Here is a 286,668-nt window from a genome sequence, read left to right as displayed (position 1 = left end):
TATGTGGGATGGTGCCCAGCCCACTGAGCCACACCCGTCAGGGCCTGGCTCCACCATTGATTGCTGAGTGATCGTGGATGACACAACAGTAATGGGTTGAATTGTGTCTCCCCCCAAAATCATACACTGGAGTCCTAACTCTCCGTATCTCACACTGTGGCCTTATTTGGAAACGGGGACATCGCAGATATCATTAATTAAGATGTAGTCATGCGGGAGTCTGGTGGGCTCCTAATTCAATGTGACTAGTGTCTTCATCAACAGAAGCAGTTTGGACACGGGCACTCACATGGCCAGAACGCCATAGGAAGACGAAGGCAGGGATTAGAGCAATGCTTCTACCAGCCATAAAAGACGGCCAGTGACCCTACTAGAAATCCGGGGGGAGGCACAGGATGGATTGTCCCTCCCGGCCCTCAGAAGGAACCAGTCCTGCTGACAGCTTGACCTCGGATGTCCAGCCTCCAGGAATGTGAGACAATATTTCCGTTGTTGTGAGTCACCCAATATGGGGGCCTTGGTCACAGCAGCCCTAGGATGTTCACACAACAACTTGACTTCTCTCTGCCTCTCCCTTTTCTCTTCTGTAAAGATAATGCCTGTATCTCTTCCGTATCTGTGCCTGTTGCCGGTGTTGTGAGGATTGAATGCAACTTAAGTAAAACACTTTCAACCATGCCTGCTATGGGATAAGCTATGAGCAGTTAGCCTTACTGTTGAAAGCCCGCGTGGAAGGGGGCGCTTTGAATGGTGGTTGGGAGAGGGAAACCAACTTGGATCGGGGACCCATGATTGGATGGCAGCCATTCTGGGCCCCTGACACACTTTGCTTTATTTATACTTACAGCGTGAAGGCATTTCAATCCTGTTTTACTGACAAGAAAGTTGAGCCTCAAAGAGGTGAAATGACATCTCACCCAGGGTCTGCCCCAGTCGGAAGCAGTGGGTGGAAGCGTTGAACTGCGAGCGTCGGACTTGGAAGGCAATAGCCGTTCCCTCCACAGGCTCACCGCCCCCGGGGCACCCACACAGAAGACACCCTTAGTGCTCTGGGGGGATGTGGGAAGTGACAAAGGGGACAGGCAGCACAGACTGTGAGAAGCCACTGGGGCTGGGATCAGCTCAGGCTCAGGGTTCGGGGCCAGTACCTCCTGGCTATCTGACCCGGGCCACGTCACTTCCCCTTTCCTTGAGCCTTAATGTTGCCATCTGTGAAATGGAGATGATAATGGCTACGTTGAGGGGGGGTCCCGTGAAGGAAGACTGACTTTAGCAATGTAGATGAAGCTCCTGATGGATAATCTCATTAATTCTCGTTACTAGGACAACAATGCAGCTGAGAGGAAGACGAGGGGAAAACGAGCTGAACCTAGGGGAGAGGAGGGGCAAGCTCCGTGCCTGGTTAGTGAGCGATGTGAGGGGAGAAGAGAGGCTGTGTGTGTGTGTGTGTGCGCGTATGTGTTTGTGCGTGCATGCACATGGATGTACACGGCAGGCAGAGTGTTCACTAGATGAGACTTGGGTGCTTGTGCAAATACACACACACACACACACACACACGTGTGTGTGTCTTTCACTGGTCATTTCAAATGCCCAGGAGGACACGGGGAGATGCCTCAAGCAGAAAATAAAGACCATGTCTGTACTGTCCTTGTGATTAAAAATAGGGAACAGGTATAAAGCCCTTACTTTGCCCCAGGGGCTGTGTAAGTGATCCTCACAATCACCTCTTTGAGGCCTCTGCAGGCTCCCAGGTGGGCCGTTGATGGGCGGGAGAAGACCTTGCCTCACTTCACGTTAACCTCCAAACAAGCTGTGTGAGATTAGATCTACATCCTGAAACCTGCCGGCTTCTGGAGAAGCTCATTACTTATGGCCCTACCACCGTGTTTACTTGGGGCTTATGTCCCCTTTAAACAGACTCTATACAGACTATGCCCTTGCTACAAAGTGCATGCAGATGCTGGGCCCCTTCCAGCTCTCCAGCAAAAGCAGCGGCATCCTAAATCCACGGCCGCGTCTGGGAGGAGAAGCCTGAGCCCGGGCAACCTCTTCACCCTCCTCTCTAATAATCTGGGAAGTCTGTTTCCCTGCATCAGCGAACTAGCCCTGGGAGACCGGTAACACTGTTTTACATAGCAAGTGATTAATATTCACTGCCATTATCATTGTTATTGAAGAACATCTCTGGAGGCAGCATTCAAGTGGCACGAACAGGTGTGGAGACATAGGTCGCAGCTTCAGGGGCTGCAGCCAAAGTTCAGACCATCGGTGATCAAGCCTTGTTCTGCGATGCAACGGCAGGAACAGAGTGTGGAGGGCTGACTGGTGAGCGTCGTTTAAATAGAAGATTAAAAATGCTAACATCTATGGGAGGGTTTTGTAAACTGTACACATCTGAGTATAATTACAATTAGGGCTATTTTCATCAATTTTATTTCTGGGCCCGTCAGCTTTGGTTCTCCAGAGAGAAGATGCCATTTAATTCTCCCAGATCAAATATTTAACAAACACAGCACTGAATAAACCCAGCCTTGCTTATTTAGCATGCACTCAGTATTTTTAGTTGCCAAGTGCAACTCCAGAGATTTACCACCTTGGCTGACATGGTTCCCCCCCGAGTGTGCTTGTCTGTAAGGAGGACTGTACGTACAGTGTCATGACCACGAACACAGGACCTGGAGCTCCACTGCCTGGGTTTGAATCTAGGCTCTGCCCCTGGGCGAGCTGCTCAATCTCTCTCTGTCCCCAACAGTAAAAGGAAAACAATCATAGAATTACCTTATGGAGCTCTTGTAAAGTATAATGTGCTGGTAGGACGGGTCTAGAATGTGAGCACATCCACCACCACCATCATCACCACAATCATTACCATGACCATTATCACTGCACCATCATCACCATCTTCATCACCATCATCATCATCACGATCATCACTAGCACCATCACCATCATCAATATCATCACCATCATCACCACAATCATCACCACTACCATCATCACTCCACCATCACCACCCTTCACCGCCACCATCACCATCATCACCATCATCACTATCTCATCATCATCAACATCACCATCATCATCATTAATGCCACTCTTGTCAGTATTTCATATGGTTGTGCAAACATGTAGTTATTTTTTACCAGAATATATTATACACACTAACTACATATAATGGGTTCATTATTAACATTGTACACTAATAAATGTTTTTAAATGTTTCTGTTTTAATTTCTAATATGACTATTTTCATTGTTATAACCCACACACACAGAGTTCTTTGGGGGTCTTCAGTTAGTTCGAAGAGTCGGACCCAGCCCGGAAACCAAGAAGACCGAGAAACAAGGGAGAGCCTGGGCTGTCACAACGTGATGGGCCTGGATGCCCAAGGAGTTCCTCCCGGGTACTGGGGGGTGGACTGCAGTGCGGTGTCTGGCCTGGTCCTGGACAGATGATGCTTCCACTAGAGCAGCTGAGAGGGCTGGATGTTAGGCCTGACACTGCCCCCCAACCAGCGCCTCCAAACCCACTGCAGTACAACTGCCCCCCAGAGCCTCAGACCGAGCCTGATGGCTGGGGCACCGCTCCCCAGTATCAGGGCGAATGCTTGGCTTGGGTCTGCTCCCTTGTCTGTGCCAGGAGTTGCTTTATTGTTTCTTTACTTTAACCCCAAAGAGCACCATCCTACTAATGAAAGCAGCCTTTGTTCTAGAGCCCTCTGGAGAGGGCACACACACCATTATTATACCACAGCCTGAGGCTGATCCCTGCTTCTAATGATGTCCTTTTGGGAGAAGAGCAGGAACAAAATGTTCTAAATACGCACTAGGTGTAAGGCAGGGCGTCCTGACATTTTCACGTGTGATTAAAAATGCAGGCGTCAGAATTAATTCTGGCATGCTGTGTCTCAGCTGTGTGACCTTGGACAAGTTGCTCTACCTCTCTGGTCCCCAGTGTCTGCTGCCGTACAAGGGACATTAATTATCACACTGACCTTTGAGGAACTGAAAAGTTCTGCATGAGGATGCAGTGAGAATCCCATCTGAGGGTGCATATTAACTAAGCATCTCTAATCAGTGCCTGAGACTATCACTATAATAGACATCACTACTGTCTTAGTACACTTCCCCAACATCCCACAGGTAAAGGCAGAGGAGCCCAAGGCCCAGAGAGATGAAATTAGTGTCCAAGGCCACACAGCCACGAAGTGGCAGAGGCAGGATTTGAACCGAGTTCTGTCCAAGCCCTAAGCATTGAGTCACATCCGTGGCTCTGGCTGGGATGGGGTGGGCGGAATCCAGCTTCTGAGAGGACAGTCTGCCCGGTGACCCCTGCTGTTTCTATCCAGGATCTCATTTTCCCTCTTTTCCCCTTGAGGCGAGTTGCCGATATTTGATAGGAAACCCGAGGAACACAGACGTGACACACAGGACTGGTGTGATTGTTTTGCCGCCGCTTCTCCTTTCTGTCCCCGAACGGTGATTGGAGCAGCAGCGCTATTATAAACAGATCCGCAGATATTCCCAATCATTCAATTTCCCCCGCGGAAGGACATCAGTTGTGAGAACAAGGGCTTAAGAAAGCGATTTGATTCTCACTGAATGAAGAAGGGATGATACAGGAACCAGAAGTGGGAGGTGCGGAGAGTGGGGAGAAGACTGAGAAATGAGGCCTTGGAGGGAGCATGAAATCGGTATTTCTAAAATCAAGATGCTGAATTAAGGAATCGGGAAGCTGAAACTGCCCCAATTATGGTATCAAATGGAGGGAACAGAGACAGGACACTTACCTTGAACACGGGCAAGCTAGTGGAAAATGTAGCGCCTTCCAGATCATGGGCTTCTGCCCGTTAAAGGGAAAAAGCTGGCTTTGTCTCCTTCAGAAGGTGGGGGGAGGGACAGAAACTCAGAGAGAAAGAGAGAGAGAGAGAGGGAGAAGGACAGACACAGAGACAGAGATAGAGACACGGAGGACGGGAAAGAGACCGGGGTGACAAAGGTAGGTTTAGTGAATGAATGACCCAGCTTCACTCAGAGGTGCCAGTGGGTCCCCAAGCTCTCCTTGTCTGTCCCAGCACCCTTTCCCCGCTGCCCACCCAAGCCCTCCAAGTAAGAAAACCCAGGGACCACCACTCTTGTGGAGGCCGTGACCACTGACACCCGGTTGGGACCCTCTGTCTAGGTGTCCTGTCTCTATCGACGGGCTGGACTCCTGCCTGGGGAAGTGAGCTGATTCCCTCACCGCCTGCGGGAAGGGGTATGGTGGACAGGCTTGCATGAGGGGTCGGAAGGCCCATGGCCAGACCTGGCTCTGCTGGGACGTGCTGTGTGACCTTGGGCAAACTTACTCAACCACTCTGGGCCTCCGTTTTCCCACTTGTAAAACGGGAAGAATCACTCCTGTCCTTCTTACCTCCCAGCACTGGTTTGGGACCTAAATGAGATCATGGTTCTGAATAGGTTTTGAAAAATTTTTTAAAAAATGTGTACAAAAGTGAGATACCCCTGGTTTTATGTGTTTTGAGGGGAGATGCCAAGGCCCACTGTGTTACATGGCAGGAGTCAGTCCAGACAGAAAATAAAATCCTCGTGTTTTCAGGGTGCAGGAAGAAATATTCAGCGAACTTCCATCTTGTTCTACTCCAGAGGAAAACCCCTTATAACACGTTGTGAAACTCAATGGCGGGAAGAATGGGAAGGACGACAGAATAATAAAGGTCATTAATCAACTAGAATAACCAGCCGAGGAGGGGGCATGGTGTGATCGCCTTCTCCCGCACAAACCTCCCGGCCTGATCTCCAAGCCCCCTGAGTGGGCCCATGGCGGCCTGGTAATCCCTTGTGGAAACTGTTTATGAATGAGACACCAGTTCCTTCATATTATGGCCCTTCCTCTCTTTCTGTCTTGCAGTGCATTCTGGAAGGAAATGGCTCATTAGGCCCCTCTTCAGCTTGCTCTCGGTATAAGCATCCCTCCCCTGGCTGGTCAGAAACACGAGGAAGAAGCCACACTCTTTCCTGCCAGGAGCCTCCCTCCCTCCCTCCTGGGCCTGAGGGCAGCAACTTGATAACTTGTGTCCTACTTCGAGGGGGCTGGCAAGAAGCATATTCTCCTGGGCATTTCCTCCCTCCTGGCCTCAGTTTTGCCAGAAACAGGAAGTGGAATCGCTTCATGAGCAAGAATCTTCTAGATTAAATGGCTAAATTGCAGTCAGCCAGGGTGCAGGAGCCCCGCTGACCCTGCAGGCACACCCAGCAACTGTGCGCCCATCTGGGGACTCCCTCAAGCTCAGTCCACGCACCCCGCCTGGCAGGTGAGTTTCATCAACAGATGGGCAGGGTTTGGCAGCGTCATGGTGACAGGGAAGGCTCTGGAGGCAGAGAGACGAGGCTGCGGTCCTGTCTGCGTGACTTCTTACCATCCCTGGGTCTAGTGAGCCAGGGAGAAAGTGTATGTAGACATTTCTTGCTTCCTGTAGACAGTTAAAAAAATAAAAACATAACAAAGAAGACTACCATTGGCTCATTTATGAAGGGCTTCTGAGCGGGTCTGAACTTGCCCAGAGAAATGAATGGAGTTGGCTTTGAAGCCTCCAGCCACAGAGGTTATAAAGGGGTGGAAGCCACAGTGGTTTCAAAGCCACATTGTTCTACTCCCCATCCACTCCTTTTTCTGCTCTGAAAAGCTACCTAATTCACACTATTGTGTTAATGACTGATGGAGTCCTTCTGTCATTCTTAGAAAGGTAGTCATCATGGCAGGAATCTGCTCACTGTGACAATACGTGGGGACACATCTGGGAGTATGGGAACCACTTGGCCGATGCCATGTCAGGTGTTCACCTCCACACTGGACAGCATACACTTCTTCCTAAGAGGGAAGGGGCATCTTCGCCTTTCACAGGAAGTGGCACTGCGCACCACTTCCTGTTTGTTTTCGGGCCAGAGAGACTTCTCCGGCTGTGTCCTAGGGGAAGAGCTTGGCAATTTCTAGGTTCAAGGCTCTCCCCCAGCATAGGAACTAACTTGATCATAAATGCAAAGCAATGCTGTCTTGTTCTATTTTCTCATGCCTTCTGCAGGAGAAAAGGATGCATTGTGCACTTTATTTGAATTCTGTGACCTTTATAAACACACGCCTGCATATGCTGTTCCACTGCAGAGGAAAATGTGGAAACCCACGTGATGCGGGAGGAAAATGTGAGGCCCTCAGAGTTTCCCTTGGTTCTGACTCGTGATGTCTGTGCAAAGATGGAGGGTGGTGGGTGCACCCCAGGGGTTTTCAGGAGCCCCCACTTTCCCACGTCAAAAATGGGGAGAATAAGAGGATTTCTGGAAACTGCTGCAGAGAGGAAACCAGGAAATGCAGCTCAAGTGTAGGAGGCCACTCTGCGTGGTATGGGCCCAGCTCCCACTGGGAGATGCACAGGACCCACGCCCACGGATAGGTTCTCCTGTGGGGAATAAGGCCTGCAATGTACCTAGGCCGCTAGGAGCCTTACTTTTTGCTAAAATTCCCTCACCCTGAACTGAGGACATTTACTGCAAAGCAACTTCCTAAAATCCATGCTAAACCTTCCAAGCATGAGTCTAACTGGTTCAACCACTTTTGCCTTTTCATTTGTAAATATCCCTCTTCTGTGATGTAATTAGTGGCATTGGCACCTTTGTTTTCTGTAGAAGGTAACCACCTAAAGCAAATCTGTGCATAGTAAATGAGGACCATCATGCAATGGGCAGAGAAACCCAATAAAGACCTGTCATGGCAGAGGCTGTGGCCTTTGCTCCCCTTAAGAGAAAAGCCATTCTGTCCCTTTTCCTCCACCAGACTCGGTAGTTCATGTGAATGTCTCATTTCATCCATAATGACGCAGACACTGCGGGCCAGTGTCTGCATCACTCAAGTGCCCAGCACAGTGCCTCACATGCAATACGCATGTATATCGAAGGGTAATGTGAATAGCCTTGGGGGAAGTGGCATGTAGTGCAGAATGGCAAACTGTGGCCCGTGGGCCAAATAAATAAAATTCCATTGGCAAACAGCCATGCTCATGCACCTGGGCATTCAAAGTGGTGGCGACAGAGAGAGTTGACTAGTTGCTGAAAAAAAATTGCTCTCTGGCCCATTGCATGAAAAGCGTGATGACCCCTGACCCAGTGGAATCAGATGGAGCTGGGTTTGTGGCTATGGAACAGGTGGCTTTGCTTCTCTATGCCTCAGTTTTCCCATCTCTAAAATGGGGATAGTATTATAATTGAAACTTCTCATAAGGATGTCACGAGGAGTAGACAGTACAGGGGCTGGTGCACAATAGGGACTTCAGTGTCATTTTCCTTTCTTCCCCATGCCTGCAGGGTTCTAGGGCAGATGTGCTCCAGTGCCCCTTCCCACCTGGGGTCCTGGCTTTCCGGGCCGACCCTCCACTGCCCACAGCAGAGTCGGGAGCCTGGAGCTGCTGTGTGAAATCCAGGTCACGTGGGCTGAGATGCACTGCTCATTTTCCAGTGAGTCGTGCCTTCCCACAGGCTTCCAACATGCCCAGCAAAATGGAAACCAGAGAGCCTGAATGCTTTTATCAAAGGAGCAGCTCTGGAGGAGCTGGGAGGCTGTGAAGCCTTGGGAAGGCAAATCAAAGGCCGACTTTGAGGAAACCCTTTGTGAAGCAAAAAAAAAAAAAAATCCATCATGCTTGTAAGAGTGCGATTGACTCAATGGAAGGTAATTTAGTCAGAACACAGAGAGGCCGCGCCTGTTCTCGTCTCTGTGCTGCAAACCAGGCCCCAAAGGGAAGTCGGACAAATACCCGGGCGATCTGTTTGTCAGATAATTGGCATCAAAATGTTGCTTTTTCACTCACCTCTTGAATTATTTGAGTGCTTTGAGACAAATCTTCCATCCTCAAATTTTATGTGGAAACACAATCACAGAGAGGTTCTTTATTCTGTATTTTTCATCTGTCTATCTATTTATGCATCCATCTAGCTATCTGAATATATATTAGATACATATTACATCCTATCTATCTATCTGAATGTATATCAGATATATATTAGATTCTATTCTTTCCTTTCCAGCTCTCCAGCTATCTATTTAAGTACATATCATATGTGTATGTATCCATGATCCTATATTTTTATTTCTTCCACCTACTATCTATTTAGAGAATCTAATATGTATCTATAATATAAGAGAATTTGATATGTATCATAAAGAGTGAGAGAGAGAGAATCTATGTATCAGGCCCTGGGCAAGGCTCTGGAGATTTAGTGGTAAATGTAGAAGACAAATGTGACCAGACAATGGTGACCTGGCCTCATGGAACCCAGCATCTAGCTGCTAAGTACTGAGTTGGAGAAAGCATGGAGGAGGGGAGGAGCTTGGGAACCCAGGGGAGGAGCTTGGGAACCCAGGGGAGGAGCTTGGGAACCCAGGGGAGGCCCCCAGTCAGCCTGAAGGGAGGGGAGAAATGGCCGTGCGTAAGGAAGGACCACTGGTGAAAGACGACATTGAACAAAGAACGTTGGACTAAAATTCAGGGTCAACAAGTATGCTCTCTGTCACTCTCTCTTTATGTGACAGTGGACATGTCACTCTCCCTGGTGACCTGAGTAGCCTTAAGCATGAAATCAACTCAACACTTCTCAAAGTGTTTTTCAGAGAAGACATTCTGCATAAGAAGAGTTCCCTGGCCAACCAGGGGTGAGATACCCACGTGGGGTCTTCTGTTGAGAATGCAGACTGAATTTTAAGGCATCATAAAGGCTCTGACAAAGTCCTGCAGTAAAACAGAATTGAATTTAACTCCATTTCCAAAACTCCTTTGATAATACGTGTTTTTAAGTAGACTCTCACTATTTTAGGGTTCCGTAAGATGCATTCTGCAAATGCAGAAACATAACTGTGTGCGTACTACTTTAAATTTTACAAGCATGTTCATAAGGTCCTACCTGATTTTCACAAAAAGCCTGAGAAAGTGATACAACTTCTCCTCCTTCCCTCTTCTCCTTCTTTCCTTTCTTTCATCTTTCCTTCCTCCTTTCTCTCTTTCCTGCCTTCCCTCCCTCATTGATCGTTTGAAAGCCTATCAGTACCAGAATTCAAAAAGTATAAAACATGAGGAAATAGAGATCTAGAGAGAAGTGATCTGCCCAAGATCACCAAGAGCTGGAGTTAGAAACCAGGCTCTGTAGCTCAGGGAAAACTCTGAAAAGCAACAAACCAAAAGCCAGGGCTTGCTGTCTAAAACCTTCCTATTAAATAATCACACATTGAAACCATCCAGAAGCCAGGGAGGCTGCATACATGATCCTAGCAGGGTAGGTGTGGGGCAATAGGGAGTGGTGAGGACTGAGGCAAAGTGGAGAATTGAGCTCTTTTAGGAAAGGTAGCTCCTACTCATCTCCAGCTGATGCTTATTTTATGGAAATCCAGGCCTGGTGTTGCCAGATCTTAATTTTTCACGGGGAGCTCTAAATCTAGATGTTTATGCAAAACTACTGATAATAATTGGCCACAAGTTTAATATTCATGACAACCTCAAAATATGCTGATGGACTGGATTTGACTGAGAGTCCACATGTTAGAAATCCCTCCCTCCAATGAATATGCTACCATCACAGCACTGGATCCCCCTGATCATACCTATTAATTTACATATCTCACCCCCCCTGAACTGGGCTGTAACCCCCTTGAGGAGAAGGACTAATCATCCTTGCAAGTCCCAGTGCCCACCCCAGGGCTGGCATGAGAAAGGGGCATAACACATGTTTAGTGAGTGAATGCTTACGTTCCCACCCTCTCCAGCAGCTGAAAAAATAAATATATAATAGCTTTTAATTAAAAAGCAACAGGATGAAATATGCATGAGACTCCTAGTTTTTTTTTGACAGGAGGCAGTGTGTTAAGGAGAATGAGTTTCAAATTACGTTTGCCAGCGATGCTCCCGGAAGACGGGAGAAGTGTTCTGGGCATGCGGTGCAGTCTCGTTCTTGGTTCTGCCTTGCGACCAATGCTCACGGTGTTTGGATGGTTCTCAAAGAACAAGAGAGATGCTGATTAAAATAGGTTAGCACCCTTGTCCGCTACAGAGACTCGCTGATACGGAATCCAAATATCCCTTGGCTGACCTTGCCACCATCATTTGGACAGTTCCTCCCTGGGAGCGTCTTTTCTCGCCATAACAGCGAAAGAATCCTAATTGCAAACTGCTTCCAACGAGAGACATAATGGAGCAGCCTGCAGGTTTAATCACGGGCTTCAAAATCAGGCCCGTGTAAATGGAGTCCCTGCTTCGGCACAATAGCCAGGGGGACCGTAAACCAAAGGCTGAACCCCTCTGGATCTCTGTTTCCTCTTCCAGCAAATGTGGACAACATGGTCTACCTCGTAGTTTTGTTCCTGAGGGTTGGGAGTAGCGTATGTGAAAGGCCTGTGGTAAGACAGATGCTGAATAAATGACAGCCACCATCATTTAAGAAGATGGTTTCCAAAGTTCCCCTAAGCAGCAGGATTCCTTTTCCAATTTAATCATACCTGGAGCCCTGACTTGAAAAGTAGAGCAAATGAGAGAGGTTCAGGTCGGTTGGAGGGACCCAATCTCCCCTGCTCCTCAGCTTAGCTGCCCCCACCCTTGGGGGGAAACGCTGCAGACCTCTGGGACTCTAAGGAACACGGTCCAAAAGCCAGGTGTCTCTTTCCCAAATGGGAAGACTGAGTTCCACGTGGGGTGTGACTTCCTTGGGCACATGGTGGGTCTTCAGAGGAACTTGGACTTGGGTCCAGGAACCTGGGTTCCTAGGCTGGTTGGTGCTAAGAGACAGACAGTGTTGAGATGAAAGGCAATGGCTTTGGGGTCTCTTCAGTCTGGTTCATATTATCCTGGATGCATCCCCACCGCCTGTGTGACGATGAGTGAGTCACCTCCCCTCTGGAAACTCAGCTTTGCCCTCTGTAAAATGGCGACAAAGGTCACTACCTACCTGGCAGAGCCATAATGATAAATAAATAAGATAACATACAGAAAGGCCCCAGGCAGGGTATTGGCACATAGCTGACAGTATAACCAAAACTCATAATAGAAATCTCTGTGACCATAGTATCAATGTCCTGTGACTGTATAGAAATTCACAGCACACAAAGGGCTCTAATAGTCATTTTATCCCCAAAGCCACCAATGAGGTTGTGATTATTCCACCCATTATACAGAGGGGAAAAAGCTCCAGGAGATGTAGTCATTTGCCCAAGATCACACAGGTGGTAGAATGGTGGAGGCAGGATGTGGATTTCCCTGCTAGAAAGGGTCTACTGACCTGACTCTCTGCCCCATTGCCTCACAGTCACAATTTCATCGAGCTAGACAAATGTGCTTTCCACAAAAACATCCAGGATCACAAACGGCTAATACATGGCATGCGTACCACTGCTCTCCACGTCCACGGCCATGGCAGACATCGCTAATCAATCCCCACACTCTCCCACTGAGCCTTAAAATCCTTCCTCACATAGGGCAGCTGTCTACAGCAGGCTGGAGTTGGCTGCAGGAGCAGCAGCTCCTTGCTCATAGCCTGACCCTGCCCTCACCCCCCAGGCTCCTGCCCTGGGTGGTCGTGAGCCCAGCGCCCCGGGCTGCTATGCCTCACTGAGCGCACAGGGCTCCACGCTGGTTGGGTCACCGAGACCTTTTCCCTTGTCCTCTGGCTCTCTGCCCAGGGACACCTGAGAAAAGGAAAAGCTATTACAGACAGAGCTATTTGTGCTTAAAAAATCCTTTATCTGGTTGGTGAATCACATAATGAGGAGCCCTTCCCAATGAGACTGAACAGTCTCACTTGGACCGGTGGCCATTGTGCTCACGGTCCCCACCTCCCAGCTGCATCAGTTCCCTGAGCACTGCCCATCCCCCGCAGTTTTCTTGCACATGAATCACAGTAGGTGCTGGCGAGAGTCAGCCGGTCCCAAACGGGCCCCCTTGCCGGGGCAGGAGGAGACAGAGAATCCCTCATGACCCCTCGAGTACCGGGCTCTTTGTTTTAAAGGCGCATGGGCTTGAGGGGTCACTGGGAACAGCCTCCGATACGCTGCTGGTTCTGGGGTGGGGTGGTTGTTCCCACTTCCTCCTTCTCCGAGGCTCACAGTACAGAGCAAACGTAAGTCACTTTAAAATCGAAATGTATGCACCTCGCTTCACAGTTATGGGCTTGTCATGGAGATGACATTTTCTCATTCTTCTGAAAATGACAAACACCTCCCCCTACTTCCCTTCAAGGTGTCTAGGTGTGTTAACGTGCATGTGTGTGTGCACGTGTGTGTGTGTGTGTGAGAGAGAGAGAGAGAGACGGGCTGTTGTTAGAATCGCCTCCTTCACACCCAACTGGCACAGCCTCTACCAAGGTGAAATCCAAGTACTGGCCCTTTCCACACCTGTGGCTACCTAGGCCCACCTGGGTGGGGCCGTGTCTCACCTGAAATTCACACTCACTTGCCTCACAATCCCATGGAGTTCCCAGGCTCCCAGCTGCTGGACAGCTCTTGTGATTCATCCTCCAACCCTCCAGCTCCTCCTCCTCAGTTTGCGTTAATATCCTTGCTTCCTTTCCCCTGAGAAAACAGGAAGAGATGCTCCGACGCTGTGGTCCTGCCGCCACCACACCCACCCATCTTCCCTGGTGACCCCGTGTACCTGTGCACAAGCGCCCTGGCAGTGCCCACGGAGGCCCCGTCCAGCTGCCAGCCCCTCCCCTGGGGCCCTAGGGCCCTCTGCTCACGCCTAATTAAACATGTCACCCCGAAGCTGATCCCTTTCTATTCTGCATCATCAGTTTGTCTCCTTTTACTGGGTCATTCCCATCAGCAAGCAAACAGCTTCCTTCTTAAGACAAAAACAACAACAATGGTCCTTGACCGCACACCCCACTCCAGCCTCCGTCTGGTCCCTTCAGAGAAAACACTCGAGTCATCCAGAGTCCTCAGATCTTTCCCTGTTCTCTCCTGAGTGCACTTCAGCCAGGCTGTGCTGAGACGACGCCTGGCAGGGTCACCGACGACCCTGGTTTCACCACGTCCAGTGGGCCATCCTTAGCATCTGTCCTACCTGAACTGTCATCGGCAGCAGTGGTCACAGCTGACCCCTGAGATGCTTTCATCTCCAAACGCTTTCTGGCCTTGGTTTCCGGGACACACAGGCTCCCGGGTTTCCTCCTGCTTACCTGGCTCCTCCTTCCTCGCGGTTCCCTGGTTCTGCCCCGTCGCCTGCCCTCCCCGCACTGGGGCATCTCGAGACTCGGGACGCTCCCCTGTCCACATCCACTCCCACAGGTCCCACTGGTCTCTGAGCTGTGCATACAAGCTGTGCTCTGGCGACTCCCGCCTGAAGCACGTGTCTTCAGCCCCCGTCTCTCCAAACGCAGACCGCCCCGCCCAGCGTCTTCACCTGGATGTCCGCAGGCACCTGGCCTAAGGGGTCCGCCCTCCCCACAGCTGTGCCTCCCGCCCCTCACACGTGGCAAATCCAGCCACTTGGAGTCCATTTCATTGCTTCCTTTTCTCCACTTTCCACATATCGTCTGTCAAGAAATCTTACCTTACAAACAACCTGGAGTCTGATGACTCCTTAAATTATGCACTGTTACTGTTCTGGCCCATGTCACCCTGACATCTCCTCTGAATTACTGTAGTTGCCTCCCCATGGTCCTCCTTGCCTCCAGCCCTGTCCCCACGATCCACTCCACACAGCAGCCAGAAGGATCCTCTTTAAACGAAATCAAATCATGTCACTTCTCCACTCAATATTCTCCGGTGGTTCCCTATCTCATTCGGATGCCGAGGTACCGTATCCGTTACAGGATTTCTTGTATACAGACTCTCCTGACCTGTGCTTGCCACAAAGCATGCTGGGCAAATCCCTGGAACATCAGACTGTTCCAATGAAATGTGATGGCGTGGGCAATAAAAATCTTAACCTGGAGATGTTGCATTTCTAGGGCTTAGAATCTTCTGTTCTTTAGGCGTTTTACTCTCAAGAAGCACTTGAGAAGCAAGCCAAGCTCCTTCAGTTCTGAAGAAGGCAACTGTCTGGAAGCCTAGGGTAAAATGTAAAAGCCTTCCTCTTCGCGCTCATCCTGCCAGCAATCTTAAAGAGGGCAACGTGCTACCCTCTTATCTTCATCTGCGAATGGGTGTAAAACACGCTGCTTGGGAGATGATAAATGGGGAAAGCTGCCGAACAGATCAGCTCCTCTCCAGAAGGTTGAAGCCTCTTTGGTGACAGCGTATACATCATCCCGGAATCTGCAGAAAAGGCTAGATTTCGGCGGGGCGGGGGGAGAAGGAAGGTGCAGATCCTTTTCTATAATTAATTCCATTTAATCTTTTACAAATGTTATTGCTAAACCCATCATACATACGAAATGGTGAAAAATCTATATAGCCAGTTAGAGAAAAACAATAGTATGAAAATCTGTGTACTCACCACTTGGCTCATAAAACGGAACATTATTAATAATTTAGAAGCTCACAGAAGAAATCACCACTCTGAATTTTTGTTTTAATCATCTCCTTGCTTTTCTTTATAGTTCTGCCATCAGGTAAAGGTTCATAAATAATGATAATAATGACTATTGTAATAACGCAGCAAAGACAGAAGTAATAATAGAAGCTAATATTTACACAGTGTTAGCTCCCTGTCAGGCACTCTTCCAAGCACTTTACATGCATTAATTCTTTTAATCCTCACAACAGCCCTCGGAAGTGGGGACTGTTGCTGTCTTCAACATCCTGCAGGTGAAGAAACGGGGGAGAGGGCACAGAGAGGCTGAGCAACTTACTGGGGTCACTCAGCGAGGGGAAGGGGATGCTCGCTCCTCAACATCTTTGGGCTCCAGAGTTCATAACGCCTCTGCTATTCCGTCTCTCCACAGAGTGTTCATTTGCCTTGTGTTTGAACTTTATATGCATGGTCTCATGTGCCGTGAATTCTCATGGGGTGTCTTTCTTTGGCTCCATATGAGCAAACTCTCAGAGATTCATCAGCATGGACGTGCGTGGCTGTTGTACGTTCATTTTTACAGCTGCGTCGTATTCCATCATATCCATTCTTCTGTTGATGGGGACTTGGGTTGGTTCCAGTTTTTCTTTTAATCTCTGTAGAGCTCTCACCATCATGTAGAATATGATCTTCTTGGTTTGATAGATGAGGGAGCTGAGGAGGCTCCGAGAAGAGAAGAAGTCTCCCGGGGTCAGAGCTGGCAACTATAGAGGAAGGCTTCAAGTCTGGGACTGACTGATGTTCCAGCTCTCGCCTGCTGCTGCTGCTGCTGCTGCTGTTCTGTGTTTAGGCTTCAATCACTGAGCACAGGCTTTTCCTCTGGAGTCTCTGGTGATGTTTTTACCCTTTCCTCCCCTTTGGAAAACAGCTCTGACATCTCCCTTCTCTTCCTTCTGGGAGAAGCCACACTCACCCTTTCAGACACACAATGTCAATGGCAAGCCCTGGTTCAGCTGTGTGGACAGAGAAGTGAATGGGGCATTCCTAATCTTGCCATTGCACACAAAAGAAGTGAAACCAGGGAAAGCTTCCTGAGGAGGAAACACTTAAGATGGGCCTTGATGAATGAAGGGGAGTGATCCTGTTAGATGGAGCACATTTCTAACAGGCTGGGTCAAGCCCTTGGGATAGGAAGGTCATGGCATATTCGGAGAGCAGGGGGAAGTTTGAGGGGGCTTGAATGGAGACTGTGGGAAAAAAAAGGATCTAGGGCAGGAAAGCCCAATGGCGAGTGGCCTTGGCTGCCAAGCTCAGGGGTTTGGATATGCTCCTATGGGCAACTGAGGGGTCGACCCTGAGGTTTCAAGGCATGAGGGTGATAGGATGGAACTGTTGTTTTGAGTCTGGTACAGAGGTTGGTCTTGGGGGACAGGCATGGAGCTTCTTTTTTGAGGGAAAGAAAGTCAGGGAGCCCATCGTGGGAAGTTCTGGGGCTCCACAAGGGGGTTCACCATCCATATTTATACCTTATCCTTCCCTTTACAGTAATACTCATCTTCCATGTGCTTAGCTCCTGTTGCATTAGCTTTATGAGCTGGGGGGAATAATTTAAACTCTCTGTGTTGTGAATTCCTCATCTACAAAATGAGCATAATAAAATCTAATAATGTGAGGTAATTTTATGACAATTAAATAAACTCATACGTGGAAAATAGCTAGAACAATGCCAGGTACATTATCTTCAGTATTACTGAAGGTTTAATGTGGTGATGATGACGATGGTCATCATCATCAACACCATCATCACATTTTTAGGGCACAAAACCAGACTTTGAAATACTTAATTGTGGGGGGCTCTGCCCACATGGCCCCCCCGGCTGCCACGGATGAGAATAAGTCTACCAAGACATGATCTGCTTGGGGAGGAAAGGTGGCCAATCTCTCAAAGGAGAAGGGCCAAGAGCCTTTTCCCCAATGGGCTTTTATTGGATTTATTTTGCACAGGAATATAGGTAAAGCTCATTAGTCATTGTCAGGCAGTAAGGATCAAACAATAGATAACAAAGCAATAGATAACAATAGATAACAAAGCACTCTGATAGATAGATAACAAAGCACTCTGAGGGCCTATTTTGAGTCAGGGTCAGATAGCTAAAGAGCTATAAAACTTTGAGGAGCAAACTCACTTCTTGCTTGGACGCTTATCATTTAATTGAGAGCATTCTAAACAAAGAATTTTTCACAGGATTTTACATATTCTTTCTTAGGCCTGATCGCCAGAAGAACCTGCCTTTTCCATCACAGGGCTGCACCACCCTCTGTCATTGTTTCAGGCTTAAGTCAGGCAGGGGAAGTAAGGCAGCCAAGAGATTAGGAGACTTTTCCCAGACAGAATGAGGACTCAGGCTTTGTCAAAGCCAAGGGGTGAGGGTCCATCACCCCCTTTTGCTGTAGCCCCCCAAGTCCTTCCCTGGAGGCCTCCCATGTGATTGTGTCTGTCTTAGGTTGTTCCCCCATTTGGGGAATCTTACCCGTCATTGGCTAACCGATCAAGCATTGGGGGCCAGTTATGGATGAAGTAAAAGGAGCAGAAGCAGCACTTCTGTCAGGGAGATAAACTTTGTCTCCTTAGTGACTTATGGTCTGAAGGTTGCCCACTCAGCCTTAGCCTTGTGGGGGTGGGGGGGGGGGATGGTTACAGCTTCTGAAACCAGGCAGGATGGTTCCCAACACTTAATGATACTGAAACTTTTAAAAATATTTTATTTGTTTATTTTTAGAGAGGGGAAGGGAAGGAGAAAGAGAGGGACAGAAACAGTAATGTGTGGTTGCCTCTCATGGGTCCCCTACTAGGGAACTGGCCTGCAACACAGGCATATGCCCTGACTGGTTTGCAGGCCAGTGCTCAACCACTGAGCCACACCAGCCAGAGCATGAGACTGAAACTTTTTAATATCTCTGTGGAGTAGGTGGCACAGCATTCTCCTCCACAGGCAGATTAGAGGTCTGAGAGATTAAGACCAATGTTACCAGAATCAACACTAGGCTTATAACCTCAATCCATGTCTTCTTATGGGTTTCCAGCCATGACCTCTCACACTCACTCCCAGACTAAGACATGGTCCCCTGCCTTACACAGAACATGGTAGTTCTTAGAAATGGTCAACTATTTGGGCTCTGCAAGAGCTCGGTCAGTACCTTGGACAGGGACCGACATTGTTAAAGAATCCAGTGCCTCCGTTAGAGGAGCAACATGCCCCAACATTAATTCTAGCATGAATGCCATCAGGCTTGCAATGAATTAAATAGCACCTTTGGGGGAGACCGCAGCCTCCTTACTCGTTTTATAATTCCATAAGCCACCCTTCTCAACCCTGCGCCCTTATTGTGTATCTTCAGGGCTAATTCTTTGCCCTCACCACAGTGGGTGGCATGTACCCAGTTCCCGAACAGTTAATTAAGGTTAAAACTCATTTCCACAAGAGGCAGAAGTGAGATGAAGGCAGCAGAGTGTACCGTGTCTTTCATTATTCAGGAAACAGGTCTGTGTGTGAGGGGAGAAAGTGAGAAGAGAGTGAAGACGATAGAAGAAGTTGGCCAGCTCTGTTAGACCATCAGGGTTACAACTCCGAAAGTTCCACTTGTTGGCATTTCTAGGCCATGAAATGAAGAGCAAGGAGAAGGCCCAGTCATGACAAGGCCTAAGAACCACAGCACGGTCGGCTGGTGACTTCACCAGCCCTCTACTGAATCCAGAGGTTTCTCCTTAGGTATCTTTCTTGCTGGAATTAAGGAGGATTCACATATGAACAATATAAATGGGGTGATTTCTCTCTACTGCAGCTTTTACTCATCCTCAGCTTTTGAGCTACTTCTGGCCACCGGGAGCCTGTTTGGATGTTCCCGATTCTCTAGTGGAGAAGAGACCTGGCCTGGAGGCTGGAAACTTGGACATGACACCAACTTGTCACGGAACCAGTCCTTTCTTCTCTCTGGGCTTCAGCATCCACATTGTCAAAGGCAGATAACTCGGGCTTCCTCGATGGGCTGTGTGAGTCCAAGTGCAATCCTAGATGGGGTGATGTAAGCACCTTGAGACAGTAGTACATCAACACCTGAGAGCATAGCTCCCATGTTTAGCTCTGACCACAAATAATGTACTAATCATCTATTTGTAACTCATTCGTCCTTGACTCTTGAACACCCAACACAGTGCCTTATCCCGAGTTGTCCTCACTCAGTATTTGTGGAACAAGAGGCAGGATAGCCTAATAGTTAAGTGCAGGACCATGTCCTGGTTCTGCCACATCTCAGCCGTGTGACCTTGGGCAAGCCTCTTCACCTCGGTCATCCTCAGTGTGCCCATACCGCAAAAGAACGCTGACTCCTCATTGGGTCACTGGGAAGGGTAAATGAGGCTGTGACTATAATGCACTTGGAAGCATTCCTGGCAGCTAGGCAATATTCAGCAAACCTTAGCTAACATGTTTGTGTTACATATTCTGATTCTTTCACCATGGGCCGCTGAGGGAGGACTCACGGGGGTGCCTACAATTGCGAAATGGGCACTCTGCCATTCTTGGGGTGGCTATGCCAAGTCTATTGCAGTAGGAGTCTCTCATCAGCCGGGGGGTATCCAGAAATAGCCAGTGAGCATCCAGGTGCAGCAGAAAGGTGGACAGACCTCAGCTGGCTCTGCCACTCACCTGCTGTGTGATCTCATGGTAATTGTCCCCGGTCTTAGTTTTCCTACAGGTAAAGAGCTGTCTGGGATTGATTTCCAAATCCACCCCGCTGCTCTAAACACCACGATCATTTCTGTGCTAAAAGGAGGTCACCCTTTCAGAAATCCCTGCAGCTGCTCTCAGGGAGGAATGGAACCCGATAGAACAAGAATGCTGGCTTTAGGCAGAGCCAGAACGGTCCCGTGGGCATCCCTGCTGATGGCCCAGCCCACAGCGGGGCAGCCTGAAAGGCACATTTCACAGCGGAAACTGGAGATGGGCGCTCCACATTTTGTTTGGGGAAATCTGAGCCCGAGGGCTCTCCTGGACCCCACCCCATGCCCCCCAGGAGTCATTTTACTCAGGTAACACATTGCCCGGAGGTGACCCCTCACTTTAAAAGAAGTCACCAGTGACGGTGAGTCAGCAGGGAGACCCCGGGTGCTTTGCTGGAAAGGTCATGCAACCCAATGTCTTCCGGGAAGGGAAGTGCCTGTCGTGGGAATTGAGGAGGGTCGGGAATGAGCTTTGCTCCCTCCCTTTGAAAATAGACTACGGCAATCTGCAGACTTCAGCAGCCATGGGAGCTGGGCTTTCCCTGTATGGCCTCCGTAGGACTGAGAGGATTCCTGACGGGACTCAGGGGAATTGGGTTGATGGTGCCTTTGCCATGGACGAACCGTGTGGCTTCGGGCAAATGCTTTTCCCTCCCGGGTCTGGAACGCAGTGCCTGCTCTCACACTGGCTCTGTGAATTACAAAAGGACGTAGTGGCAATTGTCCAGGATGCATCCAATGCACCTGTTCAGAGCCCAGTACTGTCCTCGGTGCTCGGAGTGAGTTTCTGGCTACCAGGAGCTGATGCGTGGGTGAAGCAGAGGTATAGAAAAGTACATAGGTAGTGACTTCACCAGAAGATCAGTGCTGGGGGCAGAGGTGGAGAAAATGCAGGTGTCTTGGGGCGATATGGGAAGGACTGTATGTGAATTGTGCACAAAGGGAAGCCACAAAAGAGTTCCCAGCATCAGAGGGCTACCATCAGGCCAGCTGGCAAAACCATCCTGGCCGCCCTGTTGAGAATGGAGTTTCCCTGCCTGGTGCTGAGGGCCAGGGGACTTGCCACGAGAGACAGTGAGATGTCACCCCAGAGGACAGCAGTGCGCAGGGACCCCCTCCCTGCCCTCACTCACTGTCATCTTCTCTCCATGCACGGCCCAGCAAGCTTCCATTTATCATTGTGACAACATCTCACAACGGGTCAGACTCGTCAGTTAGGAGGCCAAGTTTCCATGACAGCCACGGGCCTGAGGCTCGTGCATGTTTTGCGGGAAGGACCACCTGCTACTCCCCAGCCATTCCCAGGCATGGCTCGGGGGAGACAGCCACTGGGAAAGAACTGATGTAAATGTGCAGGAGGACCAGAAGACAATGATGGATGCAAGTCTGACATTTCTTTCCTTATGCAAACTGTGCTCTCTGATGGACTGGCGGCTGACACCCGAGCTCTGGAGCCTCAGTGGTCCCATCTGCAAGGTGAACTGGTTCTCGGAGGTCAATGTTTTCCCAAGTATATTCCAGCAAGAAGGATTCCCAAGTTGCTCCAGGGGTCAAGGGTTCCACGACTTTTGGGAAAGGGTGTGGCCCTCTTTCAGAGATTCACATCACACGCTGGCAGACTAAAGGCTCTGATAAGTCCTGCAGGAAAGGCATTTACCTAATCCAAAGGCCTTCACACTTGACCATGGATTTGTCTCCTTTAATATAACATCTCTGAGCATCATTCTCAAATCAAATCAAGCCAGTGTTCTGTGACACCCACACAGGGAACTTTTGGAATACATGCTGTCCAACTTCCTAGTTCAAGATTAAGAGCTTCTGGGAGTCACCTCACCCAGTGGGTGCTGATCAAATAGGGGGTGAGAGGAGAAAGTTCATGATTACTTCACACTCGTGCAGAACCCAAAGCTAATCCCAAATCTTTACTTATATTTTACCAAGTCCTACATGACGCACCTGGTAATTCCCATAACCACGTATGAATCACCCATGAGGTGCCCGGTTTGGGGGCATCAGCTATGACCAACACCCAGCAGTTTTCCGTCTCTGTGGTCCTGGCCCTACAGAGGGCGGTGAGCGTAGGCATCTTTTTTTGCCCTATTTTCCCCACCCCGCTCTGGCCACCCAAGCTGACTCATACGGACTCCATCGGCACGCTTCCTTGTCTCCTGGGTGCCAGCTGTGTTCTGCCAATGACAGGCAGGCAGCAACATGATTCTGGAGAGCAGGAGGAAAGTGGGCCGGGGCTGTTGCATTCTTCTGGGTACCTCGCTGAGAACTGAGGAGATCGGGAAGTCGGTCCCAGAGTTCAGCCCATTGAGAGCTGTCTTGTAACTGTTTCTCCTTTGGCAGCTTCAGGCCTTGGGGCTGAGCGCTCCCTAGTGCTGTCAGCCCCAGGGCCTGCACTGTGCCTTGTTAGTTCCCTTAAACCCTGCCCGTTGTCATGGATACTCCATTGTAAATAGCCGCTTTAGTAAAGCCTCCTCATGTTGTCCAGTTTGAGTGTTCCATTGTTTAAACCAGGACCCTGATGACTACGCTGCATGAACGTGGACAATAGTGTATTGGGGGCACAGAATTGGGGCAGGGGATTGACCCCTGAAAAGGAGGGTAAAGATTAGTAAAGGTTGTGGATATTTGAGCTGGGTGTTGAAGGTTAGGTTTTGAAGGATGAATAGGAGTTTTCCAGGTAGCAGTTACTTCAAGGAGGGACACACCTGAACAAAAGTAAAGGGGTACAGAGAGATAAGGGTGTTTGGGGGAACAGTGAGCATGAAATGATGCAGGCTCTCCTTTACAATCCTCCTCCCATGTCTTTGGAACTGACTGTCTTAGAAGATGTGGAGGCAAACTGAGGTCACAAATTCTTCAAGATTTACTGACAAAGATGCGCAGATGAGGCCTGGCTGCTCAGAAACTGCAAGCAAACAGCTCGTAGACCAGATCAGACATGTGGACAGTTCTACTGTACTCAAAAAAACTCTTTAAGAAAATTCAAACTGACATTTAAACGTTGATACTTTACTTCCAAATTCTGTGCTATCTTCTCCTCCTCCTCCTCTTTGAGACGATCTGGCAGCAACATGTCTGCACTCCCACCTGGCAGCAATCCGTTGGATTTGGGAGGCTCCCTCTCCGAGGCTATGCATAGGTTCTGTAGTTTGTCACAGTCTCCACCACTCCCTATTGTCCCGACCTGGCCTTCTTCTTCTTCTTCTTCTTCTTTTTCTTTTTCTTACTCCTGCCCGCCACGCTCTATAAAAATAATCCACTGAGCTCATAAGATGACCCTGGCTATAAAGAGTTCAACCTCACCTATAAATCCTCACCCTCCCTTTCCCCTAGGCCCACCTTAGTTAAACAAAGAACTTTTCAACATTCAGACCTGCCTTACTCCAGGGTCAGAGTCGGGAGGGCCTGGAGCATGTTTTCACCTCTCGCTCTTGGTGCAATAGGCACACAACCTTGTTTTTCAGTGGGCAGAGTGCGGGATTGATCTGCCTCTGGTGGTCAGACCTGGGGGGTTCTAAAAGACTGCTCCAGAGAACAGCTCCTTCACTGACCTATGAGGTGAGCCCCAGGAGGACTCTGGAAGTCTCAAAATCAGGCCCCTCATTTTGCAGGTGGGGAAACAGACAGAGGAGCAGTAGGACACACACAGGTTCACGCAGGAAGGAAGGGGCGGGGTGGGGAAGAAAAAGAGGCAGCATTTGGTGACCCCACACTAGGCCCTTCAAAGGGGATGTCTGTGTTCTCACCATCACTCAGTCAGTTGCTAATTCCCTTTGACAAATGGAGTAATGAACGCTTGGAGTGATGGAGCGAGAGGTTGGAGGCCACACGGCCAAAATATCACGAAGGTTCTGAGCTTGGGGACTCCGAAGTCCCATGGGCCCAGGTGCAAAGGTCAACTCTGCTACTGACAAGCGAAGGAGTCTCCCCAGAGAAGCTTTCATGCTCACACTTTCTTTCCAGCTTGAGGCAGGGCAGGGCTTATCTCCAGCTCCCAGGTGAGAAAATAAGGCCCGAGGAGAGGGAGCAGGGAGCACGCCAGGATGGGGCTGGACCTCTGATCAGCGACTCCGGGCTTCGGATCTGGGGGGTTCGCCGTGGCCGTGTGTGGGCCGGGGTCTACCCCTGTGAACCCCGAGGCAGGCCAATGGGTCTCGAGCTCAAATGATATAAGGACCTGACGAGCAACAATAAAAGAGCAAAGCAAATCAGGTCCACGTGAGTAAGCAGGGGTGAGGATGGTGGTGAACAGGCGGCCGATGGGGAGGTGTGACCAGACCTCAGGAGGAGGTGGAAGTCTGGATTTTATGTGAAATTCCCTTATCTCTGAAGCGCCCTGTGAACCGAACCAAAACATTTTTGTCTGCAGGCCCCTACATTAAATTCCCACCAAGCCCCCAGCTAGGGCTGCCAGAGTTAGCAAACAAAATAGAAGATGCTAGTTCAGTGTGAATTTCAGATAAAGGATGAATCATTTTTAGTATACGTATGTCCCAGACACGGCATGGGACAGAGGCTAAAAAATATTTGGTTTTCATCTGAAATTCAAATGTAACTGGGGTTAAGGTTCGGGTTAGGGTGAGCAACCTTATTCCCCCAACAAAGCCAGTCAGCTCACCCAACACAGAAGATGCCCCGGCTCCACACCCTCCCCGCCCCTGCGCCCCTCTCCCACCCCCTGGCTCATCTGGGGCCTGCGCTCACTCTGCACCTTCCTCGAAGACGCTGGGTGCTCAGTCCACAGTCCCCTTGGCAACACATCCTGTCACCTTGTCTTCTTGCCCTCCACGGATGGGGGCCACCAAGACTCATCAGACGCAACCACAACAGCCCTGCCTTGAATTGGGGCTCCTGGTCCCCACAATGCAATGCTGATCTGTCGAGTATCATCTGCCTTTTGGTCCCATGCAAAGGACAGAAGCACCCCTACCTCTCACAAACCCCGGGCTCTGGGTCTGCAGAGTTAATCAGAGATTCCGGAAGGTTCTTTGGGAACCCTTCTCCCCCAGGTGGCCGATCAGGCGACACTGTGTCATCTTACTCCGATGCATTGTCCGGGAGTGCCCGAAGAGCTGACCCAGAGGTTCCCCTCCTCTGCCCACCAGGTACACAGGCCCCTGGTCACAAAGAGCCTTTTGTGGAAGCTGGCTGATTAGGGTGTCCTGTTTCTCATCCTTTTCCTTCTACACATCCTCCAGGGATGCCTGTGAATGCCCTGTCCACAAAGGCCTTGTTGTCGGGTAGAGACGAGCAGACAGCGGGCAGTGATTCCCCGGACTCCGCCCAGGGGCCTTGCCAGGCCCGGAGGCTTGGGCACCCACCCACCTGTCCTCCCACGCCTCTGGGGAGAGACTCAAATGTCCCTTTGCACTCAGGACACAAGGGTCAGGCCTCACCAGACTTCTTTTGACATTGAGCATCTGTTTGCCTCCTGTGCCCCCCTCCTGCCTCCCTGGCTCCGTGAGCCTGCTGTTCTTACTCCCATCAAACTCTTTCAACGGCCCCTGCCGGGCCTCCCCCACACTGGTCTCCTCTGCCCTCCGGGGTGAAGGCCCAAGAGGCGACCCTCTGCGCAGGCCGTAAGTGGGAAGAAGCAGTTTGTCCCTAATTGCATTTATAATAAGCAGTGATGTCAGGTTCAAAGTCAGGTCCACCTGCCCGCTGTGCCGTCCGCGCGAACACCTTCTGCTTCCTCGCCAGCACGATCCAGCAGGAACCACGGCCCCACGCTGCTGCATTACCCACGTGCCAGCTCGCAGAACCAGGGTGTAATTACAGCGCCGGTGCCAAGGGCGTTGAGAGACCCAGACTGGGTGTTCCAAACCCAGGAAGCAGGAAGGGCTGTGCTGTGTGCGCCTGCTTCCCCTTCCAGGATGGCTCTGGAGGACACCCCCGATCCCCAACCCCTTTCATCTTCTTTCGCTTTTCTAGCTCCTTACCCTGTGAGCTGGTTTTTCTTCTTCCCCTTCCAGCTAATTATTTACACAGAAGGAGAATAATTAGCAGCCCAGGAAATGCTGCTTTGTTCTCAGCTTCCTGCCCCTGACTGGCTCTCTTGTTTGAAACGGTACCTCTGGGAGGGGGGGACATCAAAGCCTGCAGAGGGAGGCTTTGCAGGGAGAGGGATTTTTTTTTTTCTTTTTGGTCTTTGTGAAAAGCAGAGAAAGACAACCTGGGCTTGTTTGTCTCTGCCTCCTGATGCTGCGGTTGCCCGGGGCCCCAGGAGCCCCCAGTGACCCTGCAGAGGTTACAGCCACAACAGATTGCTTCCCAGGTCGTGCACGTTTCCTTATTTGGTTTCAGTCTCTTTCCGTGGACAGTGAAGGGTCTGTCCTGCCATCTCGGAAAACAAAGGGGCCTGTCTGCCTTTTGTGGCCAGGAGTCACTCCGAGCTGAGTGAAGCCCAGGAGAAGGTGAGGGCAGCGAATATACAAAACGGAGTCACTTTAAACAAGCTGCTGAAATGATTAACATTATGAAGAAAGACTCTCTTCTTGTTCTAAGTGGCCTGAGAACGTAAACTTATGAGTCTTCCAGTCCTGTGTCAGGGGCTGGATATACATCAGATGGCCGGATTTCCCCGTGATTAGCCCCCTGAAGGACTCCCATATCCAGACCACCCTACGTCCGTTATCGGGATGTGACCAGACCACCTGACATTCGTCGCCCAGGCTGCCTGACACCTGACTGATAACCATCTCGGACCAGTCCTAGGGCTAAGAATTCAGGACTGATCATTCCCAAGAATGTACTTTTTTACTATAAGAACTCAACTTTTCTGTCTTTGAAACAACTTCTGGGTTTTTGGCTGGCTGTGTTCCCAGTCTGCAAACTCTAAGGCCCTTGAATTAATCTCGATCGTTTGTTTCCAGCAAAGGCTTCAGACTCTATGAGTTTGTGTCACAAGGTGATGGGGAGGGCAGGGTCTGGGGTGACGCAGCGTCACACGCCCGCCTCTCCTAAAACCTGCCTGTCAGTACGATGTGGCAATGGGGACCCCATAAATGTTGCCTCCTAATTTTTCTAAAAAAGCTGGATCCTTGACTTTTCATGTGAAACTTTCTAAATTGTAAAGCACTGTGTAGACTGAAGGAGACCCCAAAAGAAGGGCTAGATCTAGCCCACAACCAGTCTGAAATGACTGATCACTCCCAACCCCATCTTCTTACAGAGGAGGGAAGCTGAGGCTCCGACTGTAGGAGTGACTTATCCAAGACCACGTTTAAGGAATGAGGCCAGGACTGGAACCCAAGCCTTAGAGTATACCACGGCTGTTCCCAGCACTTAACATAACTCCATGTGCTTGGCACACAAGAGGTACTCAAACAGTTGCAAACTAGACCACTGGTAACAATATTTACTTAATATTGAACATCTGTCATGATTTAGCACTATGCTAGATGTTACCTGTCTTAGGTATATTCATAGAGACGCTTCTGGTTGCAAATGACAGAAACTCAATTCAAAATACTTTAAACAGACAAAGATGTCTTGGCAGCCATGTATAATGGAATGAGCTTTAGCTGGAGCTAGATATTTGCACCCATCGGACACCAATTGTCAGTTTGTTTTGCTATCCACATTCTTTTTTGTCTTACTTCTGCTTTCCTGGAGGCAACGTGTTGACTCCATTATTAGGTAAGTGCAAGAGGGTGCAATGGGACCACAGACAAACTTGAGCAGTTCCCAGAGTTCAGCCCAAGCCCCAGGCCTGACTGTCATTGGACCAGCTTAAGTCGTTGCTCATCCCTAAACCAATCCCTGCGGTCAGGAGGATAAAATGCTCTGATTGGCCATGTCTGGGTCATGTGACCACATTTAGAGCCTGGGTGGAAGGGAGCAGGAGGGAGGTGCCTCAGCTCCATCCAATTGTATGACCTGAGAGTCGGGGAGAAGCTGGTGCTCTGAAGGAACACCAGGGTGCTATATGGGGATGGAAACTGGACAGACACAGGCCACAGATGCCCACTCTATCACAGTGAATCCTTACAGCACCTCATAAGATGTTGTCCCTGGGTCTATGTGACTACCCCTGAAGTGAGATATGGGACTAGCAGTCTGTTCTTTACTCAGGGGAAACGATGTGAATTTTTAAGGCAGTGGGTCTCAACTGGGGCCATTTTTTTTCAGTGGAGACATTTTTCTTTGTCACAACTGAGATGGGAGTGCTACAGGCATCTCATCAGTAGAGGCCAGGGATGCTACTCAATGTCCTACAATGCACGAGACATTGCCCCTACCCCAGCTCCTGCCCACCACCACCACACACACAACCATATCCAGTCCAAACTGTCGATTGTATTACACTTGAGAACCCCCATTCTAAACATTAGCAGCTACAGAAGCCACATGCACATATATTTAGAGCAAATAGATAAGAAGGAGCCATGCCTCCCTAGGGCTTTTGTCCGTCTACTTACAACAGGGAGGAGCAGCATTCCATGTGCCCCTGCCCAAAGCGAGCTCAAGGTGGCGGTAGAGAGCCCGCCCTTGGTGGGGTCAGCTCAGGGTCTAGCATGTGCGGTCTTGGGGAATCTGAAGTGCCCCCGGCAGGGCATTACAAAGACCAGAGAAATAGACCTCAGGGCCCAAACCATGTGCTGGAGTCCAGGGCGTGAGAGAAACCTGGAAGATGGAGGCGCTGGGGGCTCAGACATCTCAGAGGTGGAGGCTGAGACACTGGCAGAGGGCGCGGGGAACACGGAGGCCCAAGGGGAAGGCTGGGTTATAGGCAGCCCCATCGTCTAGAAATTCATTCCCTTCAGGTATATGATTTGCAAATGCTTTCTACCATTTTGTGGGGCTCCTTTTTTTACTCTTTTGATAGTGTCTTTTGAGGCACAGAATTTAAAATATTTCATGAAGTCTGATTTGTCTGTCTTTTTGTTCATTTGTTTCCTGTAGCGTTGCTGTCATTTCCAAGAAATCATCGCCAAATCCGAGGCCACAAAGCTTTTGCCCTGTGTTTTCTCCTAAGAATTGTATAGTTTTAGGTCTTACAGTTAGGTTTTTGATTCATTTTGAGTTAATTTTTATATATCCTATTAAGTAAGGGTCCAGCTTCAGCCTTTTGCATGTGGATATGCAGCTGTCCCGGCACTATTTGTTGGAAGGACTGTTCTTTCCCCATTGGATGGTCTTGGTCAAAAAGTCTTGGTCTTGGTAAAACACTTGACCATATATGGGAGGGTTTACTTCTGAATTCTCTGTTCTATTCTATTGGTTTTTAGGTCTGTCATCACACCAGTACCACACCGTTTTAATTACTGTAGCTTCATAGTAAGTTTTAAAATCAGGAAGTGTGAGGCCTTGAGCTTGAATCTTCTTTTTCAGAATTTCTTTCTTTCCTTCTTTCTTTCTTTCTTTCTTTCTTTCTTTCTTTCTTTCTTTCTTTCAATTCAGGGTTCCTTGATATGAATTTTAGGATGGCTTTTTCTAATTCTACAAAAGATACCATTGGGATTTTGGTAGGAATTGCATAAACACTATAGATTGCTTACAGTTATATTGACATCTTCACAAAACTAAGACTTCTAAAAAGTATTTTACATGTGGATATGTGTATGTATGTGGGTGTTTTGTTGTATATGTTTGTTTGTATGTTTGAGTGTCTGTGTGTTTACATCTTGATTCAGTCTAAAAAGAATGTGAAGTAGCTCTTAACCTAAGACACCCTTGGCACACAGTAGGTGATCAATAATTGCTTTTCTGAATGGTGGTAAAGTACACCCAGTGAGCAGAGAGTTCATTATTGGCCATAAAATTCAGAGGCTAATGTCTATCTAGGGTCAATCAACAAGTAAGTTGTTTTTGTGCTGATTTAATTATTTCATCTTAATGATTTGTTTATTCATTCAATCACCATACTATTTCCTCATTTAACCACCTGCTATGTGCTCAGTGCTCTAGTACTGCTGTCGATATAGAGTGATGAACAAGACAGGAACAGTTTCTCCTGGAGCTTATGACTGAGCTGGGGAGCAAGGAAACGATCATTAATGTTTTAAGTGATGGGTGCTGTCCTCATTAGGGACTGTTAGCTCATCTTAATGGAGTTGGTTTGGTCTGTTAAGAGTGCTAAAATTTACTTATGTCCACCATGTGTCCAAGGACAATCTTTGCAATACTTTACCCTCCTTCAAAAAAGTACTTTTGATTTGTTAAGGTGCCATAATAGGCCCAATGCCACCACACCAAAACTGAATGATGAGGGGGAAAAACGGCCTCAATCACTGTCGCATTATTTTCTACAGTCACAGTTTTCACAGGTGGCAAACTGGAAAGGTTAACGGTGGCAAACACGTTCTAGCAAATGGTGTTTATCTGGGAGTGGGTGGTAACATTCAGAGCTGGGGGTGGAGAGTAAGGGCAGAGTCACCCTATCCACTGGGAAAGAGCCCCATGTTGAGCACAGACGAGAACTGGCCAGCGCAGCCTCGTGGGATCGTGGGCAAAGAGAATCGGGGGTATGCGTTACCAGCAAGACTACCAGTGGAGGCTGTTTTCTGATGCTGAGTGGCCTTGAACCTGGAAGGTGATCTTTTCATTGCTCCCCCCACGCATTGGGTTCTCCTCGTTTCTGCCGCTTGTTTACACCTGCATTCTTGGCACTCCTACCATTCCACATGAGTAATTTCCGAATTAAAACCACCACTCAGCTGGAAGGCCTTGGAGTCTCTCGTTTATAAATTTGAATATCATTCAAGTCAACATATGTTGTTTTGTAGTTACACCAAGTAGATTATTCCAGGGATGGAATCAATGATCTTTGATGTTGGAACAGCCAAGAATGGAGAAATTTAGAACAAACGCAGAATCAAGTCATAATCCAAGGGGGAGTACAGGGCTGGGTGACCATGCCCCCTAGGAGCCTACCCGGTGGGTTTGCGTGTGACTGGTCCCCAAGATGCTGAGGCTGTTGTCATAAAGATGGAATTAGAATGAGGAGTCATGGATGGAGAAGCCCACACTGTGCTCTTGCCTCACTCCATCTGTGTGCTTCTTGGTCAACCCCTCACTTCTATGTGGCCTTCTCTCCTCAGGGAACCTGAAGCAGGTAGACCAGTACACCAGACGTGGGGCTGACCTTGGGGACTACCTTCCAAGGGGGTAGGGACAACAGGGGGATTCTGACTCAAGGTGGCATGACACATACGTTGAACCAGGTGAGGCTGTGACAGTTAGGCAGGTGTGTGTCACTGATGAGAGAGAGAAAGTGAACTGGACTCAAACTAGCTTAAGCAAAAATAAAATTGTCCAAGGGTGGGGGGTTACTAGCCCATGTGATGAAGAAGTCAGGGGCGTGGACTGAGCTTCAGACTTGAATGGGCTCAGGGGCTCAGGACCTAGTGTCAGGGCCCTGCTCTCTCTCCAGCTCTCAGTTCTCCTCCTCTCTTTGGCTGGGGTTTCTACTCCAAACGGTTTTCTCCACCTGAGAGCCGTTTGACCCTCCGGACCGCTTATATCCCAGTGGAAGAAAGAACAAGTCCTCCCTGAAACCATTGCCAGGAAAGTCCTAGCAAGGACTCTGATTGGTCCAGCTTGCATCTCATGCTCATCCTCAGCTCAGCCCTGTGGACAGGACTGGGTCACATCCTCAATCCTGTTGCTGCAGATGGTGGCAAGGGGGTCATCCCCAACCACCACCACACTGTGTGGGAAAGGTGTCTGACTGGAGAGAGGTATCTTGTCAGCAGAGGAAGTGAGGTGAGAAAAGGATGGAAGCTAGACAGATAAAAATGATAAACTCTCATCAGATCAAACATGAGATGACCCCACCCAGAGAAGAAAAGTTCCACCCTCCATTTAGCTTTGACAATACCACAATCTCAATTGTCTTGTATTTTGAAGGCTCTGAGAAGTCCTGCAGGAAAGAGACCTCTTTAAACTGGCTTAAGCCAGTGCTTCTTAAAATGTTTGACCAGAGGTTCCTTTTGTTTTTCAGAATCAATTTTAGAACTAAAAAAATAAGTAGAACAGATGAGCGAAGAAGAGCCATGTTTCCAACGCCAAGAACACCGAACCCAGACAGTCTGTGGCAGGAGGGACACCGGTGTTCCTGGACCACGAGGCTGGGGTTGGGAAGAGGTATGTTGACAGTGTGAGCAGCTCAGGAACGAGCAAGGAGCATCAGACCGCTGGCCATGCACGGCTGGTCAGGGCAGAGTGCGTGGGTGAGCTGGACTGGCCCCAAAAGGTGGAAACTGGAAGCTGTGATAGCGCCACCTCTCAGGGAGCCCACCTCACTGTGGGCGGGAGAGCAATGCTGCACACGGCGATCGGTCCCCACCTGGGGAGGGCGGAGAGGCCAAGGGCCTAGCCGGGCTTCCTTAGCTGGCAGAGCTGTCTGCTCCCAACACATGGCGGAATAGAGCCATCGACAATTCAAAATTCTGACAGCTCAGTTAGGTGGAAAGCCTAAAACCGACTCCAATAGGACTCCGGATTCTAACCTGGGATTCAGAATCAGGACTTGTATCTCTCAGGATCCAACCAAGAAAACACACCACTCTATGGATCGAAAACAGGGGAGTTGGCACAGGTTGCTGGTTATGTAGGTGACGGCCGGGCTGAGGAGCTGAACAGGCCCCAGTGAAATATCCCAGGGCACAATAATACAGCAGGACGTCCCTGCCACCTCTTGGCTGGAGAGTCAAAGAGGGAAAAGGTGTCACTAGAGGCCAGAGTCTGGAGTCCCCAGGAGAATCTGGCATCACAGGAGGCTTGTCCAACAGAATCTGGGGCCACAGAAAGGGACATAGTTGCTCCTGGAGATGCTGGTGTGTGTGTGTGTGTGTGTGTGTGTGTGTGTGTGTGTAAGTGACCCTTCCTTCCCTCCCCAGTCTGCTGTCACTTTCATTGCTGGACACAGACAGAAGCCAGCTGACCCAGGAGCCTCAAATGCATCCACAGGAACCAGCCCCTCTTCAACTTCCTGCGTTGCCCAGCAGAGCTGATAAAAAGGCAAGCGGAGTCACAGACCAGCACAGAACCCCAGCGTCGAAACAAGATGATGTGGTTTCCCAGATATTCCCCCAGATCAGGAGCAACACGCTGTTCCTGGGAAGAGCCGGGGAGTAAATATTTTAGGTTCTGCGGGCCGCTCACTCTCTGCTGCAACTACTCAGCCCTGCTACTGGGCAAGCACAGACCCGATTTAAACAAAGGCGCTGCATTCCAATAAAACTTTATTTGTCTGAACAACTGTAGGCCAGGTTTAGCCTGCCAGGATGTTGGAGCCTGGGGATGTTTCAGAGACAGTTGTCACCTTTGCACCCGACACCCTGGAACTAACTCTTTCTCTTTGCTTCTCCCAAACACAAAGAGAGTCCTGGGCTGTGAAGATCACAAGCTAATAAAAGAACCATTAAAACATATTGTTAGGCTCAAAAGGGTTTCTCCCAGGGTTTCTGACGTGCAAATTCTTTCCTAGGCTGCCACAGCCACGTACTGCAGAGTTTACCACATGCGTCTTTAAGATGCACCCGCACGTTGCAACCTGGCCCCACAGACCATCTCCGACCTTCTCCAGGACGACATGTAATTTCTTCCTCCGAGAGGGAGAGCCGCAGGCACGGGGAAGCTTGAACAGCAGGGGGTTGATTTGGAATTGTTCATAATGAACCCCCAGTCAAGCGCTGCGCTCCCATTGGTTCAGAGAGGCTAATTCTGTCTCTGGAATGGTGAGGATAATTCTCTAAAGCACGCTGTTGGGGTTTGAGGATGGATTTAGGCAGACAGCGGCAATGTATTCGAGCTGGAATAGGTCCAAAGTGGCGCAGGCAGCATCTGCTTAGCTCAGGGACACGCTGCCCCCTTCCCCAAGCTCAGGGCACGGACAGGTGCCTGGACTGAGCTCCCCTTCCTGGGGGAGGGGCTCAGTACTACACTTTGACACTGCCGTGAAATAGAATCCCTCTCTAGAAGACAAACTTTTCTAGAAAGTTCTGCATCTGGAGTTTTCTAGAAAATTCCTCCTTTCTTGGAATTTCAAATGGAAATAGAAACAGTCACTTTGGCATTTGCCTGTGTCTCCTCTTCCCAGCCCAGGATTGCACTGCTTTAAATTTAGTGCTCACACCATCTCCATCCCCCTCACCCCACATTTTGGTCTCCCCACCTCTCTTCTTTCTGACTCCCTTTGTTAACGCCACCGCCACCGAGATCCATCCGTCAGCCCAGGAGCCACGCCCTCAGGGAGGTACAGTCACAACAGTACGACAGGGACTTGTTTGTTTGGATGGGTCTTGGCAGGATGGGCTGACCATCTGGCATCTGCAAGTCCCAGGAGTCGAGAAATGTCCTCACCCGAGTCTACTCCAGACAGACCCCAAAGGTACTGTGAGGACCAATGTATACTACCCTTCTCCCCCCGATTCTGTTATCCCCGCTTTTATATGGCCACCAAATAGAGGGGTCCGGGCAGGGGCAAAAGGAAGAGCTACCTTGTCTGGAGGGCTTCAATTTATATATAATTCATATTTTCACCTGTTTCATCAACCTTGAATCTTAGCTGTGTCCCCGCAGCCCAGTTCATACCGCCTTCCCTCGCAGCTGTCCATCTCGGCTCCCCTCGTGGTCAGACTGCATCTCCCTCTCCTCGGCTTCAGCACTCCCAGGTTGCTCTCAGGTGACTATCGTCTCAGACCGACCAACCCTCCAGCTGCCACCTTCTCCTGCTCACGTCCAGTCCCCTCATGATGGTCCCCAGCCCCACTCCTATTCCGCTTTATCTTGTTCTTGTGATCAGGTCACAGGCATCAACTCATGACGCTGCTTATCTGCCTCCAAAAGTCAACAGCCATAGATGCCAGTCTTCCCTAGCACTTTGAAAGGAACTACTTCAGACGGATAAAATTTTTGGTAGCACTTCTTACTTGTGTGTGTGTGTGTGTCCTCTAAAGGCCTGAAATGGTGCTGTGATGGTGACAATAGTACAGAGGGCTTATCTCATGTGCCAAATCCAGCTTGTTGGGAGTCCTTGCCCAAAGTCACATCCAGGCTCAGCATGAAAGAGTTCCATGATTGATTAGCAATGTCTGCAGGAGACAGCGGTAGGAGAGTGATGACATGCATGCTTCTTATCTGATGTCCCTGCGGTAGGAGTTCAGCCATTACTTGCTGAAGCCGAGTGGAACATAAAGAGCTCAGAACCCAGAGTCAGAAAAGCAAGGACTTAAAAGTAGCTTGGCTATTAATTAGCTGGGTTGATACCCAGTGCGCTTCTAATCTTTTCTGGACCTCCACTGCTGTAAGTACTAAGGGAAAGGTGAGAGCAAAACAGAAATACCAAACTTGGAGCCTCCAACCCTTCAACAACAGCTTGTCAAGAAATTGATGGACACTCCCCAAATGACTGTCAATGTTTCACAAAGACTAATAAAAAGGCTGTAGCATGTAATAGTTAAGAGTGGCTTTGTGGCCAGGCCAACCCAAGTTGGGGCCCAGCTGGGTAAGGGACAGAACTCCTCCATACCTCAGTTTCCTAACCTGTGAAATGACAGTCTAGGGGGCGCTCAGGAAGGTAAGGTTTGTCAATCCCTTGACTGGGACCCAGGAGACACCAGTAAGTCATATTTTTTAATAAACAATTTTGGGAGATGTAGGTAAGCATGGCTCACCTCCTCACACAACCACAGCAAAAATTACAACTAACTATACAACTATCACCCAGAATCATCAGAAAATCGAGCTGTATGGAAATCTGACAACCAAGGAATTAAAGAAGTCACATTCATTCAGACAGGTAGGAGGAGGGGCCGAAACGCAGAGATAAAAAAACAGGTGGTCCCACACCAGGGGTGGTAGTTAAAAATCGGAAGGGATGTCTTGGGAGTGAGAGATCCCATCTCCACACCAGACCACCCAGCCCAGGGTTCCAGGGCCAGGAAGATAAGTTCTATAACTTCTGGCTATAAAAACCAGTGGGTGTTGGGGCGACAGAATAAACTGCAGGATTCTCAGGCATCTCCTCTTAAAGGGTGCACAGCGGACTTAGGACTTACGCAGGCTCACTCCCTCTGGGCTCCAGCACCAGGGCTGCAGCTGGAAGGGCACCAGTGGCATGCAGGGAGAAACTGAAGGGTCTGGCGTCAGGGTGAGTGCTGGGGGACAGTTTCCTCCAAGACAAAACTCCAGAGGCCAGGCAGGAGCCATCGTTGCTTTTCTGAGCCCTCCCCAACACGGAGCCGCAGGGCGGGTGGCATTGTATCTGAGACTCCAACCCACCTGCTTCACACAGGTTGCCCCACCCTGGTGATTACCCAAGGCTCTGCCCCATCCAACTTATAAGGGAGCTTTTCTACATTAGGCCACACTACTAAGACAGGAAGTTAAAGCAGCTCTACCTAATACTTAGAAACAAACACAGGGAAGCTGCCAAAAGGAGCAGGTGAAGAAATATGGCCCAAATGGAAGAACAGAACAAAACTCCAGAAAAAGAACTAAACAAAATGGAGATAAGCAATCTATCAGATGCAGAGCTCAAAACACTGGTTATTGGGATGCTCAAGGAACTCACTGGATACTTCAAAAAATACAAAAAAATCCAGGCATAAATGAACGTTACACTAAATGAAATAAAGAAAAATTTACAGAGGATCAACAGTGGAGTGGATGAAGCTGAGAATCAAATCAATGATTTGGACATAAGGAAGGAAAAAAATTCAGTCAGAACAGCAAAAAGAAGAAAAATGTAAATAAACAAGGATAGGGTCAGGAGCCTCTGGGACAACTTCAAATGTAGCAACATTTGAATCATAGGGGTGCCAGAAACAGAAGAGAAAGAGCAAGAAATTAAAAACTTATTTGAAAAATAATGAAAGAAAACTTCCCTAATTTGGTGAAGGAAATACACATACTAGTTCAGGAAGCACAGAGAGTCCCAAACAAGATGGATGCGAAGAGGACCACACCGAGATATATCATAATTAAAATACCAAAGGTTATAGGTAAAGAGATAATACAAGTAGCAAGAGAAAAGCAGGTAGTTACCTACAAAGAAGTTCCCATAAGACTGTCAGCTGATTTCTTAAAAAACACTTTGCAGGCTAGAAGGGACTAGCAAGAAGTATTCAAAGTGATGAAAAGCAAGAACCTACAACCTAGATGATTCTATCCAGCAAAGCTATCATTTAGAATGGAAGGGCAGATAAAGTGATTCCCAGAGACAAGGTAAAACTAAAGGAGTTCATCATCACCAAGCCATTATTATATGAAAGGTTAACGGGACTTATTTAAGAAAATGCAGATCAAAACTATGAACATTAAAATGGTAATAAATTCATAACTATCAACAATTGAATCTAAAAAACAAACAAGCAGGACAGAAGCAGAATCGTAGATATGGGGATCATCTGGATGGTTACCATCTGGGAGGGGGAAGGGGCAGAACGAGGGAAAGGTGCAGGGATTAAAATGTACAAACTGGTAATACAGAATAGACAGGGGGATCTTAAGAACAGTGTAGGAAGTGGAGTAGCCAAAGAACTTACATGTATGACCCACAGACATGAACTAAGGGGGTTATTGCTGGAGGCAATGGGGGTACTGAGTGGATGGGGGGCACAACTGTAATAGCATCATCAATGAAATATATTTAAAAACTTAATTGAGCCAGATATCATTTAGTTGAATTGACTGGGGTGACACTGGTTAATACAATCATATAGGCTTCAGACGTACAACTCTATGACACGTCCTCTGTGTGTTGTATTGTGTGTCAAAGTCACGTCTCCTCTGTGCCCTCCTTTGCCCTCTTCTACCACCCCCACCCCCCTTCCCCTCTGGCAATCACCATTCTGTTGTCTGTGAGGGTTTTTTTTTTCCTTCATCCCTTCTAAGAAGGCATATTGTTATTGATATTATTATTATTGAGATGGCATAGGCCACGTATCTTTCAGAAGCGCCATATTAACTGAGTGATCATTAGCGGTGTACTGATAGATCCCTAGCTGTTCTGTAGGAAAACCTCCTCTGTCAGATGATCAGAGAAGTCTCGTTGGCTGGCTGCATCCTTTAAGAATGAGATTGGGGGGGCGCACATCAAAGAGCCTTCTGCTTTGGAAAAGGCCGGGGTCCCCGGGGACCGCTGTCCTCTGAAGCCCTTTCTTGTCGCAGATGCCTACACGCCTCTGAGTGCCAGGAACATGTCTCCACAGGGCTTGGCACACGGGCGGCTCTCTTGGTGGGAGGCGAGACCATTCCGAGGCTTTTCTGTACTATTCTGTGACTCAATGCGCGGTTTGTGTCCCCTGTCGTGCCAATTACCGACTTAAAATGTTGTTAGGAGAGCAAGCACGTTCATTATGTAGCTGCGAGCGCTCAGGCCCTGTGGTTTTCTATTTGTGATGTTTGAAAAGCTGTTCTCCCCTGGTCTCTTTGTGTGTGGGTGTCACTACAAGGCCTCCCAATCACAGCCATCCCTGGGAGCTGGCCATGTCCCACCCCCCACCCCCCAGGCCCATCCATCACCCTGTGCCACTCGTCAGGGATTGGCCAAAATGGGAATTGCAGGAGGGGAGAACTGAGCAGGAGCTGAAGCTGTTGGTATAAGAGAAGCTAAGTGCCGTAAGAGTGAAAGAAATGGAAGAAAAAGGATGCAGGAATTGATCGATCAGGTCGGCATTCTGGAGGCTCAAATGGAGAGGAGGTTGCGTGGCGCCATAGCCGTGGGTGAGTTCACTGAAGACCCTCGAAACCACGGAAGAAACCGAGAGCTGTGTGAGAGGTGTGAGAGGCAGACGAGGCTGGGAGTAAAGACACCTGGGTTCTAGCAGTGGCCTGTTTGACCTTGAGCAAGTCATCGAACCTTTCCGGTTCCCAGCCCTTTCTTCTGCAAACTGGGATTGTTGGGTAATATCCCCGTTGTCCCTCCATTCAACACACACAACCCATGGGTTCATGATTCCATGAGCCAGAGCTGGTAGAGAAATGAATTCCTAATGTGGGCTCCATTTTAGCTTCATGGAGACTAGTAATCTAAGTACTTAGAACAGAGCCTTGACCAAGCCCCTGTGGGTATTTCCCAGGCTTGGCTACACCTTGGATCCACGGTTAGGGCACTCAACTAAAAGCTCAGCCACCTGGAGCGCTATTTACCCACCCGTCCAAAGCATCTTTTTTCTCCTCTCCTGAATATTCCATGGCAAGAAACACAAACGTAGGCCCTTTTTATTAACCCAATCCTGCTCTCCATCGGGAAGTAGGTGAATGCTCTCACTTCACGTTGCCTAAGCAGGCAGGACGAGCTCACCTCCCGGGTGGACCGAGTTCCCCCAGAGTGTGGAATCCCGTCTGCGTTTCGAGCCGGTCCTGCCTTGTCAGGGAACAGCTTCTCTAACCCAGCTGCAAAGAGACCTGTACTCCCTCCTAACTTGGCTCTCCTGATTGGCTTCTTCTTCATTTTCTCCTGCCTTTTTCTAAAATCGCTTGCTCTAATGTATAAGGCACCTGGTTTCCAGAAGCAACCATCGGGAGTCTAAAAAAATAACTACAGAGTGTCTCCATCTCCCCTGCCTCCTTCCCAGCCTCGTGACAAACAGAAAGGGAGAGAGTTGCCAAGCCATCGGGTTTGCTTTGCCAACACGAGTCCCCGGGATGGCTTTTTTTCCCCTTCAGCGCGAAGGGAGAGGTTTTCCTTTCTCAAAAGAGAAAGCGTCTCCCTCTCCCTCGCATCATCAGCATCTCAGAGTTTACTGAGTTAATATGACAACGGTCTCCTTAGCAACCGCCCTCTCCTAGGACTAGAGGAGGACACGACTGTCATTGATGAGCTGGGTCACAGAAACCCCAGCCCAGACCAGCAGAACGCAGCTCTCCCCAATGTGGGCAAACAGAATATAATGAGATAATGAGGTTACCAAAAAAAAAAAAAATCAAACCCTAACAATAACAACAACAACAAAGCCCCGTGGCATAAGATAGTTTCTCTCCAAGTAGCACGGGGGGATTGCTAAACCGCACGTGGTCTTCTGTAACTAAGGGCTGGCACAAGGTGGGGGGCGGAGCATCCTGCCTGCCCTCTCTCCCTGAATGAGCTTGGTGTTCTAAAGAGAAAAGAGGTTGGGCTTTAGAGACTGTTTACCTTTGGGCTTTGGACTGAGGCTCACAGATGAGAAGTGAGAGCTCCTGGCGTGGAGTCTGGCGTGCCTCAGGCAGTCAGCAAGGATGCCTGATGGGTGTGAAGAGCTTGTGATGCACAAGGCTGCACGCTCTAGGAAGACAATCAATCCTCCGTTGTCAGCCATCGATGGGTAGCCTGGTGTCTGGCATGTAGCTGATGTACAAAAGTTAGTGTTGCTTTTGTATGTTGTTATGGCATCATTGGATCCTCAAGACACAGGAGGAGATAGATAACGCTATCACCTTGCATTTTATAGATGAGGAGAAAATGAGCCTTGGAGACCAAGTCTCTGGACTCGGGTCCCATGGTTGATGGCAGGGCCAGGATCTGTCCAGGTGACGTGGATGCCGAAGCTCTAGCTACCACTAAACTGTCTCAATAAGCAGTTGCTCTTTCTCTGGGCTCCGTGAACAGCAAAACAAGACTCAAGGTCTCTCCAGAGTTCTCAGCCCTGTTGACCTGCCAAGCTGGAAGGAGCGTGATGTGGAGGTTGCCACTGAGGAACTTTAAATTAAGCACCTTCAGTGCTTTGGAATTCCACCACTCTGCCTCTCCATGCCCCTGGGTAGTTGTCTCCAAAGTGGAAGCGCGAGTGATCCAGTTGCAACACAGCTGCTTCGAATTCACGGAGGAGCGGTCATTCTCCGTTGCTTCTCCAACACACATTTGTCCAAATTAATCACAGCAACGGGATCGCGTGCCCCTGGCACAGGGCTCTGATGGCTGGGCAGGTTTTCCTGGCAGGGGACCCAAGCACACGGGACTTGGGAATGGAGTGGGAACGGGGCTAGTGTTATGGAGCCACGGGAAGGTGCCGTCAGCCTGCTTCCAGAGAGCAGGAGTATGGAGCAAGGAGGAGGCAAAAGCATGGTTGTGAATATTTGGGCGAGGCAATGAACTTCATCACGCAGGTTCCTTGGTGGGAGCCCCCGAGAGTAGGTGACCCAGCAGAATTGTCTCCTGAGGCTGCAGAACTTGCACAATATATGGTCTCAGGACTCCCTGCACTGGGCCGATGCTAGTCACTGACCTAGGAAAACACCGTATTTCGCTGTGTATATGCGCTCCTGTGCATACTGCACATATACTATAAAAGTTTGGTCCAGACTTTCAGGAAAAAAAGTCTTTCACTTTAGCCCTGGCTGGTGTGGCTCAGTGGACTGAGAGCCAAACTGTGAACCAAAGGGTGACTGTTCGATTCCCAGTCAGGGCACATTCTTGGGCTGTGGGCCAGGCCAGGGCCCCAGTAGGGGGCGCTCCAGAGGCAACCACACATTGATGGTTCTCTCCCTTTCTTTCTCCCTCCCTGCCCCTCTATCTAAAAAATAAATAAATAAAATCTTAAAAAAATAAAAGTATGTATTTGCAGGCAGTAAGCCAGACTTACTTCATTTTACAGCTTTTAGTTTTTAAGTACTCGTTAGCACAAGGAGTCATCTGAACAACAACAAAAAATTACATTGAATAAAGTCTGTGGGCAAAAAAAATCTTTCATTTTAATTTTTTAGTTCAATTTTCAATTATTTATACTTAGATATTTGTTTTTTGTATTATAAAAAATTTTAGCATTTATTCTGAACATATTATGGTACAAGAAATTTTATGTAACAAAAATGACAAAACGCAAGAACAGAGACAAGGTATTCAGGTACTACCCATCTGTAAAGCACATCCTTATTATTCCCTCAAAAAAAATGGGCAAAAAGTGTGCCCTATATATGGCAAAATACGGTAGGCACTCAGCCTAGAAACCTCAGAGGCATCCTGGGATTGTCCCTTTTTCTCACCCTCCACACTCAATTAGTTTCTAGGTTGTTTGTATCAACTCTTCTCCATCTGAGTTCACCCATTAGCATCTCTCACCCGGACTTGCGCAATAGCATCCCATCCCCACAGTCCTCCAACTCCCTCCTGGTCCCCTCTCTACGGTATCCTGTCCCCTTTGCAACTGAAGTGATTTTCTTGGGAGGAAAATCTCCTCAAAACCCCTCAAGGACTTCTGACATCTTTATCATAAAACCAAATCCCTTAGCCTGGCGTTCAAATCCCTTCATGGCTTGTCCTGCCCAGTTCTGAGGTCTCCTCTCTCTGCCCCTGGATGCACCCTTTCTGAGCACCAACACCCTTCCTCGCCTCCGCGCCACTGCACATGCCGTGTCTGCTACCCACTAGCCCGCTCTGGCTCTGTGTCCTTTACGCAGCTCTGAAAGGCTGATGTGTAGCTTTCCCCCAAGGGACATACTCCAGCTCTCCAGGAAACGCTGGGGGTGACCATGAATTTGGGCTTCACGCCTGAGAGGCTGAGAGGCATGTTGTACAAATGAAGCTCACACCCCTGCATCACACTAATAAGATGCTAACCGGGTGATAGGGGATTAGGGCGTTGGTGTGTGATTGACACCCACAGATGCAAAGTCCAGTCCCCGCACCAGCCCTCAGGCCACGAGCAGAGTGCTGAACCCTGTTCAGCCTTGGCTTCTCCCTCCGTGCAGGGGGGGTGGTGATGTTATCCAAAAAGTTACGTAAAACATCCAATGCTGTGTCTTGTACCCGGATGCGTTTAACAAGTAGCGGTCATGACGATGAGGGTACTTGACGGGGATGGCAGTGACGGTCGAGCCCAAGGCAATGCTGGGGTGCCACGTGGTCCGGCTTGCGTGCGACTAGTGTGACCTTCAAAGAAACACAGTCCAGCCACCAAAGGTGCCAAAAAAGCAACCTCAGTGTTTGCTTATCTCTCTCAAGGAGGCACCCAGTTCATAGATGACAGAAGCATGTTTGTAACCCCCTTCCCCAATTTCTCCCACTCTGCCACTCGGTAGTTACCCCAAAGTGATTCCTTTCCTCGACTCTTCACCAAAAATTAACCACCCCCGGCTGCCAGCGTTTCCTCGTCCCCATCCCCGTCCTTTCCTGTTCCGTTCACTTCCTTTCCCCTCCTAGGTACGTCTCTCCAACCCCCCCCGCCCCTTGGTTCTCCCCAAACGGACTTCTTTCTGCATAATAAATGCTTGGGGCCAGAGGAGGGAGGGTAGGGCAGGCAGAGCAAACAACGGCAAAATTTTCTGCGCCGGTGAGGGGAGGGATGACAACATACATCCATTGGTCCCATTTTTCCTGTTAGAACAGCAACATCGCAATGGCGGAAGATGATATGAACGACGAATTGGTGAATTGCCACCTCCATCCATGATAACCCACTCGATAAATTGAGATGACCTTTCTTATTATACAAGATAAGTGGCGAGGTTATCAAAACCATCTCAAAGCAACGTGCAGCCAAGGAGGAAGGATTTCTAGCTCCCAAATCTATTAGGCTCTTAACCCCCGACAAGCCAGCCTCCAGCACAGCCAGCAACAGAGAATGGGGAACTCGAGAATTGTGGGAAACCACACCAGTTTTAGAGGTTAGCAATACCTACTGACACACAGAGAAATTGCACTCAATCTTTCGATCTCACCTGTATGAATTTATCCTACAGATGACCTCAAACATATATGCGGCGATATAATCAAGGGTATTCATTAAACTATTGTAGAAGAAAAAGAAAAAGAAAAACCCCTCAATGCTCACTAAGAGGGCTGATTGGAAAATTAAGGGAGATTCAAGCAGTGAGCAGAATAATCTGCGTGTCTTCTTTGCGCTGATGCAGGAAAATCTCCAAGATGTATTTCTGAGTACAAAAATAAAGTGCAAAAGCGTTTATTTAATATGCGCTCATTTGTGTTTTTAAAAATAGCTTCATACATTTGAAATGGATGGGTTTTACACGCACGCTTGTCTGTGCCTGAACAATGTCTCAGGAGAGGGTAACAATGAGCCCACGGGGATGGCTTCCCCCTGGGGAGTAAGACCAGGGGTAGAGGTGGGAAGAAAACTACAGGGTCCAGCGCAAAAAACGCCCCCTGTTTTATTACAAACTCTTTTATTACAAAACCAGAAGCATGCAATTCTGTAACATAACAATGTCACACTCAAGCGCACCATATGACATTTTAGGTGAAACGTTCAAATTAAAACTATAAATTATGACACCCATATTATTATCCTACCTACCACACTCCAGCAGGCGTCACTTCTGCCAGATCCTGGGTTTCATTGCATCCTCTTTTTTTTTTTGGTACTTATGTTTTCCACAGGCAGGTCTGACTTTACAATGAACCTAGTTCTTTTTAGGAAGAAAACTGCCCTCACGTCAAGGTGGACCCCTACGCAAAGCCCATCTGTTCGCTCACTAGCTGTGTGACTTTGGCAAAGCTTTTCCCCTCTCAGGCCTCTGCTTTCTCACTCTCAAGCAGGAGCCACCACCTACATCTTGCTTGATTGTGAGAATGCAGTGAGACCGCGTACACAAAATACCCAGCATGCATCTGCAACGCAGTAGATGCTCAATAAACAGTAGTGCTTCCGTTTTGGTCTGCATCCAAGTCTGTCCATTGTACGAGCCCACAACACTCTCTGTTCTGGATCGCTCCTCCTCACCAACCCCTCTTTCAGAACTGTACCTGCCCTTGAGCTGCCCAGGCTTACTCCCAATTACTCTCTCCTCGGCACAGTGTATACCTCTTTCCAGCAATTGTTCCACCCCACCTTATCCTGCCTCGGGCCTGCAGGGGTGCCCGTCAGCGGCTGGGCCCTCTTGGGCCCCCTTACCACCACCTGGGAGCCCAATCGTATGTAATATTCATTGGGCATTTTCTATGCAACTGACACCGTTCTAACACTTTAATTCATGCAAACATCCAGGGAAGTAACAATTGTTGTTCTCCTTATTGCACAGATGAAGGAAATCAATACAGGGTTAAGAAACTTGTGAGGAACAGGAAAGTGGCAGAATTGTGACGTTCTTCTGCCTCTTGAATTCCTACTCTTCCACAGCTAGAAAATTCAGACATAGAAAGACATGGACATCTGGCCCTGGCCGGGTAGCTCAGTTGGTTAGAGCATTCCCCTCAAACACCAAGGTCGCAGGTTCGATCCCCTGTCAGGGCACATAGAAGAATCAGCCAATGAATGCACAAGTAAGTGGAATAATAAGTCGATGTTTCTCTCTAAAAATCAATAAATTAAAAAAAAGACATGGAGCTTTTCATTCCATCACAGCCATCAATAATCGTCCTCTGTTCCTGTAGATTTGGTATTCTCTCCATCATCGTCGTCCGCCCGACACCTGCAGAGTAAGTGACTGCAGAAGAAAACCTTCACTGGCTTCTACAGACCAGCCCAGACTGGTCTGAGCTCTGAGAACACTCCAGACCACACTCCACTTACTAACTAAACCCTCCAAGGAAGCCGCCCTGCCCCAGGGATGCTGGGGCTCCAGTTGGACCTGGAGGCTGCAGTCCATGTGTAATTACGGCACCTTACGTGCATCTCGGAGCCCGCCTCCAGCCACAGACAAACGGCTCACGTCCCCACACCGCTAGCCCGTGTGTACCCAGGGGGTATGCAGGAGGGCTGTACATGTCACAACAGCCCATCCACCCCCACTGCCATGGCCCGATGGGTGGTGTTCACTCTCGTTTATTAGTTTTATGATCTGATTCCCCACCAGAGATACACAGAGTTGTTTTTCTAAGGCCATTTCTTATAAGAACTGAAATCCATTTAAGCATTGACTCGGAGTTGCTTGGCAAGGACGGCTGCGCTTTAAATTGAGAAGCCCCGACCTCCGAATTACGGTTGTCGACTTAATGGTTTGTTGACTTGACGGTGGTCTGAAAAGGACATGCATAATGAATTACGTGAGATACTCGACCGTTTATTTAAAGTCGTCTTTGTGTTGGACGATTTTGCCCAACTGTGGGGTAAGGCAGGTGTTCTGAGGATGTTTAAGGTAGGTTAGGCGAAGCTATGATGTTCGGTAGGTTAGGAGTACTAAATGCACTTTTGACTTCATGATATTTTCTTTTTTTTAAAGATTTTATTTATTTATTTATTTTTTAGAGAGGGAAGGGAGAGAGATAGAGAGAGAGAGAAACATCAGTGTGCGGTTGCTGGGGGTTATGGCCTGCAACCCAGGAATGTACCCTGGCTGGGAATCGAACCTGCGACACTTTGGTTCCCAGCTCATGCTCAATCCACTGAGCTATGCCAGCCAGGGCTGACTTCATGATATTTTCAATGCATCATGGGTTTATTGAGACATAACCCCATCACAACTTGAAGTACAGCTCTATTTAATCTGGATTTTGGCTTTGCAATGCAAAAGAGGGTTTGCCACTATTTTGCACGTGTTGTATACCAGCCACTGTGCCCAGCACTTCACAGGCATTTTCCCACTGAATCCTCATGGCAGCTTATTGAGGTAGACGCTATGGTATAGATGAGGAAACAGCAGCTAAGAGAGGTGATGGGACGTGCCCAGGACCCCCGGAGGTGTGGTCAGATGCAAACTCAAGCCTCTAGAATTCCAGCCCTGTGATTGTTCATTTCTCCATCCAGCCACTTTGTCCTGCGAGTAAGCGTGTGAACCTCCCCGTGCTGGGCCCTGGGCACACGGCATGTGGGGAGATGGTCCCAACTCTGCACGGATGGAATCTTTACTACGTGTGCCAGGAGCACATGACGCTTGCAAAAGAGCCATCACTTTGAATGTGCCAGGCATTTCAAAGCTTCGGCCGTGCATTCATACCCATTACCTCATCAGGAACAACTTACTTCCCTCACGGTAAATGAGGCCTATGACTTCGGAGTTACCGAGAGTGCATCCTTTTCCACTCAGTGTTCCACAGACCAGAAGCTTGTGTTCTCTCTCCTCGAAGCAGCTGCCTTTAAATTAAATCACCACCTCTCCTTCTTTCACTCACTTCACTCTCTGCTTTCTGCTGCTCTTAAAAATGATCCTCGGGTCTCCAGATTCCGGCTTTCCATCACCGAAGCATTTGGATGAACAACACGTGTTCGCCAGGCCCTGGGGGTTGGGCGCCACCTGGCTGACCCGCAGGGTTCGATCCGACCTCTGGGGGCTGAGCCGTCAGGCCCTCTCGTGGAAGCCAGCTCTTCCCCTCCCACAGGTCTGCCCATTCCTTCTGAGGTTTCCTTTGTTACAGTGGGGTAGAGGACACTCCAACAGACAGATGCACATCAACTATGTGCCTATAACCCTATAGGCCATGATGAAGGATTTTGTCCCCAGGGTAACTGGGAGCCATGGAATGCTGTATCCCGAGGTGAGAGAGCTGCCAGTGTCTGCACCACATTCCTTTCTGCTGATGGAGAAACACCCTTGTAAGCTGATGACAAATGTCATGCTCTGCCTCTCCACCCTGTCCCTGAGAATTCCCCACAGGTCTTTGATCCTCAGGCAATAATAATAACAACAATAATAATGATAATATCACCACATGTAAATCCAAGCTTTGATTTTATGATCTGGGATCCAGTGTATGTTTAGCTCACTGGTCTAGAGTTTGGGAGGCTTTTCAGCCGGTGCCCCGAGTCTTTTCAGGGCGACCTTCTCACAACTGTATTTGAGCTCCTGCCTCATGCCAAGAAAGATGTTCTGTGTTTGTGGGGTTTCCCGCCTAGGGTGTGAAACAGCACACAAGCAGACCGGTAATGAAAGCGCAACTTGTGGTTTGGCTCCTAAAGAAAATAAACCCAGAGCAAGATCTAAAGAGTAACCAGAGGGGGCCTGGTTCGAGCCTAGGAGGAGGGCATGTGGAAGCAGAGATTTGAGGGGCAGGAAGGGCCAGCCGCATGGACGTCCAGGGGAAGAGCGTTCCAGGCGTGAGGAGCAAAGCAGCCTGGGAAAGTCTTAGAGGCAGGAGACAGGCGACAGGAAGCCAGCGCAGCAGGGGCTGGTGACTAGTGAGTGGCACCGAAGGCCGTCAGATTTCATCTACCAGCACCTGTCCGAGGGGAGATGACCAGAGTACCCACGCAAGGGGTGCTGACAGGTGGGGACCAATGCTGCACTCCACAGCAGGGACAGAACACAAGTTACGTGTCACTTTAAAATTTCTAGGTATTCAAAATAGGTAGGTAACATTAATTTTAAGAATATATATTTTTGAAACCAAGATAGCCAAAATATCATTTCAACTTATAATATATATCTAACGTGGTTAGCAGTATACTTTAAATGTTCGCAGTGTTAAATATTGCAACCTGGTTTGCGTGTTATGCTTACAGCGTATCTCAGTTCGAACCAGCTACAGCTCAAGCCGCAGTAGCCATACGTGGTCAGTAGCTACCATATTGGACGGGGCAAAGCTAGACTGTGGAAGGCCTTGGTGGAAGTCAGTGACACTGGTGACCCCCCCACTTCCACTTCTCCAGTGAGACCATGCTTCTCAAGAGTCACGCCCTTCTGTGGTCCTCCCCCTCCCCTCAAACAGGCCAACCAATACAATGCGGCAGAAGTGAGGCTGTGCGGTTTCCGAGGCTGGGCCTTGGGGGTTCTGCAGCCCTCATGCCCACCTCCTCTAACGCTTGCTCCTGCACTGAGCCAGCACGCTGGGGGGAAGCCCAAGCAGCTCTGTGAATGGGGTCACATGGAGAGAACCCAGACACCCATCTGGTGGCCCCGACTGAGCTCCCGGCCAGCAGCCAGCTCTCACCACCAGCCGGGTGAGTGAGGTCACTGTGGACCTTCTGGTTGTCCCAGTGTCCCAGCAGGATAAGGGCATCATCAACTCATAGAAATGTGAGGAATAAAATGTTGCTATCTTAAGCCACCAAGTGTTGGGATGGTTTGGCTCATAGCCACAGAGAAACGAAACACCGCGGTAAGATTTTGGTTTTCCTGGGAGTGGAAGAGGAAACCAGGGAACGATCCTGAGCAGAGGAAAGACTTGTTCTGATTTCATTTTTAACCGGGTCGCTCCGACTGTTGGGCTGAGAGCAGACTGTCGGGGCCAGAGTGGGAATACGGAGTGTTCCTCCCTGGGGTGTGGGAGGAGGGGATGCTGATCGCAGCATCCTGATCACACCCACCTCCTCCTGGGGTGTGGGAGGAGGGGATGCTGATCACAGCATCCGGGTAAGAGATGCTGGTGGCTGTGACAAGGGTGGCCGTGGAGGAGGTGGAGAGGAATGGACCTATTGGGGATATTTGGGTGGCTGGGTCCGAAGCCCCTCTGATGGGTTGGATAAAGGAGGTAACAATGAGTATAGAGGGAGGATTCAAGATGTACGTGGGAAACACTTGGGAGAAGCCTCTACGGATGCCTCTGAGCCTTTCCCCTCCATCACTGCCCCCGCTTCCTACTAACCTGAGAGTCAATGCAAGGCCGAAGTTGAAAAGCGTCTCTGCTCCCTCCCCAGAGGCTGGTACTGACGGCCTTCCCCCAGGCTCAGTGAGGACCCGCCAGCCAGCCTTGCCACCCCTGCTCCAAAGTGTGTGAAGTGGATAATGAGCAAGTGTCCCAAGGCTTTCTACAGTCGCTCCCCTGAACAGGTGCTGAGGTGTCACAATTGCGCTAATCATCACAAATTGCTCCTTAATGAAGCTGTAAGGATAACAGACGTTATTCAATGGAAACGGGTTGCCTGGTGGAGTCGGACACATTCGTGATGACTAGCCACTTTTTAGAGATTATATTTATTTATTTGGCTGGAGCAGAACCCCCGTTTTCCCGATGAGCAGTAAGACCCTTGTCAGTTGAGAGCAGAGCTGACCCTTTGTATGAGATACCTGTGGCCACAATGATGTCACAAGAAATGTCTACCACCATGAGTGCCTACTGCTCAAGGGCCTGGGGTGGCCAGCAGGGGGCGCTCTGCCCTGCTGCCCACGGCCGGGCTTTCGCCCCTGCCCTTGTGTGGCAGCCGTGGATGCGTTGTTTCTATTTGCTTAAAAAATGACATCACCTTCAGTCGCAGAGCGTGCAGTCATGTGACAGCCTCCAGCTGTTGGCACCGTCATGATCTCCTTCAGCTTTCAAGCTAAGGTCGGAGCTTCAAGGACGGCCATTAGGTAGTGACTGAACACAGCCAGGCAGCAGAGCCTGGCCATTTCCGCCCACCGCAAGCCTCCTGTAAAGGGACATCTTCGCTCCAGAGCCCTCTTTGGAGTTGGCTGAGACCCTAGCTGACATGGATCGTGATCTGAGTTTCTCTGGCCACACCTGCTTCTTCCACCCTTCAACAGCTGTCTGATCGGCATTACAGCTGAAATCTGTTTCCTGCTCAACTCTGCTTTCTTTCCTTCTTACCCGCCCGTGGAGGATACCCTCCTATGAGCATCTTGCGCTCTGAACTTCATTTATGCATCTGCTCCCCACGTGACTCAGGTGACTCGCTGGGGGTTGGTTGGCTGGTGGCAGGCTGGTCTTGGCTGGCCTTTGGTTAAGGTAACTGGGGTGAGTCGGCTCTGCTCCGTATGTCTTTTATCTATCAGCAGGTCAGCCTGGGCACGCTCGCAGATGGTGATAGAAGCACAAGAGAGCAAACAGAAACATGCGAGACCTCTTGTTATAGACTGAATAAGCGCCAGCCCCCAACGGGACTGTATTTGGAGATAGGGCCTTTATGGAAGCAACTAAGGTTGAATGAGGTCACAAGGATGAGGTACTAACTCAATAAGATAAGTGTCCTTATAGGAAGAGACACCAGAACACACGCTCTCTTTCTGAATGCACAAGAAGACATGGTAGCCACCTACCAGCCACCAGGAGAGGGGACCACAGACTGAAACCCACGTTATCAGAACCATGACCTTAGACTTTCCAGCTTCTAGAATTGGTGAGAAATAAACTCTTGTTCTTTAAGTCCTCAATGTGTAGTTCTCATGATGGCAACTCTAACAGACCCCTGAGACCTAGGCTTGGAGCTGGAACACTGTATATTCTGCTTCCTTCCACTGTCTCAAAAATGTTGCATGGAAAAGGAAGCGCTTTGCCTGTAGGAACTCCAAGGTCCTGTGACAAGGCAAGGGAATGGGGAGAGATGGAGAACTGGGGCCGTCACTGTGATTTCCACTCTCGTTGCCATTGGGCCAACCATCCCAGCTCAAGGAATGCCGCGGCCCAGGGATTTGCCCTCCCTCTAGGTGTCTTCTCCTTACACTTGAATATTTGCACCTTGCTCAATCTCCAAAGGCTCTCCCAAGCTCTCCTCTTCTGTGAAGTCCTTCCCTGGGCCGCCTGGGTGCTCGGTGGCCAGGGTCTGAGAGTCTTCTTCATGCAGCTCAAATGCAAGTACAGGGGCAGGTCCGCTCAGCTCCAAAGTGAGTTTTCGACGAGTATTTGTGAAATCAACAAGTGAGTAAATAAAAGAAACACAACAAAAGATGTAAATGAAAATGGAGGTCATGTTTGTACCTACGTGGAAAACATAAAGGAGAATTCAAGAAGACACTCCACCGTTAAGCATTCGATACATTTCCTGGTATATTATGAATGAATTCAGTTGTAAATGTAAGCGCTAAAATGAAACATAAGGCTGCTGGAAGAAAAAGATAGGAGGATATCTTGACAACCTTTTGGGCAGGCAATGGTTTCTTAGAAAGGGATTAAAAAGCATGAATCACAAAAGGAAGAATAATAAATGGAGCTTCACCAAAAATAAAAACTCCTGCTCGTCAAAATATATATGTAAGAAAACAAATACGCAAGCCACAGGCTGGAAGAAAATACGGCAAAACATATACCTGACAAAGGACTTGCCTCCTGAACATATAAAGAATTCATAGAACTTGATAAATAACTTAAACAGACACTTCACTCAAGAATCTAAGCAAACGGCCAATGAGCACATGAAGAAGGTCTCCACATCATCAGTCACCAGAGGATGCCAGTGGGAATCAAAACGAGGCCCCGCTGCACGCCCACCAGGAGGGCTATAATTAAAACAGCAACCCCAGGAAACATGCGGGAGCGTGTCGGGGAGCAGGGACCCCGCTGGTGGGAACGCTAAATGGCACGGCCGCTTCGGAGAACAGTTGGGCCATCTCGCAAGAATTAAATACACATTTTACCCTGTGACCCTGCACTCCATTTCTGGTATTTGTCCCAGAGAAATGAAAATAAAGGTCCGTAAAAAGCTCTGAATGCAAATGTCGATGACGGCTTTTATGTAACAGCTCTCAAATGAAAACAGCCCGAAGGGTCACCGATAGGAAAACAGATAAAAAGATTGTGGTTTGTTGGCACAATGAAATATTGCTCAGGAGAAAAAAAAAAAAAGGCTGTGAACTGCTGAGTTATCCAATACAGATGAATCTCAAAAGCTGCGTGAAAGAAGTCCACACACACACACACACACACACACACACGTATATTTTGTGTGATCTCATTTCTGTGACATTCTAGAATAGGCAGAACTAACCTGTAATGACACAGCTGTGGACGGTGGTGTGATGGCTTGGGGGAGGGGCGAGGGACTGTACCAGGAAGAGTCGTGAGGGAACTCTGTGGAGTGAGTAAATGTTCTGTTGGGATTGGCATTGGTCACAACTGATTGAACAGCACCCTATATATTTGTAATTGATTGTATCAGGGTGACATTGGTCCATAAGGGCATTCAGGTCTCGAGTGCACAATGCAACAAAGCCTCATCCGCACGCTGCATCTTGCGTCCACTGCCCCAAGCCAAGTCTCCTTCCGGCCCCCTCCCTCCATCCACCCCCGCTTTGCAAAAGAAGCCATCAACAAAATGAAAAGGGAACCCACTGAATGGGAGAACACATTTGCCAACGATACCTGTGATCAGGGGTTAACTTCCAAAATATAATACTACGCAACACCGAGAAGACAAACAACACAATTAAAAAATGGGCAAAGGGCCTGAATGGACACTTCTCCGAAGAGGACACACGGATGGCCAATAGACACGTGGCAAAAGCTCAGCGTCACTAATGATCAGAGATGCAAATTAAAACCGCAGTGAGGTCACACTTGAGATCTGAGGACTTCACTCCATGTAAAGTCGAGTTCAAATGAAAAAATATGAGCTCCTGTTATTATTAGAGTCATTACTGCTTGTTTTTATGTGCCAGGTACGGTGGTTGAAGCTCGAGAGCCCTGTGCGTGTAGTTGCTGGGCTGCAAACACCGTGAGGACAGGTCCCTGTCCCTTGGACCCCGGCTTGGTCCCCAGCGTCTGGCGCAAGGCCCGGAACACAACCGGGGCTCTGTGGATGTGTGTGGGGTAGCTTCCCAAAGGACCAACAAGTGCCTGTTGGAAGAGGAGCGAGCAGGTGTGAAGAAGATTCTGGCTTCGGAGAGCGGAGCAGGGAGACAGCCCTGATGTTTACAGCCCCGAGCGCCTTGGTCCCGGTCCTGGTGTGCTGGACGAGGAGCGGGCCCCGCTGGTGCTCACATCCGTGTGTTTACTATCGTTCAAGTCAGCCTGGAGGACGCTTGAGAACTAATTCGGCATCTCGAGGAGACCATCTGCCTTTGAGAAAAGAAGATGTAAACGTCCCCACCCGGCTGACCAGAATGGCTCCGCTGGGCTCCCCCAAAGAGTCCCTAAGAGCGTTCTTTAAATTCGTGCAGGAAGGCTTGGTAGGGGGAGGCCAGGGGGAGGGTCCAGGGGAAGAGAGGGAAACTGCCGTCAGTGAGGGTCGACTGTGCACCAGCTGCCGGGCCCTGAGCCCGGCCGTTTCACCCCATGGTCTCCTTTATTCGTTGTGGTGATGAAGCCAGCGAGGGTCACCGTCTCCATGTCCCAGATGAGAAAACGGAGGCTCAGAAGCGTCCCAGGTGAGTCTCGCACGGCTGGGCTGGCACTGAAGCCGGCCGGGCCTGCCTGACACCCGGGGGAGGCGAGAGCCCAGGGTGTCGTCCCAGCTCTGAGAGTCACTTGCCGGGTGCCCAGGGGTTCAGCACCCCCCCCGAGCCTCCATCTCCTCTCTGTAATGAGGGGTCCACGCCTTGCCTTCAGTGCCTCCGCAGGTGGCACTGGTGACAACATCCTGAACGTGCAGGTGCTCCCTGCGTCCTGGTTCCTCCCCCCTAGGAGGAGGCAAGGCTGAGGGGAACCCCAGGGGACGCAGAGATGCAATAACTTCTCTTGTCATCCGGGGCAGCTGGGCACGTGTCACCTGCCAGGGGGCCCCCGGCCAGGTCATCCACACAGGGAACGGGCACTGATTTCTCCGTCACAGCTCGCCAGCTGGCGCTGCCTTCTAAATCCACTCAGAGGCCCCACTTCTCACCGCCTCCACTGCCGCCGCTCTGGGCAGAGCCACCTTCACCTTCGCCTTGACCAGTGGCCTTCAAACTCTTCCCTCTCATTCTGCCTTTGTCCCCTGGAGTTTATTCACTACCCAGCGACCAGACTGATCCTCATCAAACCGAGGTCAGGGGACGTCATAGCTCAGCTCTAACCCCTGCAATAGCTCCACGGTGGCCGCCTTGCCCTCATCTGCCTGGAACTTTCCTGGTTTCAGCACGGACAGACCTGTGTCCCAGGAGCCCTCTCCCAGTCTGGGGCGAAGTGGGATGGTTGACCATTCTAAATGGCTCCCTAATCTTTCTGTGTTAAAGCCAACGGCTTTACAAAGTCCCACACGATCTGGCTCCCGTCACCTCTTGCACCGAGTCCACCCCACCTCGCTCACCCAACTCACATCATTCACATGCCCACCTCAGGGTCTTTGCACTGGCCGTTCCCTCTGTTCCCAATGCTCTTCCCTACGTTACAGATGTGGTCGGCAGTCTCACGCCCAGCAGGTCTGTATGTAAATGTGTGTTTCTCAAGGAGTCTTCCTCTGCCCACTCTACCTAAACTACCCTCCACACCGCTCCCCCAGCCCCTCCCCTGCACTCTTCATTACTGAATACTTGGCCCCATATTTGATTTTCTTCTCTTGTTTACTATTTGGCCCTGCTCGAAGCAAAAGGCAAATGCCATGAAAGCGTGCATGTCTCCTTTGGTCACTGCTACATCTCTGGTGCCTGAACAGTGCCTGACCCAGAGCAGGCGCTTTATAAACACTGCACAGGTGAGTGAATGTCCACAGCACGGGCCATGAGTTTGGTCCTGAGCTCACAGGTGGGTGGGGAAGAGCAGTGGGTGAACAAAGAGCTTCAAATGGCAGAGGGAGACACGGTCTCGGGGGACTGTGGCAGAGCCCCCAACCCCACTCGGAAACCAGGGAAGGCTGGGAACTGCAGGAAAGAGGCAGGGAGACACCGCCCTGCCCGAGTCTGCTCCTCCACCACAGAGAACAGCCCCGCCTGCCCCTCCCCCAGCCCCTGCCCTCTGAGCTCACCGCAGCGCGGGCAGCGGTCCCAAGACTAAAAGCTGTGATGGACACCTCTGCTACTTGCTGCGGCTGAACCACCAGAGGCGACAGTAATTCTAGTTACCTTTTAGGAAGGACACATTCAAATCTATCTGACGGCGTCTCCTGGCATGGCAATTTGGTATAAGTCACTCTACCCAGTGGGCATGAAATTGGGTTCCTTTAAGTCCGGGGCTGGCTGGGCAACCATGGAGCCACCCACCCCATCCCTCCCCGCCTTTGAGGGAGGCTGCTTGAGATCGGAGCTGACACAGAGGCGAACAGCGGTGAGAGCTGGGCCCTCGCTCAGGACGACCCTGCCTGTTGCCGAGCCTGGACCCACCCTCAGCCTCCCCCCAAACCGTCCAGATGACCAGGCCGTGACAATGGGAGCAGGCCAGCGTGATAGTCTCAGGAAGGGCTCTCTGAACTTGGACGTGGGAGTGCTGAGTTCCAATCTCAGCTCCTTATTGCTAACTCAGTCATCTCCTGATCTTCCCAAGCCTCAGTTTCCCCTGTTATCATTGGGGGTATGTTCCAAGACCTCCAGTGGGTGCCTGAAACTGGGGATAGTACAGATCCCTAAAAACACTATGGCTTTTTTTCCTACAGACATATCTATGATAAAGTTTAATTTATAAATTAGGCACAAGAGATTAACAACTAATAATACATGAGAATGATTATAACAATATACTGTAGCAAAAGCTATATAAATGCGGCCTCTCTCTCTCAACATCTTGCTGAGTTCAAGGGTACTCCCCTTCAAGTACACTCCCCTTCTTCACGGGGTGTGAGACGGCACCGTGCCTGCGTGGTGCAGGGAGTGATACAGGCTCCTATCCGGGTCCCTTGAACACAAGCACTGAGACACTGTGACCGTCCATCTGACAACTGAGCCATCAATTAAGTGACTAATGAGAGGTGAGGGTACACACCATGGAGACGCTGGAAAAGGGATAATTCATGTCCCGGGTGGGACAGAGCGAGCGGGCAGGAGATTTCAGCATACTACCCAGAGTCATGCATAATCATGAACGGACTATTTCTGGCATTTTCCATTTAATATTTTTGGACCGCAGGTAACGGAACTTCAGAAAGCAAGACTGTGGCTAAGGTAAACTCCTGCAGGCATCTAACTAACCCTTGTCCTGGTGCTCTGAAGGCACAGAGGGACTCTTACCAGCGGAGTGTCCCCTCCCACCCCTGATCACGTAAGAAGCCACCAAGGTCTAGAGGGGTATAGTGAACTGCTCAAGGTCACAGCTTAAAAAGATGACAAAGACGAGAGTGAACCAAGCCAATTCCTAGAGATGGGGCCCCACTACCCCCCACAGAGAGCCGGCAGCGCTGGCTTTGACCAGAGGGAGACGGTGGAGGTGAAGGCCCCGCCCACCCGTGGGCTGGGAGGAAAGCGTGCCACCTACGCTGCCAAGCGTGGCCCCCGCTGTCATTGCCAAGAACGCCTGGGCTGGGACTCTGAGGACTCCCTGGGTCTTCTCGTCCTCCTTCAACTGCAATGCCTGATTCAGGGGAGCATCCTCAACCCTCTCCTCCTGTGTTTACCTTCTGCCCAGTCGCTGTCCATTCTCCCCTCCCCACCACAGCAATGAACGGCTATTTATGTGATTGGTCAGGGCCAGCCATGGTCACTGGACTCAGACTACCAGGGGGCAAGGCCACTGTGCTTTTTACAAATGGCTTCCCCCGGAGTCCTTCCACCTCCCGCTGCAGACCCACCTCCCACGCATAAGCTGGGGACAAGGTCAGACCCAGAGCTTGGGGCCAGTGCCGCTCTGCCTCCCCCACTGTCTGTAGCCAGCCTGGCAGGAAGGCCACAGACCTAGATAGGAAGATGGAGAAGCTGCTGGACCTTTGTGTGGCTCGTTACTCAGCAGCATTGCAAGTTTTGTTTTTTTTTAATTTCCCCCGCACGCACAGAATGCACAGGGTGGGTGACAGGGCCTCAGACCCCACCCCCTGCCTCTCGGAGGTGCTGTTTGAATAGCACCGAGCACCGTGCCTCTGGCCTTGCAGACCCACAAGGAGTGGGAGCTGTGATAGCTCTTAAGGAAGGGTGGCAGGGCAACTGTCTCACCTTGTCACCAGGGCTGCTGCTTAGAATCTGTCACCGTTTGCTCTGAAGGTGGTTGTCCACATTGACGGGTACATCAGCGACCAGGCCTGGGGGTGGGAACACAGCCCAGGCGGCCCTTCACCTCCTGCAGACAGCCGTGGGAGCTTGGCCAGGCAGTTCATTGCATCCAGCGCCCTCCACGGGCACAGCCGACACCCGGCTAGGCTACGATGTCTCCCTCTCCCGGGCTTCCCGTTTATGATCTTTAGGGTCGGGAAAGAATGTTAACCCTCGGCCCTCAGCCCTGGGCTGTGTGGACAGCCAGGAGCCTTGGGACAGGGCCTCTGTTGGCCTGGGGAGGGCTGTGGGCAGGGCTGGGGTGGTGCAGACACAAGAGGATGACCTGCAGCAGGCAGACTTGGGGCGGGGGGGTGGGGGGGCGTCAGGGCCCAGGGCCATGGCCAAGTTTACTACCTGTCTCCTCCAGCAAACTGGGAGCTCCACAAAGCTGTCCTATTCTCAGCCTTCTCTTCAGTGCCTTCAGCAACACGGGGCAGCGAGGCCAATAAACACTTACGAGTGAATAAATGTTAATTGAGCTCTAAACCCAGGTCTGTCTCTGAGTATCTTTGGACAGATCTCTTTCCCCCTCTGAGACTTGATTTCATTAACTGTATAATTACCTTGAGGCTTTCTTCTAGTCCTGAAGGTCCAGGGGTTTTGGGGTTTTTGTTGTTGTTTTGTTTTTAGCACACTGTTAAAAATGACCTTGGGGCTTGGAAGCAAGAGGAAGCATTGGGGGTGGTCACTGGATCCAGGACATTGGACTCGCCCACCTTGGGAGTCACATGGGTGATGTCAGCAGGGCAGTGGCAGCAGGGCGCCCTGGGCAGTGGGAGCCTCAGACTCGGCCACCAGGGAGCAGCGTGTCCAGGCCCAGAGTTGAAGGGACCGACCCACCGTTTAGCGGGTGCCGCCTGTGTGCCAGGCACCGTGTTGCATGCTCCGTGAACTCGGATCCCTCCCAGGATGCTGGGGAGCTGGGATGAGCCCTAGCGCCCGTGTGCGGATGAACGGAGGAAGGCTCAGAAAGAAGTGAACTGCCTGAGGTCACACAGGGAGGGGGAAGCGGAGTCCCAGACCTGAGCCATTTCAGTATCCGGGGCAACAGACGCTGTTGGGAGGGAGGAGCACCCAGCTGGGTCACTCCTCCTGCAGCAGCCTGCGACGGGCTGGCCGATCCGAGAGACAGGGGACAGGTGTCATGTTCTAGGATGTTGAATTGCCTCTCAGCGAGCATCCCCGGGATTTCTCTTTTCTGCTGAGCAATGAGGAAAGCTTTGCTGTTATTACATGGGCTGAAGCTTTCGGATGTATCGCTTGCTCATCATTGTAAAATAATATGACAAGTGTCTTCCTTTACAAAAATGTACTTTGTAAAATCAACCTCCAGTAAATCTTGAACAGGGAACTCACACGATAACTGCATCTTTATTTTTCTTTATAGCATTTCTCACCCTCTGACAACACTTTTTATTTTCTTGCTTACTGTCTGTCTCCCCGGCTAGGATGTCCCCTCTAGAAAAAAAGACGAGCGTTCTGGCCGCGCCCCGGTTTGGGGAACAGTGCCTGGCGTGTAGCAGGTGCTCAGCAAACCTGGTCCGAATGAGCGGTGATGCCGGCACCGAGGAGGGCACTCAGGGAAACTGAGAGCTGTCAGGTCCAAACATGTCCGCAAGTCTCCAAGGCCAGGGGGTCTGTGCGAAACTTGTCCCACCTCCCAGAGTTGCTTTTGTTTGGGGATCCAGTTGGCAGCTTGGGGCATATTTATCCAATTACCGCATACATAATGATAATTACTAATCAATTGAATCACCACCTGTTTTCTCATAGTATGTCTTACGGGCTGAACTGTGACGCCTACAACATCCCTGTGTTGAAGCCCTAACACCCAGTATCCTCCAGAATGAGCCTGCATTTGGAGACACAGCCTTGAAAGAGATGATTCCGTTAAAATGAGGCTATGAGGGTGGGCCCTCGTCCAGTCTGCGTCCTCATGGGAAGAGAGAACAGGGCCACACGGAGACACCAGGGGTGTGTGAGCACCGAGGAGAGGCCGTGTGAAGACACAGTGAGAAGGCGGCCGTCTGTGAGCCAAGGAGAGAGGCTCTGGCGTAAGCCAGACCTGCGACACCGAGATCCTGGACTTGCAGCCTCCAGACCTGTGAGAACACCGCTCTCCATCGCTCACCCACTCCGGCTGTGGTCTCTCGTTACGGCAGCTCTGGCAAACTAGCACCCCACGCTGCTCTCCCTACATAGCGTGCTACGCTCCTCAAGTAGCATTTGCTTACAGGCTCACCTAGTGGGAGCATCTTCCTGCATCTGAGAAAACACACTATCCATTGACTTGCTCCATCAGAAAGATGGGAAGAGGTGAGGTCTCCCCTGGGTGGGACCCCTGAACTTCCTTCCTGCCCCCCTTCCCCTCCCCTTCCCACCACAACCCACAGCTGCCGGTGAGGATGGCCAGGGCCAAGACCGCCCCTTCTCGGAGCAAGCTCCCACTCATACATTGTCGTGGTTGAAGGGTGTCCCTCGACCCTGCAAAAAAAAAAACAATATCCTAACCCCAGTACCTCAGAAAGTGATCAGTAAAGAGCTGGTAGTTATTCTGTTACAAATACTTCAGGGATGTTTGAAGAGGCAGGTATCCAAGCTACAGATGTGCCCTCGGGAGCGCGGTTGACGCACAGGTGCATGCAGGTGTGTGCGGCAGGGCCATGTACGTCCGTGGGTGTGTGTGTGGGGGGTGGTGGCTGGGAGCAGATGTTCACACATTCCTGAATGTTAATTTGGGCAGACTTTCGCAGGCAGGCACATATGTGAACCTGTCACACGCATGCAGTCTGTGTAGGCTCGTCGATTTGTTCACTGGTTTTTTTCATTCATCAGAATTTTACAGATGCTTACCCGCACATCTACACACAATGCAAAGGGGAAATAGATGAGGAAAATATGATAGAGTACGTATGGGAATTAAGGTAGAATGGAAGAGTTATTTCCATTTGACTTATCAGGGAAGACTTCCTGGGGGAGGTGACACTTGTATTCCACCTGGCCAAATGAAGAGAAGAACATTGCATGCAGAAATACAGGGAGACACATGACTGTATGTCACCCCAAACTACAGAGAGTCCAGGTTGGTGCCATTCCTCAGGACCCTTCGACCCCCAGCTGCAGCCCATCAGCCCTCCAGAGTCCTAGGGAAGAGAACGACAGAGCAGAGAGAAGACACAGATGCCAAGGAGCCAACACTTTATTTTGTGCAGACCAAGCACGCCGGGAGCCCCACACTCCGCGGGATAGGCCTCTGCTGGGCCCCTCTCGTCTCTTGAGGGCGGCCACGCTGGCTCTGTTGGGACTGAGGGCCCCCCGGGGAGGCCAGGGGGGCCTGCCTCTGTCGAGTCGGGGTGTCTTCGAGGGCAGTGCATCTCAGGAGGCTGGAAACAAGGGTAGGTCAGAGCTGATAAACGGGACACAGGAAGTGGGGGGAGGCCCTGGCGGCCCGTATTCCCAGGTGGAATTCCTGCAGAGATGCCACCGAGAGGAACAAAGACGTGTGGGCGGCAGGCGGGAAACAGGTGGCGGGGGACAGGGACAGGGCTCCCAAAGGACTGAAATTTCCCCGAGCGGGGTCCCCTGACATTGGGCGCAGGCACTGTGGGCCGGGCTGGGGCCCGGGGCCCTCTGCCCCTCCCAGCCAACTCCCGACGGACGATGTTACTCTACGTGGCTGGTATTACATCTCCACTTTCCAGCTGAGATCGGATGCTCACGAATCACACGGCTTGCCCCAGGTCTCCCGGCCAGGGATGGGGAGAACTGAGCTGGTTTGGTTCCCATCCCATAATGCACGTGCGTCATGGGGGCGGGGCTACACGGGGTAGCCCGGGACTCTGGCGGGAGGCCAGGGCGGTCGTCCGTCCGTGCTCAGGCAGGTGCCCTGTCAGTGCAGGCAGCGCTGCTGGGAAGGGGAAGGGAGCCTGAGTTTAGAAAGAAACGGCAGAGACAAGATGTTCTGTGTCGACTTCCGCCAAGGGCTGCTCCCCTTATGGACGCGTGCCCTTTACTTGGCCTTTGAAACTGTGCTCTCTGTCCCCGAGAGCATAATAATGTAAATGAATATCAGATCTCGCCTTGGTAATTGAGAGCAGAGAGAAGGCCATGTAAAGTCAAATTAATTTGCTCTGAAACATCCGAGACCGTCTCCGCGGAAGGGGCAATGGCTTTTTGATGGGCTGGCGGTGCCACTCACAGCAGCAGGTGTCTGGCAGGGGAGGGCGTGCCCGGTCCGCGCTGGTCCAGGATGCCTTTGTGGGGAGGGCTGGGGGCTGAGGCCAGGCCCTGGCCGAGCACCCACCTGCAGCCTGAGCCCGGAGCAGCTGTGAGTTCCGAGGTTTGATAAGGGGGAGATTACTGTGGCCGAGGACTGTCATTGGTCTGTGGGTCCGCACTGTGTCTGAACTTGGGGGGTGGTTCTTTCTCCTCCTCCACCTCCACCCATCCTGCCCTAAGCGGGCCAATGTAAAGGATGCTCAGCGCCCTGAGGTTTGAACATGACCTTGGAGGTGTGTCAAGGGCCAGCCCTGCCTCTGGGCGGAGAGCGATGATCTGGGAGTTGGGGTGGCAGGGTTGAGCAGAGCTCACAGACCTTAATCCCGAGGTCTCCCTCACTCGTTCAACAGTGAGGTTGGAGCCCCAGAGTTCCAATGCCCTTTTTGCTAAATGACCATAAGGTCTGCCTCCTTTTGGGGGTTCATGGAGGCAACCTCTTTCAAAATCCAGCCCGCTCAGTGTGGCTGAGCTTACTCAGGAAGACGCTTGCAATACAGACCCAAGGAAACCGTTACGGATGACAGGAGCGATTCCGGAGTTTGGAATCCCAGTCCCACCTGTGTGGTTTGGTACAAGCGGCTTAACCTTTTTGATTCTCAGTTTGTCAGCCTGTACAATGGGAATAAATACCAGCAGCCGCCTGCTGGGGGTTTTGTAGGTGCGAAATGACTACCTGATGATACACAGGCCCAGGAGAAGTGATGCCTGCTTGGGTGCAGTCGGTAGGACAATAATTCAGGTGCAATAATTTGTAGTTTTAACTGGAACATTTCACCTAAAATGTCACGTGCTGTCCTTGAGTGTGATATTGTTATGTTATGGAATGACATGCTTATGATTTTGTCATCAAAGATTTTGTAATTAAAAAAAGGGGCGTTATTTGTGTCAGACCCTGTATATCCTCAATGAAAGAAAGCCGTTAGTTACTCTCAATTCCTCCTGCTGCCTTTCCACCCCCGAAGTGGCAGGACGGGGGCTGGGAGTAGGAGAGGAGGCAGGAGGGAGCACCGCTTTCCCACCGCTGCTCTGTGACCTCTGCACGGCCCCTCCACCCGCCCCTCCGGGCCTCGGCTCCTCTCCGGATACTGAGTGTAGGAACTGTCTCCACTATTGCCAAGGCCTCTTCCACCCTGGCCTGACCCTATGGCCAAGGGTCGCCCGTCACAACAGGACAGGGTGCACTCACAGCTCCTCCAGCTTCCGGGGGAGAGGAGTGCTGGAAAGAAAGCCAGACAAGGGGTGGGGTGGGGTGGGGGGGGCAACTTTAAAAGTCCAGCACCTTCTTTAGCGGTATTCCCCCAGGACCAGCTTGCTGTCTGATGTGTCTGCCTTTTAAAGAGCGAAGAAACAGGCAGCACCGGGCAGAGGGCTTTGCGAAGCTAAAGCGTCTAAGAGCCCTCGTCCTCTAGAGAAATCAGGCCCAGCACTAAGCGTGGGAGCAGCAGTAAACATCCCCTGGGCTGTCCAGCCGGGTGCACCATCTCGCCTTCTTCCCTCCGTACGCCCCCCTCCCGCCGGTTACTTTTACCTGAGCCCATTCCTACTTCTGGAGGTATTTCTTCATTATGCTCTCCACGTCCTGGTCTCTCCCGCCGGTCCCCGCCTCTCTGGGGGCGGGGGACATTCGCTCACGGCCGTCGCCCTCCGGCCGTGGGGTTCTCGGTCGACTCTTGATGCTGTCGGCGCTCTTGAAGGACACGATGGAGCTGGACGAGGAGGACGAGTCAGACAGGTGAGCGGGGTCCTCCCTGGACTCCGGGCTCTTTTTCAAAATGGTCTTGATCCCCGAGAGAAAGGTCCGGCCGGCCCCTTCAGCCTCCAAGTGGGCGCTCGCGTGCAGCGAACTGTCTCTCCCGTCTTCGGACGCTCTGGCCAAGGACCGGGAGGTCTCAGGCTTCCGGATGGCCGGGAGGAAGTCGTCAAAGTCCACTTTGGTCTTGCGGTCATAGTTGAGGCTCGGGAGTTTCCAGCTGAACGGGTCGCTGCCCAGTGGTTCCCCCATTAGGTGGGCGAACTGGCGATTCTGGAAGACGAGTGACTCCTTCCCAAGGTCTGGACAGCCGGCGTCGTCCAGTGAAGACTCCAGACAGCGCCTCCGAGGACGCAGTACGGGCGACAGGAGTGTGTCCCTGGGTGTGGTGGGGGGGCTCAGATTTCTCCCCGCACCTGGCCCTGATTCTAAGAGAGACTCGCAGGAACTGAACCGGGTCTTCGGCTTCTCGGGGAGCAGCGGGCTGCTGTCCCCGCGCTGGGAAGCGATGCATTTCAGGCTGGTGGACCGCAGGAGGCCAGCCGATGCCCTGGCCGAGTCCTCCGTTTCCAGGAGGGACTTTGCCCCAGACCTCAGCAGGAGGTGGCCCTCGTCACTGCCCACCCTGGCCCTCCGCAGCGTGGATGCCCCGGTGGTCTGGTAGATGGGGACAGTGGGCCAGTCCTCCAGGCCCAGCGGCGACCCCTGGCTTCTCTGAGCCCTCTTCCTCCGGAGCCCTTCCACGAACTCGGACAGAGCCGCCGAAGGACTCGGCAGCTTCTCCCGAGACACCATGGACGTGTCTGTCCTCGGAGAAGTTGGAGACAAAGACACAGCTCCTAATATCTCGGCGGGCTTTCTCTGGATGTCACACTCTTCGCCATCCCCCAAGTGGCTGTACCTCTGCCGGTGGCGGGAAAGGGGAGAAAGGGACTTGTCCCCCGAGGTCTGGCTAGGGACGTCCCGGGCTCTGTTCAGTGCAGACGCCCGCTGGGTCCCTTCGGTGTCCCCGGCCTCCTCGTTCGCCCTGTGCCAACGAGAAAGATGCGGTCGGTAGAAATCATGCAATTCGTATAATTTGTGCAATTGGCGTTGAGAGCCACTAAGCACAGGCACTAATATTATTTTTTCTTTGGAAATGCCATCCCCAGCTACTGCACTCTCAAATGCACTGTATGATTTAATGTGCAAATTCAAGCCATGTAAATGATTTCTTGTTGCTCTCTGAAATGCAATTGCTGTCTATAATTAAACCCAGCTAAGCACGTTCAAGTAAATTAAAACTGCAGCTAGGACGAATGACTTAGATTTATGAGGCGTCATATCTGGCATGATGGGACCCGCCATCCCAGACCCTACTGTGAAGTAAGTCATTTCCTTCTGGAGGACACAAGGGGGACCTGCAGGAGGTTAGGTAGTCATTTGTTTAGGGACAAGCGCAGAGGACAGTCCCAGCACAGGGACTTCTGGAGGTCCATGACCCCAACATGCACCTACATGGGATGCTCTGTGACACCCCTGATTGTTTCATGGGTGGGGGTAAAAATGGTCCCTCCAAAAGGGAAAGATTCACGTGAAATCCCCACAAAACCAAGAGCAAATCTGAGAGAGCAGATGGCTTCCACGCTGGGATGACACCAGGCTTGGCTTCCACGCAGAGCCGTTTTGCAGCTGCTGAGCCAGAGCCACCTTCCTTCTGAAAACGAGGAGCCTCGACTTTGAAATAAAGGGGGTGTTGCTTAAAAGGAAGAGACTGGAGTCCACTGCCCATTCCTTTAATAAAAAAAAATCTACGGGTCCTTCCTCTAAGACAAACACCACCACTCCCAACCAGCAGCAAAGTCATGGTTTACAAAAAAGCAGGAGAACGTCAGGGTCTGGGCGGAGCAGACCAAGCCAGGGGCTGGGGACAGAAAGAGGCTGGGGCGTGCGTGCCGGCTTCCAGTCCTTGTCCCACTCTCCGCGTTGCTGCTCTCACTGTAACCACAGGCGTCAGCACGCATGAAGGAGGTTGGCAAGACTCTGAGGAAGGTTTCTCATTCACCATTTGATGTCACCATTCCCACCCCATGATCACAGACAACAGGGCAATGACCCAGAGGGCTTCTGAGTCTGGCAGGGGGGACACCAAGCCAATGGCCCCTGAAGGCCATGCCCAGAGGGGAAAGGAGGGGCAAATAGGGTAAAGGATGAGGGTCCTTCCGGAGGACAGGGGTAGAGACTTAGACACTGTCTCCTGAGCTCTGGAGGCCAGAGCTTCAACCACCGGATGCGCCTCTCTCTTCTGGGGCTGGCGGGAGTCTCCGCGACCCAGGACCTATGGGAGGCCGCCAGGGCACTGATGTTCTGTTAAAGGGTCCCACGAGTGACACACACAAGGCTGGGTTTACTCATCTGCCTCTTCTTATTCCCGAGGTCCACTGGGTAGAGGGTCAATGGCACAGTGTGGGGGTGGTGGGGAGACACAGGGTCAAAGTTATGGTGTAGATGAGCCACCTCAGTCACCCACGCCCCTCACCTTCCTCAGTTCTTCGCTTGCAGGGTCAGGTTCCCTGCTCCCTTCCCAACGTCCTGCCTCGAGCTGCCCTCTTGCTCAGCTGCTCCAGCCACACAGGCCCCCCAAGACAGGCCACGCCCCTCCCGCCCCAGGGCGTTGCCTCTGCTGTTCCCTTGAGCACTCCTTCCACCGCGCCCACAGCAGGCATCATGCAGACCCCATGGGGGACTCACAGGAGTGGGAGAAAAGCCCTGGGCACAGGGTCTGGCACCCAGCTTCTCTGATAACGGTTACCAGTTTTAAGGAATAATTAATAACCAATAATTAATGGCTCTAAGGAATGAACAGGTCATGGTAATCATTACTACTACTACTCATCTCTGAATCTGCTGGGCCTGGCCCACCACTGGGCTCAATGGGAGCCTCAGCTGAAGTTCCAAGAGGTGCAGACAAAGAATGGACGGACAGGTGACCTTGCCGCTCGTGGTCCCTGAGAAGGGTCGGCCGCCATGGGCCGGAACAAAAGCCACAGAGTTGGCCTGGAGCAGCTGCCGCCTTCCCCGTTTCTTGGCTATCGGCTTCCATCTCAGCTGCAGCTGGACGCGGGCCAGGAGAGGAGCTGAAGGGCTCCTTGAGGATCACCTGAAACCATGTTTTTTAACATCATTGCTTTGGAATCGCTGCTCTAGTGCAGGGTGAGATGGCATTCTCAGTCCTTTCTTTTTTTTTAAATAAACAGCTTGGAGCTGCCAGGGGCAGTGGGCTGCCGCAGAGCTGACAGAAGTCATTTCCTTCCTGTCTTGGGTCCCTGCAGGGAGCTGGGTGTGATGGATGTGTCTTGGGTGCTCGGTCTCATCCATCGCCTGCCACGTGGGATGGCAGCATCGAGGGCTCCTGTTGCAGGATCGCCTGGGACTCTGCCATCCCACTCACCCCAACACCCACCCCCAGCGCTGGCTGTGGATGCCAAGACAGGGCACGAAGAAAGGAGGGAAAAAAGGTTATAGGAGGAGCAGGAGGAGGAAGAGCAGCAGGAGGAAGAACAGGAACAGGAGGAGGAGCAGCAGGAAGAGGAGCAGCAGCAGCAGGAGGAGGAGCAGGAGCAGGAGGAGGAGCAGCAGGAGGAGGAGCAGCAGCAGGAGCAGGAGGAGGAGCAGCAGCAGGAAGAGCAACAGAAGCAGGGGAGGAGCAGGATGAGGAGCAGCAGCAGGAAGAGGAGGAATAGGAGGAGGAGCAGCAGCAGCAGGAGAGGAGCAGGAGGAGGAGCAGCAGCAGGAAGAGGAGGAACAGGAGGAGGAGGAGGAGCAGCAGAAGGAGGAGGAGCAGCAGGAGGAGGAGCAGCAGCGGGAGGAGCAACAGAAGCAGGAGAGGAGCAGGAGGAGCAGCAGGAAGAGGAGGAACAGGAGGAGGAGCAGCAGAAGGAGGAAGAGCAGCAGAAGGAGGAAGAGCAGCAGGAGGAGCAACAGAAGCAGGAGTGGAGGAGGAGCAGCAGGAAGAGGAGCAGCAGCAGGAGGCGGAGGAACAGGAGGAGGAAGAGGAACAGGAGGATGAGCAGGAACAGGAGGAGGAGCAGAAACAATGGGCAGGAGGAAAGGAGCAGGGGAATCACAGAGCTCGAGCTAGTACTGTCAAGATCTTGTCGACTCTCGTTTCTGCACCGTCTGAGCTGGCACACAGTAGATGCTGTTAAATTGGGGCAGGTGTGTGCCTTGGGAATCACCTGTATAAGGAAGAGGAAGTGGGTAGGAGGAGAAAAGTGGAATAGAGGCAAAGAGAAGTGGGAAGAAGAGGAAGCAGGACATACAAGAGAGAAGTTGGAGTGAGAAGGGATGGAGGAAGAGGGAGGAATCCAGGGGTGATGGAGAAGGGAGAGTGAGTGAAGGTCAAATGCCAGGGACACAGAGGGGACAGTCACAGGTGGGTGCAGGTTGGCTGCAGAGCATCTGCCTTCCTCATCTTCAACCAAATGGTGGGATAGGGTGGTATGGGGGGCGGGCGCTGCCAAGCCATCCGCAGCTCATGAGTGGAGTCCGGTGGCCCCAGCCTGTGCATGCTAGTGTCCAGGGCAGAGGGCACAGGCTCATTCAGCCCACGCCACAGGGACCCTAGCTCTGAATGGAGAAGGTCTGACCACCTTCCCAGAGACGCAGCAGGAGCAGCACCTTCTAGAAGGTGTGCAAGCCCCAGTGTCCCAGCACAGCCGCTCAGGCCCCTGCCTGGCTGTCACCAGAGGGTGATCACTGAGCTCTGCCAGCGGGCACAGGGCCTGATGCTTGGGGGTAGGGTGGGCTGGGTCCCATCCTGCAAGATTGTCTGGTAGCTTCACAGCCCCAGCTGGTGGGCTGGAGACAGAAACACGAGCCAAGCGGCGCAGACTCCTGGGAGGCCGGAGAGGAGAGGGCGTGGGGGCAGTGAGGAGGGAGCGAGGAAGAGTGTGGGAGGGAGGAGAAGGAAAGAAAGGAGGAAGTCTCGGCTGAGCGCTGCCTCCTGGGTTTACCATTCAGAAATCCACCCACATCTCTGCGATGTCTTTTTCTATCTCCTGTCTACTTTACCGTTCAGAGGAAGAAGTTCCTTGTGCCCACTCCTTCCTGTGCGGAGACCACAGAATTACACCTGAATTCAGACGTCCTCTTGCAGGCTTTGGGGTGAGGGTCCCAGTTCTGCTGTCGGAGATGGGATGGTCCTCTCCATCTGCCCCAGCTTTGGGCATTTCAGACACACCGACTGTCTTCAGCCAGGGGCCTGGAAAGACTCGTTTTTTTTAGCTGTCCTCACGGGACGGCTTGGCACAGACGGAACTCCCCTCCATTGATCTCGTGTGATGGATGGCGGGTGGGTAATCAAGATGTCACGGCGCCCGCCTCCCGGAGCCTTGGCCAAGGGAGGGATGACAGATAGAAGGCTCTCCGAGTTGCTGGGAGACAGGTGTGGACAAATGCCAGGTCGGGCACTGTGATTCTCTAATGAGAGACTCCAGACACAGCTTGGGAACTTCTGCGGCTTGTCCTTTAGTCTGTCCAAAATGGAGCTGCCTTCCAGCATACCTGCCGCTCTAGGGAGCCCGCTGGTGTCTCTGAGGTTCAGCCACAAAGGGGCGGGGCTGGTTCACAACTGAGTGGAGGGGGTAGTGAGCAGTCATCACAACAGCTACCACTGGCTAAGCAACTGCTGCGTGCCAGGCCCTGTGCTGGGTTCCACGGACACAAGGGGGACCAAACTGGTGAGCCTCCCACCCTGTTACAATCTTTATGGCAATTCCAAGGGGTTATGACCTTGAGGCCCAGTGAGGCCCAGGGTGACCTCCACAAGCACACAGGCGGAAGTGACGAAGGCAGGTCCCAACCCCAGGTTAGCTGACCCCACAGCCACTACCGCTGGTCTCTGCAGACTTCCTCTGAGCCGTGTGATGTGACTCAGGGTTAACAAAACGTCCTTGTCTGGATAACATCTGTCACTTGGCCTAGTCTGCTCCTGCCACTTACAAGCCACGTGACCTTGGGAGCCACCTAACTTCTCTTGGCCTCAATTTCCTTAGCTGTAAGATAGGAGAAGTCTGTCTGGCAATGTGTGGATATTTGAACGCCAGGAGGGAAGGGGTGCCTATATGCAGGTGCCTAGAATAGTGTTCTGGCACACAGTAGGTGCTCAGTAAACGTGTATTGAAAAATGAATGACTCTTGAGGTCCCTGCACATAGTAGGTACTTAATAAACATGTGTTGAACAAATGAGTGAAGTGCCATAGTACGTTTCCAGCAAATATGTGTGGAATGAGTGAATGAATCTTGAGCCCTCTGGCACCTAGTAGGTCCTCAATACGTACATGTTGGATAAGCGAGTGAAGCTCCAATGTCGGCCACATACGAGGTATCCAGTACATGTTTATAAATGAATTGATGAGCAAAAGAATATACATGAAAATTCTCTAAAAGTATTGGTGGCTTAAACTGCTGAAGGCTTATTGGGTGAATCAGGCTGTGAACACCCAGATCTACCGGAGTGGCCACTCTTTCTAACCTGCAAGGCTAAGGCAGCGAGCTCCAGAAGCAGACAGGCTTGGGTGCATAACCCGGCTCTGTCCCTTCCCAGCCAGGCGTCTGGTGGAGCCTGGACTCGCTCAGCTGTAAGAGCGGGAAAGCGAAGGCCTGCCCCACGGGGTTTCGTGAGGAGGCGGAGACAGCATGTGTGACGGGTGTGGTCACTCACCAGAGTGTCGTCCAGGACATCTCTGCCTGAACCCCAGCACTTTGCAGGAGGCCAAGGCTGGGGCAGTGAAGTTTGCACATAGTAGTTACTCATTTCAAAATGTTACTACTAAGAAGTACGGGGTGGGGCAAAAGTAGGTTTACAGTGGTGAGTACGCAAAACCAGGTGAATTACTGCATCATTTTCCCTAAGAACAGCTGTAAACCCACCTCTGCTCCGCCCTGTTTCCTTAAAACCTTAATGCTCGTCTGAGTGTTTTCTTTAACGACCCCTTCCATCGGGCTAGAGAAGGCCCTGGCATGAGGGCAGGTGCTGGAGAATAAACAGTTGTTACACAGGATCCTGCTCAAGCAGAACAGGAATCGAAGTCGCTGGTTCAGCCTCAAATGAACCAACTCTCCAGCCTGGACCACACCCCTTTCCCTCCAGGCTGTCCTGGGAACGTCACCAGGCCCTAGGGCCCGTGCCTGTCACAGCAGTAGGCGCTCCATGAATATTGAGTAAAGCAGGAAAAACGCACCCATGGGGCACCTGTTTTGTACACACCATCTATCTCTTCAGGCTCAGACTCATCACCCCAACTTGCGGATGATGAAACTGAGGCTCCCTGGTGAGATGCCGTTTGCTCGAGGTCACATGACTAAGTGGCAGGGCCTGGATTTGAACCGTGGTCAGCCACATCTGACGCTTACACTTTGTCCTTCCCTGACGTCACACGTCCTCCAGGCAGAAAGCTGGACAGAAACCAGCTGAACTCACAGCTGCGCGTGTACTTTTCCCCAAATCCACTGAGATACAGCGAACGGAAAGAGTGAGGCCCAAGTCAAGGGGAAGCTGAATTCACTGGCATGAGATCTAATCACACAGCAAAAAAAACTACCATTTCCAGGTGGGAGAGTCTGGGCAGAGCCAGGGCCGACCAGAGCTACAGGAAACTCGAGGAGGGTTTTAATGACACCATGAATCATCCCCAAAGGCACGCTGTCACCCCCATTCTTCATCCGCACCCTGAAATTAAAGAGGAAATTAAAAATGTATCGATGTCCTTTCATACCGGCGAGGCCTGGGATGGGAAACCAGATGTCCTTTCAAGATGGCCTGAGGGTTCTGTAACCCTGTCTGACATAACAACCGGCAGTCTGTAATTAAACTTGACATGGTGCCCGAAACCATGCGTGAGGTGCGGAGAACGCGAGGCGTCTATTAAGCCCCTACAGCGTGCAGGTAAATTCTGCAGAATAACAGCTGCCGTACATGATGCCTTGAGGCTTTGCAGGTATTGCTCAATTTCGTCTCCCGACAGTCCTCCTTTAAAAGCAGATAGTATTGTAATCTTCCCATTTCACCAGGCGCCTCAGAAAGGTAAGTCATTTGTCAAGTGATAAATGGGGAAATGTGGATTTAAACCAAGGAGTCTACTTCGGGGATCCCTGCCTCCTAACCACTTGGCTCCACGGACCCTTATTATCCCATTTCACAGATGAGAAAACCGGGGCTCGGAGAGGCGAGTGGGCTTGCTGAGGAAGGAGCAGAGCTGGGGCTCTCATCTCGGCCTGTCTGACGGGACGCAAGGTGAGGCTGAGCTCACAGCAGGGAGCCGGGCTGCCCGCCCCTCCTGGAGAGCACAGCGTAGGTGTGGAGGCAGGATAAACCCGTGAAGGAGAATCAGCGGTGCAGGAAGCCCCAGGTCAACTGTGAGCCCTGGGCCTGTAAGCACAGCAGGGTGCTGGCCAGGGAGAGCAGGAGCGGGAGCAGGAGTGTGCATGCACGGCCTTCCTGGCAGGGGTGGCGTGAGTTGGGCTTTTGGAAGAGGGCCGAGTTTGGGTGGTGGTGAGAGGTCAAAGAAGGCATTCTTCAGAGCCTTCCTACCAGTTGTTAGCGTATTCAGTCTGCAAAACGAGCCAGGGCAGGTGCCTCACTTTCAGAGGCAGGGACACAAGGCTTGGGAAGGCCACCCTGCAGACAGGGAAGACTTGAGGCGAGGAGGAGGCAGTGGACGGACTGGCCAAGGAAGCTGGAAGTGGCGGAATGAGCGGCTCCCCACTAGTCCCTCAGCCTGGTCACGGCCGGTGGAAGGTGGCGGAGACCTGAGTCAGAAAACAGACTCTCTAAGCATCCTCTATTCCTGATAATAGGATGTTTTCTGGAGACAAAATAACTCTCAAGCCTTCCTTGCTATTCTCTCTAATCCTAAGTGGGTACTGAGTTCTGGACACTTAAAAAAAACAAATCCAGGGACCTGCCCTCAGAGAACACCTGCCGGTGTGCCAGTCCGTGTCTCCCTCCTGGTCCCCGGGGTCCTGGGACCGGGAGGTTTGGGGCGGGGCTGCCCATCAGGACCACGCCTGGAACTCTCCCGCCTCCCCTGCAAAAATCTATCTCTATCGGGGGAGGGGAAGGCTACGGCGGCTCTCCAGTTTTAAAGAGACTAAAGGCAAATGCAGGGTGTTAATAGTGGGAAAACTGTGTGTGGGAAGGCAGGGGGTGTATGGACGCGCTCTATACTTGCTGCTCAATCTTTCAATAAGTCTAAAACTTTTCCAAAAACAAATTCTATTTTTTTTTAACAAAGGAAGAGACCAAAGAAACAAAACAACCGTATGCAATGTGCATTCTTCAGGGGATCCTTCTTTTTAAAAAATACAATGATACGATTTTAGGACGAGTGGGGTAATACGAATGCTGGGATCTAGGACAATATTATGGATTTGCTCATTTTTTTGGGTGTGATGGTACAATTGTTAAGAAAGTCCTTCTTCTTAGGAGCAAGATACGGAGTTATTTATAGAGAACGGTCGTGATATTTTCGCGTTACTTTCACAGTGTTAAGCATAAAAATGTGTTTAGATATATAAAGGAATAGATAAGGAGGTAAAGACAGAAATGAAGTGAATATGAAAAGTCATTAGTCACTGTCAAATTAAGGTGTAGTTGACGGTGCCCAGACAGCTTCCTTGTTAAAAATGAGTAGATAAATAAGAAGAAGAAAGAAGAGGGAGGGAGGGAGGGGAAAGGGGAAGGGAATGACATGTTATAGGTGGTTCTGAGAAGCTGTCGCTCCACATGTTGTTTGAAAAGCAAACACTTCTCCTTACCCAGCTCTTGCGTCCTCCGGAAAGCCTCCACGCGCCTCCCAGGATGGGCTAGGGGCCTCCCCTGTCCACAGCCCCCTCTGCCTCCCTGTGGCCCTGTACAATAACTGCCTGTTGACTCACCCGCATCCCCCAACGAGACCGTCAGCTCTGCATTAGACTGTGTTTTTATTTTACAAACATCCAGCATCTAGACGAGCACTTCACGGAGAGTTCACGGAGCACAGAGAATAAAGGAGTGGAGGAGTGGAAACAAGAGGGATTGTGGAAATGCAGAAACAATGAACAAAAGGCTCCATCTGCCTCATGTGGCCGGTTCATTCAGACGCAAAAGCCCTCCTTCACAGCCAGCCAGTGCTTCTTCTCTGGGCTTAAAATAGCTTCAGAACCCACCTCTAGTATACAATATAGACGAGTGAACTCCTATGTCCAAATTCAAACTAAGAGCCTGGTTTCATTTCTACAGAACTGTATAAACTCCTAGAATATCAGAATTGGGAGGAGGAGGCTGGAACCCCCATCTAGTGTGAATCCGGCACCTGGAAAAGCAGAGACACGAAGAGAACGTCCCAGCTCAACACGCGGATGAGTGGAAAGCAGCACCGGCGCTAACATTTCAGCCGTAACCTTCCTGGTATAATTTCTACAACGTTTTGGAAGAACAAACTGGGCATGTGAAGTAACTAAAGTCTTTCATTGCGTTGGAGGTCCAACTTGGGCTCAACATATTTTCAACGTACGCTTCCATTTCCCATGCACAGCCACTGCCGTGCTGAATGTGGTGTAATAGCCACATAAAATCTCAGGCTTATTCGGCAAAGCACCCGGTTCCTCAAGCAAATGCAGTTTTAAATCAATGGGAATCATCCATCCGTCCCATCATCCATCCTTCTTTACTCCCACCCAGAATCACTTATTGAGCGCCAAGACGCCAGCTCCTGTCGATACAGAGATGAAGAACCGTTGTCGTTAAGAAGCCTGACCTCCAGGGCAGGGAGTAGATTCACCAAATTATGACTGAAAGGAAATACAAGCGGACGTTCACGTTCTCTTGGGCAGAGAAACTCGGGAAGAAGTGTCTACTCAGCAAAGGGAGTAAAAATGTCTAGCTTAGCCCTCAGCTTTCGGCTATAATAGACTAGCGGTGTCAGACAGAATCCTCACTCAGAAAAACCAGAAAAGCTAGATTTAGATTTAAAGGCATTGGGGAGTCACCAAAGCAGACGGGACTCGCAGAGCCGAACCCTGGAAGAGGGAGGGACACTGAGGTGCGCCCAGCATGGTGAGACACTCTCCCCAAGAGTCATCTGCTGATCTGGAGGAAGGAGAACTAACCCAAGGAATCTATACACCCAACCATCAGGACTTACTATATAAAGCTGTATTAATTAAGGCCATGTTAAATCAGTTCAAGAACAAGCAAGTAATAAAACAGAATAGAGTCTATAGGTGATACTGTTGTGAATTGTGAAAATCTTATTGATTTTAAAATACATATGCGAACCAATTGGATATCCACGTGGCAATGAATCTTAACCCCTACCTCACACCATAAATAAATATCATTTCCCAATGAATTGTATATCTATATATAAAAGATAAATTAGCAAAGAACTCAATGTTTTCTTTTGCAAGAAAACATAGGGGATAGTTTCATGATTTGGGAGTAGGCAAATAATTCTGCAACATTTTATTAAAAGTGCCAACCATAAAGGAAACAAATTCTAAATTTGGTTACATTAAAATTAAAACCTTCTGTTTGTCAAAATAAACCATTTGGTGAGAGAAAAAGGCTAGCCACTGAATGGGAATAGATTCACATACTCAAGAATATATTAAGAACTTCTAGATATATTGTATCTAGATGTATTGTATCTAGATATATTGTATCTAGAATATATTAAGAACTTCTACAAATCAATAAAAATAGACAACCCAGTAGAAAAATATCATGAGGAAAATACTTCATCAAACATTTCACTAAAGAGTATATCCAAATGAACATATATGTGCGTGAAAAGGTTTATTTATCAGGAACATGCAAATTAAAACCAAAATCAGCTGAAGAATGAACAACTACTAATATCCACTAGAACAGCCCCAAAAATTTTTTTTAAAGATTTTATTAGTTTAGTTTTAGAGAGGGAAGGGAGGGAGAAAGAGAGAGAGAGAAAAATATCAATGTGCGGTTGCTGGGGGCCGTGGCCTACAATCCAGGCGTGTGCCCTGACTGGGAATCGAACCTGTGACACTTTGGTTCACAGCCCGCGCTCAATCCACTGAGCTATGCCAGACAGGGCAGCCCAAAATTTTTAAAATGACAAATCCAAGTGTCGACAAGGATGCAGAACAACTGGAACTCATTCACTGCTGGTAGCAATGTAAATTGGCACGGCCGTTTTGACAATGTTTACTGAAGCTGAAAATACATCTATGACCCAGAAACTTTACTCCTGGGGTATACTCCAGCAGAAAGCTGTGCATTTATGCAAAAACAGATGTGTGCAAGACTACTCATAGTAGTATTATTCATAGTAGTGCTAAACTGGAAACAACCTAAGCATCTATTAATAATAGAATGCATGACTATTATTTTATACTCATCTAATAGACTATCACAGAACAGGGTTTCCCAATGGCAGCATGATTGACATTTGAACCAGAAAACCATTCTGTGGCCTGTCCTGTGCACGGCAGGATGCTCAGCAGTGCCCTGGGCTTCTACACGCCAGATGTCAGCAGGAACTCTGTCCCTCCGTTATGGCAACCAAAAATGTCTCCAGACACAACCAACAGTCTCCTGACAAGAAGCGGGGTGCGAAATTGCCCCCAAGTTGAGAACCACTGCTGTGGACTCTAGAGCACAGAAAACAAGTGAACTGCTGTTACATGCCACATTGTGGATGAATCTCACAGACATAATATTGAAAGGAAGAAGCCGGACGCCAGAGAGGACCACGGGACACTTGCATGCCTCCAGAGCTCAAAAACGGGCCTATCTTATCAACCGTCTCAAAAGTCAGGACAATGGCTACCTTTGAGGGAAGAAGAGGTCATGAGTAGTCATGGTCGGATTTCGATTCAGGTAGTAATTACATAGGTATGACTGATTTTTGAAAATTTCCTAAGATGTACTTTCCTGTATGCATAGAAGTATGACATGCACATGCAGCAAGCACATTTCAATAAGAAGCTCAATGAGAGCACCACAGATGCCAGAACAATGTCTGGAGCCATCCAGGACTAATCTGCATGGTTTTACACAGACCTGTGGCTAATGCAGGTGAGCCTCAAAATTCCCGAGCGAACCACAGATCTCCCATCCAAGACCCGGAGGCCCAGACAGGAAGCGGCCCTCTCTCCCGTGGGGACCCACCCAGTCCGAGGGGGACGCGGGCTCTAGGGCTGAGTCTCAGACGGAGACAAACTGGTTTCCCGGGCTCAGCCCTTGCATCCAAGGTTGACGTGTCTGCACTGAACCGTTCCACACACTCGGTTTTAACGTCTTTCCCACTAATCTTCCTAATGCTGAGAAAACTGGGAAGCATCCTTTTGTCCTCGGAAGACATGAAATGATATTCACGAGAGGCCCTTTCATTAAGCACATTCGGGATGAATTAATAGGAGCCTGAGCTCCGGCTCGAAGAATGCAGACACCAGTAAATAAATGTACTATTGAAATAAGATTAGCGTGGATGCTTAACCTACTTTGAGAACAAGCTGTTTTTAATGCTAAGTACCATCCATGCATATTTACATAATTAATGAACTAATTACAAAGAAGGCGCATCTAATCATTTAAGCAGGCTTCACGTGACCCATCCTTGGCTTCCACTCCTGTCGAAGTAATTGCCTTTCCTTGAAAAGTAATACAACTTTATTTTAGAAAAACAATACCCTATAATTTAGACCTTTTTATTAATTCATGCCAGCCTTTTCCAAATAAAAATCAACAGGGGGGCCCAAAGGGGGTGGTGGTGGTGTCTAAATCAATTTCTTTTAAACGAAGAACCACAAGCCCAGAGTATGGGGCTGTGAATGTTTACAGAAAGCAGTTTTTCCCCAGAAAAAGAAAACGTTGTAATGCCATTTTTTAGGCAAAGGAAAAGCAGTTGTTACATCGGAACCAAAGCAAATGATACATACAACAGTAATTAGCGAAGATTACACAGTAATTAAAATCACGATGATTATGTGAGTGAGAATCATTTATACAATAATCTCCACGCTCACGCTGCAATATGGTCCACGTCCAACAGCAACAGTGGAGAGCCACGCTTGGCGATAAATTCAAGTCGCGGCATCACCGATTTAGGTAGCGACGGACCGGTGCTGGAAACGGAGGGATGGATGCAGTCCCTGACCAGGAGACACGCCGCTTTACTTGGCCTTCCCAAGGCTACCAAATGGGGGCCACTAACACTCTAATTATTAGTTTTAGCTTTCTCCCTCTCCTCTCCCCTGCTTCCCCCTTCCTCTCCCACCCCCACACCCCCATCCTCTGCTCCCCTCCCCTCCCCCCCATTTCCTGTCTGCAGGATCTTGTTTCCTCCCATAATTCAACCTTCCTCTTGATGGAGACCACTTGTTCTGGTTATTTTGTTGTCTCCCCAGTGAGGACACACTCAGGATGTGGGAGGACCCGCAGGTGTTTATAACCCGTGAGGACGAACAACTGGAATGGGGGAATCGAGCAATGAAGAGAGGGGACCCTGCATGGATCACCACGCTGTAGGGCAGGAGGGAGTGGATCCGAATTAGCCTGGGACAGGACCGGATCTGGTCTTCTGAGACCAGAGGAAAAACAGAGATGAATTTACAGACATCACAGAAGTTGAGTCCATCATTATTTTCTACTGAATGAAAGAGGAGTTTGGCGTGTCTCCTTGGAGTGAGGGGCAGGGGCTGGAGGAAAGTCGGAATGGTGTGGAATTACCTGTGCAGGAAAACGAGAGGAGCGACCGATCGGTGACAAGACATGAGGAATCTGCCCAGTTGGGTCCATTAGTGCCTGTCAGCGCATGGACCCTGCGGAACTGTGAGTGACCAAGGTGGGGTCCTGTTGGGCATGAGGATGGGGGTCCACAGGGACGTGGGGCCTGCACCCTCCTGAGGAAGCTGATGTGCTTTGAGGACAAGGAGGGCGTGGAGAGAATCCCTTTCACACTCGCTAGCAGGGCAACAGCCCCGGAGGGCGTGAAGGAGAGGCCAGGGACACAGCGGGGGCCCAGGTGAGATGCCAGCCCCTGAGCAGCCCTGACACCACCTGTGGCCGAACGTTAAGAGACGCCCCCGAGCCAAGTGCGGCTGCTGCCACCAAGCCCATGAACTCCCACTGGGGGCCACGGGGTAAGGTAGTGTCTCCGTCTCCAGAAGCTCTTGCATTTATCAGCAGCAGCTGCATCATTCCTGGGCAATAAATCATAAAAGCTTGAGGTCTATTTCTCTGGAGTTGACATCCCCTTATAAATAATACAGAGAATGCTTTTAATTTTTTTGGCAGAAGACTGCTTTCTCCCGCTCCTGTTTTTAGGGTGACCTTTCCCAGTCAGATTGGAAACGTCCAGGAGACTGGTCCGTTGAGCTCTGTGATGCACCAGGTGAGACAGGGATGAGGATACAGGAGTCTCGCTGTCTTCTGTGGCACAGAAGGGACACTGGGATGACCTGCTAGTATCTAGTCAAGTTTAAAATGCAAATGCCCTTTGACCCAGAGAACCTTTTGCCCATGTACACAATGATGTGTGTTGTTTGAAACCTTAGGGGTTAATAGCAAATACCTGGAGTCAATTAAAAGTGAAACGAGAAGACTAAAGTTAATGAACCGTGGCATAACTTTCAGATATTTTACAGAAATTCAAAAGAATGGGATAGGCTTAGGTGTACTGACAAGAAAAGACTGCCGGAGTCTATGGTTGAAGGAAAGAAGCACAATGTAGGAATTTATATATAGCATCATATACATAATATGGCATCCCATCACTTATGTTTCTAAAAAGCCCACAAATACGTTATGTATTTGCTACAAGAACATATGTGTTTATACACGTATAGAGAAAGACATGGAAGGATACACACCAAACTGAAGACGGTTAATACCTCTGAAAAGGGAGCTGAGATTGGAGTGGTTGCCAAGAGGCTTTTAGCCTTCTCAGTTATATTTTAAGGTCTTGAAAGGGGGATGTATTCACAGATCACTTGGGAATCTATGCATAGAAAGAGCTGGAAGTCAAGGCACCTGAACTCGAGGTCAGTCCTTACTCTGAATTTGGTTCAGATACTTCCATCTGCAGACCTCGGTGATCCCCATCTGCATAATGAGCCAGCTGGACTAGGTAATCCCAGTGGTTCCAACTCAGGAGTTCTAGAATCACTTAACTGTAAACATAGCCCAAGGACAGAGATCAAGAATTTCAGGGCTTAATGTCATGGAATCTGGCACTCGGCAGGCACTTAACAATATCTGTTGAATGTTAAATAATAACTCTCATGCAGTTTTAATATTAATAACAAGCCAACTCTTTGCCAGTACATTTTGCCTGGTGAGTGGTCCGCCCACTGGGGAAATGTCCGAGAGCCATGCAATGTGGCAAATACAAATATAGGTTTTGGAGGAATTGAAACCTAGGTTCAAATCCTGGCTCTTCCACTTACCAGTGAGCAAATTACTGATCCTCTCTGATTAAGGTTCTGATTAACTGTACTTGCTGAGCTGTAACCAAGTACGGTTATGTCTGCTTCAGCCTTGATCTCACATACAGTTAGTCACTCAGCAAGCATTTATTGAACACCAACTGTGTGCCAGCCCTAGGGACACTGACATGAAGAAAACAGACAAGGAGCTGACAGTCCTTTCTTGCCCCCTGCCCCATCGCTGTCTGTGGTGCAGGCACCTCTGCTCTGAACTGAGCTGGACGCTGAGGACTGGGAAGGGGAGAAGACAGAGAAAGGGGAGGAGACTCTGCAGAGGGTTGCCTGGGCAGGTTCAGGACTGACTCTGCCCGAGGAGTGGCCGTGGGACCTGGGGAAGGGCCATCTGTGCTTCCTCCCTGGGCCTTGGACACCTGTAACATGGGGCTAATGGTGTCTGCCTCGAGGTCCTCTGGCGTCAAATAAATACTGACACTAACAAAGCAGCTCATTTTCTCCCGCACTTTGGGGACGCCAGGCTCAGCATGAAGAATGACTTCCAAACCATCTCATTAACCTTGACAGCATCCCTGATTGACTCATGAGGAAACACAAACAGAGAAGTTAAGCAACTTTGCCCCAGATCTCACAGCTGCAGAGGAGTTAAGTGTAGGGCTGGAATCCAGATGCTCTGACTTCAGCCCATGTACCGAAACCACAGCCACTCCCATCCCCCAGTGCACGAAACCCTCGAAAAGAGGGTAATACAAGGGCTGAGTCTCCTTAGCATGCCCCCTAATACAACTGCAACTATGAAACTCAGGGATTATGTTAATGAACATCACATTGTGGTCTGGCCGCCTCCAGTTCTGCTTCTGTTGCCTTAACACTGGCTGATGGGGAAACACAGAAGTGTTGGGTTATCAGGAGAGAAAAGTCCTCATCACTTGGGGTTAACCAAGGACATGGCTCCTTCTCCATACAGACCTTTGTTATTAATTAAGTGCAGTCATCAGATCATCTTGCTTTCATTAACTCCCTAGATGCACTTCTGTTCTCGGAGGCTCTCTTTGATCATTTCTACATCAAATCTTTCAGCCTAAGACGGTCTGCAGCCCTGCGCCCATTTGCCATTCACTGACTATGCCCGAAAGGTTAGCATCGACTTCCACCCTCCTTTTGTGGAGACAAGTCCCTGCCTCAAAGCGAACGCATTTCAAGTCGGCGAGGAGTTGTCTGGGTTTGCCCCATTTCTCTGTGATTTTCCCATCTTACCACATTGATTCTTCTGGTATCACAGAGCAGGGCGCCTTTCATCTTAATTATGCATCTGCTTAACCCGTACTTTCTGATTTATGGTCATTAGCGCCCAATTACAAGAGGGCCACCTTGAAAAGGAAAAGCAACAGAGCTGAGAGGACGGGGCTGAAAAGCAAGAGGGAAGACGGGCTGAAGTCCTACAGCTAAGGGCGGGTCCCAGGGCTCACGTGCTGGAGCCAACTACTGTTGGCGATCCCACAGATCTGTGAGGGCCCCATCTCAGGCTATGAAGGAATTCACCTCCCTCTGTAGTAGGGAAAGTATACAACCCTGATATTCAAGCAAGGTTAAAATCTCCTAAGGAAATATCGTCCAGCTTGTCTTTATAGTGACTCCCCATTAAAAATAAAATAAAATAAAATCTGAATACGTTGATAATTTCTTTTTAAACCTACAACTATCTTTACATGGAAAATGAGAAGAACTTGCTTTAGATAGAAGGCAACTATAATGAACACATAGCTATTTAAAAAAATGTGTGCCTCATGCTATTTGAAATCATTTGGAAAATCATGCCTTATGGGGAGCTGCATTAGATTCTCATCATTCCAACTATCAGGGGCAGTAAATACAATTATATTTCCTGTTCTTCAGCTGAGGAAGTGATGGCTCAGAGAAGGTAACTGACCTGCGTAGAGTCACACAGCTACAAAGTGGCAAGGTCATATCTCAAACTGTCCAGACCCTGATTGTCCTTGCATGGTCCAGAGGAAGGGGAGGACTTGAACGACAACCTGCAGAGTCTGACTTTTTTTTTTGAGACATTGGCCATCCAGAGGCAACAAGGAGATCCTCTTACCTGGGGCTGAGGATGTGGCTGCTGATGGCTGACTGTCGAGAGGGGGTCCTCCTGGTGTCCGTGGCCATGGACAGGGTACAACTCAGCCAGGACTGCAGACTGTCCCCTGGCTGGGAGCTCAGGAGGGAGACGTTATCTCTAGAAGGAGAAGGTAGGATACTGTCACCACGATGACAACCACGGTAACGGCAATAACTAGACAGTCGCCCCTCACTGTAGGCTAGGTCTTATGCTAAGTGCTGTCTGTGCATATCCTCAGTCAGCTCGCACAACCCCATCCCCGAGGGGTGGTAGCCAGTGATGTCCCCTTTATGTAGATAAGAGAAGGAGATCTGGGAAGGCCAACTTGGGTACTGGCCAAGGCCACCACCTCACTAGTTAGTGATGAAGTTGGGATGCAAACCCTAGTCCCTCAGCTTCTAATACCCATGCTGCTGATCACCGCTCTTCCTTGGGATGATAGACACTCTGATGTGGATGTAGAGGCATCCCCGATTTTAGAGTAAATTTGGCATCGAATTTTATACCAAATGCTATGTTCATGGAATATGTTAAGTGGGAAGGTCTTAACTCCCTGCTCACCTTCCCCAGAATCTTTGTGGACACAGTCTTTCCTTTCATGCTCCCTAATGCTGCAAGCAGCACAGGAAGAGTCCTGTGTGGGCTTCATACTGATGTGGGCCTCAATTATTATTTTATTTTCTGGTTGATATAATATATATGTACTTATAAATATAAATGTATTTATTTACAGAATACTCGGTGCCAGGCACCATGGGATGGAGTTATAAACGTGAACCCAGCATTAACCCTGTCCTCAGGAATCCACCTTGGCACAGTAGGCATCTATATCAATAATCATGAAATAAAGGAGAAAATTAGCAATGCCATAGAGTGGGACAGAAGGTAGGTTTTAAGGACAATAAAGAGACGTATTGATTTGCTTCTTGGAAGCATGCAGAAGGCAACCAATAGTGGTAGCTGAGCTACATCTTCTCTGAAGGCTAGGGCCTGTCCATACAGTGCCTGGGGAAGGGGATTTTAGGTCAAAGAAACAGCATACACATAGGCATGGAGGTCATAAAAAGGCAGAACATGGATAATATGGAAAGTAGGAGTCCCAGGCAGAGAAGGAAATAAGGGTTGGAAGGTGCAGGGCTCAAACGTCACTGTAAAAAGTCTACCAGAGGTCATGGGGGCCATTGAAGGTGCTTGAGGAGGACAGTGGAATCCTAAGTCCCGAGCATTTCTATCTAAAAGAAGTTGGACCCCAGTGCTATATACATGCTATGACTACAGAGCCAAAGCTCTCATGGGCATTGCTGGTAATTCTCCAAGGAGGTGTGGACGTGCACTCTGCAGATGGATGCAGAGAGCCAGGGGTTTGCTCCTGGCCTCACTGTGACTTGCTCAGTTCTACTCAGGGTTAACTTACATCTCTTTTCTGCCACTGCCGCCACAGTCCACCGTTGTCAGGACGCTAGAAGGAGGCACAAGAAAGAGTCCATGACCCTTGTGCTGCCTGGGGCCACGGGAAAGCACCATCCCTGATGTGAGACAAGCTTGGGTTTGAGCCCCACTACCAGCCTTTGCCACCGTGAGATCTTAGGCAAGTCATCTGCCTGCTCTGGGCCTCCTGTGCTCCTTCGTAAAATGTGCCTAATAATGGGGTTCCGCCTCCAGAGTTGCGGGGCAGGTGAGGTGAGATAACCCTTGGAAACATGATGGTTCTTGGCAAATAGGGAGTGCCACTTAAAGGGTAGCAACCAATACCGCTCCTCTAAGTACAACCAGTACCACTGTTATGAACAGCGTCATTACTGCCAACAAGCAAGGCATTTGTTCTTTGTGAGTGCTAGCAAGTCAGACAAGGCGGAAGGTGGTCAGCTTCCCAGGGCATTCTGGGGAACTCTGGAACTAATTACAATGATAGCTGTTTTTTCAGGAGCATCCCTTCATTCCACAGTATGTTTTACACACGATCTCATCTGACGACCCTGCCTGTCTCCATTTCAGAGATGAGAAACGTAACCCTTATCTAAGGTCACACAGCTTTGAATCTCAAGTCTATAAGAGCTATCGAGCGCAAGCTCTTAACCACAGTGCAAACTGCCCAGCACGCAGGTGCCGACGGCCAGACCCTAAGCCTCAGACCCCTAAGACCTCATCTGAACCCTGCTCCTCCGGCCAGGACCTCTTCGTTCTCTGCTGGAATCTGGCCATTTCCTTCCTTGCAAGCCTTGGTCACTTCCTCCAAGGAGTGCACCTGCAGCTTTCCGGACCCTGCCTGTAAGGACCCGTCTCTCTTGAGGCTTCTGTAGACATCTATCTGCCCCCATCAGACTGCAAGAGCCCCTCACGAGCCAAGCACTTGTCTTACTCACCCTTTAGCCCCAGGGCCCAGGCCAGAAGAAGTTCTCTCAGACAACATTCAGTGAATCTGAACAAGAAGAGCCTACAAACCTTAGCCATGGGCCAAATCCAACCTAGAGGCCTGTTTTTATAAAGCTTTACTGAAACACAGCCACACACACTCACTTACACTTAGTCTGTGACTACTTTCGCTCTACAATAGCAGCACAGAGTAGCTGACACACAGGTCACATGGCCCAGAAAGCCCAGAATATTCACTATCCAGGTTTTAAAGAAAAGTTTGCTGACCTCTCCAGTAGACCAAGAGCATCTTTTGTGAATGGCCCTGTGAGATGCAGAATAACGACCCGACATGTCCATGTCTAAATTCTCTTAATCCCAAGAGCCTGTGACTCCGTGTCCTGAGACTGTAAAAGGGATTCAGCACATGGACTTACAGTTAAGGACCCTGAGGTGGGGGGTTGTCCTGGATTATCTGGTTGGGTTCAGTCTAGTCACACGCACCCTTGAAGGCAGAGAGCTCACCCTGGATTGGCCAGCGGGAGATGTGGCAATGGAAACATGGTCTGAGATGCAACATGCCTGGCTTTGAAGATGGAAGTGGCCGTAAGCCAAGGAAAATTGGAATCCTCTAGAAGGTGTTAAAGGCAAGGAAGACTCCCTTGGAGTCTCCAGAAGGAACCCCACCTTGCTGACACCTTGATTTTAGCTCAGGGAGATCCGTGTTGGACTTCTAACCAACAGAACTGTGAGATAACAGAACCTGTGTTGGTTTAAGTCACTAAATTTGTGATAATTTGCTTAGGATGTCAATAGAGAATCCCTGCTACAGAACAAAAGTGTTTTTGGTAAGTGACCTTAAATCCTGAGGATTATATAAAATATTTGATGCAGCTTTTAAACAAACTTTTTACAAATACTTTAAACAATGTGTTGTTAACTAAAGTGGTCAATGTGAACAGACCCAACTCTAATCCAGCAAGTAACCTGAGTGTTTTCCACAGCGCTGCTGGCCCCGGGCTGCAGGAAGTGCCCGACTGAGAGCAAAGGTGACTAAGTCCCAGTGGCCATGCTGTGTGGCCTCGGCCTACTGTCTTCCCTGCTCAGATTTCAGTGACTCCACTAGTGAAATGAGGAGTGTGGACCAATGAGCTGAGGTGTGTCCAGCTTAAATGCCTTGAAAATTATATGCAAGGGAGGGGATGCACTTGGGTCCCGGAGCAGGTTCTAGGCCTTTTGTGAACATCTTTTATGAAGAAGAGAAAGAACTTCCATCTCACCCAATGCACCACACTGACTTGCACTTTGGTATAATATCTGAGGGCTCACAGTATTGTCTCTAGAGCTCAGGCATGGACACCCCCTTCACTACCAGTTCACAGACCCGGGGCTAAGCTAATTCCAGCTTAGCTCAGAGTCCTCAGGATTCTAGCTGAGCTAAGAATTTGGTGGGTGGGGCCCCTTGAAAGCAGAGGGATTTGAGCAAATGGAGCTACATCTTCTGAAATGTTCATAGAAAGCTGAAAAGAACCGAAGGTCCTAGGGCCCAAGCCACAGAGATCAACAGCGTGGCATTCCTCTGAGAAACAGAGAGGGCGAGTTATACACAGAACAGGGTTTCTCGTGCCCCCGCAGGGAAGACCGGCCAACACTGGCTGCAGTGGGGGTGGCACCTGGGCCACAACAATGGGCGTGGGGGCTTCACACCCATTTCCCACCCCAGAATTCCATGACTCAGGAGTAAAAGAGGCTGTGGCCACAGGTTCTAGTGGGTGCCTGGGCACCCCAGTATCTCCATAACCCTGAAGCAGCTCACCTTGAATTCTGCAGGAAGCGAGGTCTCTCTCTCTGCTGGACAGCCGGGCACATACTTCCTCACAGACGAAATTAGACTAAATATCAATCTTTAATTGAACCCGGGCCCAGGGGAGTCTTGACAGCACAAAATAACTACTGATGGCACATGCTTCTGGTAATTTGGGACCACTGTTCACCCCAGCCGACCCCATGAGTATGAGCCCTATGGTCGGGGGGAGTCCCAGTGTTTAAATTCACCCCTTGCTGCAAGGGCTCCTTCTCGTCCAGACTGGAGACCCATAACTTCTAGATGTCCTGTTGTAACTGTCTTCTCCTTACTCCTCCACATCCACTCCACCCTGCCACGTGCCCAGGAAGCTGACCTGCACCTTTACAGCCACATCCGGGGCTCCCTGCCCTGTGGACTCAGCCAATGGGGAACTCAAATAATAACAGTGGGAGGGACAGAGAGAAGAGAGGGAGGGTTGAGTATTTATTCTCTTGGATTTCTCCCCACAGCAATTCCTCTCTCTCTCTCTCTCTCTGTCTCTCTCTGGCCACCTCCCCTGCCCTCTCTCCCTCTGGGTTCCGGCGGAGGTAATTGCCCCCTGGAGTGGCTAGCCCCAGGGGCTGCACCATTCCTTAGGCATCCTTTTCTCAGCACTGTGCCCATTATCTCAATGAACAGTCCCTTCATTCAGCTTCCTCGTTTGGCTCATTTGAGGTGTGCCTTCTGGTTCCCGCCAGGCTCTGTGAAAAGAGCTCATTTCAGTACCTGTTTCTGCTATAACAGGAAGAACTGGGGTTTCCAGACAATAGTTTCCATGACAAGCAAGAAGGCAGCAGACATGACATATCGCTGCACCATTAAGATCAGTTATATCCTTTATCACAATGTGGGGGGAAAAATGGTGGAGCATCTAAGGAGGCCATCTTGTAAGGACGTGAGATTATCAGCAATCATCATTAGCCCAACCTGAGCCCAGGACTCTGGAAAAAGAACCAGCCACGAGCAGGGACAGAAAGAGACGGGTAGGGATGCCTACTGAAACAGCCCTAGGTTTTCACAGTATCTGTGCGCTGGTTGCACCCGCCTGCGGACCCGTATCCCTGAATCTGCACAGAACCTCTGAGGTGGAAGTCGAGGCTTGCCGGGCAGTCTGTCCGTCCAGCCAAGGCGAAGCACCGCCCAGACCAAAGGCGGTGTCCAGCGGGGACTGCAGATTTGCCTGCCCTTTGGGAACGTCTCAACAAAAGCAGAGGATGTTTAAAATAAAGAGGCTGGGTTAGGAAAGGCTTCCAGAAACCTCATCACACACTGGTGCTGTGAGAACATGCTGGAAGCAACTAGCACCTTTACCCTGAAGTGGTTCAGAGTGATGGTTTTGGGGGGGGGAGGGGAGGGGGGAGTGGGAGGAGGGTTTTCGGCAGAGGCAAGAGATGATTCGTTCTGCCGGATTCTGAGAAGCACAAGCCAGATCGGGAGGAATCACCACCAGGTCGAGTTTTTACGAGTCAGCGATCATGGACGGTGGCAGGGACTTCAGTGTGTGCACCGTGGTCCAGTGAGCCCTGGTGCTCCGGGAGTTCTCCCAGGGGCCACCGAGGGGCCAGGGAGAGGGGCCTGGGATGGGCGCTCAGCCTCAAACCTTCCTCCCTCACGCCCATCAGAGAGGACAGCCGCCATCCATCCTAAGCTAGAATCTTCTGTAGAAGTTTGCTTTGGTGTAACAAAGAGGGTTCTCCTTAAAGGAGGGAGTTTGAGGCCTACTGACCCTTTCACCATATGAAGAAGGAGTCTCGGGACCAGCTCCAGGTGCCGGTCCGAGTTTGCCTGCTCCCTGCTATAGCCCCGGATGTCTTAACACAGAAGGTGCTCTGCGATGATGATGATGATGATGATGATGGCAAAGACAATGGTGATAATGATGAGGATGACATGAATCTTTTGAGTGGGCAGGCTGAGGCCCAGGAAGGTGGGGGGGAGGGGGGCACGGACCTGTCCATGGTCCTGATAGACTTGGCGGTGCAGCCAAAACCAGAACCTTCATCTCCTGACATGTTTACTCAGTGACTCTTTCTCCTACCTTGGCGCATGTGGTTTTTAACAAATACCTTATACTAGGCATTACTGGGCACAGGATTGCTGATGAGCAAAACAATTAATTAAATGTCTTCTGCCATATTCCTTCAGGGTGAGTCTTTGCCAGACACCTCCCGTCTGAATACAAGCACGGCCTGGGAAATAATGCGTGAACACAGCGGGCCCACATCAGAGCGACAGACACGGGTTTGCCAGAATGACGGGCCAGTTACCTGGCAGAGGAGAGGCCTTGACAAGAGAAAGGGGGAAGAAGGGGAGGGTCTGACAGGTCGGCAGCACTTGATCACGCGGCCTGTGGGTGACAGAGTCAGCCTGCAAGTCAGATCACAGCCCCGTCCCTTGCTGTGTGTGCTGGGGCTGGGTTCCTGACTTTTCTCAGCTCCCGTTCGTCATTATAAACTGGAGGTGCTAACGGTACCAACCTCAGAGATTTGTCATGAGAATAATACATGCAAGGCAGGTAGGTGGCATAGCCTGGCACACAGTCCTGAGGAAAGACGGCCTGTTAGCAGAATTGTCACTTATTTCCTGTGTTGCCAGAGGAGGCGGTGGCTGGAGCTCTCACTCCCTGCAAAGCCCACGAGCTGAGTGCCCAGATGGTCCAAGCTACGGAGACGCTTAGCAAGCCAGGTGGGCTCTGTGGCCTCATGTAAACATGAGCTATCTTAAACCAGGGTCCTGTGTTTAATGTGGAATGTGACATCGGACATCGACCTATTTGGAATAATGGAGAAGTTCTTTAAGCCTTTCCCCAGTTCTGGAGGATGCTAATTACTCAAAAAGGGGAGAGCAAATGAGAATGCACGAGAACTGTAGGAAGAGAGAAGTGGGCAGCTCCGTAGCCTGCGCCACTAAGTAGCAGCAACCTTTGTGGTCTGGCCAGAGCCCGCACCCACGAATAAACTAACAAGAAATTACGCTCTGGATGGCAGCTGCGATCTTTGGTTAGACCCAGTTATTCCTACTTGTCCCACTGCAGCCTCATTTTAGCCAAGTGAAAAGGATATGTGTTGGAAAATAGAGAACTGAACTTAAAACAGCAAGAGAGGACTCTTGCTAGAATGCTCCTCTCGGATCGGGCCACCTGGAATAAATATACTCTCAGCTGGCCCTGCAGTCAGAGGTCATCCACTGACTTCTCCGCACTCCCTTCACCCCACCCCAAACCACCAGCCAAGGAGACAGACAGAGCAGCTGCAGACACTGGGCCGGGATGGATGGGGCTGCCTGTCAGCTGACGTGTCCCGCCCTCCATGACTAATGAGCGCGCTCCAGGCCTGGGGTAATGGCTTAAAGCATCTCTCCGTTAATCCAAGAAGGTAGGCACCACAGTTCGAAGGTAGCGCGCGGCCCTCTGGAGCAGGACAGCACGCATTTAAATGCTGCCGCACAGCTCGCCTGGCTTTCTGAGCACGTAGCTGAGTTTCCAGCCTGGGAGGCCTGTTACACTCGGATCTAATTCCCAACATGGGGAAATGTGACTTTTTATAATTTGAACAAGTCTCTCAAAGAACCTCACCTCCAGCTGAAGCACCTCTGTCTCTCCCTCTCTCTCCAGGGTGGGTTTGAATCCTAATTGAGAGCTCAGTTTGGGGGAGTGCCACGGACCAGTCCCTCCGGCTCCCATCCAAAGCTCTCATCACAGGTAACAAGACAATGGAGAGGAGCATGCAATATGGAATTGCCGGGCTGCTGGGGAATAGCACAGGTGGGCGGTGGGAGCTCTGCTCCGGACGGTGGCTCTGCATCCTAGCAACGCATAGTTCTCTCTTCTATCCTCCATCATCATTTTAATGGCGCCATGACTGGAGAACACGGTTTGTACAATTCCCCGAAATGTGTTCAGACTTCTTTGTGGGCAATGTTTTCCCAGTTCTCTCTCATCCCTATGCTATTATTGAAATCTACGCTCCTTGCAAATTTTAAGTCCGAGTTACAGGGCAGGGAGCTAGGACCACGGCCCAATGAGAATTAAGAAATGCTGCTTAGAGTCACGTGGGGTCAGGGCTGGCTCCCCAGGCCCTTGCCCTTGCCCAGAAGGGCCTGTGCTTGGCTTCATGCTCCACTGTCATTGTCTCCAAATTCTGCATGAATCTGGAATAAGAAGGCTCATATTTTTATTTCACAACGGGCACAGTAATTATGTAGGTGACTCTGCCTGGGGTTCTGGGGCACACTAAGGAACAGGGGGATCCAATGGGCTCCTGTGAGCCATTTCAAGAGGAAGAAAGGCAGAGAGAGGGCAGGAGAAAGAGGCGGGAGGTGGGGTGGAAGGAGAGGAGAGGAGACACGCTTCTCTCTCACTACCTTGCTCGGGCTCACAGAGAGCTGGGCAGCTCCGGAGCCTGTCCGACTACACAGCAGGAGCCTTTACAGCCTGGCCAGAGCCTGGGCCCACTGACTCAGAATTGAGGGCAGCTGCAATCTTTGGTTGGGCCCAGGGATTTCCGCTTGTCCCACTTCAGCCTAACTTTAGCCAACATAAACGGATATACGTTGGACAAGGTACAATAGACGCTTGGCACAGCAAGAGAGGACTCATTTCCAGAGCTTTCGTTTCTCTGATCTCAGTGTCCAGGCGAGACTCCGCTCCTGCTTCCTGTCACACCTTCTGCCCAGCCTGCGCCCGCACCCCTGAGCACGGTCCCTCTTTTCCCCTTTCCAACGTTGTCATTTTTCTAACTTCCATTGTTGGTTCAAAAAAAGAATCTCTTATTATGCAAGTGAAGCTGGTTCAAAAGTTTTGCTCATTGGCAAAAAAAAAAAAAAAATCAAACAGTGGTATACGCAGCTATCAATTCCCTTTATAACGGATGCAAAAGCTCCAGCATTTCTATTAATAGAAAAACTAGTCCAAGCGCTGAGTGCGTAATATGAGCAATGGGGGTTTGTAATTACAGACGTCGGTTCTGTCACGACACTAATAAAACTGGAGGAGGGGGCGGCGGACAGGACACCCCTCTGTGTAATCACAAGCTGGGAGCGGCTGCGACATCGGTGTTTGCCATCTCACCGGCAATTTGGCAGCCGTACAAATTAGCAGGGAGTGGCGGAAATGCTCAGAATGTGCACGGAAGCCATCTTTGCAGGAACTGCAGGTTCTTTAGACGCAGCCCTCGCCTTAGAGTCAAGAACAGGAGGTTTGGAAGCCACTGGGTCTCTGCTACAACGATGCTGAGCACGAACACCGTCGTGGGAGAGTTGGAGGTCACGTGCCTCTGAACAGCGTACGGCCCTCCCAGGCCTGCGTCAAGGGAAGACTGAGTTCCCACGCTACAATCAGCTGTGTAGAGCATACCACCTGGGTGAGCAAAATCTCCTAAAGAGGGTGCCGGGAGAGCTAGGAGCGGGTGTGTGTGCAAGTTCACTGCAGACATTTTAGAGAATAGAAAGGAGCTTGCAGAAAACGAACACTTAGGTCACCAATGATGCCTGCCCCCTTGGGATCAGAGGGTGGGCGGGGTTCCCTCCAGGCTTTTTTCGTGACTAGGTGTGGCCAGCTCTGCTGCAGACGCCCCGGTTCTTCCCACTGGGACCGGCCACAGGGCACACGCAACTCTTCCTGTTTCCCTCACTGCCGGTCTCTGCCCACATCTCCCACCGGGTCAGCTGCCGGCCCCTGCAGGCACCCTAGTGATGAAGAGGCGTGTGGCCGCCAAAGGTCTGGGTGGGAAACAGAGCAGCGCTGGGTTCTAACTCAGTGTATGATGCTAATCTGCTGTGTGACCTTGAACTTATCTGAAGCCAGGATTCGAACATGCAAATGAAGAGGGCTGTACTCCGTGGTCTAATCCTCGATGGTTCTGGCTGCAGCATGAACCATCCCTGACCCCTGAGAAGAAGACCAGGAGGGGCCAGGCTGGTTGCCGACGTAGCCCGCACAGGCATGCACAGGGGTGGGGGGCTGGCTGCTGTAGGGAGGGGACCACACCTGAAAGCTAGGCTAAGGTACCCTGCTCCTCATCAAAGCAGTGCAAAGCACACGTCTCTCCCGCTGCCTGGGCTTCGCCGCAGAGCCTGGGACAGGGCCAGTGACGCCGTGGTCAGACAGGCAGCTGTCATTTCCAGAGAAATGCCACGCCGAGGCCACAAAGGCAGCTCTGGGGAACAGCTCTGCAGTGTCCCTTCCAGGACACTTCAGACTCCTTCCAGCTAAGTGGCCCACCCAGGGCCCCGGGCAGCTGGAGACTTGAGCGAAGGTGGTGAGAAGCAGCCCGCCTCCCGCGGAAGGAGAGAAACCCTGACCTTGACGTTCAGTGGCCCCGCCCATCACTAGCCGTCGAATCTGGCATCCTCGGATTACTCGTTGCCTTTGTACGATGTCTTGTTGCTCTGCACAAACGTGGCTTACAATCGTACAGCACTTACACGCCCCAGGCGCTGTTCTAAGTGACGTTCGCCTATTCGCTCATTTACCTCTCTCACCAGCAACCCTCTGAGGGTAGGTCGTGGGTTGAATATATAAAACGTCCAGTCTGTAGGTCAAAAATGGCCAAATCTCGGCAATTTGATGTGGTTTGTTCAACAGTATCCTGTCCACTTTACGGAGGAGGGAATTAGGCCCAGGGTAGACATGTAACTTGCCCAAGATCACACAATGCAGTCCCCTTCCAGCCCCTCCCCCAGACTGCCTCACTCCCAAAGGCTCGGTCCGCTGGGCAAGATGGCACCTGCCTCCTCACCCGAGCCGGCCAGATACCTCCCGCCCCGAACACACCGGGGTCTCCCAGCAAGGGCAGCCCCAGACCCGAGTGGGAGCTCCGGCCACAGAAGGCCACAGCTCCCTGCAGAGTGCAGCCCACCTACTGCACCCAGTCCCCGTGGGCCCACTGCGGGTTACCTCTCTGTGTCACTGTCGCTGGACGCCACCTCCTCCAAGGCCGCCTGCAGGTCGGCGATCCTCCGGATGGACGTCTCCAGGTCCGTCTGCAGGGTCTGTCTCACGGTGGCTAGCTCCTCCACGTACTTCTCCTGGAGACACAGACCACGAGCACGCGTCAGCCTCGGGCAGGACCCCAGCCACCCATGGGGGTCATCCTCGTGTTCACCGAGCACCTATTAACCTGGTGGGTGCCTGGCCCATGCCAGCCTCTCTCTTCAGGTGGGCTTAACAGACCCTCCGACTAATGCTCTGAATCTTATAGGGAAAATGGATGCATGAGAGCCCCCGGGGGATGGCGCACGGACAGAGCTCACTCACCCACGCTGTGGGGTCTGAACCCAGGCTGTGCGACCCACAGCCACGCTGAACCCACACCACCAGCCTGCCTGGTGCAGAGTGAGCCCCTGGTGCACCTAGGACAGAGGAGTAAACGCACGAACTGATTAAAGTTTTCCGGCCCTGTCACAGAGGGCATTTCCCGAAGCGGAGCCTGTGCCCCTGGATGGGTCTGCAGTGGTGGGGGCGGGGAGGGCAGAACAAGAATGGTTCCCTTTCTGCCACCTCCACCCACAAACCCCAGCTTTCCATCCTCCGAGGCAGCAAAGGCAAAGATGGCAGGCCCAGCGGGGCTCCTGCCAGAGGAGGCCAGCAGCACCCACGTTTACTGAGAGTTTTCTGAGCCCAGCGCTGTGCTCAGCGCTTCCCGCGCCTGACCTCACTCCCTCCTCACGAGCCTGCAAATGGGTCACTCTTCCTGCTCCCATTTCACAGATGGGAAACTGAGGCCCAGAGTGGAAGAAGCTTAATGGCGGTGCCGGAACTGGCTGGTGCATCCGACTCTCTTCTTGCTCGCCCCTCTCTTCCCTGGCTGACACCGCCCTCATCAGATGTTGTTCGGGTCCTGGCAAAGCGCTGACTTCCCCCTGCAACACGTCCCACACCCCTATCCCTGACCGCAGTGACCGCCAGCTGAGGGTGAGTGCGCCCCGGGGACGCTGGGCAATATGCAGAGATGCTCTTGGCTGTCACAACTTGGGGGGTTGCTGTGAAGAGGCCAGGGGTGTCGCCCAGCGTCCTGCAGTGCCCAGGCCAGTCCCCACCTCGGAGAATGACCTGGCCCAAATGTCAACTGTGCCCAGGCGGAGAAACCCTCCGTCAAACCTGGAAACGCACCTTCTGGAAATTAGTTCTACCGGGAAGGAAGGAAGGAAACGGCAGAGCCAGGCTCCATGCCTGAGGGCGCTCAGGGCAGTGCCATCTGATGACACGGAGAGGCTGACCGCCGCCTCGTCACCCAATGATTAGGAACGGTGAGGGACATCACAGCGTGTCACTGTGAGGCCACTGGGCAGACATTGACATCAGAAATGAGGACGGAGGGCAGCATGGAATGCTTCTGTGAAACAGTGTTAAGGAAGCAGCGCGGAGCAGGGGAATATTGCTGCCCACCTCTCTGCGAACAGCGAACAGCGAGGGCTGAGAATATCGGTAGGCGGGGGTGAAGAGGGTTTAGGGAGAAGACTTTTTCTTGTAAGTCGTTCTAATTATGTCAAGTTTACTTATGAGCTGTTGCTTTAAGGACCACACACACATACCCGTCTATCTCAACCAATCAGAGAGTAGAGAGGTGGAAACGTAAGGACCCGGCATTGGGTATATGTGTAGTTCTCAGCTCCTCGTCTCACTGACTAGCAGTGTGTCCTCGAACAGTTCGCAGCCCCTCTCTGGGCCTGGGATCGTTTTCCTTTCGTTTGCAGGTGAGGAAACCGAGGCCGGCAAAGTCGGTCAGGGCAGGCCAGAGCAGAGAAGGGCCGTGCACCCTGCTCCGCCTATCTCCCGGTTTCTTGATCTTTCTAGGGCTGTGGGTGCGTGCCCAGTGAAAGTCGGGGCTGCTCCTCGTTCAAGGGACACCCCCAGTTCTCCTCGGACACTGGCTTGTCTGCTTACCACACTGTGAGCCTGGCTTTTCCAACAGAGCCAGGCTGAAACAGTGAACCGTGCTCACTCCGTAAAGCTGGGATGGGGGGGGGCCACGGTTCCAAAGGGGAGTGGGTGTGGCGTGGAGAGAGGCAGGGGTGCTGTGGTGAGGGGCCGGCAGTGCACAGCAGATGCCTGAAACTGCCAGTTGTGAGGTCCCCACCTTGTGCTGACAAGGCAGCAGGCACCTGAGGCAGGGCCCCAGGTGGGAGGCCAGCAGGGCCTCTGAGGAAGCAGCACATGTCCCAGGGTGGCGAGGGGGTGCTTGCCCTAGGACGCTAGCACATGGGCTCATAAAAACACCCAGGGAGGTGGCTGGGGACAAAGTCCCAGCAGCTATAGGGGCAGCTACTCACTCAAGCTCGACCCCTTCCCAGTGGGCCAGGACGCCAAGGTCACTGGGCAGTGGCCCCCTTCCCCAGGAGACGGGGCCCTGTGCCTTTGTAGGACACAGTGGTGCTATCTGAAGTCCATGTCCGGGCCACTTAGGGTGAGTGTTCGTTTTAGAGGCGAGGAAACTGAGGGCCAGAGCAGCAAATGAGTGTCTGAGGTCACGCAGCTGCGAGACCCCAATGCTGAGATGGGCATTCTCTTTAGGCCACTGGTGCTGAGAGGTGAGAACAGAGCACAGGGAACCCCTCCCAGCTGTGCCTGGTGAATGATGCCTGGGTCAAGGTCACATGGAGGGAGCCCCTAGGACCTGAAGTCCCCACTCCAAAGAGCTTCCTGGTGGGCGAAGGACAGGGACAGTGCAGTGTTGTGTCAGGGATGGGTGGCCCTGGGCTGGGACTAAACAGGGCAGGGAGGGCGGAGGAAAGCAGACCTGAGGTGGGTCAAACCCAAATGATCATGAAAGCCAAGGTAGTCTCTGGAGCCGAGATGCCTGGCTCACGGGCTGCGTGACCTTCAGCGAGTTACGCGAGTCCTCTGAACCCCGTGGACACACGCGGGCGGTCGGAGCCCCCTTCACACTTGGCAGACAGGAAAGGCTCGGCCAACAGTGGCATTGCTGTCATTTAAATATCAGAGGAGAATGCGGAGCAACTGGGTGGGTGTCCCCACGTCACCAAGGAGCTTTGCCAAGGTCACGCAGCCAATGAGGAGACTGGAATGCAGGACTCTGGCTGCAAAGCTGATTCCGTCAGTGTCCTGAGGAGGGGAGACGTGGGTGGAGAGCAGGGCGGTGTAGAGGAGGGTCCGCTAGACAGAGGGAGGAGCTCGGAGAGCAAGGAGACCATCCGCAGATGAGGGTACATGGACCAAGGACGGGGTCCAGGGGACCGGCATGACCTCGCACCCCCACCAAGCCCCCTTTACACTCTGAGTCCCGTCCTCTGTCTGCCAGGGGCCTCGCATCAGGCTCAGCGGGAACACCCCAAGGAGACGGGGTGGGGAAATTCAGAGGCTGTGTAATCGGCAATCAGCAAACCTCTCCTGCTTCAACTCGAAAACCAAATAGAGTCTGCTGCCTGCAGAGACCACGTCATCTGGCGAAATGGACTCGGGGCTCTGGTGTCCCTGGGGCAGACAAAGCAGGGCCCGGTCCAAAGAGCCCACGAGTGACACAGAGGGGTGCTCAGAAGAAGGGGGTGCAGGGAGGCACCCCCTGAAGGCCAGGCACCTGGTTTCTTCCACCTGCCACAACCTCTGACTCACAAAGCTCAGGACTGCGTCAGGACGGATACATGCAAATGGGGTTGTGTTTACAGCCGGGTGTAGGCCTGGGGCAGGTAGGGAGGAATCAGGATCTGACCATTTAGATAGTAAGGTATATACAGCAGAAGCCTACTAATAAAGATACCATATGCCCACATTGATCTATAGCTACAGACAGTGATACGTACACTATTATGGAAACACAACATACTAATACATGTTATACATTCATTGTATATATTCATATACAGATGCTCTTCAACTTTAGATGGGGCTGCAGCCTGAGAAACCCATCACCAGTGGGACATAGTATACGTCGAAATGCATCTGACACACCTAACCTGCCGAGCAGCACAGCTGGGCCTGGCCCTCCTTAAACGCGCTCACCACACTTACGTTATCAGTAACCCCATCGTAAGTGGGGGTGCAGGTGTCATTGCCTTCCTCTTCCCTCCAGAAGCAGAAGGCACAGAGGGGCTCTTGGCAGACATGAGGGATTGCAAAACACAAAACACAATCCCAGAACATCACCCGCGACACACACACCACAGAGGGTCGTTGGTCACCCCCGGGGTCACGTGGCTGACTGGCAGCTGCGGCTGCCTAGCATCACGAGAGAATGGGACCACAGGTTGCCTGTTGCTAGTCCAGAAAAAGATCAAAATTTGAAATTCAAAGTGCAGTTTCTACTGGATGCATATCATTGTCATGCCATCACGAAGTTCAAAAGTCATATGCCAAATCATTGTACATCAGGGACTGTCTAAACCACTCATCCATTCATACACTGATTTAATGATCATTTATTGAGCACCTACTAGGTGCCAGCACTGATCGTGGCTCAGGTGACGCAGAGAGACAAAGCCCTAGCTTCCATGGAGCTTACAGTCTTGCAGGGACCTCGTCGATCTGTATTGTCATTGCCATCGCAATGTTTCGGTGTCCAGGACATAGGAGGTGCTCAGCGCATGTTTTGGGGTTGAAGGAATGGTGTTGCTGTGTGACTCTAAGCGGTGAGTGAAGGAGGGGTAAGGGCATTGCACATTCACTAGTGCACACACCGTATGCACCAAGTGCACAGGGAGATAAGTGCAATAATAGGCAGTGTGTGTACTTACCAGCCTCCCAGCAGCACTTAGGAGAATTACTAACCATGTTGAACCCTCGAGTCGCTCCCCCTGGAGCGTGTCGCATAGGGCTGCCAGGGCAGGGAGCAGTTCATACGATAATTAGTGGCAGCAATTAGCATCATCTCCTCTTGTGATGTTCAATTAGAGGCTAATACTTAAAACTGTTGTTTGTTTCCTCTGCCCAGGGCCGCTCCATCCTCAGAGCCCCTCTCCTGTCTGCAAATGTGCAGCATTTCCCGTCAGCTTCTGAACCCCTGGAGGCTGCCTCTCCGGCCTTTCAAGGTCACCCCCAGCTCCACCAAGACCTCCCACAGTTAATTTGACAGGTTTATATTATAGAGTAGAGGATGTCAAAACACCCCCAAAACACGATGAAAATTCATCTTGTTATTTTTTAAATTAATTATTTATTTCTAGAGAGAGAGAAAAGGAAGGAGAAAGAGAGAAACATCCATGTGTGGTTGCCTCTCTCGTGCCCCCTACTGAGGAACCGGGCCCCCAACCCAGGCATGTGCCCTGACTGGGAATCGAACTGGTGACCTTTTGGTTCATAGGCCGGCACTCAGTCCACTGAGTTACACCAGCCAGGGCCATCTTGTTATTTATTTATTTATTTTTTGGTGCAGTAAAGACAAATAGGAACTTCATGATACAGAGCCTGGTGCAAAATAAAAAGAATTACACTCACATAGTATTATACGTATATATGTATGAAGGCATATGCACCTCTCTCTATATAGATATGCACAAATATTCCTACTCTGACACATGCTTAATAAATGTCTTGAATTAATTAATAAGTGAGTATATTTATTTATATTTCTCCCATGTGCAAGCACTCTGCTAAATGTTTAAAACACCGTGTCGCATGCAATTCTGTGTAAGGAGCCTCAGAACCGAGTGCTCCATAAACACGTAAAGGGTGTTTTGAGACCATTACAGCAGCGTGTTAGCGGGCGGTTGCCTCTGTGTGTTGAGATATCGGTGACTTTTACTTTCCTTTTTTATACTTCTCCAGATAGTCTGCCAGGAATGTGAATGACTGTTATTTTCAGAACGTTAACAAATCTAAGAGTTCATTTCTCTCTGATGCTCCCAGGAACAGTGCCCTGGTCCACGTACCTGCTCCCTGCCTCTTAGGGCATCCTCGGTAGCCTCACTGACCCCATTCTACAGATGAGCAGGCTGAGTCCCAGAGAGGTTGTGTAACTAAAACATGCCGACCCAGAGTTGGATCCAGGTCCCGGGAACCCAGCCCACAGCACTTCCCCCCTTTGCCTCTAGTTGCTCCTGCTTCACCCAAGGATACCTGTGTCTCCAAAGAAAGATTAGGAGGAATGGCCATTGTTTCATTCCAATTGTCCAAAAGCCACTTGCCTGGGAGAAATGAGGCTGCAGGGAAACGTGAGAGCCTGGTGAATTATGTCCTGGTCGGAGCTCAAGGCCCTGTTAGCAACGAAGGGAGCATTAGCAGGCAGTGTTCAGCCTCATTTGGGGAAAGGGAAGAGTTGAGGTACCCATTAGAAACCCTAAAAGTATGCATCCGATTGCCTTGTTTGAGACGGAAAGTGAGCCCAACCTCCAGCAGAAGGAGGAACGGGGGAAAAGGTGGTCTTCTTCCTCCAAGGCCCGTTCTTCCTTCTTCATATTTACCCTGCAAGTTCATTGTTTTCAGTCTATTTTTATGATGTCGTAATACACACAGAGAGACTTGTCAAAGATTCCAAAGTCACCCAGCTAGAAAGTGGCGGATGGAAGCTCTGGCCTGCCCATTTCCAAAGCATGAGTAAATACCTGATTCCTCCTGCCCTTTTTTCACCCATGGCAGGCATGTCCAATCGATCACTGCACGGGCCCAGGCAATCTGGGGCCAGCATCCAGGGCTGCCCTCTGCTCCATTTACCAGCATCAACAGGATCTCTCAGCTCTGCCACTCTTTCACTGATCTCAATCCTCCCGAGCTCTCAAAGAAGACACGTGTTAGTCTTTGAGGGGGGTGGATATGTCCTTGAAAACTGGCAAGTGTTCTACGGAATTAAAGGAAGCTGCAGCCGGCAACACTTAGGGAGAGACCTGGTAGGTGGGGAAGGAGAAATGCCAACTAACCACGTGGAAGCAGCTGGAGAAGCAGTGTCTTTAGAACAAGATGAACCCTGAAGCACCTGTGTGAATTCTGAAGCGTTACTAATCCTTTCTTATTTCCAGCTCCTCATCTGTTAAAATGACAGAATTATTCTCCGGCTGCAGGTTGTTGCAAGGGACAGAGGAAATAATGTAAAGCTGCATACATCTGGTATACCTACCACAGGGAGCACATGCTTGACACATAACGAACACCCCCATTTCCTTTTTTCTGAGTAAAGACTGAAACTATGGAGCCTGCAGATACTGCATACTGAGGCTAGCCTCTTTTCTCAGGAAATGAAGTCTAAGGACCTGAGGCTTTCTTGTTGAATCCAGAAGGAATCGGTGCAATGCCTCCAAGGAGCCTGTATCATCAGGGAAATTTAAATCACTCTGGATTGTTCAACCGAAGGAATTTAATGCTGGGAATTAGTTATCCAGGTGACGGGCAACTGGGAAGGAAAAGGAGGTTATCAACAGCAGGGAGGCACTGCCAACCTAGGGCTGGAAGGAAACGCCAAGACATTGGGCCACCCGATGGGTGGCGACACCTCAACAGGGCTGCCTGCTGGCAGCTGGCGTCACAGAGGGGGGAGTCCCTGACGGGACCTGGAACTACAGAGGCTCAGCTGCTGCCAGGGATCCCACTCGAGACTGTGCAAGACAGGAAAAACACTGTGGGGTCTCTCTTCCTGCCTTTCAGCTGTCCTTCGCTGCCATGAAACCCACCAGAAGGCAACCGGTAAACAGAGTTCCCTGCCGTTCTGAGCAAAGCAGGGAAGGGGCAAGAGTGGATCTGAGAGTGAGCAGGAAAATCACTGGCACCGAGCACAGGAGCATCTGGGCTCATTCCAGGCTTCATTGTGAGAGACAGACGAGGGTGTTTTCAGTTTGTAAAAATGCATCAGACTGTATACACGAGATATGCACACTTTTCCAGCAATATAGGTCTGTCTAGAAAAAGTCCAGCCAATGTTAGTCTAATGAGAACAGTTTGCCCAACATTGATGTAACCTGGCAGCCAAGGAGAGTGGACTGGAATGTGCCTGTGTGTGAACAATGATGACCTCACTGTACTAGTCAGTGGGAGGAGTAGATGCCATCGAGTGAGCATGTGTACTGTGTGGCTGTCACATTCAAAATGACACAGTGAGTAGAGCAATGAGCCTGCATCAAATTCGGTGTTAAGCTGGAACATTCCTCCGCAGAAACTATTCAGATGATCCAGAAGGCTGTAGCTATGGGCAACTGGTGATTGGCAGCTTTATCAAGGCAACACGCCTGCTCATGCATCACATCCCTGTGCAGAGCTTTTTGGTGAAACATCTAATCACCCAGGTGACTCAGCCCCCTACAGCCCAGATTCTGCACCCTGCAACTTCTGTCTTTTCCCAAAACTAAAGTCACCTTTGAAAAGGAAGAGATTTCAGACCACTGATGAGATTCAGGAAAATATGACAGGGCAGCTGATGGTGACTGGGAGAACTGTGTGAGGCCCCAAGATGCCCACTTTGAAGGGGACTGAGGTGTCATTGTCCTCTGTACAGTGTTTCTTGTATCTTCTTCAATAAATATCTCTATTTTTCATATGACAGGGCTGGATACCTTCTGGACAGACCTCCTATGTGTGTGTCAAGAAAAAAGTTGTAAGAAATCCAGAATTATAACTTTCAAGTATTATAGACTCAAACATGGGGTTAAAAACTCCTAGTCTCTATCAGTTATTTATTGCTACATGACAAACTGCCTCAACACCTAGTGTTTGGAAATATCAAGTATCATTCAGCATCTCTCACGGTTTTCTGGGGTCAGGACACTGCCGCCCACACTCACAGAAAAACCCTGGGGCCACTCTGGACTTCTTCCCATTTCTAGCACCACATCTGTTCATGGACTGAACTGTGTCTCCCCTCTCCTCCTGCAGAAAGATTCATTAAATCCTAAACCCAGCCCCTCAGAATGTGACTGTATTTGGACAGAGGGTCTGCACAGAGGTACTCTGGTTAAAATGCGGTCATGACAATGGGCCCCACCCAATATGACTGGTGTCTTTGTAAGAAGAGGGAAGGGGGGACACAGAGAGACAGACACAGGAGGGCAGATGCTATGAAGACACACAGGGAGAGCACCACACAGAGATGGAGGGTAGGAGTGAGGCATGCACCGGCCAAGGGACACCAGAGACTGCCAGCAAAGGCCCAGGAGCCAGGAGAGATGCACGTCCCTTCTCCAGCGTCTCCCGAGGAGCACGGCCCTGCCCACCTCCTGAAGCCAGACTTCTGGCCTCCAGCACAGCGAGACAACACCTCCCTGTTTTCCCAAGCCACCTGGTTTGTGGTGCTTTGTTACCACAGCCCTAACAAGCTAACAAGACACCACGCGATCTTCTTTCTTTTAAAGACCATTGCAGTCCTGTGCCTCTTAACATGCACTGCTGAGAAGTGTGTCCTTAGGCGAGCCAGGCTTCGCCCGAGCCGCACGCAGTGCTCTCGCACGAACCTAATAGACGGTCCAGCCCACAACACGCCGAGCCCATCGCTCCTGGCTACAGGCTTGTACAGCGTGCTGCTGTACAGAGCAGCGCAAGATTGAATTCATCACAAGAGAAAACGAGGCAATCAAGAGATGCGCTAAACACATGATGTATGGGCAGCTGCCAGCCGAACACAGCAGACTAGAAAGAGCACGCTAAAATAATGACAGAAAGTATAGGACGGTGACCAGCCGTTCATCACTGCGTCTTACGCACCACACTGTACCTCCCCAGGACCGGCAGTGCGGTGCATCTGGGTGCGACAGCATCACCACGGCGTGTGAGTAACGTGTTGTGCTATGATGTTGGGACAGCCACGATGTCACTAGGCTGTGACGACACCAGATGACTGGAACTTTACTGCTCCGTTGTAGCCGTGTGGGACCACCATCACACAGGTGGCCCACTGTGCACCGAAACATCGTTACGTGACACATAACTGTGCCTTCGCTTTCTGGTTCTAGCAGGGTGCACTGCAGAGAAGTTAGAAAATAAAGACAGAGGCAAAAATATTACTCTTAAGTCCATTATACAGTGGCAGCCACTCTTAAGGTCTGTTTTGCTGTATTTCCATCCTGTGTTCACGTCTGCGTCATGTATAAGAGATACGCACACTCAGGCGAGATGGCTGCACAGTAAAGGCAAATGAAGGTTGCCCTGCACACGAGCAGGGGCCCTTGGAGCCCCGCCCCACCCCGCCAGCCTGCCCTGCCGGGGTTCTCCATTATCTCAACGCAGAAGAGCTGGGGGCCCCAGGCACCTACTTGCCCTCTTTCCTATCCTGGCTCATTTTTCTGATTGTTTGAGAGTACCCCCAGCTATTGCCCGAGGGTGCAAGGCTAACATTTCAGGCAACTTGGGCTGTTTAAAATCTAAGTGATACAGATTCGGCCTGCAGAAAGTCTGAGGTGTGTGTATTTGCTGTGCACACGCAGATGTGACAGAAACCTCTGTGGACGACACACCATGTACCAGCGGCACCCCCTGAGGCTCAGGGCAAGAAGCCACGTGGGCAAGGTTGCAGGGCCACTGGGTGGCAGAGGCTGAACTTCTGACCCAGGTCCTCTCTCTATTAGAAAGTACTATCCTGGCCCTGGCTGTGTGGCTCAGTTGGATGGAGCATTGCTCCATGCACCGAAGGGCTGCCAGTCAGTTCGATTCCCGGTCAGAGCACACGCCTGGGTTGTGGATTAGATCTCTGGTTGGAGGGCGTGTGAGAGGCAAACAATCAATGTTTTTCTTTTTTTCTTTCACATCATGCTTCTCTCCCCTCCCCTCTAAGATCAATGAAAATTTGTCCTCAGGTGAGGATAATAATAATAATAATAATAAATAAAAGAAAGTATTTTCCTCTCTCTGTTCTCCAGTTCATACACTCTGGGTAAGCTATTTTTGCTTCAACACTGGCCCCAGCTAGTTGAGTAAGACAGGTACCACGGACTGGGGCTTCAATGGTGAGGGGGGGACTCTGCACTTGGTGTGGGGGTCCCAAGTTTCCCCTGATGTGTGGGGAGGGCTGGAGGGCAAAGAGTCCTCAGCAGGCATGGAAGCAGGTGTGGCTGAGGGTCTCGGGGCCCGTGGGATAGGGACGGGGAGGGGAGCGTGGGCCCACTTTGAGCAGTGAGCAACTATGCTGTCTTTACATCCCCAGGTTTACACATAAAACAAAACAAAACAACGTTTTTTGTTTTAAAAAAAACCTAAGTTCCTCACAGCTCTAGCTCTTCAGAGCTCACAGCTCTCCCAACCCTAAAACCACCCCCAGCCTGGGACCCCTGATGCAGCATCTTCAGAAGGGGACACGGCAGGACTGTCACTGGAGTCCAACCCCACAAGGCTGACACCCAGGGGCCCCGCAAAGCGCCAGCTGCAGACAGACACTAGGACCCTGGCTGAAGGCCAAACACCCCGCTCCTGACTTCCCAGTGCTACCCGCCCAGATTGCCTCCTGAAAAAAAAAAAAAAGAAAAGAAAATGGCATTTAATTTTTCTGCTGAAACTCAAATATGACACATCTGTGCCACCTGATTTTCCTGACAGAAGAATAATTATATCAACGTAATTAAGTCTCAAATGCAGAAATTATCTGCGCCGCAAATACCGAGGCCGTACTTCCCGCATCCCAGGGCCGTTGTTCCAGGCAGTAATTATCGAGCCACCTTTGGCATGTCTTATTTCCATTTAAATGGAAATGAAGCGCATATATCTTCTCAGCCCACTAGCAGATGCGACTGCAGAAACAGGGAAGCTGGACTTGGAAGCTCCTCCACTGACCACTGGATTTTGTAGCCAAAGAAGCTAGTGTGAGAACAACTTCTTAACTATTTGGTCCCTGTCTGGGCCTCAGGTATCTTGTCAATACGATGGGCTAATGTCTTTCATCCTTCCCCTGCTCTCCCTTCACTGACATCAACTTAGACTTCACGTCACCTCCTAAGGGTTCTTGCGGTCTTAAACTTCCTGCCTTCGATCCAGCCCCCTCTCCAGGCTGCATCCCATAAAGCAGCGAGGGCGGATCTCTTTCACCTGACTGGGTCCTCTCCTGCGTAAGAGGCCCCAGCGCCTCCTCATTTCCCACAGTGCAATCCGTGTGGTTGAGCCTACCACGCCCTTCCCAGTCTCCCTCCCAGCCCACCCACCAAGGTTCTTGTTCTTCCACTGCTCACACTCTGCACCCCACCCATCAGTCGTTCCCACAGACTGCACTATGAGTTTTCATGCCTCTGTGCCTTTGCACCTACCATTCCTCCACCCAAATGCTCTTCCCTGCTCTGACAAGAGAACTCCCACTCAACCTTCAAAACCCTTCTGCCATCACTTCCTCCATGATGCCCTCTGTGGCTCCTCTGCATAGAATTAGCTGCCTTCATCTCTGTGCCTGTAGCATTTGTACAAGTCACGGAGGTAGGCACATACCCCAGGCTGTTGCAAATATTTTCCAATTTCCAATTCCCTGCTATATTGCATTCCTTAGGAGTAGGATTGTCCTCAGCCTTATATCCCAAATGCCTAGTACACTGCCTGGGACGTGCAAGTCACCACATGGACCACATTTCAGCTGTAAGTTCTCCTAGCTCGGGATTCACGGTGGGGGCAGCATGCAGCAGGTCCTCCCACCACCAGACCTTGATTCACCCATGCAGACACAGGCCCGCAACCAGCTCCACCACGCACAGCACAACCTTAGACAAGTCATCACCTGCCTACCTGAGCCTCAGTTTCCTCATCTGTAAGGTGGGAATGATGTGCTCATCGCTGTGCCGTGGGAGGAATTGAGGATTATGGGTAGAAGGTGCATGATGCATTGCATAAGATCCAGAAGGTGCTTAGTAAACACCAGCCCCTTTCCTGCTCTCAGAACTGCAGGGGTCAGTTTGGGGAGTGTGGCAAGTTCCCAGGGTCTCCTCTATTTTGATGCTTTATTGCCCTCGCCCCATATCCCCTGCATCCAATGCGCTCAACCCTGCCCCCGACTGGCCACAGCATGCTAATGTCCCCAAACAGTCCTCAAACCCTTCCTGTCCCCTCTCCACCTAAACATGTTTGGACTCTGTCCTGCTATGTCACTGCCACGTCACAACTCATGCAAACATGCCCGTAATTTAGACAAAATGATTATTGCCAATGTGCCAGCCCCACGGGCTGGGTCAGGCCTCATCCCTGTTAGCATCCTTGTGTGCCCAGGGCACTCAGGAAAGGCTTGACGGGGGATCGCACACACTGCCTGTAAATACAGGAGTTGGAATACTTGAACAAAGTCATTCGCCCAACAGTGACTAAGATGACCACATCCCAGCAGCTATGCCAGGGATGGCCAGGGAGAGAAGCACAGGGGTGAGGCTGAGAACAGCACCAGACTCGAGACCCAGAAAGAGATCCCATATCCGCCCTCGGCTCCCCAAGCATCAGTGACCACATCCCAGAGTCTGTCTCCCCAACTCCGCAGCAGGCATCGATTCACGGGAAGGGTCCCATTTCCCACGTGGAATACTGTGAGGCTCACGTCATGGTCAAGGGCTTTGCAAACCGGGAAGAGCTGAATGCGCACGAGATCATTATTTATCCCGCTGCTGCCTCCCGAGCCAGAGATGCGCTTCTCTTTTCAGGCAAATCCGATTGCCTGGGAATGATCGCAGCCCCAGCCGGGGTGCTCAGCAGGCCGAGGGACCGTCACGAGTGAAACTGCATGAACAGGGAGAAACTCTCTCCCAGCAAATGAACCCCCCTCAGGGGTCTGGTGTTATTAGGTATGTGCCCCCAAGAAGGGGTCAGGGAGGACACAGACCCGTGCTATTGGCCCTGGGGACCAGAGCCAGGTTCTGGCCTGCCCCACGCTTGGCCCGGAGTCACTGCCGTCTGGCCGGGAACAGGGTGGAGGCGGGAGCTGCTGTCAGAGAAAACGGCACATGTGACACAAACACCAAAAGACACCGATAAACAGAGTGCAGCCAGGCGTGGGAATGGCCGGAGATTAAGACAGTGGTAGTTTCTAGATGTGATCGGCTTCCATCTGCTGAGGCGAGAGTGGACGTTACAGAGCACCCGGCCTCATCCCGAAACAGCGCGCAGTACCACGGATGGACCGGGAAATGGACCATTTGGGTAGTTGGGACTCACTTATTTGTGCCACTTTTCAATGGGAGGGCTCCAAACGCTCTCCAACTCCTCCAATTCAAGGGCACCGCGCGGCCTCCAGAGAGGCGTTCGGGTGGGTTTCTATTTTCTGGGCTGAAAAATATTGCACATCACGGACATCTGGGGCCAGATAATTCCTCGTCGGGGGGAGGGAAGGCGGCAGCCCTGTGCACTTCAGGCTGTTGAGCCGCATCCCTGGCCTCTGCCCGCTAGATACTGGCAGCACCCCTGTCCCCAAGTCACACTGATCAAAAATGTCTCCAGCTGTTGCAAAATACTCCCGAAGCAGCAAAATCCACCCCCGTGGAGGGTCAAGCTAAAGGTGGAAGGGTAGGTGGTAGGCATTACGGTTAAAAGACACAGACCCTGGACAGCAATGAATTTGAACGCTGAACTAACCACTTCCTGCTACATGACTTCATCTCAGAAACGTAAACCTGCCCTCCCCACGACTCCCGGGGCTCTGGAAGGGGGAGGCAGTATGTACAGTGCCAGCTGCCCCACGTGGGGTCCCGGGTCCGGCACCATGGGCATCGCCTGGTTGCCGGTTAGAAATGCAGACTCTCAGGCCCCATCCTGAACCTGCCGACTGGGAATCAGAATTTTGACAACCTGGTGATACATCCTGGTGCCGATCTGTCCTATCTGTCCAGCCTTGAGCAAGTCACGCCACCGTTTTTAAAACATGTAAAACAGCTAGAACAATGACCTCGCTCCTACCCTTCAAGGTACAGATTTAACCAGGCGGTGCACGCAGAGCGCTGTGCCGAGGGCCAGCCACGCCGCAGACAGGCAGTGAGCACCGGTGCCCAGGCTGCCCCCTGCCCCCTTCCAGGTGCCACTCAGACTCTCACAGCTGGAAGCCCGGGCTCCCAGCGGCAGGACATAAAGACGAGGGAGCTCTCTCCACGCGCTTTTGTGATCTTCCTTTTGATGGAGTCTAAAATTATATCAGCCACTTGGCCACTCATGGCCCATTTATTCATCCATTGACTCAGCAGGAAAGGAAAACAATTGCTAAGCGGTGAGCTCTCTCTCCCTTTTCCCTTCACATCTCAAGGTTACGTCCGGGTGGCGCGTGCCTCTCAGACGAAGAGCCTCATCAAATCCTACTGGCGGTCAGGGCCCTCTGGCGCTTGCCAGGTCTGTCAATCCAGGCCTCCCAGGCACTTGGGGTCCCCTCCTGCTTCTGACCGAGGGCAGGGCTCATGGGGGCTGACCAGCACTCCAGAAGCCAGGTGCTGACTCCGATGGCTTCTCTCTGCTTCTCCTCAGTTCAAGGACAAGCTCTCTGGATCGCTCCCAGAGCCAGGTTAGCAACAGCCCCCAGCAGCCCTGTCTTCCTGGAATTACCTGCAGGGGGCCAGACGCTGTCCTGGGAGAGACGGTGGTCTGCACCAGGCAAAACCGTCCTCCAAAGGGCTCCATGTCTGAATGCCCTTGGGAATCCCTGGGGGCACATCTGTGAGTTTCCTGTGCAGACTGAAGTAGCTGCTGATGAAGCCCTCTTAGCTCTTCTGTTCTGAGGCAGGGTGGCCGGCCATGGTGCGTAGGCCAAATCTGGCCTGTGCCTGTATTTGTAAATAAAGTTTTATTGGAACCAGCCACATTCACTCCTCTATGTATTATTGTCTATGGCTGCTTTCAGAGTTCAGAGGTTGAGACAGAGAGACTCTGTGGTCCACAAAGCTGAAAATACTGGCTGTGGCGAAAGTAGGTTTATAGTTGTAAGTACACAAAACACAATTTGTTCTTGTACTATATTATTAATTATTGTATTATTTTCCATATGAACAACTGTAAACCTACTTTTGCCACCCCCTGTATTTGCTATCTGTTCCTTGGCAAAGGAGAAGGAGGAGGAAGCGGAGGAGGGGAGGAGGAAGAAGAAAGAAAGAATAAAGAAGAGGGAGGAGGGGGAGGAAGACAAGTTTACTGGCCCCTATTCTAAAATTCTGTAGCACTAGGAGCTAACCGGTATGGAATCCAACATCCACACTTCTATCAGGTTGAACTACATGGAATCAACCATATTCCACCATTTCTGAACTATGCAGCTGGCAAATGTGTCTGGTTCAGCCTACTAAGATTTTAACATTATGTATGTCTAATGATGCGAGATGCTGTAAGTCCTGAGATTTTTCTGGCTTGAAGATTCAAAGATTTTCTACATCACAGTTCTAAGAGACGACCCTTCCAGATTCTAAGATCCCGCGGGTCTCACCGTGGAGTAGCCACACTGATGATCAGGAGGCGCTGCTGTGCTGGCGGAAAGAAAGGCACGGGCGTTAATTGGCCCACATGAAAGAGTTGTGCCGGCAGATTCGTTTTTCAAAAAATGCAGGTCGGTGGTACCTCGTAATAAGAAATAATCAAACACAGACAGTAGATGGTAACGTCTGTATCCTTGCCCTTCCAAGACGAGGGCGGCCCAAGGCACGGAATGGGCTTTCATTGCGAGGATCCGAGGGCCCGAGGGAAGGTGCCCTGAGCAGGTGCTATGCTTGGTCGCTCCCAAGCCAGTCCCCTCCAGAAGGCCCTGGCAGGATGAGAAGAACCATCTGTGCCCAAAAAGGAATTGGAAATGAAGAGGCATATGGCCTGGCTAGCTCCACCCTAGGGGGCAGTCTGGGAGAGAATGGCGAATAAAATGGAAGCGAAGGAGAAGCATCTGGAATATATCGAAGCGACGGAGCCTGCCTGAAACGAGGCCCGCTGTCCCCATGTCATTGCTGAGTACTGGATATGTGGCCAAGGCAACTGGGCAACTGTCGTTCTAGTTGGATGTGTCTGATTAATGTAGATCCACATGCCCTGAGAGGCCGGGGGGCTACCACACGGGACAGCACCACTCTAGGGGACTCATGCACGCTGCAACAAGGTAGAAAATAGTAATCTAAATATCTGGGAAGCCACTGTGCTTCACCTGTCCCATCTGCTGAAACCAACCCTCCAGGGGAGAACACGGAGCAACTCCAAGTTTGCAAAGCTCTTCGGTTCTGGGCTCTGTGTCCAAGGTTTCTATGTCTCTAACATTTACGAGGTATTACTCTGTAGTAGAAAGACTCAAAGCACTGAAGGGCAGATCTGCCCAGGAAATTCCAGCAATTGCTACGGACAGCTACCACGACCCGCCCCCCATTTTTTATAGCAGGCTCTCTGTTTTGCATATGCAAATGTTTCTGGGAGGCACTCCACAGGCAGTAGATATGTGAGTGCCTACTGGGTGCGTGGTTAACTTTTGAGCTCCCCATTGGAAGGGCCAAGAAGGAAGCATTGCCTACCAACAGGGAGTAGCTGATGTACCGGCGGTGGGGGGGGGAGGGGGGACGGGGACAAAATAACCAAATCACCAACACAGAAGCAGGGCCCGTGAGCTCACGGGGTAGTGAGGTCGGGGTCTGGATGGGGCAGAGCCCTGTCTCGGACCTCTCCAAGCCCCCGTGTCCCATCTGGAACACAGTCATGATGAAGTATCTACAGTAGGGAAGTATCTACATTAATTCTCTATGTGCGGTCACGTCCCCCTCAGGTGGACCTTGTTAAAAATCATGGAGGGGTCGGGCAGGGCCTAGAACTCTGCGTTTCTGCAGCCAAGTCTGCTGGTCTGCTAATCCCACTGGGAAAAGCAAGGTGGTTGGACACAGGGCATTTGGGAGAATTAATGACATAAGGCCTAAAGCCTGCTTAGACCTGGCAGGAACGACTGGCTGTTATAGAAGTAGTAACACTAACTACAGCAATACTAATAACAGTAAGTGAATGCAAACTATACACAAGCTAACTTAAAATGCACCTGCAGCTAACATTTGTAGCAGAAAATAAGTATACCAGAAAATAAATAAATCCATGGAATCACAGACCAAGGTTCTGCTTACACTTTTCCCTCGAAGAGCAATCTTTTCCCCTCCGTGAGTTAAGGGGTCGTGAACCATGAGTATCACCACACAAAAGTCAGAATTGTCCCTCAGATCCTGTCTGAAAACCATGCCAGTGAAAACGCAAACATAATGACTGGATTTAACATGCAGCACGCCTGGCTTGCAAACACGGCCTCTGACGATGGCCTAGTATTAGAGCACAGCATGAACTGCTCACTCTAGCACCGGAAGGGTGTACACAGAATCCTGACTGGCTTGGGGTTTTCCAGCCGAGATAGTGCCTCTTTGATGGCCATGGGGGAAGCTGCCCCAGGGACGATGGCATCTTGGTGTGGGGGCGCAGCAGTTGGAATGGACAGCAGCAGGACCACCCCCCGCCCAGGGAAACTCAGAACTGCCAGACTTTCAAACGAGCTACAGAAAGGTGTGCATCACTGACCTGTAACCTCAGCTGGAGCCCACAGGAAAACACTCACGTGGGCTTCTTTAATCAGTTTCACTTCCTCGTGGTTTTTAGCAGGGGTGGGGGAGTAGGTACTAGAGCAAGTTATTATTTATCCATCATTTAATAGTTCAAGACACTCCTTTAGTCTCCTTATAACCCATTTTACAGATGAGGAAACAGTCTCAGAAAAGACAGGCGACTTGCCCAGGATGCACAGGATTTAAATCTACCCCTGCTGTCTGTCCCCTCCCCCACCTTTTCTTCTAATAGAGCTTGGAGCAGGCGCTGGCAAACCACAGCCCCGTGGCCAAGCTCCAGCCTACTGTCCGGTTTTGCAAATAAAGTTTTATTGGAACACCACATGCTCATTCATGCATGGATCGTCTCTGGCTGCTCCTGCACTCCAGTGACAGAGCTGAGTAGCTGTGACAGAGCAGGTACGGACCACAACATCTAGAGTGGTCACTCCCTGGCTGTTCACAGAAAGCGTTTGCAGATCCCTGGCATGGACCCTGCAATGGCTACCTGGGTGCAACCTATGGAGGCTTTGTCAGGCTCTCAGGAAGAAACAAAAAGCATCTAACTTCCTGAGTTCCTTTCCTTTTGTTTGCTAAGAAGTGACATCCATCTGTCTCTTCTCCCCACCCACCAAACAATTAGCCCACAAAAGCAGAGGCCTGGAGGATTCCCCCTGAGTGTTCGTGTGTAAGCCTCTCTCCAGCAGGCTGCTTTGTCTCTGAACCTCCGCCCCCAAACTTTAGCACCAGCAGTGACCACGTCCCGTCCCACCAAAGGCAAAAAGGAAGCCTGGCTCTCTGCCCTGCTGGGCGGGTGTCATCTGCAGACACCTGCAAAGTCCCTAAACAAGGACGGACGCGGCTTGTTTTTGCCTTTCTTTTTCCATTTGAAAACTTTTGGGGGAAGAAGATGAGAATGCCGTTGGAGAAATAGATGTGTTAATTCCAATTATCGGTGTGGGCGGCAGAGGTGACTTGCAGCAGGACGCGCTCCGCATCGCCGACTTGGAATGCGGCCAAGGCCAGGCCGGGGAAAGGGCAGCATTCCAATGAGGCTGCCGCCGGGGCACGGAGCACAAATGAGGAGGCATCTCATCTGTGAGCCCACAGGTGAGAACGTGTGATGCGGCACATAAGGGACAGAATTTCTGGAACTATCAAACTGGAAATGATCCAACCACTGGCCTAGGCTTAGACTGCCGCTCTGAAGTTCAGAGCTTGACTGCTCTCGAAGGGGTTCAGTGTGTGATGCTCTCCACGCTGTGCCCCACTGTTGCAGTGAAGATGGAGTTGACGATGGTGATGATGATGATGGTGATGACCATGATGGTGGTAGTGGTGGTGATGGGGATGAGGATGAGGATGCTGATGGTGGTCACAGTGGTAGTGATAATGATGATGATGAAGGTGGCGGTCATCTTGGTGGTGACGACGGTGATGAGGACAATAATGGTGATAATGGCGACACTGCTGTGATGCTGGTGGGGATGGTGGTAATGGCAAGGAGGATGAGGTGGCGGTGGTGGTAGCGATGATGATGACAATGATGACGATGATGGTGGTGCTGGTATGACTGCTATGGTCCGAGCTTCCCCCCACCAAACGTGTGTTGAAATCCAAACCTCCGATGCGATGGTGTCAGTAGGTGAGGCCTTCGGGAGGTTGATTAGGTCATAAGAGTGGAGGCCTCCTGGATGACACCGGTGCTCTTATAAAAGAGGCCCAGAGAGATCCCTAGACCCTTCCACCCTTCGAGAACACAGCTCGGAGGCACCAGCTAGGAACCAGGGAGAGGGCTGCCCCTAAAACTTGACTGTGCAAATGCCTCGATCTTCCACCTCCCAGCCTCCAGGGCTATGCGCACCGAATTCCTGTTGTGTGTATGCCACTAGCCTGTGACAGTTTGTTATAACAGCCCGCAAGGTCTAAGACAATGGTGGTAATAAGATGATAGGAATTTTGCTGTGTGCCAGGCACTGTGACAAGCATTTAGACACCTTATCTCATTAAATCTGCCACACAGGGTTGCGAGGGAGATGCAAGAATGACGCCCATTTTACAAGATAACAGAGACACAGAGAAGGTGAGTATCTGGACCGGAGTCACACAGCGATGGAACCAGGATTTGCATCCAGGGCTCCTGACTCCCAGTTCTTGCCCGTTCTGTCACGCTTTCGTTCCATTCAGTGTGCATTTTTAAAATACGTGTGAAGCAATGTTCTAGGGCAAAGATAAACGAATCTATTTTTTCTATGAAGGGCAAACAGTACATATTTTAGGTTTTATGGGACAAGGGGTCTCTGTCACAAAAGCTCATCTCAGCCTTGTATGTGAGAGCAGCCACAGGCAATACACAAGTAATGGGACTCTGGTCCAACAGATCTGCCCTCAGACTGCAGTCCGCCGATGCCCTGCCCCTCAGCCTGGACCACGGGGTCTGCGGTGTTTCTCTGGGGCCCAGGTAAGAGCAGGTGTGACCCAATGGAGAACTCTGCCTCCACTTATCCTGGAGCTTCATCAGCTATGGGTTTCAAAGGGGATTTGGCTACTTAAAAAAAAATAAGACGGAATTTGGCAATCTTAGGATAACTCCTTGCTGTCTCCAAGTGAGACAGCAAGCGAGGCAAGGGGGTGTCCCTCTGCCCTTTGACACCAAACCCCCAAGGATGAGGTGACCTGTCTGTAACCCAGCTGTGGGGCAGGTATCGAGTCAATCTGGAATGCGTTGTGTCTACAGGGATTTTGTCTACTGGGATTTTGTTAGAGGCAGTCACTTCTCCAACTCAGCAGATGCTTAAGTGGAGGTGGAACTCCCACCAGCTGGAGGCTGGAGCCCAGAGAGGATGAAGCTCACATACCTTCAGGTTTGGGATTCTGTGACTGCGTGCAGCGGTCTTGGGGTGTAGGGAGGTGCTCATGCCAGAGAAGTCTGCCACCCTGACTTACCGGCCCTTTGAGACACGCCCAGAGCTTGCGGCTCCACGACCAACCAGGGCTAGACGTGCCCAGTGTCTCAGCAGAAAGAGGCTTCAAGACTACCCAGTCCACTTTACAGACAGAAAAAGTGGGCCCGGCGCGGGGAGAGGCGAGCCCAAGACCTTGCAGTCAGTCAGGGGCAGAACCGGGGCTGGAATCCAGGTTCCTGGCTTCACGGCAGGTCCCTCCCTTGGCGTGAGCCCTTCCCTTGGGAAGGCGCAAAGAAAAACCAGGCCGCCCTTCCAGCCTTCTCTTCCTCTCTTTGATCCATCCTCATATTGGGACCTCCCAGCCCCAGAAGTAACGGGAAAGAAACCGAGCCCAGGAGAATAAAGTCAAGTGGGAAGCAAGAGACGGAGAAGAGAAGAGAAGAGAAGAGGAGAGAAGAGAACATCTAAAAGGGACGTGGGTGAGGCTCAAGGCACCTGGACCTGGGCTCAAGGCACAGGGACCTGGGCTCTGCAGTGGCCACGGGAGAGACCTGCCTCTCTGGAAGCCACTCCCCCTTCTGGCACCTGCTTTCCAGTTTTCCTCAGGGGAACCCTCCCTCTCCTATTCTTCGTCCATGTGGGCAGAGTGGGGCAGACTCGCCCCTGGACCCAGGGCTGGGCATGGACCCCAGAACTGCCCAGCCTGAGCCTGCATCCTTCTGGCTCTGGAAGTGAAAAAAAAAGTCCTGGTTTGTAGCCCTGGCCAGTTTCCACGGCACAGATTCTCCCTCAACGGCTGATGTCGATCTACCAACGTGACCTTTAACACCGGTGGCTGAACACAGAGCTGGGGAGAGATACGCGCAGTGAGCCAGCCGGCCCCCCGCACACCGGCTTCAGCCAGTTAACATTGTTCGAGTCCTTGACTTCCACGGGGCCTGAAACTGGGCGTCACTAGACTTTTTTTTATCAGATAAAAACTCCCTTTTGCTCAAGCCGATCTGAACTGTTTCTATCACTCACAACCGAGAGTCGTAACCCCAACCAGCTCCCTCGTGCTCTCCCACCACCTGCGCCTGCGACTCCACACCAGCGTGTCCTCCCAGCGAAAACCGTGTTCTCTCTGACGGCTCGCTCTACCCTCAAGGTCACAGGTGTCCTTCTCCCTTATTATCCCTCAGCCCCCACTCCCCCCAAAAGAGATGAATTACTCTTCAAACCAAATTACAGTTTAAATGAATTCAGAACACTCAGAGTCCGACCCGGGGCCCCCACGGTTCCCCCGGACCACCGATGATCAATATCCCCCCCCCCCCCCAGCCCACGTTCTTTCTGTGAGTAATTAACTTTGCAGAGTCAAGCTGCTCTCATTTCCAGGAAGCCTGAAGTGACAAAAGTTCAACCGATGAGGTCTCAGAGGACACGATTAGTATCCGTCCTTCTGTTTGCCATCTCGAGACTCAGCGCGTTATTTGTCATTGGTATTAGCGACTCGGAATTCTGATTAATTACCGGAGCGCCCGTTTTCGGTGCAGAAACCAGGCCGCTGGCCGGGGAGTAATAGACCCAATTATTCCTAGGTAGCCTTTCGGTAATAGATTTTATTATCGGGATAGCTCATCTCGGAGGCAGACGCAAAGGAACTCATTTCGTGAGAGGAGAACACCTCTTGAATTGAGACGGGCGCATTCGGCGCCCGGGACCCAGACGGCGCCGCGGAAGGATTCCGTTTCAGGAACCGCGTCGGGGGCAGGCGGCACCGGGTCCTAAGTCCCTTCAGGGATGGAGTGTTTGTTCATGTGTCTGCTTGTTTGTTTGTACAGGGACCTCTGTGGGGGGACGGACAGGACACCGTGGTGCCTGCAAGTGGGGGAGTGATATAAATGCCCACGTTGTCCCTGGCCAGCTCCCTGGGGGTGCAGCGGGCAGGAAGAGTGGGGAGCGACAGCGGTGTGACCGGGGAGTGTGTAAGCGTGGCCGGCCACTTGGATCACACTGAGACAGCGGAGCAGTAATTAGGAGAACTGGCTGCCCGTCAGGAGGACCGTAAAGGTGTTATTTACACCCAGCTCACGGCCCCGCACGCCTTTCGTCTGGAATGTCTTTTTAAATACTTCGGTTCCCGGCCAAAATCATTCATCTTTATGCTCTGAAGTTCAGAGCCATTTGCAGGAGGAAAGCACCGAGAGCTTTTAAAAAAATGAAACCCTTAACACAGGTTCCGTGGAAGCCCCGGCTCAGAGGTGGGAGGGGGCTGCGTTCGGACCTAGAGTTGGGGAACATGGGTGTTTGGGGGGTAAAGACAAAATGAGAAAAGACAGAAACAAACATGAAAGCTAAACAGAAGCTGGCTTTGGGCTTCTGAAGGCCCTCCCCAGACGTGGCCAGATTCTCAGAAGACAGGAGAAAGTGGACGAGAGGAGATGAAGGAGCCAGCATGCTTTTTGTTGTTAGGACAGCGGTCCCCGACACTTTTGTCACCAAGGACCGGTTTCATGGGAGACAATTTTTCCACGGATGGGGGTGGGGGGTTGGGTGGAGGGGGTGGTTTCCGGATGATTCAAATGCATTGCATTCAAGCTCACCTCCTGCTGTGCGGCCCAGTTCCTAACAGGCCCGGTCCGGTACGGGTCCTCAGCCCCGGAGGCTGGGGACCCCTGAGTTAGGGGGCAGGCACAGCTAGACGCATCGAGTGAATTACTGTTTAGTTTTTTTTGAGTAGATCTGATCATACCCAATTTACACGCAAGTTGGAAGAACGTCCTCACGAGCACTAAGTTCTGATGGTCACGTAATTTTGTTTAAGAAAGACGGTCAGTGAGCCAGGCCATGTGACCGAAGGGCCTCTCGATTCCATACTTCTGCTTCTCCCACCTCCCTCCCCCTCCACAGCCCCCTGGCCAGGGCACAGTGACCCCGCCCCGAGTCAGCGGTGCCACAGAACCAGCTCACACTGGCTTGCAAGAGCTACATTTTCAGGAATTTTGCCAGTCAGTTGTCAAACACAACTATTATTAAAAATTAAGTGATGCAAACTTACGATGCAGTAAATCTTATGAAAGGTAACACACACTCCAAACACCTTGCTTCCAACATATTTTACTAACATTTTCACTATTATCTATGCTTTGGGAGTGATGTCCTTCCCGTCTGTGGGGTCAATGTGCTACACAGTCACATGCGAGTGACAGCTGCTCAATGATGAGCCGCAGAGAGGACAGTGGTCCCAGGAGATGACAACGGAGTGGAAGCGTTGCCATCAGCCAGTGCTGCCCCAGACGTCTACACACAGTAGGACAACACGTTACTCACGTGTCTGAGGCAATGCTGGTGTAAACAAGCATAGCACACTGATTACACACGATACTAATACTTGATACCGCTAATAAATGGCTACTTACTAGACTGGGCTGTTTGTCATTATTGTAGTGTGCGCTCTTTCTACTTATTTAAAAAAAAAAAGGTTCGCTGTAAAACAGCATGTTGTGTTAAACCAACAGCAGCCTCATAAATCTCGCATTTGTGGTCTCTTAACTGCATCATTTTCTGTGGACCTTCATTGAACCTTGCGTTGTTCTGAACAGTAACATGCCGCACAGGCTCGTGGCCGAGGAGCAACAGGCTCTGCCGTGCAGCCTGGGAGTGTCGCAGGCTGCACCACCCAGGTCGGCGTAAGTGCACGCCCTCTGTGATGGTCACACAACAGCCACAAAGCCGCCGGATGGCGAGTTTCTCAGAATCCAAACATATGCCCGCCTTTAAGTGGCACATAATGAGCACCCAAGACTGGCTTTCCGCTCCCACGCTCACTGGTGTCATCTTGTCGGCGTGGGGCCAGCCCGAAGGGGAGGATGCAGACCCTAGAGACAGGCAGACACTGGAACCAGGACTCCGCCTATCCCGTTGAGCCGGTGGTCCCCTGCTTACTACCGTACCCCTGTCTGTCCCATGCGTTTCTTCCACTGGCCTGGCAGAGCGCCCTCTGGTCCGAGGTCACTGCAAGCGCTCACTCACGTCAGCGGGAGAGCCTGTCCCCGCGGGGATGGTCACCAACACAGAGGGCCGGCGGGGCCTCGGCAGCTGGCCCCTCATCTGTTTTAGGCCTCGCATTTTTTTTTCGTTGTTTTCCCCCAGAAGGTAGAAAACATACCCCAGAGTAACAGCACATACATAATTGACGGATCATATATAATGGATGCTGGGTTTAACTGAAGTACAGCCATAAGTGGTTGTCTATTAACTATTTATGACGGTGCCCGGGCAGCCGACAAGCCAGGCTCAGGGAGGAGATCACACCCGCGCTCCCATGTTTTATTTAAACATTATTAAAAGTACACAGTCTGCAGCAAGGCCTTCCATTCCACTCAGAATTAGATTCTGCCGTGAAACTGCCCGTGGGGCCGTGGGAGGCTGGGACTGAGCGTGGCTGGAACTTCCACTGTCCTGCTCCTTTGCGGGCAGGTGTGTGAGCTCCCCCTCCTCTGTCTGTCCGGGAATTTCTCCCTTCCTCACGGCGCCCCCCCTCCAGTTTTGCTGTGACCTTGGGCACGTCCAGTCGCCCCGCTGAGCCTCAGTTTGACCAGCTGTGAAGAGGGGAATACCACGGGTGTCACCTTAAGCGTCATCGTTTGGGTGACATTGGAGCAGTGATTCTTAACCTGGGGAGGTTTTGCTCCCAGGGATCATCCAGCGATGTCTGGAGGTATTTCTGATGGTGATAACTCGGTGGGCTGGCAGGGCGTAACTGTCATTTAGTGGGTAGAGAGCAGGGGTGCTGCCAGATGTCCCCCACGGCACAGGACAGCCCCCACGGCAGACAATTACCAAGGTTGAGAAACCCCAGATTACAGAATCAAAAGCAATATTCATTTTTATGACTCACTCTTTAAAAACTACACTTGAACGAGTAATGCCTGTGTCTAAAGCCGATCAGTAGCGCAGTGGGTCTGAGCTGGCCGGGCCTGGAATCGAGCTCCGACTCTGCCCCGTGTTGGGAAGGTGACTTAGGAGAAGCTGCTTCAGCCCTCCAGCTAGCAAGTTCTTTGTTAGCGAAAGAGTGATGACTCCCTCAAGGGGCGAGGCTTACATGAGGGGCTCATGCAAAGCACTTCACCCAACACACAGTGACCGGTAAGCAAATCAGCATTGTATCAACCATTACAGGGATGGGACAGGGATGTGAAGCTGGCAGACTTAAGACAAAGTGTATGTAGAAAGTCAGGGGAGGAGTAAGCAGAAAGGAGAAAGAAAAGCAAAGCAGCATCTATTAAGCACCAACTGCATGCTCTGTTCGGCACCTTGGCATACATCACCTCATTTACTCCTCGCAGCCACCCAATGAGATTGGCTGCACTGTACACCCATTTTACTGGGCGGGGAACGGAGGTTCTGCCATGTCAACTTAGCTGCCCGAGTCTCAGACTCCAGGTCCAGTGCTCTTCCTGCCACCCTGCAGTGAGCCAAACAGGCTTCCCCTAAAACCCTTGCCACTTGGACTCCGAAGGCGACCTTTTGGGAAACGGGGTCCTTGCAGACGTCCTTCGTTAAGATGAGGTCATCCTGAAATAGGGTGGGCCCTACATTCAATGACTGGTGTCCCCTGGCACAGCCCCTGGCCCATTCACGTCTGTATCTCCCAGGACATCGGGCACAGGACCGGGATGCAAACTGACATGTGTCGATCTGAACGTTCCAACTTTTAAGACAAACTGTTTGAGCTTTTGTCTTGAGAGGCAGACCTTCAAAATGCTGAGGAAACAATTCAAACAATTACCGAGGACCTGCCTTGTGCCTGACCCTGACCTAGAGACCCAGGGTCAAATAAAATGCAGCCCCGCTCTCAGGGGGCCTCTGTGGAGAGAGACGAGAGCAAAGAAGGGGCGCTAACTGGGTACCCTGTGCATGGGGGTGCGGAGCACACGCGGAGGTGGGAGGGAGCACAAGGGAAGTGGGTGACCTAGCACGGGGTGCAGATGACAGTGGGGGCTTCCCGGAGGGCGCTCTGATCTGAGGTTTGCAGACTGGAGAGGCAGGCACAGGATTCCTGAGAGCAAAGGGGTAGAGTCAGGAAGTATCACCGTGTTGGGCCCTGAACAGCTGCTTTCCTGCAGGAGCAGAACCCCCATGGTGCTGGGAGTCCGGCAGAGGCAGGAGCGTCTACAGAGGCTGGATTTCAGAGGCCCTGGGGAAGGGCTGGGCCATGCTGGGGAGGCAGGAAAAAGAAGCGGAGGACTTCTTAGCAGAACAGACACAGCAAGGTGGTATCCCTTCTGGAAAGATCTTTGGCAGGGAGCAGCAAGAATGGAGGGCGAGTGGTGATACAGGTTAGAAGGTAGCTCTAGAAGCCTAGACCAGAGGGGATGAGGTTTAAATAAAGACGCAGGAAGCAGGGATGGGACAGGAGGGGATGGATTTGAAAACTACCTGAATAGGGTAAAGCCCACAGGCCTGACTGTTAACGGCAGGAGCCACGGAGCCACAGACCACTGCTGTTTCTGGCTTGGGTCACGCTGAGAGTGAGCGGAAGCACCACTGCAGTTCCTCAAGACCTGCGAAGCTTATGAAAAAAGCACCCGGCTCAAAAAAATGTTGACACGAGAGAGTCGGGCCAAGGTGATGAAGGGTAAACCCAACAGGTGCAGCCTCTGAAACAGGTGCACAGGCCAAAAGCAGGCAGAGGGCAGGCTTTCCTGTCGCCTGAGGCTCTCCCCGCTGCCCTTGACCTCCCCTGGCCACCCCGGGGCCAAGGTGGTGTCCTCTGGGCTCTGTAACGATTGAAAACCAGCAGGAGAAAAATCCGTAGACGCGCCGTCTCTTTGCCCCAGTGACAAAGGGACTTGAATGATTTAGAGGCCAGAAGATTCTTTTCCCTGTAATGGCTCCTGGAGTCGCCAGGAATAGTACATTTACTAAAATTAATGGCAAAACCTCATTTTTCTTTTTTCTGGGAAGGGAAGTTCCGTCAGTGGGATAATTGATCCTGATCGGGACGTGCCGGGGCACCAGCAAAGGGCATAAATCATTCACATGGAACAACTCTCAGCCTTTAAACCAGCACCAACGGTGACAAACAGTGGAGGCTGGGGACTGGTGGGAAGGAACCCAGAGGGACGATCCATCAACAACCTTCTCTCCTCTCGCCAGGGCCCAGACTGTGGGGTCCCTTTTTTTTTTTTTGGTCACTCACAGCAGAGGCTGTTTTTCAGCAGCGCTGGGTTGGAAGGGCAGAACTGGAGACTCGGGGATAAATCTGGGGTGGGACACACAGAGCTGCCCAGCCCAGCTCTGCAGCCCCGGGCAAGCCTCCCCCCCCCCCCCCCCCCGCCCACCAAGTGCCAGCCTGCACGTTCTCCACCCGCCGGGGCTGACATGGGTGTGGAAGAAGGCAGCGTCTGCAGAGGCCCAGGGCGCAGAGCGACTCAATAAATAGTTGTCCAGGGAAGGAAGGAAGGAAGGAAGGCAGGCAGGCAGGCTCGGACGAGGGAGTTAGGAAATCATTCTATTCTCCCCCAGGGAGATTTGAATTTCATACGTGGAAAAGGGAGAGGGCAATGCTTTGCCCACAGAAATGATCTATGGTGGTGACGGGGGCACGGTCCCTGAAACGGCACCTTGCATCACCGGTGAAAGCTCTGAGCAGCCCTGACACAGGAATGTATCAAATACACAGGCAACGGCCTTGGCCGTATCTTTCCATTCAATGGGAGCAACCCGAGGGCAAGGGAGCGTCTTGGTCGCCCTGGGTGCACAACATCTGGCACGAGGCTCGGCCCACAGCAGAAATGAGGGACACACACACCGTGCAAGGAGGGGAGGACAGAGCCCGGCTGCTCTGCAGGCGTTCGGTGGGGTGTACAGAGACCGCACGGCATGGAGCAGCCACCTCCCCCCACCCCGGTCTTACAGCAGGGGGCGGAGGAAGGCACACTGGTGACAGGGACGTGGATGGGGAGAGATGAGACGGCATCTCCTGAGAAACCTGGGGAAGTTCCAGGAAGCCACGCCAGTGGGAGGGGCCTGGGTCCCAGGGTTCATATTTAAAGTGACAGCGCTCACCAAACTCTCCCACGGAGCTGGGTTTTGTCTACCTTGTTAGCTTCTGCCCCGCAGGGGCCTATGATTCCTTGCCCTGCCCCACTGACACCCATCCCCGTGCCATGCCCATAGCTGGTATTAGATAAATATGTGTTGAATGAATGAATGAATGAATGAGTGATATAAGAAAATATGACATACTGTCTTCTCCCAGTGAAAATATCCCGGATCCCAAAGGCCAGGGGCATGCTGGAGGGCAAAAGGTCAGTGAGATGGGGACGTCCACAGTTAGGACAGGTCTGCCCGCCTGCCACTGTCTCTCTGAGCTTTGCCCGTGCACAGAATTACCGAGGAGACAAGAAGCTGTGCAGAATCCCGGCAGAACACCAGCGAGGCAGGAACATGCCCCCTCTCCTGTAGTGGGGTCAAGGGTGCCTTCCCCAAAGGTTACGCCCCCCAGAACCTGTCGATGTGACCCTACTCGGAAAAAGGGTCTTTGCTGATACAACTAAGATAAAGAGCTCGAGATGAAACCAACCTGGCCTTAGGCTGGGCCCTACATCCAATGGCAGGCGTTCTTACACGAAAAAGCCAGAGGGATGCTTGAGACGTGCCACGACAGAGGCAAAGACTGGAGTGATGCAGCCACAAGCCAAAGAACGCCTGGACCCGCCAGGACCCGGGGCAGTGAGGAAGGGGTCTCCCCCAGAGCTTCCGGAAGGAGCACCGCCTGCCCAAAGCTGGGCTTCAGATTTCCGGCCCACAGGACTGTGAGAGAATCGGTTTCCGTTGTGTAAAGCCACCCGGTTCTGGGTGATTTGTTAAGGGAGACCTAGAAAACAAATACACCTCCCAGCCATGAGCACACCAAGATAAAGAGAAAAGTTCAGCCTGGATAATTTTTTCCAGAATCTTGCAATTAGAAAAAAACAGAGAAGGATGCAGGTCTAACTCCAGCATACATGCGAGCTTTGTGTTTTACAGTTTTGTGTTATTTCTGTTTTGATTCAGGTGTGGGGGTTGCACTGCAATCTTTTCAGTATTTTAGGGTCTTGAAAGATCTTCATGTGTGGGAAAGGGGTAGGAAGAGTAACGTGGGCAGAGAGGGAAGCAGAGGAGAGGGGGGAAAAGGGAGAGAGCAAAAGAGTGAAGTCGGGAGAGAAAACCCCGTTTTGATCTGGCCAGCAGGCCTGGGTGTCTGGCCCGTTAAAGAGACGTCCGAGGAGAAAGGCTGGGATGTTCCCTCGCTCCCAGCCATAGCTGGCAGGCAGGGAACTCAGCCACCTGGGAAGCAGCACTGGTTAATGGGGAGGTTACCCTGTCGATGGGAGGGAAGAGTCCCCGACGGGACTGGAGCAGCTGCCAGTCATGGCGCCTGGACTTGGGCAACCTCCCCGCTGTGCAGAGCCTCACCTGCCGGCTCGTCAAGGGCAAAGCTGATGGGAATGACACTGGCCATGGCAGGCAGTGGCCAGAGATATATACCTGCTGGAGGACAGTTTGGTGAGACCTGCCACAAAACCAGAGCAGAGAGGGCAGGAAGGAAGCGAATGACCGTGACTTAGGGGCCTCTGGGCCAAGTGCTGAAATGCCGTGGGTTGTCTCAGTGAAGGCGTCATGGTGGGGGGGGGGGGGCGGGGACGGGGGAGCCAGATGCCTCCTGGGTCCCCAAGGCAAAAACCTGGAGTCTTAGGGCTACTTAGCCTTATGGCGAAAAGGAAGAGCAGGCTGTCTCAGGTGCTCTGTGATCTCTGGGGGAAACGGGTCTCAGAAAAGTATGCCAAAGGGTGAAGAAACCTTCCCGTTGGGCAGGAGACAGAGTTTAAAAGGTTCCGGGGACCACACCAGGGAGCAAAGCGTCACTAGATGGACAAAAGCAGAGAGTGCAGAGTCGGACAGACCTGGGTTCACATTCTCACTAGCACGCAGCCTCGGGCAAGTGAAGGCACCGTTCGGGGCCTCAGCTCGACATGTTGATGTCCCCGTGCCTCAGTTTCCCTATCTGTAAAGTGGAGATCAGAATAGCACCTACCTCATCATACTGATAGGGGGATTTTCAGTGACAAGCATTTAACCCAGAACCTGGCATACAGCAAGTGTCTAATAAACAGTGGCTTGAACGTTACCATTTTCATCATTTATGTTTGTTGTGGCTATTCACAGTCCAGAAGTAGCACTGACCCTTACTAGGTGTAATCTTACGCAAGTTAGCTCACTGCTTTGAAGCCGCCGCTCTCTGGTGGGTGAAATGGGATAATTCTGACTTCCCGGGGTTGCGGCAATTACAGGATGTTAGGGATGTTAAGACTCGTGAGAGGTAGACATTTAATCAACACTGACTCTTCCCTCCTCCCATGAGGACACCTGCCTTTGTAGTGGAACATGGGAGGCAGGCACTGGAGTCTGAGACAGAAAGGAGCTCGGAGACCATCCCGGAGTGAATGCCATTGGTCCACTTTGGGCCCACCTACCGGGTTTGCAGCCAATGGCAGCGTCGTCTTTCTGCCCGTCCCCTTCCAGTGTGGCCCTGCTCCCAGCCTATTCCTGCAGGTCCCAGAGACTCCCTCTCCCCAATCTCAAACCGTCTGTCACAGGAGAACCCACGTCGGGGACGCCACTCACCAGCTCCATGCACCTCCGGCTGGCCTCCGCCTCCCGCTGCACCAGCTCCTCCATGTCCGCCTTCAGCTCCTCCAGGCGCCGCTGGTAATACTGGCTGCTTTCCCGCTGCTGGGACTCGGCCGCGGCCGCCTGCGAGAGCTCCTCGCCCATCTTGATGAGACTGTCCCGAAGCCGGATGACCAGGACCTGAGGGGGGTCGGAGAGCACAGGCCCACCTCGCAGTCAGAGGCCAGGGGCTCCGGGAAGAGGCATCCTTTGCTGAGTCTCTGAGTGTTTCTATCATCGGGATAATTATCCTCATTTCTGATACAATAAAGAATTTACTTTAAAAATCTAGGAAGTGGTAACTGCTATTCTGAGAGGCAGTGCAGTAGACTGACGGGAGCCCTGCCTCTGGATAGGATCGGGGTTCAAATCCCAGCTCGACCTCTTCCTGGCAGAGCGACTCTGGGCCGGTGATCTAATCCCTCTGGGAGACGGTATGATGACAGTCCCCACATAGGACGTTTGGGGGAGGGGTGGGAATCAGTCGCATTTACAGCACCTTCCCTCATCTCCAGGTTTCGGAGGTGGGTGGTCCGTGGTGAGGACACTGCGCTGGGAACAAGCCCTCCCCCCACATGGGTTTCCGTTTCCCGGTTTGTAAGACAGTGAGTTTGAGGGGGTGATCTCCCATGAGCCCACCTAGTAAGGTGGGCTACTTCTGGACTATTACACCTAGTAAGGGTCAGTGCTACTTCTGGACTATGAATAGCCACAATAAACACAAAAGATGAAAATGGTAATGTTCAAGCCGCTACTTATTAGACACTTGCTGTATGCTAGGTTCTAGTGCCAGCTCTAGTGTTTTACAGCGTGTTTCCTTTCCTGGGGGCACGCCCACGGGGACACAACGGAACAACAGAAAAGGGCTGCGGGCACCTCCACGGCTGCAGGAAACGAACCGGAGGGCTGTTCCGCAGAACTCATTAGCGGGCCAACAGGCCCGGAACCGGAGGGTCCTGACAGGCAAATACTCAGGTGTTGACGAACGGGGCCCACATGAATATTTCAGGCCCGCGCTGAGGACTCTGAGACCCTGGAAAAGTGTAATCATTCAGTCTCCTTCGCCTTTCAAACGGAGGCCGGCAACACTTGCAGAGACAGCAGGTGGGCTAGAAGAAGCAGTTCTCAAACTGTGTCCCCGAGGCACCCCATCTCAAGGACTTGGGATTCTGGTAAATTCAAATAATGATGGCAGTGGGGAAAAGTGCATCTGGAGATAGAATCTGCCACCTGAAGTTATTCTACCAGTTTTCTTTCCTTCTCTGCTGTCACTCGACTGTGTTAGAATCAAGTAAAGAAAGATGCGTGACACAGCCTGCCATCGTGTATTTAGTTATTGAAATAGAGCGGATCGAAGTTTTGAGGTGATCTGCAGAGACAAGCAGGCCTTGAGGGGTCCCCTCAGAAGGAAATTCTGAGAGCCCCTGAGGGTCAGGACAGAGACAAGTTTTTTCTTTCTTCTTCACCCAGAGCGGGATTCTCAGAGACCAGGTGCCCCAAAGGGGAGTGGGAGGAAATGTCCCTGCTCAAGGAGAGCAGCCTCTCGCTGTCACACAGTGGGTGGCCCAGCTGGTGGCTGGGAAATTAAAGCCTGGGACCGGGCCGGAGTGAGGGCCAGCATCGGTCTGCTCCTGTCGCAGACACTGCCTGGCTTTATCCTGACGAAATCACAGGACCCCTCTAGGGCCACCTTCTCCTTCTGTCCCACCTGTCCCGGGCGGCTGCAGTGCATGTCAAGGGGAGCAGCTGGTGTGCAAGGACTCCGACAATGATAATCTCCTCTGCAAATGTCTCGTGTCATCAGCCTAGAGGGCTAAATGTGAGTAAGACCACTGATCTCCAGCCCAGCCCATCCAAGTCCTACTTGCTCATCAAGGTCCAGTGTCACTGCCACCTCCTCCTGGAAGCCTCCCTGACTCTGCAGCCTGAAGGGACCTCTGTCCTTCAAACCTCACGGCCCCTTCTCCACATTCTGGGTGTTTATGTACATATCTCACCCTCCTCTCCTACCGAGCTCTCTGCTTCTGGGAAGCAGGATCTGCCTCATACATCTGAAACAGCCTCGCGCACGGGGGAAAGAAATTCCTGCTCAAAAGGGGTGTTGGGCACACAAGTGGATGAGTGGGTAGGTGGAGACGGCGGGATTAGATCCACCGATACAAAGATGGGCGGACGGGATCAAGGTCTAAAGAAAGAGAAGGAAAGAGAAGAAACAATGAAGAGAGAAAGAGAAAAGAATGCGTGGAGGGGGGATGACGCTGGCCTGTGTGGTGGGATGGAGACAGATGGAGGTGGACGGGCTGAACAGACACGTACGTAGTCTGTGGAATGGGGTGGCTGAAGGAAGGAGGGCAGGAGGGAGAGAAGGGACTTGACCGGGAGATGGACGAGTACGGTGTATCCGGATAAAGGCACAGGAGTGGATGCAGGGATGGTGGAAAAGTGGACGGAGGTCACAGAAAAGGCCTCCCTCACTTCTCTCGGCCTGAGCGATCCTGACACCCTAGCAAGTACCTCAAATCTCTTAATCTGCACTTTCTGGAACTCCGTCTTGTTCTCCAGGTCACAGATGATCGCCTCCTGCCTGCTGACAATGGCTCGGTCCACGGTGGACTTCTCCAGGTACTCGATGCGCATCTGAGCCACCTGCAGCTGGGAGCAACCACAAGGGGCGGGGGGTCCATTGGCCATCCGTTGGCCTTGAATCATGAAATGAGCCACATGTGGGACCCAGTCCCGGGCCCGTTCACACATGGCCTCCTTCTCAGCTCAGGTGCCGTGTGATGAATGTACAAGCAAGAACTGCAGGTTCCAACCAGAGGACCCTCATACCAGCCCCAACCCCTGGGTCTCAGGGGCTGGGAGGTGACATTTTCTGGGCCTTCTGCCTCCAAAACAGGACTTTCAATCAGTGCTTCTCTCACCTCCTTTCCCTGCTCTGTCAGGGCAGCAAAGCCGGCCTGTGGGCAGCAAGCTGCAGCTCCAGAGGACACAACCAGAGTGAGTGGGAGCCGAGCGCCAAGCTCAAGAGTTCAAAACCCGGCTCTGCCACTTTTCTCCCTGGACGAGACTGGGCAAGTCAGTTCCCTCCCTGGAACCCCATTTCTTCATTTTGGTGCATGCGGACTGGAGGAGATGAGCGCTGGGTATGCCGTCAGCGCCTAGCGAACGGCCACCGCTGCTACTGCTTTGTAGCGCTGGCTGTTACCCAGCGCCCGCGGACATCCGCTTGAAACTCGGTCTCCCTGACAGTTACCCTGCGCAGGCACATGCAGCAACTCAGGCAGAGCTTTGAGAATGTCCTGGATAATAGCGGCCCACCAGCTAATGAGGGACATTCAGGGATGGCTGGAGAAACCATGCCTCAAAGGAAGATTTCACAAAGGATGCTGGTCCTGTCTTGGGCAGAGCATCCCATTTCCCTGGAGCCACTTCTCAGAGGGCGAGAACCCTTCTCTGAAATGCTGATGAGTCTCACTGCACGGGGCCTCTTTGGATGCTGAGCAGGGACAGGTCAGAGGAGTGCGTGTCTGTTTAAGATTGCTCCCGGTTCATCTGGCACTGGACTGAGGTTGAGTGAACGCATAAATGAATGAATGACCATCTCCAGGACCCAAAGTGTGAGGTCCCGGAGGGGAACCCTTCTCTTCCTCCCCCACAATATGGCGGCACTGAGCACATACTTGTTCCTGCAGCTTGTGCTTCTCCTTCTTGGCTTCCTCCAGCTGCAGCTGCAGTTCTTGGATCTGCCCAATGTCAGCAGCAGACTGGAGAGATGAAAAAAAAAAAAGAAAAAAAAATCAGACCTTGAGATTGCAGGCTTTCCTGGGAAACTGCCCCTGGCAATCCCTTCTTCCCCACCCACCGATGTCTACATTTCTCAGAGTCTCTTTGACAGCGGCTGGTTCCCAAAGGGTACCTGTCACAGCCTCCCCAACATCCTTTATCTCCACATTCGCCGAGTCGCTCCCGTTACATAGCCCAGAGCTTTGGTCAACTGTCTATAACTTTATTAGGCGTCTTGGAGAGCCCAGACAGAAATGGGCCGGCCACAGGGCTAGGACGAGACTCTGAGCGGAGAGGACTGTCCTGAATGTTAGGTAGCAAGGGTTCCGGACCCGGAGCCCAGCCTTGGCAAGCCCCAGAGTCTTCCTGCACCTCAGTACTCCTGTCTGCAAAATGGACGGATCGTCTCTCCTTAGCCCTTCTACACAGGGCTGGTTCAGAGGTTCAAGGAGGCAACGGAGAGTCAAGCACCCCAAAAAATGTAGAACAAAACTGCGAAGTGCGATTATCTTCAGTGACAGGGGTTCCAGAGGGCGAGAGGGCCCCTCGGTTTCTGTTTTCCGCATGCATTTATGATCTAAGTTGTTTACAATGGGCGTATGAATATGCTGCTTTTGTAGCTAACCAAATAAACTTCATTTTGAACAAAAGTAGGATTCACAAATGCAGAAGATGGCACAGGCTATTTCTGTGGCGGTCATCATGTCAGCGATATGATTGATTTTTGTTGTTATTGCCCCCGTTTGGTGGAAATTCCCTCCGATCCCATCTCCACAGGGTGCCTCTGAGGCCTGGCAGGCGCTCTCCATGGGTCTCCCCTGGGGGGACAGAGTCACGGGGGAGCTGCTCACCACTCCTGGGGGGAGCTGCTGGGAAGTTACCCAACTCAGGTCAGTTACACAGATCAGATATCTGCCAGGGGTCTGTGTCGCCTCCCTCAGCTGCACCCCAAAGCCTCTGCTCCCCGCTGTCCTGACATGTCTCCTAACTGTCTTCTGGGTTCACCCACATTGCTCACTTCATCTCTACTTCACCTCCTTGGTCCAAGCCATGTCCTCGCTCCCCTGAACTGCAGCTTTCATTGCTTCAGTAGCTGTCTGCCGAGAGCCACTCCCCACCAGGCTCCCTTGTGGGCTCTGGGGTGCAGCACCGGGCAAGACGGGAGAACCCTGTCACTGCAGAGCTCACAGCCTAGGGCAGCGTCCTGGCTGCTCCTCTCTTGCTCTTGCCCCTAAAATGCTTGCCACCGATTCCCATCGCACGTAAGATGAAATCCAGATGCCTCACAGCCGTGAGATGGCCCTCTTCCGCTGGCCTCCCAGGGCTCATCTTGCGCCCCACAAATGAACCATCGTAGGCCCTCTGTGTGTGCTGCTCCCTCTTCCACTCACATCTAACGGACTTCTGGTCCTTGTTCAGATCTCCATCCTAGTGCCACCTCCTCAGGGAAGCCTTCCCTGACCTCCAACCGAGGTCAAGATTCGTAGGACTATGTTCATTCTATCTCTGGACTCTTAGCTCAGTTTGCAAGTCTCCCCACTCTGCTCTGGGTGAGCATGTGATAGGATTTGTCTAGCCCACTAAAGAAAGCTACGTGAAGGCAGGAATGGGTGTGATTTTACTCAACACAGCATCCTTGTCATTTCACACAGTGCCTAATACATGAGGGGCATCCATTCAGCAAATAATGAATGGATGGATGGATAGATGGATGGAGGGATGGATGGATGGATGGATAAAGAGGCTGATAGATGGGTGGAAGGATGGATGGTTAATGCATGGATGGATAAATGAATGGATAGGTGTTGGGCAGGTAGATAAAAGAGCAGATAGGTGAATGGGTAGATTGATTAGCAGAAGGATAATGAATAGATGAATGTTCAACGGGCAGATGGATGGACAGATGTACGAATACATCAGACACTTTTTGGTGGAGGTGTCCTCCAGAGATGCACACACCGTCTGAAGGTAACATTCTCCTCCCCGAAGGCCACGTGAACTTTCACAGTTCCCATATGTCTCTGTGGCCCTTATTATATAGGGATCACAATTCCTATGTAACTTTGTGGAGGTCTTAGGACCAGACCAGGGAGGGACCCGACCTCCTCACCTTCTCAATATCCCCCACGGACCCAGCCCAGGGCCGCCAGGCCTCCTTCTCCACACGGCTGTTACCTGAGCAATGAGGTCCTTGTGCTTCTGCATGAGGTCGTTCAGGTCATCCTGGTCCTCATCGATGCGCTTCAGGAGGTCCGCTCTCTCAAACTGCAGCCGGTACAACTGCTCGTCCACCTGGCAGGAGGCAGGGCAAGGGTCAGGGTGAGGCGGAAGGGGGGCTGGGGAGGGGGGCTGAGGAACGGCCAGTGGGGGCTCACCTACAGGTGTGTCAGGTGAGTGACCAGATAGTGAGTCACCTGGAGAGGTGGCCACGGCCATGTCAATGCATGCTGTGGGTATGACAGCTGTGGGGAGGGGGTGTGGGGCGGGGGCAAGTTCCTCTTAACACAGTGCAAATAGAATCTGGGACCAAAGGGCAGGTAGGGACCTCAAGATAAGCTTTTTGCCTATAAATCTCTAGCTACACCTAAGCTTCAGGATTTTACACATAGGGTATACATTTAAGCCAGCCTTGTACAGCCAGAAACAGGGGACTTAGAAACCCACGCTCACTTTTCAACAACATAATAGATACATAACATATGTCCATTTGTCCCTGCTCCATGGAGAGCACACAGCAGGTCCATAGTAGGTGGCTGGGTCCCTTATAGTCGTGAGCTAAGTGGGCCCATGGGGACTGCCTTTGTCTCTGCTGATGAGACTGGGCATGCAGTCACCCAATGATAATGGCCAAGTCCTTGCTATGATGGTGAGTGCACAGTAGGACTACAACAGATGGCTGAGAGCCACTGCAGTGGTGAGCGTGCTCTGGGCAACAACAGGAAGTTGCGATCTCACTCAGGGCGCTGAGCACACGCAGGCTCACATCAGTTGCATCTCTACAGTAATGGGCACACATTAGGTCCACAACAGGCTTCTTCACCCACCTGTGCAGAAGTGGGCACATAGCTGACCCTCAATATGCCCTCATACCTTTATAATGCTCAGCTCACGACAGGATGCCTGCACTTTCAGGGTGCTAAACACCAGTAGGTCTACAGTGAATGCCTATACCTCCAAGGTGGCACCCAGTAGGTCCACAATAAGTGCCCTTTCCCTCTTATAGTGCTGAGCACATAGTACATCCATGCTAGCTCAGAGGCCTGTGCTGGCCCGGGTCCCCAGAGCCTCAGGAAGGGGCAGGTACCAGGCTCTTGCTCCGCGTCATGTTCTCCAGCTCGCTGTGCATGCTCTCCAGGTCCGCGGTCAGCGCCTTCTGGGTCTTCAGGGCATCCTCACACTTGGCTTCGCTCTGCTCCAGCTGCACCAGGCAGGAGGGCGAGAAGAAAGGAAGAGGCCTCGTGACGCTGCCCTTAGAACGTCCTTCCCCTCCAGCACAGCCCAGCCCCTCTCGGGAAGCAGAATCATTCACAGGTGACCTCCGTTTCCTGCCTCCACAACCATTCATCATCCCACGCTGGGGGAAGCCTGTGCATTTGCATTTGAGGCAGCCCCGCTCTGAGCCCACTCAAACTTGAACAGGCCCTGCCCCATGAAATACGGCCCGGCCACCTCCGCTGCAGCGCCCCCAGCTAGTGCCCAGTTCCCTTCAGCCAACACTCGCCGACACCCACAGAGCACCGGGCACGGGGCACGCAGGAGACATGAGCTTGGCTCCTGCCCTCCTGCGGGGGAGACAGGCAGGAATGGGTGATGGCCGCCTCTCTGAGGAGTACGGGTCACAGGAGGAGGACACGGGCATGCCAGGAATGCAGGATGGGGGTCAGGGAGGCTTCCTGGAGGAGGTGCCCATAGACATCTCTCAGCCAGAGGTGTGAACCCCATTTTAAACGGCATTCAAAACACTCCACATGCGAGCGTTTTCCTCGATCCGTGACTTTCCCTAGATTCTCAAGGTTACAAGCCACCCACCTAAACAAGAATTCTCTTTCGCACCCTTCTTTCTCATCCTTCTCCCCACCTGCACACAGTAGGCCTGCTATCCTAGCAAAGTAGGGCCATCAAGAAGGTACAGTCACCTATGTGGCTCTAGAAGACACAGTCCCCTCTGGAAAATACCACCTCTGTGCACAAACCCTAATCCACCTGAACCCTAGCATCTCTGAGCAGAAAACACCCTTAGAAATCACCTACGGAAAACACTTGCGGCTCAGAGGGGCAGTGCCTTGCCCAAAGTCACACAGCTTGAGGAGCAAAGATACCACATGTACAGTCCAGGCCAGAGCACTTTCTCAACTGCCAGCCCACCGTCCCTTCAAAACAGTTAATATCAAAGCTGGAGCTCACAGACAGAGCGGGGAAAGGGCAACCCGGAGTCCTGAGTTGGCGTGTATACAATCTCTGAGCCCCAAGGGCACTGAGTAAGCGAGGGGACCCCACTGGTCTGTTAAAGGAAAACAGAGGTGTGAAGGCGAGGTCACTCCGGGACCACTGGCCCAGGTGGGGGATGCTCTGTGGGCGGAGCCTGGGATCATTCAGTCTCCTTCCCAACTGGGCAGAGGATGTGTCTCTCAGAGCGTCCGGGATGTGCAAATAGCAGTAACGATGGTGGAACGTGGGGGAAAGGGAGGCAGCCCCTCACTCAATGTAACTACCAAACGCCACATCAAAGGGTCCGCCTGCATTTCCTCTTTCAGTCCACCTCAGATCTGTGAGGTGGACACTGCTAATATCCCCATTAAAAAAATTGTGGGATTTACTGGGGTGACAGGTGGGGACATCGAGACGCTGGCTTAGTCCCACAGGTTCCTCACACTGGCCCCTCCAGCTCCAGCCCCGCCCACTACCAGCCACTATCACCCACGAAAGCCCTGTTTCCGAGCCCTTGAGAACAACGTATTCCTGCATTGGACTCAGGGCAGAGCCTGCCAGTGGAGGGCTCCGGGTCCATCTCCTCCCCTGATTAGGAGGAACTGAGACGCACTGAGGGAAATGATGTGCAGTGGGCGGAGGTCACTGGCATTGTTACAGCGTAATGGGCAGAGGACATGAGGCGGCAGGCACAGCCTTATCTTCCCACCGGCGGTCTCTGGGAGCCAGGGAGGTGGGAGGAATGCACCCCACCCCGCCCACCACGCTGCAGGCAGGCAGGGCCACCCCGGCCCTCGATTCATGCAGGAGTCAGAGGCCTCACTAAGGAGAGGCATTCGAGCTAACACCTACAAGACGCAAAGGAGACAGACTGCCAGGTGCAGATTTGGGGTAAGAGAGCCCTGGGTGGAGGCGACAGCAAGAACAAAGGGCCCGAGGCAGGAACAGGAAAGAACCTGGTGCTGAGGAACGGAAAGACAGCCAGGGTGGCTGGACAGCTGGACAGAGAGGGACAGGAGGAGATGGCAGTGGTGAGCCGGTGTGCAGAGATCAAGTTTCTTTTCAGTGGGCAGGGACTGGTGGCCCCTACGGAGGAGGGTGGCATGGTCTCCCTTTGGCTCCAGGGGACAAGACTGAGAATAGGGGGCCGGTGAGGACACCGCTGTCATCCCCCGGGGAGGCGGGGGTGCAGGTGCTCCGATCAGAGCCGCAGTGGAGGGAACAGGGAAGGATCTCATGGTGGGGGAGTGCAAAGAACTAAAGATGTGGACAGGCAGCGACAGACGGGCCATCGTGGGAGCTGATGTCAGAGAACTAATAGTGGGGGGGGGGCATCACATGGGGCACTGCTGCCAGGCCAAGTGGCTCCACCCAGGGCCAGGAGGCCCGTGAGAGCCGTTGCAAGAAACTGGTCAGGGCAGAGCCGGAGAGGATGACCGCAGCCCCCTCTGCTCTGCGGCCCCTTTGGCTGAGGGTTCCATCAGCACGACCCCGTGGTCCTCACAGCCGCTGGAGTGAGGAGGGCTGCGTTTAACCCCCTTTTGCAGGTGGTGTAGGGTGTGCGACCCAGACAGGCTCCTTCCTTCCCCCGGTCTCCCTGGGGTTTAGCTCATGCCAGGTTGCAGATAGGATTATCCTGGCCATGATGGTTTGGGCATTAATGACCGCACCTTAATGACCGACGAGTGCTTGGGGACCACTGCCAGGGCGCTGTGCTTCAACAAACAGCCTCACAGCACCTCTAGGAAAAAGGCGCCACCCTTAGGACCAGTTGGTGAGGAGGAGACAGGCTCACAGAGGGGAAGGGATGCCCGCGGCCACACAGCCGGCCAGCAGGGAAGCCCAGCTGGTCCGACCCCGGAGCCCAGCCTCTTCCTCGCTGGGCCCCGTGGCCCTTCTCTAGGAAGTCTGACCACACAGGCAGGACGGATTAAAGCACAGAGTTCAACAGCAGAGACAGCAGCTAGCTCAGGGGCTTGGGGCCGTCAGGGAAGCCACTCGGGCCGTGCCGTGATGGCCTGAACCCGGCTGAGCACTCCACAGTGAGAGGTGGACAAATCAGGGAGGACTGCAAGAACGCGGGGTGGGAGTCGGAGTGGCGGCCCAAGGAAGAGCGCCATTACGGGCGCCGCCTGGAGGTGAACAAGTTCATCCCCGGGGGCAGCGGGAGGAGCCAGCACGCACTGCCGCTCGCCCGGCGCCAGAGTCCAGCATGTGTGGAGGTCAGGGCCTGGGTGCTGGAGCCAGACCTGCACCCTCTGCCCCTCCCAGCCGGCCACTTAACCCTGGCTGTGCCTCAGTTTCCACATCTGGGAAATGGGGAGAGATGCTCACAGGATCTCTGCAGGACGCATGAGGGAAAACACGAGAGCCCTTTAGCACCGTGCCCAGCCATGGGAAAACGCCAAAGAAGTATCGGTGGTATTGCTCTCATTCATCCTTGTCACAGCCCTAAACAGCCCGAGAAGCGGGGTTTATAACACCATTTTGGAGACGAGGAGAATGGTGGGGGAGGCCAGCCTGTCAAGGTCACACCACCAGGAGGGGCAGGGCCTCGGGGCCCAGGCTTGCAGGCAGACTGGAATTGCGGGGATGGGGTGCCCACCCCTGAGGCACACAGGCCCAGCAGGCCCAGGTTTTCGTAAGATCTGGACGGGCCCGCCCAGTTATCCCCCAGCCCCGGGCCGCCGCTGGGCAGGCTCCGGCCTGCTGCTGACAAGTCGTCTGAGTGTCGTGCTTTAAAAATTTTCAATTTATTACCCTTTTAGGGAGCAGGAAGAAATACAGGGCCATCTCGGGCTGATTTCCCATTATGGATGACCTGGCGGAAGAATAACTCACTGCACATTATTTCCATACGGAGGCTGCTTGACTGACGTTTTTATGAAGTCGGGTGGCAAGTCACACTGCAGCCGATGTCAAGCTTCAGCGGCGTGACCCTCCCCCCGCTGCCCGCCGCTGCCTTCCCGGGGGGAGGTGCAGGTGTGGCAGAGAGCAGGGGGGGCATGAGGACAGCTGGGTGACAGGCGGCTCCGAGGAAAAGGTTACTGGGGTCTATTCTCCAGCCCTGGCAGGTGGGGCGGTAACGAGGACCCCGGGTGGCAGTTGCCACCTTACACCTTTCAGCTCCGAGTCACCAGCACGTTTCCATGGACTCATTGACTACTAGTGTGTAACGCTGAGTATGTGACAGCGTCTCCCTGAGCGGCGGTTCCCCTGCTCACAAAGTGGGGCAAAGAGCAGCTTGAGCTCATTGAGCAGGATGCTGGGCACAGCACAGCTGTGTCCACCGTGCACGGCGCAAGCCTGGGTCATCTCAGGCTTGTGCTGCTGGGCCCGCGCGATACCGGGTGGAGATAAAACCCTCCACCCCTCTCCAGGCCTACTGTGTGACCAGACCCACAATATGCTCAGACGGTTTTCGGATAGAGTCATGTTTTTCTTTCTCTTCCAAATCTTGTTTCCTATAAAAATCAATACAAATTCACAAAGTGGGGGAAATAATGGTTCACATGCCTTGGGGACTATGGAGCCCAGATGCGTGAGCTGCGCACAAGCCTGGGGGCGGGGGGAGCCGCCCACGCAGGCTGTGACGACGCGCTCGCCCTCTGTGCCAGGCCCTGCCCTGAACACCTGGCATGCGATGGCGCACGTGACCTTCGCGACACTACGCTGAGGTGCCGCCAGTAACCCTCCCCGCTGTCACAGTTGAAGAAACTGAGGGACAGAGAGGTCAGGTGACTTACTGAATGCCACACAGGCACTAAGTGGCGAGCTGGCCACTGAGTTCCCCTCTGAGCTGTCACACCATGCTGCTTCTGTAACAGACGTGCCCACCACATGGGCTGTGGTGGGGGGGACTGGTGATGGGACTACACAGCATCCGTTTGTCCTTCTCTCAACAGCAGCATCCATCCCGTCTTCCCTGCAAGAAGTGCCCAGCCGCCATGTGGTTCTGATGGGGCTGACCCTCCCCTCTCGAGCCCCCGCGAAGAGGCATGTGACTCAGCCTTAGCCAATCAGAGCCCCACCTCCTGCTGGCTGTACTGGTTGGTTGTAGGAAACCAGTATGGGTGACGTCAGCTTGGAGTGGCTGGGGGCCCCCTTCCCACCAAGAAAGAAGAGACTGCCTAAGAGTACAAGGGGGACATCGAGGTTGCTAAAGCAGGAGACACATTCTTAATGACATCCCTGGAGCACCTAGATCCAGCCAAGCCTGAAGGCAGTCTTAGCCTCAGAATTTTAAAAATATTTTGACCAGTAACTTCCCTTTTTCTGCTTGAACCAATGTGAGCTGGGTCGCTGTCACCTGGAACTTCGACACAGGATGACCGAGCATGTCAGAGGAGAGCATGCATACACGGTGTCAGCCGTGGAGCAAACACTCAAAACCGCTGCTGATGGTGTTTGCGGATCCTGCTCTGTCAGAAGGTGGATGAAAGCAGCTCCGCCCAAAACCCTGCACTAGAGTAACAATCCCCTACTGTTTACCGAGTCTGTGTCTGGACCCCACCCTGCAACAGGTAAATATTCCGGCCACATGTTCAAGGGAACCAGATTCCTCCAGCACCGACCGTGTGGGCTGCTGGATGCTCACGGTCACTGTCGCCCACAACACCCCCGCAAGGGTGCGGTCAGCCCTTGTCTTGTTACAAAGGAAGAAACTGCAGCCTGGGCAGGGGAAGTGACTTGCTCAAGGTCAGATTCGAGTCGATGGGACGCCAGATGATTTCTGGGCCACCACACAGCCCCCTCCACACACGAGTCTTTCTCGATCGCTGAGTTCATCTCTGGCTTTCTCTCCCCAACACCCACGTCCTTTCATTCAGCACGAGGGCAATTGAGATTCCTATCACATATACATCAACTACAAGCCGATGAATAGCATTACTTTCCTATGTGAAGCCATCTGCCGGCTTTAAATACCTGGGTACAATGTTTGCTTTGAACTCCTTATTAAGCTATAGATGAGTTGGCTTGACATATGGAGTGAAACAGGGAGGGGAAAAACTGGTATTTCGGCAGAGTGGTTAGAGCACGGATTTCCGGCTCTGGTCGAACAACTCGGAGGATTTAAAAATACCGCAGTGCACAAGCCACGGGGGTGTTCTGAGAGGCGGCGACTCCGGTGGCCAGTCTCCACATGTCCCTGGCCCTGACATCCCATCAGGGCACTCAGCAAAATCAGCCTTCAGCAGAAGACTTTCCCCGGAGGGAATCGCCAACAGCTCAAACTATAGGCAGCCCTGAGAGCCAACAAATCTGTTAAATGCAAACACATTAAAAGCGTCAGGCCAGGCCCACCACCGGCCTGTCTGCTGGCTCGCGAGTTGGATGACAGTGGCTCCAAAGGGGAATTTCCTCGGACCATATGGTGGCTACTCCGTGTGCCCTTGATCTCAAACCGTCTGGGCATATGCGACACATTCCGTGACTGTCCTTACACTGTGCCAGAGGGCCATCACTTATTGATGCATCTGAGTATTTATTGTTTCCATCTTCTTCAGTGGAATAACAATCCTCATTAATAGTGGGATCACCATTAACTACTCCCCGAGAATGCTTCCCGTGCATATGTTAATTTGCAATACGTTACAACTCTATGAAATACGTGTTTTCTTTGCTGTTTTATTAGACGAGGCACCTGAAGATCAGAGAGGGGAGTTACCCTGCTAAGGTCACACAGCTAATAAACAACGGATGGGGCCAGGTCCTGGATCCAGGACCGGGATCTCTCTTAAGTCCGTGTTTTTTTCTTATGAGCCCCCGAGGCACGCCCTCACCACCTTCTGAGGAAAGCAGGTCTCCTTTCACTTGCTTTAAGTCTCTCTTTGAGGGGGCCAGGGTCTGTCCTGATTTCTGTATGATAGGTCCTAAGGGCTGCCCGGGTCCTACATGACTGAACAGACTTCAGACATTGCCTTCATGGTGTCCCCTCTGGTGACCATGGATTTGGGTGCACTGACGCTCTCCAGAGAAAGAAAAAACCCCAAACTTAGAAAAGTGGGATACAATGCTCATAAAAGGTCCTCCCCACCCCCACCCCACTTATACTCCCTCTTGTATTATATTCCAGCACCCCTTGATCCCACACCCCGCTGTTGCCCTAAATAGCACAGGATCTGTGTGCTCCCACGTCTGTTTGCCCACAAGACGCTGGGTCCCTGGAGGCCACTGGGAGCTTCCTCAGCTCTCACCCCCCCAAGGTAGGGGCTCCACAGGCATGCACTGGGGGCAGCCAGGCCAGTAAGTCAGCTCAGAGCATCACTAACCCGCCCAGCAACAGGGTGCATCTGCAGCCTGAGTTCCCCCTCCCCAAGCTGCCCATTTGAACCCCAAATACCTCTAGGGAAGCCATCCCTGTCCAGCTGCCCCCTGGCTCCTCCCCAGCAAGGGTCTCTGACCCAGACACTGGGGGCTCTGTAGGAAAGACAAGGGGCCATGTGTGCAGGACCCTCTCCTGCAGGAGAAGGCGACCTGATGACCTGGACAGAGAGTGACCACAGACGTGCTCAGCTAAGCCTGGGTCCCCAAGTAGATCCCTTTCTTCAGCATGGAAAGGAGCTCGCTTTGGGACAAATGAGGAAGCCCCATCGAGTCCTGGCCAGGTGGTGATCAAGGCAGCGGGCACTCTACGGAGATGTCTCTTTATAATGAGGATCTTTTGCAAAAAAGAAAACACACACACACACACACACACACACACACACACATGCGAAAAGTACTGGGAGAGTCCAGCTCTTCCTCACTTTACAAAAGAAAGCCCTAAGCCCCCACTGAGACTGATGGCAAGCTGGAGGGCTGGGTCGAGAGGCCCAGGCTGACCCCCGAGGAAGGCGGCCCCACCATCCTGCACCGCCACGTTCACTCACCCAGAATGTTCGGCTACTCACACTCACGTTCAATTCTCACGTGCCACTCGCAGGAGTGTGCACGTCTACAGACCCCGGGAAAACCACTTGTCAGTGCCTGCTACAGCTGAGAAACACGGGCTCTATCACCCAGAGGTACCACACTTCTGGGTGTACACCCTACAGAAATGCACGCGCGTGCCCCCGCCCCATAAAAGAACATGAAAAAAATGTTTGCAGAGGCTCAACTAATAATAACCACAATCTAGAGGCCACTTGCATGTCCATCAAGAGCAACATGGATCAACAGTGATAGAAGTCTCATAAAATAAGCCAGGAGGATAAGCCGACTATGGCACATACTAATACCAATGACTCTCATGGGCATAAATGGGGAGGAAGAGCAAGACACGGGGCCAGGTCGTGCAGGTGGTGACAATTCATCTAAATGCAGTACGAACAGATAGTCCAGGGAAGGCTCCTGGACTGGCATCTGGTCCATCGCCCTCTCCCCTAAATTCACCGGGCACCTCTGAGAACCAGCCTTCCTGTGGAGCCAGAGGCCCTGGATCTCTGCGTGCTTGGAGACACTGGCTCTAGGATGGGTGGCCAGTGCGTCCCCGTTTGCCTGGGAATTTCCTGGTTATCAAGTCAGAACTCCCGTGCCCTGGGATCGCCCTCAGACCCGCACGAATCCCAAAGGCTCTGAACTGCAAAAGACAGCAGTTCAAAGTCCAGTTCACCCAAACAGAGGAACACTCCTCCTCCATGTGACTGGCCCGAGCCCTCCAAAAAGGCCGGTGTCCTGAAATAGAAAGACAGACCGAGGCTCTTTGGCATCGTGAAAACGGAACACGAGCCCTTTTGCATCCCCGCTCCTGGAAAGGGAGGGGAAGATGCTGTAGCTCATGTAAACGGGGCAGAATGCGAACAGTCAGCAGGAAATAGCAAGAGTCGCCAAACATTGTGTTCAAGTGCCAGATAGTAAAAATGTGAGGCTTTGCGGACCAAGAGGGAAAATTGAAAAAATGTACGTATGTACTTATATAACCACTTTAAATGTAGCCATTTAAAAAATGTAAAATGCAAAAAATAAATAAAAATGTGAAAAGCATTCTTAGCTCACAAGCTGTAATTTGAAAAAAGTGAACAAGGAACAGGCAAAGGGGCTGGACTTGGGTCCGAGGGGCGTCATTAGCCAACCCCTGATTAGAGATCAGGGTGTCATCAGTGCTGGCTGCTCTGGTTTTGATTAGGGTAGAGGGGCACTGCGTCTGCAACTTGCTCTCAAACAATTCAGAAAATGTAATTCAGAGTGAGAACCACGATGCAAACAAAGCAAAGTGTGAAAAATTGGTGAATCTGAGTAAAGGACATATAAGAATCCTTTTCTATAAGTTTGAGATTCAAAATAAATTATTTTTTAGAATCCCAGGCCTTCCCCACTGACCCCCATATTCTGTGACTTCCAGTAAGGCTCCTCTCTGCTGAGCCTCCTCCCGAGTACCGTGGACCCAATACTAGCCGCTTCCTGTGCAGAGTCGTGGCCCTTCCCCGCAGACCCTACTCACTCACTGCGCACGTGCTCTGTGCAGACACGCTCCTCCCCTCGGGCCCCCAAGCTGCAAACGTCCCTACTCCTGGAGTTCACTACATGCACGTGGGTGTGGGGGGAGAAAATTAGGTCATGACCTCTAAGCACTCCTTCAGTGCCCGGTGCAACTTCAACAAGGGCTGCTCGCCGTCAGCATCGTTGCTGTTAAGGTGGATGTTATTACTCTGGGCGGCGTCTGCACTGCTCCAGGGGCCGGGCTCTCTGGGCTCAGTGGCAGCAAGGCCTCCTGGGGGGACGCGGAGGCGGCTTCCCCTGCCCGCCTATGGGACCGGCCTCTTCCCGCTTCATTCATCACAGCGCTGGGAGTGTCAATATTTGTGGGGTGAGCGGGCCCGAGACAACCATGGTTTTAACCAATTACGATGTGGGCTTTCTCTCCTCTGACAGGACGTTATGTTAATATTGAATTAATTCACTCCACCTAATCTTTAAAAAGAAAAAAAAAAAAAAAAAAAAAAGCCCCTTCAAATAAAAGGCCCGGGCTGGCTGTCCCGCGGCTCCTGGTTGGGCGAGGGCTCTGAAGGCGCCCGCCTGCTCGCTGGCACAGAGGACTCCCACCAGGGTCGTCTGTCCAGGGCTCGCTCATTAGTTTCAATGTCTCGAGGAAGCGTGGGTGACACCTGGTGACAAATGTCTTCATTAAAGGCACTGGGGATGAATCAAGGGCTATCTGTCTTCCATGCAGTAATGGGATGGGGTTGGGGGTTGCTTAGACCGCTACCTAACCGCCCCCGGGAGTTCATTGTCTGGAAGGCACACCAGGCCTGGAGGGCCCGCCAGGGTGAGCCTGGAGCCGAGCCAGGATCCCCCTAAAGAGGGGCCTCCAGGAGCACTCGGGGCCTCCAGCCAGGAGGTGAGCCCGGAGATGGCAGCGGCCCGCAGGCAGTGGTCTGGGAGGTGGTCCTTACACTCCCAGGTACTGATGCCGGGCTCTGTGGGTTGAAAACACCTTTGTGATTTGGGGGCAAGTCTTTTAATAGGTTCACTCATTCCGGGCCCTGCTTTTAAGGTTTTGGAACGTAAGGAGGAGAACAGACAAGTAAAGGGGGTAATTTTGATAAAATGATAGGCACTATCCTAGGGGTCACTGCAGGAAATCAGGAGAGGAGAGGCGGGGCCCTCCCCCAACCCCCAGGCACCCAAGAAAACACCGGAGACCCCAGTCTCCGTGCCCAGACCCCAGTTCAGAGCATAACTGCTCACGAGGTGAAGAGGTTTCAGAGGGGACACGCAAGGGCCCAGCAGAGGACACAGCGTGGGCAAAGGTGGAGAGGTGAGGACGGGGTGGGGGACCCCAGGCTGCTCTAAGCTGCTCGTCAGGAGGTGACAGGAGGGCAGGAGCTAAGTATGCATCCTTAAGGGTTGTGTCCTTGGGGCACTGAAAGGCCACCGATAGCTCTTGAACCCGAAGAGTCCAGATTGTATTTAAATGTTACAATTCTGTCTCTGAAGATCAGGTGGCAGAGAGATGGCCTGGGCGGGACCAGAGGCCAGCAGACCGGAGAGGAGGCCAAATGCGAGACACAGGCGGCGTGTGACGAGGGCGGGGAGAGGGAGGAGGGGATGGATGCCAGAGCTATTTAGGGGGGACAGTGACTCAGACTTGGTGACAGCTTTGTTCTCAGCAGGAAGGGGTGAAGACAGCCCCCGGCCTGAATTAATTAAACAACGAAAGAGTTCAGTGCAAACTCTTCTCTATCGAACAAAAATCTAATAACATATTTCCCTTGGGGAGGAGACAAAGGTCAAAGGCATAAATCAAATTAAAAAAAAAAAAAGCCACCTCTGCCCTGGAGCAGACACCGTCTTCCACGTTCTCCGTGGAGCCAGGTGCCGGCGTCTGCTGCTCACAGGTGTTATTTATGCGCAGCGATTATCTCAATTATATATCTTGGTTGTTGGGATTGCTTCTGTCTCCAGATTAGTTTGTTTCCAGTGGAAACATTCCATGGGAATTAATTAGTAATTGGCGCCTAAAGAACAGGTGTTATTAGATAACCCAACACATCGCCGCGTCTACCTGTTTCACAGGGTCCCGTACAATCCTGGGCCCAACTGTGCCGACAGCCGACACGGGTGTGTGGGACAGGGGCGCTGGAGACACTCTGGACCTTAACATATTGTCTCCCAGTTCTGAATGCAGAGAATTGCTTCAAAGCCATGGTCTGGGGTCCTTTACGTTGGCTCAGTAAGTTAGGACTATCACCCCCTTTTCAGGTGAGAAGGGGAGGCTCTGAAAGGCAGAGTGACTTGGCCCAAACTCACACAGTGAACTGGGTAGCAGAAGCAGGATCTGAACCGGAAGAGGTGTCTTTTTCCTACCTTGCCCCAGGAGTCTTCGTGTTTCATCACCAGGGTCTCAAGCCTCAGACAGTCACTGAGACAGAGCCGAGGCTGCCAGTGGGGGGAAACTGGGCAGAAGAGCCAAGGAATTTTCTCAGGATTCTCGGTGGTGGGGCCACGGGTATGTGGGCCGCCTGGGCAGCATGCAGGGACTCTGGGAGAGGCTCTCTCAGGGGCCCTCCCCTGCCTCTAGCTGAGCTGGCCTGCCACCCATCGGTGCTGCAGCTAGAGCTGGAATCCTGCCATTTCTTACGAGCGGTCTGACCATGCCCTTTTCTGCAAGGTAGCTGGCTGTGGCCCCCTATCACCAAAGCCTGAACTGCTTAGCCAGGCTCACTGAACACTGGCAAGCTGGCTCCAGCCTCCATTACCAACAGCGCCCTCTCTGCTCTTAACCCGCGGCAACTTGGTGCAAGATGGAATATACCTCATGCACGTCCGTGGCCCCGCCCCTTCAGGCTCTGTTGCTTCCTAGAATGTCGGTGTGCACCTTACTAACCAGCAATTCATTTCCGTCTTTAAGGAGACAACGGAAGCCAACAGCTCCTCTCCCACAGCCAAAGTAGAGGCTAAACTCCGACATTCTGCCAACAGGCCGCTCGTTACCCTGCTTAGCAATAGTCGGCTCCTAGGTCTGTCTCGAGGGCAGGGACCTCACTGTCTCCTCCTTTCCCTTAAGTGTGGCCTTGAATTCATCCCGGAGCGGAGCCCAAATCACTGCTTGCCGAATGCCTGTAATTATCTAGTAGGTGCATGCAAACACAGCCCCTCATCCACGCCCTGCTGGAGGAAACCCACCAGAGCCACGCTTAGCGAGCTGTAAAGTGTGTGTTCAAGTTCCTGAGGCTCTGACCAGCTACACCTCATCCGCCCACACACGAGCACCTGGGACATGAAGCAGTGTCACTCAGCTTTAGGAAAACGGCTTGAGGAGGTCATGTCATTTGTTGAAGGCCACAAAATTAGCAAGTGCTGGATCCAGTTCTCTTGATTTTTTGTTTATTGATTGTTTTGAGAGAGAGGGAGAGAGAGAAACATCGATTTGTTGTTCTGCTTTTTTATGCGTTCATCGGTTGCTTCTTGTACATGCCCCACCCAGGGATCAAACCCGCAACTTGGATACACTGGGACGACGCTCTTACCAGCAGAGCTACCTAGCCAGGGCTAGATCCAGTTCTCTTGACTCAAAATGTAATTGTAAAATCAGTTGAACACGAATATAACCTCACTGTTGGGTTTCTCATCAGCAAAACAGAGGCATTGCCACTGAATAGAGAAAGGGGAGTTTGAGGGATCAATGAGGCCCGTGATTTCCAAATGTTGGTCCTAGGACCAGCCTCAGAATCCCTCGGTGTAATTGTTTTCAAATGCAAATCCTGATCCCAAAGATTAAAACAAACAAACAAACAAACAGACGTGGGGGACAGGATCCAGAAATTTGTAATCTCTGTGGGTAAGTTATCTAATACGCAGTCAAGTTTGGGGAACCCCCAGACACCTGGAAGAGCCTGGCACACAGTAGGTACTTTGCAATGGTAACAGAACCCACGTTACGCAAACCGACTTGCGCGGGCCCAAACCTGCTGGTGCTCACAGCTGGCCGACACAGCGCACCGCTGTGGGCTCCTGGGTGAGCCAGCCTCTCCGGGCCTGTGTCCTTGTTGGTAAAATGGGTCACAAGGGAAATCTCTCCCTCCCGGGGTTGTGGGGAGGATTATTTCTACTGCACTTATTATTGCTGCCGCCCAGACCACCTGCAAGTCCATCAGCTTCAAACCCACCCCCGGTTTGTCCGTTCCAGCCCTCTCCATCGGCACCTAATCCAGGTGACCACTGCCTCTGGCCCTGAAGGGTGCTCCAGCCCCCTAAGGGCATCGACTCACCCCCCTCCTCACCCATTCTCCACGCAGAACGTTCGGTCACCCTCTAAAACGTGCACTGGATTGTCACTCTCTGCTCAGAATCTCCCAGTGGCTTCTCACTGCCCTCAGAATCAAATCCAAAGCTGCCAGGCCCTGCACGTGGCAGTCCCTGCCTGCATTTCCTTCTCCCGGGTGGTGCGGCTGACAGCCCAGGCTAAACAAGAGCCTTTGCAACTCCCTACTCCAGAACCCCGCTTACTTCCTCTCCTACCTGAATTGAGGTGTGGGTATTTCTGTGTTTGTATCACTGTTTGCTTGTCTTCCTTTCCATCAGATGTAGGTTTCATGAGGGAGGGTACCACACCTGTCTTACCTGCCATTATGTACCCAGATTTATCCCCTCACCTGACACAGAGTAAGTAGGTGCTGTAGGGTAGATGAATGGATGAATGAATGAATGAATGAATGAAAGAAATTGTTCAGCACCATTCCCAGCACTTGAGATGCAGCCAGCGGCAAACTTGGCTTTCTCTCCCTTCCCCCTCCTGTCCGCTCTCCCTGCCTCTGTCCCTGGAGCCTTCAGGTAAAGGACAAATGCCATCCACCGGAGAGGAGACGCAGCAGTGCCCAATGTCAGCATCGCTTTATTTGATTAGCTCCGACTCCGGCATCCGGGACACGTGTGCTGGGAGACAAAGCAACTGTACCCTGACCTCTGGTCCACGCAATCCCGTCCTTATAACAATTTCCATGACAACAGCAGCAGAGAGCCAAGGCTGTGGATTCCCTTTGATAGGAGCCGGATGCAGAGACTGGGAAGAAGGACTTTCAGAAGAATGAAGCTCTTTGATTCAGCTCAAGGCGCCTTCATTAAATACCACTATTTTCCAAAAACACACACTTTAACCCAGCAGAGGGAGATTGCTCATGAATACTAAACAAAGAAAAGGAAAGAGAAACAAAACCACCACGGCTCCTTTCCTGAAACATTCACCTGCGGGGAGGGGGAGGGGCAGGGGAGGCCTGGGCCGTGTGGCAGAGGGAATATTTTGGTGGGAGGCAGGCAGAGCACACAGGCCCAGTTAAGGAGACTGCATGAGTGAGCCCTGGGCGTCCCGCCCCTGTCTGAGAGCGTGCGTATCCCTGTGCACCTGCGGCAAACTGGTGGGCTTGGGGTTTGCCACCCACCTGGTTGCCCAGACAGAAAGGATAGTGACCACAGGTCCTGGTTTGCCTGGGGCTGAGGGCTTGCCCAGGACACAGAACTGCAACCAGGATGGTCTGGACCAGCCAGGACCGGTGGTCCCCCTAGAAGAGGGTGCCCTGATTAAGGAACCTGCTAAGAATCATAGAATCGTTGAGAGAGAAAGGCCTTGACATGCCTTCTGGTTTAATAGCGCTGCACATGTGGGCTCTTCTTTCCAAAACCACATAAACCTGGTGGGATCGTGAGAGAAACAACAGGCAATGTCCCCCAGCTTAGAGGACATCCTACAGGATGCCTGGCTGGGGCTCCTGGAAACCGTCATGAAAAACAAGGTAAGACTAGGAAACTGCTCCGGGCCAGAGGAGACCAGGCCGGCATGACAACTAAACGCCATGCAGTATGCCGGGTGGGGATCTGCGAAGGAAAAAGGCGTTAGTGGGCAAACTGGCCCAATCTGAATCGAGCCGGGGATTTAGTTTTTTAAAGAAAAGCTTTCCTATTTTAGCTAATAATCTCTATCGGAAATCATTCCTTTTACAGACGGGAAACTTGCCCCAGAGGCAGGAGCAGTGGAAGCTCTAGATCCTGTTTCTGGAGCCTGGAGCTAGACTCTGCTGCCTCCCGCTGCCTTTCTGGGGATCTGCTGACGGTCAGGAGCTTCTCCAGAGGGAAGAGGGAAGAGCACTGGGTTTGGTCGGAAACATGGTTTTGTGGCCTGGTTCTACCTTTAAGGGGCTGTGTGACCTCGGGCAAATTCCTCACCCTCTCTGTTCCCTGGTTTCCTCATTTGTCAAAGGGGGTGGAAGAGCCCATTGAACTCAACAGGAAGGCATCTTTACTCAGTAGCATGGGTATCGTCAGACATGAATAAAAGTGAGTCCTGCCCCAGGAAGAGCACAGGTGTGCTCAGGAGTCAGTCCAAAACGTACAGACTACCAGCTGAGTTTCTGAGGGCAACCTGTGGAGACAGAAAAGCCGCTGGCCACAGGACAGAGGGCCAGAGGAGGAGGAGGGAGGGATGGCGCCACTCTGAGAAGGCGAGGTGGTGAAGGGAGATGGAAATGCCTTGCCTCTCCCCACACCGGCGCTCAGTGACCGTCTGTCGGAGGGAGGTGTGACTTAGGGGTAACGTGAACTGCAAGGGTGCAGTGCCTGAGCCTCCCACACCCTGAGGCCTGGTCACACCGTTCCATCCGGGACCTCTCTCCCAAAGGCTCCCACCTCCCTGTGGGAGCTGACCCACTGCACCTCTCAGCACCTGCCGCCCTGGACCACACTGCCTGCACCTGGCGCAGACCATACCAGCACGTGCCAGCTGCCCTCCACTCCCACCTGGCTGCACCTCCATCGGCCCTCAGACCTACTGCTCCAGACCTCCCCAAAGGCAGCCAGGAACGGTGGGGCCGTAAGACCTGGGTTCGAATCCTGCCTCTGCCACTTTCTAGCTGTGTGACTGTGGGAGAGTTATCTCGCTGTGAAAAGGAAATGATGATCCTCATCTCCCTCAGCTCTCCTGAGAACTCAGTGCGGCACCCTGAATAGGCGGCAGCGGTGACCAACATCATTTTATAATCAAGATCAGTGACATTCCAATAGGCAATAAAATGGCTACTATCTGTTATCGTTGGCAGAAATAGGCTTTGCATTATTAGCACTATTACCATCAGTTTCATACCCAGCCCTGGTAGTCAATGTACACATGCATGCATGTAAAAGTATACACACCTATGAATGCACGCTCCCACATACGTACAAACCCACGCACCTACAAACACACGCTCCCACATACATAACAAACGCAGGCACGCACAAAGGCATGCATGTACTGCACTCAGCCACTCTGCCCGAGGGCTCCGATCAGCCCAGGCCCTGGGGATGCATCCTGTCTCAGTGCTGAAGAAGGGAGCGAGACTCCTCAGTCATTTATAAGCCCCTCCTCCTCATCTCCCACCTCCAGGTGACCCACCAGCCTCAGCGACGCCCCCCACCTCAGGTCAGCACGGCAGCCACACCCGTTCCTGGGAGGGAGATCCACCCTGCTCCGTGGTTGCAGCACTTCCGCAGCCCGGCTCTGAGGGGCCCGAGACGCCCACCTGGCTGTGCACTTTCTCCAGCTCCTCCTTGCTGACCGACGTCTTGCCGTCTTCCATGGTCCCCAGAAGGAGCTGCACATCTGACAGCAGCGCGTGAGTCCTCCTCAGGTCCCTCCGGAGACGCTTCTCCACGTCAAAGTCCCGATGGCCGATCTGGAAGCCAAGGGAAGGCACTCGTGAGCTAAGACGGCAAAGCAGTGGCTGGGGTCCAAGTTCTCTGGGTTCAAATCCCGCTAATGCTTCTTACTGTATGACCTTGAATGAGACCCTTTCCTCCCTGAGGCTCCCTTTCCTCATCTACAGAGGGGCCTTACGAAGAGGTGAGCACGTTCCTTTTCCCCAGAATCCTGAATCTACAGGTTCTGCACTGCAGGTGGACAGCTGTCGAGTGTCTCCTGAAGAAGCCACATCCTAAACTTGGCACCAGGAGGGTGACCACTGCCAGCACCCAACAATGCAGACAGACACAACCAGGGAGACACAGTGATGCAGGGGCTCACCACAAGACCCCAACAGACTGCGGTCGCCCCTGCAAACAGCGCGCTCACTTTACACTGAGTTACGCTAACTTTACTCTGAAAGAAACTAAAGCACCCTTGTCTCCAGGGGGCTGGAGGACAGAGCACGGCACCATCCGTCAGAGGGGGAGCGTGGAAGAAAGGGAGGCACAGACGCCTTACCCCCGGGAGTCGGTGTCCACACACTGGGTGTGTGTGTCTCCAGGCCGAGCATGACCATATCCTACGGTGCTCAGAACACTCCGGGATATTCTAGAAAGAATGGGGTGGCCGAGACTCTAAACCCTGCTCACCGCCTGCTAGCAGTGGGCGTGCTGGCCAAGTTATGTCATCTGTCTGAGCCCGAGTTTCCTCGTCTATGGAAGAAGAGGTTAAAAAACCTGTGTTCTCCAGGCGGAGATAAGACAAAAGGCAGACGTGACAATGGATCAGAAAGCACTTTCTGGGCTGCCAGGTGCTTCACAAACACAAAGGATTATGGGTATCGTCTGATGACCTGACTATACTCCTTTAGGTTGTGCATTGCTGGTTCCCTGTCACTGGTTCCGAATACAGCCTCTTTGTTCTCAGATGCATTGCTTTGTTAAGTTATAAATGCTGGAGGTTATATACACGTAATGTAATATCATGTATAATATGTTAGACATATATATTCATATTGCCACCTGCTGAGCTGGGGACTGGGCATCGTGCCAGCCCCTTTGTCACATGCCATTACATTTAACTCCTGTGACAATCGCTTAACAATAGACGTTATTATTATTATTGCCTTTATACAATGGTAATAGCTTACACTTATGGAGGGCTAAGTGTCAGACACTGTTCTAAATCCTTTATGGATATTAGCACATTTAGCTCTCATAATGAAGCTCGGAGGTGTGCAGCACCGGGTCCCGTTGTGCAGACGAGGAGACTGAAGCTCACGGAGGGGCGGTAGTCTGCCCGAGGTCACCTGGCTAGCAACAAGTGGCCGAGGTAGGACAGGAACCAGCTTTCCTGACCGCAAAACGGTCACTGTAGTGAAACGGGCGGTGAGAGAGGTAGGTGTTGCTCTTCGCCTTGAAGAAAAGTGTGTTGGAAGCACAGAGGAGCGTGGCTCAGCTCAGGCCCCATGGGACTGGGGAGCGCCTGAGATAAGTGGGACCTCGCCAGGTGCGGTTCGGGAAGGGCGCCGGGGAGCAGGCGCTGCGTGCGCACAGAGGGCTGAGGGAGTCTTGAGTGATGGGCGTGAGGGTACACCGCATGCAGGTGGGGCGGGGCACAGAAGGAGAGAAGCTACCTGGGGCCAGGGCATGTCTGGTGAGTCGAGGGGGCTCTTAAGTGCATGCGGTCATGGGCAAACAGAAGTACAGCCCACAAAACTGGTATCGAAAGGGTCAGTGACCTGCCTGAGTCACACCGTGGCTTTGCAGGGATTCAAACTCAGGCAGCTCAGCATCAGCATGCAAGTGTCTGACCCTGTACTGCAGAGCCTCCCAGAACTGGAACCCCAGTCTACACACTGAGCCCAGGTTCTTCACCACGGTTGCACGCAGGCAGCGTGCTTGGCATCTTTCTTATCTTTGTGTCTGTTCTTGCTCTGCACACATCCTGAAGTGCCTTTAATTCCCCTGAGCGGCAGCTTAGCATCAGGTACGTTCCCTGACATCCGCCCTGCCCACGCAGAGGGGACAGCTCGGGTTCTACCCTCTTCTCCGCCAGAAAGACCCTGAGACCACCGCCGCCACCTCTTCTCCAGAGGAACCACTGCAGACGAAACTCGCAACAAAATCTGAGGCTGAGCCATCCCCCCCTTCACAAGGAGCTGCTAAGGGGGCGGGGGGCGGGTAGGGCTCATTAGGTTAATGAGAAATAAATGTCCTTCTGCAAGTTCACATTTGACAGCACAAAGATTCAAATGTAGATAAAACTGGTGAATAATTAACCAATACATCTAAATAATGCTCACTGTGGTGGGAAGCTACCGTTCAACCTCAATTGCTTCACCATTCATTCATCATAAAGGCAGATAGGAGCAGTTGCTACATGTCTGTGGTCAAAGATCTCTGTGAGCACTTTAGAAACAGGATCTGGAAAGGCTGTGCGGGGTCATCAAGCCGCTTTACAGAGAGGGGGAAACTGAGGTTTGGAGAGGGCATGTGCATGGCTGAGGGTCACACAGCAAATTCATGGTGGGGCTGGACTGACTTAGAACATTACGAAAAATGATGGCCCACAAAAGACGCTTCTAGCTAACTAGATCTTAATCATTTGTAAGCAGTATGGTGTTCAATTTTAAAAACACAGGCTTTCCAATGGTATGCCCCTCACTTCAAATCCACCTGGGCCGCTAGCAAGCTGTATGATCTCGGGCAACCTGCTTTACCTCATGAGCGTCCCGTCTTTCGCTTACATGGGGAACGAATAATTCCAATCCCACAGCACTGTTGTGAAAATTAAAGTGGTTTAGGGGAGAAAAATCACAATTTAGGACTTATCTTAAAATGTACGGTGACTACCAAAAGAACAGAAATACAATTTGTAGCTTCAGAACTAGCAGCAGGGCCAGAGTGATCGTGGACTCCAGTATCGATCTATCCAGAAGCCAAAAATGGCCAGGCAAAGAGCAAAGGGAGGGACAGTGAACACACAGATACTAAACACAAAAGGACAGAAATAAATTCAAATGTATCCGTCACTGTAGTATATGTAAATAAATTGTGCCATGAAAAGTTAGAGACTAAAACTGGATTAAAAAGTACCCAGCTGTTTAAAGGAAATACACACACCTCACACATTTAAAAAGCTTGAAAGTGACAGAATTTTAAAATCTTGCAGGCAAACTAAAAGAAATCAAGCAGAATAAAATAAGACAGAAATCATTTATCAAGCAAGGAGAAACAACGTATAATAATCAAAGTAAAAATCTGTAATCTGCCCAGGAAAGAAAACAGTAACAAACTTAGATGCAGCTAAAAATATAACCTCAAAATATATAAAAGGAAAACTAAAACAGAATTGTAAGCAAAACTTAACAAAACCACGGTCATAGGGGCACTATAAGAGGATTCTCCCAGAAACAGATTAAACTAATCAAACCAAAGTTAATAGAAGTGATTTTTAAATATTCATATTTTTAACATTTTTAGAATTTATGCTTTTATATTTGAGTATAATATTTAACTTACAAGGTTAACAAGCTGCATCTATTTAGCATGGACAGAACCCTATGCTTCAAAAATAACTAGATTCTTTTCTTGTAAATAATTTATTAAACTTGACCATGAACTGAGAAGCAAAGAGACCTCAACAAAGAATAAATGTCAGGCATCCTATCAGGTTATGGGTCCAAAGCGACACTAAACTAAAAATCAACAGTAAAAAGTCAGTCCAGGTAATCCCAAATATTAATAAACTTAAAATTCAATTTCTAAATAACTGACAGGTTGAAGGAAGAAGTCACAAAGGACAGGACAAAATGTTTAGCATGTAAGGATGAAATGAAAGCAACTCAAGTTAAACATATTATCTTAAATGCACTTTAAAAAATATTTTAAGTAGAACAGCAATGTTGAAACTTTCAACATCAAAATTCAATAAGGAAGAGGATACCATCTGAGTTTACGCTGATTAGGATGTCGGGATAATAATTCAATGGCCACCCTACTTCCTGAAAGACAGTGGGCCCAAACAGGCTTCCAAGTAAGTTATAGCAAACTACAAGAACTACATAATCCAAATTTTATAAAACTCATTTCAGACATAATTGCAAGCCCATTTGATGAGGTTAGTACAACACTGGACAAAGACTATATAAGAAAATAAAATTCCAAACCAATCTTACTTATGAGCCTCGTTTCAAAAATCCTGAAAAATGTTAGCAATTCAAAAGAACAATGGATTTTAAAAGCCTATGACTAAGAAAGGTTTATCTGGAAATCTAACAGGGTACACTGTAGTATCCAAGATATATTACACATTAATGGATAAATGAGATAAGTGATAGGATTATCAACAGTTGTAGGGAAAAAATCTGCCAATATTCAACAACTACACATTTTTTAACTATTAGAAAACCACAAGCAGAAGAAGACTGATTTAACCTGATTAGATTTACTCATCAAATACACACTGTAAATGTCATGTAAGTGATGATATTTTAGAAGCATCTCCATACAGGGTAGGAAGGGAAAGGAAGTCACTGTCTTCTCTACCAGTCACTCTTACACTGGAGGCCCAAGCCAATGTAATAAGGTAAGAAAAAAGAAAGAAGAGGTCTAAAAACTGGAGAGAAAGAGGCAAAGCTATTCTTATTTTCGAATGGCAAGACTGTCTAGATAGAAAATCTGAAGGAATCTACAGACCAAATATGAAAAAAATAGGAGTCAGCAAGATTGCTGGATATAAGATTAACACTACAATCACGGTAGTCTCATGTGCCACAATAACTAACTGAAACCAGCCCTGGATGGTGTGCCTCAGTGGACTGAGCACCAGCTTGAGAGCCACAGGGTCACTGGTTCAATTCCTGGTCAGGGCACATGCCTGGGTTGTAGGCCAGATCCTCAGTAGGGGGCACATGAGGGGCAGTCACACACTGATGTTTCTCTCCCTCCCTGTCTAAAAGTAAAATAAATAAAATCTTTAACTAACTGAAGCCTATAGATGACATAAAAATATTCTATTCATAATAGCCATAGAAACTACAAGATTCCTAGAAATAAATCTAACAAAAATGTTCAAAACATATATAAAATATATTTTCAAATATTTTATTTATAATTATTACAAAAATATTATTTTGTAATAAAATATATTAAGAAAGCCATGAATATGTGTAGAGCTATGGCATGCACAAGAATGCAATGCTCCAATATAAAAAATATCAATTCTCCTCAACTAACTTGCAAACCAATGCTTCTGCAAATCACAACAGGCCTTGTTATGAAAACTTCATAAGATCAAAGGATCAAGAAAAGATAAATAAGACAAGCGCCTAGTTGCCTACCAGGCTCGATGGGATGGGGGCTCAGGAAAGGAACAATGGCCTCTGCCAGCCCGTCTGCCTGGGAGAAAACTGTCCCTCCAGCTATTGCCCTGATGCCAGGCAATTCATCTCCTCCCCGCATGTCCCTGGTGCCTGTCAAGCTGCTGCTCCAGTGCTGGAGCTCTGAGCAAGTGAGTCTGAGAAAACTTTACTGGGTCCCCAAAACTGTTCTAGGCACTGGAATGATGAAATGAGGACAGCCCAACCCCCACCGCCACAAGCTTCCAGCCTTACAGAGTGGTCCTTTGGAACACCCAGGCGTCAACATCAAGTTTGCCACTGTAGATGTTTGTCTGAAATTCATGAAAAAGGCGACATGAGAGACTCTGGGCTTCCATAGGTGAATAAGCTTCGATTCCCTACCCTGAAGGATCTCCTAACCTGGCTGCAGATTCTAAAATGCCATCTTGAAGCCAAGACTCCTAAGGAATGGGCATTCCTCCAGGCTGCGGTACGTGCCCTGAGTCGGGGGCTGTTACGTGGTGCTGTGTCCAGCAGGAAGAAAACAGGTGCCACGGAGCCAAGAAATGGAAGCAGGACTGGCTCCACTCCCTGTCACTCCCGGTGACCCTCCGGAGGACTCCGTGTTTCCCATCCCTGCCACTCTGGGCTCTGCGGGGCTGGAGGGGCTCATTAGGGATGCACTCCTGCCAGTGGACGCAGTAAACTATGAACTATGGCTGCTGCCTGGGCACCCTGGATCCCTGTGTCCAGGGTCCAGCAGGCAGAGGTCCTTGTCCCCGATCAGCAAGTGGAGGCAGGGCTCCTATTACACAATGAGGCGAGGGAGGAATATGCGTGGCACGTGGGTGACTCACGCAGTGCCTCAGGCTCTCTGTTGTTGAGCCATGGCCTTGAATGGAGCAGCAATCCCAACCTCACGCCCCTCAGAATGGAGCTGCTCCCTGAACTTGTGCTAAGAGGTAAACCTGTGCAGCACTGGGTAGACCACGCACCGACGGACAGGAATGCTGTTCAAATGTCCCTTCAAAAACTTAGTGATCAGCCGCGAAGGGAGCAGGTACCTGACAGCCCCAGGTTTAAGGGGGGCTGTGCCTGACCCAAGCTCGGCCACTGCTAGTCTTCCCCTTGGGTTTTTATTTTTAACTATAGGTGAGAGGAGACTCTCTCCAGTAGAGGAATGTGCAGGAAATAGACTCGGGGGTTGCTGGCTGGTGGCCGCATGAGGAAGCCCTTGTGCCGTGTGCGAGAATGACGGTACACGGAAGCACAGGGACAGGGAGGGCCTGCAGCGTGCAAGTCCTTGATGTCTGGCTGTACCCAGCATTCCCAGGGTTCCCCTTCTACTGAGTAAGACAGTCTAGTATGCTTCCAATAAATATTCTAATAAACACAAAGGACAGATAAGACAATTTTAAAGATGAGCAAGGGGACCTGTCTTGCACGTTATTAAGACCATGTGGTGCAGGACTAGACAAATAAGCCGATGTAACAGAATGGGTAGCCCATAAATACATCCATATACATCCATGGAAATTATAGAAAAAAATTATTTATGGAACGGTTATCTATTTCAGGAAAAAATGGGTTTCTACCAAAATAAAATCTAGGTATATTAAAGACAAAAACAAAACAAACTTTAGGACTTAAAAAAATAATAGTAAAATCTATTTATAAACTCAGGAAAAGATATCTTAGGACATAAAAGCACAAACCACAAAAAGTGACTGATGACTATGACTATTTAGAAAACACTTTTTATTAAGTGAAGCGCATCATAAAGTGAAATGATCTTCCATCGAGTAGCAGATTGCAACGCACATAACGAAAAGTGGACGAGCATCTTACGGGAGGGGCACGAACGACCCACAGATGAAAAGGATGAGGCAAAGGACGGAGCAGGCCACTGACATGGGAGAAAACCGTGACAAACTCGAACAGCGCACAGCTTCCCCAGCAACGAGGGCCGAGGGGACGGCGGCACAGCTGACCACTCAGTGACCGATGAACATACTGAAAATACCTGACAGCGCCGTGTGTCAGTGGGGACGTGGGGAAGCGAAAATACAAAACGAAACAAAAGCCGATCCCTGCTGGTGACAGTGTGAACTGTCACAGTCACTTTGGGGAACGATTCGGGCCATATCTAATCATTCCAGAATAGTATCGTCGTCCTCGGAGCCGGCAATTCCTCTGCGAGCCACAGACCCGGGGGGATGGTGGCGGCGTGCACAGCGAGAATACGCACGGCGAGTCTGTGTCTATGAGTGGGAGCAACAAAATACTCCCCGGGAGAAGAGTGGAATTTAAAAACATGTCTGCTGCATGGCAGTTAAAGTGAAGGACGGAAGGCTACACGTGTTATCGCTGCCTAACCTCAAACACACAGTGTGGAGGGGAACAAAGGAAAGCACAGAACCCTATGGGCTGGACATCGCCGAAGTTTAAACACCCGTGCGGGGGAACTCACTCTCCAACCCCAGGAGGGTGGTGTCCTCTGGGAGGGAGGGAGGGAGGCAGGAGGGAGAGAGGGGAGGGAGATTAGGGATGCAAACCAAGGGGCCACCTACTGGTTTCGAAATGGTTTGTTTCCTTAAAAAATATCTGAATCAAATACAGGCAAAATGTTCACTCATGCACAAACCCTGGGTGCTTGACGCATAGGCATCAATGACGGTACCCGTTGTACTTTGCCACGTACTTTCGGCAAATGCCTTAACACTTAAACACATTTAAAATGATGAGATGTGATTGTTTGTTGAAAGGCTCCAGCTTGCTAACACAAAATGAGCATTTTTTTAAAATGGAAAGTTCCCTTCCCTTTGCTCTTCAAACTTCTTTTCTTTGACCAATATTTATTTAAAAAGCCTTCCGGTGTTGGATTACCTGCCTTGAGCCCTCACACGGACTATGCGGAATCAAAGGCAAGCTTCCCCAACGATCCCAGCTACCACCCACTGATGCAGAGGGGGGTAACCCCAGCAGCTCTGAACTCTGGGGGTCCCGGTTCTGCTCAGCTGAGGAACCCGACAAGCCAGAGGAGAGGACCATGGAGCCGTCCTGGGGACTCGCGCTGCCTCTCCCTCTCACTCTTGCTGCCACCGTGTTCCTCTTCCAGGCTTCTGTCATTCAATCCACTTTTTTTTTTTTCAAATACGCAATGAGCACCCATTTGTCCAGGGTCTGGCTGCTGTAGATGCCCACTGGAGGCGGCCCCCACTCCTTTGTGAATGAACAAATGACTGGGGGAAGGCAACTGATGGCCAGATTGTTACTAATGAAAAAGACAATGAGTGCATTTTTAGGCAAATACATGAAAATACAGCCCTAGGCTACATGAACAGAAACGGTAGACCCCACGGGAGTCTCCCTGCAATGCTGGGGTTTCCTGTAGCAGCAGCCCAGGCAGAGGAAGGAATATCTGGGGGATGGAGGAGCGATTCCCCCCAACCCTGGAATCAGGAGCTGGCTCTGGGCCGCGCTGGCTGCTATACTGACAGCCGAGGCTCTCTGTAAAGATGAGGGGGTTTGATTTTGTCTTCCGTGGACATCTGGCAGTGTCTGTAGGCATTGCTGGTTGTCTCAGCTAGGAGGGGTGCCACTGGCATCTACGGTGAGGCCCAGGATGCTGCTCAACTCCCCACCATGCACGGGGCAGCCCCCGCCACAAAGAACGAGGGCCCAAGAAGGTCCGAAGCACTAGGGACGAGAACTCTAATACACAGTGATCGCAACGACCCCGAGAAACCTGTTCTCTGGAAGCTCTGACAGCCAACTGGTTCCCCCGAAGCGGGGCAGGCAGGAGGCCCCGGCGAGGGTTTAAAGCTGCCTTTGCCTGACGCTGAGCCTGGCTGCCTCCAGCAAGAGTCTAGTTTTCCTGAGAAGCCCGCCGCCAGCACGGGGCGGGGCCATTCACATCATCCCTTTCCAGAGAGGGCTCTCTGCGCTGCCACCCCTGCAGCTGCCGCAGACTCGGCGACCTCTGCCACTCTGCCTGGCCCGCGCTCTTTACTCTCCTGGGTTCCTCTGAGCACGCTGCTCTGTGTGGGCCCCGGGGAGGCCCGCTCTGGAGAGCCAGTGAGTGTGGGCAGGGACAGAGCTGGCGGAGAAGCGGTCCCTCGGAGAAGCAGGTGGGGGCCTGGCCTGCCTGAGACCCCCCCAGCCGGCCTCCCCAGGCACCCACCTCTCTGACAGGGCCTGAGACAGGGCATGTCTTCTCCCAAACGTCGGCGGGCATCTCCATCTTACCTGATCACACAGCGTTCCGATCAAGCCTTCCAAATCCTGCTTCTCGTGGAGGACCATCTGCTTCTCCTCGTATTCTTGCTCCAGCTGCACTTCCAGCTGGCGGAGCTGCGGGCACAAAGGGAAGGTTCACGCAAGGATAAATGGGCTCCATCCGGACAGATCCCACCAGGCCGGGACCCTCCACAGGAGGAGGGGGTGTGGAGTTCAAGGCCCTTCACCCGGTTCCACAAACGCCGCCCTAAGGGTCAAAGGCAGGGGTCTCTGTTGAAGAGCTCAGGGGCCGAAAAGCTTGGGAGCCGGACAACTACAGGGAGAGCTGGTCAATTATGGGGAGCCCCTACCATTCACTGTGCAGCCCCATCCCCCAGTTCCCTACCCATTCCCTAACAGGTGTCTCCTTTCAAGGGCTTCACCTGGCTGGGATATTTGAAAGTCTTGGCAGTCCGATTTCGTTTTTCAGGCTCTGCACAACACCATGCCCAATCCATGAACATGCACTCACCTCCTTATTAAATATGTAAATCCACTACGATGCAGTAAAAAAAATTGCATTTCCAATTATTTGGGGTTATGGACTGCATGTCTGTGCTTCCTCTCCCCCCGAAATTCACCTGTCGGGGTCCCTCCTGGTGCAATGGTGTTTGGAGGTGCAGCCTTGGGAAGTAATTGGGCTTAGATGATGACATCATGAGGGCGCCCCCCCATGATGGGATGCACACCCTTCTTATGAAGAGACACACCACAGAGCTTGCCCCCCGCCACCTAAAACAAGGCAGGGGCTCTCTGTAAGCCAGGAACAGAGCCCTCACCGGACACCTTGGCCTTGGACTTCCCAGCCTCCAGAACTGCAAGAAAGACACGTCTCTGACATTCTGTTACAGCAGCCAGAACTGACAAAGACATTTGTCTACAGGGAACTCATTTAATTCTCGCTTGGCTCTGATTTCTCAGCAGTCGCCCCGCAGAGCCAGGCATCCCCGCTGGGTGAACGCCCTGCCAGCCTCCGTGCTTCGTGCTGCCTCACCCCTTCACCATCCTCTGTTCCTGGGGCTTCAGGGACCCCATTTCACAGACGGACAAACTGAGTCAGAGAGAGTGCACCCTCCCGAGTCCATCTTTGCTAAGAACAGTTAGCTACTGGTCTCCTGGGCCCGCCCTACAGCCACTCCAGGCAGCAACCCCCCCACCACCCCCACAACCCCCCTGCCCCATCTGCTAGCAATCGATTTCCTGCCGCGGTGACAGACAGCGGGAGCAGTAACTGGATGAGAAGTCAATGTTCGCATCTGTCAGGAGGAGAAAAACACCTTTCCTGACCTCGCTCTCTTCTTTATAAATCTGTCCACGGCAAAGCCTGCGAAGGTCCGGGTAGCACCTCCAGCGCGCCAGGGCCCCAGCCCAGGGCCCTCCCCTGCTCTGAGGCGCCCCTGAAATGCGCCAGAGATGGTGCCGCCTTCACTTGAGGGCAGATGGGCAGGGGCCGAGGGCTTCTGTCTCCTGACCCACGGCGGGGAAAGTCACGGACTGACAGTCGCTTAGGCAGAAAGCAAGTTCACGTCAAAAGTTTTTTTTACGAGAAGTGTAAGGCCCTCGGCTCACATCTGCTTTCAGGATGAAGGCAGGAACACAGCTAAAACAATTTTTGAAAAATATACAAAATAAGGAGAACTACACAGAGAGCAAGGCCGAGTTTTCTGGAGTGTGTTCTGCAGAGCATCCCCACGCGCTGTTCTCAGGGGTGCTGTGGGGGAGGGGAGGGCAGGGAGTCCCCGCTGGAGTAAGCATGGGAGCAACCGAGTGTGCGGATTCTTCCGTGCGGGACTCGTCAGAGCCTTCGGCAGGTCGCAGTGCAGGCAGCGCCAAGCACCGCCCAAGATCGACTGTTACCGAGTGCTTCCTAAACGGCCTTTTGTAGTTCAAACATTTGCAAAATAAAAATTATCCTGTGTCTTGGTTAATAGTCTGGGCTTTGGAGTTCGACAGACCTAAGTTCAAGCCCTAGCCCAGCTACATCCCAGCCGGGGAGCCTCGGGCGTGTCACTTTGCCCACAGAAACAGAGTCCTCGTGAGGGTTCGTTAAGCTGATAGACAGTAAGAACCCGGCCAGGTGCATGGCACCCGGCGGGCGTTCAAGGTTGCCCTTCGTTTCTCCCAAATACGCAATGATGGGAAATAAGCAGAAACGGGCCGCTTGCTGATAACGCCCAGCCCGTCACAGGTTACAAGCCCCTCCCCATTCACTGCCTCCTCTGCACAGCAGCAGAGGGAAGGCAGAACAAGGTCTATCCTTCCTCCTGTTTCACAGATGCGAAAACAGAGTCCCGGGAGTGACGAGGCTTACTCCAGGGCACACAGATCTGGCTGAGCCCAAATCATTGACTTTTTTCTTTCCAGCCTGGGGAGCTCTGGGGGTAGCAGGCTGGGCCCCCCCCGGGATGGCCACGGAACCTGAGGAGGGGGAAGGGCAGAGGCTCAGAGGGGCCAGTTCATAAACACTCCCCTGGAGTGACGACAGGGGGGCAAAGCATCCCGATGTGTCTGGGGACATGCTCAGCCGGGTTCCTGCCTCCTGTGCAAGTTGTGACAGTCACCAAGGCCCCTCCTGTCCTGCCCAGGACACCGCTCTGCAGCGGGCTCTGCAGCTCCTGCCCCGCCTTCTCCTGATGGATTAATCACGGCCAAGGGCAAGTCAGCCACTAAGCTGGTTCCCCGGCTCCTCTCGGAGGCCCCGCTGCCTAGAAATCCGGTGTTGCTCTTCCCTCTCCAACACACAAGGATTCCGTTTCACGGCTCTGTGCAGTGGCTCCACCCTGTGATCTCCGAGAATCTTCACCGTCACCCCGAAAAGTGGCCATTATTGCCCCCTTTGTCAGGTGAGGAAAGTGAGGCTTGTGAGCAGGATATGGAGCTGGGACTTGGTCCGAGCCTCTGGGGCTCCGAATGAAGCGGCGCCACTGGCGTTCTTGGGCATCTCACGAACTGGCCCTCAGTGACCGGAGCTGGACAGGCGGCCAGGGGCCCAGGAGCGTACAGGAGTTCCAGTCGGAGCTGAGGGTTTCCAATCACTTTCCCAACATCACACAGTTGTTATGTTGAAAGGGCAAAGATTCAAATTGAGAGTCTATAAACTTCACCCTGGCTGGTGTGGCTCAATGGAATAAGCACCAGCCTTTGAACCAAAGGGTCACTGGTTCAATTCCCAGTCAGGGCACATGTCTGGGTTGTGGGCCAGGCCAGGTCCCCAGTAGGGGATGCATGAGAGACAACCACACATTGATGTTTCTCTCCCTTTCTCCCCCTCTCCCCTCTGTCTAAAATAAAGAAATAAAATCTTCTTTTAAAAAAAGTCTATAAACCCAACGCTCAGACTCTCAACCCCTGCAGTCGAAAGGTCTCTGCAGAGAGCCTGTTAAGAGAGCCAGTAAGAGGAGTCAACGTCGGAAAATGCTACTCAGCTCCTTTGTGGAGACCCGTGATGCACACGGGGCTTCGAGAGACTCAGGGAGAACCCAGGGCGAGAAGCCGGCCGCGTAAGGCTTAACCCAAAGCCTTATAGCAATTCCCCATTCAGGGTCCATCTTCTGTTCGCATGAGCTGATGTGTCTATAAGGATATTTATCTCAGCCCCGGTGATAACAAGAAATCAGACACATCCTAAGTGTCCAACCACAGGAGACCTGTGGAATAAATCAGAGCACATGCCTACGGTGAATACTTTTAAGCCATTAAACCTGTAGGTTAGATCTGTGTTTACTGACATGGAAAGGGGCCCAGGGCCCAGGACACAGTGCCGAGGGAAGGCCAGGCTTCCCAACTACCTGACTCCATCTGGGTAGAATGCTAGCTGTGTGTGTGTGTGTGTACACACACTGAAAGGGAGAGATGAAAGAACCTTTACAAATAGTAATAGTAATAATGATGGTTTCCTTGGTGGTAAGACTGCAAGGGTTTATTGCTTTCTTGTGCACTGTTTGAGATGCCTGCGGAGAGCTTGGATAAAATTAAAGAAATTATTTGAGTGGCAAGGGAAATAGCCAGGACCTCTTGTTAAAAGGCACGAGTCTGTACCCAAGGCACCAGTCACATGGCGTTTTGGGCTCTTGGCAGAAATCTTGGGGGTGATTATGCTGGACAGTTCCAGAGGCTTCTGGGACTTTCTGGACCATAGTGAAGATAGGCAGTCCTGCTCTAGCGCCCTTGGAAGAACTTAACAGGCGAGAAGGTCTCAGGTGACTGTGGAAGGAGTGCGTTCCCAGCCCTGCATCCCCCTCGCTCTACGGAAGAGGGCAGCAGGCCTGGGCCCGCCCGGTCCCAAGGGTGCAGCTGATTGGCTGCTTACGTACCCGCTTCTGGCAGGACTGGCGGACGTCCTCCAGCTCCTCCTCCTGGTCCTCGCGGTCCTTCTGGTGCATCTGCTTCATCCGCTCTATCTCCAGCTCAAACCGCTGGCGGAGCTGGGGGGCGGCAAGCACAGCCTGTGAGGGGGGCCCTCACCCGCTCCCCTGGACTCCCATGTCATGCTCAGTATTCCAGCTGCATCTTCCCTTTTGGGAGCACACGGATGAGAGCCAAGGTACGCTGCCCAGGGCGGCCAGAAATAGTAGATAAACGGCCCGAAGGCTGCCTCTCTCCCTTCCTGTGGTCGTAACAGACGTCACTAATCTCACTCTTTCCTACTGAGTTACATGCAGCCTCAGGATCCTTCCCCACGCTCTCACGTGGATGAAACCTCTGTCATCCCTGGGGCAGACCGAGGTGCTGGTTTTTGGATGGGTGGAGAGGTGAGTGGATGGACAGTAGGACAAAACTTGAGTGATGAAGGCATGGAAGCCTGCAGAGGGGGATACCGGCCCGAGATGTCGCCTCGGACAATTGACTTTGTCTCTGATGGGTTAGTTCGCCTTCTCTGCAGGAAACCGCCATCCCAGGATGCTCTGGTGAGGGTTTGAGGAGACGGTCCTGGGAAAGCAGGGAGCCCAAGGCCTGGCACGTGCATGTTACTGCCTGTTTCCCCGCTGTCTTCAAAACAGAAAGGACTTCCCGGCAGCCTGGCATAAAGGAGCTGGGACCCCATGAAGGAGCCATCCCATACACGGACCCTCCAAAACTTGCTCAGAACAGGCAAAGAGTTGTGCGTGACATTTAACCATGTGAGGCTGTGCCCTGACTGGTGTGGCTCGGTTGGGCATCATCCCGCAAACCGAGAGGTTGTGGATTCTACCCCCGTCCGGGCACAGGCCTGGGGTGCGGGTTCAGTTCCCAGTCACAGTGCGTACAAGAGGCAACTAACCATTCACTGGCCCTCTCTCACACTGATGTTTTTCTCCCTCTCTTTCTCCCTCTCTTCCTTTCTCTCTAAAAACGAATAAAAACTTTCAAAAACTTGTAAAAAGAATAAGTGAGGTTGTATCACAGATTTTGAAATCGAACGGGTCCCAGTTCTGGTTCAAGGTCTCACTGTCTCAAGCTGGGTAAACAAGAGACCGACCCAAGCTCTTGCTTCTCCAATTCTGTGGCACACACATCGGAGTGACCTCATACACTTTTTAAATTTAAATTTCAGGGCTTCGCCCTAGACCTACCGAATCGGAGTTTCCGGGGGAGAGAGCCCACGAACCCGCACTTTCCAGCTTGCATTCATCTACACTCTCTAATGCGCTCGGTCCCCAGAGGAGCGCAGTGGGTGTCACAGTGGGTGACACCGTGGAGACTCTGACCACTGACCACACTGCCCCGGCACCTCCCGCCAAGCTTCCAGGAGGTTACAGTGACCATCCTCAACAAGAAAATTAAGTTGAGAAAAGACAATCTTGGTCTTCGAAAACCCTCGTGGATGCTATTCCCTGCGATGCAGGGCTGGGATGAAGAGGAGAAAGGACGGCGTGTGCCCCAGTTCTTATTACAGTTCTGGGCATAAAGTACGCTCCCTTTAAATGTCAGCTTCCTGCCTCGCCTTCTTTAACATGACAGAGGTTATGGGAAGATAATCCAAAATGAGGAGCTTAAGCAAGTAAATAAAGTATCTCTTCTTCATTTTTTCCCTACCCACTTGGACACCCCTGACATCTGCAATACCATTTATGTCAAGCGTATATGAGCTCACATAAAACCCCCTGGAAAAAGTGCTATATTGTAATCAATAAATATCTCCGGGGTGCCTACGAGGGCGCAATGCGGGAGGAAGTTACGGGTGAGGCTCAAGATGAATGGAAGTGTTGAGTCAGCCTGGCCTCCCGTGGAAGGCGGGGATGAGCGGTGAGGAAGCTGCACTGACTTTCAGGTCCCTGAGGTGGCAGTCCTGCGTGTCTGCTTGAATGCCGGGTGTCCTGGTGGCTTCTTAAAGAGCTAACACAGGTTTTCAAAGGGCTTGTTTTATTTATTTATTTTTTTTTTAGAGCGAGAGGAAGGGAGAGAGAGACATTGATGTGAGAGAGAACACGGATCTGTTGCCTTCTGCACATATCCCAACCGGGGACCAAACCTACAACGTAGGTACACGCCCTGACCAAAGATCGAACCCACAGCCTTTTGGTGTACAGGGAGGTGCTCCAACCAACTGAGCCACCCGGCCAGGGCAAAGGGCTTGCTTTACTCTTGACTCTGGGCTGCTAGGTGATGCTGCGCCATCCTCCGTGCCCCTCAATGTCCCCCATCTGCACGCACCGTCAGATTTATGGGGTTGGGGGGATCCCAGGGGACTGACCAGACACCGGTTTCACTGTACAGATGAGGAGACTGAAGTGAGAGGAGACAGGGAGCGTGGCTAAGGTCACACAGGCAGTAGGCTGCCATCTGGTGGGATGGTACCCCAGCCCCTTAATTGCCACATGACTGCCCTGCTCCAGGCCTTCACCCAGTCTGTTCCTCCCGCCTGGAATCCTCTTGGTCAGCCAACTTGGATTCATCCTTCAGCTTTCAGCTTTGGTAAATGTCCCTTCCTGCGGGAAGTCTTCCCTGACTGTTCTCCCAACTGGGCTTCCAAGACCGGCTCTGAGAGTTACCCTTTCCATAACACTCAGCGTGACTGTAAACTGTGGGAGGCGGAGGCCAAGTCCGGCCTGTCTGCAGCTGCATCCTTAGCAACTGCAGGGCGCATGCCGCAGAGTGGCTGCTTAATAAATAGCGGTGGACTGAGTGACTAAATGAGCTGTTTTCTGAACTGCTCCAGACTCTGTCCCTCCACATTCGCCACACCTGGGTCTCCGTGCTCAGCAGGACCTGTGCTGATGGACTGAGCGTAAGCAAGAAGCAAGGGCTGGCTCCCCAGATGCCCCCCACCCCACACTCTCCACCTCCACGATCCACCCCCTCCACACCCTCCCTCCCTCGATACCCCCCACCGCCCCCGAACTCATCAGAGCTGCTCAGAGTTCCCTGCTTTACATATTCTCACTGCCGGGCCAAATTTTCTAGAAAAAGGGTTCCCAGCCTTGAAACGCCTTCAAAAACACTGTGCCTTGTAAAATCCCACGAGAAATTTCTTTAGAGCTCAGCATCAGGAAAAGCCTCGCTTCCCCTTGGGAAACTGGCGTGTTCTTATGTTGGGGCTAATAAAGGCACGCGATTCACAGTTCCTTTTTCTCTCTGGCCACCAGGAATTTTAATGCTACAACAATTCAGGGTTATCAGGTCACCTGTTTTGCATATCTGCCTGTGAATACACTGTCCCCACCCCTCCTTAACGTCTGTCTTCATTTGTGCTTTTCTGGTTCAAATTGTTGTATTTATATTTTTTTCTATTTTGTTGTGCACACACCTTACAAGCTGCCTCAAATTCTTCCTGGAACAAGGTAGGTATGTAAACAAACAAGCAGACAAATAAAATATTCATTTGATACCTCGCTGAGCATGCTGGTACTGGAGGGTTTGCTATGCCTGCCGTATTCCCCTCAGTTGTTTTGCATTTCCCAAAGACCAGCACTCCAGTCTTCCTCAAGAATGTGCACAGTGCACACAGTAGGTATTCAAGGCACTGTGGGGGCGCATGGCACAGGCTCCAAATCCCATCCCTGCCACTTTGTCGGCACCTCTGAGCCTCAGCTTGCGAGGGGCAATTAATACTAACATCTCTCCGTACGAGGTTCTTGTGAAGAGCCCTGAGATGATACCGGGGGAGAGCCTGGGGCTGAGTCTCACACACAGACAGCGCTCAATAAATGTCAGATACCGAGTCGACACCAGCTGTGTACCTGGCCTCGTCTAAGCTCTGCAGATGTCCTGATAAGCAAAATCAACAACAACAACAAAAACCCTCCCTTCCTCAAACTTATGTCTGAATGGGGAAGAATAGCATTGAGTAAATTTTTAAAAACACTATCGACTGTGATGGCGGTGGATACGTGAAGGACAAACCAGCTAAAGAGATGGAAAGCGAGTGTGTGTGGGGGTGGGGGGGCGGCTGTTTTCAGGAAGGTGATCAGGGCAAGCTCCTCCAAGGAGGTCACAGTGAGGCTTGCAGGAAGGCAGCAGTGGACTAGATGGTGGAGGATCTGCGTGTCAGACCTGGGGGGTTAGAGGTTCTCTGGGGTCATAGGGAGCCACAGAAGGATGAGGAGCAGCTGGGTGAGGTGCCCACGTTGTATTTTAGTAACATCCCTCTGCATCGGAGTTGGCAAGGAACAGCGTCCCTACCTGCTCCAGCTGCTTGATGGTGTTTTCCTGCTGGCTCTGGACTTTCTGCTGCTCGAGGGCGCTGGACTCCAGCCTCCAGAGCCTGTCTTTCAAGCCAGCGAGGCCGCTTTCCCCCAGTGAGGGCGACTGCAGCAGCTCGCGCTTTTGGCCCTGCAGCATCTCCACCTCCTGCTTCAGCTTCGACGTCTCCTGCTCCTTTTGCTGCAGAGGCAAAGGGGATGAGGATCGGGAGTCACGTGGCCATGCCCCCTCCAGGCTTCCCTCTACAATCTGCCGGAACTTGCCACTTTTCGGTGCATGCCAGCTGCTCTCTGCCCTGCAGCTCCTCAGAGCGCCCCCTGTAGGACGCCAAGGGCTGCTCTCTGGAGCAGCAGGGACAGGCAGGGTAGGACAGCGATGCTTTGCCCCTGGACTTAGACCTCAAAGCCCACAGGGGGGTGCCTGCCCCATTTGAAAGCTGTGCGCCTGCTGAGGCCGAGGTTGAGACGGAGCAGGGAGGCAGAGTGCCCAGAAATGACTCTCCCAGGTTGGAGACTCACAGGGTCAAAGAACTCTGGGCCAGATCACGAAGGGGCCGCGTGCCAGGCTAAGAGGTTTAGAGGGCCCCCCACCCCGAGGTCACAGGGAGCCTGGGCAGTGTGAGGGGCAGCCCAGTACAGTGCCTGTGTCATATTTTAACAAAGCCCCTCCGCCCCGGAGCCTGCATGAGACAGGCAACTGCTACCTCGTTCTGAGGCTCTCACACCTCCCAGGTGAGCACTCAGAGCCCACGCAGGTGACCAGAGCAAATTCAATACTTGAAACCAGGGAGGTCTGGTTCCCAACCTGCTGTCCGCTGTCTGCTGTATTAACACGCCCTGGGACCCATGGCTCCGAATGGCCGGCAGGCCAGGACACTCAAGCAGAGCTCCCTCCCCGTCACCATCTCCAGCAGGCGCGCTGTGGGGCTTCCTGAGACCCAGAGACCAAGGACCAAGAGGCCTCCGTGCCTGCCCTCCCTTACCTTCAACTGCTGCTGAAGCTGGCCCAGTTCCCACCGGACGCTGGTATTCTCCTGGCTCACCTTCTCGCGGAGTCCCTTCTCAAACACACACTCACCCAGGGCCTGCGCGAGCTGCATGTCAAACCTGCCCAGGCAGAACACGTGTCATGGCACTGAGGGGGGGCACCCGGGCCAGGGGAGGAGAGGGGCTGGGAGAGGCAGTCAGCTTGCCGGGAATGGAGGGTGGGAGGGGAGCGAAATAACGGTGGGCTTGATGCTTTCACGCAAGGTCGGGGATCGTGGTTATGTGGTAGGAATCTGGAATACCAGAGAGTAACTTTTAGGGTTTATAAGGAGTTTAATATAAAAATACCGAATACTTATTTAAAATGTAAAGATTTAAATAAGCAACCTTTATCTCCGCAAGGCTGAGGTCTGCTGTCTCGTAATCGCTGGCGGGTGAAGGGATGAATGTGGGTACCCCCACCCAAGCACAGGGGAGCCTGCATTTCATATTTCACTTGCTGTCGTTGGGCTTATGTGCTGATGACCCATGTTAGAGCACGTAACTACTGATAAAATGCTGGGCGGTCACCCATTCAGTCTTGTCTTCCTTTGTTTCCCCAGCAAATAACACACAGACTGGAAAGTCCTAGTCAGGGCCGTCCAGGACTCAGGAAGCAGCTCGTTTGGGGCCCGCCTGCCCTGCAGGGTGGTGACCACTGGGTGAGAAGTTCTCCTTGGACTTGACATCACCCCATGGGGCCATCTCAGCCTTTGGTCCCTCTCACAGGTGAGGAAGCTGACAGAGGTGGCTCTGCCAAGACTCAAGGAGCTGTGACTTGGGTCACTCGCCCTTGGACCACATAGTAGGGCTCCAGGGAACTTGGTGTGACCAGAATGGCCCAACCGGGCATGGGGTTTGGGGCTCAGTGAAAAGGAGGTCTCCCTGTTACAAGTTTATCCAATGTCCTTTAATACTAGATGGTCATTCTAAGCCTCGGACACCTGAGAAAGCCAATCCTGGGTCACACGAGGGAGCCGCTCCTACTCTGGGAACTTCCTAGGAGCTTTCTGATTGGCTGTTGGTGGCACCGTTCAAGAGGAGCTATTGGCTGCCTCTGAATGGAAGCATTGTGATGATAATCCTGATCTGGCAATCCCAAAGCAAGACATGCCTTCTCGTATCCATTTTACAGAAGCAAAGTGGAGTGACTGATAAGCCCAAATCACCAAAGTCGTGGAAGTGGGCTTGAACCCACGTTCTCTTCTGTCTGAGCTAGTCCCCCCACCACCTGCCCATGCCCTGGGACAGCTGGGGAGAGAGACAGTGGGGGCCAGACAACGGCTGGTATTTCAACAGAGCCCTTGGCTTAACAGGCCACTTCACACCAAAGAATGGCTCCTACAGACCCTAAGTCCTAGAACAAACAGACCGACCAAGGCCAGGTGGATCTGCACACACCCTTCAGCCCACCAGGAAAAGGCCTGGGGCCCAGCCTCCGGTGAGTGTGGGAGACAGCCCAGCACAGGCCTTACCCCAAGGAAGCAGGCTGGGAGTTCCATCGGCCCTCGGAACTGAGCTTTGTAGCCCATGGGGTAACCGTGGCAATAAGAAGCCACCCCCGAATGGAACTATTCTGGACCACTCTGAACTCAGAAGGCAGTGTCAGGACCGGAAACTCTACCGGTGTAGGCACCCCTCAACCCTGGGCCCAGAGAACTGAGGAAGCTGCTGCATCTGCAATGCGACCAGACTTAGAGATGAGGAAGCATCGCTAGCTTCTAGATCCCTCCCTCATGAGGGTTGCTCTGCCTGAGTTTCCACCGCGAGGCTGGGACTTCCACTGCCCTCACCAGCGTCCTGCGAAACACTAATCCACCTAGAAAGATAATGGCTCCTATTGGCAATTAGCATCACAACGTGAATTAACTTCTGCCAAGAGAGGGTACAGACCAGAGGGCCTCCCAGGAGGGGTGCACGTGTTAAGAGGAGGAAGTGTAAATATGAAGACGTGGGGACCTCCCAGGGCGCATCCTGGAGAGATTCTTAAGTACCTGGAGTGAGCAAAGCTGCCCGAGAGGGTGAGGGAAATACCAGGGAGATGGAATTTTCTGCTTGCCTAAACTGCAGGGGCAGACCCCTAGCCGTGATGAGAGCTGCACCCCCACGGGCCTCTCAGAACAGAAGTGGGCCCCGCAGATGGGGACCAAGATCGTCACAGCTGGCAGAGACCCGGGGGACCACAGACTGAGTGCCTCTTGACGCACAGGTGGGTCTGGTGAAGCCACTCTTCAGCACTGCGGGGCTGCTTCCAAGTCCAAGGACCCCTCTAAACCATCAGTCGCTCTCTAGCCCAGAGGGGAGGTGTCACTTGAGAAGGTCACCCAGGGAACAACCAAGGCAGGACTAAGCCATTTCCCCCACGGCAAGGACCAGGGTTAGCCAGAACGCCCGTGAGAAGGTGGAGAAAGAAACAGGTATCAAGAAGAAGAGAAGGAGCCTCTCTCATTAGGGTGGGGGTGGGGAGCATGCTAACAACTCCCAAAAGACTTTTTTTTTTCAGATGAAGCAGCCAGCTTGGGAAAGCTCAGGGATGGAGAAGGGAAACTATGTTTAACGCAGATGAAATTCAAACGCTATGTCACTCCCTGCAAATATAATTCAGCTCGCCAATTCTGGGAAAAGAGCAAGGCCACGCCCTGGCATACGTAGGGACGTTTTCCTGTATTTCTATCCCAGATCCTCTAAAACAGGCTGTGTTCCATCTATTTGCCTCCTACGAAGTCTCCATGAGGGCTCGTCTGGCTCCAAACAGGGACCCCTGCGCACCTCTGCCCTCACCACGCGAGCAGCCGAGGTGTCCCGGGATGGAAGCCTCGCAGGTGCGGAGGTTTTGCAAAAGGAAGACTGAGCGTGTGGACCTGGGTTCCAGTCTCGCCGCCACCACTGGCCAGCAGCTGTGACAGCATCCCCAGGGGGACCAGTGAGGCGGTGCAGCTTCAGGACCGGAGTCCTGCTTGCCCACAAGGTCCAGTCCCTGCCAGAACTGTTAGCGTGACAGGAGAGTCTAAACCCCAAGTGAACACGGCAGGGGCTCAAGTTTTTGGCCCGTTCCACATTCTCGTTCCCCCTGTTCGACAGTAGGGACGGAGGGGAACCAAATGCAGTCCAGCTGGACACACCAACCGTATCATCTACGCCTCCCCACAGGGGGCACATTCTCCTCCCCTACCCCATCGGAGGCTGAGGAAGGTGGAGTGACTTGTCCAAGGTCACACCACATAGAAAGGGGCCCAGTGGGGCCTTGACCCCGGGGTGGTGTGGCGTTAGCACCTGCACCCCTCACCACCATGCTGAGCTGTCTTCGCCCTCCACTATCAACTCTTCGCTGGATTAAATGGGGAAGTCGAGGCCCAGAGAGGCCAAGAAATGTCCCTAAGGCCACACGGTCAGTTGGTAATAGAGCTGAGACTGGGTAACAGAAAAGAATCATTTTTTGCTGGATTCTTGGGAGCAACTTACAGGAATAAGGTGTGAGGGGAGGGGGAGAAAATTTAGGCCAGGACAAGGGAGGCAAGCCCCATGGGTGAGGAACCCCAACAGAAGTGAGGGGGCTTAGGAGGAGAAGCCGGAGACCCCAAAAGACTCCAGCACCAATGCAGCCCCCCTGCCCCCGCGCCCAGGTGGCGACGTGGACTGTGACTCACTTATTTTGCTTCTTCTGGAGCTCGTGGTTTCGGCTTTGCTGGTTCTCCAGCAGGACGCGGGTGTCCTCCAGGTCACAGGTCAGGTGGCGGCACTTCCTCTTCAGCTGGTGCGCCAGTTTCTTGGCCCCCTCGTAAGCACTCTGCACCTCCCTGAGCTATGGGGGCAGCAGAACGAGTCCCCCGCTTAGTCCGAGCGGCGGCCATAATGCAGACAGAACAGACACTGGAGGCGGGGACCCTGTCCGGACCACAATCCTCCTAGGTCACCTCGAGGGAGCTGCTTCTCTGAGCCTCGGTTTGCCCAGAGGTGGAATGGGATCACTCCATTGATCTCAATGGGTGGCTTTTAATGTTTCTCAATAATCCTCCTGCCCACCATCGCACGGATCCTTCACCTGCCCTGCCTCACCCTCCCAGTCCCCTGAGTGCTGGATCATTAGCGTCCCCATCAGCTGGCGAGAGCTGGGGAGCGGGGGAGCCTGGAAGCAGCCGAAATGGCACACGGAGAAAACCTCAGCAGAGAACCCCGGAGACAGGCTAGGAGGTTAGAGCAGGTAGGTGGCCCTCTGGACGGCTGGCGTCCACGGCCATGCACGCGCCCGGCCGTGAACACCCCGAAAGGCGAGGCCTCGTGCATCTTCCTCCAGGAGACAGCCTCCCAAAGGTCCTGGTTTCGATCTGGGAGAGAGAACAGCTCAGAACCGTCGCTTTGAAGAAATGGCCTCATTAAAGAGTTGCTTTAAATAAGCAAAACGCTGAGTTAATGAAGCCTGTAATTCTAAATTCAGTATTTGAAGGCAAATGAGATGTTTTCTTATATTCGGCTGCTCAGAGAAGGTTGCGGTTTTATTACTTTTTAATGTAGCATGACTATCCCCTTTCCTTGGGGATCCTGACCCGACTTTATAATTCGCTGAGAAAGAACTGGGCTGCTTCCCTGCCTGGACACCTCTCCAGATTTATCCACGGCTTGGGAAGTCTCTCGGAGGACCGCACGGTAACATCCGTCTTGGACGGGACGAGTAGATCCATCGCCACCGCGGAGGATAATGCGGCTCACTCCCATTGTTCACAAATTCCCTGTGAGCCCCCCCGGCCCACCTGGGCAAGGTGACCTCATGATACCTTTCTCTCACGGGGAGGAGGGGCACGTAATAAAAAGACAGGCAAATATGGCCTCCGCTCTCAGGACGGCTGCCTCTACTGGGGAGACCAAGAAAAAAAAAAAGCAGATGATCACAATACAGCACGATGAGGCTGATAACTTGGAGAAACAATTTGGGGATCCAACCCGACCTGCACCAGGGAAGACTTTCTTGAGGGAATGACATCTCAGCTGAGATCTTAAGAACAGGTGGAGATAGGGAGGTAAAGGAGAGAAAAACCGTTCTAGGAAGAGGAAAGAGCACAGGCACAGGCCCGCAGGTGAGAAAGAAGAAGGTGTTTCCTGAAGGAGGAAAAAAAGGCAGTGCAGTGGAAGGGAAGAGGGGGCCCAGGAGCAGACCCACCAAACACAGTCGGCTGGGCTTTGGCAAAGGAGCAAAGGCGAAGTGATACAGAAAACAGTCTTCCAGCAAACACCCAGAGCTGGGGCACCTGGACGTCCACGTGCAGAGAGGGACCTCCACACGGACCAGCCACCTTCACAAATACCAGCTACGGTGGATTGCAGGTCTACATGTCAGATGCAGGTACTACAGACCTTCAGGGAGGTAACATAAAAGAAACCCTAGATAACACTGGGTTTGCTGATGACTTTTAGACGCCAAAGGCATGATCTATGAAAGAACTGATAATCTACAATTCGTTAAAATGGCCCTGGCAGGCGTGGCTCCATGGATCGAGTGCCAGCCTGCAAACCAAAGGGTGGCTGGTTCAATTCCTGGTCAGGGCACATGCCTGGGTTGTGGGCCAGTTCCCTGGTTGGGGGCATATGAGAGGCAACCAGTCCATGTATCTCTCACACATCAATGTTTCTTTCCATCTCTTTCTCCCTCCCTTCCCATTTCTAAAAATAAATAAATAAAATATAGAATTTGTTAAAATTAAATATTCCTGCTCTGCAAAAGACTAAAAGACTATCAAGAGAATAAAAAGACAAGACAGGTGGAGAGAAAATATTTGCCAAAAAACATATGTGACAGAGGACTGTGGCCCCAAACATATAAAGAACTCTTTAAGCACTACATTAAAAAAAAAAAAACGTAATTAGAAATTGGGGCAACAACTCATTAAAACAAAGTTTAATAGGAAAAAAATTGGGGTAAAGACCTTTAACAGATGCCTCACCAAAGACGGATGGAAAATTTGAAAAGATGTGCCACATCACAGATCACCAGGGTAACGTAAATGACACAACAATGAGATCACACTGCACACATATCAGACTGGCTAAAATCCAGAAAGCCGCCAATACCAAATGCCGGCGAGGATGTGGAGCAACAAGATCTCTCACTCACTGCTGGTGGAACTGCAAAACGGCACAGCTGCTTTGGACGGCAGTTTGGGGGTTTCTTACAACACGAAACACTCTCTTACCATATCATCCAGCAGTCATGGTCCCTGTGATTTACCCAAAGGAGCACAAAACTATGCCCACACCAAAACTGGGACACAGGCGTGTACCGCAACTTCACTCAGACTTGCTGAAATGTGGAAGCTACCAAGATGCCCTTCAGTTGGTTAATGGGTTAACACACTGCGGTACCTCCAAACAATGGAATATTATTCAGCACTACAAAGAAAGGAGGTATCAAGCCAAGAACACACAGAGGAACCTTAAACACACGTTACAACACTGAGCGAAAGAAGCCCGTCTGAAAAGGCTGCCAACTACACAATTCCAACGGTGTGACGGTCTAGGAAAGGCAAACTATGGAGACAGTGGGAAGATCAGTGGTGGCCGGGGCTGAGGGAGAGACACGATGAACGGTGAAGCTTGGGGAAATTCCAGGGTGGTGAGACGACTCTGTGTGAACCTCATGGTGGATACGTGTCATCAGACATGTGTCCATGCCTATGAAGGGTGCAACACAGAGAGTGGAGCCTGATGTACGGTCTGCAGGTGACAGTGATATGTCACGTAGGTCCATTGGTTATAGCAAAAGTAACCCCCTGGTGGGGATGCTGATAGTGGGGGCGGGGGGTGCAAACGTACCCCCTGGTGGGGGGTTTCTCCAAGTTTTGCTGGCAGCCATAAACAACAAGCGTGGCCATGCTCGGTGCTGCGCCGAAGCTGGCTGAGACCGCCTTACGAGAGCTGCTTCGGAGCATCACCTCCCAACCCTACATTCAGGGACAACACAATCGTAACCTAAAACTGGCCACGGTGGGGAAATTTACACCACAGAAATTGGCAGCTGGCCAATACTACCCATCAGGGGGCGGGCGTGTTGGCCTGCTTGCGTGCTTATGTTCAGAGAGCTGGTTGACCTGCTTACCACTGGCTACAGTGTAGACTGGGTACAATGCAGGCAGCGGGGTGGTTGGAGACAATGCAAAGGAGGAAAGAGGCTAACCTAGCATCATATTCCTCAGGAAACGCTGTAAGATTACATTATATTTGTGATGGCAAGGGGCACTTTCAAGAACAAAGGGGAAATGGCAGAACATCAGAAAGGCAGAGGACACGTGACTGGAGCCATGCTGGTGCATGCTGACATTATTATGGCAGCCGGCGGGGAGGCAGAGGGGAGCGGCCGACAGATGCAGAAATGTCCCTGAGCACAGAGGCTGTGCTGGAAGCCTGAAGCGCACTGGGGAGCTGGAATAAAAGCCCTTGGATGAAGTGAGGGCCCTCTGAGAGCTGCGCCCCAGTGAGAAGGGGCACCGAAAATTCCGCCCTCTGGCCTGCAAGGAGGTGAGAAAGCTCAGGGTTGGGGAGTAAATGTCCCCGTGGGAAATCAAACCCCAGGTCTGGACCTCACGTGGGTTGGGAGCACCAGTGGGCACCTGGCGAACATTGCGGACTCCCGGAACCGAGCATTTTCCATCATCTCGGGGGCCGCTGCTGAGGCGAGTGCGGAAGAGCTGCTTCTGAAGGACACGTCCACGGCCCCGTGAGCAGGACACCCCTCTCATCAGTGGAAAGTTACAAAAATAAAAACAAGATCCATTCACAATAAAAGGAAATAGCTACACACACACACACACACACACACACACGGAAATCCACCACAAGAGTCCGAAGCAGGACAAGGAACAACGCATGGCAGCCCCCTGGCGGGTGCAGAGGAACACAGGGATGAGGAGCTCACAGTCGGAATCTACAAAACGCACAAGGAGTCGATCCGCCACGAGAGTCAGCACGACTTGGGGTAACAGAACAGTCCGGGGGAGTCTCGGGGGAGCCTCTGGCTGCAGCGTGGCAGGTGGCAGCGGGGAGAGGCTGGAGGCCAGGAGACCAGCTAGGAGGCTGCCACTCTGGTCCAGGGGAGAGATGCCGGGGGCAGGTTAGAACGGAGGCGATGGCCGTGAATGACACCGGAGTGTTGTAACAGGCTCTTGCGATCATGTTAGCGCAGAGGAATCTGAGGCTCAGTGTGCAAAGTGATATCCACAAGGTCAGAAGGTCAGAGCAGACACGGAACTCGAACTCAGACCTCCTGAATTCACGCTCACATTCGTTACAACACAGAGAATTCTTTCAAATGCCCACCAGGGAAGGAAATATTTTGCATATCCCGAGTGACCAGCACTTGTGACAACAGGGGAGGTGGGAAAACATGAGGTGGTCAGCATGCTCCTTCTCCCTGCTCACCCTGAGTGGGACGGGGGGAGGGGGGAGCAGCGTTAGGAACCGGCACACTCTCTGGGGCCTCCGCGAACCAGCCCACCCGCTGCCTCTTACCTGCTGCTCCAGCTCCCGCCTGGCCGTCAGCTCCGCGTCCAGCCTCTCCTCAGACTGCTGCAGACGCTTCCTGAGAAACGCGTTCTCCATCTGCGCGCAGTCGAAGCGCACCTGCCACTCGTCCGCTGTTCAACAAAGTTGGGGGGACCGGGACGGAAGGCCAGGTGAATGAGGGCAGCTGGCTCCCTTCTTATCCATTTATTTGTACACAACGTCATGACATTAGCACAGTTCCCGGGGCTTGATCTTGGACCTCGGGTTAGGAAATCTTGCTTAGGCCCAAACTTCAAAACAAGAAACAAGCCACTTCCTCCAGGCAGCCTGTCCTGACCACCCCTAGTTGTCTCACGTAACTGAAGGCTCACTGTCCTAAGCTCAGTTGTTTTATATGGTGCAATTTCTCTGTGGACATATGCCTTTCTTTTTCCAAAAAAAAAAAAAACAATCCTGAGGGCAGGGGGGAAGTTTTAGTCAGTTGTGGACCCCCAGTACCCTCTAGAAGAGTTCCCCACAAGAAGTGTCCCCGCACCGACACAAGTTCACCAACTGGCAGGGTCCTACTGGCCAATCGTGTTGGGCGGCAGAGCATGCAATGAGTGGCTGTTGGCGGAATGAACAAATCAGCGAGCAGGGAAGTACCCACTGAAGGAGGAGCAGCAGAGACACTGACCACAGGCTGTCTCCACGAGACAACAGGACCACACTCTGATTTGATAAAAATCTGAAAAAGTCATTTGCTGGTTGATGAAAGCTCTTTGGCTGGATAGGATAGGCTAGACCAAATCATGATGGTTCTTTTGACCATGTAAATAACAAAGTAATGTCCTGTGAAACAACAGAGTTTTGGAACACGTTCCAGAAGTGGAAATCTTAAAACAGAGGCCACACCCAGTTTTCATCCATCCATCCACCCACTTATTATCATTTCTTTTGTCTACCTTCCACCCCTCCGAACACTTATGGAGCACACCACTCCGCACCAGGGACCGGGGGTAATGAACACGGAAGCATCACAGCTCCCAGGAGAACCTAGTGGAGGAGACAAACGTACTGAGAGCCGACGGGATGAGGGCTCTCAAACGGGAAGCTTAAGGACAGCTAGAAGAGGACTTGGAACTCTCAAGGGCAGCAAACGTAATTCTGTTCATCACTGTGTCTCCAGGTCTTACTACCATGCCTGGCATGTCAGAGATGCTCCATAACTTTCATTTTCTTTTCTTTTTTTTAAAGATTTTGTTTATTTTTAGAGAGAGAAGGGAGGGAGAGAGGGGGAGAGAGAGAGAGAGAGAGAGAGAGAGAGAGAAACATCAATGTGCGGTTGCTGGGGGCTATGGCCTGCAACCCAGGCATGTGCCCTGACTGGGAATCGAACCTGAGATGCTTTGGTTCTCAGCCCACGCTCAATCCACTGAGCTACGCCAGCCAGGGCCATAACTTTCATTTTCTAGGTGGATGGGTATATGTGTGGACGCATGGATGGATGCATGGATGGATGGATGGATGGAATTAATACATGCATAGATAAACAGATGAGAGGGTAGACAGAGAGGTGGGCAAGCAGGGGTAGATGGACACTGACGATGAATGTATGGTAGGACTGGGGTCTTCGAGGACGTGATCCCAATAGAGATTCCCGTGCAACTAACCCAAACAGAAGAATGACATCACTGTAAGGAGTAAGCTTGTTCAAGTTTCCACCAAGATAAATAATATCATGGTGGGGGAAAAAAAAAACCCTGTCTCTCCCCTAAGAAAAACACTACGTGTGGCGAACAGTACAGCCTGCACAGGCAAGAGGCAGCAGACAGTGTTTCTGCCGCTGGACCGTGTGCCCCGAGCCGCGATGTGCTGCGGAGCGAGCGACCGACGTGAGGGGCGACCTGGGCAGGTGAGGGGCTGCTCTCCACTCCCCACGCTGACTTCCGCCTCCAACCCCCGCCCCGTGAGAGCCATTCTTCATCAGTATGCATCATTCAGCCCTCGCTACCCAGTGACATTTAGTTACATTTTTTCCTGGATTTTTCTGACCTCTCCATTTATTTTGCAAGTTTCTTGAAAGCAGGGCCCAACGAACATTCTTCTATGACCCCACACGAGTCCAGCTCCACGCTGGATGCATGCCACAAAAGGTTCTCTTCACATACTTCACCACACTTGGAGAAGGACACAGATACTTTTAGTAATTTATGCCCCGGCTTGATCCATGGTGGAGGCTGTGGTGGCAATGCAGTGGCGTGATTAAAGTGTTTTATGGCTTCCTCCAACTTTCCTATATTTTAGAAATTTCCTATAATGAGTATGTATTACTTGCATAATGAAAACCAAAATATTTGTGGGCTGGCTTCCTGGAAACGAGCACCCGGAGCCGAAAGCCCATATAGCATCGTGACTAATGTACTCGTGAGCGAAGCACATCTCGCCTCCCCTCTCATCCGACTCCCGCATCTCTCCGCAGGACAACGAGCCGAGAGGACCATTTACACATGAGTCACAGCCAGGATGGAACTGTAGCCGGCGCTCTTCCAGAAAATCGTGCTGTCCCCCACTGCAAATGCTGTTCCTACTCCCGGCGTGCGCCCCATGCCCTGGTGGGTGTCCCAGATCAGAGAGTCCCAACCTCCCCAGTGAGCCAACCTAAGGGGGGTGGGGGGGGGGGGCGAGGCCCAGGATGAGAGCAGAATAAGCAGGGAGCAGAAGGCGGCAAACGCGCTGTGCCTCTCCTCCACCGCCTCCAGCCCTCCCCTGCCCTGAGTGTCCCCGACATCGCTAGGGCAGCGGTCCTCTGGGGGCACTGCAGGAAGGGTGTTGATGTTTTATGAAAGCTGACGGACACTCCGGGCAGCCTGCTCACCTAGCGCATCCAGCCTGGGCAGAGGGGTTGACAGAGAGGTCGCAGGGCCCCTCCGACCACGGCACAGAGACCCCGGGCACCGCGTGGAGACGGGTAGCACCGGGAGCCCCTGGCTCTGCTGGGCATGCCTCTGCCCCCCCGGGTGGTCCAGGGCCCTCTCCCCTCCTCTCCCACCGAACCGTCCAGGAGCCGCTGAGGGCCGGACACCACCTTTCCATGAGGGCGGCGGTGGTTTCTGCCCCAGATGCTACGTGCATGGGTGGTGACCCCACTCTCAGCACTGACGGCAGCAACGATAAGGAGCAAAGGGCTGCCCAGCGCTCTGTGCCACGCGCCTGGCTGAACGCTCTCCGGGTGCCATCTGCGGCCACACCCACTTGGAAAAAAAAGACACAATTTCTGTGCCCAAAGTCACCCAGCCAATGAGGGATGGAATCTAGATTTAAACCCAGATGTGTGGTTCCACAGACTTCACTTTGAACCACTGACCTGCCTTCCACAAAATGTGTATGAAAAACATTCATATGTATCTATATTCAAACATATGAATATATATTTATGTATAAATATACATTACATATTACATACAACCACAATAATATGTAATAATAAAGTATATTATATCAATGTATAATGTAGTGTATATATCATACATAAATACATATATATTTATGTGGGGAATATAAATATATATTTATGTTACATAAATACAAAGATTTCTATATAAATATGTACATATAAGTACACATATTTATATAAAAATACATATTATATAGATGTTACATAGGCACATAGACATATAACATGTATTTATATATAAAGGTACCTTGCCATAGAGCCCCTATTTTCTACCATTCTTTGCACCTGTCGCCTTGCTAGTTTATTACTTGGGATGCTGTTGGCTCACGTGCTGAATGCCGGCCTGGTCCACTGAACTGGGAGCTCCAGGAGGGCAGGGTCTGTGTCTGCTCTGCCAGCGTCTCAGCCCCTAACACAGTGTCTGGTGCAAAGTAAGTCCTTCGTGTGAATGGGTGGACGCATGGGTGGGTGGATGAATGGATCAATGAATGAATGAAGGAAGGAAGGAAGGAAGGAATGAAAGAGAGAAGAGGACAGCTTTGCCTCCAGCCTCCAATCCCAGGACTCCGATCCGCTCACCTCCTCCAGCGAGACTCCTTTCCGAGTCATTCAACTGAATTTTCTGCTGGGCTTCTTCCAGCTGTTTCTCCACTTCTCCCAAACTCTTCTGGACCTGCTCATACTTGCTCTGGAAGAGAAGTTCAAGGTGTCAGACCGACCGCAGCTGGCCACCTCACCGAGGGGCCTCCCACTCCGGACTGGCCATTCCCTGCACAGCCCTCACCGGGGCACCTCCACAGCCAGGGACCACCCACCCCCTGCACCTTCCTCAGCCGGGGCACCTCCAAGACCAAACCTCAGTAAGGCCCAAACGTCCCCCAGGACCTCAAGCACAGGTGTGCATCTCACGGAGGCTTTCTGGTCCCAGATGCGAGCACAGGCACAGCCTGTTCACCCACACCTCCGCTCCCCCCCCCCTGCCCCGGCATGCTGGACCACCCACCTTCAGCTCCTGAACCTCCCGGAAGGTCCGCAGCCGCTCTGCCCGCTCGCTCTCCAGCACCTGGCAGGCCACGTCCCCTTTGAAGCGCTCATCAGCAAGCTCTGTGGTCAGGTCAGCAATCTGGGACGAAGCGGGTGAAAGCAGTGTCACCCAGTGGGGCCACCAACACCTCTGTTCCCTCACGCACTCCACAGGACCACTCCCCACCCCCCCACTGGACGAATCACCGGCTCTCGGGGCCAGGCAACCCTTCCATGGAATGATGTGGCTAAGAACATGAACATCGGACGTTTCTTGCTCTTGGCTGCTCAGAGTCTTGGCCCGACACTCACTCAGCTGTGTGACTTTGAACCACGCAGGGCCTGATGCTTCACCTTCTCAGCTTTGCAGGCCAGGCGTTGTTAGCTTATGGATTTGTTTTTGAGAACTAAGTGAGATAATCTCCATGAAGCTTAGCTCCGTATCTGGCACAGAGCACGTGTTCCATTAAAAAGAAGTCACGCTCGTAGAGACCCTCCTTATCCATCCTTCCAGGCACCATCTAGCCGGACCGACCGACCGACGGGCTCCCTCAGTGGGACGCACTCACAGACACGCACCACGCAGGAAACAGGAAGCGCCCAGCCAGCAGCCCTGTCTGCGGTGACGGGCGACAGCCATGCATGCTGCATACCAATTCTGAGTGTTCCCCACTCACGCGCACCTGTTGCATTTTTATCACAATTACCTATTCAACTGGCTATTACATAAGCCTATAAAATAAGACTGGACAAAGATGTTCCGTGGAAACTAGGTGAAATGCTTTGAAAGGTTTTTCTTTTTTTAAAGGTGAGTTGCTTTTGAAAAGTGGGGTTTCTGCATTCCAATGACTCTGCCGTTTGCCCCCTTTGAAGAGATCAAAGTGGGAAAGCAGGCGGTCGTGTCCTAGAGACACGGCTTACTTACGGGGGGAAGGGCTTGACCCGGAGGCTCAGCCCCCGAAGGCTGTGGTCCGACCTCTGTGAGTTAAGGTGGACGTGTTTCAAGTTAAAAATAAAAGCGTTTATTTTTTCACAAATTCCCTTGCGCTGATTTTTCTTCCCAATTAACTGACAGAGTACAGATGCCAAAGGGGTCGGGGCTTCTGTGGTATCACTGTTCCGACACGCAGCCTTCCAGGTTCAAGGTTAGGCCAAAGACAGTGAGGAGAGAAACGTATGTGTGGACTGTTGACGACCAAGAAGCTCAGGAACCGCCTTGTACAGGCAGGAGATAAAGTCAAGTGGTAAGGAAGGGAAAAAAAATAGAGGCCAGGCATAGGGTTCAAGTCCAAACACAGCAACTAATATGCCGTGTGACCTTGGACAAGTCTCTTCCTCTGGGGGGCTTTGCGCACTTGAGCTGTAAAATGCATTGAATGGGGTGGTGCCTACTGTTCTGTCAATCTGATTCTACGCCAGAAAGTGTAGTGCGTGAAGGCATCAAGACACCTCGCTCTCCTGTCAGACCCTCGGGGTCACACTGAGGGGTAACCGTGCAATGCTGTGACATGGACACCGTGACCCTTCCAGGGTGGAACCCAGCGGCCCTGCCAGGCCAGTCCCCATCACAATTGTCCCCAAAACCACCCAGCTGCCCCGTGAAGAGGGCGGATGCAGATCTCTGTGTTCTGACACGACAAAATCCCCAGATACACTGCCAAGGGGAAGAACAGCCAAGTTGCAGGACAGAGTGGTGGTCTGTTCCCCTTTTTACGTGCACACAAAAAGCCACTCCCAAACTGGTCATAGGGATTGCCCCCCCCCACCCCGCTGACCCCCAGAGGGCGAGCTCATGGGGATCTTCCATTTCCTGGTGACATATTTCTGTATTGTTGACTCTTTAAAACCCCTTTTGTAATCAGAAAAACAAAAGACAATAAACACCTCCAAAAAACAGTAAATGCGCCACAAAGCCTGGGGCTGCTCTGCACCTTCCACCCAGCCTTCCCTTGCTCCTCTCCCAGCTCATCCGCTCACCCACCAGCGACTGCTCTGACCGAAAAGCAGATTTCCACAGAAACGGCTCAAGGGGAGTGTTTTGGAGGCACATGGCAAGTAAGTGGCTGAGCGGGAAGGTGAACCCAGACCCAGGTGATGGCCTGCAGGTACCGAGGGAGGGGCTCGCCCGGGGTGCTCCTGGCCAGCTCTGGGATGGGGCTTCCTTTTGCTGTTCCCTACCCTGTGTTCTGGAAAAACACTTGCACGGCAGTGACCGGAGACGCTTGTTAAAATGCAGATTCCAGGGTTCTTATATCCCCAGAACTGTCATCTCTGCAGTGGGACCCAGGGATCGGATTTTCAGCGTACCCCAGGGTGATTCTTAGGCACAACCAAGTTTAAGAGTTACTGCCGTACAAACCGGTAGGATCTCCTAACCTTGGCCTCACCCCGGCCTCAGATGGGTTAGATCTGGTTGTGGCACACAGAGGCCCCGGAGCCGGACGAGGGACCATCGGCAATGGGCACCGACCACGCGTCACTGCGATCCGGGAGTGCCCCAGACCACGCTCCTGAGCCACGCCCCTCCCCCGGCGCTCAGCATTGATCTCAAACATCAAGATGGTATTCTCTCCACCTCAGCCAATTAGTGTGAAATTTAATGTGCACGAATCGGCCTGGGCAAAGGGAGCACAAAATTGCTTCAATGCATTAACTTTGTGTTCCACAGAACCCCAGTCAGGAGCCCAAAGGACAATTAGCCTTTGCAAATTGGGGGAAATGACAGGTGCTCTTCGCAGAAGCAAGTTGCCCCTGACCTTGCCACAGGCTCTCTCTGTCCCCGCTTCACAGGGCCCAAGGGCTCCGCCCACAGAGGGGAGGGGCGGGCTCCGCACCCAGAGCCGCAGGGCAAATGCAAAATGGAAGCCAGTTTAAGGAAGGGGAGAGCCCGGCTTACACACTCGTAAGGCCCCTTGCAGACTCCTCAAGGGCCAACTAACCACAGATTATTCCCAGATGTCCCCGGGTACACCACTTGGCCATATCACCGGAACCCCCTTTCTACCTAGGGACCGTGAATCTGGGCTCTACCGGACACCGAGAACGGAACGAATGAATTTGCTGTGGATCTTCCATTCATTCGAACGGATCACACATCCTGAGCACAGCGCCCTCTGCCGTTTGGAGGAACAGGCAGACATCACGCCGGGCACAGGTGGTCCAGAGCGGTCACGGCCACTAGTCATTCATCACGCAAGCATCTACTGTGTGCCGGACCCTGGTCCTCAAGGACCCCACCAGCGAGTTGGGGAGATAAGAAAGCCACACGCGGGGCGCCCATGTCTTGGCCTGCCTAACTCTGCCCTGCTCTCCTACTCAGGGACTCTGGAAACCCCCCACTCACCTTCCCCACAGAGAGCAAACGGCGCCCTCTCATCCGCCTCCCCTTCTTTCCAATGTAACTAACAGGCCCTGCCCGTGCCTAAGGCTCGTATGGGAAACAGCTCACACGCCTCCATTGCTGGGGGCATGTATGCCGTCTTCTTTAAACCCTTATGAGGGGGGTGATTTTGTTATTCCCGCTCCACAGAATGGAGGACAGAGGCATTGAGTGGGAAATGATCTGCTGAAATCATAGCTCATCAGTCGCAGAGGAGTTCTGGGCCCTGGGTTATTACTCCAGCCCTGTCCCCCGTCCCCTGGCCTCCGACCTCCCGGCCCCTGGGGGTCAGCAGAGCAGGTGTCGTCATCCTCCCGGAGTAGTGGCTCGGGGAGGTCGCGTTAAACAGCAAGCAGGGGACAGGTCAAGGACCAGCCAGACAAGACCGGGACCCCTCCAGGGCCGCGGCCACAGGGAACCTATGTGGACCCACCGCAGAAGGGAAGTCCCACCCCCGTTAACCTGAGAAACTAAAAGATAAAATGATAAAAAAGAATCAGGGAAAAAAAGAGAGAAGAGAAAAGGAATCAACAGAAAAGGGCCGACCTGACCGCAGAGCCAGCTGGCTGGTGTGGGGTTTGTTCGTCAAGGACAGTGAGCTGTGGCTGCACACCCCGGTCGTGGGTACCTGCCCCCAAAGCTGCCTCAGCCGTTAGGGGAGAATCAGTACAAATCTTGAGCTCAGTGGCCAGCTCTGGGGCTCTCCCAGAGACGCTGGGGGCCAGTGCGGGCATCGCCCGTGCATTTCTCCTCCCAGTCGTCTCATCACCCGCTACTAAGTGACAGTAACAGTGACCTTAATTACAGTCAGCAGCACAGAGAGTGCTCACCACGCGCCCAGCACAGGTTACCCCACAGCACCCTCACAGCAGCTCCGAGAGGAGGCACCGACATCTCCGGATTGCAGCTGAGGAAGCTGAGGCACCAGGGCGCAGACCCTCACCCAAGGACCCCCAGCCAGCCAGCGGCGGAGCTGGCTACGAATCCAGGCAGCCTGGCTCCTGGCCGCACCACCAGACTGCCCCGTGAGGGCTCAGAGAATACGTCCTGAATGAGATAATGAACGTATGTGAGTGAGAGTTAAAGGGGGCGCTCCACAGCCTCTGGCATTCTCATGGCAATGGGGACACTTTCGTAAAAGCACCGGGAGAAGGGTCATGCTTCCAAGAGGGACACACGGAGATGACACATTGCCGACTGGCCATGGGATGGAAGGGGCAGTTACAGGCTTTCACAAACTTTAAAACGGCCTTCAAGGTTCGCTAGCTCCACCCTTCAAGGGGAAATAACTCCTAGGACACTGTCACCCACACATCCCATCTTGAAAGTGTTGTCAGGTCCGCCCCTCACCTTCAGGATGGCATCCGAACCTCCAATATGGCTCTCACTGCCCCGTGGGCTGGCTCAGCTTCGTGGTCTGACTACCCACCCCACAACCACCACCCCACCCCACCCCTGCACATGAGACCCTCCAACCAGCAGGGCAGCAGGAGCCAGGCGCGTCCCCACACTCCGTCTCTGACCTCGTTGTGCCCTCCCCCTGGAATGCCTCCCCACCTCGTCAGCGGGCTAGCTCCCGCTCCTCCTTGAAGACTCCTCCTCCAAGAAGCCCTCCTAGACCCCGCTCCCAGTCTGGGTAGATGGTCCTCCTCTAGACCAGCCTGTTTGGAGCCAGACAAGGGTTCCAACCCCAGCTCTGCCGCTCAACCGCTCAACCGACACTCGGTATTGGGCAAACCTGTCCACCTGTCTGAGCTTCTCTTCCCTCATCTACTCGTGGGGGTACTAACGCTTTCCTTACAGTTTGATCTGGAGGTGAGATTAGATAATGTAGGCAAAGGCTTTATCACTGCACCTGGCACAGACACATTGCTCATTAAATGTTACTTTATTACATTTATCATCATTGCATTCATTCATTCGTTTATTCAATTTGCACCGAGTGCTTTGCGAGGTAAAGAAACAGCTAAGGCATATCATTATCTTCAAGGAATTCAGCCTGCCCTGGGGAGAGGGTGGTAAGAATTCAAATACGTAACAGTGGTGACGTGTGAAGGCTTGAAGTCTGTAATAACGCCTTCACGTGCACCTCCTTCCCACAATCCTAGGGAGGAGAATTTATAACTATTACCATCACCATTTTACCGATGGCAGAGACACTCAGGGACTTGAAGAGTTTTCCCACAATCCCCTAGTGCTAAGGGTCCAAAGCCAGCCGTCCCGATCGACCCTCTGCTCCTTTACTCCCAGGTGGACCAGCTCAGGTCCCTACCTGTCCTCATCCCTGTCCCCAGCTCCTTCGTCTGTGCTGCAAGGCAGATACAAAAGAGATGCGGCTCCAGTGTTCATATAGGGAAACTGAGGCACAAAGCAAGAACACTGCAGCTATGCTGTCCTCCATGGGGCCTTTAGGTAACCCCACCGCGGTCACCTGTGAACACACCCACGTCGTGGTCATAGAGCAGCGGCAGCCCTGGCTGCTGCAATCACGCCCTGCCCGGCATGTCCCCGCAGGGAAGGCCCAAGAGACCCTGACCTGCTGGGTCAGAAGAAACTGGGCTGGCTTATTCTCCTGGAGATCAGGGCGTGCCACATCTGTCCCCAGGGAGGCGCAGTGACAGAGCGTGGAACAGGGTCGGGAGACCTGGGATGGAATTTGGACTCAGTAACCACTTGACTGCGTGACCCCTGGCTCTTCCCACCCTCCCTGGAGATAAGCTCCCAGCCACACTCAGGCCCGTCGGGCCCACACTTCCCAGTGCGCTGCAAATGAGCTTCCTTACCTACATCCCCGGTCCCTGCTGTGTCCCCGAGAGTGTGCCCGGCAATGCATTAACCCACAAGGGACACCGCTCCGACTAATGAGGCCGCACATTGGACTGTGTGGGCCTCTGTCTTCTTGCCATAAACAAGTTCTCGGGAAAGGCCTAAAATACATTCCGGAGACAGAAGAAAACACACCCCTCTCATATATCCTCATGAGCTCCCGCAGCCTTACAGGTACTTCTTGTGAAAATAAAGCACCCCACCTCGCACGAAGGCAGATTTTTGCACGCTTGAGGGATATTTATAGCCGGCTTCTCCAAGGCTCCTCATCTTCTCTCCTGCTCCTTTGCAAATGAAGCACTTAAATCATTTTGCAATAATGTTGTGTTTTTTTTTTTAATAAGCCTAGTCAAACGGAGTTTCCAGTGATGAGGCACAACACAGTTTCATGGAAGTTTCTATCAACTGTTCGCCCTTCCCGCTGACCGGGGGGTGGGGTGCAGAGGCCACGAACGGAGGGGCTGGGGCGCCTTCGCAATGCATGGGCCTTCGGGGGTGTCTGCTCCCCAGCTGCTGAGAGACAGTCGCCCGGAGGAAGTGGAACCACATGCATGGAGATACCTTTTGTCTGCTCCCTCGCCTAACGCTCCTCACAGGGCGGTCCCGGGCCCACAGGTCCAGCAGCACCTGAGCGCTTACTGGGCAGAGAGAAGCACTGGGGCCTTCTGAGCCCACTGACTCGGGGTGTCTAAGCAGTGGGGGACAGCACTCTAGATTCTAATCCGCCCTCCGGGGGACTGCCGGCACACGTGCAAGTACAGCAGCCGCTGCGGTCACAGAGCCAGACCGCCGCCTCGGGGTGCCTCCGGGCTGGTTTAAGAAGCAGTGGAGGACCGACCCTCCATCAGGATCCCTCCTGGACCTTGGAGGACGGGCCTGGGGAAGAAGCTTCAGGGTCAACAGCGATTCTGATGCTCTTTCCAGGGCCAAAGCAACCAACATGAATCAACGGTAGCTCTGGGGGAGGAGGGAAGGGAATCAGAGCTCTTTCTTCAAATGAAATTGTGCGTGGGCCCCCACATGCCACGTGTCACCGAGTCTGAGCTGTCGTGGCTTGTCAGGTGCACTGTGACCCATGATCAGGAAAGAAGCTGCCGCCGATTTGGGCAGTAAGACTCCGCTGATCGTTAAAACACATCCCGGTCCCGGAGATGTAAAGACGTGGAAAATACCGTGCCTCTGAGAATCGCTACAATACAGAATGAAACCAAAACCAAGTTCATCTCCCATAACCAGTGCAGGCTTCAGGGTTCTGACGCCCTCTGACCTCTTCCTCGCCCTGGGGCAGTTCTGAAGGGACGGCTTCCAATGGTCGCCTACAGAAAGCCAAGCCACGGAACGGAAAAAGGGGCCTGCACCCCATCTACCCGACAACTAAACTCATCTCCACCATATAAAAGGGATTGCTACGGATCAGTCAGAAAGATAAAAGACGTGCAAAACCACATGGCCAGAGAGGAGAGCCAGGAAGTTGCAAGTTAGAGTCAGGGCGTGGCCTGGCTGCACGCACCCCAGTGTGGCTCAGGGAGGCAGACGGACCCCGCAGCGTGCTGCGCAGGCAGCAGGCTGGAACTGCCGCCTGGTGCCGTGGGGGCGGGCGCTCACACCAACACTGTAGCACGCTGCCTGGCAGCGCCCAGCAGAGCCAAACGTGCCCCCGGGGGCATCCCTAACAGGAGCGTAGGCCAGGTGCATCTGAAGTCACGTACAAGAGATGTCCCCAGCGCGCTTGTTGCGCTTGTTCCTAATCGCTCACCACTGGGAACCACCAAACGTTCATTTAGTTTATTTGTAACTTCCAGTGAGTCCAATGTATCATTGCCCCCTGAGACGGGTGCTTTCGTGAACTGTTGAAGAATTCCTCCCTCTGGAGCCGGGTGACGTGGGTCTGCTGGATACACAGTGGACTCCACACAGGGCGGGACACTACGCAGCCGGGAGGATGAGCGGCTCACCACCCTCCACGGCGACGCGAGCAGATGTGACACACGTGAATGTCAGACGACAGAAACCAGACACAAATGAGTACCCACCTCTGACTGCATTTAGGTCAAGTTCAAACCCCGAAGAAAACTAATCGATAGTGTTAGAAGTCAGCTTGCTGGTCGCTCTTGGGGGGCAGTGGCTGAGATGGGGCACGGCAGGGGGGGAACATGGGCAGGCCTGGGGGTGACCTGTGTCTCACTCTGGGTGCTGGCTGCTTAGGCGTGCTCGATTTGTAAAAATGCATGGAGATGCGATCTTAGGACGTGTGTGCCTATTTGCATGTTCAACCGTAAACATAACAGTTTAAAAACGAGGAGGAAGAGGAGGGAGAAAAGGCAAAAGAGGGAGGGAGAGGAGCTGGGGAGGAGGAGACGGGAATCCTAACACGCGGCCATCTACCGTGACGCCGAGCCCCACTCCCAGCGGCGGTGGCTGCAAGTTCCTGCAGCCACAGACCCTTGCCAGCACTGGGGCCTCCTGACCCCACCCATCTGAAGCGTGAACTGGTCCCCTTGGTGGCGCTACTTTGCACTTCCTGATTGCTCATTGGGTTGAGCATCTTTTCATGAGTTCACTGGCTGTGTGAGTTCCAGCACATCTGAACCCTTCAAACCTGTGGGCACTGCAGATTCCCCCCCCTTTTTTTTTGCCCATTTTCTCCCTGTTGGAGTGAGCTGCCTTTCTCCCATGAGATGAGGGAGTTCCTTACATGTTCTGGATACTCTTTGTCAGTGATACGTGTTGCAAATCTCCTCTCCACCTATGCAATGTGTCATCATTTCATACTTTGATAAACTGAAGCTTATTTCTTACGTTAAAACAGTCAAATGTATCACGGTGCCCCTGCGACTGGTGCTTTTGGGACTTCAGAAACTCTCCGCTTTGGAGCCGGATCACACAAGGGGGACCTCTGGCCTGCACTCGCCCGTCCCGCGGCCTCAGGAGGTACTTCACATCCCTGCACCCCAGTCTCCTCCTCTGTAAAGTGGGGACAACGGCAGCATGCACCTCATCACTTCCTCGGGGGGGCTCCTGGAGCACCCCGAGCAGTGCCAGGCGGCGTTCGGTGCCCACGACCCTCCGCAGCGGCAGACCTCACCCGCCCGGAACCCACACAGGCCGCATGCGGTACCTTGCTCTCCAGCAGGTCTGAGTTCTGCCGGAGTTCCTGCCGAGACTTCTCCGATCTTTCTAGCTTCTGTTTCAGCACGGTGAGCTCCTCCTACGGAAACAAGCACCGCAACAGAAGCCAAGGTTGGCCAGAGGCACAGGTTGCAACAGTGTTAAGAGTGAGGTAGGAGGGGCCGGGGGATGGAGCGGGAGACTCGGCCAGCCTGTCTGCGGGACGCCCCAGCCTCCGTTCCTACACGGCCTCTTTCTCTCTCTCCTCTTCTCTTCATTCCTTTCTGTTCTCTATCTCCCTCTCTCCTCCCCATCTTCTCCTTCCTTCTCTCCCTCCTTCCTTCTCTCCCTTTCCCCATTTCTGAATATCAGCGTCTCTGCTCATGCAATTCTGCTCGACCCCAACCCAGTCCAGGGGCTGAATGCAAACCCTTGGAACGGGCCCCCTGCCTGACCCGACTCCTGACCCCGAGCCTGCCCGCGTGTGACAGAGAGCTCAGCTCTCCCTCTTCCCCCACGTCACTTTCCTGCACGTCACCCAGCGCTGTGCTCACTGTACCACCCACGCCAGGCAGGTACAACGGACCGTGGAGCAAAGCACACAAAGGAGCTCCATGTGGCCGCGACAGGAGAATGGGGATGCTTTATTTAAAAAGAAGAGAGACATGGCGTGACTTTTGAAAAATATCTGAAAGTGAGAAACTCCCGTTGCGGGAGAGGGTATGTGGTATTCTGAGAAAGAAAGGACCTGTGCGGGTGTGTTTGCTCATTTTGCACAAGAAAGAACAGGAAGGATAAATCAGAAATCCACCCAAATGGTGGCCTAGCCGAGGTGGGTGCTGAGGGGCAGGAAGGACAGCGGGGGGGGGGGGAGTGTTTTCTGAGAGATAAAGAGACGAAGGACTGAAGGACACAAAGGCCCCACCAGCGGGTCTCCCTGGGGTGAGTGGTAGGCACTCCCGGGCCGGGGAGCAGGTGGATCCCCTGGGGCAGGCAGGCAGCCAGGGCTCTCGGGCAGAACATTCCCAGCTTCAGAAGTTTCAGGTGTGGGGTGCTGGGCCGGAGGCAAGCACCAGGGTGGGGTGTCTGTGGGCAGAGGGGGTTGCCACTGCTCCCCAGCGCCCTGCATGCACGCGCACCAACCTCCTTGGCGCGGAGCTGCTCATCCCCGACGGTGGCACTCAGCAGGGGCCGGAGGGAGCACAGGAGCTGCCACCACGGCCAGCCCTTGACCGCCAGGAACACGGCCACGTTCTTCTGGATGCATCGCGAGGCCAGCCGACGGACCTGCAGGGGAAGGAGACCGAAGATCGGGGGGTCCGTTCTGAGCTGGAGAAGGGGCGGGAAAGCGACCGGGCGGAGGGTGGCGCAGGGGGTGGACGAAAGGGGTTTGTGTCCGGTAGAAGGGTTAGATGCATAAACATTAAAAGGCTTCCTTTCACGGACTCCGGCTCTCGGCATCCGGCATCACGCCACCGTCTAGTCTTCACAGTCACACGAGGGCGAGGAGTAGGACACAGTGTACAGTGGGTTGTGTCTTATCACCGGATTAGATACGAAAGTGACCACACGAGGCAAACATGACACTTGAAAACCCCTGAGACTGCCCGCTAGAACCTGGCCGTGACCATGCTGTTAGCTGTTGTTATCTTTAGGGGACGAACAGCATTCTAAGTGCATTCAACACGAATCCCAAGCTCCTCGACCCTGCGCGCACACCAGAACGTCCCAGAGGGTGTGTCAACACAGACTCGGGATCCCGCCCCCGGAGGGTCGGATCCGCAGATCTGGGGCAGGGCCAAGAGTTTGCATTGCAGACACATCCTCCGTGTTTGGGGATGTGGCTGGCCTGAAGACCTCACTTTGAGCGCCACAGGCCTCATCCTTCTTTCCAGAGGAGGGAATCGTGCGGACTAATGTGCCAGAAGATCCTCCCCCTCTCCCTGCCATCCCCATGGTCAGTGCATGCCCAGCTGGGATGGCCCTTCTTGCAATGTGCGGCACTGCTCTGAGCACCCTGCACGCTTCAGCTCAGGCCTCGCTACAGCCCTCTGAAGGCGGGTGTTATTATTGTCTCAGTGTTACACGTGGGGAAACCGAGACACAGAGAGGTCAGGTCCCGAGTCCGGCGTCACACAGCGTCTCCGTGGCAGAGTCGGGATGTGAACCCTGGCAGTCCAGCTGAAGGTAGAGCCCAGGCTCTTCATTAGCCTCTACCCGAGTCGTCCCAAAGCACAAGCCACTTGAGTGCAGTGGGCCAGTGGGGTTGCTCACAATATTTAAATCATTCACGTTCTTGCCTTTTCCTGCGTCTGCCTAGTGCGTGTACTTGAATTCGCAAATTCACATAAGCTGGAGGCACAGTAATGAGACTCCACAGCAGCAGGGGTAACTGACAGTCGCAATGCTGCATTAGCAGCAGCTAGTGTTTACTGAGCCGCTACTACGTGCCACGCACTGCACTAAGTGCACACAGTCCCATTTCACCTTTCCCCAGGCACCGAGCAGTGGAGGTGGGATTCGAACATAGGTCTTGTTTGTCTCCAGAGCCAAGCTGCCTCCTCTCCATGGTGCAGACTTTGGGGAGAAAATTCAGTCCCCGGAGATCGCTGAAGATGGCGGTTCGGGGCTGTGGACTCTACACCGGCCTCTGGTCCCCAAGGCCTCGGGGGCCGTGCCCCGCCCGGGCCCTATCTGCCGACCGGTGAGGGTTGGGACAGGGTGAAATCACACGCTGGCCCACAAAGCCTTGGCCCACCTCATGCACAAGGAGCTCAGGGCTGGCACCGTCGGTAATCTGACGTTGTGTCCTGGAACAACCGTAACACCTTGCAAAAGGCCGCTCAAAGTCTCACGCCTCGGGGTGCATTCTCGGGCTGGCAGCATCGGCACCATCGTGGGAGACACGCGGCCCCGGTGCACACCCCGCCCCACCGGACCGGAACCCCACGTGAACGCTATCCCACGGGGGCTGGTGCACAAGAGCAAGTGTGAGAAGTGCGGGGTCTCGGCCCCCGGACCGGCACAGACAGTGCTGCCCCAGGATGCCACGCCTCCGCCAGGGTCCTGCGGCGCCCCCTGCCTCCGTACCTTCAGCTTCTTGAATTCCTGGCGCGACAGGAAGCCCTTGCAGGCGGCCTGGAACAGGACGATGCTGTGAGACACCAGCTTCTCTCGCTGCTTCTCGAGCCTGGAGACCACGCCCGCCTTCAGGAAAACCTGGCGGGAGAGAGAGCAGTGGTGACCTCCCTGCTGAGGCAGACGGGCTGAAGCCAGCCAGACGAGGGTGGCTGCCATTGGGACCCTGGGACCTGAAATACCTGTTAGCAGCGGTCCTGGACTGGGGGGGTCTAAATCATCAAAGCATCACGCCGCCCGACAGCTCCTCTTTCCCTGCCTCTGGCCCCCGAATACTCAGAGTGTGGTCCACACACCAGCAGCCTCAGGACAGCCGAGGGTCTTGTTAAAAATGCAGACTCTTGGGCCCTACCCCAGGCCCGCTGAATCAGAACCAGCATTTTAGCGCCATCCCCACAGGGTTCAAGCACACTTTCTTTTAGGAACTACTGCTAAGACAGGCCCCCATAAGCCTGGCTGTGTCCCAGAATCACCAGGGCAGTGTGGCGAAGGCAGATTCCCAGGCCTCGCCCCAGGAAAGGTGGAATGAGTGGGCTTGGTGTCAGGCCTGGGAATGTGCATTTTTGATAAATGCCACTGGCCGAGAGAAGTGGTGCCCTAGAAATACGCGGTCCTGCCTCATAAGAAGGGGCAGAGAATGTGAGGGAAGTGAGGGCACTGAGCCCTCCTTGGTCAGGAGAGGACGGGGCCAGGCCGGTGCCGGCCCCGGGAGGCGCTCGGGTATCTAGCGGAAAACAGCCACATTTCCAGGCCCTGCCTCATCAATGATGGATGAGGCCTCCGCCGCAGCGGTGTGATCGATGCCTCCCCGGCCCCCTGTGGGGCCGCTTTCGGATCGACCGCAGGCAACACAAAGGGACTGTCTAAGAGGACCTGAGGCTCGGGGCCAGGCCTGCTCCCGCCGAGGTGGTGGGGCAGCCAAAGCTGGTCCCCCCTCCCCCCACCCCAGAGACGAAGGCAAGGGGGCCGGCTGGGCTCTGAGCCCGAGACGGGGGAGGGGTGGCTCTGCAGATGCCCTTGTGCCCGTTCTTATTGCAGCCTGTGCGTCCCTGTGCCGGCGTGGCCTGGAGCCCCGGCCGTGTCCAGTGTCTCTGAGAGCACCGGACAGCCCCAGCTCCGTCAGTGGCGACGCCAAGCACGCGGTGACACTGTCAGTTAATGGGTAGCACCTCGTGGGGCCCTGACTGCGTTCTGGGTCCGCGCTGACTGCTTGCTGTGCGCACAGAGCACTTCACGTGCACAGTCCTATATGGCGGTTATTATGAACCGCCCCCCCCCCCCGCCTCCCGCTTTGTGAAGGGAGACACTGAGGCTAAAAAAGGCAGCCTCCCCCCCTCCCACCCCGTGATCCTCCACAGCGGGGGCAGCAACATCAGGTTTACTTCCCTCTATCTGACTCCAGACAAGACTACAATTATCACTGAATGTAATTAACATTTGCATGGCATTTACATTTTTCAAAGCTCTTTCTCCTTCCTCTCATTTTAACACCACCACCCCCCCCTCAAAAAAAAAAAAAAAGACCCTACGAGGGATCTGTTGGCTCAGAGAGATGACGTCATTGACTCGAGTTCACATAGCCAGTGAGCAACTGGAACCCCACACCCTGAGCTCATCTGCACGGGTCCACCAGGTCCACATGAGGCTGCATGTCCCCACCCATCACGATACACTCCCCTGAAGTTTGGGGGTGACTCACGAGTCAGTTCCAGGTGGAACAAAGGGTCTCCTCATCGTCTCCATCCCCCTAAATGTGTTTTCTGCAACGGCGACCACTCCGCCTGGCTCGCCGAAAACCCTCTCTCGACGGGAAAACAAGAACTAGCACACCCGGCTGGTGCTCACTCCGGTTTGCGGCCCTCTGTCACTTTACAGAACACTTCATATCAGCCGGGGACACCAAGGCAATTAGCCTCATTGAAATAAAGACACGATCGACTCATTACCTATCAGATTGCTTCAATAATGACTGTATTAATTTCACAAGCTAGTGAGTCCTAAAAGCTGCTATAAAAAAAAAAAAAAGAAATCAATGCTCCAAGTGATGACGGCACCAGTTCATATATTACAACAGGCGGCGGGGTTCTGCCAAAACCGCTATTGATTAAGTATGAAGCTTTCATTAAAAAGATAATTGGAAACAACCATCCAGGGAAGAGGAATAAGTCATCGCCTCGGCAGAATCTTATTTTGATGTTTTTTTTTCCCCTTTTAAGGGCCTAGTGCCGACCAGAAGGCCACTGTGTGCAGGATTCCACGTCTCTCATAAATGTCACGGCCCCCAGCCCAGGCCTCAGTAAGGCACCAGGGACCGGGGATCACGAAGGGAGATCTAAGTCACTCGCATTTCATCGGTGCCGCTGCTCCTCGGGCCCACGCCGAGCGGCTCGTCCCCATCCCCGAGGAATTCGTGGGCGGCTCTGCTGTGCAAGCTGTTTCTCCCCTAAAAACGCCGAAGGCCAAGGCTGACGAATCTGATAGGGAAATAGCTTGCGTGTCTGGTACTGCCGAGGAATTAGCTCCTCTCATCTGAGTAATTTTCTAAAGACGTTTAACCCTTCCAACGGCAGACTGTTGCCCTGTTTCATAAGCATCTTGCCCTGCTGGCAAATGCATTCAGCCAGTGAGGACAGCCAGTCCCTACGGACGGACCCTTCGCTGGTCCCAGGGCCAGCTCGGGAGGGAGGAAGCAAGAGCTCCATTCCACCGAAGCTCGAGGGGTACACTGGGGACTCCCACCATCGGGAAGGGGGGGGCATGGGTGTGGCCCAGCTCAGCCTGATCTGTCCCCTTCAGAGCCTTCCCACCTACTAAGTGCCAGATCCTGCCATGAATGGGAGTTGCATCTGCCCATAAAGATCACAGCCTACTGCGTAGCCTGGCTGCCAAAGGATACATTGCCCTTGATTTGCTCTTGACCTTTTCTCAGTGAATACCAAGTACTGCTCCCCGGTGACAATGTCTCGTTGCTGGGATGTTGGCTTCTAGACCCCTTGCCCACCCCCTCACCGCTGTGAAACTGTGCCCAGGGACCCCTCTGCTTTCACCCTTGCTCGCCATAGCTGGTGGGGCCGTGGGGATCCATCTGGGCATTTATGAAATAACTGAATGATTATCTAGATCCGTGACTCTCAAACGTGAGAGTGCCCTGGAGTCCCCTCGAGGGCTTGTTCCAACCCCCGCCATGGGTTCCCACGCCCAGAGTTTCAAAGTCACCAGGCCTGGGGGAGCACCTAATAGTTCACGCTTCCGGGCGACACAGATGCTTCTGGCCCAGGGACCACACCGCCAGAGCTGCTGGCCTGCAAGGACGACGTTCTCAGAGCTGAGGAAGTAATTCCTCTGAGTCCAACCACGGAGACGTGTGTGCGGAGACTCTGTTGTCTGTGTACGTTAATCAACAACAGAACGCACAGCGTATCGGAAGGCCCCTGGGTTTGGGCCCACCCGGGTTTTCACGGGAGCTGTCCCCACACCCCCAGCTACCCAGGAGACCTGGAAAAGGGGCCGGCTCCCCAGCGGCACAGTTTTTTCATCTGCAAAGAAGGGATATGCCAATTATCTCACAGGAGCTCGTGAAGGAAAAACGAAAACAATGTGTGACATTGCCTAGCATCGCGCTCGGCTCCTGGTGGGAGCCCGTCCCTGGCACGTTTATTCCCGTGATTGGAGAAGCCTGCAAAGCTGCTGCCGGCTCCCAGTGGGAAGAATCGTGTGGCGACGACAGCAGACTGATAACAGCTTCAACCACACACTCCCGCAGGACCATGCGGTCTACGGGGACAGGCTGGGGTGTGAACGGGGCCATGACCTGCATCAAGGACGGTGAGCTCTCCAAGGATGGAAGGGTGACGGGTCGGGCTTCTCGGGGCTCCAGGGAGCACTGAAGGCCACGGGTGCCACCTCGGCGGGCTCTGGGGGCTCACAACCCTTCCCCAGCACCTCGAATAGCACTTGGAGGGGGACGGTGATCCTCAAAGTTTATTGGTTGATACTAATCGATCAGTAGATAACGAATTACAGCCTCTGTCCCCCACTTCCCGAACCATCGCCCACGGAACACCAGTTCTGGCACAGGGTAACGGGTCTTCTGCAGAACCAGAAGGGTAAGGGTCCCACGGCCAAACAGCTTGGGAAGCCCAAAATACTGCATTTTTCCTCTTGAAAACTTTAAATAGGAGCCTACTAGGGCTCTGTGAAATTCTCCAAATGTTTAAACAGTTTTGGAAGAGCTGTAGGCTCAACACCAGTTTGGAAGAAGCGTTTTCTCTCAACCCTAACGATCACGTGCCGCCCCCTCAAGCCTTTGCTTTTTGCTCCTCGCTGCTCATGGGTGAGGATAAGCATTGCGTTGCAGTTGGTTGCGGAGTCCGAGTCCCCAGGCTCCGAGCAACAGTGAGCAGTGTTTCCCCTCAGGGGTTCCGGCAGCTCTTCCTCAGGCTCCAGAAGGCACCCTGAGCCCCAGAATGCGAACTCTTCCAGACCCCGGGGGGTCCCGGGAGTGTGGCCTCTAATACGTGGTGTTCTGCTATGCTGTGTCCTCCCGCAGTGCAACACCATCTCCGTGGCCCCACAAGACGGGCAGGACACGCACTGGGTCCTCCCGGCTCCCCAGTGTCGTGGGCAGAACGGCACCCGAAAGGGGCTCTACTCACTTGGCTGTGCCCCACGGCCACGGCCTTCTTCTCCAGGTCCAGCGTCCGCAGGAGCTCCTCCACTGCCTGGGGAGGACAGAGAGGTGAGAGAAGACAGACAGCGGGCGGGAGACTCCCGACACACGAGCTCAGGCAGCCCGGGGTGGCCGGGAGACAGCGGGCAACCCTGCACGTCTGTGAGCTCCGGCTAGTGGAGAGAGACCACCCTCACCCGGGAGATGGACATGTACTGAGCACCTACTGTGTGCCATCCACTCTTCCGGGACCTTCACAGGCACCATCTCGTGTCGTCCTCAAAGCCACCCTAGGCAGGGTGTCCCATTACTATGCCCATTTTTACAGATGAGAAAACCAAAGATACGAAACCGAATGGTGGAGGTGTCGGCTACGGAAAACAGCACGGTGGTCCGGAGAACACTCAACGCAGAATCATCCCCACAGGACCCTGCAATCCCACTCCAGGATACAGACCCACCAGAAGTGGAAAAAGGGACCTGGGCAGATACTTGTAGCCCAAAAGGTAGATGCAACCCAAGCGCCCACTGGCAGAGGGATGGATAAACAAAACGGGGTGTTCACGACAACGGATACTAATCAGCTTTAAAGGGGAAGGAAATTCTGGCGCATGCTACAGTATGGGCGAACCCTGAGGACATTAAGCTAAGTGAAATGCACTAGCCATAAAAAGACAAATACGGCATGATTGCACTTACATAAGGTATCTGGAACAGTCAAACTCACAGAGACAAGAAGCAGAGCGGCGGTTACCAGCGGCTGGAGGGAAGGGGGCTGGGGAGTTAGTGCTGCATGGGTAGAGTTTCAGTTTTGCAAGATGGGAGAATCCTGGAGACGGATGACGGTGACAGCTGGACGACAGTGTGGACATACTTAATGCCACTGGACTGCACACGCAAACACAGCGAAAATGGTGAGTTCCGTGATATGCATATTTTACTACCAAAAAAAAAAAGCCTAAATAAAGGCATTTCTTCAACATTACAAGGTTACACAGAAGCGAACAAAGCCAGACCTGAACTGAGGCCGGTTGGTTACACGGTAGCACCGACATCCTGACCGCTTCACGAGACCGGAATGGCTCCAGAGGACTCCAAGCCACTAAGAAATGCACTCCCTGTGTCACTGAAGTCCCTTGTGACAGGCACCCCAATGCTCTGTCCTTCTTTCGTTGTATGCACCAGGAATGGCCTCACACCCAGAAAATATTTGCTAAATGGACGGCACAGCCGTCAGCCCTCTGTGCTGGACCTGGATCACAGAGGGAGAGCCCGTGGGTGACCTGTCTCCTATTCCCCTGCTATACCCGGTGCTGTTCTGCGCACACAGCAGCAGCTCAGTGAGCACGGTGCCTGAACGGACGAGCACCCAAACAAGAGCGATCCAACGGGGTTCAAGGAGAGGGGGGTGGGGAGGCAGACCCAGGCAAGAGAAACAAACTGTCTCGCAGAGGCTCCTGCATGCAGCCTTGGCCAAACCACCAGCTAATTTTCCTCTTCCCGTGAACTCCCGAGAGCTGGAACGATCCTGCCGGAGACCTGTGCCGTCACTCAGGCAGACACGGGTCGCGCCTGGTGTCTGAGCGCCCTCCGGAGGCCCTCCCCCGCCCTCCCCTATGCCATCCCTGATGGCCCTTCCTCCCCTCGAAAATCACAAGGTCTGCTTTCAGAATAAACTGTCAGAAAAGCAAACGTGACCCTCAAGAAGCAAAAGGTATTATGAGACTGGAATAATTTAGCGGATGAATTTCAATTCCACGGGTCATTAGCATCACAGAAAACTTCCTAAGAGATATATATATATATATATATATATATATATATATATATATATGTTTTTTTAAAAAAAGCTCATTAAAAGTTGAGTCCAAGACTGCAGTCTGGGAAGAAGTTCCCTCCCTCGACCTCCTACGAGAACAGTCCATAAGGCCCCTCCAAAAACGTAGTGGTTTCACTTATTGCATTTTAGCCAAAAAATGCGCCAAGGGAGCTATAGGCAGCAGAATGCAGAAAACCAGTACCTCCACAACACAGCATCTTTCCTCCCTGCGCAAGAGGAAAACAACCTAAAAATGGGCTGAAAATAGATTGGATGAAAAATAAATGAAGGTTACAGCCAATGCAATTTTTCTAAGTCCACCTTCCAGCCAATCCTCAGAGCAGACGTTGGGGGGAGGGGGGTGCATCGAGTAAGAATCTGGACTTCGGCCCCCCGGGCTGAGATCCCGGTGTCAGCCCTCATGGACTATGAAACGACCTTGGACAAGCGTTTTACTCTGAGTGGCAGGCTCCTCTTCGGAAAGACAGGGTGGCGCGGGGAGGGGGGCACAACAGTGCTCTCACAGAAGACGGTGGACTCAGCACAGCACCAGGCACACAGGGAGCACTGAATCGTACTGCGAGCCAGTCCTACCGCCCTGGGCCAGTCCCACCAGCTGTGTCACGGTCAAGCCTGGGGCAAAGGCTGGAGGGAGGGAGGGCGTGGCTGCAGGTGCCGACCTACCGGTACTTCTCATCCTCCTTCTCCCCTCCTGCAGCGCGGGGGTGACACTCCTGGCCCCGAGTAGGCTAGGGTTGGGATGAAACATTGAGAGAGCCTGGGAAAATGACTTTGTCGGTGACTTTGTCCTTAATTACTATTATCAGCGCCATCCCTGGTATCACTCTCAGCAGTTGTCACAGGCTGGGTGCAGCATCCGTGATCTCACTGGCCGCACGTTGACGGAACCCAGGGCCAGCATCCAGGCTTCCTGTAGGAAATGCCGCCCCCCGCACCGGGGGCTGCATCTGTGCGGAGCCAGCCGTGCCCCCTGCCCTGCCCGGATAACCGAACGAAGCGTGTTCCTCTGGACGGGGGACGCTTAGGAAAATGTCGGCAATGGTTTCCTCCCACATTTCCGAGTCTGACCATTGCTTCCAGCACCTTGCACATCACTCGTTCTATTTTCAAACCACGGCAACAGGTGCTGTTTTATACCCATTTTAGAGAGAGAGAGAGGGATCAGGAGCCACAAAATGACTCGTCAAAGGTCACATGTGACGGGGAAGCGCAACCCCAGGGAACCAGATTCTTTTTTTTTTTATTCTTTTTTTTTAAGATTTTATTTATTTATTTTTAGAGAGGGAAGAGAGAAAGATAGAGAAACATCAATGTGCAGTTGCTGGGGGTTATGGCCTGCAACCCAGGCATGTACCCCGGCTGGGAGTCGAACCTGTGACACTTTGGTTCCCAGCCCGTGCTCATTCCACTGAGCTATACCAGCCAGGGTGGAACCAGATCCTTGAGCTTTTTCTCTGTCCTCGGACAGTGGGCTCCCGTCCGGCCCCACCGGCTCACCAGGCTGTGTGACCCTGAGCCAGCCACCCCCCTCTCTGACCATCACGTCCTGGAAGAGGGGGCGGTCATGCCTGCCCTGCCAGGGCGCCGTGGGGACTTCAGGAGGTCACAAAAGTAGCACGTAGGCCTTCCACAAGCCAGGAGCTCCATAAATCCTCTCCCCCAGAAAACAGTGAGAAAAATGGATGCTATTTTCAAAACAACAACAAGTTTCAATACTCTGGAAATTGAGCCAGGAGATACAACAAAGTGGGAAGCATTCATTCAAGGAAAAACCTATCGAACGTCAGGGAGGAACAGTGGGGGTTTGTGACAGTCTTGAGTGGCGCTCTTCCGACCCCCCACCGAGCTCTGTCTCTGCAGAACCCTGCCAGGGAGAGACGAGCTGTGAAACCCAGCGGCTGCATTGCAGAAGGGGCTACATACGAGGAGTGAAGCACAGGGAAAGCCCCACACCCAGGGCCACTGTCAGAAACACCAGTGACCTCGGCAGCAGACAAATGAAGGAGGTCAATGGCACAGCCAGCCTGAGACTGTTATGCTGACTGGGGAAGCAATGAGCATTGACCAGCCAAAATTTAACAGGGAGGTGTGGGAATGGGGCAGCCTTTCCCACACCTTGAGAAGCCCCCACATAGTTCTCGCACTTGGAAGGCTGGCACGTGATCAAGTACACGTGCACGCACGAGAGACAGAGGGATGGCCCTGGCTATCTCCAATCCCCACTTAAACATAAGGCCATGAGCCAAAGAGAGTAAGAGCAAGACACAAATGTCATTGCCTGAATGTAGAACACATTTCCCAGCACACACACAGCTCCAAGCCAATTCGGCGAGCGCTTCAGACTCACGGTGTGTGAGGACGGCCCCTACCGACCGCTACGCTGACACGGGGCACCCCCCGAGGACCCACAGCTGATAGTAAAAACAAGAATTAAACGCTGAGCAGAGCTATTAGCAGTCTCATACCACGGGGGAGACGGACTCCAAAAGTCTAGTCCAGATATGTTAGTTACTAAATAGCTGGGGGACCAGAATCTAGAGATGCTCTCACATGGTATCTCAAATGTCCAGTCGTAAACAAAAAAAAAGTTACAAGTCATGCAAAAACAACAACACCTACACTCAAGGAAACAGCCACCACCACAAAAGCAGTCAGCAGAAACCCTCTGTGGGCTTAGATGTTGGACTTGACCATGACTTCCAAGCGGCCCGTATCAGAGCGCTTCCTGCCATGCCTGGGACACGTTACGTCTCCATAAACGCTAGTAACTGGTGGAGAGATGACACATGCATCACCTCTACCACGCTAGGCTCACAGCATGAGTCCCTGAATGTACCTGGGAGACACCCACCTCATGCCTCCACTCCCAGAGCCCCTTTGTGTCCTGGAGGTTTGCAAAGAGCTTCCCCCCAATGCTCGACAAGGATGCACCCAAAACGCACGGGGGCTGACATCTCACACGGAGCCCAACACGCGAGGTGGCAGTGAGAGGCTCCGGGAGTGAGAAAGGGTCACGGCCGGGAAACGCTGCCCCAGCTCGCACCTGAGCGAGCCGTGTGCATGGGGAGCCGCGTTCGTGGGACGGGATGTTCACCCGGTGAACCTCGGGGCTGCCAGCAGCACGGCACCTTGTCCACGAAACGCCATGACCCAGCGGCCACCCCGGCCCCGCAGCTGCCCTCTGCTAGGGACCTACTGTGTGCCGGGTGCTTTGTTATGCCCCATCAAATGCCACCTGTGGGCACGAATGAATGGAAGGGAGGGATGTCACAAGCCAGGCTTCGAACAAACAAACTGTATGAACAAGTACACACACACACACACACACATAAAATTGGTTGGTTCACACTAAATGGAAAACACAGAGAATTATCGGAACAGCTGACTGGAAATGGAGGACAGCAAGGTGAGCAAGAAAAGGATCGTGAATAAATAGTGTCTTAGGCTCTGGGAGTGCCTGAAGAGTCGTTCAGCACCCTGAGAGCGGACAGCTCCCCCGACCACGGGCTCACGGGGGGCCTCTTGAAAGAGAGAGACTGAGACGAATTAGGAGGGAACTGGGAGTGTCCACCCGAGTCTGAGATGAAATAAGAGCTGCTGCCTTTGAGGAGGTAGCTTAACATTCCCTAATTGTGTTCTTCAGACCGAGTCCCCAGGGACGGAGACTGGGTTGGCTGAAATCGATCGACAGTGTGCTGCAGGCAGTCTCGGGGGTCGTCACGTTGACGAGACAGACCTGGCAACTCCTGCCTTAGGAGCAGAGACCGGGGGACCGGCACCTGGGTCAGAGTCAAGGCGAGCTGAAGGAACACCTCCACTGACCTGCCGGGGAGCCCCCCATTCTGGCTGCTGTGGGTGGGCTTCAGTGTAAAGTATCGATTTAACCAGATGCAATAACCCAGGAGAGAGGAATGGGCCCCAAGGTGACTAGAAGGGAATACAAGGTCATGATGCAGACTGGAGCACGGGCCTTGGTGTCTAGGGGAGGCGGGACATCCTGAACAGCTGGAGGTCAGCGTGAGGACGTCACTCCCTAGACAGGACCATGGAATGGGCAGAGTGGACTTGAATCCCTTCCTGATTCTGCTTAAGCCAGATCAAGTCATAAAGGTCAGGTTGCCTACGGCACGCCCTGTTGAAAACCTCTCAGCGGACCGTCACTGACCCCCGAGGAAGCCCATACTCTCCAGCTCTGCCAGCAGTGACCCACGGCCTGGCCCCTGCCAGCATCTTCGGACCCTTTCCTGGACACCCGACACCCGGTATGCTCAAGCTGCGCGAAGCCGGGCACACAGCCTGCCGGCTGCGGGTCTCCACACAAGCTGCACCCCGTGTGCGCCCCTGCCCTGATGCCTCTGAAGCACCCCTCCAGGCTCAACTCAGAGATGCCTTCCCTGCTGCCCCACTCCTACCCCTGCCGAAGCATCGGATGTTTTCGGGGTGTTCCCTGGGGCATCCTAAAGCCGTCCCTCTGTGCAGACATTGCTTGTGTGAGTGTTTCTCCCCCAGTGAGGCTGTCCTGTTCACCTGAGTGGCACCTAGCACGAGGCCTGGCACAAAGTAGGCACTTGGCTAAAGGTGGGTGAAATGAATAATCATTTTAAATGAACACCACAGATGGCACATTCTGTAGAGAACCTCACCCACACCGCTGGGCCTCAGAGAGCTTCCATTCAAAAAAGTCTTGTGTGGGCGGGAAAAATGCTCCATGTCACTGACGATCAGAGAAACGCACGTTGAAAACAGTAAGATGCCACCTCACAGCCATCAGAAAGGCTACTATAACAAACAGGAGGGGAGTGTTGGTGAGGACGTGGAGAAAAGGGAACCCTTGTGCACTGCTGTGGGGAACAGCATGGAAGCCCCCCCCACCCCAAATTAAATATAGAATACCGTACGATCCAGAAATTCTGCTTCTGGGCACCTACCCAAAAGCACTAAAGCAGGGATGCCAACAGAGACTGGTACACCCGTGTTCACGGCAGCATTATTCACAACAACCAAAAGGCGGGTGAGAGCGGCCCCAGCGTCCTCTGGCAGGAGGCTGGACAAACAGCACGTGGCCCATCCACACGACGGAGGATCACTCAGACTTCAGAAGGGAAGAAGTTCTGACACGCGCTACAAGCGGACACACTCTGAGGACGCTGCGCTGGGTGAAGTTAGCCAGTCACGAAAAGACAAACGCTGTGCAGTTCCTAGTACAAGGCACCGAGGGGAGTCAAGTGCATGGGGACAGGAAGTGGAAGGGCGGGTGCCGGCGCTGCGGAAGGCCAATGGGGAGCTAGCACTTAAGGGGTCCAGAGCTTCAGTTTTGTGAGATGGAAAAGTTCTGGAGAAGGATGGTGGTGATGGTTGCACAGCAATAAGAACGTTCTTTTTTTTTTTAATTGTCACTGGAGGATATACTCGTTGACTTCAGAGAGAGGGAGGAAGGGAGAGAGAGAAAGAGCAACATCCATGTGAGAGAGAAACATCGATCCATTTCCTCCATGCACGCCCCAACCAGGGATTGAACCTGCAACCTTTTGGCGTACAAGACAGCACAGCCACCGAGCCACCACCCGCCAGGGCCACAATCTGAGGGTTCTCAACGGTACTGGTCTGCAAACTGAAAAGGCTTCAGATGGCCATGTTTACGTGGCGTGTGTTTTCCCACAATGAAAAGTAAAAGGCCTACGTGAGGCGCCCCAGTGCCAGAGCGGAACCCCACCACCGGCCTGGGTGGGGACGGCCTCAGTGAGGGATCCCCTGCTGTAAAGCGGGGATCGTTCCAGCAGTGGGATGGCCTCCTCTGGCCAGGACTGCTCAGGCCAAGGACCTGTGACCTTTGTCTCCTGTGCCTGACACATGGCGATGACGGTTTGTGCACACGTGGTAACAGATGTGTGCGTTTTCTGTTCCAGGAACACAAAATAGCCCGTGGGCACCCTGCCAATGACGGCACGTCTCTGAGAAATCCTCTGGGCGTGAAAAACCAATGTTTAGGCGCCGCATGCCAGGCACACAGGGGACCTCACGGAGGCCGTTTCCTACCCTGACGATGAACTCCCTCTGCTGCCCTCTAGTGCCTAAAGACAATATTGACCTTTCCCCGCTGTCAAACTGGTCTTGAATCCTGAGGTCTTAACTGCTTTACACACACAGGCTGACAGTTTGCCCACCCGAGCACATGTTCATGTATAATTCATGGCCTAGCACGCTGCCTGGAAGATGAATATTTATCAGCTTTTTCATAACAGGCAGGATTCTATTTCCTTTTGCTGCTGCCAGAACACTATACTGCAGCAAATGAAATTTGTGAGCAAATGAAAAAAAGAATCAGCAGCAGCGAAAACTTCCCAGCAAGTCCATTCTGCGTGTAATTTTCCACTTCCCGAGGCCTCCAGCGTGGGCCTGGCGTTGGTCGGGGTTTGGCTGCGACGGAGAACTGCTAAGTCGTTCGGAGTAGAAACGCTTCCTTCCACAAGCCACGCCCACCTTCGCCGCACTTCGGGGCCACTAGCGACTGCCAAGGCGCCCAAGCTCCTCCCCACAGCCCAAGCTCCTCCCACAGCTCCATGCTGGGTGCTCGCAGCAGAGGTCTAGTTGGGCCAAGGGGCCCCCAGTAAAGACTGATACGCAGTGCTCAGTGGGGCCCAGCCAGGCCAAGTTTTACCGCTTCCAAATGGGCCGCCACCCAGACAGAGGGTGGCCTGTGCCACGCCAGCTGGGTCTGAGGTCCCCTCCCCGTGGTGAACTAGGAGGGCCTCGTGGGAGGGGCTGTCTTGTCTTCAGGAGGTGGCCCGTGCCCTGGTCCCTGCAGCTGAGAAGACTCAGGAAAGGACCTAATGACTGTGGCTCTGTTTATCCTTCCGGCCTTGTGGCTTTCGTGACTGCTGTGACTGGGGGTTGGAGGGCCGACGATCTCAAGCACACGTGGGCACGCTCCCCTGGAGGTGCAGTTTCAATGTGGTGGTGGAAGTGCAGCCTGGGCGGCTCGGTTGCCGCCACTCTGGCCTTGAAGGACAATGACAAGGACGCCGATAATAGGGGTTCATGGGAACGGAGCCCTCAGCACGCACCAGGCTCTGTGCCAAGCACGTCAACCACACTGTTATATACATAATCCTCAAAACACCCCACTGAGGTACGCCTTATTGCTGTTCCCACTTTACAGATGGGGAAACTGAGGCAGCCCCAGCCGGGAGTCTATCGCAGGTCTGTGCGACTCTGGAGCCCCTGCTGTCACAACGACTCTCCTTGGAATGACGACACTTGGGTTCAGGACAAAACCCACTCGTGCCTGGCTTGAGTGGCCTCAAGGGCGGCCGACCGTCTCGTGAGGCTCTGTTTTCTCCTTTGTAACAGGGCCAGCACCGCTCTTGTGCTGCAGGGCTGCTGTGAGGATGCCAGAGGATTTTGCAAATCCCAAAGAGCTCTCTAACCATCCATCAGCTGGTGGCCGTTCTCAGTGGAAACATCACGGAGGGTTTGGCACTGGGGGTGAAGACCAGGCCCCAGCCCTAGGAGTCTGCGGTAGGGTCAGAGAAAGGGGACGCAGGGGCAGAAGGGCAGGGGCAGGTGTGTGTGGTCCTTCACTCAGCAGAAGGCTGACACCTGCCGAGAGCTGGAAAACACGCGGGGGACCGACTGATTTCACGTCAGGGTAAGTGCTACACAGACATTACAATGAGGTAAGTGGTGGACAGTAACATCTTCCCAGCATCGGAGGAGCAGGGCGATGTGGCCAAGCAAAGATGGGGGGGGCGGGGGGGGGGGCGCCCCAGACAGAGGCATCAGCTAGCCACAGGCCCTGTAGGACAGACGGTTCATGGCAATTCTCTACCACAGGGCTATGGTGTGCAATGCTTCCCAACTTTTCTGATAGTGAAGCCCCCTGTTCACGGACTATCTCGGGGCGCTGGTGCCGAGTGCAACTCCCTCTGGAAGTGGGGGCTTTCACCTTGCCAGGGGCCCGTCTGGCTGGGACACGCCCTTCTCACCGCTCTGATTCTTCTCCTGCACTTCCTCACGCAGGGTTTCAGAAGGGCCACTGTGGGATGGGTGGTGTCCCGAGTGACATGGCAGGGGGCGAGGCCTGGCGCAGGGATCTGGGCCACACCTCACACGGCCCTCGTCTTTGCCCCCAAAGCCCGGCTCTCAGACCCCAGCTGCTCGAGGTGGCCTCTTGTCCTCTCCTACAGAACAGAAGCATCCAGGGCCCACACCCGGGGCTGGCGCCCATCCCCACATACCTTCCTCTCGTCTATTCCCTCGGTGGCCGACAGGAACTTCTTCGCGAGCGGGGGGTCCAGCACCTGGAACCGCCGGCGGAACCGGGCGAGCCCCATGTGGTCAGCATAGCCTGGGGGAGAACAGGAGCCTGGGTGAGCAGACCAGCCTGGGGCCCGGCTCCCAGACTGGCCACTAACCTGCTCCGAGGACTCGTTTCTCGGGGCCTCAGTTTCCCCATGTGCTAATGTCGGAGCTCAACCCACACACCCTGAAGCTCTCTGTGGAACACAAACCCTATAAAATGCCCCACAACAAGTCTGGAAAAGCTGAACCCTTAGCCGCCCCCCCCGGGAGTTCAGCATCCGAGTCAGAGGCTCCTGGAAGCTCTGCAGGGAAGATGCCTGCTTTGCTCTGCTGAACCCAGAGTCCCCCGAACCTGCCTGACCTCGGGGAAAGCGCCCAGCACCGTCGCAGTCCTCCATGAACAGCACACATGTGTGTGCATTATGCATGTGTGTGTACCTGTATGTATACATTACATTTGCGTGAATTCAAGAGCATCAGTATTTTACATATGTATGCCTCTGGGGGTGCATGGGGTATTTCTTCCACGGTGTGAGAAACACAGAAGCAACTTCAGAGCAGAAAACAATGAGGAAATGAACCGGGTCTGGGAGGCAGCAATTGCAACAAGTTCCACCGCAAGCATCGACCCTTCCCTCGGTTGGAAAACCCATCCTGACCGACGGGGCCCCGCTGAGAACGCAGAGGGCAGAGGCCGCAGCAGGGACCCCGCAGCAGGGACCCCACCCAAGGGAGGGCCCAAGCTGACCTGACCTCACACTTGGGGACCCTGACGCTGTCCAGGGCCCCTGCCAAGGCCCGGCACCCCCTGCCAGCCAGCCAGGAAGAATCGATCAGCCGCCTGCTGTCACCGCCTGGCTCTTGCTCTTCCCCTGTGACATGATCTGTCTCCCTCCGCCAGTGGCTGCACAGGCGGGAGGGGAAATCAATGGGAAGCTCAGGGGAGCGAGGGGCTCATCTTTGCTTCCAGCTGCTCCCGGCTTCTCCGCCAAACACCTTGTGCCCAGGGTTCCATCATTAACGCAGTGGGCAGAGATGGGGGCGGCACGCACCAGCTGGCGCGGTGGGGACCAGAGACATTAAACAACTCGGTGTTCACCTGGGCTCCCCACCAGCCCCAGCTTCTGCAGGGAGACCCGCTGCACCTGAGGCATTGCTAACTCCAGGGAGGGGCGTCCATGAGCTGGCCCCTGGGGCCTGAGAGGCAGAAGAGAAGCAGAAGGATTCGGAGTGAACTGAACTCGTACAATGAGCCAACGGCGGCGAAGCCAGACGTGAGCTCGCTTTCTGAACTGCGGGCCTGCAAGACTGCACTGCTCTGCTTCAAACCCCTTCCTCCCCCCCTCCCCCGCCACCCCCTCCTCTCCTCAGCTGGACCTGCAGAAAACCCACCTTCCAGAGACCAAACTCACAGCCTTCCCGGATGGGTCCCCCCACCTCGTCTCCCACAAGTCCCTCGCTCCCTTTGAACCCCATTCCTCGGCCGTGCCCCCCTGCCTTGGTGATGCGGATCCCTCTGCCCGATGCGCCCTCTCTCCCTGGACCCCACAGGTGGGCCGCGTGTTTTGTGTCCATACCCAGCTAAGATGTCCCCTCCTCCAGGAAGTTTCCCAGCCTCCCCTGTGAGAGGCCAGAGCTTCCTCCTCCAGGCACCTAGGTACTTCCTGTGCCCCTGAGTGACACAGGCCCTTGTCACATCACGCCATTATCACCCGTTTCCACGCTGGTCTCCCGAACCAGGCTGGGTCTCTTAACCAAACCACTACTCCCTCAGGGAATTCTCTTCTCGACCCCAGGGCAGAGGCTTCCAAGCGCACTTGGTGGTGGAGGGAGGAGGGTAAGACGCAAGCCCAGCCGTGCAGGAGCATAGGTCTTCCACACAACAGGATGGGCTCAGGATTTGGAGAGACCTGGTCCAAATCCAGGCTCCGCCACATCCCAGCCGAGGGACCTCTTTTCCCTCCCTGAGCTCCCACTTCCTCATCTGTAAAGCTCCGGGGCACACAGTAGGTGCTCTCGTCCCCTGGGTGCCCCGGGTGGGCATGTCCCGGAGTCAGAGACAAGGCCCTTGCCCCGGTGGCTCTCACCTGTCCTGTGCAGACGCAGCGCCTCCAGGATGCAGGACCCTGAAAGCTGGGCCCTCAGCGCCGGGATGTCCACGGGCAGGGCCCCGCCAGCCCCGGGTCTGTCCCCGCCAGGTTGCGGCGGGGTCGGAGGCCCCTGCCCGCCCCTGCTCTCCAGCATCAGGCTCGGCACCAGGCAGTGGATGAAGTATAACTGCGATCTTCTGATCACGCTGGACAGCGCGTCCTAGGGCCGAGGGGAGAGGGAGTCAGGGCCAGCTGGCTCAGGGCGAGATAGGCAGAGCTCCGGACTTCCCCAAACAGCCGGTCAGCCAGCCTGGCCCGGGCCTCTCCTGCCCACAGCTGGGTTTGTGCTCGTGAAAACTAAGGGGCCTTTACAAGGAGTCCTTGCATTAACAGGTGGGGAAACTGAGGGACTCAGAGGGCAAGCAAGAGGCCTGAGCTCACACACCACCAGCAGAAGAGGGGACGAGGACCCAGGGCCCAGTGCGTGTGCCTTTCCGGTGTAACATGTTGTGAGTGTCTCTCAGAACTCACCCCTCCCCACCCTGTGCTTCGGGCCCAGCCTGAGCACTGACCAATCACGCTTTCTCACGTGTCACCGGATGAACGTATGCAGGTAACGCAGTTACATCCAGTGCTGCGGCCGCTGCCTTCTCCGGGGGACGGCGCAGTGGTGAAAATGCAGGCATTTGACCGTGGGGAGGGAGGGGACAGGCAGGCGGGCCTGGTCTGGCTGTGACATCCGTCACCTCGGTCAAGAGGACAACTGTGGTTCCCACAAACTTCCAGAGGCCACTCAGTACAAAGTAGCCGAGGCTTTGACCTCAGCCTTGGGCCCGTCACTGGCCCGAGGTGTGACTGTGGCCAAGTCTGTCTGCTGCTCTGAGTCCCAGCTTCCTTCTCTGTGGGGCGCGGGCCGTGGGGCAAGCCCTGCCCCCTCAGGCTCACCGGGGAGGGTGGAGATAACCCCTCCTGGGGTGGGGGGGAACACACAGCAGAGGGGACGGGGCTCCCACTCACCATCTGTAGCTTGATCTGGGAGCACGGGGCTTTCCTCTTCACTGCGGCAAAGCTGCTGGCAAAAACCCTCCTCACGGCGCAGCTCCTCTGCAGGGCCTGCTGGGAGGTGCCCTCCAGGCCGGCCACAGCCCGGCACACGGGGGACAGCTTGGCCCGAGCCTGGAACAGGCTCCTCAGCTCCTCCCTGGCAGGTGCGGGGAAGGGAGAGCGGCTTCAGGGGTTTCACAGGGAGTGGGTCCACCTGGCTTCCTGCAGATCTGCTTCCCACACCCCCCACGCACCACACAAGCTGTTTACTGCCCTTTTCTGCCAGACGCGCCTTTGCTTCGTGACAAATGCTGCTCCTTCCTCCTCGCCCCTCCCCTCCCCTGACCTCAGAGCATCTCTCCTTCTCTGCACAGTCCTGTCGCTTCCACACCCATGGGGGTACTATCGAGCCTGCGCTTCCTCAGAGGGCAAACCGTCTGTGTTATCCCTAGAACAGGTCCAGCCTGGGGGAGACATTTCCTCTGTATTTCATGTGAGAGTGGACCTATCAACGAAATGTCTGGCCTGATGCCGAGGGGTGGTCAGGGCCTCCCCTGGGCACTCCTATGAGGCACAGGGTCCGAGGTTGGTGGGAGAGGGCCAGGGCCCCTTGTGTGTCCGCTCTGATGACCTTGCACTGGCCTGCCTGCTTCTGTGGGCAGAGAGGAGAAGGGAGGCCAGGCAGACTCTGCCGTGCCCTAGGATGTCCCTGGTGCCCCGAGAGAGCCCCGAGCTTCTGGAGTCGCACCTGCCCCACCCCTCCCAGAGAAGTGACAGGCACCTTCCATTGTCCCCTCTGTGAGTCCAGGCCACACCCCCGGCCCGAGCCCCTAGTTGTGTTATCACCCGTCTCCCTCTGTGCCTCACCCAGCTGTGCAAACTACTGAGGAAGTGGGTTGCAAATGCCCCAAAGCTGTCTAAATGGTTAAAGGCATGACTGAGCACAAAGGTTGGAAATGGCCTGAGTACACTTGCATGGAAATATAAAAATCCAGGGAGGGGGCCAGGGGAGCCCCCTGGGAGCAGGAGCCCTGAGAAGGAAGGGCAGGGCCCTGGGGGATGTGGGTGCCATGCCCTGGCATGGGGAGAGGAGGTCGCACCCCCAGTCCTGGTCCCTGTACATGAACTGACCCACCGGTCTGTGGGGCTGGGAGCCCTGGCCTCTGGTTCTCAATTTACTCTGTGATCTTGAGCTTGTTGCATGTCCTCTGTGGGCCTCTGCTTCTGATATATGAAGCAGAAGTGTTTGACCAAAATTTGAGAGCGCCCAAGAACCTCCAGAGAAGCTTGCAGCAAAGCAAGTCCCCAGGGCCCGCCCCCAGAGAGAGTGGGTGGTGCCCGGGAATCAAAATGCTAGGCAGTCCTGGCAAATGCGGCATCCTCGGCTGCAGAACCGCACGCTGAGGAAAAGCGCTGTTCGCTCTCAGACCCCACCAAGGCCTGGCTCTCAAGCATCCGTGACATCCCGGTGGGACTGACTCCCAAACCTGCCCCACGTTCACCCCGCCCCCTCGAGCTGTGGCTTCGCCCACCCGTGCTTGCTCCTTCCTCCAGAATGGCCCTGGCCCACCGGGCCGTCTGGTTCACAGAGGTTCGCCTCGCCCTTTCCTGACCGTATTTGCAGCCACCCAGCCTGAGCCGCAGGATCTAGGAGCAGGAAGAGAATGGACGTGGCCACGAGACACGAGCTGAGGACCTGCGCTCCTTAGTAAGCCGTCAGTCATGTGACGTCACCAAAGCATCACCACACCCACTTCTCAAACTGTGAAACTGAGGCCCAGGTTGTGCAGCTTGAAAAAGGCAAAAGCAGGAGTTGAACATTTGCCCGACCCCTAAGGCAGGCAATACCCAGCGGATCTTGTGGTCTCATCGGACAAATCCTTATTTTAGGGTGGAGAAAACCAAAAGAAAGAAAAGAAAGAAAAAAAAGCAAGCAAGCCCAAGGAGGGAACGTGCCCCCAGTGCCCCAGATCAGGGATTGTCAACCTTTTCCATCTCATGGCAAACATAAAGTGCTTACTAAAATTCCGCAGCACACCAAAAAAAGGTTATTTTTTTGGCTAATCTATCAAAAATGGGTATAATTTTGATTGATTTCCCAAAATAATAACAATAATAACTATTATTATATACTTTATTCTCCAAAGTGACTTTTTAAAAAGTCAGGTGCCTATACTTGTATATAAGTATTTCTGGTACCAAGAATTAACCAATCAGACACAACCTTATTAGGCAACATGACCAATAAGAGGCAACTTTATTATATGACCTACTTATTTAGGGTTCAAGACAGGGCGTTCACACCAGACAGCTATCGTGTTGGCTCTTATTCTTTTTATCTGCCAGTCTTAGGAAAAAGGGCTCAGTGCCCCTGACTGAACAGTCAGGTGCCGCCTGTTTTAGAGATTCTTGCGGCACAGCGGTTGAAAACCGCTGACCTAGGTGACAAGGGGCAGGGCGAGGACTTGACCCAGGTGCCCTGGCTTCCTTCAGGCAGCCCTGGATGCTCGTCACCCTTCCCTGCACCCTGTCCCCTGGCTTGATCTCGCTGCTGGAGCTGAACAGCCGTGCGCCCTGCTGCACACACGTCCCCAGGCAACTGTGGCCCTGGGTCCCGAGAACCTCTCCAAGGGTCACTTAGCTACGTTGTATCTCAGCTCTGCCACGATTTTGCTGTGACTGAAGGGGAGCCACTGCACTTCCCGGGGCCTCCGTTTTATCATCTGTAAAGTGGGGCTAAGGATGCAGTGTTGCTGGAAGGATTTGTAAGACGCGTATAGAGCCTTTTGCCTGACGCCAGGCACATAGTGAGTGGTCAGTACGTGTTCCTTCCCCTCTCTCACACCCCAGACACCTCCCCGGTGGTCTCGGCTTCTCTCCTTGTCTCCAAGCTCTGGCCCTGCAGGACCCCAGCACTGAACTTGGGAGGATCACTTTGCATACTTGCACAGGCACGCACACGCACACGCACGCACACACACGCATTTCCCAGGAACTCTCGGAACCGAAGGCAGCAATTGGCTGCCAGCCCTCGGCCAGCACACTTCTGAAAAGGGCCGTCAGGGAATGCAGTGAGCTTTTTATAACGCTACAAAACATTATCACTTCGGTTTTACGACTCCCTAGTTCTAGGATGTCCATAAAAGTTGTTCCAGTCCCATCATCTCTGAGACACTTAATGAAAGGCAAAAAAAACGAAATAAGAAGTCACAGCTTTTGAGCTTTTGTTCCACCTCCCCAGAAGGCCGGCGCTTCTCCTCGGTTGAGCTCGCTCTGGCCCCGGGGAGACGTTGAACTGCTCCAATTTGAGTTACGGTTCCTTGCGTGATTGGGGACAGTTCCCCAACCAGCCCTTACTCGCTGGGTCGCTGTGACTGCACGGCCCCAGCGGGGAGACACCGGCAGAGCCTCAAGGGGCTCTGACCCACTGACCCGTCCCCAGCCCCGGGGGGGACTCACCTCTTCGACTGCTGCAGGACCTGGGGCGCGTCCAGGGCCGAGAGGTTGGGCTTGGCCTTGTGCAGCCAGCCGGTGAGGTCGTAACGCACGGGGTCCTGTCCCCGCTGGTGGGAGACCTCGCACTGCAGGGGCTGCTCACAGGGTCGCAGGGCAGAGGTCCCTGAAAGCAGACACAGCATGTGAGTGCCAGAGCCCAGCGGGGACCCTGCAATCGGGGGGCATCACCAAGAAGACACTCTTTCCATTTGACTATGTTTCCAGGCAGCTCAAGCCGACAGCTCCGGGGACCTGAGTTTTTCCTGTTTGTGAATTTGGTGACATTATTTCCACCATGGCTTTTACTCCTCCTTGCCTTCTCGGCTCCGGAATACCCGTTTCCCCAAACTTCGTTAGCGCGTGCAATCTGCACGGCTCGTCACCGCACCCATGGATCATCTGGGCTGTTATTAATGTTCCCCTTAACTCGGCTCACATCCTTACAGAGAAGCCCATTTATAAAGAGGGATTAGATTGCAGTTTGGTGCACAAACTCTATTTTTTAATATTCGTGAACATACATAATCATTAAAAATTTTGAAAATATTCGTGTGCCACCTAAAAATCCTCCTGAACACTATCGACCAAACAAACTCACAGCCCGAGCCTGGGCGATGCTGGCAGACACTCGGTTGTAAGTGAGTGAGTGGGAGAAACGGCTGGGCTTGGGGCTGAAGAAGACCTGAGTTCATACCCTGCCTCTACTACTTATGACTGTGTGACACAGGCCAAGCCACCTAGATCTCTGAGCCGCAGTCTCTTCCCCTGGGAAATGCGGGTGGAGTAACACATGCTTCCCAGCCTGGCCTAAGGCTCGGAGGAGACAGTGTGTGTCAGTTTAAGAGAGTGCCTGGCACGTAGTAGTTGCTCAGTGAGCAACAGTGGGTGTCACTGCCATTTCCTGCATTGAGACTTTGGCTGGTGTTCTGGGGTCACCAAGGCCTTGTCTCTACCTGCCCAGCGCTCAGCACCCTGCCTGGCACAAGAACGGAGCCTGGCCCTGGCCTGGTGGCTCGGCTGGTTGGAGCATCATCCCGTGCACCAAAGGGCTGCAAGTTCAATACCCGGTCAGGGCATATCTAGGTTGTGGGTTTGATCCCCATACTGGGTATGTATGTTCACTGCTCTCCTCACCATGGCTGTGCCGCTTTAGGTGCTGGTGACACTGCAGTGACCAGCCCCAGCCCTGCCCTCATGGAGCTGACACACCTGCCCATGTGGACAAATGCCCCATGTCCCACAGTGATAGCTGCTGTGGAGCAGAAGAAAGCTGGGGAAGGGAGGCAGGGGCGGTCAGATAGGCCCCCTAACCCCCCCCGGAGGTGAGGCAGCGAGTCACACTGACATGTGACGGGAGAGCGTCCAGCAGGAGGAACAGCCCAGGCGGGGACCCTGAGGTGGGAGTGTACCTGGAATGGCTAGGTGCAGTGGAGAGAGCGGTGTGACTGGAACAGAGTGAGTGGTGTGACTGGAACAGAGTGAGCGAGGAGGAGGGAAGGGGGAATGGCAGAGCCCACAGAGGCCTGGCTGCGGTCCAGGCACTGGGGGTCAGCAGAGCCCAGGCGGGCATGTGTCCTGCAGCCTGCGGGGCCCCCAGTGCAGTCAGAGGAAGACAGGAAGGGAACAGACAGCCAAACGCTCTGGCGCCTGGGAAGGGCCCCGAAGGAAGCAACCAGGGAGTGATTATGGGACAGCGTGAGGACCGCAGAGGGGACGGCCTCAGACGGGGGTCGGGCAGGGCTCCGAGGAGGAGCCCTCTGAGCAGCCAGCTGAAGGCAGAGGGTGCACAAGCCCTTCTTGGCACCATAAGCTCGTCCGTCCCCACACCAGTCCCTGGGAGGTGACTTCCCAGAAGCCACACACACTCTAGTTAAGTCGTGCAGCGGGGATCCAGCCCGGGTCCCAGGGACGGAAGCCTGGGTGGGCTTCCAACAGCCCTGCCTCCTGGCTTCCTCTGCATCTGGGTGCGCTTTTGCCTCCACCCACCCAGAACCCCCCAAACTCCATGCCTGAACCCCCAGAAACACCCCCTGGAGACAGGGGCCAGTTTCACAGCCTGGAGGGGAGTCGGGGTTCTGGCTGGCCTTCGGAGCCAGGCCTCCTGGGCGCGGCGCTGGCTCTGCTCTCGGCACCTGCAGGGCCCCGTATGCCCCCTGGTCTCTCCGAGGCCGCAGCCGCCCGCCGCAGGCAGGGCGCAGGGGAACCCCCCATGCCTGGCTCGGCCTCAGGGCTGTGCAGAGAGCCATTTCCTCTGCCCTTCCATCTCCGTTCACTGGCTACCGAGGGGACGGGTGTACTTCAGAGAGCAGAGGTGACCTTCAGAGAGTAGAGCTGGCCTTGGCCAGGGTCACCTCCAGCTCCAGGGCCCCTCCAGGGTGAGGGCAGTCCCGCGCTGCCTCCTGGCTTTCCTGGGCCCTCAGCACTTTTGCTTCCTCCACTTAAAAAAAGCAATTCTGTGTATATAAAGTTACATTTCGAGACTGTACCGCTATAAAGGCTAATAGATTTCTATTAATAACACACACGGATGTCGCATTAGTTTCCGAGGGCCGCCACAACACGGGGCCGGGCGGCCTGAACGGCAGCAATTCATTTTCTCACAGGTCTGGAGGCACGAGTCCCGGCTCGAGGGGTCGGCGGCTGTGACTCCGGCCTGAGGCCTCTCTCCCTCTCCCTGAGTCTTTCCCGTGTGTGTGTCTGTCCTTAAAAGGACACCAGTCAAATTAGATTAGGACTCACCCCCACGGCCTCGCCGGCCTCAGCGAGTCTTTCAAGACCCCATGTCTACACACAGTCACATTTCCAGGTACGGGGCTTAGGACACTCATGGATAAATTTAGGGGAAGGCGATAACTCAATCCATAATGTATACATTAAAACATTGTATTTGACCTAAAAGGTGTTTTTCTTCTGCTTTTAACAGAAATGAAATTTCCGCGGGCTCTCACAGCACCACGGCCCAAGGCACTGTCCCCATGGTGCCGGATGGTGAAGGGGTCCCAGCCAGTAGGTCACCTGGGGACCCAGGCTCTCTGGGAGTGACCAGGGTCTACTGCTCGGAACTGGGCCCACGGGCAGCTTCTGGGGCCATCAGGTGCCACCACTTAAAAAGTCCTGTCCTGGTGTGACAGCCAGTGCCTCACCCATGTCCCAGATGAGGGGCCTCAGCGGGCCCCTTGGGGCAAGGCCTGCTGCTGACCGGAACCCAGGGCATGCGGCGCTGCCGGCCGTCCTGGGCTTCCTCCGGCTCCTCTCCCAGTTTCCCGCTGACCACTCCCACTAGCCTCTCGCCCCCAAACACTTCCCTGAGATGGCTCTTGCCTCCGTCGCCAGGGACCTCCACTGCACACTCAGCCACACCTCCCGTGACCGCTCCTCAACCTTTACTTTGGTCGGTTCCCATTCTCCCAGCTCCCGCCCACCGCCCTGGCCACTCCTCCTCAGCCTCCTTTGCTGGTCATCCCCTGTCCCTGGCCCCTGGCCCCCAGAATGTCCCAGGGCTGCATCCTTGACCGCCCTCTCTGCCAGCCCTCATTCCCTTAGTGACCTCACCGGGAGCCGCGAGCCACACCAGGCTGGCTCACCGCCGTACAGCACAGGCCCAGCACACGGTGGCCGCTCAACACATGTGTGCCGGGCGCCGAGACGCACGAGCACGTAAGTGAACGAGAGCGCGCACGGAGACGGCTCTGCACTCAGGCCCCGCCCAGGCAGGCCTCCTTGGGCGCGTTCTGCAGCGGACAAGGGCGGACTCCAACTCACAGCTGGACTGGATGCCCTCCTACCCCCCCTTGGCCCTTACCTTCGGCCCCAGCCCCTTTCTTCTCGAAGGCTGCACAGAGACGCTCGAGCACCACGCTGTCGCTGGAGCCCTCCACCCGCACCTCCTCGTCCAGGACCCAGAAAAGGCCCCTGGCATCCTCCACACCTCCCCCAGGCGGGAGGCGGACCTGGCGGGAGAACCACGATACACTGAGAAGCCCTGATCCCCAACAGATGCGGGTCCTGGGCTTCCCCCCGACCCCCGCCCCGCAGAGGAGTCAGGGGGTCTCTGTCCCAGGTACCGCGAATCAAACACACCTGCCTGGGTTGCGTCCCCATGCACCCCCACATTCCCTTCACCCGAGAATCTCAGCGTGGCAACCACAATACCGTAACAACCTCTCAGTTCCAAGAAGTCCAAATCCCACCTCTCCCCTCACTTCCTGTGTGGCTTTGGGCCACTAACTGCACCTCTCTGAGCCTCGTTTCCTCGATGGAAAGCAGAGGCCAGCGACACCTCCTCAGAGGGCTGCGTGGGGATCTCACAAGAAAGCGAGCTGTGCAAATGACACGTTTCTGGACACACACAGGTGGCTATGTGCACCTGTGCGCGGCCAACCACGACCCACCCCCAGTGCTTCCTCTTAGAAGTCTTCATACTCTTTTAAACTAAAATCTTCAGAGGGGAAGGAGAGTACCCAAGTCATGTTTCAGAGGAGACGGTGACCTTGGGTCAGTGGCACAGACACGGAATTTTAAATCCCACCGTCAGCGCCGCGGGCCGTCTGGGCAGCGCTGTGACTTTGCACATGGGAAACGGAGAGGGGCCTATGGAGCTGAGGGGCTTATCCGAGGGCCCGGGACAGGCTGGCATAACCAGGAACCGTGCTGAGTGGTTTGGGAGGACATGGGATGAATATGGTGGCCGGCCACCCCTCGGTGACAGGACTGAGAGGCTTCCCAGGACGTGGGGATCTCAGCGCTCAAGTCGGCAAAGTGCCCGGCGTGCCAGGACAGTGGGCCACCCTGACTCCGAAATACTGGCCCATGGTCCTTGAAGGCCCACGGAGAAAGAACACGTCCAGGGCACATGGAGACACGTGGGGGCAGGACTGGCACTGGACCCCAGGCATCCTGCCCCTTCGCCTTGGCCTTCCGTATCGGGGTCAAGACCCACAGCCAGCCCAGCCTCAGGAGGCAGCCGTTGCCAGCCACTGCCCTGGCATCTGGGGACACCGCGGCCCCTCTTCACTGCCCTGGTGGATCCTGCAGGGCCGCCCCTGCCCGGCGTGGGAACGTGACAGGGAGGCGGGACCAGCAGGAGAGGTGCCAACCAGACTCGGGGCAGGTGAATGGCTGGCAGGGCTCACAGACAAGGGGGCTATGCAGGGACGGGGCAGCCGACGGCAGGCCGGGAGAAGGCTGACTGGGCGCGGGAATGAGGACAAGGGCAGCCTGTGCTCCCAAAAGGCAGGAGAGATGCGACCTGCAGGGCACCTACTCTGTGCCAAGCAGCCTGCCAGGCGCTGTATGTGCCAGAACTCACTGACATCCGTGACAGCCCCAGGGGACTTGACATTCCCATTTTGGGGATGAGAAAACAGGGGTGAGATGGCAGGCTCCAGGTCACCCAGATCGGGCCGGAGGCTGGAGCCAGCTGAAACGGTCCCTCCAGGGCAGTTCAGGCCAAGGGTCGAGCAGCGCTGCAGGTCTGGGGTCAGCAAAGTGGGTTCTCGGGGTGGGGAAAGGGAGGTGAAGCTTCCAGTAGCCCCCCAACTAAAGCCTGTCTGACCCAAGGGTGCTCAGGGGCCTGGATGCACGATGGCCGTCCGTGGTCCCTTTTCTCCCGTCTCTGCCGGGCACAGCACCTGCATCTGAACACCCGATCCTTCCAGGAGAAACTGGCTGGGGGCCACTGGGCACTGGCCCCGTGTCCCCTGGGCTCTGACCAAAGCTCCCAGGTGCGGGTGCGCTGACACACCAACACAGACAGAACACAGAGTGCAGTTCTCACTCTGAGGGTGCCTGGACGTTCAGGGCCGGGGCCACCGTCCCGAACCCACGCACAATCTGGGAGCGTAACCCAGGTGTCCGTGGTTCGCAGCCCCAATGAGCAGCTGCAAGGCTCAGGTCTGCTGGTGTCCCCATGAAAAGGCCTCGTGGTGCCTGAGATCCGTGGTCAGCCGGGCCCCGCATTACCTGGGAGGGACTCTGATCCACAACGGCCACTGTGGTCCCCGGGGACGGCTCCGGGAGGTCACACTGCACGGGGAGACCTTCCTGGAATGTCACAGAAACTCACCATCAGTTCTTTCCGTGAGCTGAACGGGGCAGAGAAACTCTGGGAGAGGTAAGGGACGTGACCACTCTCCCTCACCCTTAGGCCTTTTTAAATGATACTTTTTTAATGGTGGCAACACACGCACAACGTAAAACGTAACCATTCAGGCTGTTTTTAAGGGCACACTGTTCAGTGGGTGTTGAGCCCATTCACTCGGTTGCGCGGCCAGCACCGCGGTACATCGGCAGCCCCCTCTTCGCCTTGCACGACTGAAGCTCTGTGCTCGTGAGCCGGCGACTCCCCACCTCCCTCCCCCGCTGCACCCCGGGGAGGGCCCCTCCCCCGCCGCACCTCCCGGTACCGCTCCAGCGCGGAGACGAAGGTCCGCTGGTAGAACAGCAGCTGCAAGCGCTCCTGAGTGTAGTTGTGACAGAGCTCCTCGAAGGTGGCCGCCCGGTCCTTGCCCTGGTGCCGGGGGTTCTGGAAGCCCGGAGAGTCCACCACCGTGATGGAGGCCATGGACAGGTGACGGGAGGAGAAGGATCTGGGGCGGGAGAGAGGGTGGGCCCCGACTGGACATGGCATCTTAGGGCTTCCCACTCCCACATCACCGGGATAGAGAAACCAAGGAGGCACACCGGGCGGTTTGGAGAGCCAGCAGATCTGCTTTCAAAACCGGGCTCGTTGCTTACAGGCTGTGTGACCTGGAGTAAGTTAACTAACCTCTCGGAGCTCGGAGTTCCCCCACAGTGGAATGATGGCAGAGATGAGTGGGGGGATCCCAGGGGCTACGTACAGGTCAAAGGAGTTCAAGTTCAGCAAGCGCCTCCCAGGGGCACCACCAGCCTGCAGGAAATGTCCTCCCCGCACCAGGCCCAGAGCAGAGAAATGACTCGCTGCTGGTCACAGGGCACATGGGCTCTAGAGTTCAGACCACAGCCTCCCTTTCTTTCTCAGTGACACATTGCGATAGAAAAAGAAGTTGGTTCAGTGTCTCAGTCTATAAAGCTCCTTCAAGCCATCACCTCCTTGGACTCTCTGGATGACTCTATCACGGTGGACAGAGGAGGGATTACTGACATCAAAAAGACAGGAGTTAAGGGACTTGGGACACAGACACAGGTGGGCTTAGACCCTTCCTCTGCTACTGAGGGGCTGTGTGCTGTGGGCAAGTTGCACAACCTCTCTGAGCCAGCCACGAAAGGGTTAAGGATGGGGCCAACCCAGAGAGCGTTGGGAGGGTTGGAGGTGATAGCTCTGAACAAGAGCATAGCCAAGAGCTAAGTGCCAGGGAAACGCTACCCTGCCCGCTATTATTATTGTTAGTGTGAGCACCATACACTTTGAAGGGCCCTGAGTTTGCACCATAGCTCTTCCCCGCCACTCGCATGGGCTCTGCATCTGTGCAATGGGCCACCGAGGCCAGCCACCACATAGTCATGCGTGAAGACTAAGTCAGTGAACAACACTTGGAAAGTTAGACGCCTCCTCGGTGCAGGTCCATGGCGGTATCATCCACGCACCCATTTTACGGATGTGGCTCCAAGAACACCACCTCCGTGGGCGAAGGCAGCTTCCTCCGTCAGCCGTTCATCCTCCACACCCCCTCCTCCTTGCTCTAAGCAAGTGCAGCCCCCTTGGTCTCCACAGAATGTGGGCTCAAGTGGCAATTGTTCCAGGAGCGGGAGAGGGAGTGGATTCTGCATCCCGGTGACACTGGAGAACCCCGGTCTCTCTGTAGCCACGCACCAGCTTCGCCCGCCCCCTTAATGGGATGTCAGAAGCCTGAATATTTGCCCTCGAAGGAGGAGGGTGGGACTTGCCGCTGGAATTGATTCAAGACTTCCGAGGGCGGGCCCCGAGCTGGCTCAACGTGACAGAAAACAGAGGTTCTGCTGCCTGCAGCGTGGCAGACACACTTCAGAGGCAAACCCTGGCCCACTAAGAAATTCTCCCCTGTCACTCCCCATCCCCGGCAGGAAATGTTAGAAAAATAAACGGAGGGGAGCAAACGGTGGGCTAGTTGGGGCCACATGGAGGAACGAGTGGGGTGGACAGCACTGCGTTTGCATCCCGGCCCCGCCTCCCTGTCTCTGTTAGGCCCCCCTGCACCACGGGCCGGTGTGGGTATTGAGTGATCGGGGTGAGTGACACAATCAGTGTGGGCCTGGCCCTTAGCAGGTGCCCCCCCAAAAGCATGAGCCTTTAGTGCTGGCATTGAGGACCACAATTAGGAAGAGTTCTTGAGTTTCATTGTTTCTTTCAATCCCTGCAATGACCCCGGGGGGAGAGAGCTATGTCACAAACACAGACGGGACGACCAGAGAGGTGAGCGGATTTGCCGTCGTCACGCAGCCAGACAGGGGGCAATCGAGGTAGGATTCCAACCCAGCCCTGCGTGACCAGAAGACCCACTCGCCCGCTCCGAAAGCACCCTGCTCTGCTTTACTGCCCAGCTCGGGCCCCTCGTGGGCCTGCGGAGAGGCCGACTCTGCGCCCAGGGGTGGCTGCGTTTACCTGTTGATGAGAGAGACCACGGCGGCGAAGAGCTCCTGGTACAGGCCCGAGGCCATCCCCTCCACACACTCCACGCCCGTCATCTTGAGCCCTGGAGTGGGGAAGAGGAGAGGGTCAGGGCCGAGCCCGGGACATGTCTCCAAAGGCATCGGCACCTGCCTCGGAGAGCCCCCTCCCTCACACACCACTTCCCCCCGTTGCTGAAATTACACACCCGTGTTCTTAGGACCGAGTTCAAGTCTTTTGCCAGGACCTCCAGGGCCCTGCATAACCTGGTCCTATCTCCTCTGTAGTGTGCTCTCCGGCCCATCCCTCAGGGCTCACCCCAACGTCACCTCCTCAGGGAAGCCCACCTTGACCACCACCCCAATGGGCCAGTTCCTCGTTTCACCTTGATTCTTTTTCTAATTAAGCTTTTCTCGAGGTATGATTGACATACAAAAATCTGTACCCACCTACTCATTATGTACACCCGATGAGTCTGACAATAGGTGTGCATCACCATAAACAGGACCATCGGCTCTAAAAGCGTCCTCCCTCCCTCCCTCCCTCCCTCCCTGTGTCCGTGTGTATGTGATGAGAACAGTTAACTCAAGAGTCACCCTGTAAGATGTTAATGACATAACGCGGCACTGGTGACTACGGGTGCTGGGCTATATACAGCAGACTGACTCGCCTCCTGGCCATCTCGCCCACCTGGGCTCCTCTCCGCTCCAGCACTTACTCCCCCGAGGCAGGGAAGCTAAGCGCCCTCTGGTCCGTATCTCCCATGCCCCCTGCTCCCCCTGCTCCAGCCCCCTGTTCCACCACCTTTCTCTGCTCTGCTTCTAAGACTTCGGCCCTTTCAGATGTCTGACCCCAGGGGGATCGTGTAGTATGCTATTCAAATATGCCATTTGCTGCAACGTGGGTGGGTGTCGTGGCCCTCACGTCAGTGAGGCAAGCCAGGCACAGAAGGACAGATCGACCCTGCTTTCCAGCACTGGCTACAGCATGTCTTTATGTGCGTGGTTCTTTTATCAACTGTGTCCCCCCCCACCAGGCCAGGAGTGACCCAAGGGTGGGCACTGCCTCTGGGCTGGGCGGCTCCCAAGCCCCAGTGCCTGGTGCACAGCAGGGATCCCGGAAGTGCTTGTTGTTTCCTCTTTCTGGGGGGAATTTTGGCAATTTTGTATCACAAGTCATAAAATGTTCATATATTCGGATATATTAATTTCACCGTTCAGGTTTTATTCTGATGAAATATTCAGAGAAACGAAGATTGCTGGGTACAAATGTTCTCCCGGTTGTTGATCAGATTGGCAAAGATCACTTTTTCAAAACAGCTTAAATATCAAACAATAGCAAATGGATTAGATAATTTGTAACCCAGCCATACAAAGGAATGCTGACAAATAGGCACAGAAGAATGCTGAATGAGAGGAGGAAGTGTCTACCTATGACATGAAGAGGAATAAAGTAGCTTATGAAAACTGTTATGATAGTTGTGGTCTCAATTTTGTTAAAACACACATACACACACACACATACACACACACACACACACTCATTGGCCCCATTCAAATAGCCAGCCTTGGTTAGAGTGCACTGAACCACGTGGGGGGAGGAGGTGGTGGGGAGAGGGAGGGTGTCAGGTCACAAACCCTGGTCCTTTCCGAGTTCTGGTTCCGCCGGCAGAACTGGAAACACAGTTTCCAATCTGCACGCGCCAGAGCCTGGAGAAATGCTCCTGTTTGTACATTCCAGGCAGCCCGCTGCAGGCCCCAAGCATTTCCCATCCCTCCTTTCACTTCACCCCAACCTGGGCTGTTGCTAGGCAACCCACAGCCTCCCAGCATCCCTCCTAAACCTGCCAGTCTCCTGCCTGCTTAACATCTACCCTGGAGACCTCAGACTGAGAGCTTGACTCAGCCTCACAAGGCAGTGTGCATCTGTGTGTCTGTGTGTGAGATTTGTGTCTGTGTGTGCATGTACCTGTACTCTGTGCCATGCACACTTGTGTGTGCTCTGTGCACATGTGCGGTATATGTCTGTGCCTGCAGATGTAGTATGTGCCTGGGGCATGTGGCGTGTGCATGTATGTGTGTGTGCCTTGTGTATCTGGCATGCTACCTGCTGTGCACACATGTGTGCAGGTAATGCAAATGGGGGTGTGTATCAGATAAGACACGTGCCCATAAGAAGACGACAGCTCACACTTGGATCTAGAAGAAAACCTGACAGGCCAGCGGAATTCAAGTGACAGTGGCCATCAAGCCGAAGTCTCCAGAAGGTGCAGCAGCTCTGTGGACCCAAGGTCTTCTATGAGATGGGCCCCAAACCACAACGCACAAGAGTCCCAGGCCACTGACCCCGCCCCTGCGGGCTCCCGGAGAGCTGCTCTGGGAGAGTTCTCAGAGGCCCTGGGCGCCCAGGAGCCCCTCCGCCCTCCCCTTCCGCAGCCCCACCGTCTGGCCAGCAGAGGCTGCGGGCTTGGGACGCAGCAGCAGACGCCCTTCGGCAGGGGTGGTGCAAGCTCTGCTGCTCTGCCCCCACCTCAGCTCAAAGCTCCTCCCCCTTCCTCCAGCTGCTTAGGCCAAAATCCTGGTCCCTCACTCTCCCCCAGGGCTATGCTGTTGTCGCTATTTGTAAGCTTGACCTTGAACATGCTCACCTTGTCCCATCTCCACTACCACATCCCTGGTCCCATCCTGTCACCTCACCAGGGGATTTTTATGAGGTTTCTAAGTGCTCTCCCTCCCCCCACTCACTCCCCAGTCTTCCTCCAGGTTGTGCTGCTCTCCTGCTCTGGCCCCTCCCTGACTCCTTCTCACCTTAGAATACAAACCCGGGTTTGGAGACAGTGTGCAAGCTGACCTCACCTGCTCCGCAGCTCCACTTCCTCCTATCCTCTTGGCCCCTCCAGCCACCCCCAGCCTTATTTCTGTTCCTTCAGTGTCCCCCCTCTGCAACACCCCCTTCCCGGTCTCAGCAGGCTTCATGGCCACTAGGCAGAACTATTTGGCTGTAAGCACTGTGCCGGTAGGAGCCACAGCCCCGTCCATCGCCCCCCACGGTGGCTCCCCTCGCACCTAGAGGGTCCGCAGGCGATAGACCCTCATGAAACCGCACCTGAGCTGGCCTCCTCATCCTCGAGGCCTCGTCGGCTCGGCCCCGACGTCACTTGCTGGATGATCTGCCGCAGGTGGTGCTTGAAGGTGGCCGTGTTCAGCTCCTCGTACTCACAGCCCAGGGCCTCGGCTGCGCGGTTTGCCCACTCGAACCGCATGAACTGCTTCCGGCCCACTGCGTGAGAGACGGACAGAAGTACAGCGGGGAGGTCCTGGGCGTGGGGTGGGTGGGCGTCCAAGAGAACCTGGGAGACCCTTGCCACCGCCCACCCTCCATCCAGGCCACCTACCCTCAGCAGAAGCCCGAATACAACTGCCCAGGTCTGGGCCCCTAGTGGATGGCCCCTGGGCAGGGGTCAGATTTCCCAGAAAACACATTTATCCTATTTCCTTGCCATTTGCATTGTTTATTTGTTGAAAGCAATTAAAATACCATGGGGAACACTCTAAACGTGGAATTGGAGAAGCGTTAGTAAAAGTGTGATTTATCTACTCACATATTCATTCACTTACTATCCATCCACTCATCCACCACTTCCCACCATCCGCCTAGCTGTTCATTCAACTACCCCCTCAGCCAGTCCAACCATCTACTTAACCAGCCATCCATTTATTCCACGCACATTTATGAAGCTCCTACTGTGTGACAGGTGCTGTGTTAGCCACCGGGAACTCAATGATGAGCAAGACAGGCAAGGTGCCTATTCTCACAGAGCATAGAGTCTATGAGGGGATGAAATAATAAACAAGTAAACGAACAGATAATAAGGTAAGTTCGGGTCACGGAATTATGAAGACATTTTTTTTTCTTTAAGGAAATAACATCGGGTGATGAGATCCAGAGAAACCAAGGGACTTGCTGTAACTCTGTGGCGGTCGGGGAGGGCTTTATCTGAGGACGTGGTATTTCACCTGGGTTGTGAAGGGGGAGAAGGGGCTGGCCCCGTGAAGAACCAGGAAGAGGCAGGAGGAGAAGGCGGTGCAAAGGCCCTGGGGCAGAAGCGGCATGGTGTGTTAGAGACACGGCGAGAGGGCCAGGCGGCTGGAGTGCGAGGAGGGGAAGGGAGAACCAAATGAAGCCAAAGAAGCAGCAGGGCAGGTGGGGGACACCCTGGGACTGTTGTAAAGTCCTTTCAGAGCGGCAGCAGAGACGTGGTACACGGCACAGACAACGCTGACAGATGCTAAGGGAAAAGCAAACTCGAAAACCACACCACGGTGTGATGCCAACTGTGTAAATCACTCTACACTGTTGTAAAACAATAATAATAAAAACGAGATATCCCCAAGTATTAGCAATCACAGCTGGGTATGGGGATGCCGTACTTTCCAAACTTTCTACAGCGGTTGTGTACTAGTTTCATAATCCAAGTAAAAAAAAACAACATCACAGAGCCACCCCTAAATAACGTTTGCCCCTATCTTTTCTTCCCATAAATGTGTCTCCTTCTTTGCGGTAAGAACCACCACTGCCAACAGAGACCTCACAGCCCATCGGAAAGAGGTCACGAGGCCCCAGTCCTTCAGGCGGAAATCTTGAAGAATCTGCCTGGTTTCAGGCAAAATCTGGAAAAAGACGGTCCCTGGGACTTGGGCACCACCCAAGGAGGAGGAGCCCCGGCCCCAGTCATGTGGGGGCCACAAGTTGCCACCGCTCACGGAGATGCCCCACTGCCAGTCACTCAGCACTGACCGTCCCGAGCACATCGGCCGTCGCCCCGTTTCACAGATCACCCCCACTTTATAGATGAAGGATCGGATAGTCAGGGAGTTAACATGGCGATTGGAAGAGTCCTGCCACTGTCGGAGAGGACGAAGAAGGTGACGAGGCTGCTGGTGGTGACAGCCAGCAGTCATCCACCCTGTTCTCTGCGCCCGTCACCTCCGCTCAGCTCACGGCTTTCGGAGGCAGGAATCTGCGCAGGGATTCCTGTGCACAGCACCTGCCAGGTGTAGCTACCTACCATCATCATCATTGTTATCGTCATCATCATCGTCATCATCATCATCGTCATCATCACCATCATCGGCATCAACGTCATCATTATCATCGTCATCATCACCATCATCGTCATCATCATCATCATCATCATCATATCTCCACAAGAGTCCGGAAAGCAGCATTATCATCCCCATTTTATAAATGACAAAACCGACCCAGAGAAGTCGCCAGGACCCAGGCTGATACTGAAGGGAAATCTGTTCCCGCCCCTCAGCCCTTCCAACACCACCATCAGGAACTGTGCTGTGTGCCTGTGACCTTCGGTAGGACTTTCTTTCCAACGGGCTCGCCCGTCCTTCTCACTTACGCACACAGTGCTGGGAAATGCGACCGCACTGTCGTAGGTGAGGTCCCAGCAGTTGGAGGAGGTCAATGATGGGACGTGAGAACCAGTTGACCTGTGAGTGGCCCCTGGGCAGTCGGGTGTCCTGTCCTTGGAACATAGCTTCTGCCTACCGCTCCCACCCTACGAGCTGCTCCCAGGGCCCGGCCTGGAGGGAGCAGGGTGTGGGTGACACCACCACCCACTGAACGCGTGAGTGAATGCCTGAGGCCTCTACAGACACTCTGAAGGTCCTGTCAGGAGATCTACTCATCCTGGGGCCGCCCAAGACCCGCCTCAGATGCAGGTCCCTGGCTGATTAAACCAGCCACCTACCGGCCTGGAGCGGTCTGCCGCCGCCTCTCCTGGCCCTCCGTGTGTGTGGGGGCTGCTGTGCAACCAACGCCATTATCACTTGTCACAAATAGAAAGTAGAAATAAATACACCAGGAGCTCGGAAATAGCATTAGAATCTAATCAGATACAGTTACTGGGAGCCCAAGGTCTGCTCTCTTTGTTGGAAAAAGGAAAAAGGAGCCATTAAAGGCTATTAGCCATGAATGAGGCTCTCTCCTTTCTTCCCGGGCTGGTGGTTGAAAGCAAATTGAATAGGCGGTAAGGGCCTAGATGGGCGGAGTCCGGTCCCCCTCCTTCGCCCCGCTCCTCCGCTGTACTCTCTGAACCAGGCTCCCACGCTCTACCGGCAGCAGCCTTCCATCCGTGAGTGGACTCGCCAGGACTCTTTCAAGCCTGCCCGGTTTAAGGGGGACATTTCTAAATCCACTGTGCGGAATCCGGCTGGTGAAATCCAGGAGGCACATGGGGAACGTTCCCAGGAAAATGCCTCTTCTGCCCCCAGCCCCCCACAGCTGGTCAGCACACGAAATCCAGCCCACGGGCTCCTCCGTCTTTGTTTACACACGGTGCAGCTCTGTGATGGGCCTTCACCCTGCAGTCAAGGGACCCTCTTCCTCTTCCCCTTCCTCTGCACACATCACACAGCACATGTCGCGGTGACCGCTAGGAAGAGCTCCCTGGCACCTCTCTGGTCACCCCTCCCCTGTCTCACCAGCCAGAGAAAAAGAATCAGAAACGCCCAACAGTGTTACAAAGGCCACCTTAATATCGTCACATCAGCTAGGCAGCACGTCCCGAGCACCTGAACACCCACCGCCTCACGTAATCTTCCCGGCAGCCCCGTGAGGCCAGGATTAATATTCCCACTGGACTTAACGAGAAAACGGAGCCTCAGAGAGGGTGACTGTCCAGGGCCATGCAGCCGGCAAGCAGCAGAGGCGGGATCTGAACTCGGGCCTCCTGTCTGCAGCTGGAGACCCCACCCATGACGTCAGGAGGAGGGGCCTCCTCTCAGGGGGCGGGTATTGTTCGCAAGCCAGAGTCTAAGGGGAAAACTCAAGCGCCCTTCAAAGTTCTCCAAGAATCTCTTACGTTGCCCGCAACGCACAGTGTGGCGGCACATTCCCAGCCCCGACGGGGCAGGCTGCCCCCCTCCCCCCCGTGCGCCACCAGCGGACAGGGCAGCTTGCCTTCGGGGGCCGTGACATGGGAAAAAGTACTTGTAACCACAGGCCTCGCGTCTCCCTCCGCAATGGGGGTTAGGACCGCCCACCCTTGAATCTGCTCCATATTTTTAAAGTTATTGGCAGATAACCGTTGTATTATGTTCTCAGTGACAAACGGCCCGTGCACCGCTCTACGGCTGGAGGATGCCCCACTGAGCGTGTCTGCACTGAGCGGGGACGGTCGGGTGGCCTTGGCTGATCACCCAGCTGCCCTGCGAGCTGTGCGGGCTGTGTCGGCTGTGTCACTAAGCCTGATTCCAGGGGAGAGGCCACTGAGACACAGAACGGGACACTGCCCTGCACTACGTCCCACAGCACATAAATTAGGGAGCTGGAACCCGGATCTAGGTCCCCTGACGGCAGGCCCGTGGTGTGGGGTTGGGGTAGAGCTGGTACCTCCACATATCCACCCCCCTGGCTGTAGGTCGAGTCAAAAGGAAACAGACAGACTTCAGATGACCACAGGGTGCGGTGGACTGGGAGCAGAGCACACTCACCCCCCTCTAACGCCCCGGTCCTTGCTGTGCTTCTGACTGCTGAGGGCATTCTTTCACGCCGGCGTTTGTCCGTGCACAGGGCAAACTGCAACCGGCGAGGATTGAACACCCCCAGCCCTCAATCAGGGACTGGAGGTCACACCCTTTGGGGAATTAACTCACAGTGCCTGCTCTATGCTGCCCTCCAGAGGCCATCAGAGGGATCGCGCCTCAGTTGCCCAGAGTGGTAGTGGGCTTCATCATTTGTCCTTTGTGGCTGTCCCCTATTCCCACTTCCCTTCCTCACACCCCTTCTGGCGCTGCCTGGGATCACCTCCCATGTGGACGTCTTGCCCTCGGACCCTTGTCTCAGTAGCGGCACCCATCTAAGGTGCTAAGGCTGAGAGAGGGCCTTCAGAGGCTGTCCACTCTCTTCATAAGTTTTGGTTTGGTTTTCCATTCAAATTATTGAGGCCAAGAGAAGGTTCCCTGGAAGGGAGCCGAGGTCTTGATGGGTGGTTCCTTCCTTCCGTCTGCACGCCTGAGGTGAGGCCCGGCTCCATGCAGCCCACCTGCCCTGCCAGGGCTGAGCCTGAAGCTCTCCGGGCGGCAGAGAGGGCGTGGAGGGAGGCCGAGGGGCCACGCGGGCAAGCGCCTCCCAGCGGCCGTTCCACGAAACAGTCAGCGGTGACACTGGGGAAAATGAACCCTGTGTCGTATTTTTTTTCATTGCCTGGGGAAAGAAGCTTCTTAAACGCAGGACTTCTCCAAGCCTCTAAAGTGTATCTGAAAGACCTCGGAGAAGGGTGTGTTCTCTTCAGACTTCCTTGGCCTCGGAATGCGTTTCCAGAGTGTCTTGCGGGTCTAGTGTCCCGTGAGACACTAGTGTAGAAGGCGCTGGTTTCGCCGACGGTGCCCTCAACTAACCAGGTGATCTGGGCGAACTGCCTCACCCGCCGGTAAGACGCAGGCTGGGGTCCGAACAGAGCGAATGAACAAAGGAGAAATGACAGCAAAGGAGAAGAAAGGATCAAGGGAAGATAATGGCACTCAGTTTCCGAGCTGGTCTAATCCACCTGCAAAAGCAGGTTTTTTTCCCCCTTTATGCTCAAAACAAAAAGAGAGGGAGGGAAGAAAGAGCATGACTGTTTTTCCTCTGCGCACCACGGGTTCAATCGTATGAATTCCTGTGACCCCCTGCATTTATTAATAACCAAGTTATTTCTCTTTCCAACAATGGCCGTGCTGTGGCTGAATTGCTGAACATTGTGTGGCTTATTTGTAATGCTGGTGCTTCTGGTTCACACCGCCTCACGCTGAGGTTTACAGTTCCGGGACCTGTGAAGAAGGGGCCCCCTGCAGGGGAGAGATGAGCCTAAAAGGCTATTGATGCTACAAGAAAGGGCAGCGCTCTGGGGACAGATCGCCAGGGTTCAAATCCCACTTCCGAGGCTTGAAGCTGTATGATGTTGGGGAAGTCACGTCTCCTCTCTGGACCTCACTTTTCTGTCCTCTAAAATGGGAGTCTGCCCCCACGGAGTGCCCGTGAAGCCTCAGTGAGGTTCTATGTGCAGATCACTCAGCAAAGGGTCTGTCCAGTGAATGTCAGCTCATAATGATGGTCACACATTCACATTTCTGCCCGGGAACATCCAGCAACAGTCTGTTGGAAAATGTAACCCTCTCAGAGGCCGGAGCTTCAGGTCTCTTCCTGCTTCTCACGGCTTCTGCCTGTTCCCCCAGGCACCATGCTGCCCCACACACTTGGGCACACTGTTCCACCTGCCCGGCCTGGGAGAGAGTTGCCGCCTGCCCCAGGGCCTTTGCTTGCCCACCCAGTCAATGCTCCCTGGAAGGCCCGGCCAACGGCACCTGCGCTGCTGCTGAGGTGCTCACTGTCCAGCAGGAATCGCCGTCCACACCCTCACCACTGGCAAGATGGCAGCAGGACCATTCCCAGTGCTCTGGGGGACGTGAGCCGGTGTTCTGGGATGTAGGGGCTCGCTGGACAAATCAGCTGGGGCAGCATTAGATTAAACCTGGCACAAGGGGCTGCCCTCCTACAGGAGTTGCTCAGAGCTTTGAGGACGCGCTAGAAATTTATAAGAAGGGGGGATTCTCAGTGGGGGTCTCCTGAACTAGTTTGATCTCGCCGCTCTGAGCCTCAGCGTTTGTATCTGTGGAATGGGTGGCTCCCCTCCCAAAGGGCTGTTTTCAGGATAGAACAAGACACTGGGTGCAAGGCTGCCGGGGAGCTGTCCCCAGGGCCGGTGGTCCAAGCTGAGGGACTGAGTCATCAGGGGGACCTCAGCCGGAAGGGGTCAGTCACTCCAGGGGAACTGCAGGAGCAAAGGCTTGGGGTGGGACTGGTAGGGAGTGTGTGAATGGCTTCCCTGAGGCCACACAGCTAACAAGGCAGAAGCCAGGGCCAAATGCAGCCCTGGCGGCCCCAGCCCACGGCACTCTCCATGTTCAAGTTCCCCCGCTACAGGAGGCAGAGTGGCATCACTCAACCCTTCAAACTGTCTCCTTCAAAGCTATTTCCTGGGGCCACGCAAAGTCCAATCGTTGGTGTTTCCTCAGTGCTCACCACGTGCCCAACCCTCTGCAAAGTACTTAACCTCATCAATGTAACAACCACACAAAAACGTACCATTACCAATTCCACTTACTGATGACGCCATGGACCACACTACACAATGCGTCATGAAGCATGAGGACGGGCTTTAAAGATACAACTCTCCAGTCCAAAATGGGGCTCCTCCCCTTCCCAAGCCCATGGCCTTAGGAAACTTACTTTACCTCGCTGAGCCTCCATTGACTCCTCCATAAAATGGGTATGGCCTACACAGAGGGTTATGAGCGTTAAATGGAATAATCCATGCAAGGCCCTTAAATCGCGCCTGTCAGAGAATGGATGCTCAGTGAATAGTAACTGTTAATCAGGTCACCACCACCATCATCACCACCCCCCTCATCATCCTCATCACCACCCTCAGCATGACTGCGTCATCCTCCCTCGTCACCAGGTACCATCATCACCCTCATCATCATCATCACTATCAGAAGCAGCGTGGCGCTCGGTCTCTGACCCATGAGTCCCACATTCACTCTGGGGTCTTCACTGAGCCAGGGCCATCTCCCCTCCAACAATAGGTTACGGCGTCTCTGGTGACCACGGCTGGAAGTGAGCCCAGAGAGCATCTAGGCCACCCCATTCACCATGTCCTTTCCCCTCTCCGAGCCTCAGTTTCCTCATCTATAAAAATGGGATGACAGCACCTATTCCGTGGGGTCGGCGAGATGGCCTAGCTTTCAGAGAGTGCTTGGCAGCCAGCCTGGGTCAGTGCTAGCTGCCCTCATGGTCTGTGGGTGACAGAGCCCTAGACAACGGGAGAGGATGTCCCAGGGCCAGCCAGTGGCCGAGTGGCTTGGCCAGTCTGAAACCTGGCCCCTCCCTTGTGCCAGCGGTACCGCCCAGCCCCCCAGGGGCACAGGGCTGCTGGGGAGTGCCGCCTTCCAGCGTCAGCCACTCTGGGGTTTTGTGTTTCTTTTTTTTAAATATAATTGTTTACATCCCAGAGCAGCCATCCCAGCTTAATGAATGAATTCAATATGCTTAGAAAACACAGACTAAATCTTTGCTTGTGGCCCAGAATAGGCAGCAGCTGTCAGGCGGGGAGCCAAGCCACCAGCTGGGGATGGGCAGAGGATGCGGTGGCCTGCGGCCAAGGGAAGGCAGGAGGGTGGGGCTGGGCCCAGCAGGCACGGGCCTCGGGGTTGCTGGGTCCGAGGGCAGACCCATGAGCTCTCCAGGCCGCAGGGCCCAGCACTGACCCTCTCTCCATCAGAGCCCTGCTTCAACCCCACGGGGCCTGAGAAGGGGGCTTTTCACGTCTGCATCCTGCAGAAGGGAACAGGGAGGCCCCCGGGCCTTGATCCAGCCACCACGCCTTTGCTCACTGAGCTTCCCCCGCCCAGAGCGCCTTCCCCAGCTTTTTCTCAGAGCAGGAGATTCAGCTCCAGGGTTCCGGGCTGGCGACTCTGAACCTGGGTGTCTCCTGCCTCCAGTTTTCTCTTGGCATGACCAGTGCACTCGTCTGGGTCGATCTCCTTCGGTCAGACCGAAACTTCACCTTGAAAACAGGCCGGTGTCTCAGGCGAGCTGGGGACCTGCTGTCCAACAGGCACAGGAAAGAGACAAGAAAGGAGAGAGGCAGGGAGTGCAGAGAGACTGGGGGAGACGGAAACGGGGTGGGGGAAGAAGGAAAGAAAATGCGGGAGAAGGAGCGAAGGAGGGCGTGATGGACGGGGCTGAGCAGAATAAACACAGTAACGGCCCGGGAGTCCAGAGACCTGGATTCCAGCCCCTCGTCCCCCACAGCCTCACCGAGTGACCCTGAGCAAGTCCCTTTCCCTCTCTGGGCCTCGGCCCCGTCCTGTGCGAAGAAGGGCTCGGGCCTGCCAGTCTCTGCCCCTTCTCGGCACGCTCGGTGCTGCAGCCCGCAGGGAGGTTCCCAGGGCCAGGCAAACAGGAAATCATCCCTGGCTTCCACCCTCGTGCAGGGGGGGCCCCTGGGCCAGCAGAGGCTCCGGGAAGCTGAGCTTGCCCTCCCAGGCCCTCCGCACAGAGGAGCCATCGACGCCCAGGCCGCAGCTGTCCTGCCCCTTCTAGGCCGCAGCTGTCCTGCCCCTTCTGACTCAATGACTCTTGGTGCCTCTTGACCCACAGCCTGAAGGAATAGGCAAGGCTGGCCCCACCAGCTGGGGCGGGGCCCGGACACCAACCCCAGTCGGGGCTCCTGGGGAGGACGGAGGGGAGGCACGTGTGTTCTGAGCCCTGAACACCTTAGGACAAGTGTGTGGTGCATCTCATTAGAGCCAGGAAGCAGCTGGGGGTGGGGGACGGGAGGGAGCAGCCCCTCAAGGCGGCAGGCGAGGGAGGCAGAGTGCTGGGCGGCAGCGAGGAAGGGCCACCCGCCAGGGGCAGGGCTGGCCTCTGCTCCCCGAGCCCTGCACGCTTCGCCTACGGAAACACACGTGAGCTCCGAGGAGGAGGGAAGGCCGAGCGTCTGTTTCGGAGCAGTGGATGGAGACGGCGCCCCCACAGTGGAGGCCGCAGGTCCATTCTGAGGTGCCGAGCCTTTCTCTGACCCTCAGTGATACCGCACACGGCAGGTGGAAGGTCTGGCTCTATGCCACTTAGAGCTGTGTGACCCTGGGTTAGGGACTTCACCTCTCTGGGCGTGGGCTCCCCCACCCACAAACAGGAACAATGACAGCAGTGCCTGCTGCACAGGCTCGTGAGGGTTAAGTGAGCCGACCAGCCAGCCCATGCAAGCGCCCATGGAGGCGACCCGGACCACATCCCCGGGATGTTCGGCCTTGGACCCAGCAGTTCCATGTCCAGGGAACCATGCCTCCAAAACGTTCACGTGTGTGCACGACCTCCGCATACAGGGGTGTGCGGTGGGCCGTGGGTTAGAACGCCAACAAGCAGGAACCAACCCGAACGATCAGCAGAATGGGGGGCCCACCCATTCCAGGAGAGCCCTCGCCATCGACAAGGAGAATTAGGGACACGGCTGTGACCCGGAGCGCAAAGAAGTCAAAGACATACTGTGAGAGGGAAAAAGCAAAGGGCATAGACGTGGAGACTGTGTAGACACATTTGCATAAAAACACCACCCAACCAGCCGGCCAAATATTTGCTACGTGCATAGATGTAATGAAACTCGGCTTTAAAGGCCGGAAGGTGGGGGTGTAGTTGGGTTACAGTAATACACCCATGTCGGCTTCCTGGCGCTACGAGGGACTGACCACCGCTGTGTGCACTGCCCCCGCGGGGAAGGGTCGTGGGACTCCGCACTGCAGTGCCAGCTTCCTGAGAATCTGTAGTCTCTTCAGACCAAACACGTCCACTCAAAAAGGCTCAGCCAGCCAGAGCAGTGACATGGTGGTCACGGAGCTCTGTACAAGTGTCCACACCCGCGGAACGTACACCACTGAGCGTGAGCCCCAGTGCAGACAACGGGCCTCGGTTAACAGCAGTGCATCAGTGTTGGCTCTTCTGTTGCAATAAATGTCACCTTTTAACCCTAACAATGGTCCCCTTGGAGGGCAGAGGGGCCAGGGGAGTCAGGGGAGACCTCTGTTCATTCTATATTCTTCTATATTGTTTCCATTCCTCATAGGAAGACAACCACGCAGCAATGCATAGCAGTAGCTTTAAGACAATACAAATAGTAAAATGCTTCACCAAGTGTCATTTGAATATATGGACAGTGCTTTGTGCTCACGGCATCCCTGTTACTATTCCCACTGGCCTTCGGTGCACGGGGTCTTGCTCAGCTTGGGGAGCATCTGGCCGCCCCCTCCTGCCCTTGGGTGCACTGCCCTGGTTGCCAGATGTTGGGGTGCCCCAGCAGAAAGCGAGGGGCTGGGCTCTTGTCATTATTGCTGTCGCCTCTCCTTCCTGCAGGCCCCTCGGGGCTCCCTGAGTTACGGCCCCGTCCATTTGGGGACTGACTTCTTTATTAGGGCAGGTGGGGAGCTGCGGGCCGGTTGGCAGCCTCCCTTCATCAGCCCATTACTCAGCCCCTCCTCGGGTTTATATACGGGCCGACCGTGCTGTATATTAGGCAACAGGGTCAGCAGCGAGTAGACTGGCAAATTCAGTGAAAGGCAAATAAATGAATCCTCCCGCCAGGCCGCTGAGCAAAAGGGAAGCAAAGCAAGGGGGCCATCCAGGCATCCGCGTTGCTGTTTTGGATTCTGAACATTACTGTCATCTTCATAATGACGGACAGCCGGCGGAGTGACAAACCGTCTCCGACTTCCCAGAGAAAGCATCCATCATCCCTCACAGCCGCAGAGGCGGGGCTGATTTGTGACTCGGCGGCGCAGGAACTGGACGTGCGTGTGCCGTGCCGGGGTCCTCGCTTCCCTCCGAGCCCAGGGCTGTGGCGCTCGCAGGTGCGGTAGCCACCACCCTGCACGGTGCTCAGCCCTCAGCACTTTCTGCTAAGCGGCGGGAAGAGCACTGGACTGAGGGTCCAGGGCTGGAGGCTGCTCCTGAGCCTTTCCTTCACTGGCACCGCAGTTTCGTCACACGCCCTCTGGGGGCAGCCTCGCTCCTTCGAGGCCTGGGCTCTTCCCCCACGGGATGGGCCTAAGGCCCCCCTCAGGGGCCAGTTTTAATGCCAACCATTATCTGACTACGGCTGCAGAGGGCAGGTGGGGCTATTCTCAAGTGACAGTCACGGGCGCTGAGGTCCAGGGAGGCAAAATGCCTCCTCGCACAGGTCCAGCCACCCAGCCAGGATGCGGGGGAGGCGGGATTCAAAGCCACTCTGTCGCATGCAGGGCCCCCAGCATGTCCCTCCTCCCTCGCTCCCTCCTACCCAGTGAGCTCCAGAGAGCGTCGTCTGCTGCCATTTGAAACACACAGGCGCCAGCTAATTGTTCCGAGGACCACTTTTCGCCAAAGGAAAGAACAGGAGGTGGGATGAGTGGCGGCCTGATGGCCCCTGAGGGATGGCCCGGGCCACCGGCCTCGGTTAACAGCAAACCAGCCGCCATGTCAAATCACCCGGCCCCCAGGGCCCCTCCCACTGCCTGCCCAAGGGACCCGTTCCTGCCAGCTAGCCCAGGAGACAGGAAGGCGGGGAGACAGTGCAGAGGGAGGGAGGGGCTCGGCCCTCTGCCACCCTGAGGACATTTTTCCTAAGATGCACAGGCCGGCTGTGCCCGACCTCTCCAAACAAGCCTCTTTATGAAAACCAGCTCAGCAAGGCGCCACTTGGCCAGTCCACGGGAGACAGTCCAGGGTCAAGGTTATTAGCATGGAGACTTTAGGGAGCCCCAGACAGCGCCATGCTGCCCTCTGTCCCTTGGGCAGGTGAGGCTCAGGGCAGTGCCATAACTTTGCCAGGTCACACACAGCCAACAAAAGGCCAAGCTGAGATCGGAACCCGGGACTGGCTGACTCCGAAACCCCTGTGTCCCTTCCCTGCCACATCCCAAGAGGAGCATCCCCCAGACTCGGAGGCTGCCTGGGGGGCGCCACACGACAGGGCCATCCCGGGTCCTCACAGCCAGCCAGCCAGGTGCCCAGAAAGATGGGGCCCCAAAGCCTCCTGTGATAAAGCACACCGTGTCCTGAGGGCTGAAGGCTCAGAGAGGGCATGGGAGGGGAGGCCACGGTGGCAGAGCCTGCTGGAGCTCAGGAGCCCACAGGGGCCTGACGGGACTGCGGGAGGGGCGGGGCATGACCCCCACAGGGTCACGCTGGGGCCCGTGTGACATCGGTGCTAAAGGCTCCATGGGCAGAGGCTGAACTGAGCAGTGACCACAGGGTCCCATCAGCCTGGGACCACCCCAAACGGGCTGGGCAGCCCTGAAGGGGGCAAAGAAGGACTGCTGCACTTTTGGAGCAGAGAAAAGGGAAGGAAGTTTTCAGAAGAGGAGACACTGACAGCTCTGGCTCCCCCAGTGGGGAGAAGAGGGCGATACCTGAAAGGAAAAATCCCCTCGGGGTCAGCTGCCTGGTGCCCCTCCCCTCCCCCACCTTCAGCTTGACCCTGGACACTAGGGGTGAATGCTTTACACCCCAAGAGGCAGCTGGGTGGAGGCCACTAGCCCGCTGGGTCTGGGGGCTGCTGCGCAGGGCGTGGCACCTGTGACTAATACGGGTTTTGTCTTCATTCTGGTCCCCTGGTGCACAGCTCCCAAAACCCTCGGAATCTCCGAAGTGAGAGGACAGTCTGGCTATGCTGACCAGATGAGTGGTGCAGCGCTGGGGGGCCCTGGAGAACCCCAGGATGGGGGGTTAAGACCAAGGGTGGAACTGTCAGCCTCTCTCGGAGTGGGGGAGAGATGGGCTGGAGATTGAATTAATCACCACTGGTCCATGATGTGTGTGATCAATCTCATCTATGAAATGAAACCCCCACAAATAACCCTAAGTGCTGGAGTTCGAAGAGCTTGGGGGTGGTGAGCTCACTAAGGTGCTGGAGGCGGGTACCCCGAGGCTGGGGGGCGGGCATCGAAGCTCCGCCCCTTCCCACATCCCTCGCCCTGTGCACCTCTTCCATCTGGCTATTTCTGAGTTGTCTCCATTATTATAAACCAGTAACAGTAAGTAAAGTGACTTCCTGAGTTCTGTGAGCTGTTCTAGCAAATTATCAAACTGGCAAAGGGGCTTGTGGGAAGCCCCTGGCCTTCCAGCCAGGTGGTTTAAAGGTGCAGGGGGCCCACACCTCCCACTGGTGTCTGAAAGTGGGTAGTCCTGTGGGGCAGAGCCCTGGACCTATGCACGGGGTCTGCCCTAACCCCAGGTAGTGTCAGAACTGCACTGAGTCTAGGACACTAAGTTGGTGTCTGGAGAATTAAAGAATTAGTTGGTGTCAGGAAAAAAACCCCTACACATTTGGCATCAGAAGCTTTGTAAGTAAAACCAGTTCAGTGCATTCCATGAAAACATGGCCTCACCAGACCTCTGGGAGCTGGTGGGGACAGAGGCTGCCGACAGCACACGGGGCTCAGGGACAAGAGGTCCCAGAGCATGGACAGACGCAGGTCCCAACCCCACTTCTGGCTTTGGTTGTACACTCTGGGGAGGGTGGACAAACCTCTCCGTCAGGCCTCAGTCTCCTCATCTGTCGAATGGGTATCATAACAGTTCTCACCCCTCCCGGCGGGCGGTCCGAAGGCTCTGCAGGGACATCGTCATGCCTGCAAGCACTCAGCACAGGGCCCCGGGAGAGGAGTCAGGGTCCCAGCAGGAATGACCTGAACAGCCCGCTGCAAGGTCTGGGGCAGTGGAGCAATCTCTGCAGGAAGAGCAGCCAAAGTTCCAAACCTCACCCTGAAACACACCAGCTGTGTGACCACAGGTAAACCACACACCTTCTCTGAGCCTCCGTTTTCTGATCCCCCCACCACGAGCCAAGTCCTGTGCTCCACGGGTTTTGGTCTTGACTCATTGAATCCTCACAAGCCCACAGAGTACTGTCATTAGCCCCAATCTACAGAGGAAGAAACTGAGGCTGAGAGAGGCCGCCCAGGACTCACAGCCAGCAGGCTGCGTCCCGACGCTTGCCCGTGGGGCTCTGTCCTTACTCACCTCACCGGATGATCTGCATGAATCTCATCAGCTCAAAAAGCAAAACAGAAGTACAAGTAGCTCTGAAACCATCGAAAGCTAAACCAGTATCAGTGATTATTTTTCTTATCATTGCAATAACAGTTAAAAAATCCCTGAGTCCAGTTAAAAGGCCCAAAGTCTCCCCGAAGGGTCAGATACTAGCTTTTAAAGACAGGCTCCAGCTCCCCAGACAGGGTAAGGCAGCCAGGCACACTGAGAAGAGATCATGTAATGAAAAAAAAAAAAAGCCTTGATTAATGGAGTATTTCAAAATGATCTGTTATGACACAAAGCAAAGACATTTATATATGACTTTGAAATTCTTAATAGCTGATTTTAGAGCAACCTATTATGAAATCTTCCAAAGCAGAATATACAGTGAGTAAATCATCAAGCCAGCCTCCCAGGCAGACTGACGGGCAGCTCCTCTTAAAATAATTTATACGCTGCGATGAGGGAGGCTGGGAGAAATTATTGCCATAATCATGTATTAATAAAATATTTATAAATGTGCCTTTCTCTTTTATCATTACAGGCAGCCCCAGGTACGGGTCAGGCCCCTGAGCCCGCAGCGGAGGGGACGTCCCCCGTGCCCTGGAGGAGGGTCCCAGGCTTCCGACCTCTCCGGTGGCCGGTCCCAAGGCCGGGACGGGGGTGGCGGTGGGGCTACACTAGCTTCTGTGTAGTCACAGTGGAGACAGAGAGGGCTTGAGCGTGACAAGAGGGCTCAACGGTGCCACCCATCTGCTAGTCGCTCTCCTCCGAGACCTCGCGGAGTGCTTGCAGGGAGCAAGCCTGTTAGAGCTGAGTGCAGCCCAGGGGCAAGTGGCTGGGCCCCCTTGGGACAGTCCCCTAACCCAGGCTCAGCAGCACCGTGGTACAGCTGTCTTCTGCTGGGTGGCTGCCTTGAACTAGATGCTCTTGATGACCTGCCCACCACCCCTTGCCCTGGCCACCCCACCCGTGCCCCCCATGAATGTCCCTGGCCTGTCACTGCAGGCACCTGTCTGTGCCTCTCTGCTTCCTCTGGCTGTAGGAGCATGCTCAGTGCTTGCATGGGGTGGGCTGGGGCTGCAGGAGGTCATGTCCCCGGGGAGCTACCTTCCACCAGGGAGAAGGGGGGTGCGTGGATAAATATCCCAGCTCCCCCTCCTCTAGGGTGTGTGCTTCGAGCCTCCCAGGAGCTCCCTGTGGGACTGGGCCTGTAACCTGTTCATCAGAGCAGCCAGCATCACCTGCCTTCCCTCCGCTGCCTCACTCCCCCCTCCCCTCTCCGTGCCCCCTGGAATCCCCTTCCAGATAAGCTACATGAGTCTCTGCCTCAGGGTGTCCTTTGGGGAAACCTCGCCTAGCTCAGTGTCCTTTCCTTTACCCCGTGTAACCCTCACATCAGCCCTGCTCTTAGCCTGTGGAAAGAGGGACTGAACTCAAATCTGTGAGTAAAAACAGTTCTCAAGAGCCCATGCCCTGCAGCTTACTGCACCAAACCTTCGGAGACTCAGTTTTCCATTCTGTACAATGGGTTCACCCCATCCACACTTCCCTAACCTATAGACGCCTGCGCCGAGCTCGAGACCCACACGGCTTTGCTGGCCTGAACTGTGCAGCTACAACCCCAGTCTCAGGCAGCGGCAAAGCGGGCTGATGCTTTCAAGCCTAGAAGTCTCACCTCTACAAATGAGATGAAAAACATACAAGGAAGTGCCCCGTGTCTAATCTGAATACCATGTAACTTTTGCATGTTCCCTGATACTATTCTTATTTATATAGTTTTCCAACTAACTGAAATGCAAAAACTATCGTGGTTTGCAGGATGCACCACGGTAAGCAGCAGGCAGACTTCTGCCCATAATACAAGGCACCGTAAGCCCTATAAAGGCAGGAACCACATAGCTCTGGATCCCTACTATCTTCCCAGGGCCTTCCGTGGTGCCAAAGGGAGAGCAGGAGAGACTAGATTAGGGAACTGAGGAGCCATGAATGCCAAGCCAAGGAATTTTACTGGATTTAGCAGGCAAAGGAGAGCCCCGGGAGGACCCTAAGCAGGTAAATGGCATAATAGGTTATACATGGGTTGCATGTTAGAAAGGAGGCCAGTGGCCACAATGAGGATGGACAGAAGGAAGCGAGAAGACATCAGCAACCAGGCTGCACCCAGGCTACTGCACCAGTCCAAGCAAAAACAATGGTCAGCACCCAGGTTCAAGTGACAACAGTATCAACGGAGAGGCCAGGACAGAAAAGCGATCACAGACAGTGTCTCCACGGCAGCGTGAATGATTGGGCAGGGAGGGGTGAGGGCAGAAGGGTGATGGGAAACACCTGGGAGACAAGGTTGACGTAAGGACAATCAGCAAACAGCCCATTTAAGAGGAGGGGCAGGCCCGGGAGGAAGAGGATGGCTGGGTTGTATTTAGCACGTACGGCGGGGAGCGTCTCCAAGTTGTCTAGATAGAAACTCGTCGCCTTTACTGTGTGGATGCAGCCTTCTCTCTCATGGTCTAGAGCTTCCCTGCTCCGTACAAGGAGCCACTGGCTATGCATGCCATTTAAATGTATGTTAGTTAAAATGTAATGCATGCAAGTGGAATTCCTCAGTCACACTCGCTATGTTTCAAGCGCTCAGTAGGCGCGTGCGGGCCGTGGCGTCTGCACCAGACCACACAGCTCCAGGCCACCCCCCTCCCTGCGGGAAGTTCTCCCGGACAGCCAGTGAGGCTCTGGGAGGTTTGCTCGGCAGCCCCGGCCCCGTTTCCCTCTCACTGTGCCTTGTTCCGCAGCCTCCCACCCGGCAGCCCGGACACACAGAAGATGACACACGGATGCTGTCCCGCCTCATCGAGAGAAGGGCCTTGCCAGGTGCCTGCCCGAGGAGACGGCGGGCAGCCCGGGGAGCCGGGCAGGGAGGACGTACCTTTGCAGGCCCCCGCCGCGCCGAGGTGGTAGATGGCTGCCAGCACCTGCCAAATGGCTCGCTGTTCACTCTCCGAAACGCCCAGCGTCTCCATGGCGCCCTGCAGCTGGGCGAAGGCAGCGGCCGCCCTCTGCTTGTCTTCAGGCTGAGGGCAGAGGGGGGAGGAAGAAAAGGAGGCCGTCACGGTGCAGAAAACGCAAACTCCCGACGGGAAGCCACTCTCAGCCTCGGGGGACGTGTGTGGTCACTTTACGACCACGGTAAATGACCCACAATCAAGCCGAGGAGCGTGGACAATCGTTTCTATCTGACTCTGGAGGGCAGTACGGTTTTTATTCATTCGCGTGGTCATTCGGCAGAGCCACTGAGGCCGGGCTCTGTGCCAGGCTCTGGGGATGCAAAGAGGAGCAAAACCCAGAACTTGACTTTGGGGACTTCTCAAGGTAGAAGTGGAAAGAGATTCAAGAAAAGAAAAAAAAAAAGCAAGTAAGCCTGAAAAAGGCTAAGGAGGAGGATCCAGGTGTGAGTGGGGAGCTACGGCAGGATTATCAGAGGCAGGAACATGCTACTAACCCCACCCCGGGGAGTCAACACCAAGCTGTGGCTGAAGTTCGATAGCTGAACAGGCCAGGCTGACCCCTGTCTCGTAATAAAGGTCCTGACAGGTAGAAGGAACGACAGGAACAGAGCAGATCTTTGGAGACAACAGAACAGGTGTGTTTGGGGGTGGGGCTGAAGGACGAGAGGAGAAGGGCGTGGGAAGGCCTCAGACACAACACTCAAGGGCAGGAGCTTGACTCTCCGGCCATGACTGGCAAATGCACACCCCATCTACCCTCCTGGACCTGTGGCAGACATCACTAGCTGATCCAGATCCTACGGCAAGCCAGTGAGTCCCGATTCTTCCCAGGACAGCACCCCTTGCAGCCCTGGCAGCGGGTCCCCAGTCCCGGCGATGGGAACGAGCCAAAGATTTTTCAGCAGGAGGAAAGAGAAGATGACACAATCGGATGTTTATGGGTGTAGAGTGTTGTTTTCCTTTTTTAGATTTATGATCCCAATTATGTTTGACTGAACATTAAAATTAGTCTGAAATTCCTGCACTCACACCATCTGGCCAAGGAGACTCAGCCCAGGAGCCTGCTGGGTTGAGAGGAAGGAAGTGAACGGGGAGAATTCTTTCCTCAGTAATCCACCGGCACAGAACAAGGACCTGACTTGTGCTCAGACCGAGCTTGGGTGATGAACCGTCACTGTTAAGGAGGGCTGGTCCTTGAATTCTGTGGCATCCCGTGCCCAGAGAGGGGGTGACGCTCGCCCAAGGTCACAGAGCAAATTAGTACCGGGTCTGGAATCAGGCTTTTCCTGACTCCCGGTCCAGGCCGCTTGTCTCATCCATTCAAGCCACTTCTTCTAACTGGGAAAGGGTCCTGCAAGGACCATGGACCCGTTGGGACGACGTCCAAGTAGGCAGGGACACGGAGAGATTCGCTGTGGAGGAAATATTCCCATGAACAGCAAAAGCATGTTCCACTGACCCATCATACTTCCGGGCCAGCAGAGGACCACAGATTCCCTAGCAACCAGGAGTCCAACCTAGCAACCGTAGCTGCTCCCCTGGAGCAAGCAGGGGGGAGGAAGAGGCATCCTCCCAACATGGCTATTTATGAGATTTCCAAGAGCAGAGGAAGGACTCCAAAGAACGGTGGCGACACGTTTACGACACCTCCCACTGTCCGCGCTCAGCGTTTGGCTTTAAATTACAGGCACGCTCCACCGCCTGCCACTCAGCTCGTGTGAGGCGGAGGGCGAGAAAAATTCTGCTAAAGCTAATTGGCCTCTTTCTCTCTCCCTCCCTGCCCCAAGTCTCCACTGCAACAGAAGACACGGAGGGACAAATGTATACGCTTCTAGAGCGATTAGAATCAGGAAGATGTTCACCACTCCTTAACCTTCTAGAGAGCCAGACATCTTGGATAAAAGCCAGTCCTTGCGTCAAACTCATGCAAAGAGAAATCAGTCAAATTAGAGGAATAAGTCAAGTCAGAGCCCAAATGTCTACCCATGGGAGAACACATAAACAACAGGTGGTGTAGCCAGGGTGTGTGTGGAGTACTATGCAGCAATGAAAAAGAACGAGCCCCTGATACACGCAACCACATGTGTGAGTCCCACAGACCCACTGTGAGTCAGGGATGTCTGAGACCAAAGACCCACGCATTGTGTAACCCCATCAGTGTCAGCAAAACTGATCTATGACCAGAGAGGTCAGGGTGGTGGCTCCGGGGGGGAGGGTTACCCCTGACCTGGAGGGGACTCATAGGAGCCTTTGCTGGGATGAGGAATGTTTCAGACCTCGATCTGGAGTATGGCTGCAGTTGTGTTTAAGGACACAGTCATCATCAAGTTGTACACTTAAAATTAGGGCACTTTGATACATTTTACTCTATGTCTTACTCAACTAAAAAAAAAAAATGAATGAAAAAATAGTCAATTCACAAGGTGCCCAGGATTTATCTGGCATAAAGACTCAAAGTCAACCAAAGACTTCAGTGAAAAAAAGAAGTCCAAAATGTTCTGTCACATTAAAGGTTTTCTGGGGAAGCCTTTCCCCACTGTGGCTCACGTTCCTGCCCGGCAGGCGTGGCCCTGTTCTCCTCTCTGTATGTCCTGGGGCTCCCAGCCCGGTGAGGGAGCTGATGTACCAACAACAGCACTGGGGGGCGCCCAGGGCTGGGAGATTCCAGGGAGGGGCAAGGAGCTGAATGGGAGGGTCAGAGGCTTCCTGGAAGAAGTGGCCTGTGAGGCAAACAAAAGGAGCAAGACGAGGTGGGTGCTGGGAAGGTGGGGAGGGTCTCCGAGCAAAGAGCAGGGGGCAGGGGTTGGAGTGGGGAGCATGGGGCAGTGGGTGCCGAGGACCCTGCGGATGCTCACGTGGGCCTCTCCTACAGAGTGGAGGGCAGTGGGCAACCACAGTTTGCAGCTGGGAGCTGCTTTCTGATGGAGCACATGGCCACAGAGGTCTCCCTGGAGAAGGGACCAGCTGGCATCTGGGAGTCATCTCCCCTGGTTTTAAGTGCAGTGTGGGTATAAACCAACCCCCTCCCTTCCAGAGCTGTGGTGGGCTCCCTGGTGTCTCTACAACCAACCAGCCCAGGGGGTTCCCACCCCTCCACCCCCCAGATGGAGTCAGCTATAGGAGTAACACGCTGAACACTGATTTGGTTCCATGGCAAAAGAAACATGCAAGCCTGCAGAATGGGGTGAACCTCATGGAGGCCAGGAGGAGCAGGGGGCAGGGCAGGTGTCATCCAGGGCTGGGAGCTCCGTTCCCAGTGACTCTGCCCCACGCTCAGAACTGACCAGTGCACACCGTCCCTGGGCACTGGGGAGTCCATTTAAGCAGGGAGAAGAGAAAATGTTCATTGAACACCTACTATGCTGTGCTAGGTGCCTTTGCCCTATCATATAGGTGTGGGTCTGTCTGATGGACAGGGCAAGAAACTGGGGCTCAGAGGAGGCAAAGCACTGGCCCAAGACCCCCACTCGAGAGAGGCAGAGTCACCAGCTGCCACATATTCTCCCGGGCCCCTATCCTAGGAACAGACCGAGGAGTTGGGTGATGCTGTACCCATCCCACAGGTGGAAAAGCTGAGGCTACAAGGAGGTAAGTGAGCCAAGGGGGCACAGAGGGTCAGATCCCAGAGGACAAAGTCTTCAGCCAAGACACAAAACTGAGCCCTCTCTGAGCCTGGGTATTCCTCCCAAAACACAGATGGGATAACTCTCTAGGGCCCATTCAGAGGATAAAGTACAGAAAGCTCCCAGCAGGGCCCCTGGCAGGAGCGCACGACCCCCCACCCTGTTTAGAGACCTTTCCGGGGGCTGACACCTGGGTCATAAAGAATAAATGCACCCGGGCCAGAGTCTGGAATGTAACAGCCGGAAGCCAACTGCTAGGAGGCAAGGATGACGATCACTTTAAAAAAAAGACACCCAGGCTATGTTGCAGAAAAATAAAGTTCAGAGAACAAGAAAATCATATGAAAGCTTTGTGATTTCAAATGGGCCTTGGGCCCCCCGCAGATCCCAAATAAGTTCCCTGTAAAAGCCAAGTGTGGCGGCAGGCGGTGAGGGCGTGCTGCAGGGACCAGGAGGCGCAACTGGCAGTCCAGCGCCACCCCAGAGGTCTCAGTGCTTCTGCCCTGGGCCTGCGCTCTAGCTCACTGGCCCAAGCCCCACACACCTTATGCCCCCACACCCTCATCCTCTGCTCCACGGCCACACCGTACTCTGTGCTATCCCCCCCCAACATTTACCTTGGTATCAGGTGCTCTACATAGCAGGAATGATGACCACATTGCACCTAACTTCACTCTTAGTCCAGGACCAGTTTGTTGTCACTTCTTCCAGGAAGCCTTCCCTGATATGCTTCTGCCCTGCCAGCATACCCTCAGCCTACTTAGACATCTATTCAGGCACCTATCAGTTTGGCTTGGAATGATCTTTTATGGCTACGGCAGCCCCCAGTCACCTCCAAAATACAAGCCCTTTGTGGCAGAAGCCCAGCTGAGTTCTCTCTCTGTGCCAGTACCCGGGGTCTAAGATCACTAAACATCCAGTGCGGAGTGAACATCAACGAGCTGCCAGTTCGTGTCCCCAAGCAAGAGCCACTGAGGGTAGAGCGTGTCCACCCACGGAGCCCGGCCCACGGTTCTGCCAATCCTGGGTTTGAAGGCTCTGGACTTCCAGGCGGGCTGAGGGATGACAGCCCCAAACCTTGTAATTAATCCCCTCCCCCAGGGCCGCCGCCATGCCCAGCAAGGGCCCCAGCTCCCAGGATGCAGGCAGGGCCCCCAAAGAAAGCACAGGCACATCCCAGAGTCTAGGAAATGCCTTCAAAGCCACCAGCCATCGGTCAAAGCATAATTAACGTAGCTCTGCCCTCCACAGTCGTAGAGTTCAGAAATCTGAAAAGACATGAGTTTGGCCAAGGTGTGGGGCATGCTCCTTCATTCATTCGCTCACTCAGCAAAGCACTTGGTGTGCACCTGGCTCAGTGCTGGGCCTTGGATATTAAGCCGCAAACAGGACACAGAAGACCCCCCCCAACCGTCCTCACAGACCTTAGGGCCTAGGGGAGACAGACTGTAAGTAAACAGTGCGATACGTAATGAGAGACTGTTACCAAGGAGACCATACAACAAGGTCCTACGAGGAGGCCTCTCCTGGGACAGAGGACTTCACAGCCGGAGGTGGGAACAGCTGGCCAAGAGGGTGTAGAGCCTTTTGGAAAAGGACGACGTGAGGGAAGCAGCCCAGGGAATCACTGCTCCGCGGTGAACGGTCATTAAAAATGTTGTTTGTGAGAGTTTCCGGGACGTGCAGGCCGCTCCAGGCTGCAGGGAACCTGCGGAAGGTCGCCCCCGGGGTGGCTGCTGGGGTGGCCGCTGGCGCCTGGTTTGGGCTGTGTGAGTGTGAGTGTGTTTCGGCGAGGGTTTTGTCTGTATGCTTTTTTCTGATTTTTCCATAGAAGGAATTACTAAGTTGTTTAAAAGAAATGTTTTATCCAAAAAATAAACTGGGAGAGAAAAGAGATAAAGAAAGCCAGTCAGAGAAAAAACGCTGAGAACTATGGGCTGGGCTCCCCGGGGGCCACTCCGGCCTTGCTCCTGCACCTGCTCCAATGCCGCCGTCCGGGATGATACCGAACAACAACAGTAATTCTAAAAGCTGAACTGGTGAAATTCCAGGCACGGTCCAGTACTTAATGGGCTTTACCTTGTTTCAGGCAAGGGTGACGATCACCAACCCAGTTTTACAAATGGGGAAACTGAGGCCCAGGGAAGTAAAGTCACTTTGCTCAAGGCCAGCCAGCCGAAGCGCTGGTACTGGGATTTGAACCTGGACATGGCCATGTCAGACCCCAGAGCCCACTGCTTAACCACCATCCTCAGTGAGTTTTCAGGGGATGATGGAAACAACTGTTACAGCTGCCACAGAAGCAGAACCAAGCAGAGCTGGGGGACTGGCTGACAGGGGGAGGAGCCAGGCCCAGCCAGAGACAAATGTGGGTGATAGAACCACCAGATACAATGCAGGCACCTAGTTAACTTCCAGCTCCGACAAGCAATGGGTGAACTTTTAACAGAAGTAGACCTCCACCAACTTCTTGTGCAGCAGGAGTGCTGGCCTCCCTGTACCTATCTGACTATCCTAGTCCAGGCCCAGCTCGTGCTCACCTCCTCCAGGCAGCCTTCTCTGATATGACTCCAGCCCTGCAGGCCTGCCTATGCAATACTGGAAACATACTTATGCCAAAAATTATTTTACGCCTTTCTGAAATTCAAAGTTAAGTGGTCAGCGGACATTTCCCCAGCTTTATTAAGTTTTAACAGGCGAATCAAAGTTATGTATTTCTAAGTATGCAGTGTGACGCCCTCACACACATACAGGTTGTGAAATGATGGCCACGATGAAGTTCATCAACACAACCCTCACCTCACACAGTGACCACTTTTGTGTGCGTGCCGAGGACCCGTAGGTCCTCCTCTCCCAGGCAAGTTCAAGTGCACAATAAATACAGCACTACTAACTACAGTCACCTCGATGGAAACCAGGTCAGATTTAAGAGAGTAAGTGCTGGGCACCCTGTATTTTTCTTTGCTGAATCCAGCAACTTTGGGGGCCTGTGCCCAGCAGCTCCCATCCTGGGGAGGCATTTCCTGGCTGCCAAATGCCATTACGGAGACTGTACCCAGACTGTCTGGTCCCGGAAAACTAGCCCAGCCTCGTGTGAAAAACCAGCAAATTTCCAGACTGCATTTCTGTTGTGGGAAAGGAGAGAAAACTCTCTCTCTCCGTCCCTGGCAGGCAGCAGAAAGAGAACAAAGGAACACCCTACAAATCCCCACAAATCAACTGGTCTGAAAAACCACCACCCAGAAATACAGAAAAAAAAAAAAAACTACTTCAAACGCCTCCTTGACAGGAGTCATGCTGGGCCGGCTCCTGCGTGCAGGCTGAACAAACCAGCCAGGCAAACAGGTCCGGCCGGGGGGAGCTCTCGGGGCCAGGCAGCCACCCACTCCCCCTCAAAAACCAGAGGAAAGCAAACAGCAGCCGTCTTGCTGATTCTAATGGATGCGCTTGGCCAAAGCTCATGAAGTGAAAGAGAACACCCATGCTGGGGCAGCCTTTCATCCTCTCTGCCTCCAAGGTCAAGGTCTGGGCTCCTAATTCCCCACCACCTGCCGCCAGATCCTGGGAGAGAAGGTATGAAGGAAAATATACTGCAGATTCCACCCCCCCCCCCCGCCCCAGTGAAGGGGGCATCAGGAAGGAGAAAGGTGCGCCAGCCCCCAGAATTTACAGATGGGGGGGTCGCATCGCCTCACTCTGTCCCACCCCACCCGCTGCAGCAACTCCGCTGCAGTGGTTCTCAAAGTGGGTCCCTGGGCCAGGTGCATCAGCCACACCTGAGAACTTGGGAGACATGCGTATTCTCAGGCCGACCTCGGACCTACTGAATCAGCAAGTCTGTGGGTAGTGCCCCGCAGGGACGGGGGGAGGGGAGAGACAGCTTTATTAAGGTCTAATTGACAAAGAATAAATGACTCGTCTTTAACATATACAGTCTGATAAGCTTTGCCAATGCACCTGGGAAACCATCACCACGATAAAGACAATGGACATCTCCATCCCCCCGAAGTCCCCTCTTACAGTCCTTTCTCCCCTCCACCTGCCAGCCCCCCGACCTCAGGCAACCACCGACCTCTCCTCTGGCTTCCGGAGGCCCACACACACAACCACACAGTGCTCTGTTTCCTCCGAGATCCGTCACTCAGCACAGCTACTTCCCGAGCCACCGTGTTCTCGGGTGTATCACTAGTGCTTGTGTTTCCTACTGTCTTTGTGGGTGTTTCACAGTGTGTGCATCCATTCGCTGGTTAATAGACGTTCTGGTAGTTTCCGGGTGTCGGCTGCTATCCATAAAACCGCTGTGCTTTCACGCACAAGTTTTCGGGACAGACAGACAGCGTCGCTCCTCTGCTGGGAGTGGGAGAGCGTGTCATGTGGGAGGTGGAATGTTGAACTTCTTCAAGAAACCGTTTTGCAAAATGACTGCCCTATTTTACACCGCCGCCAGGAGTCACCCCCAGTTCTCACCAGCCCTCGGTGTGGTGGACCCTGTCGAGTGCAAACAGCCTAGTGACCGTGTATTGTCCCTGTGGCTTCGGCTTGTATGTCTTTGACGCCTGGTGACAAGGAGGGTGCGTCCCTGCGCTCACCGGCCATCCGTATAGCTTTTGGGCGTGGTGTTGTGTTAAAATCTTTTGGCCATCTTTTTCACAGGGTTGTTTTATCTATAATTTCGAAAGACATTTATGCATTCTGGATTCAAAGGCTTCATCAGGTGTACGATTTGCAAATATTTTCTCCCAGTCTGTGGCTTGTATTGTCATCACAACAGGGCATTTCAAAGAACAGAAGTTCTTGATTTTGATCAAGGACAATTTCTCAGTTTGTTCTCTCACAGACTGTGCTTTGGCGTCACATCTAATAATCTTTATGTAATCCGAGGTTACAGAAATTTTTCTCCTATTTTTTCTAGAAATGTTATGGTTTTAAGTTTTGCATTTAGGTCTATGATCTTTTTTTGTTGTTGCTGTTAACTTTTATATATGATGTGAGGTTGTAGATTGAACTTCTTTTTTTTTTTTTTCTTTTGCATGAGGATATCCCAGTATCCAAGCAATGTCTCTTTCCCGGACACGGGTGTTTGGGGAAAGGCTCCGGTGTGGAAATTACCCCAGCTCCTTTACCTGGTGAACTCCTCCTCACCCTTCAAAACCCAGATCAAATGTCCCCTTGGCTAAGAAGCCTCCCCTGACTGAAGCCGAGTAGCTCTTTATATCAACTGTCCCCTGGTCACCACAGTGTCTCGGGCAACCTCTGGCACGTTCCTGCCCCACATTCCTTCATTAATTGCCGTGTCTGTCTCTCCTGCTAGAGCAAAGACTCATGGGTGAGGACCACAATCCCAGCACCTAGCACAGGCCTGCTATACATGGGGGCGGGGGGGGGGGGCGGGTAACTCAGAAAACAATCGTCAAAACATAAACAAATGAGTAAAAGCATAAACAAACAAGTGAACCAAATTTGCTTTTTTAAGCAATTGAATGCTGTCTCTCTGGTCTCAGTCACAGACCCCAGCTTCCAGGAAGCCATGTCTGACTGCACCTACCCACATTACGCATCAGTAAGATGTTTTAGGAGTGCCTGATCGATTGACTGATTAATTGATTGATTTAGGCCAAGCCCCGTGCTAAGCACTTGGTGCACATCATTTCATTTCATCCGTTTAACACCACGAGGCTGATCCAGCTACTGCCATTACTTTAGCAAAGAGGATGCAGGTGTTCAGAGAGGTGGGGTGCCGCGCCTAAGGCCACACATCTAATAACCGTCGGAGCTGGGGTTGGAGCCCTGACAGCCTGTCACCAGAGCCCACGTGCTTGCCTTTGCGTGCGCCCCCTCCTGGTTCTTTATTTGTGCGTCTCATTTCCTGACAAGCCCAGCCCCTACAAGGCACTCCGCTCTCCCCGCACAGGACCAGCCCTTGCCCATGACAAACCCCGGTGGCTGGGAAGACAAGTCACAGAGGAGATCTCTCCATCACCCTCCCATCCTGGCCCTGGGGGCACAGGCACCCACACAACCCCTCCAGGAGGACCTCCTCCTTACCTTGGACCACACGCCCATGCCGAAGGAGCTGCTGTCTGCCATCTGGTGCAGGTACAGCTCTGTCCTAAAAGCAGGGAAGGGACCAGAAGTAAGGGAGGGGAGGTGCTCACCATGGATGAGCGGGGCAGGTGGTCCTCATGGTGCAGGGGTCTGCACAAAGCTCCAGGAGGTCCCAGTGTCTGCCTCCCACCCCGACCCCACCCCTCGAATATTCCTCACTCACTGCCCTCACTCGGCCCCTCCTAAGTGCTAGGAAGCCCTGGAAAACAAAGAGTTACGAGCTTAAACTATGGCAGTAGGCTCTGGCTCCAGGTCTCCTGCTAGCTGGGCATGTGAACTGGCTCAGGGATACTTTCAGAAGACGGGTCAGCTCAGCCCTGGTCAGCTCAGCCCTCGCCATATGCTGAATTCTGAGATTAGGCACAGTAACCCCACCCGACAGGTGTGACTAGTGTTCCCCTGATACAGGTGACAAAGGAGGGGCACTCAGAGTGGACACCCTGCCCACATGGCTAGCAACAGAGAGCTATCCTGCCACCCAGGCCCTCCCCTGGCCTCTGCCATCACGCTGGGAAGTGGCATGATGCTTAAGGCCCCTTCTGGTTCCTTAAGAGGGCGGCCTGAAGGTGGGCTGCCCCACCCCCAGACCTGAAGAATGCAAGCAAAGTGGGAGGTGGAGCCATGGCCAGGGCCCCCCACCTCTTTCCAGGCACATGCCACTCACAGATGCATCATGGAGCCCAGCCTTGGAACTCCAAAACTGTCCATGGGGGCTCATTTTTGTCCTGGGAAATGGAGCTCATACCAGTCCCCAGCCAGCTTCTCCAGGCCTGGGTCCTTTAGTGCCTTCTCCACTAGGTCTCGGCCGGCCCCCCACCCCAGCCTCTGTCTCACACCCTGGATGGACCCTTGTCAGAAAGACTTTGAGTCCAACCCCAGCCCTACCAGCTAGCAGGTAAGATAGTTCTCTCTTTAACTCACCCGTAAATAGGCATTCCACCACTTGCCTCACGGGGTTAAATGAGATATTATATATAAACTCCCACGCCAGCCTGGCACAGAGCAGGTGCTCTGCATTTGTTTCCCTTGCACTTGACCTGATCCGTGTTCCATTAGTTGGAAGTTCACCTTGACAAATAATGAAGGAGCATCTATCCAGTGCCAAGCCCTGTGCTGGTGCGGGGGAGGCAGAGGGGAGTAAGGCAGGGCACCTGCTTGAAAGAGCTCATGTCGATCTGGTGAGGAAGGGAGGCGGCACACCCCAGTGACGAACCAGAATAGTAGGCAGGAGAAACCGGGGGAGCAGGAATCGGGCAACACTACTCTAAAGAAGGGATCCAGAGCAGGGTTTTGAAGGATGAATAGGAGTTTGCCACAGGAACCCATGGGAGAAGGGGAGGATATTTGTGGAAGTAGAAGCCAGTTTTTGTCCTTTGGAAGCTTCACTGTGGATGAGGGAACAACCCAGCAGCGACAGAGGCAAAACAGGGAGATGGCCTGGGGTGGGGTGTCACTAGAGAGCCCCCCAGTGTGGCCCCAGCCTCCTGAAGGGCCTGAGTTGTTCCAGGCACTTTTCTCCACCCTCCCAGGGCCTCTGAAACTCCTCTGGGGCAGCCCCATCTCTCAGACACAGCTTTGTCCTGGCTCCCAAGGATGTTGGTCTCGCCCGGGTCAGGCCCTCCAACTCACAGCTCCCTGGGCCGGGCCAGGCCGGGCACAGAGGCCTGGGATCCTCTGCCGGCAGCAGCCAGCCCTGTCCTGCCCATGTGCATTGCATGGGGAGCCCCTTCCGGGCAATCTCGCCAGGCCCAGAACTGCGCTCCGTGCACGGGTACAGAATTGACAACCCCAACTCAGGGTCGCCGGGGAGATGGGCCTGCCCTTCCGTGTCCTGAGAGACGAGGAAATGGCGGCCCCGGAGCTGAAACCTCTCACCTGAAGCCACGAGCTGCAGAAGAGGGTTCAAACTCCATGGGCAGAGTTTACTTATATATCCTACTTTCCCATGTTGCACCCCTACTAAGCGCCACACACAGTGCCTGCTACCTTGACATGGGACCTGGTTCAAATGCCCACAGGCTGGCACTAGTAGGCACCCATTTTGCAGAAAGGGAAACTGAGGTTCCGAGAGGACCACACGGGGCAGAGTCCGGGTGTAAACACATATCCCTCAGACTCTAAAGTCAGACCTTTGCAGAACATACCTGTCAGGACCTGAAGGGGGGGAGGGGTCCCCCAGTACGCCCTCCAAGATGAGTCCCACCTGGCCGCCCTGTGGGCTGTTCCACCCAGTACCCCGCCCTGCTCGAGGGTTTTACCCACTTCAGACAAACCCTCAAGTGTACTCAAGGCCCCCACAAATTCAGAAACTTCTAGAATACATGGGGTCTGCTCTGCCTGCCCTCCCATGCTGCCGTCGGCCCTGTACTGACATGCCAGCACTACATTAGACGGCCCCACCCCCTCCCAGCGTTTATAAAGAGCTATCTGTGGACTAAATCACTTAATCCTGTAAGGTCAGCCAAGGCCTTATTTCCACGTTACAGTGGAGGGGGCGGAAACAAGGTTCAGAGTGGGTGACACGAGTAGCCCAGGCCGCCCAGCCTGGGAGCGGGGCTGCTGCCTCTCAGCTCCGGGCAGAGCTCAGGCTGGGCCCTGGACAGGGGGTGGCGCCCTTTGAATGACTGTCCCGGGCTGTCCCTGTCTGTCCCACCCCCTCACCTGAGATCCGGGTCCAGTCCTGCCAGCATCTGGGAGAAGACCTCGAAGTTGCCTTCCCCTTCCGGCTGCCGTGCCACGCGGCTCTTCTCCAAAAGCATCGTCTGCGAGGGGAGGGGGCGGGCACTGGATCAGCGCTGGGCTGCCTCGGCCTCATGCCTGGTGCCCAGCTACCCGGAGGCCCCGATCGGGTGCCTCACCCCGGCCCACCCTTTGAGGATACATCTGGGGTCCAAACTCTGAGGGACACTTTCCTACCAAAACTCATCAGCCCCTCGCCTCGCTATTTCAGAGTCCACCGGGGGTCTCCACTAAAGCAACAGACTCATTCCAACGAAGGGGTCCGAGGGGAGGAGCCGTGAGGACCTGGAGCCGCCCTCCGACACATTCTTGTGCCACGGAGGCCTTCACTAAGCCACGTGGCCGTGAGTGGTGGGGCTTCTGGGTCAGGGTGGGGTGAGTTTTCCTCGAGTCTGCATACCATCCCCGCTGCACATACGAACGACGTTTCTGACCGCCTGAGCCTGTGCTCTGTTCAAACAGAATGCTGGAGGGGCGGGGGGTGGGGGACAGGGCGATTCGGGGGCGGGAGCCGGCAGGCACATGTTGGCCACACACCGCCCGCCACGAAGGCTGGCGAGCGACTATCTCATTTCAGCTTGTGCTTCTGAGACCCGACTAATGAGTGGCTGGATTATATATTATTCATGAATACTTCATCTCCGTGACATTCTCCGGTGCAAACTGGCCGGCTTGCTCTAGGAGGGGACTTTCTGGGCCTCGGAGTGAGGTGGGGAGGAGCTGGCAGAGGCTGGGGGAACTGGGACCATGTAGACACCTCCTGGAGTCCCAGGAGGCTTCAGCTCTGCTCAGCTGCCCAGCGGGGCTGGGAATCCTGCAGCCCTGAGGGAGACCCTTTCCCTTCCCCCCAGAGGCCTCACCTGGAGCTGAGCAGCTGTGACGCGGCCTGTGGCACTGAAGTCCAGTGACATCAGCATGGTGAATCGGGTGGCACTGCGGCTGTGGCCAGTGGACACGGAGCCAAAGGCCCGGAGGACAGTGAAGGTGGCTCGAATCTTCTCCACTGTGGGGGCATGGGGCAGAACGTCACCTACGGCCTGGGTGCTGCCACCCCCCCTTGTCACAGGGCCACCTTCTTCCTGGGCCCCAGGCCCAAGAGGGCTCCTTGCCACCTTCTCAACTCAACCCCAAACCACACACATTTCAATGTCAGCCACATCCTGGCTGCAAGCAGCGGTGCAGGGAGACCAAGGCTTAATCATGAAGGGATTACAGGATCTGGGTGACAGGGGCTGCCCTGAGGCCCCCTGGGCCTGATGAAGCCTGGGAGGGTGGCAGGGCACTGGAATCCTCAGACCTGCTCTCAGGGAGCCCCCCACCACCACCACAGCAGGCTCAAAAAGCCCTGCAGCCTTCCCACAATTATTCATTGAGAACCTACTATGCATCAGGTGTTGGGGTAGGCTCCTGGATACAGCCTAGCCTGACTCCCACCCTCAGACACACTCACTCACAGCAGCACTACATTTTGGGAAAGCAAAGACTGGCACCTCTCCCTGCTGTATCCCCAGCTCCCACCATGCGCCGGGTGCAAAGCAGGTGACCAGCAGAGCCCTGGACTAGCCCCAGTGGAACAGCAGCAGCACACAGCAGTTCAGCAGGTGTGAATAGGCTCCACCCTTTGCTAGTCACATGACTCGGAGCAAATTAATTAACCTCCCTGTGGCTCCGTTACCCCATCTGTAACACTGGGAATGGGAATATGATAGTGCCCACCCCACGCAGTTGTCATGAGGACTGGAAGATTTAATGAAGCCAAGTGCTTAGAACGAGTGGGCTCCAAATGCGGTGTTGTTAGTATCATATTTATTACAGCTGGAAAAGCAACATTCGAGCACATGTATTCTCGGCAGGGAGAAGGAGTATCGCCCCCGAGGGAGCAGAAATTGCTTCTGGGATGGCGGGAATTTCACCTTCTTATGTGCAGAGCTCAGACATACATGTATAAACAGATCGTGGTATGTCTATGGCATTAAAATTTTATGTTGGGAAGATGACTCGGGGGTGAAGTGTTGAAAAAGACTCCCTGAAGGAGCCAAAGGAAAAACTAAAATTAAAAACCCACAGAGCACAGTGGCCCAGGGGTTACAGCTCCCGAGCCAGACTCTGCCTGGGACGCAGTGGCGGTGCGGCCTCGGGCGAGCCCATCAGTTTCTCTGAGCCTTAACGTCCCCGTCTGCAAAATTTAAATCAATAGTAGGTACCCTATAGAGCTGTTCTAAGCAATGAATAAGTTTGGATCCTTGGAATAAGGCCTGACACCCACACCCTCTGCCGGTGTAGACGGCCATCATTGCTAGCACTGTAATTATTAGTGCGAGGTGGCACTCTGTAAGGCCAAGTTCAGACGTCATTCCCCGGGCAGCCCCTTTCCCCTCTCCACGCCCCTGCCAGCTCTCCCGCAGGCAGTGCCTTTGGGCAGAGCACTCCCGCTGGGTGCGCAGGAGCAGCTCAGTGGCCCTCCGGTTGTCCGCTCCTCCAGCACAGCGGCCACGCCCTCCGTCTCTAGTGGCAGGTCCTCTGTATGGCTGCATGGGCCGTGCACTGCACAAGGGCCTCACATCACAGGGGCACAGCATCAGCGCTGCAGCGTCATAGGTTTGTGCACTTAGTAGGACGGTTTTCTAGAGCATGGCAGTGGAACATTCCCTTCTAACAATGTCAACAAATGATGGTTGCTCCGTTCGTGGCTGGGACATCTTGAGGAAGAACCTTTCTCTAATTTGCACAGAGGCATCCAGTGGACTGGGGTGGCCCTGCCCAGCAGCCAGCCTGGGGTCTGCGGACATGCTGAGTGAAGGCGAGGTGAGTGGCTATGAGGAGGAGCAGCCCAGCACCCTCTCCAGCTCTTCCTCTCCCCACAACGCTACTACATGTCACCTGGAGACCACCGTACCTGAGACACTGCCATCCACACTGCCTGCCATCCCCACCAGGTGCTCCAGGACCTGCTCGCAGCAGGTGGTCTTCCCAGCGCCGCTTCGGCCCAGGGCCACGATGCTCTGGTCTCTCCGCTGGCTTAGCAGCGCCCAGTATGCCCGCTGGGCCAGAGAGGTGACGTGGGCAGGCAGGCCATCCCGGCGGCCCCTGAGCACCTGCAGGAACATGCCAGGCATCAGCCTTCCCACCCCAGCTGTGCCCAGGGAGCACCCCAAGACAGTGCCCACTCCAGCCTCGAGTCCACATGCGTGTCCACCCACCCCACTCCACCCTTGTCAGAGAGGTCTCGCATCTTCCGGGGAAGAGCCCAGCCTAAGCAGCTGGTCCTGTGCTTGGTGCACTGTGACCACCTGGGCAGCCAGGGGCCTGACTCTGATCCTGGGTCTCCCCTTCAGCTCCTGGGAGACTTGACCTAGAGCTTCATTAGCTCCTGGGGCTCATCTCACTCACTACTCAAATTATTGGATAGCACCCGCCTGGAATGAAGCAGCTGGATTCAATGGCACAATCGATTAGTGATGCCTGCCACAGAAACAGAATGGGACACGGGGGCGCGTGTGCTATGGACTTGCCATAACACCTTCAGGTAACACTTGAAGTCCCTTTCACTTCATTCATTCATTCATTCATCCACTTATTCATTATTCACTCAATGAGGAAAAAAATTGTTGAGTGTCTACTAGGCAGCAGACACGGTCCCAGGCACTGGGGGCGCACACAAAAATAAAAGGCGTCTCTGCCAACCGTGAGCAGACACCATCATACACCTGCAGAACAGCTTAAAACTGGAGTTCTCCCGCAGTGCTGGCGGGATGCCGAGTCACACGGTCAGTCTGGGAAACTGGCCGTTCCCCACGCAGAGAGACGCGCACACATCACAGAACCCTGCAGTCCCACGCCCAGGGATTCACCCAAGAGAAACTAATATTTAGGTTCGCAAAGGAAACTCTGTGTCACTGATTTTACTGAAAATATATTCAAGATCTCCAGAAACAACCCACATGTCTTCAGCTAGTGAACCTGGGTAACCAGCCATCCTGGTCTCAGCATTCCCACGTCCTGTCCTGGCCCCGTGTATCATTTGGTTAAAGCATCATTCTGATACGCCAAGGTTGTAGGTTCGATCCCCGGTGAGGGCACGTGCAAGAAGAAACCAGTGAATGCATAAACAAGTGGAACAACAAGTCAATGTTTCTCTTCCTCTCTCTCAAATAATAAAAAGGAATTTTTAGTTTTAAAGATTAAAAAAGGAAAGTCTCATGCGCTGGAAAACCCCTGTGTCCTCAGGACACCGGGACCCCCCGCGAATGGAGAGGGAAGCCAGCGCAATACAGTACAATGAAATAAAGGAGCGCGCAGCTGAGAAGTGCAACAACAGAGGAGAGTCACAGATGCAGGTGCTGGGAGGGAGCAGCCGGCGCAAACGCCGACAGCCTGTACGGCTCCGTTCACGTGACTTCCCAGGAAAGGGCAGTTACTCCAGAAAGACTGCCGAGGGCAGGACCCGCGGCGGGGAAAGACCACAAAGTGTCTGGAGAACCTTTGGGGGCCGTGGAACTGGCTTGGCATTGGTGGCGGAGGCGGTGACACGCCTGTACGTGTTTGTGCGAATCTCACCAGAACAAGAACGATTCTAACTGCATGTGAATTCCACCTGAACAAACCTGACTTTAAAAACAACAAGACAAAAGTCCTGCCCGTGGAGCTTGCTCTCTGTTGGGCAGAGACTCATAATAAACAGAACGAATAAATCACATCAAACGGGAATCGGTTGAAGGCCAGGAGCCGGGATGAGATCGCCGAGGGAATGAACGGGTGTCTGAGGAGGGGGAAGGAGGCGTGGGACAGACCCTGGGCATGGGGAGGGCAGCGGGGACCAGCACAGGAGGCCTCACTTACAACTGGAATCTAATGAACAAAACACGCTAAGGAGAAAACTAAAGCCAGAGACGAGGACACAGGGAGCGGACTGGCAGCTGGCTGTAGGAGGGGAGGACGGGGGGAGGACGGTGAAGGGAAGGGGAGTGTGTGTGAATGACGCACGGACATGGACAACGAAGAGGGCGCTGACTGAGGGAGAGGGGGGTGGGCTGGGGCAAGGGGAAAAATTGGGGAACCTATAATAAATAAAATGCAAAATGCAAAAAAATAAAATAAAGTGGATTTAGTGTAGGCAAAAAGAAAAAGAAAAGAGAGGGAGGCCAAGGAGGGCCAGCGGGACAGAAGGAAAACCAGGAGAGAGGAGTCCTGGAGCAAAGGAAGAGAGGAGGGGACTGGCTGTCAGATGCTGCTGGCGGTCATCTTGGCCAGGTGGCTCCGCTGGTTGGAGCACTGTTCCATGCACCAAAGGGTTGCAGGTTCGATCCCCAGTCAGGACACATACCTAGGTTGCGGTTTGGTCCCTGGTCAGGGAGCTTACAGCAACCAATCGATGTTTCTCTCACACAGCGATGTTTCTCTCTCTCTCCCTTCCTCTCTCTCTAGAATCAGTAAATATGCCCTCTGGTGAGGATTTAAAAAAAATATGCTGCTAAAGGTCAAGTCAGAGAAGACAGGAGCAGGGACCACAGGACCTGGCAGCCTGAAACTAGTCGGTGACCTTCACAAAAGTCTGCTTTGCATAGCCTTCAGGGAACAGGGAACAGGGAAGAGGGAAGAGGCGGTGGGGACGGGGAGGCGAGTGGGAAGGCACCAGAGGGAGCGGTGGAGCTGGCCCAGCTGGAGCCGGGGATGCGAAGTGGGTGTGTCCTCATCTGCCTTGGTGCAGGGAGGCGGGGTAGGGGGAGGCACAAATCCCAGTGGGGCTGAAGGTGCTCCAGTCCACCGTTGGCCTTGTGCCCCCAAACCCCTAGGAGGAGTAACGAATCCCTGTTCCGGGCTCAGCAGGACCCCACAGCTGGCAAAAGTGGGACAAGCCCCCACCACCCACAGAGCCAGAGGTCCTCAGGCAGACAAAGGGGTCTGAGGCTTGAGGCCTGAACCACCTCCCCCTCTGGAAATGCTGGAGTTCAAGGGACAGGCCACCTCAACCACCATTCCCTGGGGCTCACTGCCTTGATGGTAGAAGGGAGATTTCTGCAGGTCCAGGCTGCTGTGTACACACGCAGGTGCATGCACACAGGCCCTTGCATTTGGGCGTGAGCACCCATGCGTGCTTGCACACAGGTGTGCTCACAGGCACGAGGCCCCACACCCACAGGCAGGCCCCTGTACACCTGACAAGGTCACACCCACGTTCATACCCATGAGGAGCTGCACCCCCACCCCAGCTCCCAGCCTCCAGGTGGGCCCCAGTGACAGAGACCCCGGCACTGGCTCCTACCTCACCCAGACCACCTTCTAGGTGGGCCTGTCCGAGCCTCATCACAGGTCTATGCTCCCACCTGGTGGCCATTTGTGGAATCAAACGGGACTCAGACAAAGCACAGAAGGTGGCGGCGGGTTTGGGGTGGGGGGCTGATGGCTGGAGGGAAGGGCGGGGCACTGGAAGAGTGTAGGGGAACCAGGGGCCTCAGGGGCACAAAGGGATCTCAAGACTCAAATGCCTCTTTAATAGGACGGGGCCCAGGGCCTGCACCTTTAGGCCCTTCAGCCCAGGTTCTGAGGTGGACGCCTCCATGCCTGGGTGGCCATCCCCGGGAGCCCGAGAGAACGGGCTTGCCTCAGGGGTCTGCACGAAACGTCCCTCCCAGGGCTCCGAAGGAGCCAGCGGAGGCCCCGGGGCCGCAGGAGCAGGAGCACAGTCCTCAGGGCAAGCGGGGAGTGCACCCGCCGAGCTGTCACTCACCGGGCCCAGGCCACAGGCGCGGGGCTGAGAAGCGGCCTGAGAAACAACCAGAGGGGTGGAGCGGGGTGTCCTGAAGAAGTCTGGGAAAGGGGTGCAGGGCCACCGTCCCCTCTACCATGGACTTAGCGTGTGCCATGGGACTCTGGAGGGCGTCCCCCCCCCCCCCCAGTGACAGGCAAGGCAACCAGGACCAGAGCGGCGTGGAGGCCTCAACCACCTGTGTGAGTGCGTGTGCTGGAGGCCCGGCCTCCCCGGACCAGCAAGCCGTCAGGGCAGCACCCAGGTAACACGTCTGACCTCGAACTGGGCTCCCTGCCTTCACCTTTGCCCCCTTCCAGCTACCCCCCACCCAGCTGCCAAAGGCCTGTTCTTACAGCATAAGTCAGACCACGTCACTGCTTCCCCCAAAATCTCCATCAGGCTCAGAGTAAACACCAGGTCATTCATTATGCCCGTGCACCTGTAACCCCACACCGGCCCCCACCTCTCCCCGCTTCTCCCCGCCTCCACACTCCACTGCTCCACCTGTGTCATCTGTACGATTCCTGGCCTGTCTTCTCCACTAGAACGGGAGCTCCATGAGGCAAGCCCATTGCCTCCTCCTTTCCTGCTTTTTACCCCGTGCCTGGCACGCAGGAGACCTCCATCAGTAGCCCTCGGATGAATGAGCCTGGCTCTAACCCTTCAGTTGTGGCTGCCGGCCTTCCCACAAGGTGGCGCTGAGAGCTTCCCTTTGCTTCCACTGTCTTGACAAAAACCAGCCATTCCTACGCTTCCCAGGAAAAATAAATACAAGCAGAACCAAGGCTTCTGTTTCCTGATTTATGTGGGTGTTCAGGACTCCCCAGACCAGCATGGGGTTCAGAGCACCGAGGAGCTGGCAGCCTGCATTTTATCCCAGCTGCTCTGCCCTCAGTGTAAGAGCCCAGCAGCTGGCCCAGCCAGTCCCCATCTGTAAAATGGGGTCATAATGACATCTTTTCAGGTCGGGGTGGGGGGATAAGAATTAATTGAGATACTATGTGCCTGAAGCAGTGCCTGGTACAAAGCTGACACTCACTAAATATTGTCTCTCATCATTAGTATCGTCTTTAATGCTCATCCTTAAAGGAGGGGGGTCTTGTGGCCCCTCACGGCCCACGGTGCTCACGATGCCCCCGCATCTCATGCCTGGCAAGACGCTGCCCCCAGACAGGCCTGCGGGGGCTTTCTCTGGCTGCCCTGCTCTCTGCTGAGGTGCAGAGGGACCCCCACCCCATCCCCCAGTGCCTGTCCCCGGTCCCCCCTTGCCCAGGTTGCCCCCTCACCTTGCCTGCAGAGGGTGCCGGCGGCCCCCGGGGCTGGAGGATGATCAGGTCTGGCCCCATGAAGGTGTGCGGCAGCTGAGCCCGGTAGCGGTGCAGAAGCGTGTGCAGGACACTGGATTCGTTGACGCTGACCAGGGAGGCCAGGTCCTCGGCCTGGTCCAGCTCAGGGGGGTTGGCCTGCGAACCATCACAGAGTGGCCCGTGGCTCCTCAGGCCCCCATACCGCCACCGCTCCCCTATACACACAGCCCCGCCCCCAGAGAGCCCTGTGCCACAGACCAGGACAGAACTCGAGGGCCCTGCAGACAGGGTCACACAGTCCTACGTGTGGGACAGCGCACCCCTCTCATTCGCCCGTGCTGCGGCCTGGGAGCCACCCCTCTGTTCACACAGGTCCCCCCTTCCTCCACTGATTGTACTGTGAGGGGAGATGCTCAGGACAAAGACGCGGCAAGATCAGAGTGTCTCCTGCATCTCAAACACCCCCAAAACAGGTGGTGTTTCCAAGCCAGGCATTGTTCTCTGATGTTTCCTGCGCCTCTGAGTCCCCCCTGGGGGGGAGCACGGTGTGTCCCCTGTGACGCTCAGGGACAGAGGCCAACAGCCGAACCACCCCATTTCTGACAGCCCCTCGTGCGTGGAGCCCTTGGAAATATGCCCGGGCCCTTCTGGAAGCAAGGAAGACTGCAGCTCCTCCTTGGGGCCTCCATTCTAAAAGCTTCCAAACCATTCTTTCCAGCTTCAGGGGGATTTCTGGGCCCAGTGCTCTGGGATCTGCAAGCCCAAGCTCTCCTGTGGGTCAGTCTTTCCCCTGAGAACACGGGCCCCCTGCACACTCCCAACGCCACGGGGAACAGGGGGCCTGAGGTGGGCGGAGGAGAGCAGAGGGGAATGGAGAGGATCGAGGCCCACGTGGGGCTCCTGGAGGAAACTCTTTCTTGATTATCAGATGCTTTGAGTGGTGGAAAGGGGTCAGAAGACCCCCGTTTTCTATCATTATATTCTGACCCTCAAATAGATTTATGGTGCACCAAAAAAAAAAAAAATGATGCAAAACAACTGAAAAAGCAAAACCACAAGAATGCTTGATACCCAAAAATTATGCCATTATACCCTATGCTATGGTTGATGGCAAACAGCACATTTGGCTCTTGAGTTCCCTAGCAGCCAAGGTGAAAAGGGAAACATGCTTTGCAGCACAATTTGCAATGTTCATAAAAAGAAAAGCAATCACTTTCTTGGGTCAAGCCAAACAACAATCAGTCTCAGGACCTAACAAACATGCTTCCTAATGTGTCTTCATAAAAGGGACACTGCGGGACAGAGTAACACTGACCCCCTAACAATATACCTCCAGCAGAGCAATGAGTTCAGGGTTATCTTCCCTATAACTCCCTCCAGGGCATCGAGCCAAAGTAGTCCCTGCAGTCAGGGACAAGGACATCCCCGGTATGCAGGGGCAGGGAAGTGTGGGGCAGGCAGGGAGCTGCAGGGGCTCACCCGATGAACATGCTCTTCGTCCACCTCAGTGATGGTTTTGTCGGCATCGATGCAAAGTCGCACCCTTCCCGCCGGCAGGTCGGCTGTGCCCTCATCTGGCTTAAGCACCGTTGCTGGTGGACAGCCAAGGCAGGAGATGAGGAGAGCGGGGAGGGGAGGGAGAGGGGAGGGGAGAGGAGGGCAGGGGAGGGGAGGGGAGACAGATAGATCTGAGCCAGGTGAGGGAACTGGCGAGGGAGCCAGCAAGGGGGCTGGGACGGGTCAGAGAGGGACAGTCTCCTCTCCCAGTGCGGTCTATTCACACGGAGGGCTCTGAATTGTGACCCCAAGCCCTTTAAGGACGGAGGCTGGGTCCCACTCCCCTTGCGCTGTTATCAGCTGGCACAGAGCAGGAGCCCAGATGGTGGGGTGCACCACCTACCTCATACCTGGACCTGGGAGGGCAGAGAACGGCCTAGGAGCTGCCATCCCCCCTCCAGTCCCCACGACAGACCCCTCCCTGATGGAGAATCACTCTTCCCAGCAGCATTCTGACTGGGACTCAGAATCGCTTCTGCCCAGGAGAGTGTGGTCACAGCTAATCCACAAAACCGGGCTGGGAGATGGAACCTATTTGCCCACCTGCGCTAGACTCCAAGCACCCTGAAGAACTCTGTGGGAGCCAAACCAGGCTCGTTGCATGAAATAATTCATTGAATAATTAATTACCGGGGCTCGCACGTCTTTGAAAACAGACCTGGTAGACCAGCTGCCCAGAGTGAAAGGGCTATTCCCACCTGGAAGGGCGGCCACACCCCATCCTGATCTCAGTGACTCCTCACTGCTCCCCTTCTCCGCAGACTGAGATGAGGACCTGGGAAGCCCCGCTAGCAGCAGAAGGGGGCGCCAGAGGAACAGACTCAGACACCCCCAGCCCCAGATGTACGGAAGCCCCTGATTACCAAGAGTAAAGCCATCCTTCTGAACCAGCCAGACTTTCTCTGCCTCGTACCATCTGTCCTCGGGAGCCTGAGAGCAAAGGTCACACAAATTAACCCAGGGAGACACTGCCCTCTCCCCACCCCCGTGCACGTGAGGGGCAAAGCCTTACGTAAGAGTTTGTCAGCAGGGTCTGGGGCCACCTAAACCAGAATCTACACGGTGGGGACAGGGAGGGTGTTGCTTATTTAAATGCTGATGGCTTCGCCCCACCCCTGGCCTTTTGAATGGAAGCTCCAAGGGGGACCCTGGGACTGGCTGCCTTTTCAGCAATCTGCTGCTTATGCAGCCCCAAGGTTGAGAACTTCCATGCGGCATTGTAAGCTCGGCCAGGGGGGACCATCTCCCCTGCTTGGGGTCTCCCTCACTCTGTGGAGCATCGCACACCAGCACAGGTGCAGTGGAGGCCTCAAGACCCCTGCTTGTCAAGGAGAAGGTGCTTGTCCCTTCCTCTGAGCTGGCAGTCACTCGCCAATCCCTTGTCCATCTCTTGCCCCCACCTTGCTGGGCCCCAGGAGCAAGTCGTTCCCACCCCTTCTCCCCCCACCGCTCCCCACACCGGGGCTGCAGCCCTCACCTGGGCCGAGGCTCCACTCGGGCTTCCTCCGCTCCCCTCCGGCAGCGCTGGCCCCTCTGGGTTCTCCGGCACCAGAGGCCTTTCAGCCGGGCTCCCCGGGGCAGGCACTCTGGGTCCTCCCGGCTCCGGCTGCAGGGCCTCGGCCCTGCCATCCGCCCTTTGGCAGGGCTGCCCAGCGTCCTGCCCCCTGCTATCTGGCTGCCGCTCCTTCTCAGCAGCTGCTGGGGCCTCCCCATGTTCACCCACCTCCTTGGGAGCTTCGAAGCCCTTCTCTGTCCTACTCCCGGCCTCATCCGCCTCCCCAGACCCTCCCTGAGGCCCACGCGCTTCCTCCATCCCTCTGAGGACCTCCGCCGTCTTCCCGACCTTCCCCTGCACTTTGTCCACCTTCTCTCCCTTGGTCTGTGGTTCCTCTGTCTTCTCCACCTTACTGAGGAGCACACCTTCTTTGTCCTTCTTCTGGGGACCGTCACACTTGCTCTTTCTGCCCAGGGAACCGCCCCACTTTTTCACCTGGATTTGGGCCCCAGCCAGCTTCCCTTCACCTGCTGCGTCCTTAGAGAGTTTCCCCTTTGCCGCCTTGTTTGGAGGGTCCCCTGCCCCCTTCTCCACTGTCCCTGGTGGCCCCCCCTCAACAGGCCGGACTGTGTCCTGAGGCTCCTCCCCTTTCAGCCCTTTGGCCTGGGGGGCCCCACCCCCTTTCCCTGCTGCTCCTTGATCTTTCTCGCCTTTTGTCAGAAGCACAGTTCCTGGGCCCCCAGGACCCCCAGTCTGGGTCTTCTCAGCCTTCGGGGCTGTGTCCTCAGGGCTGGCCCGGGGGCCATGAGGAGCCTGTGGGGACTCCCCCTTCCTTCCCCCTCCAGGGTCTGTGGCTGGGGCTGGGGTCTTGCAGGTGGGGGCGTCCTGGGGCTGAGTCCTCTGCTCCACCTTGGCCGAGTCGGGGTCCAGCTTGGCCACCATCAGCAACACGTCACCCCTCCTCACACCCCTCTTGAAGGGCAGAGGCTTTTTGGCTGGAGCCCCGCCGGGGCCCGACTCCTGGGGCTTCTCGCCATTGACGGTGGTCATCGGCGCCGGCTCCGTGGTGCCGGCCCCCTCGCCCTCCTGGCCTGGAATGTTGGGGTGCTGCGGGGAGCCTGCCTGGCTGTCTTGGGAAGTCTTTTGGCTTCCAGACTTGGTGCCACTGTTGGACTTGCTGTTGGGTTGGCTCGTGGAAATTTCTGGGGTCTAGGAGAGAAACCACAACCATCCTGAGCTGCTTGCTGGCCTAAGAGCTTCATCATTCACTCATTCATTCATTCATTCGTTCACCCACCTTTCATTCACCCAAAGACCCTCGAGCACACATGAGATCCGGGGGGCACTGGGCCAGGCCACGAGCCAAACCCCCCGGCCCGGCGTCTCCAGGCCGAGGGACAGAGTGAAAAGAGCGGACTTTGCAGCTCAACAGAGTCGACTCCAAATGCAGCTCCTAACTCCGCCGCTCACTGGCTGTGTGGCCTGCAGTACCCCACTCCCTCTCTCAGAGCTGCTTCCTAATCAGTAAAACGAGGACCACCGCGGCCCACCCTGCGGATGGGCAAGAGGGTCCAAGACAATCTTCAGACGCTGAGCCCCGCACTTGGTAATGGTAACACTGCTGCCGCTGCTGCTGTTTTTAATTTATTTGTTTGTTTGTTTGTCTTGCTTCCTGCTGGGCCGGGAAGGGATCGGAGAAAGGGCCGGAGCTGGGCTGTGGCCCCCGGGTGACTGTGGCTGACCCGCAGCCCCCCCTCGAGTGCCAGGGCCTGGCGGCCCAGTCCGACCTGCAGCCAGGCGGGACATCGTCTGGGAGAGGGACTGGCTGCGCTTCGCACGTCACACCGCTGTCTCCACCACCTTGAAAAGTGAGTCAGCGCCTTATTTTTAACCAAACCACCGCAGGGGAGAGACTACCTCGGGGAGAGGCCCAGAAGGATAACCGATCCCACCGTCCCTCTCGCTGCCCCAGCAGGAAAGAAGAGAGTCCACGGGGCGGGGGAGGGAGATCCGACTGGCTCTCTTTCTCTCAGGCACACCGAGCCCCCAGTCCCCCGCAGCTTTCTTAGGATGTGGGTGAAGCAGCACCTTGAGAATCACCGGGTCGAGAGGAAGCTCACGGCACACCCAGTTTACAGATGAGCAGCAGCCAAGGCGGGGAGGGTTTTGAACCAGACCACAGGCAGCGGCGGGGCCGGAGCTGGAACCCAATTCTCCTAACGTTTGATATGGGTCTCTCTCTACCCCAGCGTTGTTTCTGGCCTCTGCCTGTCCCTCACTGGCCGGGTGGCCCTAGGAGCCAGGTCACCTCCCTAAGCCTCATTTTCCATCCCTGCAAAACGGCGGAGGGTTATTCGAGGACTGAATGAAACGGCTGCGCTGGGGCGAGGAGAGTGCCCAGAGCCACATGCGGACTGGCACAAGGGGGCTGCAGCGGCGGGGGCCAGCCACGGCCTGCTGCCACGTGGGAGCCTGTCCCGCAGCTGCCCTGCTCCAGGCCCAGCAGCCCCTGGGCCCGTGGGCCAGACACCTGTTGTGGCCTAAGGCCTGTCCATCCTGCATCTTGGCGTTGAGTCTCTATGTCCAGGCCCAGCGGTGACAGTGTGTCCCCAGCCTCTGCTTCTTCACTTGTGCACAGTGACGCCAGGCTGGCCTGCACCCTCATGAAGGGACCCTTCCGTCCCAGGCCTGTGACTCCTGGCCACCTCACTCCCCACGCGGGCCCTTTCCCCAGGCAGCTCACCAGAGCAGAGAGCACGCAGACTCTCATCCTGGCCCTGCCTCTATCTGGCCTCACGACCTTGAGTAAGTCTCTCGACCTCTCGGAGCCTCAGTCTCCACCTCTGATAAGTGGGTATAATCCCATGCACTCCCAGGGCTGCACAGGGTTTCAAATAGCCCCGTGAGCAGCAGAGTGAACATGGTCACTCATAAACAGGCACGCAGCAACATTTCATCAGGACCTAACCACAGCCTACGGGGTGGACTTTGATTCCCACTTATGCCGGGGTCAGGCAGGGGTGGGGACAGAGCCTGTCATGCCCCCCACAGAGGCTTGGCAGGGGCGTTTCAGCAGCTGCTGCTGCTCAGCAGCCGGAGGACCTCTCTGATGCAGCCAAGTCACGGCGATTGGACAGGTGCAGGCACGTGGGCCAGCCGAGCAAACAACAGCTGCAGGGAAGCGGGAGGCAGAGCCAGGAGGGGCCCGGACTCAAGCCGGCATTAGGTCCCACGGCTACCACATTTCTCAGCCTAATCATTGCAGCACTCACCCCACTTCAAGGGGCACTGGGAATACACGAGGAGGTACCCCGTGTGCCCAACAGATGGACTATTTCCAGAGATACACTATCTGAGCTGGGTTTTGAAGGATGCGCAGGAGTTCAAGAGCGCAAGCTGAAAAAAGAAAACATTCTTCTAGGTCCACTGTGCTCTACGCCCACCTCCGCGGTGTCTAGTCCCATCATCCTGCCCGGGTTCCCTGCCCAGGAGCGGGGGGCGGGGGTGGGGTGTGGAAAAGAGCCCTGGCCACCATCAGTAACACATCTGCAGGCCCCAAAGAATAGGTAGTGCATTTCGGCCAACTATTGTTTCAATCCAGCTGTGCTATTCAGGATAATTAAGGATTTTTAGCAGACATCAGCCAATCAGAAGGGGAGCCCGCTGGAGCAGGGTGCTGAGGTCCCTACCAGTGATGAACATTAACCCTTTAACTTCTGGATTGTGGCCACACGGGGGGGGGGGGGGGGGGGGACAAAGGAAAGGGGCCTAGGTAAGCACACCAGCTGGAGGGTGCTTGGGGACTTGGGACCCCAGCTATTTACCGCCTGACACGGAAAAGTTCCAGCGTTTTAACAACCAACACAGCCGCCCTCAGCGAGTACCAACTGAAGATGGCTTCTGCCCAAATTAAATTGAGTTAACCATACACCCTGAGCTAATATCTAGTTTTCTCTTTCTGCAAGTGTGGGATAAAATCATGCCCGCAATTGCACCTCAACTAATTTCATTCATTCATTCATTCAACACGAGAGCTGCCCGAGATACAAAGTGGACTGAGAGAGTCGTTGCCCTGAAGGAATTCCTAGTCCAAGGAGTTACATCATCCAGCAGTTACTCTGCCGACCACCATTCAGACAGGCACAGAGGGAGCAGTGGGAATCAGAGGAGGGAAGGCACGGGGAGAGCTGTCCAGAGAGGTACTTTCAGGTTGGGTTTTGAAGGATGCAAAGGAGTTCACCAGATGAAGCTAAAAACGGGGAAAGGCGGGGACAGCAGGAGCCCAAGCAAGATGGCAAGTGACACAGAGGAGGTTCAGGGGACAGGGGGGTGCGTGCCGGTGGGCACCTGGCCCCTCCCTGCAGGGCCGCCTACTCACCTCTCGCTCTGGAGAGGCGAGCGCCGCCTGTTTCTTCAGTCTCGCCTCCTTGGACTCTTTCTCCGTCTCCCGGACCAGCTGCTTAATGAAGCCTCCTGGGATGACAGAGAAAAGGGGAGGGGGCGAGGACGGTGGCGGGCTCTTGTCCTCTTCCCGAATCTGTTTTGCAGAAGCAAGAAAGGGAAGAGCTCAGTGAGCGAACCAAGAGGGGCAAGCTGCCCTTCGAAAAGCTGGCAAAGCAGCCTGGGGCGGGGCCCAGGAGGACATACATGACAACGACCATGTATGAGAGGCCACGGCAAAGCAGGTGAGGCTGGCGGGGCTCGGGGGGCCCGGACACAGCGCGTGAGAATGGAATGCATGAACAGCGGAGCGTGGAATGCCCTCCAGCCAATGTGACCTCTGCCTGGGCTGAGCGTCCTCATAATGTGAACTTGAACCGTCAAGGCCACGGCTTCCCTTCCTTGGCTCAGGACAGACCCAGCTCTAAAAGGACATGCCCAAAAGGAGGTTTTCCAGTTTCCAGAAGGGGTTGGATACCAGGGAACAATTCAGTTTGTACTTAATATAACAATCAATTACTTAACCACGTAACCACTCACCATGTGCCAAGAATGTGACAAGGGAGGCCAGAGCTTGCAGCCATGATTTAGGTAAGGGCCCAGCCCTAAACCACAGCCCACTCCACTGGCCCAGGGCCGTGGCTTCTTAATGGTCTTTAAACAACGACCTGGGCAGCCAGGGGCTCCCCAGCACTGGGCCCTAAAGCTGGCAGGCTGGACACCAGCACTGCACCCCAGGAGCATGGCCCAGTCCAGGACTGACTGGAGTTGGGGTGCAGCTAAGGCCGCTTCCTTGGCTGCAGTGACCTTGAGGGCTCAGGCACGGGACTGGCTGTGGCCCCCTGGGTTGTGTCTTTAACCAGTATTACTGTGACAGCTCAAGAGGGACAAAAACCTCCAGCACTCTCCATGGAAGAGCTACACGGTGGTTTAAAATAAGCTGCTTATCAATGTCCCCTGTGTGGCTGATAAACAGGGACTCCAAAGAACACAAGGCCAGGAGGTGCAGCGGAGGTCGTGGGGGGGTGGGGGGGGATAAGGCGGCCGTACAGACAGACCTCTGCCCGGTTCGAGAAGCAGGGGACACAGGAGGCTGGGTGCACGTTTACACCACACCTCTCCCTCCCCACGCAGACTGAAACGCACAGGCGTGGGAGTGATCCTTAAGGCCCGCTCAGTGGGTGTTCACTCTGCTTCTCCCAGGACTATTTTCAGTGCTCCTCTCAGACCCGTTAGGAAAGGGTGGAGGCAGCCACCAGGGGGCAGCCAGAAAGGAGCTTCTCACCCACCCCGCCGCCCCTCAGCCTCCAGTTCATCAAGTCCCAAGTGTGAGGGTGGGGTGAGGGGCGGAGGAGAGAACAGGCACCAAAAAAGGAGGCAGCCCTTCCGGGTATCTCGTGAGAAATACGAAAGAGAAAAGAGGAATAACTGGGCAGAAGGGCCCCTTTCCAGTTTTCCATGGTGACCAGAGGCGGGGACCACAGGCACCCATCCCCACGGCATAAGCCTGGCAGCCGGCAGCTCTGCCTCTGCCCCAGCCCACACTCTGCCTCCCACACCCGCCCCTGGGCTCATCAAAGCTGCCGCAAGGACGCAGACGGGACAGCGGGTCTGTCTGCCCTCATGCCCCCGCGGCCCACGGAGGAACAGGAAAGGCCAGGCATTCCTGGGTGGAGTCCAGGGCCTGGTCACTAGTGGCCGGCTGGCTAGGAGAAAGCGGAAGGTGGGGCTAGACACGCTGCAGGGAGGCCCTGGAGGTCAGATGCTCCGCCGGAGGTGGGGGGGGGGGGGCAGCCGGGCCCCCCCGTGCTGGGACTTGCCCTGCGGCGGCCGCTGAGCCCCGAGCGCTACTTTCCTTCTGCTCCCACAGGGCGAGGCGTGACGAGATGGCCATGCCGCGACAGAGCCGGGCCGGCAGATGAGATGAGGTGAGGTGAGGTGAGATGGAGCTCTCTGCCTGGCAGCACGGAATGGGCCGCAGACACACGCAGCACAGGACGCGGACGGACACAAGACTGACACACGGAGACGCAGAGGGGAGAGAAGAGAGAGACGGGTTAGCTCACAGGAACTGGCCCACCCCCGCCCCCGCGGACGCTGACAGCCGAGAGCCCACAGCCAGGCACGTCCCGGCCACGTGCACCTGGGCGGGCACTGTCGGGTGGAGGCTGCCGGCGGTGAAGTGGCCAGGGCCCCGTCACCCTTTCCCTCTCGGCCCCACGCGGTAACTTCCCAGTGAAACACAGCACCACCCACACAGGCCACGATCACGGGTGTGCAGCTCAGCAGTCTCACCTAAAGAACGTACCCGGCGCCCCGATCATATGAAAAATGTTATTTTTAAATGTTAAAATAAAAAATATTTTATTTTCGGCCCTGGCTGGCGTAGCTCAGTGGATTGAGCGTGGGCTGCAAACCAAAGTGTCGCAGGTTCGATTCCCAGTCAGGGCACATGCCTGGGTTGCAGGCCACGGCCCCCAGCAACCGCACATTGATGTTTCTCTCTCTCTATCTCCCTCCCTTCCCTCTCTAAAAATAAATAAATAAAATCTTTAAAAAATATATATATTTTTATTTTCAATGATGATAAATTTAAAATAATAACTTCAATGAAAAAATTAAAAGCCAGTTTTAACTTAATGAAATGGGAACTATGGTTAGTCATTATCATTTAAATTGTTAAAATAAATTGCAACCAAAGAAAACTTAATTCGAAATGTTATTGTACTTAGAAGTTCCAGAGCAGGCCCATCTAATCTGTGGCCATGGCGGACAGAGGGGCCAATAGGGTTGGGCTGGGCAGGGGACAAGGGAAGTGCCTTGGGTGACAGCAATGTCCTCTATCCTGCCTGGGATGGTGGCTACACAAGCATATCAGATGTAAATAGTCATCTACCTGTACAATTAAGATCGACTATTTCACTGTGTGTAAATCACATCTAGATTCAAACGACACACAGACCCTCACCAGCCCCTGTGACCCTCTGGCACGCCCACTTCCAGGCACCGTTCTCCGGAGGGTGGCACCCTCCTGACTTCTGACACCGCAGAACGGCGCTCCTCCCTCTGCGAAGGCTGTGACCGTGCCAACCAGGGAAGGGCAGGGAACCCAGGTCATTGTGGACCCAGCGCTCCAGGCAGACACGTTAGCCTGCGCAGCATCCTAGGGAGAGCCTTATCGAATGCTCCTAGGTTTTGGCCTAAAAGCCCTCTTCTGAAAACAGGTTTGAGGAAGTAATCCTAAACCAGCAAATTTCATCACTGGATTGATGGTAGCAACAAGAAAAGAAAATAAAACAAACACCACTCAGGTATCCGATAACTAGAGAATGTCAAGTAAGTCGAAGCCCATCCATCTAACTTGAAGGGACATTATGAATTCATGGAAAAGGGTATTTAGGAGACATTTTAGAACAGCTATATTGAGGTGCAGTTTCTAGGTCAGACATACGATTCACTCATTATAAGTGTACAATTTGAAGATTTTTGATAAAGGTACTGAATTTTAGAAGTAAATTTACTGATTTTGGCAACCATCCCACAATCCCATCACCCCCCAAAAAAACCCTCAGGTCCACCTGCAGCTTCTCACTGTTCCCACCCGCAACCCCAGACAACCGCTCGACCACTCTCCGCAGCTGGAGTTCGCCTTTCTGGCCATTTGACATACGTGGCCGCAGAAAGTGCCTCTGGCCTCTCTCCCTTGGCCAGACGTCTTTGCGTTCCGTCCACATTGCCGTATATATCATCAGTGCCTCGTGCCTTTCTGCTCGCTAAATAGCTTTCTATTGTGTGCATGGGCCACATCTCCCATGACCCGCCCACCAGTCGATGGGCACTTGGGTCGTTTCCAATCTGGGGCCATGATGGGTAATGCCACTAGGAACAGTCATGGAAATCTAATGTGCCCATCTGCTTCCATTTCCCCGAGGTTCCTAGGAGCGGGTCGCATTGCTGGGCTGCACGGTGGCGTTAGGTGTGACTTGTGGAGAAACGGCCGAGCGGGTTTCCAAAGTGGCCGCAGCGTTTCCCATCCAACCTGCAGGGGATGAGGCTTGGAGGGAGCATTTGCAGGAACACGGGACGGGGCTCGTGGTGGCTGGAAAAGCGAAGAAACGCACGGTGCAATGTGGCACGCGTGAAAACGGTCCCAAATGGGCAAACGAACAACACTCGGCATAGAAAACGAAGAGTGGAAGGAAATACACCAAGACCTCAGGATGAGTCCCGTTCTTCTCCCTTCTAGCTCGGAGGACACTGTCCCTCCCTCCCCGCTCCCGGAGGAGGCCACCCGGTCCCCAGCTGTCAGAGCAGCCATCATCCCAGAGTTTTCGAAGGCTCGCCAGCCTGTGAGTTACCGATTTCAGTGACTTATGCATATGGAGATGCCTTGGGCAGCATTCAAGGTGATCTCGCAGGGGCAGGTCACAGGGGCAGTGACACATCCCAGAGTCGGTGAGCCGGCCCTGGAGGTGCCGGGGCAGGGGTGGGGGGATGGTGGGGGAGTGCAGACGCCAGTTCTCGTCCCACGAGAGCTCACTGTGAGCATCTCCTTCCAACTCTGCATCAGGCCACGTCACGTCATGAGCTTGTAATCAGCCCTGGGAGTGTGTCTAGCCCCAGAAACGGTCAAACGCTACAGATCGGGGTTTTTCTTCAAGGAGCCGGCCCTTCAATATTTACCAGGACAACACTGGCTGAGACCCCCGCACTCCCACAGGGCCTGGCGTGGAGGGAAACTCAAGATCCAAAGAACCAAGAAGGAACATTTCAGTTCTGATGAGGTCACGTGCCTCAGAGAAGGCCCTGGAAATGTGTGCAGGTGCAGCCATCCATGTCTGTGGCTCGAGGAAAAGCCCCCGCAGTGCGGGCTCTCCAGCCTGCCAAGGCACCAGAGAGGCAGACGGCCTGCAGAAGGCTGAGACAGTGGCGAGGGGCTGACGGACAGGGGGGAGCCAGAAGACCCCTCCCCACTCAACCCCTTGAGAGACGCTGGAGATGCCCCTGGGTGACACGCAGCCAGAAGCCACTCTGCTACACGGCTGGGGAGCGGAGCCCAGGCTATGAATAGGCCTGACGTGTGGTGGCTGCCCTGGCCGCGGCCCCTCTTCCCACCCAGCCCAGGCCCGGCCCGGCCGGTGGCTGCTTCCCAAGAATCGCCCTCAGCTTCAAGGCTCCAGGCGGAATCCTGGCTATCAGTCCGGGCTGTCCTCGGCCGGGATTGCCGGCTGTGCCCAGAGGACGTGGAGGGCCGCAAGAGGGAGCTCAGTGTGGCTCCTTCGCTCCCAGAGTGTCCTGCCCCTCCAAGGCTGTGGGCCAGCCCCACTGACCCAGGGCCAGGGGCCAGCCTTCCCGGGGAGACTTGTCAAGCCTTAATTTAAGCAAGTGTTCTTACCACCACATTCTCTTCCAGGCCCTGGGTGAAACTCACACCTGCCTCATCAGCTGCTATTGTAAGCCCATGAGGAGGCCCCAGATGCTTAGAATTCATGGTATAAAGTCTCGAGTCTCAAGTCCCCCCTAGAGGGGGAGGGAAGCTGGTGAAAGATTCTCCCCAACCCGAAAGTCAGGGGGCGGCTTGAAACAGCTTTCCAAGCATGCATGCAGGGTCTGCGAGGTCCCGTGGGGCCCTCGAGGCTTTCCCGTCAGCCCCCACGTCCAGTGCTGACACAGCGGCCAGTCCTCCAGCGACTTCACCTGTCTCATGGGACAAAGTGCCAAGTCTTGATAGTGGCCTCCAGGGCCCTCATGCCCCTCTGCCCCTTGCTCCTCTGCTTCAGTGACACTGGTCTCCTAGATACCGCCCTCCACGTGGGTTTCCAGCTCAAGGCCCTTGCACGTACTGTTCCCGCTGCTTCAAATGCTGTTCCTTATGCATGGCTCTCACCTTCCCCTTCTTCAAGTCTTTGCTCAGAGTCATCTTCTCAATGATCCTGCTCTCACCACCTTGTTCAAACTGCAGCATAGGCCTGACCCATGTGCCTCGGCTGGGCGTCTTCCTGCAAAGCAGGTCGCCAGTTGGATTCCATCCAGGTCAAGGCACACACCTGGGTTGCAAGTTCGATCCCCAGTCAGGGGCATGTATAAGAGGCAACCAACTGATGTTTCTCTCACACATCAATGTTTCCCTTCCTCTCTTTCTCCCTTCCTTTCCCTCTCTCTAAAAATAAATAAAAAATATCTTTAAAAAAATAAAATAAAATGGATTTCAGCATAGCACCCCACCCCATCCCACCCTACCCTGGGACTTGACTACTACCCCATAGCATTTAATCACTGCCCTTTGTGCTATATATATATATTTTTTGTTTAGGTTGTAACTCCCCCTGCCGAAGAATTTCCATTTGTTCTGTTCACTTACGTAGCCCCAGGGCCTAGAACACATACTTGTTCTTCGGTACGATCTGTTGAATGAATGAGTGAATGCATAAGTGAATTAAAGGTCAGGAGTGTGGCCGAGAAGGGACAGAGCAGGTCTTTGGCAGCAAGTCTGTGGCAGGGATTTCTGATGCCCCCCCACCCCGGCTCCCCACGTTGTCTGCATTCTCATACAGGGGACAGCATGTTATCACGACCCGAGTTCACGTCCTGCCACCACCATTACCCTGTGGGACCCTGGGAAGCTCTCTGAGCCTCAGTTATCTCAGCTGTAAAATGGGAGGGGACACCCAGATGCTAAGCAGGTGCTTGATCACCATTAACTGCTCTGAGTTGTTTTCATTTTCATTTGACTCCATGGTCGAAGCCGGCCTGGAGACCCCAGCCCAGGATGACTCACCGACATTTCGGGAGAACCTACTATGTGCCAAGCACTGAGAGAGCTCTGTGACGTCACACTGCAAGCCAGGCACACGGGGATCGGAGGACTGTGGGGAGGGGAAGATGCCGGGAGAGTGGAAGACACCCTCCGTTCCACTCCTGAGCCGGGAATTTCCTGTTCGCCCCTTCAGACTCACCCCCACCTCTTCCACCTGCCACCTCCTAGGTGGGCTCAGCTAATGGGGATCACCCACCACAGAGAGCAGAGGCCACCCGTGCTCCCGGCCCTGCCCCTGCTGGGCAGCCACGGACTGGCTGCCTGCCTGCACCGAAGGCACCTATAGGAAGCCCCCTGCCACCTGCTGTCCTCTCCGTCTGGCAACAGGTCCCTCCCCCGCTCTTTCGGTCCCAGAGAAAGTAACAGTGCTGTACCATTCCTGAGGCAGGAGTCGACGGATTTTGTTCTTTTCTGTAAAGATCCAGATAGTACACATTTTATGCAGGGAGAGAGTAGGGTCTGGTTTGCAAGACTCAGCTCAACCTTTGTTTGCATTTCAAAAGCAGCCATCCATGATAGGTAAATGATGGGTGTGGCTCTTCCAATGCAACATTGTTTCAAACCAGGTGGAGGGCAGCGTTTGCCTGTGGGGGGTCATTTGCTGACCCTCACCCCAGACGGTCACATTAAATCCTGCGCCCACACTGATAGAAAGTCCCTTTCCTCAACTCCTCAAATGACCACCGCAGAGCCAGCCAACCACCGTGCCCTGACGCTACAAGACAGAGGTCAACACCCCGCCCCCCAGGGAAGGAGGGCCAAGGCCACAGCTACCACCACGCAGCTGCTGACGCAGCAGAACCTGGGTCCTCAATTCCCAGTTCCCCGGGGTCAGCCACCTTTCCCTCCAGCCCAGAGAGCCGCCTCACAAATGGCCACGAGCTGGCCCCAGCCTGCTCTCTGGTGAAACAGGTAAGGTTTTCATGGTGACACCTATGGGATCCGTCCCACTTTTCTCATCTGGAGCCTTCCTCCAGTGCTCAGGTGGGAAGTTTCTCATGGCTCCCGGATCCTGCAGAACACCAGCCGCTGACCCCTGAGGGTTTTCTGGGATGCGCCCTGCAGCAGGAGTGCACACCGAACTCCCAAAGAGGCTGCCCAGGGTGAACACAGCAGGCTTCCTGCCTTTCAGGGGGCTGGCGTCAGTCCTGGGCGTCTCACATCTAAGCCTGGGCCCCACTCTGCTTGTGGTGGAACCTCTTGGGGCTGCAATTCCCCCACCTGTCAAATGGGGGCGCCCGCCTTTCCTGTGTACGGACGGGGTGGTGTGAGTACTAGACATTCCACACACCCAGGACTTGGTTACACTGTCCTTCATTATGATGCCTTTTTACCGTGGCCCTCTCCCCGGCTGACTCAGGTGGAGTCCCAGTCTTTCAGGCTCCTGAGCCCAATTCCAACACCTGCTGTGTGTCCAAGAATGCACCTGGGCGCCGACTTATCTACGCGGAGATAGCATCAGGCTCCACAGGTAAAGGGCTCAGGCTCAGTCTCACAGGAGCACCCTCCACTGCAGACGCCAATTGCAAATCTAGGTTGTTGCCTGTGCTTCCATCCAAACAACCAGCTACAAGGCCAAGAGCATGTCTGGGTTGCTACCTATACAGTAGTCCCCCGATCCACCCCGCCCCACCCCAATTGGTGGAGGGGAACTACCGCACAAGTATCTCATTCCAAGACCCCCCTGGATGCCTGAAACCATGGATAGCACCAAACCCTTTCTACATTATTTTTTCCAATCCATAAATAACTCTCCATTTTCAGGAAATATTTTACAGCTTCTCTTTGGCCTATCCAAATTGCCAGCATCATCACGCTTGAGGTCTGGGGACATTACTAAGTAAAATACATGTGACTTGAACCCAAGCACTGAAGTCTCTTGGAGACAGCAAACTGTGCCGGCCAGTACCTAACGGACAAAGGAAAGATTCACTTCCGGGGCAGAGCAGAACCTGGGAGAGTTCAGCTGGCGAGACTATCCCACGAGATTTCATCACTCAAGATGTCATCACGAGACTCAGAAGGGCACTTGATTTAAACTTCCAAATTGTTTGTTTCTGGAATTTTCCATTTAATATTCTCAAACCACAGTTGACCTCGGGGAACTGAACTCTTGGGAGGCAAAACCACAGATGAGGGCAGACTTACTGAACTTCTGACCAACTGGCGATAAATCAGAGGTCCCCATGACCCCTTCTTTGGGTTCTATTAAATTACTAGAAAAGCTCCCATTACTCAGAGACACAGGCTACTCACTGGATCACCGGTTTATTAGAAATGAATAGAACCCAAGAACAGCCGGATGGAAGTGCCACAGAGGGCAAGCTAGGGGACAGGGGCGCTCGGAACAATATATGGGAGAGAGCGATAATAGAAAGAACGAAGAAAATGAGCTGACCCACTCTGACAGAGGGACCAGACCAGATGAAATTCCTGGGCCCGTGTAGCAGCTCAGTGCCCAGGGGCAAGCCGTGACCCTCTCTGGTTCTCAATTTCACCCTCCATAAAACTGCAACTGTCTCACCCCATACGGGCCAATCATTCATGGATTAAACAACACAATGAGTGTGAATAGGCTTTGTTATCTGTTCCTGTTGCTGCACAATTTATTGTCATAGTTCAAGTTGCTTATTAGACTAAATAGCCCACGTCTTCTGCACAAAGTCGCCTGGTGCCAGTTTCCTTTTCCTCTCCATGACCTTGGGTTGCATCAGCCTCTCACCCTCACTTCCTGATCTGTAAAATGGGGCTAACAGCTCCGGCCCAAACCCACAGGAATGCTCAGGGTGAATGAGACATTGTATCCCACGGGGTAACCTTCTCTCTCCCAATTCAACAGCTAACCCAGTTGGCCTCCACGAAGCTGCAATGCAAACCCCAGCCGATGCCCACCACAGCTGAAAATGCATTCAGTCTTTCACGGGCGGAGAGAAATTCCCTCGGGAGCCCGGACCTTGACATTCCTGCCTTTCCGAGTGTGAGTACTGGCTGCGGATTTGGTAAATCCACATAGCCGATTCTTGAGGCTCTTTCCTGCCTTGCCAGACACTGTAGTTCTTTAAAAAGTCATCAAGGAGAGGCTCGGGAAGAAGCAGAGCAGAAAAAGAAAATTACGGAGATGCATGAGTCATGGCCCAGGGGGCGGTGCTCCTGCAAAGCTGTTTACTCCTTCCCTTTGAGGCTCGGAGAGGGCTAGTGGAGGTGATTTTGGGGGTGGGGGAATTGGGTCATTCCTAAAACGGGGAGCCCCACAGAGCTCTCGGAACGCCAGCTTCAGAGGCAGGGGCTGTTCTAAGCCCAGGGCCATCATAACACGGCAGTGTGGCCTTGCACGGTTGCTTCCCCTCTCTGAACCTCAGCTGCTCCATCCGTTGTTCACAGAGAGGCCGGCTGGGACCTCAGCCCAGCAGCCAGGAGCCCTTCCTTTGCCTTGTCTCAAACCCCCTCTCTACATTTTTTAAATAATTCAACTTCACGTGGCTGGCGCATTCAGGGCACCATGCAAAGACAGGTCAGGAAGGGGAAGAGGCCCATCTGAAAAAGGCTACCTTTTGTGGGATCCCAGACTCTGTGACAAGCCGGGAAGGCAATGCTATGGAGACAGGGATGAGGGTAATGGGTTGCCAGGAGCCAGGGAGGCTGGGGAGGGAGGCGTGGGCGGAGCACAGAGGTTTGTAGGGCAGTGGAATCCTCCTGTGCGACACTGCAGCGGTGGACTGGATACGTGCCACTGTACACGTGTCCAAACCCAGAGCATGCGCGCCGCTGAGAGGGAGCCCCAGCGTAAACTCTGGACTCGGGCAAAGACAGCGTGCCCGTGAAGGTCCATGGACTGCACCGCACGTCCCAGCCCGGTGTGGGGGCGTGGGGGTGGGGTGGTAATGGGGGAAGCCATGCATGGGGGAGACCGTGCATGCATGAGGATGGGGGGTCTGTGGGAAATCTCTGTACCTTCCCCTCCATTTTGTTGTGAACCTGAAACTGCTCTGAAAAACAGAGTTTCCTAATTTAAGAAAACTCAGGGCGTGCCATATGCCATAGCAACTAGCTGCCTGCTTCGACTGGGTCATCCGACAGTTGTGTTTATCCGAGGGGTGGAGCAGGACACACTCGAGGGCTGTCTTGCAGGGGCCGTGTGGAGCCCCAGCCAGAGCCTCTGTCCCCTCGGCAGCGAGAGAAGCTTCCCTTCAGCCTCGGGCCTTCTGGTCCCACCTCAGCACGCCACCAGAAGGGCTCGCTCTTTCTCCCCATGACATTTGGCACAACCAGACCCTACTAGAGCACCGTGCATGTGGTCCCCCGTTTGCGTAAGGACCTGATGGGTTTTGCCAGGGCAGGTGCTGAGCAGCAGCGTCTGTGGCTGCGATTAGCTCGCCACAGAGGGGAGGTGGTTCTCCTGCTTCGGTGGAACCACTGGTGAGGTTTGAAGTCTGAGGGTTGCTGGCCTCCTACCCCCAGGACAGTGTAGCAGTTCCGAGAGGAGCCTGGGAACGTGCATTGCAGAAGGCCCCAGGTGAGGCTGGTGCATGGGGTAATCAAGGACCCACACTGGGGAGACGCTGCCCCTGCCCTGGTGTGGAATCCTAGAAGACACCTCTGGGAAGGTCTGGCCCCGCCCCCTCAGGTGCTGGGAGGGGAGAGGGAAGCTCCAACTGGGGAAGGACTGGTGGAAGGTCACAGAGGAGCCACAGCGGAGCCCAAATGAGGCTACTCAAGGTGACCAGGCCTGCGTGCAGGTGGCCCCAAATATCTATTATTCGGTGACATGCAGACCCTGCTCCCCGTCTCCTTCTCCTCCCTCCACCCCCATTTCTGCTGTTATCGTCTAGAACTCAGCCACGGCCTAAACCACACTGGCCCTCCCCGGCCCTCCCTGGACAAATGACCCAGATACAGGTGACCACCGCTCAGGCCAACAGCAAAGACAGTCCCCACGGGAACCACCATCCTGTTGGGCACTAGAAGCCCGAGTGGGACCCTCTGCCTCCAGGGGCCGGTGCACTGGCCCGGGCAGGCCTCTTCTCAGCTGGCCTCAAAGTGAAAGCAGTCCAGTTTCCCGGATCCCGCGGGATGGACACCCAGGCCCCCTGCCGGGTCAAGTCCAGACCGGGCAGCTTGGGGGCAGTCGGACTTTTCCCACCCAGCCACCGGCTGCAGTGGCTCCGAGGCCCACAGCCGCTGAGGTGCCGGTGACTCCCGAGAGGGAGCTCCTAGCTGAATGAAGTAGGGCCCCTCTCTGTCCCCGCCAGCCCCGCAGCCAGCCGCGCTGAGGCCTGTGAGGAAGGTCTCCATTCAAAGAAGCGCCTGGCGACCGAGGTGCCAGACAAAACACCTCCTCTAGGACGGAGGATCCGGTCAGCACGCGAAATTCAAGCCTCCGGCCCTGCACCACCGCCGTTCCCCTCCCCCACCCCATGCACGGCTTCATCTGGAATAAAAAAAGAAAAATCACTAGCATTAAGGCGTATCCTCCACAGAGTTGCAAAGGTGAAGGAAGAGTCTGGCTCCCAGACCATGAAGGGATAACCAGTTAAGGGGAAATCACTGGCGGCCAATGAAATAGGAACCCCAGTGTCTGCTGGGCAAGACTCCGCAGGGAGGCTTATCTCGGGACTCTAAACAGATCTGTAAAAACGCTTAGCAAACAGCTGGGTCCCGACAAGGGTAATCCTGAAAAGAGTCCACGCCCCGGTGTTTTGTTCCAAAATCCTTCCCCCAGAATTCTCTCGTTTTCTGAGAGAGGGGTGGGCAGACGAGGCTACGGAGGTGGTCCACCCCAGAAAGGCCTAAAACTGACTGAAAGCCCCGAGGCCTGCCACCCCTGCCCCCAAAACTCACTCAGGAGAATTACAACCTGCTGATCAGCTCCGAAAGTGCCCCTCGTAGAACCCAGGCTCACGGTACCTTGTCCCCGTGAGGCCACGGGTCACCGGAACAACTCCTGCCCGAGAGGTCTCCCCAGGCGGCGGCACAGAGACCCCAGCGAGCCGGCCAAGTGGGGGCGAAGGACAAATGCCCCAAGCAGCCCTCCACACGGTCTCACACTCGGCCCCTTCCCTGCCTGCTCCTCCCCGTCCCTGCCCCCGCCCGCCCTCTGCGCCAATGTGATAGCAGCAGCTGAGTCGACAAGTCATTTCTAAAATTAGCCGGTGAGCTCCAGGTCTGGCCAGGAGACGGCAGCCCGGGGTGGCCGTTGACCAGGCATCAGAGAGCATGGACATATTTGGTGGCACAGGGCAGGGGAGGGGACGGCTCCCGGCACAAGCACATGCTCACTCGTCATTCCTGGCCTGGCCGGGCCACACACCCACACTTCTGCTTCTGCCCCATGCAGGTAACTGGACGCCATCAGAGTCGGGCAAGGATCGGTCTCCATTCCTGCTGGATTCTGGACAGAAATAATGTGAACTGACGCTGCCGCCTTAGTCCACAAACTGTGGGTACACATCCATGTGTCTAAGAAGCACGTGGCAGTTATCAGACATTTGACACCAAGCTGGGGCCTTTGATGGCCTCATCTACTATCCCTGACACCCCTGTGGGGCAGGGTTTCCCCATGCCCATTTGACAGGTGGGGACACTGAGGCACCGAAAGTTTCACCAACTTGACCCATGCAGTGGAGAGTCAGGATTTGAACCCAGGCAGCGCTGGCTCCAGAGGGCACTCTGCAGCAAACACCGCA

The 286,668-nt window shown here is 53.5% G+C and overlaps 1 protein-coding gene across 1 annotated transcript; it reads right to left on the bottom strand.

The window, feature by feature from the left end:
* Positions 1-60,954: 60,954 nt before the first annotated feature.
* On the bottom strand, positions 60,955-286,256 carry MYO18B (myosin XVIIIB). Its single transcript, XM_036013630.1, has 44 exons — positions 285,890-286,256; positions 275,024-275,183; positions 273,107-273,265; positions 268,711-269,937; positions 268,097-268,163; positions 267,156-267,268; positions 265,656-265,832; positions 260,518-260,716; positions 258,482-258,624; positions 257,544-257,644; positions 254,823-254,886; positions 245,076-245,220; positions 227,633-227,806; positions 224,522-224,612; positions 222,356-222,548; positions 221,923-222,003; positions 219,764-219,911; positions 215,926-216,085; positions 212,440-212,623; positions 211,420-211,642; positions 209,269-209,378; positions 199,178-199,243; positions 194,475-194,603; positions 192,528-192,671; positions 191,395-191,484; positions 182,052-182,171; positions 181,628-181,736; positions 177,619-177,743; positions 172,770-172,924; positions 169,080-169,203; positions 168,077-168,277; positions 163,789-163,899; positions 159,446-159,550; positions 149,693-149,845; positions 132,598-132,711; positions 131,469-131,585; positions 129,191-129,274; positions 128,022-128,159; positions 125,463-125,648; positions 93,461-93,591; positions 83,782-83,826; positions 82,347-82,484; positions 63,580-64,828; positions 60,955-61,156 (listed from the first exon to the last, which is right to left on the bottom strand). Exons 1-43 carry the CDS (start codon positions 286,204-286,206, stop codon positions 63,592-63,594), a joined length of 8,058 nt encoding a protein of 2,685 aa, XP_035869523.1. The 5' UTR covers positions 286,207-286,256; the 3' UTR covers positions 60,955-61,156; positions 63,580-63,591.
* Between the last annotated feature and the right edge of the window lie 412 nt (positions 286,257-286,668).

This window comes from Phyllostomus discolor, chromosome 13, assembly GCF_004126475.2.
Source record: "Phyllostomus discolor isolate MPI-MPIP mPhyDis1 chromosome 13, mPhyDis1.pri.v3, whole genome shotgun sequence".
In the NCBI taxonomy this organism is placed as follows: domain Eukaryota; kingdom Metazoa; phylum Chordata; class Mammalia; order Chiroptera; family Phyllostomidae; genus Phyllostomus; species Phyllostomus discolor.
The sequence above is the reverse complement of the archived record's forward strand: the minus strand, read 5'-3'. Positions and strand labels throughout refer to the sequence as shown.

What these genes read in the sequence shown, in the direction of transcription:
- MYO18B (XM_036013630.1), bottom strand. Translation starts at nt 286,206, where the DNA reads ATGTCCATGCTCTCTGATGCCTGGTCAACGGCCACCCCGGGCTGCCGT. An exon ending in CGAGTGGAGCCTCGGCCCAG is followed by an intron (nt 268,164 to 268,710) that starts GTGAGGGCTGCA and finishes CTTTGCTCTCAG; the next exon opens with GCTCCCGAGGACAGATGGTA. An exon ending in TGGCCGTGGGGCACAGCCAA is followed by an intron (nt 194,604 to 199,177) that starts GTGAGTAGAGCC and finishes CTCTCCCGCCAG; the next exon opens with GTTTTCCTGAAGGCGGGCGT.